The 288358-nt window shown below is 39.0% G+C and overlaps 17 protein-coding genes and 2 pseudogenes across 57 annotated transcripts; 10 read left to right on the forward strand and 9 right to left on the reverse strand.

Annotated features, from left to right (window-relative positions):
- The first annotated feature begins 9170 nt into the window (after positions 1–9170).
- On the forward strand, positions 9171–11833 carry LOC103708486 (cytochrome P450 84A1). The gene is made up of 2 exons (XM_017843166.5): positions 9171–10379; positions 10936–11833. Exons 1-2 carry the CDS (start codon positions 9465–9467, stop codon positions 11566–11568), a joined length of 1548 nt encoding a protein of 515 aa, XP_017698655.4. The 5' UTR covers positions 9171–9464; the 3' UTR covers positions 11569–11833.
- An 8927-nt stretch (positions 11834–20760) lies between these two features.
- On the forward strand, positions 20761–24108 carry LOC103708487 (cytochrome P450 84A1-like). The gene is made up of 2 exons (XM_008793428.5): positions 20761–21900; positions 23237–24108. The coding sequence occupies exons 1-2, from the start codon at positions 20980–20982 to the stop codon at positions 23867–23869; spliced, it is 1554 nt and encodes a 517-aa protein (XP_008791650.4). The 5' UTR covers positions 20761–20979; the 3' UTR covers positions 23870–24108.
- A 9810-nt stretch (positions 24109–33918) lies between these two features.
- On the reverse strand, positions 33919–47337 carry LOC103708488 (protein FMP32, mitochondrial). The gene is made up of 7 exons (XM_039121350.3): positions 46654–47337; positions 46435–46566; positions 46288–46347; positions 35223–35299; positions 35068–35124; positions 34305–34371; positions 33919–34215 (listed from the first exon to the last, which is right to left on the reverse strand). Exons 1-7 carry the CDS (start codon positions 46825–46827, stop codon positions 34096–34098), a joined length of 687 nt encoding a protein of 228 aa, XP_038977278.1. The 5' UTR covers positions 46828–47337; the 3' UTR covers positions 33919–34095.
- Positions 47338–48768: 1431 nt separating this feature from the next.
- LOC120107857 (uncharacterized) lies at positions 48769–57364 on the reverse strand. Its single transcript, XM_039121357.3, has 5 exons — positions 57046–57364; positions 55215–55384; positions 51145–51208; positions 49210–49279; positions 48769–49116 (listed from the first exon to the last, which is right to left on the reverse strand). Exons 1-5 carry the CDS (start codon positions 57209–57211, stop codon positions 48999–49001), a joined length of 588 nt encoding a protein of 195 aa, XP_038977285.1. The 5' UTR covers positions 57212–57364; the 3' UTR covers positions 48769–48998.
- A 1974-nt stretch (positions 57365–59338) lies between these two features.
- LOC148714402 (uncharacterized) lies at positions 59339–63966 on the reverse strand (annotated as a pseudogene). The gene is made up of 2 exons (XR_016399914.1): positions 62624–63966; positions 59339–60051 (listed from the first exon to the last, which is right to left on the reverse strand). The product of XR_016399914.1 is annotated as an uncharacterized LOC148714402 (transcript).
- A 1041-nt stretch (positions 63967–65007) lies between these two features.
- LOC103708491 (uncharacterized) lies at positions 65008–89385 on the reverse strand. Of its 4 annotated transcripts, none has more exons than XM_089929704.1 (12): positions 88627–89385; positions 88449–88528; positions 84681–84868; positions 78716–79637; positions 78421–78548; positions 75354–75413; positions 75211–75261; positions 75005–75075; positions 68930–69081; positions 66579–68834; positions 65739–66506; positions 65008–65607 (listed from the first exon to the last, which is right to left on the reverse strand). In XM_089929704.1, exons 1-12 carry the CDS (start codon positions 89091–89093, stop codon positions 65600–65602), a joined length of 5151 nt encoding a protein of 1716 aa, XP_089785830.1. In that variant the 5' UTR covers positions 89094–89385; the 3' UTR covers positions 65008–65599. The 4 variants fall into 4 exon arrangements, with proteins under 4 accessions (XP_089785830.1, XP_089785831.1, XP_008791654.4 ...); XM_089929705.1 differs by adding an exon at positions 86734–86875 and having other exon boundaries at positions 65008–66506; positions 88627–88686; XM_008793432.6 differs by having other exon boundaries at positions 65008–66506.
- Positions 89386–94289: 4904 nt separating this feature from the next.
- LOC103708492 (DnaJ (DUF3353)) lies at positions 94290–101603 on the forward strand. 7 transcript variants are annotated; one of them, XR_016399915.1, is made up of 6 exons: positions 94290–94482; positions 96293–96618; positions 96736–96839; positions 98886–99330; positions 99611–99714; positions 101198–101309. XR_016399915.1 is itself a non-coding variant. In XM_089929706.1 (5 exons), exons 2-5 carry the CDS (start codon positions 96467–96469, stop codon positions 101346–101348), a joined length of 852 nt encoding a protein of 283 aa, XP_089785832.1. In that variant the 5' UTR covers positions 94292–94492; positions 96293–96466; the 3' UTR covers positions 101349–101603. The 7 variants fall into 7 exon arrangements, 6 of the variants coding, with proteins under 6 accessions (XP_089785832.1, XP_038977252.3, XP_038977263.3 ...); XM_089929706.1 differs by lacking the exon at positions 99611–99714 and having other exon boundaries at positions 94292–94492; positions 101198–101603; XM_039121324.3 differs by lacking the exon at positions 99611–99714 and having other exon boundaries at positions 94292–94492; positions 96409–96618; positions 101198–101603.
- Positions 101604–101746: 143 nt separating this feature from the next.
- LOC103708493 (fructose-bisphosphate aldolase 2, chloroplastic-like) lies at positions 101747–105598 on the forward strand (annotated as a pseudogene). Its single transcript, XR_015976467.2, has 5 exons — positions 101747–103967; positions 104095–104491; positions 104579–104669; positions 104762–104986; positions 105087–105598. The product of XR_015976467.2 is annotated as a fructose-bisphosphate aldolase 2, chloroplastic-like (transcript).
- Positions 105599–105702: 104 nt separating this feature from the next.
- On the reverse strand, positions 105703–142422 carry LOC103708494 (putative serine protease EDA2). Of its 23 annotated transcripts, none has more exons than XR_016399913.1 (14): positions 141979–142422; positions 141467–141589; positions 138833–138988; positions 138014–138196; positions 137627–137743; positions 135900–135953; positions 135744–135815; positions 125127–125238; positions 124885–124981; positions 118952–119046; positions 111222–116110; positions 110783–110866; positions 110383–110481; positions 105703–105985 (listed from the first exon to the last, which is right to left on the reverse strand). XR_016399913.1 is itself a non-coding variant. In XM_088718607.2 (14 exons), exons 1-14 carry the CDS (start codon positions 142132–142134, stop codon positions 105924–105926), a joined length of 1440 nt encoding a protein of 479 aa, XP_088574733.2. In that variant the 5' UTR covers positions 142135–142422; the 3' UTR covers positions 105703–105923. The 23 variants fall into 23 exon arrangements, 17 of the variants coding, with proteins under 17 accessions (XP_088574733.2, XP_088574732.2, XP_008791662.3 ...); XR_015976464.2 differs by having other exon boundaries at positions 105703–105946; positions 116036–116110; positions 117873–119046; XR_015976465.2 differs by having other exon boundaries at positions 105703–105949; positions 116036–116110; positions 117873–119046.
- A 4169-nt stretch (positions 142423–146591) lies between these two features.
- On the forward strand, positions 146592–152518 carry LOC103708496 (uncharacterized). The gene is made up of 4 exons (XM_008793447.6): positions 146592–147530; positions 147627–147858; positions 148885–148961; positions 152222–152518. Exons 1-4 carry the CDS (start codon positions 146811–146813, stop codon positions 152306–152308), a joined length of 1116 nt encoding a protein of 371 aa, XP_008791669.4. The 5' UTR covers positions 146592–146810; the 3' UTR covers positions 152309–152518.
- On the reverse strand, positions 152295–155637 carry NDHM (subunit NDH-M of NAD(P)H:plastoquinone dehydrogenase complex). The gene is made up of 2 exons (XM_008793446.5): positions 155127–155637; positions 152295–152687 (listed from the first exon to the last, which is right to left on the reverse strand). The coding sequence occupies exons 1-2, from the start codon at positions 155598–155600 to the stop codon at positions 152511–152513; spliced, it is 651 nt and encodes a 216-aa protein (XP_008791668.3). The 5' UTR covers positions 155601–155637; the 3' UTR covers positions 152295–152510.
- Positions 155638–157492: 1855 nt separating this feature from the next.
- Positions 157493–158664, reverse strand: LOC103708522 (glyoxylase I 4-like). Its single transcript, XM_089929707.1, has 4 exons — positions 158362–158664; positions 158073–158181; positions 157771–157981; positions 157493–157684 (listed from the first exon to the last, which is right to left on the reverse strand). Exons 1-4 carry the CDS (start codon positions 158529–158531, stop codon positions 157674–157676), a joined length of 501 nt encoding a protein of 166 aa, XP_089785833.1. The 5' UTR covers positions 158532–158664; the 3' UTR covers positions 157493–157673.
- Positions 158665–165334: 6670 nt separating this feature from the next.
- Positions 165335–176087, forward strand: LOC103708497 (kinesin-like protein KIN-7F). 2 transcript variants are annotated; one of them, XM_026805191.4, is made up of 14 exons: positions 165335–165500; positions 166027–166472; positions 167007–167096; positions 167206–167306; positions 167424–167537; positions 167623–167704; positions 167789–167856; positions 167964–168029; positions 168122–168246; positions 172450–172777; positions 173344–173448; positions 173540–174460; positions 175057–175385; positions 175514–176087. In XM_026805191.4, exons 2-14 carry the CDS (start codon positions 166208–166210, stop codon positions 175845–175847), a joined length of 2928 nt encoding a protein of 975 aa, XP_026660992.4. In that variant the 5' UTR covers positions 165335–165500; positions 166027–166207; the 3' UTR covers positions 175848–176087. The 2 variants fall into 2 exon arrangements, with proteins under 2 accessions (XP_026660992.4, XP_088574742.2); XM_088718616.2 differs by lacking the exon at positions 165335–165500 and having other exon boundaries at positions 175487–175614.
- A 10939-nt stretch (positions 176088–187026) lies between these two features.
- LOC103708498 (CDPK-related kinase 3-like) lies at positions 187027–206440 on the forward strand. Its single transcript, XM_008793451.6, has 11 exons — positions 187027–187922; positions 191620–191750; positions 192275–192316; positions 192398–192506; positions 192673–192751; positions 197920–198216; positions 198434–198543; positions 202230–202337; positions 202503–202565; positions 205841–206008; positions 206087–206440. Exons 1-11 carry the CDS (start codon positions 187368–187370, stop codon positions 206225–206227), a joined length of 1803 nt encoding a protein of 600 aa, XP_008791673.4. The 5' UTR covers positions 187027–187367; the 3' UTR covers positions 206228–206440.
- Positions 206441–228095: 21655 nt separating this feature from the next.
- On the reverse strand, positions 228096–233401 carry LOC103708523 (putative methyltransferase PMT18). Of its 5 annotated transcripts, none has more exons than XM_039121189.3 (8): positions 233123–233401; positions 232228–232326; positions 232034–232081; positions 231252–231955; positions 230930–231140; positions 230084–230381; positions 229470–229937; positions 228096–228488 (listed from the first exon to the last, which is right to left on the reverse strand). In XM_039121189.3, the coding sequence occupies exons 4-8, from the start codon at positions 231948–231950 to the stop codon at positions 228281–228283; spliced, it is 1884 nt and encodes a 627-aa protein (XP_038977117.3). In that variant the 5' UTR covers positions 231951–231955; positions 232034–232081; positions 232228–232326; positions 233123–233401; the 3' UTR covers positions 228096–228280. The 5 variants fall into 5 exon arrangements, with proteins under 5 accessions (XP_038977117.3, XP_038977122.3, XP_038977109.3 ...); XM_039121194.3 differs by having other exon boundaries at positions 232251–232326; positions 232933–233401; XM_039121181.3 differs by having other exon boundaries at positions 232933–233401.
- Positions 233402–235785: 2384 nt separating this feature from the next.
- Positions 235786–240173, reverse strand: LOC103708526 (uncharacterized). The gene is made up of 2 exons (XM_008793484.6): positions 237356–240173; positions 235786–236549 (listed from the first exon to the last, which is right to left on the reverse strand). The coding sequence occupies exons 1-2, from the start codon at positions 240009–240011 to the stop codon at positions 236170–236172; spliced, it is 3036 nt and encodes a 1011-aa protein (XP_008791706.4). The 5' UTR covers positions 240012–240173; the 3' UTR covers positions 235786–236169.
- A 5818-nt stretch (positions 240174–245991) lies between these two features.
- On the forward strand, positions 245992–247000 carry LOC103708500 (RING-H2 finger protein ATL79-like). Its single transcript, XM_008793457.5, has one exon. The coding sequence runs from the start codon at positions 246198–246200 to the stop codon at positions 246717–246719; it is 522 nt and encodes a 173-aa protein (XP_008791679.1). The 5' UTR covers positions 245992–246197; the 3' UTR covers positions 246720–247000.
- An 8905-nt stretch (positions 247001–255905) lies between these two features.
- LOC103708501 (autophagy-related protein 13a) lies at positions 255906–270342 on the forward strand. 3 transcript variants are annotated; one of them, XR_005509407.3, is made up of 4 exons: positions 255906–257648; positions 264320–264501; positions 269389–269799; positions 269981–270342. XR_005509407.3 is itself a non-coding variant. In XM_008793458.6 (3 exons), the coding sequence occupies exons 1-3, from the start codon at positions 256410–256412 to the stop codon at positions 269687–269689; spliced, it is 1722 nt and encodes a 573-aa protein (XP_008791680.1). In that variant the 5' UTR covers positions 255906–256409; the 3' UTR covers positions 269690–270342. The 3 variants fall into 3 exon arrangements, 1 of the variants encoding a protein (XP_008791680.1); XR_604313.6 differs by having other exon boundaries at positions 269389–269780; XM_008793458.6 differs by having other exon boundaries at positions 269389–270342.
- A 7834-nt stretch (positions 270343–278176) lies between these two features.
- Positions 278177–280150, forward strand: LOC103708527 (vacuolar iron transporter homolog 2-like). Its single transcript, XM_008793485.6, has one exon. The coding sequence runs from the start codon at positions 278638–278640 to the stop codon at positions 279343–279345; it is 708 nt and encodes a 235-aa protein (XP_008791707.4). The 5' UTR covers positions 278177–278637; the 3' UTR covers positions 279346–280150.
- Positions 280151–288358: the final 8208 nt, after the last annotated feature.

The raw sequence follows: 288358 nt of genomic DNA on the forward strand, positions 1-288358 counted from the left end.
AACAGTACGTTGTATCCGGCTCACCCCCCAACAAAAAAATGGATACATTAAACTGGTTGGTTTAATCATGACGCACCCCGAGAATATCCTTTGCTTTTCCTTTCTTTTTTCTGATGGAAGGTAAAAAAGAAAAAAAAAGTTGAGTTGGAATCTAGCCCTGATGAAAAAAAGGTTGCAATTGATTTGCTCATCCATCCTAATTACAAATTTTGTCCATTAGATTTGTTAATTTTACCTTTTCGTCCTTGGATGACAAGTTAATCAAGTCCGGATTGGGTCCGTGTTTTCAACTCTAAATCCTGATAGGCCAATTTAACAGGCTAGATTTGTTGGCTCTAGACTCAAATTGAGGCTTGGCTTTGGCCAGGTCCCTACAAAACCCTCAATCCAAATAATAATACTAATAATAATAAAACAATCTACCCGAGATTTAAAACACCCACAAATGGAGGTTAAGAAGGAGAGCTCTGTCAGGAGTTTGTGCCATGAGAGAAGTTTGGAAATGAAACTGCACTGCAAAATTAACGGTTCCTTTCTTTTCTCTAAATCGGAGAGCTGTAATTGGAGACTTCTATTTGAGTTCCCATGAGGGGGACCTGCGGGCTCTTTGTATCCTTGTCATGGTACATATACCCGGCAGATTGGGCCTATGAAATACGACCTAAGATAGTTTTGGGGCCCAACAGCTCACGCGAATCAACTTAGAAGAATATTGAGGTACAAGGGAGCGAGGGACCCAAGAAAGCTGCAAGGCACCGCAGCTGGCCGACCAATTTAGTTTATAACCCTATTTCATTTGGAGGAGGCTACAAATTGATACGTTGCAATTTGTTTTCGTGAGATCTTGACATGGGTAATTCCATCTTCCTTACTACGGAATTTTTAGCCACACTTTCACCATTATTAAGGCTGAGAAAACAAAGGAACACCGTCCTCTGCCTAGCCCACACTTGTTTTGGCATTTACGTAGACCATGTCATGGGGCCATACTGGTGTGCCAAGGCAGAGGACGAGGACTGCCTGAGACTTGCCCAATAATAGGTGCTGCTAAGTGGCTTGAGAGGATGGCTAGAATCAGAATTCGACCTGATAAACTAGGTAAGACTTCTTTGAAGGCCAGGCCCCAACTCAAGAACCGGGGCTGCGAGGTGAACTAGCCAAGAACCTACGAGGCCTTGTTGGTACAGTAGGTATCCGGATTTAAAGCGGGCTCAGATTTTTGTATTCATTGTTTTTTTAATAGGCTAGACAGATGTGAGGCCAATAGAGTTGCGGATTAGGTGGCTGCATATGTAGCAAGCCACTCAGAAGGTACCTTATGGGCTGGGGAAGAAGAGTTGCCCGTGGCACTTCGAAACCTATTATTTACCGATTCTATTGGATATATTCGTACTCGTGATGTATGAAATACTCGTTTCAGCAAAAAAACAAAAAAAAGGCTATACAAATCTTATTAATCTAGAACGAATACATTCAGTAAAATTAACAAATAAAATATCGCGGCTGCATAATCAGCTCACAGCACATCACCGAATGCTCCGCCACATATAAGATGAGTAAGGTACACAGAGATAAGATGAGTGGAAGACGGGCATCGTATACCAGGTCCATCAATCACCGGGACTGGAGCGGGAATGGGAGGAGAGTAGGCTTCAATTATAGAAGAACAACCTAAATTTTCGTAGATGTGGATATACTCAATCCACCATGGATAAGCTTTATCCATAGTGGAAAATAAAAGTGTTTTGAGGATGATATATTATAGCAGGCAGAGCTGAGCATTGGCTAAATGGTACCAAAAACCCTCCATCTACCACCAATCCCCTACTGCCACATATGACTAGCGAACTAAGTGGACACCAGCTCTCTGTAGCAGTATTTATAGAAAATCAGATGATATCCCAACCACGGATAGCAGATCCGTCATTCTGTTAATGCAAATGGAGGGGGATAGGCTGAGGATATTCAAGTTTTAGACGGAGGCCATGCAAGAACTCTTCCCAAACGTATGCATTCCTTTAGGGTCAAAGACCTTTAGATGGTATGTGAATATAAACACTCTGTAGCTGAGCATTTAGACACGAGATTTTAGAGCATCGTTGGATAAAAATCGGAGGTATGCTGTGAACTGTGGATATATATATATTTTTATGAGGGAAGTTAACTGTGGATATATGAACTTACGGAAATCTTGTTAGAAAAGATCCTCATTTTTTATTAACCTTTTTGGATAACCCCTATAATACAGTGAGTTATGATTTTATGACAATAATTTGAAGTACAGGTAATATGGATTTGGATTGCCAAGCCTGCTTCATTTAAAAATAAAACTAGATTTATGCTTCAACCTATGTTGAAGAAATGCTAACCAGCTCATTTCGAACCACAGGTAATAAACATATAGAAATAACAGGTACTGCATCAATGTCAAAAGCTGTACATGTAAGGGGGCTACAATGTTCTTCAATCCATTAAATCAAGCAAGTGGAGTGCACATGCTAGGATGGTTAATATAAAGATGAACTCGTTGTTCAACTTTAATGTATTATTATTATCATCAACATCAAAAAAAAAAAAAGATCAACGTATTATGAGGCCTACATGTAGCTTTACTTGGATAATGCGAATACAACAGCAGCAAGAAACTTACCTCTCAAAGAATAACAAGCAAGAAACATATCTCTCAAAGAATAACAAGAAAAGTATAGCCGAATGGGCCATAAATGGGCTCATTATTATAGCATTTAATAGACTTGGTCTCCTTTATGGGCCTAATGGTGTTCTTGGGCCAACAGTATTAGGCTTATCAAACATTCAAGGGTTGATGCAATTCCTAAGGCACCCTGCCTTGATGAAATTTATCAAGGCCATACCCTTTATGTTTTCAAAGGAAGCATAGTTTCATACTTTCAAATTAATAGATCATGTTTTGAATCAAGAGAATTATGATTTAATAACTAAAAAAATCTTACTCTGGAAGAATCATTCAATTGTCTGCTAACGTGTGATACTAGAAATGATGCGTAACGAGCATCAGGTTCATCAGAAACTATTCCAACGTTGCTGGCTTTCATTTTTGACAGAAAATGATCCCTGTATATCATTATCATCGTGACATCATTGTTAAAGAGTATTTAGGAGCTGGCTAATCCTTGCACAGGACATTAACGTAGAAAGTTTGAATGCAAAAACCGTTTTGATGCATGTAACATGAAGAAGTCTATGAAAACGTTGAAAAAGTTTTGCTCGAACAAAGTTTATTTGAAAAGAGAGCAGGATATGGAAGATCTGCAATAGAATTCAGGATACGCTAAAGCCGACCAGATCAAAGATTTTTGAGAAAAATGAAGGAAAGATGTATCGCTTACATCACGGACATGAAACAAAAACTGCAACAACGAATAGTATTCACAATTCTAAAGAAAAGATTACTGAAGACAATTCAAAAGAAGATATTTCACACGATTAAAAGAGCATCTTTTCCTGTTACAGAAGTCACCCATGAGCTCCAAGCTAATATGACATTGTTAAGAGTCTGATCAGCAAGTTTGATTTTGTTGCTAAGACCCTAACATTATGCTCCACTAAAATAGACCAAGAAATTGTCATAACTAGTCGATTCCGGACAGCAGATAATTTAATAGGGGGACACCTAACCAAATCAAAGAAGTCGAATTGTATCACGGCAACAGTTTCACTCTTTTCTTCTCTTTTTTTCCCTTTCAATGAGAAGATAAGAAGGTCATTAACATCTGATTGAGTAATATGAAAAAGGTGACATAAGTTCCCTTGTAATTGCTATTTGAGAAGAAACAATGCATAATAAATTAAGGTCCCTGAGCTATCTATTCAATACGTCGAAAGATAATACATAAACAACTTGATGCCCCAAATAACTTGGTCAAAGAACGTATGAATCTTCTTTCTCAGAAACTGCATCAAGTATATAGATTTCCTAAAAACAACTACATAGATATTATAAGATAGGGCCACTGTGACATCTCTTCTTAAGCTGTCACATATTTTAGCTATTTAGACGTAGCCAGATGATTCTCTTTCATCCATTTTTAATTGCATGATATATTTGGGTCACCTTATCAAGATTAGAAAGTAATTAATCTTTTCTAAATTTTAGAAATCCATCTATATTGCAAGGGGGACCTGCAAATTAAATTCTAGAGGATGGAAAGTTTTTCCATACTCCTTGAAAGAAATTCTTTTAGTAAGTTCGTCCCAGTTTTCTTTATTTTAAAATAAAAAACGTTTTATTTTATGTGTCCATAAACTTCATGTTGATTTTTTAATTTTAATATTTTTTTTATAAGCTTGCTAATAACTATTTGCTCAAGTTGGTTGGCACCTCTTGTTTTAGGGCCTGTCTTGAAGGATATACGGGGTTCAAATCTTTGGTGGCACTCAAAAAGATATCATGAAGGAGATACATCCATCCATGGTTACATTTTGATGTTGCCAATGAACTGGCCACCATTTGGCTCGGAGCCATGGCGCTTCAAGTCTTCAAACTATACATGGCATTAACTCGATGCCTTCAGTACTCAATCGCTAGTCTTTTTCTTCATCTGTTTTGACTTGTAACAGCTTGTATCATTACCGAAGCTAGGAAATTCCGGATGGATGTTCACAAGTTGAAGGCTCTCTTAGAATTGGAAGGCAGATCATGTCATCCATCACAAGGCAACCACTAGTTGGACATGCTCGCAAGTCTTCTTAGGCTATTTTGTGTCAGTTCACATCGCTAATAGAATTATTTACACTTCAACTATGTGTGAGATCATAAATTGATGACTCCATGTTCTCAAGCCGGCTAAAGTATTTACACTTCAAACTAAACATGCTACTTGATAAACAAAATACTCAGGTGACCAAATGATTTTTTTTTTTTAATTGAGCTGAAAATCTCCTGTAGAATTTCATAGAACAGTCTTAGTGTGATTGGCCACATAGTAGCCATTTAATCAACTGCGCGCCCTATAAATATGAGATATCTCCTATGCATTGCATGTTTTGCACGGCATAAGACCATATATTGTTGGATGGTAGCGACACATCACCCATCTTGAAAATGAATATCTGTCGCCTACCATTCAACTTATAGTGTTTGGCATACTGTGCATAGCTCTTAGTTGTGCAAAACACAAATATAATGCATAACCACCCATATTTATTTCAGCGCATGACTTTTGAGCTGTTGTTTTGTTGGTTGATAGTCTTTGACCTAGCTAAGTCCAATACTCTCCGAAGGATTTAGGTTGTATCTTTCGCGCGAAAGAATGATTCATCATCTTTGGCATTCGCAAGATCCGTTTCAAGATATGTACAGGTGGACAGAAGATCCATGCAGGATGCAATCCAATAGTTGACATGGCTAAAGAAGACTAATCATGCTTTCACACCAAAGATATAACTCAGAACCTCTCCCCTAAAAGCCAAGAAGGGTCCACATGGCTCACAGGTCTACAGAGCGTTGGGCTAGTCATGGTTTAATAAATGAGATTGCTGTCCGCTTGTTTCTTGGGTCTTCTTTCCATGAAATGGTTATTTATGTGCTTTAAACAACAGATACTTTGAACGGATCGTGCAAACAGACGGAAAAATTAAGAAGCTTTGGCCATGCATTTCATTTGCCTGATTTGTTTTTTGAGACGACGCCTATCAGTTTGAAATGTTGCATGTTCTCCAAAGTCATTTGCTTGAAATGTTTTGAAACTTTTCTAGAGAGGCAGAAGAGGAGGATAAACTCATTAGATTTTCTTCTTCTTCTTCTTTTCCGGTAGGCAGCAGTAAACAGCAGTAGAGGAGGCTAATTAAGTGCCACTGACATGTGTCATGAAATGGTTGATTCTTTTGTTTTTTTGGGGGGTACCCACGTTTGGGCCCGCAGCCTAACTCGGAGATTTGACCAAGACACCAAATCAAAGTGGCCACGCGGAAGCGATGGGAATTGCAAGGCATGTCATGTTGACGTTGGTCTCATATCAGCATATGTTACTGTTCAGATACTGTACACAGTTTTGGCACTTTTGTGACAATAATTAAGAGGAGGCTTAGATCACAGACACCATATATATATGACACCTAGCATCTCATTTTAGTTGCCACATCATTCATCTCACCAGCTCATCATACTGTTCCAACTAAGATGAGAATGCAGCAAAACTAAAAATCCCATGAATATTTCTAGGTACAAATTAGTGGATTGCCAACTAGGCTTTCGGTGTCGATCGAGATTTCAAAAAATTAGATGCTCAAAATTTTCTAGTAGTTTAGAATTGCATGGATAACGCGAAAATATTCAAAGTAATTAAAAACTATTAACAACAGAACATCGTTTGGGCAGGGATGCGATATTGAGCCAATGCTGTTCGTCTAGGCAAGATCCAGTATTATGAGAAAAAATATCAAAAAGAAAGGTCAAAAAAGATTAAACGTGAACATGACTAAATATTGGCATTATGACCATATCACACCATGTCATAAGACCAGAAATAAAGCAGATAGTGAAGTATCGACCAGCTAGCAAGCCTCACCTAATGTTCGAGGCCAATCTCAACATCCAATCAGCAATAGCGAAGCTGTAGTGGGTCATTGCGGAACAAGTAATGACTATGACAAAGGAGGGTAGTCCCTTGAGGCGGGCCAAGATGAGCAGCTGCTTGGTTATAGTTTCACCAGACTCAAGATGTGCAATTGCCATCATATAAACATCTAACTAGCTAGTCATAATTGTTCACCAAGATTTTATTTTTACCTAGCCATGCCACTTTTAATTGCGAGACAATTTTTCACCCTTGTAATTTGAAGGGCATGCATTCTTATCTTGCCATGTAAGAAAATATAAAATATATAAATAAATCTATCTTATCCTATCAGCTTAAGCTTTTAGATAAGTAGCGATTCCGAACTCTGTCTCCGCACTCTTTAATCCCATTATTAAAAAAAAATTCATATGTTGGGCTTACCCATTAAAAAAAAATCCAGCCCACATGTGAGGGGCGAGCGGTGATTTTAACATGCCCGATTCGATCACACCTCCATTTTGTTTTTATTTTAAAACTTAGATACGGTCCAATCCATTCATGAATTTGGTTACCACCTCCCATATCCTAATAGGTACAACTTGGGTAACCAAAGAACAAATAAAGGAAACATTCATGTCCCAATTGAATGGAAGTGAGAAATTTTCGAGAGTCATTTCTAAATAATACATACTTCCCATGTTTGTTAAATGGAGCAATTTACTGCATCATGCTGACTAGAATCCACTTAACATCACAGATTTTGTTTTTGCTATACTTAGAAGCAAAATCTCCTGTTGGCAGCTTATGAGATCCCAATCATCAACAAGCACATCGGATTATTTATTTCCTCTTTACGACTAGACAGCAGGCCAAAGGTGAGGAGCTGCCTTCATCAGCTCGCATGTCACCATGTCACCGGCGGCACCAACCCTTCTCCGTCCGGATGTAGGCTTGGAGAAAAGGCTAGGCCACTAATCGAAGGCTGAGAAATTACGGATGGATGCATGGTGGGCTTGTGGCTCTTTGGGCCCCAAGACAACTAAGTTGGAATATTTGCATGCGTTACTCTTGGAGAGATGTCTCTTCCTCAGTATTGGCGCACTAGTAGTGAAATATGCCGCCCACCATATATATGTGTGACGTATGGGACCCACCTGGACCTTTTTTTTTTTGATAATTTTAAACTTGATATTATCTTTGCAACAAGTTCAAAGCATGTAACCGACGGGGTCCATAATGATCTATTTGGTAGGATCATGTCTTAGTACAAGTTTGGTTGGAAAAAGATTCAGAGATTCCTTCAGCGTACGGATTCTGTCTTGATGTGAATATATCCTAAGGCTTGGTTAGGACAGATGGGAAAGGAAAGGTGGCGAGTAGAGAAGGAATTAAGTTGGTAGAACCGGGGTTAGATACAAGTGGGATGGATCAAGTCGAGGTGAGGTCCATCGGCCTAGGGTCTAAGATCTAGGCACCTGGAATGTCAGTTTGCATTCAAATTTATTCAAATTAAACTAATACCGTGATATCAGAATTTCACCTGATGACATCTCAGTTGAGAGGCATATCAAATTAAACCTAGTATCGTGATATCAGAATTTTACCTGAATAGAGTTGATGACATCTTAGCTGGGAGAAATTAAACCTAATACCGTGATATCAGAATTTCACCTGAATAGAGTTGGTGACATCTCAGCTGGGAGGCATATCAAATTAAACCTAACACCGTGATATCAGAATTTCACCTGAATAGAGTTGATGACATCTCAGCTGGGAGGCATATCAAATTAAACCTAATACCGTGATATCAGAATTTCACCTGAATAGAATTGATAACATCTCAGCTGGGAGGCATACCAAATTAAACCTAATACCGTGATATCAGAATTTCACCTGAATAGAGTTGATGACATCTCAGCTGGGAGGCATACCAACCCACAGGTCCGAAATTCTGCAATATTTCAGGACTTGATTGTGTTTTTGTCAACCCAATCGTTAGATAAATACGGAATAGGCCTAGTTTTTCAGAAACAAACCTGACCCATTTGGACAACTAAGCTAGTTGTTTTGTCCTATTCCATTCAAACACCAAAAAAACTGGGGTGAGGAATTGCTCACGCGCGCATGCATGCTCCGACAGGGTTGGCAAATTTGCCTACTTTTGGGTCTCCTTATCCCTCCAATTACCATTCTATAGATAGTGGAAGGGTAACTTTGTCCAGAAAAAAATAATACTTATCTTTGAAATATATTTCTCCATCTAAATAATAGCATGATAGGATAATTTTCAAACTTATCCATGCATTCAAATGCATGGAACTCTTATTTTGTAAAATAATCTTATTTTTTAGATTTATCTAATTTTCTTCTTATTTTTTGAATTTTTTTCTCTCAGCCAAAGGTAGACTTCAGAGTTTTGGCTCGTTCCATCGTTGATAAAGTTTTGATATCTTAGAAGGAAGAGAAATAGAGTTCGGATAACCACCGAAAGATCCGGGGTTAGGAGAGCGGAATAGCGGTGTTCAGAAGACGGCATTGTCTTTGATGTACCATAAGAGGCCTAACTAGTCTGTTCTTAACTTTTTCACAACCTCCTTTTGTTTTGATTGCCTTCTACTCCGAGTGAGCTCTGAAACTTTTTGGATCCACAAGCCATCTCGCCCCAACTTCTAAAGTAAAATCTCCCCTCAAAGCTTTACCAAAAACTAAAAAAATCCGCCCTTTTAGAATAAAAATCCCAAGACGACCTTTTTTTGGTAAATTACTCACCTCCTCTTTTCTTGACCTTTTCTTATTCATTTTCCTTCAAAACTCCACCCCTTTCAGTTTCATAAAACTATATATATTGCCTTCCCACCCTCTTTATCCCTTAGGGAAGAGCAAAAACTCTCCTAGAGACCCACCTCTCCATTTTTTTCAGTAACCATGGATTGCCTACAAGAGCCGACCATCATACGCTTCCTAACGTTCTTCCTCCTACCTTTATCTCTCGTCTTTGCACTTTCTTTTCGGCAGCGGCGGAAGCTCCCGTTTCCGCCAGGGCCGAAGCCGCTGCCGATCATCGGCAACATGCTGATGATGGACCAGCTGACGCACCGCGGCCTCGCCGAACTTGCAGACAAGTTCGGCGGGCTCTGCCACCTCCGCCTTGGCTTCCTCCACGCCTTCGCCGTGTCGACGCCCGACATGGCCCGGCAAGTCCTCCAGGTGCAGGACAACGTCTTCTCCAACCGGCCGGCCACCATCGCCATCTCCTACCTCACCTACGACCGCGCCGACATGGCCTTCGCCCACTACGGCCCCTTCTGGCGCCAGATGCGCAAGCTGTGTGTCATGAAGCTCTTCAGCCGCAAGCGCGCCGAGTCATGGGCTTCCGTCCGCGACGAGGTCGACACCACCCTCCGCGCTGCCTCTGAAAAACGCGGTGAACCTATCAACCTTGGCGAGCTCGTCTTCAACCTCACCAAGAACATCATCTTTCGGGCCGCTTTCGGGTCACAAAGCCATGACGACCAGGATGAGTTCATCGGAATCCTCCAGGAGTTCTCGAAGCTCTTCGGCGCGTTCAACATCGGCGACTTCATCCCCTGGCTCAGCTGGATGGACATGCAGGGGATCAACAAGAGGCTCAAGGCGGCGCGGGGGGCCCTCGACCGCTTCATCGACAAGATTATTGACGAGCACTTGGCGAACCCGAAGGTGGCCGACGCCGAGGATGCCGACATGGTCGACGACATGCTTGCGTTCCTCGAGGACTCTCCAGCGGGCAAAGGTGGGGAGGCAGGTGATCTCCATGGAAATCTGAAGCTCACAAGGGATAACATCAAGGCCATAATCATGGTACGTCAACAGTCTGGGGAGTCTCCTTCGTTGTAACTATTTTTCTCCCAACGCTTGTTTAGCACATCCAAGTGTAAACTTCCTCCACTTTCTTTTCTTTTTTCTCGCCCTTTTCTCATTCTCTAACCAGACTTATTCTTGTCACGTTCTTTCTTTTGTCAACCAACCATATCGCACCCATGCTTAAAATTCACAAAGACCACAATTCTATCCGGTTCCTTGCTACCACAGGATACTGATGAGTCTCCAGCTTTGAAACAATGGAGCTGCTTCTCCCTTTTCTCTACTACTTTTTTTAGACACCCTTTTCCATGCTTAAAATTCACACTAACCGCAATTCTCTGGTTTCTTGCGACTACAGGATACTGTTTTATTTTTTTGATGAAAATACCGCAGGACACCGATAAGTCTCCAGTTTGAAACTATGAAGCTTCTTCTCTCCTTTTTCTAGTATTTTTTTAGCCATCGTTTTACGTTTTTTTTTCTGAAAAGTTTTTTTTTTTTTCAGTCTCACGGCTGACTTTCAAATATTGAACTAATTCACTGAATGGAGCAGGATGTGATGTTCGGCGGCACGGAGACGGTGGCCTCCGCGATTGAGTGGGCCATGGCAGAGCTAATGAGGAACACGAAGGAGCTAAAGCGGGTGCAGCAAGAGCTGGCCGACGTGGTGGGACTTGACCGCAAGGTCCAGGAGAGCGACCTCGACAAGCTGTCCTACTTCAAGTGCGTCATCAAAGAGACCCTCCGCCTCCACCCTCCCATCCCCCTCCTCCTCCACGAGACTGCCGAGGACAGCGAGGTCGCCGGCTACTCCATCCCAAAGAAATCAAGAGTCATGATCAACGTCTGGGCCATCGGCCGTGACAAGTCATCATGGAAGGACGCCGAGACGTTCCGGCCGTCGAGGTTCACCCCTGATGGCGACGGTGCTGGCGTCGACTTCAGGGGGAACTACTTCGAGCTCCTGCCGTTCGGCTCGGGCCGGCGGTCATGCCCGGGGATGCAGCTGGGGCTGCACGCGTTGGAGTTGGCGGTGGCGCAGCTCATGCACTGCTTCAATTGGTCTCTGCCAGACGGGATGAAGCCGAGCGAGCTCGACATGGGCGATGTGTTCGGGCTCACCGCTCCCAAGGCGGTCCGGCTTGTCGCTGTCCCGACTCCACGGCTCAATTGCCCGCTGTTCTGATTCACGTACGGTAGGAGGTGGAATTAATGCCGTAAAGTGTTCTGGTTCTTGGTTGGTTAATTTGTGTTTTGGGGAGGACCGAAACGGCAGTCGAAGTTGGTTCAACTACGCCCATGCAATAAAATGTTTTCAAAAACTGTAGTTATTCAACTATGGGGATTGTTTTTGATTTTGAGATTTGATTGCTCTGCGTCTGGACATGCAAATGTATGCATCTGAAAACAGAAACAAAGAAATAAATAACTCAAAATTGTGCACGGAAAAAGTTTTGTTGGTGGTGGCTTTCTTCTTTTTTCTAGTCTTTCCTACTGTAAGGAGCATTCCACGACTTGCCGACTCGCGTCCCTCACATTATAATTTGAGGCGTTAAGATTCACGGATCCTATGACGTGCTGCAAAAAGACCTGGCAAAAAAAGGGGGAAAAACCTGGCATGGCATAATGGACACGAACGATGAGTAAAAAGATTACCAGATCTATATAAATTGCCGTATTTATCAAAAATAATAATAATAAAAAAAAAAAGATAACCAGATATTTTAGGGTCGAGGCTGCTCATGGGGCATTCCGAACGCCACCGAGTTCGCAGGGGCCCCGCGCATGCATCTAGATAAGGGGGAAAAGGTGGTATCTTTCGCGCGGAGGAAGGATTCGGCTTCCGTATCAACCGTTGGATCAACTACCACACAGCTCTCAAACCACTCCGAACTCGGGCATTCTCAGCTTGCACAGATCGTAAAGCGACCAGTAGGTAATCCAACGGTGGATTCGCGCGACGGAAAGTGAATCGTGCCTTCGCGCTAAAGATACAACCCCAACCACTAGAAAAGGTGCCGACATACAACTTTGTTTTGGAAGTTTTGTTTTTAACCCATTTGCATTTACACTAGTTTTGGAGCGGATGACCGATAACCGACCGACACTGTTCTTCAGTACATGTGAATTAAAGAGGACGATATTCCTTGATGCATTTTTTCGAAAAAAAAAAAAGAGACCGTGCCCTCTTTCGAGTGAGGACCTGAAATATGAGGGTTGCCGAGATCCAATTTTACTATTGCCATCCCTTGAATTTGTCATCCGGATCGACCACATGATAATCTTTAGAGCGGACATGCAAGGCTTAAGAGGAACAATATTCAAATAATACCAAAAAATTGAAACAACAATTAATAATTAATTTAATCACTAATATAATTAAATAATCAATTGGCTTAATTAGAAAATTTCAAATGTTCATCGGTGTGTGTGTCCACACACACACACACACACACACACACATATATATATATATATATATTTCAAATTTAACCAATTATTCAACAACAATTTTATATGTCATGTCATCTATTTCTTATTATCTTAATTTGTAAGTTTCATAACAATATTTCTCCGACTTTAAACTAACCAAGATCATGATCCAATCCAAAACTGCTAAACAAAATCTTACACATAAGTCTGTAGAGACTATCTACATATAAGCTCGTGGAGGTTGTCCCACACGTAAGCTCGTGGAGGCCATTTCATGATGGGTTAGTCCAAACCATATTTTAATTACTATCTATATATAATAATCATACAAGTATGTTGATATCGGAAATCATATAAAATATGTCATCTCATGCAAAATCAAATCCATGATGCAAATCCGACGGTACAAATCAATGAACATATATGTATATATATATATATATATATATATATATATATATATATATATATTGGTGATCAAGTACACAGATTCTTTTTCTTCTACTTTGAGCCCAATTCCATCTTGAGGTCCTCTTATCATTCAAATTTCTGAAGTTCTTTTTTTCTTCCATTTTCAAATTTTTCTTTGGTTATCATTGGTGGTTGATCAAAAGTTAAATTTCTTTCAAGAACATGTTTAGCTCTAGATAATTGTGATTAACATATAATGCATGAACTTGGAGGTCCCTTCTATGCCGTACATTTCTACCATGTATGATGAAAAAATTTTGATTGCCGAACAAATTTTTCTGACTAATCTATCGTTTGGAGGAGTTCTCTCTGCTGCTCTTTTGCTTCTAATATTCCTTGGATACAATCATAAGGTGAAGAGTTCCTACTTGATCTTACTTGTGCTAACATCTTGTGCTCACTCATTTCGACGTCCCGTTGGTACTCTATTTTTTGCGTCAATTGGTATAAGGGCCTAGGCTGTTATGAAGTTGGTTTTTGTAATATGTTACTCGGAAATCATGAGAACATATTTAGTAGTATCTTACGTGCCATGAAGCTTGGTGTTGTGATGAATCTTATCACATTTTGAAGCATAACATTTCAAGAAATAAAGAGAGAGCTAATCCTTTCATCGTGCTTTTGAGTGGGTGTTGAGTAAACAAGACTTTTCCCTACGACGATACAAAGGTAAAAGAAATGAAAATTTATTTTCCTATGGTGAGACTCAAATTTAATGTATCACTCATAGAAATTCACCTCCTAAATGTTCCTCTGGACGATCCAAAGATTCTTATGATGCATGCGAACCTTAACAAGGATGACTCCATTCTAGTTGAAACTGCAGGATTTCAAAAATGCACATGAAGTTTTTGATTGAATGACTGGTACCATTAAACACTTACGAGGATTAATAAAAGGAGTTGTTTTGATTCAAAAGTTGTGAGTATCCAGTTCGCAATCACAACTGTCAGTATATTGCATGGCGCTCCATGATGCATCTATCCAATGTATTGCAGAAGCGTTGCAGCATGGCGCAAATGCAGTACGGACCGTCCCATAATGCAAGGAAAAACGAAACCTCAACAACAGCGCATATAGACGCTAAGCTAGACTTTGGGTATTTGACCAAGAAGGTAGATGATCGGATCCATTTGCAGTATAGGCTCGGCCCTTTCCAATCACCTGTCGTCGATGTATAGAGTCCAATCGAAAAACCGAACATTATTCAACTGATACACATATCGGGGGAGGATGCGACTTGTGAGCGCTATCCCGAGGCCCTACTTCAAGTTGCTGAGAAAAGTCTTCAGCAACAACGGTTGGATGGAGACTTGCTCTCCTCGAGTTCATTTCACCCACCCAAATAGTTGTCCTGCGGAGCAAAAGGCTGATTGGCGCACCGGAAGTCAATATTTAGACGGGGGTGAGGAAGAACCCTGTGTCGCCGGCCATAGCGGGGTTCCGCTCACGGGCTCAGCGTCAACATTTGTCGGCAGATGAGCATGCCGTCTTTTGGGTCTCTTCCTCCTTTGGTGCAGGCGTGCAGCACGAGGAAATGCGGAGAAGTAGCCGCCCTTGGATATGCATTGGCTACCGGCCCTTCCGATCATCTTGCATTAATAAAATAAATAAAAAAAAGAAGTGCCATAGCTCTTTGGGCCAATACGTTTTTGAATTGGAAGTGAGTACATGATCATCTACGGATTTCAAATAGGCAAATAGTCCTTGGCACCCTCGCAAGTCTAAGAATTCAAATCCATTTAAATCTAATCACAAGCAATACGATCAGCCTGTGATTAGTCCTAATGAGCTTATGCTGCAGCGTCCTCTAGTCTATATAAGCTACAGGTTGGGTCCGCTCTAATACTATTTGTAACAACCTAGTACATCATCCAAAAAAGCTAGCTGGAAGTTATTATTTGCATTTCTTAGTCCTGTATATATATCTAAGATTTATCCAGTGCACAATCGATGTGAGACTAAATACATGTAACATGCCCCATGGATTATCACATGTTTAGATCAAAATAAATTATCGAATGTTCTGTAAAAAAATCTAATATCTTCAATGCTTCTCTTTTTGGCAAATCAAAATGAATTGTTCACAAATATTTTGTTCATTTTGATTTGTCAACATCTCCACCATCATCTCTACTTACGCTGCCACCATGGTTTTTCCACCACCATAATTATCACCATCACAACTGATGCTACAACCACTATTGTCTCGACCCCAACAACCTTCACCGCATCGCACCACCATCATTATCATTGCTAAAACCATATCATCAATAGTCCCAATGCCATTGTTGCCTTTGCTATAGCACTAAAACCCTCTTTCTATTACTACTATGATCATCACCACTACAATCACCATTAACATCATCTCAGTTATTATTATTACATTCCTATTTTAAAAATAATTGATCATATCAAATAATTTCTATTTTTTTAAATTTATATATATATATATATATATATATATATTAATTTTTGAAGATGAGACAAAATGAAAATGCACCTTAGCAAACCGGCTCCCCAACATCGTCACCTACACCCATCCCTCCATGCATTAAGTATCGTTCTCAAGGGATCGCATTATTTATTATTTATTGTTGTATTTAATCAAAGAAGATAAATATATTCCTCTCGTCATACGACTCGTATCTAGATCTCTTGAAGTCTCGCATCCTTTTTTTTTGCGGTAATTAATTCCCCATCCTACCGATGACCATGCTATAGCAAAATCTCCCTGTTGACCGAAACTACTATTTTCGGTCCACAGTTAACAATCTGCATAATTTTGAGTCCCTAGTAGCTATTTCAGTGTGTTGATTTTTTTTTCCGGTTACAGCGTCCTGAAGATGCCCCCACGACCCCACCAAAGATGTTTACAGCGTGTTGATTTTTTTCCGATATCCTGAGTGATTGCAATTAATCCCTTTGATTAACATAATTAATCATAGCAGCATCGGTGATGATCTTACATGCATACCCCAAATCTGTTATTCATGTGAATCGGTTCTTTATTCAATTAGCCCAAATCTCTTCCCTTTCTTCGCAACAAATATTGAAATTGCTTCTTTATTCAATTGGCCAAAATCGCTTCTTTTCTATTGCCAAATCTCTTCTTCTTCATTTGGTTCTATCTCTATGTAAACGGTAGACTGAAAACAATCCCAATTTTTAGTCTATTAATGTATAAAAGGGGTCCGTAAAGAAGAATCCTCCCCAGCAATTTTAAAATGATTCAAAGAGTGGCTCCTCGTGTTTTATCTCTTAGCAGCTTAAATAATTTTAGTCGAGTTGTCGAAGAAACAAAATCCAAATTGAAGAGGAACCTCGTCAAAGAAATTTTTTGGATGCTTGAAAAATCACTATAAAGGATGTTGGTCACAAGGTCAAGGATGTAAAAACTCTTTGTGACATAATTCGCAACTTCTGCATTACATATAGAGATTTTGTGTTTGCGAAGAACAATTGTTAGCAAGTGACTATGGAATGTGCATATGAAGAATGTGAATGGCGTATTCATGCCTCTCTACTGGGGATTCAAAAAAGATTTATAATTAAAACAATGAACAATAAGCATATATGTGGAGGAGGGTTGCAAGTCCAATCTCATTCTAAGGCTTCAAAACATTGAGTTTCGAACATTGTTAAAGAAAAACTTCAAGATATATTGTTATATAGGTTGAGTGATATGATAAAGAATATTCATCGAGAATATGGTGTTAAATTGCCGTATCATCAAGCTTGGCATGGGAATGAGATGGCTATGAAGGAGTTTTATGGTCACGGATCATTATTTTATGATCATATATATTGGTATTGCGATACTATTCTTCAGACCAACCCCGACAGCATAGTGGTGTATGAAATAAGTGAAGATCGAATCACATGCCTATTCATTTTATTTTATGCTTCAATAATAGGTTTTATAAAAGGATATAGACCTTTGACTTTTATGAATGGAATATTTATAAAACATAAGGACGAAGGTGTACTACTTGGCACGACTTGCAAAGATGCCAATAATGATATGTTCCCCATAGCTTATAATGTGGCTGATACAGAGACTGGTGACAATTGAGAATAGTTTTCATGGATTTCGTCCGGAATGAAGAGTGGAGAATACGGAAGGGTTTGGGAAGAAAGTTTTCTATCGGCCAAAAGAAAGTGAGTCGAAATTGGGGATGAGATAGTCGTAGGTCGGACGAGCGAGGAGGTGGAGTGAGAGGGAGCCTAAAAACCGTGAAGGAGGCTTTGATAGAATAATAGTTGGCCAAAGTTTATGATTAATTGGCCGTAGTGAAGTAAGTCGAAATCGGAAAGTCGGATAAGAAAATTGCAGGTTAGATGAACAAGGAGGCCGACTGAGAGGGAATCGAAAAATCAGGAAGAGGCATTTTTGGGGATGACGAAAAATAAAAGGCATTTTTGTTTGGTGGGATGAATGGTTAAATATCAAATTGACGGTGGTTATAAAATTGGTCGACATGGACCAACGGTTAAGGCATGGTCCAATTTTTCTTTTCAACTTTCTGTGTACGGTTCCTCATGTATAAATTAACCCACACGTTACAAGTACCACTGCACTGCTACTCTCTCTCTCTCTCTCACTCTCATTTTGCGAGCCACCAAATTACCATGTTTCTTCTCTCTATAAATCTGCCTCCCTCCGTTTCTTCTTGTTCTCCCAGGCCGTGCCACACTCGCCCCTTCTGGAAACCATCAATGCATTAATCTTTTTATTGTTTTTCAAAAAAGCAATCCAAACCAAGATGCCACGCTCATAAAAAAATCCGAAGGAAATCCGCAGAATTCGGTCGCAGAGATCTCGAAGCTCCGGCTCGCTCCCATTTATAGCCGCCGCAGACCGCGGCGAACGCGCTCCGTTTCCCTCCCCGCCGCGCTGGCGACCCGTGAAGAGATGCTCTCGCTAGCCGTTCCGGCTGCCGCCCAGGCGGGGGCTCTCCGCCCCCTCCCCCTGCCGGTTGGGGCGGAGCATTGGGTTGGTGGCCCAATCACAACCTTTTGATAACTTTTATAATTTATTCACAAACTGTTCAGGATTGATTCATGAAACTTTTAAAAGTTACGAACTAAAGATGCTATAAATTGATTGGTGGTTGTGAATTTGCTAGTACTTTTATTTTTTACATTTGCTATTCTTGTTCTTACGAATAAATAGACAATTGTCGCCATGATCTTATATTCTTTTTCTTTCTTAAAATTTTTGTATAATCATATATCGTCAATATAATATATAACATTTTAGTAATGTGAAGATATATTATGTACATAATAACACAAAACAATAATAAGTGTATTATAACAACGTAATACATATTATAGTCTATAGAGCGACGGTTATATATATCATACTATTTTATTATATGTAATATTAGCTCAATACTGCAAACATGTTTTAATATAATCCTTAAATATGTAATGCTATTATTTATTATAAAATGCTCCAAAGAGCAAAAAAATTGTAAGGACAAATATCAAAAAATTTACCATTTTATCTTCTCTTTGTTCTCAAGCAACATTTAAAGAGGGTATAATAGTAAACTCGCAATTATTACTTGTTTTAACAACATTCATCCCAAACAAAATTTGGAGCTGACCCACTTATCCTAATTTCATATAAAAGCAGCTATGCTCATAGAATTTTAATTTTCATCATAACCTTATTTAGATTTTTGTTCAAAAGAGAATTTCGAATAGCAAGAGTCCCATATCCTCCTAATTCCAACATCATAGTGATTTCCAACTTCTAAAAAACTTGAATTCATCTAAATTAATCATGTAATATATCAAATAAATTTTAGATGATTTTACTGGAAACGCATACTACAACTAATAATACTTGTTTTATCAATTAATTTTTGAGAGCATTACTGCATCAGGCTAACGGGAAGCCACGCAGATATCCTTGATTAATAACGAACAATGGCATAACAATCACTAATTAAGCAAACAGAGAATATTATCTCTGTTTGTTGCACAAAGAAACGGGAATGTTTTGGGATTCTTCTAACCACCAACAAAAAGGTATGCCACGTCCTTCGTCACCTCACATCTCATCATAGCGGCGGCGTTGACAACCCTCCAATGCGCCTCTCTTGCTTCGACAAATTAATAAAAAATGACATAATCTGGATGTCACAATCTTTATAATTTGGAGAATCTATAGATTAAATCGCTTTTAGAGCAATAAGATGTTCTCTGGTCAAAAATCAAAAATCCCAACGCCTATTATTGATGGGACTTATTTTATTAAATATGTTTTTAGAAAAAAGTCTATATAGTAAAATATTATTTTTGGCGAAACATAACTTTTTTTTTTTTTTTTTTTTGGGAAATAGCAAGGGTGGCAGAGCTACCGCATAAGAGTGAAGAAGAGCTGGAGAGTACTTATTTGGAGGATTCTCCGCTAGACGCTATATGATAAAATAACTTCTTCGTTTTAACATTTTTAGGTTAGATCTAGCATCAGAGCGAAGATCCAAATATGTTTTCTTTTTTCTGAATTCTATATGGAGAACAACTAGCATTGGAGCCACCGTTGTTCAAACATATCAACCACCATCTTGCAATCCCAGAGGCACATCCTGGCCTTCTGTCAATATGTACTGTTTGAACAATCAATTGTCTAGCTCAGCATCCCGATCATAACCAATTTCGAGCGGCAACGGGCACTGTGGACAGGAATCTGAGACGTGCAAGCGGGACATTACTAATTCTCATAAGAGCTTGGATTGCCCATCGCTATATAAGGAAAACTCCTACTCCTAGAATCGGCTACGAAGCCTCAAGAAAATAATTACGATAAAAATTTAAAAATACAAAACCTGGCTCACATGACACGAGAGAGGAGTTGGACTTGGACACGGTATAACTTTGTCCTTTATTCTCTCTGCGAGGAGGGGCCGTGCCGAGTAAAGGAAGAGGGGTAAAAAAAAGCCAAGCTTGTGGTTTCTTTCTCGAGCAAAACCCAAATCTTGGGGAAAAATAGGTAAAGATATTATCATTATTTTTTGGTAAGAAACAAAGAAGGTGGGGTTTGGTGGGAGATTTAGCACAGGGCCCAAAATCTTCTTCAACCGAACCCCTTTCCCATTCGCTACGTGTGCATTCGTCCGACCAGCCATTAGACAAGCTGGTCACCCACTTGCCCAATTCCGCCAAGCGCTGGTCATTACCCACGACGCATTCGTTCCGTCACTTGGACCTGGAATTGGCTTAATTTCTTAATCAGCAAATGAAAAGTAATAGTGTGCCATTCGTATAAAAACATTGGCAAGGGAAAAATATATAGAAATAGAAGCACCATCAAGAGAAAGGAAAATGACCACAAATATGTTAAATTAACCACTTCCAATATACCTTATCTATTCTCCCAGCTGTTCTCACATATCTACTCTTCCACCTTGGCAAGTTTGTTAAAAACTATATATGCTGCTTCCCCCCTTCCCTTTCATTCTCAGTGAAGAGAAACACCCTTTGGGTCATTATAGAGAGAAGAGAGAGAGAGAGAGAGAGAGAGAGAGAGAGAGAGAGAGAGAGAGAGAGAGATTCTCCACCTTTCCTTAGCTTCTCCTTATCCCTTCCCCCTTTCCTCGCTCCCCTTTGTCTCCTTTTTTGATTGTGTTCGTGAGTGTTGTTGTAGTAGTTGAAAAGTAGTATAGTAGTAAAAGAAGCTATGGAATGGCTGCAAGAGTCTACAACCATGAGCTTCATATCATTCTTCTTGATACCTCTAGCTCTCTTGTTTGTTATCTCCATGAGGCGCCGGCGGAAGTTCCCGTTTCCGGCGGGGCCTCGTCAACTGCCGATCATCGGCAACATGCTGATGATGGACCAGCTGACCCACCGCGGCCTCGCCAAGCTCGCAGACAAGTACGGCGGCCTCTGCTACCTCCGCCTCGGCTACCTCCACGCCTTCGCGGTGTCGACGCCGGAGATGGCCCGAGAAGTCCTCCAGGTGCAGGACAACGTCTTCTCCAACCGGCCGGCCACCATGACCATCACCTATCTCACCTACGACCGCGCCGACATGGCCTTCGCCCACTACGGTCCCTTCTGGCGCCAGATGCGCAAGCTGTGTGTCATGAAGCTCTTCAGCCGCAAGCGCGCCGAGTCGTGGGCCGCCGTCCGCGAAGAGATCGAAGCCATGATCCATGCCGTCGCTGACCGGAAAGGCACCACCGTCAACCTCGGCGAGCTCATCTTCAACCTCACCAAGAACATCACCTTCCGGGCTGCTTTCGGAACCCAGAGCCAAGAGAACCAGGACGAGTTCATCTCAATAATTCAAGAGTTTTCGAAGCTCTTCGGGGCGTTCAACATCGGGGACTTCATCCCCTGGCTCAGCTGGATTGATCCGCACGGCATCAACCAGAGGCTCAAGGTTGCGCGGGCCGCCCTCGACTGCTTCATCGACAACATCATCGACATGCACATGGCAAACCCGAAGGCGACAGACGCGGAGGACGCCGACATGGTCGACGACATGCTTGCGTTCCTCGAAGATTCTCGTGTTAGCAAGGAAGGTGGTGATCAGAAGGATGAGCTCCACGGAAACCTCAAGCTCAGCAGGGATAACATCAAGGCAATAATCATGGTATGTTGCCAATATGGTTATTGTTCATCACTAGTCGTTTTTGCTAAGTTTTTTTAAAATTTTTTTTCAAGCATAATTACGCTTATGATATCGTTAACATTTCTTGCTCCATACAAAAACCACTTTGTTAGGCCATATAATAATAATATTACTAGTAACTTATCCTTATTCCAAGAGGAACCATCTGGATTGGCCTCGTGCTAAGATTTTCTATCCTTGCGTTTTAAGTAAGAAAATGCATGTCCCTCTCTCTCTCTCTCTCTCTCTCTCTCTCTCTCTCTCTCTCTCTCTCTCTCTCTCTCGTTAATATATGCCCCCCTATCTTTCATTATTTCTTTTACTAAATTGATAGGGGCTCCCTTCGTTGACTGACTAGCCTCCAAAATCCGGGACTTTAACCCTAGTTCTGGCTTTAAAAATTTCTTTAATTTCATATAGCAGGGATATGGAAATTGTAAAATAAAACTACTCTACTTTTCTTTTGTTTTCTTTCTCGTCTATGGGCTCGTTTGGTTCACGGGAAGTATTTTTCCTTCTACAAATATGATTCCGAGAAAGTAGATTTCTATGAAAAGGATGCCTGGAAAAGTACTTTTGGCATGTTTGGTTGACCATGAAAAAGTGACAGATTTTCAGAATGTTTATATTTGGTTGACCATCCACTTTTCTAGAAAAATTATGTATAATTTCTATTATACCTTTAATAAAAATTAGGTATTTAATGTCTCTTTAATACTGAAGGGCCTTTTTTGAAAAAAAAATAAAAATTGAGTGATTTGTGGCTCATGGAAAAGTAACTTTTCCATGTTTCTTATCGAGAAGACTTTTTCATGAAATATGGGAATTATACTCCCATGTGAATATAACTTTTCGGTCTCTTCTTTGAAAACTTCAACCAAAGAAGAAGCATTTCATTACTTTTTCGTTGACCATATTTTTCTTCTTTCTTTTTCTGCGAACCAAACGAGCCCTATATATCAGTAATTTCAGAGTCTCAGGTGTCATTTTCTGATTTAAAAGGAAATGCTCCCTCTCAATACGGCACCACATCGACCCGGGTAGATGGAAGTAACATTTTCTTCTAAACCAACATCAGCTTTTGTCTCCTTCCCAGGCCTTTAAACTTCACCAGATCACAGGTCTGGCAGGTTCCTTGTCACCTTAAATCACTTTTGTTATCCCTAACAAGCTTCCATCCTCTAAAGATACGCGTCTCTCACTCATTGCAAAACCAAAACCACTGTCTCTCCGTTTTCTTTTCTTTTATTAACAAGCAAGCAGGATCTTGCGTACCTTATCTCTCAGCTTCATCTAAACGAGTTCATTTAAATGGCAGGATGTGATGTTCGGTGGCACGGAGACCGTGGCCTCGGCAATAGAGTGGGCCATGGCAGAGCTAATGAGGTGCCCCGACGAGCTCAAGCGGGTGCAGCAAGAGCTGGCTGACCTGGTTGGGCTGGACCGCAAAGTCCACGAGAGCGACCTCGACAGGCTCCCCTTCCTCAAGTGTGTCATCAAAGAGACCCTCCGCCTCCACCCCCCTATCCCACTCCTCCTCCATGAGACCGCCGAGGACTGCAAGGTCGCCGGCTACTTGATCCCCAAGAAATCAAGAGTCATGATTAACGCCTGGGCCATCGGCCGCGACAAACTGGCATGGAGGGACGCTGACAAGTTCCGGCCATCGAGGTTCGCCCCAGGCGGCGACAGCACGGGCATCGACTTCAAGGGGAGCTTCTTTGAGCTCATACCGTTCGGCTCGGGGCGGCGGTCATGCCCGGGGATGCAGCTGGGGCTGCACGCACTGGAGCTGGCGGTGGCGCAGCTCCTGCACTGCTTCAATTGGGCCCTGCCGGATGGGATGAAGCCGAGCGAGCTCGACATGGGGGATGTCTTTGGGCTCACCGCGCCTAGGGCGGTCCGGCTCACCGCAGTGCCCACTCCACGACTCACTTGTGCACTATATTGAGCAGCACTTTTGTGGTAGGGTTTGTCGATGTTTCCAGGTTCGTCGTATCTTAATTTGGTGGTGGTTTTGAAATAAGAGGGAGAAGGGAAAAACTATAGACCAGGTTGGGAAGGTGGCGGTGGTTTATCTTCCTATGTCCACGCAATAAAGCTTTTTGGATTTTAGGATACTGTAATATACGTGTGTATTCGTCTGAGGATTCGAATATATTATTTCAATATATACAATAGTTATACTGATACTGCACCGGCAACTTAATACTCAACCAGTTATACCAACAACTCCCCTCAATTATACCAATCTCCTTGTATTTATGAGAGAAGTAATCATGTGCAAAACATGGTTTCTCTACTGTTATTCTAGTTAGGTCTAGTTAGGTCCGCTAGTCTCAAGGCTTCTACGATCAAAACTAAAATGGCATTCCTTTGCAAAACATCGCATGCGGAGGGATTCATTTCCACCCATTGATCCATAAGACGGCAAGTTATCCGAAGTAGATTAAACATGCTGGCCAGAATCCAGAATAAATACCAATTAAATCAAGCAAAAATAGCTAGAGAAAAAAAAATTTTGGAGAGAGAAATAAATTGCTCAAAAAAAAAGAAGGGTTAAAATAATGCTACTGCTTTTCACAAAACTGTTGGTTTCTGACTGTTGACACTCTGAAGTGGCTTCAAAAGTAATACTAGCGCACTCAAGCCTTGTTAAATAGCACTATATGAATCAACCATGCCATGCATATCTTCTTATTGCTTGAAATATGAAACTATTTTAAAATTAGTGAGTTTTTCATCCTTATGACAGACTAAATCTTCAAAAAAATCTATAGCTTGGATATCTTTAGCATAGGACTTTTCTATATGATTTGACTTCTTAACATGGGTCTCTATGACTAGATCGACTGTAGAATCATTTGATTTTTCATGAATAACTTCAAAATCAACTAGTTCTCCAATCATAATCTTGTATGAACTTGATATATAATCGATTTGATCAAACTCCTCTTACTTCGGATCTTCTTCTGGACTTGATTGATCCTTGAATTGATTAACCTTGCCATACTCTAAAAATTCTTCTGAACTCGATCCAGCCTCTCATTGATCAAGCTCCTTGTTTTCAAATCTTTTTTTTTAAATTAATTTTGCTCTTCTTTTGGATTTTTGGGAAAGCTTGAAACCAAAATCCACTCTTCAGGTAACTTTTATTTGAGATGTCTTACTTGGCTGGATCGTGAGTGGATAGCTTCAAAAATATCGCGTGTTTTATTAGACTTCTCAATATCTTAGATATGGACAAATTTTCTCTATCTATTGTAGCATGAATTATCCATATCATCTTCTTAGATTTTATACTTCACTTCCTTCTCACAAGCTCGTTGTTAAAAGTATCTATTGGTATCACCTCTGACTCTTTTAAGATAACTCACAAACATCGTTCGATCAAATATGGTTTGATTATAAACTTCCAAATTGTATAGCAAGTATTTTTCAATTTACGGAGATTGATGGTGGTAGCAAAAAGCAGCCATATTGATGTTGGTGAATCCGGGCATATTGATTCCAATATGAAAGATGGTAGTAGCATCAGCCATGATGATTCATTAATTGAGTAACCAAAATAAAACTTCATACATTTGTACCATCGCATAGCGAATTATTTGAAGCTCTTTAACTATATCGAGCTACAAACACACAAACCAGCTCTAACACCATGTAGAGCCATGAATACATGAACCAACAATTTCAAATTAACCTATGGCTGAGATACGAGCAAACATCAATTAAATCAAGCAAAGATAAAGAAAGAAAAACTTTTGAATGGAGAAACAAATTACTTAAAAGAAAAGAAGAGCCAAAATGATGGTTCCACTCCCTTTCTTAATAAAACCACACTCTCTCTTCGACTAAAAGATAAAAGCATCACTAAGGGATGAAAATGCCGCTATCTATCTATGCTATAATGGCAAACAGATTTTTAAAAAGATCAGGACTTGACAAAGAACCTCAATATGATAATTATTAGGATTTTCTTTTTCACATTTTAGGGCAACAATGGACGAACTATCAATTAACCGTAAAGAAGTTGTCTCAGAAGAATTAAAGCGAAAACATAATGAAATCTTGTCAGAAAAATTGCGCATTTCACCTCCTACAAACAGCACCGGGATGGATGCAATTGCTACACTGTATCTCGGTTGGTTTTCAGTTCATCTTATTTATCCTTGCATTAGATGAGATAATGTTGAAAGTGATTGAACGTACTAAGAGCAATGCCTCATTCACACGGAACCTGAAAATTTCCGCTTTTTTAAGGAGATAGATCAGACGCCTACAAGAGCCGCCAGCGGATGATGTATTTTGTGGACGGATCGCCTCCAGAAACGACATAATTGAGACCGGAGTGGAATGGTTCAAATTACAAAAGTTTACATGTTGCCATGGCAATAGGGTATCGTCACACTGTGATGTAGATTGAGATTGAAGTGGGGCGAAAAAGAAATTAAGCGCGAGACTCAGATAGGGACGTTTGAGGATCGGAAGGCCGGTGGCCTAAAATTACAGGACTTCGTGTTTCGGCTACGTAGCGTTCATACCAAGCGAGTGGCCTAAAGTATACATCAGCTATTGACGCCCATCATAATGCATGGTTATCGTACCTCGGCATTATTTCATTATAATGCTCCTTACCTGTACCCTCACCAAATATAAGGAAAAAAAATGTAGGAAGACTCACGTGGTTCACAGGAAAAGAGAGAGGAGAAAAGTATAGTCCATGAAAAGATAGAGAAATTAATGCCGAACTGTTCGGCTGAAGTTTTCAAAAAATAGATCGAAAAGTAGCTTTTTTTTTTTTTTTTTACATTTCATAAAAAACAAAAAATCTTTCTCACCGTCCAAAATTGATGTGATTTTTTTTTTTGAAAAAAATAATCAAGTTTTTAGCTAGAACAAATTGAGAACTTTTTCTTTGTTAAAGACATTACATGTATTTTATATAATTTTATTACGAAAATAGCTTCACTTCAAAATATTTTGTTTTTTCATAATCAATAAGACATGCTAAAATTACTTTTTCAAATATTATATATTTAAATATTAATTTTATAAAAAATTGATGTTTTTTTTTTCAGCAAAGCAAACCAAAGGAGTGCATGGATCTTGGAGTCAATTTAGCTCAGCCACCTCGTTCAAACGCGTGCTGTATTTTGGAGTACCTGATCTGGCGATTGGATGGATGGACGCCCCAAATCGTGAACGGGAGTGGCCGATGGAGGAGTCAATTCCACGCACCAACCCGACTTCAACCGCGACCCATGCGCTCCCGGGAAGTGGGGAGGGGATAGCTACAGAGCCATGCTCGTTCGACCATCCAACTTTCCTTTTTTCTAAGCCTAACGGCGTACGGAAGTTTGATTGACATCCCAAAAAAATTGTCGGCAATCCAACTTTGAACTTGGGGCAGTTCAAAAGATTGAAACTTAATTTAAGTTAGCTGAGAAGCTAGGTGTGCCTGCAATTGAAAAGGTGTTAGATTCTTAATGTCCGAAATTAGTTTCTAGAAACGATATTTATGAGTATAAAGAAGATGGTACTTTGCTAATTAGTTTACATAGCTCGCTAGATGGAATGCCACACTTCTAACAAATGATTAGGAGGCAGCCATCTGTCTATTGTATCTCATAATCTCATTTTATTGTCATGTGATCAGCTTGCTATTGAGGAGTGATGGTAACTAAATGCAAAATACTGTTATATATATTAGGTGGTGATCGTTGCTTTTTTCAATTTTTTTATTTTTTATAAAAAGAAATGCAATCTTGTGACGGACTTGTACTAATCTGTTTTTTCAAGTTTATGTTGTATTATTATTATATTATTAATGTTTCTTTTGTTAGCTTAAAGTTTTGTTATAATATAAAGATTAATCAATATCTCAAATGTATGTAGAACTGAAAATGATTATCCTATAGTTTTCTATTTCTAAATCTTTTCCATTAATTTTTATTAATTTGTTCTAAGTTAAAAGGTAGGCGTTCTTGTAAATTACATTAGTTAGGCGAGAGTAAGTGCCTAAATCAAAACCAGCTTGGGCGACCGGGTTGGTATGTGAAATAATTCTGAATCTTCTTGCCAAAAACGGAGAATAACTACTCTTCTTTTTAATGCATGACCAGTGGTCCAGTAGTTTCTTCTTAATGCGAACAATCTTTTAGCCGATGAGTAACTTCGATTTCAAACTGTGCAATGTTTCCGTTCACTTATTTATTAGAACCAAAATCTACCATTTGGTCCACAATGTATGTAAATTAAATCAAAAATTTTCTTTTCAGATGGATTTGAAGAAAGCATATCTTTCAATTCGGAAAGAATTATATGAGATGAAGGCAGGCAAAATTAATTTAGAAATCAAAATCTAACTCCTATAATTTTAGATTTTTTTATAACTATTTTTACTAATCATATATATTGTAGAAAAGTTGAAGCTGCTTCTAATTAGTAGAAGAGTTTGACCCAGATTGTATATATATATGGGTGGGTTTTACCAAAATAAATAATGATCTTATAACTTGGTTAATAAGATCTAGACCCTAGCTACTTTTCTTAATTTCTTTCTAATTGAGAGATTAAGTTGAAAGTGTTGAATGATTTTTTTCCTTCTCCTAGATTGGATCAACAACCAGTAGCTATACAAACTTTTTTCTGCAGAATAAAGATCGGATGCAACCCATGCCGGGAAAGACTCCAATCATCAGCCAAACAAATTAGCATACCAATTTTTGACAAGATATGAGAACTGCTGCTCGCATTAAAATTAAGGCAAATATTTTACAAGTTCATGTTTATCTAATATAATCTTAAGACCTTTAAACTTGATGAATAGAAAAGGTAAGCATATTTTTTTAGCACATAACTAAAACACATTTATGCCTAATTGTATATTAACTATAGGGACCCCTACATCAAAAATGAACGAAGTAGCAATATAAACCATATTAATTGTACTCCCTATTTACTTGCACATTTTCACTAGTAAAGTGTGCATGTATATAGACACCTCTTCATAGTAGAGGTACTGGCGATGAGGGTCCATGCCGGATGCGTACTTTTTAGGGCAGGTAAATTTTCCAAAATAGCATATAATTCGGTTGAACGTGATGGTGCAACATCTTTCTTGAACTTTCTAAGAAAAGTTGGTATTTCAAAACTTTTTTAAAAAGTATTTAGGATATGTAACCATGGACCCAAGAGAAGGAAGTAATTTTTTCTTTTCCTCCAAATGATATTATCTTACCATAGGGTAGGGTGGTTTTGGACTCGGTAGCAAGCCAACAAATTACAGCTTGTCAAACTGCAGCCAAGCACCGCAACCTTTTTTTTTTGGTAAAACAATCGCTCACGTTAATCTGGCGTGAGTACAACTAACAGAGTCAAGATATAAAATGTGGCCTAAAGAAGGGAATACAACATCTACCTATGTCCATGAGACCTTTTTGGAGTGATAGGCAGCAAAAGAGGCAACACAATCAGCCGTCCTGTTCGCCTCCTATTATACATGAGAGGATGACCGTCAGTCTATTGCGCAACATTTTCGAATCCAGTTAATCACCATGGTAAAGTCTCATTTCAAGGTGATCTCACCAGCCCCTAGAATATATCTCGTATATGTGATATTCTCCCATGCCGCCCTAAGCTCCGCTCTTATAACTGCCGTATCACGGATGCATTGCCCTTCCGCAGCAATCAGGTAGAAATTGTGATCTCGAATCACGAACTCTGTCCCACCTCTGTCTTATCCTGCTAACACATTATTGTCGAAGTTCACTTTGAGGTGACAAAAGTTAGGGTGGCAACACGTCTAATGAATAATTGCTATTATTGTTGGAGTTCTGCTCATTGGTTTGCACCTTATCCTCCCAAAGTCCAAAAAGTTGCTGAAATAGTAGAATTATTGTTGATTGAATATATCGAACTCATAGCGTTTCCTTTTTTTGTTGATATCTGATGAATCAAATCTCGAGCTTTTCCTTTCTGTTGATATTTTACTGATACTGGGTTTGGTGAGAATAAGATTGCCTAACGATAAGGAAAAGATATGGATTGACATTATTTAACCCAGGAACACAAACAAACAAGCATATGGATATGATAGAACAAAAGTAGAAAATTTTAACCAAATAAAGAGTGTTGAATATTAAAAGTTAAAACGGGTGACGGCGCAGCATTTACTGTGATAGGGCCAATGGCTATCCCACCTCAGGCTCGCGCATAGCTTCCATCAGCAGCCTTTTTTTGTTTTAAATCGAAAAAAAATGTAAAAAAAGGTATCATGTACGAGTCGTGTGCGTGTGTGTGTATATAATGGGAACATGTATTCAGATTTCCACCAAAAATAGTTGTTTATTTAGCACATAGGGAAGTATCTGATGAATCAAACACAACGTTTACGTGTGTATATTTATTACTGTATAAAACATGCGCTTGCTTTGATGATAAGACCATTCATTTGACTACTAGTACTTGATAATTTGATGAGAATGAGCATTATTGTTATCATATTAAACCACATATCATATCTATATCATACCATATTATATTACATTATATTAGAGATTCCACACGATCTTATAAAGAAACGGATATATAAGTGAATCTTGTGATATGCTTTGACATGATATTTCCATATGTATTTTTTTTTTTTAATTCTTGATGTTGAGACAAATTATTAGTTAAAACTTGTAAACCAATTAACTAACTCAGCTACTAGCTATCCATTAATCCTCCTTCATGCAGGGGACCTTCTTAATTCGTTACGTCATGAGATGTTGGACAATAAGAGATAGCATTTATAAATTTCTTAGATGAACCCCACGCATTAGCATGCTTCTCCACTAAAATCTTAGATACTTGATCAATTATAGGTACTCCTTCACCACACTAGAATTTGTTTGCGAGCCTCATCGAGGACAAGGCTACCTTTCGAGAATGCCCGCACATACAAATAAATTATCCGGATCTAACAGCCTTGGGGAACCATATCTCCATCACTCTCGTGTAGGACATCACGCTTAAGAAAAAAAAGGAAGACCAAAGCAAGGACTATTCATGGTTCAACTTGGACGGCACATTGGACACCTTCATAAATCCCAAGAAGGCAAGAGCCAAATGGTTAGGGAAAACGTTGACACTTCCCCAAGCATCACGTATCCTAATACCGTGATTGCAACACGGTTAAAGATTTTCTAATGCTATTATTTCTGATTTACGAGTTTCAACTTTGATAACAACAATTGAAGCGGTCCAAAATTTTGTGCAGCCGACGAATCCCAGTGTGACAGGCAAGCAACATGCTATCTTGGATGACGCACGTCGGCTTTCCGACAGAGGCAGTGCCGGACAAATTAAATTTTGGACTTTTGGCCAACCCATGATGTGGATGGGAAAACATTTTCCTCCCCTTCCCTTCATCGTGGCTTTCGATGAATGAGAATTCCAGTGGTGTATTCTGAGTTGGACCCACATGAATACGACTCTTACCAAGCCAATAGCAGTGTGATGTCAGGCTCCGGTGGGTGTGAGGCAAGGGGAGTTTAATAACGCTACAAATTTTGCCAACTTGTGAATGTAATTTGAGACCGCCAGTGTGCCTTTTAAATTCAGTAGGTCATTGTTGAAGTGGTTGAGGACTGTTTCTCCAACAATTGGAAGTGCAAGGCTACTGAAGCCCGAAGGCATCAATCATGTGATGTTATGCTTTGGGTCCGCACTCCGCAGCCTGCTGCATCCATAGAAATTTAAAGACGTCTCTCTACCGAGTTTTCGATATATTATTGATGCATAGATGGCCATTTATATTAGGCCTAATGTTCAAGGGGTGGGACTTTGTAACTATCATAAGGCAGGAGAATTTGTCTTTGATCCTTGACAATACATGTTAAACAATTCTACAATTAGGACTCGTTTGGTTCGCAGAAAGCATTTTCCCTTCTAAGAATGATTTCTGGGAAGCAGATTCTTAGGAAGAGAATGTCTGGAAAAGTATTTTTGGTATGTTTGGTTGATCATTAAAAAGTGACAGATTTTCAGAGTACTTATGTTTAGTTGACCATCCACTTTTTTGAAAAAGTTGGTGTAATTCATATTATACAATTAATAAAAATTAGGTATTTAATGCCTCTTTAATACTGAAGGGTCTTTTGGGGAAAAAATAAAAATGGAGTGATTTCTGGCTCATAGGAAAGTAATTTTTTATGTTTCTTATGGAAAAAACTTTCCTATGAAATGTGAGAATCATATTCTCATGTGAATACAACTTTTCCGCCTCTTCTTTGAAAACTCCAACCAAACAAGAGGCATCTCATTACTTTTCCGTTGACCACATTTTTTTCATTTCTTTTTTCGCGAACCAAACGAGCCCTTAGAGACTTTCTTAGAACAAACTTGAAATGAGTATATACATTTCTGAACAAATAGATTGTGACTCATCTCTGTTTGGTGTATGTCATGTGGTCCGGTCCTTTAAAGAGGCCTGACATTGTGTTGGGTGTATGAAGTAGGGTCTAGCCTTTTGAGTAACATTCCTAGGCCACAAAGAAGTAAGATCAGGAATCAGAGGATTGTTTTCCCTAAGTATCTTCGCTATTACTTATTATCATTTAATTCTGGCTTCGAGACAGAGATGTCGCCAAGTTCATCAGCTTAACCTTTGTTCCCAGAGCAACTGCACTAAATCAGAATGCAAACCAGCCGATTTCTTTCTTGCTTCCTGATAACCTTGCCTTCAAGAAACTCTTTTCAAGTCATTCCTACTTTTTTATTTTTATTTTTTAAAAAGTGATGTGCCCCGAAATATAGCGATAAGATCCATGCATTGTTCTGTTCCATAATATGACTTCCCAAAAGGGTTACCAAATTCTAGGTGACGGGTTCATATCATCTTTTTCATTGAATAAAGATATCCTACCTATCATAAAGCCACTCTTACAAAGGGGGGTAGCAGTTCCCTACCCCTTCAAAGCATATAGTGGGAGAGAGGAGCACTGCTTCCCAGCACCACTCATTTCTCTACTCATGGCACCAGTCCACCGTGACGGTCATGGATTGGTGCGATACATGAGGGTCACATAGGGTGAAAGAAGGATTCCCCTTCCTGCATGCGAAGCCATCATTGGGTCACCCACAGCACAAATTTCAATGCATCTCCGAATTTTTATCATTCATCTATCTGCACAGACCTCAAAGTGATCAGTAGCTGATCTAACGGTGGATTGGCATGAAAAAAAAAAAAAGGTAAATCCTTCTTTCGCGCAAATGATACATCCCCAACCCTGAAAGACCATGTTATCATCAATCCACCAATCACTGCATGCTGGTGCTGCGAGTTCCAATGGAGTGCTTCTAAGGGAAACCTTCGGCTTCGTATCACAAACTTTTGCATTAGTGCAGTGCCTTCATCAATGAGACGAGCACTGTTGCCCCCTCATCCTATGCAATTTGAACTGGTAAATGAGCCCCGGTGGTCCGACAAAAGCAACGGAGGAACAGCTTCTCGTACATTTTGCATGCAGTGACCTGAAAGCAGCATCACATAAAAAGTATATGCATACCAGTTTCTCTTCTTATCCAAGGAAACAAGCATTTGGTGTACTATGATGCTGTCCACCGTCTGGTAATTACGATCCCATCTGGTAATTGAAATGCTTTAACAGAATGGATGGTTGTGCTCTCACCAGATACTTCAGATGATGGACGGCTGACCAGATCAATCGTGACTCCCTATTTGGCAAGGCCAGCTTAAAGAGCTGTGTGGATCTTCTTCAACCTTGGCTGCTCAAGTCACACAGAACATCAAGCGCTTCATTTTTCTCTTTATAGCTAATTGTGATTATTCCAACACAAAATTTATTGTACAAATTCGATTAAACGTGAAATTTTCCCTTTTAGACCTTTGAAACCATACTTTCTCCACCGAAGATGAAAGAAGAGAAGGGAGTTCTTTTCCTCTCTTTTCCTTTTCATGAAAACAGTGACCTCCCCATCATTTCCAAAATATGCACCAAGTAACATAAACTGAATTCAGTATAATGAAACCTCAAGCTACAATTTCCAAGAAAAAATAAGATCAGTCCACCAAATGATACATCATGGAGAACAATATCAGTAAAAAATTGAACATAATGAGCATTTTGGTGGTGCAAAATTCAATTTGGCAATGAAAAAAAGTTGTTTTTACATCAGGATGCGGACAACAGCAAGGCCAACCGCAGATATTGAAACAAGAGTACCGATGCAGTACTTTATAACATCATATTTTGCTGCCTCTAACTGAGCCCGTAATGCATGAATTTCCTGTATACAATGTTGCCAGATACATTTGTTAATAAGAGATTATAACTCAGTCATTACTTTATGTAAATTTATTTTCTAACAGGCTTTACCCGGTCAAGCTTCGTAGTGAGATCCGTAGTTTCTGCACTCTGCTTGGCTAGCTCATCACGAATACGCCTGCACTCATTAGTTATATACAAAATTACATATTCTGGATAATTAAAAAAGGGCAAATATTAATCTATACAAATGAAGCCTAGATTAAGCCGTCATAATTTTTTATGCTAGTTGTGATTTGTAGTACTAGGAGCATCAACAAGTTGATCAAAATTAACCCTCAAATGGGTTTTAGGTCTACCACAAAACAAACAAGACCAATCCCACAATGACTAAATTAACCTGGATGGTTGGACCCACCGATCTAAAGCTGGAACTGCTTTTGAAAAAGATAACAAGTGCCTGCTGTACAAGAGCATGCCATTTATTTCTAAACCTGATAAGATTACATCCTTTTATACTTGATCTTCGGAAATCTTGCAGAAACTGATTCCAGCTGGGCCAGCAGTGGCCCAGTGGTAGATGAATTTCTGATCCAGATTGTCCGCATCATATTTAACACCCTAACATAAATTTCTTCAGTCCTCTCACCAAAATAAGGGGGGGGGGGGGGGGGGGGGGGGGGGGGAGGGGGGGGGCAATACAAATACATTTCTTTTAATTGTATTCACATTCATTAAATGGCCAAAATATGGCCATTGTGCCTTCAACTGCAAGCAAAAGCAAAGAATATTGGAAGATAAAACAGGAACATGACTCAGGATGAAATGATAACCCATGAAATACATGAAAACTTGGCGTTCCTCTTTTCCTTACCCTCGTTCAAGGTTTAGATCCAAACGTTGTCCAGCAGTAACTTTGTCAATCTCATACCTGTCTCGGAAAGATGGAACTTGGCATGAAAATGCTTTTACTCATACTTCATATAGAGCAATAACATTTAATTTTTTTAACATGAATTCAAACCAGACCTAAGTTCGCTGCGCATTTTCTCAATATCACCTCGAAGTTTTTCCGTCTCACGTTGCAACAAAGAAAAATGGTGCTCCTGCATCCAGATAACATAATTACTTTATAGTAGTCACTGAATGTCTATCCTAGAACTAATAAATCGTCTAAAAGACTGCATATATTAGCTCTCTTGCGTTGGCTAACAGTTCACGAGGAGCACATTTGCAACAAATTTCCTACTTTTACTGATGCTTTGAGAAGCATACAAGTTTTGCACAGATAAAATATTTAAAGGCACATTGATTGTATATTCTCAAACATGATCAAAACATGGTTCATTTCCATCAGATTTGAAAAATATGTAAAGCATATTAAGATCTAGATGTAGAACAAGAATTGGATTAAAATATGATGTCTTCTCAAAGAAGTAGAACCACAAGTTCTTGAACAGTGAAAATAAGGCAGAAGCTTAAGTCCTGTACATGAACATAAGCAGAAAACCTTTCAAGTCAAAGCATTCATTAAATTCCAGTCACCATACCAGCAGCATACCATTGGATATCCTACAAAGCCTGTCGCCACCTATAACAACAAACCAATTATAGGCTATTTGATTGAGCAGCCGGGAAACATTTCTACCGTACAAAAGGATATATTAAAAAACATAGAACCACTGTTTTGACAAGCAGTCTACTTAGCCGCACATGGGTATGCAGCATTCCAGAGCACTCTGCACAGTGTATAGGCCACCTCTGTGCATAGGTGACATGGCAGGTGCCTAAGTGAATGCAAAAGCCAATGCCCTGAATATGTGGCCCTCCACCTCCTCTACAATTTTTCTTAATTTTCCTCTGCATTTTAATTGAAATGTTTCTACTTTTCTATTCTTTGATCTACTATTACGAATTTTTAAATATGAACCACATAGGCACCCATCTAAGCAGCCAATGCTGCTTAGGTAATAAGCAGCACCTTGACTGCTTGTATACGTCAGCCACCTTTTGAAATCTTGTGCAGAATCCTACTTCCTTATCATTTAGTAGCATATGACCTTTTATATGAATCTCAATCTGATTCAGTCCATCTTCCATCCATCTACCAGGCAACCCTCCAAGGAAGATTTCGAAAGGTAACAAGAAACCCCTAAACTTAATCCGTGCTTTACCTTGGTCCTTCATACCTTCTGATTGCTACAATCTGACCTGTTCTACCTTACATTTAGCTAGTTTGGGATGCACATCACTTTTCCTTTTCTTTGAGCAACAGCTGATTCCTCATGCATATCTGAATCAGCTGATGCATAGAAACAAAGAATAAAAATAATGCTCCTCTTTTGACTTGCCCCACAGAGAGGTCTAGCAAATATGTTAAATAGGATATTATCTCCTAATTTTTCCTGATGTAACCAAATTTTTCTCTAAAAAAAAAACCAATTTTTCTCCTAACAGAAGTGCAAATCTCCTAAACAGATTCTCCTCAAAACAACACTTCAAGTAGTATGATACCAACCCCCCACCAACATATTTACTATCTGTTGCACCAACCAATTATGGGACATACTGCACCAACCTGCTAGGCCACCAGTACTGAACAGGGCTCATCGGTACAAACACCCCAACAACACATTTACTATTTGTTGTGCCAACTTCAATAGTGCACCATGTGCCAATACAGGAACATAATATATCATACTAGCAAGGTGGTAATACAAGCCCTGCTACCAAAGTTTGAAATATTACTTCAAAACCTTTATGAAAATTCCATCTGTCAGTTGAAAGAAACTTGAAATAAAATAAAGAATATAAATTTGGAATCTTACCATCTGTCAGTTGACAGGTACTTGACATTTAAATGGCATTCGATCAAACCGATTTAAATTAAATTACAATTGGCTATCACAACGTAGATTTTACACTAAAAATAATATAATAGGAAAAGCTATCAAATGATAACATCAGTTTCAAACTTGTGCAGCTGAAATAGGATATGTTACAATGCTATCCAAAACATCTGTTGTAGCTTGGCCAGAAAAGGATCCAAAACCAAAATTTAAAACTTTGTTGCTAAAATAATATGAAAAGAGTGGAATTCCTTCTTGGAAGTGTTGCAAATAATACCTGCAACTCTCAGATATCCCAAGGTTGTTGGCCTATTTAGATGCATAACTCAATGGATACGCAGCCATTTAGGAAATCCAATAGCTTCCTGGAACAGACTTTGACACACAAACTTTCTAATTGCAAGTTTTCTTAGACAAGTCATCATGACTGTGAATAAGGAACTCAAAAAATAACCACAGAATTAGTATAAGGGTTCAGGTCATGTTTGTGTACTTTTTGGTTGCGATGTACAAAAAAAAATATTAGTAACATCTGAAATTCAATCCATGGCCTGGATTTACTCAACAATTGTTGGGATCAAGTAACCAGGCCTATATATTTTCCATTGTCTAAATGAATCTTTTTTGGTTCTTGCCCAATCTTTCCTTGAAAGCTGTAACTATGTTTACATGATTGAGATTGATGAGTTATTAAAAACATGCTGCTTCTTGGAGTTCAGGTGTTTTTCTTGTGAAAACTAGGACGTGTACTCCTAGCTCTCTCTCTCCCCCCCCCCTCTCTTTTGCACATCACCTTACGACATTGCAGCTTCAGGAATAAACTGATCCAATCCATCTCTATCAAGTATGGTCACAAGCATGCATCAATAATGTCTTCAAGTTCTATTTTCTTCCAGCGAGTCATAAAATTCTTTATTAAAATATCAAAATGTCAAAGCTTATGACATGATGTAGCACACGGGTGAGATGGTTTTCTCATTGGAATGCCTAGATACCTAAAATAATTTGACAGATTAATTTCATTTTCCTTTGTCCCAATCTTCTATAAATCCATTTAGTTCATCACTTATTAAGGCAATGGAAGTCTCCATGATAATGAGGCAATGTAGTCCTCGCCTTCTTCATTCTTTTTATGAAGTTTTTACAAAATATGCACCATTTAATTGATGGTCAACAAAAAAAACCAACACATAGTTTATGCAATTCATTAATTAATGGTAATGTCCAAATACGTCCAAATACCAAATGAGATGCCAATTTCAACCTTTATTCAATTTTTGTCAGCACTAAGAAGCTGTCGCAATCTTTCCAATATAGAAAAATCTTATTTAGGATGAGTCTTCAAAAACTCACCCAATAGGCTTGTTCTAATTCTTTGAAAAGAAACACCAAACAATGATAAACATGATCTAGTTCATCAAGATTTGTGAACAAAATAATGGAAAGCTTTACAGTGACAAGATGTATTGCCAACACATTATAGTTCCCATTAACAGCAAGGAAACATAATTTTGACACTAGCAGGATGATGCAAGACAAATATTTTACTATTCTTCTAGAATATAATTATTATTAGTACTTCAACTCTGGGGTTTGAATGCTTCTTTTTTGAGTCCTAAAATAAGCTTAGGCAGGAAGAAAGCCAAAGGCCTGTTTGTTCACTCCCAAAACCCAAATGAACAAGAGAGAAGAGAAGAGATGATAAGGAAGTGGCAAAGTTGTTCTAATTTGTCGGGAAAGGGTGAGTAGCAAGAACATTGCTCCGGCATATGGGAGTAACAGACATTGGAACGATCCTTTGGCAAGCAGTAACAATGGTATATGATTTCACCATTTTCCATTTTCTTCCTTTCTTTTCCATGCTTCCCTACTCCTCATACTTGGCTGCTGCTCCTCTCACGTACCTCTTTTTACCCCTCTCCCCCCTTACCATCTATCCTCCTACCACCACTCCCTTTGTTATTACTACTCTTCCTCCTCTTTCCCTCCACTTCTTCCATCCTCCTCCTCGTGCTAGTGCTGCTGTTCCTCCCTTACTGCCACTAATAGTCATTGCTTAGTTGTTGTTGTTGCTGTTTATCAAATTTTCCTTAACAGTTCTCTTTTACAATGTCCAAAGATATCTTCCCCCCCCCCCCCCCCCCCCCCCCCCCCCCCCCCCCCCGAGAAAAAAAAAAAATCAATAGCAGTTACTAACTTGAAAATCTATTTCAAATTCTAAAGATTTTTAATTATATAATTAAGTAATACAATTTCCTTCCAACTGTCAATTGATCTCATCCTAAATCCCAATATTTCATTGAAGTGTCTTCTTTCTATACTGTGATTTCATGGATCCTGCTCCTCTATTTATATCATCTATTTTCTGAAGTTTAATGTTTAAAAAAAGTATACATATACAGAATGCATCTAGGTTATATGGAACTTCCTAGCTATTAGATACTGCAATGGCCTATTAAAACATTGAGCAACATAGACGTTATTTCTTTTTTTTTCTCAAATAATTGGCATATGTGTGTGTGTGTGTATTGCAGAAGCTTCTTATCACTTGTATGGATAGATTTAGTTTTTGTTTCTTAAGATTCTAGTATCAGGTATATGAGTGGTCAGTCTTGATTATATAAGAATTATTATTTGGTTGATTATATCGTGCTCAATAAATATCCAATGTTTTTCTCCATAATGGACTAGATCACCATTGCTTCCATTTCCATCCAGCAAATTTTGGCCCATCATGTCGAAACACCCTCCTAACATAGACAAAGGTAGAGTAACAAATCATTGTGTTATTTGTTCTTTGAAGTCGAAAAATTTTTGGCTGATCATGATAAAATATTACATTTACCAATCATGATAATCTTTCCCAATCTAAATTGTGGTGGGCATTTCAAAGGTTGGTGGAAGCCTCCAATGAAAATGCCATCTTGAGACCAAGGCAGGTTGACTAGCTCAACCTGCTCAACCTAGGACCCAGACAAAACTGCAGATTGAGTCACTCCCAAACTCGCAAATCCTAAAACCCCATACAACTCATTGGCCCGAGTGGGTCAACCACTTTACTCATCCAATCAACCTGGATTCGGCCCATCAAGGTCCAACCACATTAAGGGTACTAGAACAAAATAAAAAATTAAAAAAATATAATATTTACTACCTTAATCTTTAGGATTAGAATTTGATCTCAACTTATAGCAAACAATTATCCAAGTCCAAGTTCTCTTCATCATCAATGCTATCATAAGTTACCAATAGGATATGTTATGGTAAGAGATGTTAGGGTATATTATTTTTAGTTATTTTATATAAAAATAAGTTGTAAGACTTTATCACTTTTCTATTACAAATGCTCCATATACAAATAAAACTATGGTCTGTTGTGCCGGTACCGGACACTAAATTGATTGCCCGGCGGTATGGGCTGGTATTGTGTCGTGTCAGGCCTGTATCGACACAGTAGAGGAGGCGGGGGAGAGGGCGAACGAAAGAGAGGAAAAGAGAGAGAAAGGGAGAGAGGGTGGGAGAGAGGAGGGCCGGCGGAGGCTGGCGCCTGGGCTGGAGGCGAAGGTAGCGGTCGGATCTCCTGTTTCGTTCGAAACAAGAGCTTTTTAATTTTGCAAAACTAAAAACTAATCCAACTTCATATTTTAAAATCGATTTCATAAACTACAAAATTGACCCCTTCTTATTTTTAAAGGTATCCAAAAAGTATCTCGAGTATATCCAAAAATTATCCAGAGTATCATTTTAATTTTGAAAAATTGGATACTTAAAACGCAAGTATCAGACAAGTATCAATAACTTATATGTATATATATGGGCATGGCATGTGATTTAAGTATATCTACGCTTTCTAGATCAGAATCTGGGCCAAATTATAGAACAATGCTTTAAACATGCCGACATATCTAATATGGCAATGACAAAAAACAAAATAAAGGTCCTTGGGACTTCTTGCTTCCCATCTTAAACATTGCCTTTCCCACTTCTTTAGAATCAATCCCCTTCTCATTTTGAACTTTAAGCATCTAGGTCTAGTCTCCCACCCTATCTCCTCTCAAAGAGGTCAAAAAATTAGTATACAAGCACCTTCTCAACCCCTTAACAATAAGTAAAATCTACCTAATAATACTATCGTCCATCTATTTACCTAAAACAAAAAAAAAACTTTATATGTATAGCCCATTTTTTAGCCAATTTGTTTCAAATATTTGTCACTACGCTTGTTCTTATTTTCTTATCTACTCCATGTACTCTTGAAAAGATATTTTTGATTTTCTAGTAAATTCATCTCTAAGAAAGATTTTGTTCTTCCACTTTCACATCAAAAGCATTAACCTTTTATAGAAGATGTTTCAAGCATGGGTCAATGTCCTCAAAAAATTCTGTTCCCACAATAAATCACTCCCCTGGACTTTCTAAACCAATACCTTCTCCAAGATTGAGGTCCTTTGACCATGTTCGCACATACTTAAATGAAGTAGGAGACTGATTTTCTCCTATGAAGTCCAAGAAAACCATAATATGATCAAGGAAAGGGAGCTTTAAAAAGCTCAGATCGCAAAAAAAAAAAAAGAAAAAAAAAGAAAAAAAAGAAAAAGAAGGGCAAGACTCCCACTTATGGAAAATCATTTTTTTGCCGTAGGAGGTTCCTCCCTACAACTAAATTTGTTTGACAAGAAAACAAGGTCAATTACATTTTTTTATGATATACAATAAATCTTGCTTCTTTTCTTTTTACTTAGTGTGGATCATCCTTTAACCAAAATAAAAAGAATTAAATTTTCAATCTGTAGAAGAAGATCCTTTTCATTAAGTCCATATGCTTAATTGCCTACAACTTGAAGGTCCATTTTTCTTAAAAACAGATAATAAAGATATTGGTTTTCCACCAACCTTCATAAATCTGATCATCTGTGCACTATTAAGTAACCAAAACCTCATCATCTCATAGATCATTCACCAAACCAAGTCCAAAACAATCACCATTCAAGTCTCCAGGGAAAAAAAAGCCTACTTCCATCCAAACAACAGTTTCATAATAATTATTAATAACAAGACTGTCAGTTTTTCTTTTTCTTTAACCGTTATAAGTCTTCATATTGCATTACATAATTTAGTTAGCCTCCCCACACCCCCCAAAAAGGTTTGGCTTTTGACTTCTCATTAAACCCATTGGCTCCACATTCCCCGTCCCAACCTCTAAATTTTAACACTTCTGCTAGGGCCCTCTGTCTTGACCTGTTACGAACGTTCTCTCTTCTAATTGACAGCTTTAAAAGTTTCTCTTGTTTTCTACACAAAATACATTTACCGGTGCACAATTTTTAGCACGAATATAGTTAATATTGCTATTTGGTTTCTTTTTAGCCTTCATCAAGAATTAATCCATCCCTTGCCCCTTTGATCCCTTCATCCAATTCAGGCCAACAGGAATTTTCACAATGACCTTAGAATAACGCTAGCCTATTCTAGACCAAACAATCTATCTAACATGAAACTATTATTAAATTCATTGCTTGTTGGTTAGAAGTTAAAACTTTTCCAAACCACATTAAGCACATTCAACAATATTTAATAATTATTCTTCCTTGACTAAAATCCTAAAACAATTATTGAATGAAAAGTACGGTGAAGGAATCTCCAACTCCTTCCCCCTAAGCACACGCGGGCAACAGATGTTAATGTACCATGTACATTGCTGTTAATACTCAGTACTTCAGTACCTTCCCATGTATGACTGTCAAAAAATACCTTTAAGTAGCTGATAGTATAGGAGGTATTAGATACCATGTATAGCTACTAACTACATATTACCTTTGCCATGTACATCTGATGGAACTCATAAAGAGTAAATTATTGCTGACAATTATTATGAAATACACCATCTATCTCAGTTTCCATGGTATCAAAATTGTGAGCTCAATACTGCTTTCTGGCTGCTCGTGATCGCAACAATCTCTCCATCATTATTTATTTGTTTATGATTAACATATTCTTCAAATCCACTGTAACTGATTTTGCTCTACCAAAAGCAACTCACAACAATTGCCAAATCAAGCAAAGGCCAAAATTCTAGCATCTTGCACAGTTTTTATACAACACCATCACCATAACTTATTTGTTTCCTTAGCCTCTGGTACAAACTTTGGCAATCCCAACCAACACCTTTTAAACTTCTCCCTAGAAAACAGAACCCTTGCTTACCCAGACTTCATAGACCCCTCTTCAACCATTTGTTCCCCTTCTTTCCACCTTTACACCCCTCCTTTGAGCACACGTGTTTATTTCTCCTCTTCTTATAATTTTTTCTATCCGACCCGCTATTTGCTCAAAACCAATCTAATCACAAAAGATCACATCTAAAGCTCTCTTCAGCTTCCTTATAGTCAAACAGATTGTTGGTAGAATGCAAATTAACACTTTTCACATTTGACACTCACATCAATGTTAGTTTAGTATTTAATAGTTGTTCTTTGCAGTTCCCGACTCTTTTCAACCCATCTTTGTTAAACTTTAGGGCAACAAAACAACCAGTGATCTTTTCTCTAGAAACCATCATGAAAGCAAAAAGCCTCTGATAGCATGTGACAAGCGAAAAGTAATGAACAATACTGACAATTTTTAAGAACAGAAATATCAAATAAGTATGCAGTTAAAGAAATTTAATATTACAAAAGGAGTTGAGGAATTTCTCATATAAGATGCAAGAAAACAACCTTATTCATACAAATAAGTTGGAAATGGAAATTGATATGATGAAACAAAGGGCTAGTCTCTTTTTGATTTCCATCTGCAAGTATCATTGTGTTGTCAAGTTGTCAAAAATTGCAACTTGCCCAGAATGGAAAACGTGAAGGTTAACAAAGATCCTCTAGTGAATAGAGGTTTGCAGAAGCCCTTGTTCTAAATGAATCTTCTGTTAGCACCATCTACAACCTCTACGCTCTAATCCACTTACTGTGGATGTTGTGCAAAGACATGATCAAGCAAACACTCTAGTACATATTCGGATGGAAAGATTTTTCAGTGTTTCTGACATGTCAAATTCATTCCTTCTTTTTCATTCATCTAATCCTTTTTTCCCTCTTCACTCACCAAAGTATTTTCTGAATGGATGGATATTTTTTCACTTTGGTGTTTCTAGATACATGAAATGCAATGCTACTTTCAGTTCATTGGCATCTTTCCCCCTTTACTAATATCAGACTGTTGATGGCTTTCTCCAAACTTTGATACTTGTGATGGTTTTGTTAAACTTCACTCTAGTGAAAGGACTCTTTCTGGTGTGTTCCTTATTCCAAAATTTTCAACCAATTTAGGATCCCATTAGAAAGTTGTGCAAACAAGGTCTCACCATTGATCTTTTGCCCTTAGGCTGTTGCATGCAGGACTGGTTGACTAGGAAGTAAATTGGGACATTACATAAAGCCAACCATTTGTTCTTCATTCACACCACATTCCTTAATGATTTGGTACCCACTTGACGTTGCTTCAACACAATATGTGTTCTATATTTTAGCAGAGCTACAAGTCTGCTCTTCATTTTAATCTTAGTGAGTATGCTTCTTCTGCTCCTTTTGATTTGTGGAGGCCTGCTACTACTGTCTTTATGGGATGAAACACTCACCATGTTATACTTGTTGCTGCACACTTACACATACCAGTATCTTACACATGCTCTACATGTGTATTAAGAAAAAGAAAAACAGGGGAGGTAGAGCTGGGGGAGAGAGTATTTGAGAGAGATAACTAATTCACTTGGGATTTCATTGAGAGAGAAAGATACTGTATTTAAGAGACATTTGTCGGGGATTCTTACATATAAAGAAAAAATAACATATTTATAGGACTACGCAAATGAGTCCCATGGGAGTTCACTCTTGGAGTCCAGTTTCAGATGGCCAACTTCATATTTTCCATTAGATAATGGTAGATTTGTTGCATTTGCATTCTGATTTCTTAAAAAATTTATAATCCTAAACATATTAGAAAAGCGATTTCCAAGAACTTGTATTTGCTTTGACTATAATAGCGAATATTCATCTAAGTGCTTCACTGACTATAGGACAGCTATCTTTCACTGATACACCAGAACTTAAACAAACATAAAGAAGTGTTAGCTCTCTCTACATACTGGGGTTGTTATATATCGGCCACCTCAAGATTTTCTAAGTTCATTTCTAACCAAAATGAGGCCCATCTCTAACTACAATTACCTAAAATCAGTGATCCTACAATAGAGGTCACTGCCCTCTCTGTGACAGGCAGAGGCCCATGTGTCTCCATGGTTGTAACTGTCATATAGTATGCCATGCCTCCAGAGCTCATTGCTTCTTAAAACCAACTCATACTGGATTGCCCAACTAAATCTAGAGCAAGGTTGGTGGAACCGTCCGGAACCACCCGGTTCGGGACGTCCCGAGTCGTACTAGCGGCTTACTGGAATGGTTCCGGCAAAAAAATTGAAATGCCGACGCCAGAGGAGAAGGAGAAGAAAAGAGAAGAAAGAAAAAAGTGAGCAGGAGAGGGAGGGAGGCCGGCGGAGGGTCGGTAAAGCCCACCCGTACCAGTGCCAGTCGCCACCACCCTCCGCCGGCCTCCCTCCATCTTCCTCCCTCCCCCGCTCGCTCTCTCTCTCTTTTGCTCTCTCCCACGGTCTCCTATGTCAGTACAGGCCCGGCACGGCATGACACGGCGCGGGCCCATACCGACTCATGCTGCCAGACAATCAATACGGTGCGTGGTAGACCTTGATCTAGAGTAAAATGCAAATGGGCATGCAAAATCAAAAACATAACTTTTTGGATCCACTGGAAAGTGTAAAGCTTGATTAGTAGCTAAGTATTGGCCCTGAATATGGAATTGATCATCAAGCAACATTGCTCTATGGTACTGCCCTTGGGTTGCCTTGTCAATGACACAGTCAGTAGGCTTCAACATGCCCTATATGCTTGTCCGAGAATTTTGGATTTGAACTAATATGGTACATCCATGTTCATTTACAAAACAACTCTGGGATTTGTGTCGCTTCTTCTATATGCCCACAATATGATTATCACAGGTGGCCATTTGGATGGTTCAGATGACATCAAGCATTGTTTTCAATACTTTATTCAGTTTGGGAAAACGATGGCATTTTTTGCTACTTTCTCAGTACACCACTCAGCTACCAACCACAAAAATGCTTTTATATCGAGTATAAGTATCTATTTTATCACCGCAGTCGCAACGGAACAAATCCGTACCTGGGAGCTTTTCACTTCAGATTTGAATTTGGAAAGATTGGCATCCTGGATCATCCCACTCTGCACATCATCCCATTACATTCAACAGGCATGGCATCCGACTCCAAACAATGGACTCAATATTGCAAAAGGTTCGAAACAACTGACCTTCTGCATCTCTCCCTTGGAGACGAAGGATTGTGCCACATTCTCCAAGCTATCATTCAACACTTCAGTGATCGCCGAGGTGATGGCCTCCGCATGCTTCGAGGGCACGCCCTCCGCTTCCAGCCGCCTCACCTGCAACCCAAACACCAAGATTCCATTACCGGCACCTCGCATCAAAAAGAATCCGAACCCAAGAATGGGGGAAGGGGATGAACATACCAGCGCTAACGTGTCGACGAGAAACGCTCGCTTTCCGTTGGACTTGGCTAGCTCGGACATAGGGCGAGAAAGGGTGTTACCGTTCCTCGCAGCGAATGGAGCCCATCGAGGGCTTCGGTTGAGATGGAGAAGCGATCCTCCTCTCTTGAAAGCAATAGCAGCAGCAGCAGACATCGAAGGGATGCGAGGAAGATTTTTTCTCTACAAACTGTTATGAATCCAAATTGCAAACTCCCATCAGATGTTGGTGGGGGGCTCGATGGCTTCTTGGGCAGCAAGACATGGAGACATGGCTTCTCTTCCCTCTATCTGTTTGTTTATATTCCCCACTCAGTTTGCTTCCGGCCCCTTCGCCCTTGCCTGACCTTTGTCGCACGATCCCTAATAAGCGTTTGTTTCGTCTCCTTCAAGGAAAGAGGATGGAAGATGGAAAACGCCGCGGCGTGGAGTGGAAACCGGATTGAGGATTCGCCCGCGTTGCCAGCCTCTTGCTTTCTTTCTTTCTTTTGACTCGCCTCGCGGAAAATATGTTTTCTAGTTCCTTTTTTTAAGGAAAATATTTGTTGGTCCTCCTTTCCCTCCGCGCCCGCCTCGAGGGTGGGATGTCCGGTGTCCTTCGGCGGCCTGCCCGTTTTTCATTTCCTTCGGGCTTTATTGATTGTATTTTTTTTTTCGTACTTGCATTATTTAGTAAACTGTAAACTTTCGTCTGTCTTAAGGCTTCTATTTTTTTGGGGCGTGTGCGTGGTTATGTCAGCAAGGATGTGACAAATTAAAATTAATAAATTTCAAATGATAGTTTTGCTATAGTTTACTATCATGGGCTCGTTTGGTTTGCGGAAAAAGAGAGAGCGAAAATATGGCCAATGAAAAAAAATAATAAGATATCTCTTATTTGGTTAAAGTTTTCAACAGGGAAAGACGAAAAAATTGTATTTCCATAAAAATATAATTTTCATGTTTCAGGAGAAAGTTATTTCCATGAGAAACATAAAAAAATTATTTTTCTATGAACCGAAAATTATTCTTTTTTTATTTTTTTCCAAAAAGATCCTTCAGCATTAAAGAGGCATTAAAAACCTACTTTTTATTAAGAGTATAATAGAAATTACACGTAACTTTTCCAGAAAAGTGGATAGTCAACCAAAACATGAGCACTCTAAAAATCTATCACTTTCTCATGATCAACCAAAAATGCAAAAAGTATTTTTCAGACATTCTCTTTCTAGAAATCTGCTTCTCAAAAATTATATTCCAAGAAGAGAAATAATTTTCTGTGAACCAAATGAGCGTTTCTCCACAAAGTATGCACGAGCACTCGCACTCAGAGCAGGGGGGAAAAATAATTCCATCTTATTGGCCAACCCTACACGAACTTGTGACTTGAAATTGAGATTTTTTAAAAAAAGAGATTTCATAAATATTTATCAATAATTAATTTTCAAGAAATTTAAAAATAATTTCAGAGCATATCAATAAATAAGGATCACTTGTCCAAACCTTTGAACTGCTGTTATAATGTCAGCTATGATAATAATTCATATAAACTGGAGGCCATTCTCTTCGTGTTAGAATCAAAGATTGCATATACCAGAAGATAGGAAGTTTATAGTAGTTATAGACAGCAGTGCCCATGATACCTTGATCCGATGTTCAAGGCTGATAAATAAAGTAGATACTACTGCGATCCTGATCCAAAGTAGAGGCCGCTCCTGACCACGATATGTGCTTATCCGATCAGCCAGTTTTACCTGAATCATTTTTGAAAAATATTGTGTATCCCAATGTAAAGTATTAATTGAAGCAATCCACCATGGCGTTATTCCGCTGCGTCCTTGCCTTGGGACATGCCGCTGCTGAAGTGGAACCGCATAAAGCCCCTTCACGACTACTCTTTTTTCCGGGGTAAACAAGGTCCATCAAACTAACCCGAAGACCATGCGAAGCCACAATGCATGGTCCTGATCAATAACAGGAAGGTAGTCCAGTTCATGTTTAAAATAAATTGCTGCGTTACAAATGAATGTATGTATGGAGAAGAGGAAGAGCACATTGATGCTTCACAAAGAACAGGATCATTTGTAGTCTCGCCATGATCAGCACGCCAATACATCATAGATCTCACGTCCATACCCTTCTGAAATTATAAAATGGAGCCTTACAAAGGACAGGAACACTTGCCACGATCAACAACCCAATACAGCATAGATGTGATGTCCAATACATCATAGATCTGATGTCCATACAATTTGGAGTTGTTCTCTAGCAATTATAATATTAAATAAACCTATTACAAAATGCAAAAGAATAGTTCCAGCTGTGCTTGTACATTTGAGGTTAGGTTTCTACTTGGGACGCCTGCGGTCATACAATATGTCATCAAAGTTATCTTTAATCTGGTTGCCCACTCTGATAAGGTTCTTTGCCACGCCTGAAGCCACCAGTCCAGCGTTCCTAGCAAACCTACATCATTATAAGTTTCAGTACTACCAATTTTCATTTTAATGACCACCAGAACCAAAGACTGTAAAATGAAAATGCAATCCACATGCTTACTTGCTGAAAAAGTCCTGCCCCGATGACTGTGTTGGTCTGTAACCTTGTGGATGAGAATGAACTCGAGCATCTACAAGATTGCCGAGGCATCAGATCAGAATAACAGCCTTTTGGGAGGGAAAAATCAACTTAAAGTAAGAACTTCTAGATGTTCCATAGTCTGCAAGTGAAGCATTACTGCCTCAATTAAATTCTCAGGTGTCCTCAAAGTTCTGTGATATGTCGTTCACAACAAAAGTTGGAAGGATCGTGTCACTAGGAGATCCTTCATATTTGACATGCTGCAGTTCTAGGCTGATGAGAACTGGATTCAGAGTAAATATACACATAAGATGTATGCTCATCATAAACAGCATCTTTTTAGAATTAGGAGATATTGTTTCAGGTGTGCTATGATGCAACAAATATGTACTCATACAGGGAAACCAAGGTTTTAAATACCAATATCGAACTCTGTACCATTTTTCCACTGAAATGGTATGATACCCGTACCAGTGATATATATTGAAACTAACAGCATAAAACAAATGAAAAACCATAAATAGCAACCAGTATGGTTACGATAATACCATCTGTATGCACCGGTATAAAGTGGAATGGTTAATACATACCAGTATGGAAGGTTTTAGTATCCCGGAACCCGTACAAACACTCTTTCACATCAAAACAGTTTATTGTCGACTGTACTGTCCTGTTTCGTCAGTATTCAAATCCATGAGAGAAACCGATATACTCTGGTCTATCGGTAGATTTTGGCTTTTTTCCTCTTTTCCTTTTTAGTTGCCAATTAATATACAATGCTACATACAGCCTTTTCTTTTCCTTTATTTTTTTGTGTGTGCGCAGATAGATGGTGGGTTTTGGTGGCCCACCCTCCCACAGTTAACTTCCATTGGGCTGCCAAACCCCCATCCTCCCACAAACACACACCTTTTCCATAACAGGGAGATTTCTGATTTCTCTTAAACAACAAATGATGAGGGTATATATCCCAGACTTCCTCATTTGTAGTGAAATCTTAGGGAGGTAGAAAGCAACCTAAATCAAGACTTACAAGGATTTAGTTTCCTAGACTGCAGTAGAGCATACACCAATTGTTCTGGAGCTCCAGACCTCCATCAGAAGTCAGTTCAGATGTCCACTAGGAAGAGCGTGTTCTCCTACCTTTTTGAACAAAGGAGAAAGGAAGTTTCTTCCTAATAACAAAAATGATGCTGCAGGAACAGCCTTAATAAAGCTCAAGCTAGTCATCAAAATATTAGGAGGAACTACTAGGGCCTAAAGCAAGTGCACTTAGGCTAAAAAGTTACAGAAAATATGTTTTTTTTTTAATTTTGCGAAAATTTTCAAAAGAGACTATTTACTTAAAAAATTCTGGACATTGTTAAGTACCGTCCATGACTCCATTCTGTAGATTTTTCACACACTTTCTTCCTGTTTCTGTCTTTCAACATTTAGTTCTATCTTCTTATCTAACTTCTCCTCTGCTTAACAGAATTAAAAGATCTACCCCGAAAGGTTGTTTGTTGAATATTTGTGGAATCTACAGACTAGCCCATTGTCCCATCACATGTCTACTAGGCAAGTGTGTCCCATATGAAAAAAGCCGCTCAAGAAATTTGGAAAATATTACCACTTTCATTTCCTATATTTCAATTACAGAGGAAGTAACACCAATTTAAATCCCACGAAAACTCCAAATATTAATCATTTGCCTAGCTTTCAATGAAACTGAACTTGTGTTTTCCAAGGTTCAGCTTTATATCACAAAACATCAACTAACTGATAAAGACATGCTTACTAAATATCTCTATGATATGCACCACAAGCTTGTAGTTGATAGATTTCATCAGTTCAAGACACATGCCTCTTAAGTATATATACAAGCATTAGTTGTGCTTCCATATAAATAAAGTTCTCCATATATTAAAATACCTTCCTTACTATGAGCATGAGCAGGCACATGATCAGCAGTTGACGGTCTTCTATCCATTAATATCTGCAACAAGGTTTACTTCAATTATTAAATTAGCAGTAAAAAGAGAGCACTCAAGTTATAATTTTTGCATGTAGTGTAAAAAAACATAGTTTAAACAGCTCAGCGCATGCTGAAAAGCTTGACAAAATATTAGTAAGAATAGAAATCTCAACAGTTCTATATTTCAAAAAAAAAAGAAGAAGAAAAACAGATGGCTTGATAAATATGACTACTTTAGACAAAGATTTCTGATTTATGTACTCTGAAGAGTAAATATAAGTACCATTCAAGTCAACCAGATAGAATAAATTGTACACGCAATGCTCATGACTAGAAATAATATAAATTCCAAAAGGAACAGGACTGTTAGAGAAGAATTAAAACTGCTAACAGCTATAAATTCTGTATATTATAAGTAATGGAAAATCAAAGCTTAGATTGATCTGTGATGTAAATTGACAATCAGCAGACAACTTAAAATATGAAATGCAAAGAGTAGTATATAAAGCAAGGTTCGTCGTCTCGGCACCAGATCCTGTACCTATGACACACTAGCACAATATTAATACGATACGGTACAAAAAATTTTTGGTACGCCATCCGTACCGGATACCGGTACAGTATGCCCCGTACCGTCCGGTTTGGGCCGATACGGCATACCATAATATAAAGTTATTAATAAAGAAAGCACCATGAATAGAAAAGTAGAATGAAAGATCAGAATAGAAACGATCAGATGAAGACACACGAAATTCAAAGTTGTTTGGATAATAAGATGACAATGGAGACATAATTATCAAATAATTGCAATGAAGGAAGATAAGATATCATTACTATATGAAAGCTTTGCAGGGAGAGATTGGCTCCATGAGGCACATAAATGCAAAAAAAAAGCACTAAATAGTTTAAAATACAATATATATGGTATAGAAAGTCATTGATAAAGAAACCATTGAAGAAATAAAGAATGAAAATTACAATACAAAATACGGCCAAATGACTGCTGAAAGGCAAAATTGCTTGAATAAAAATATTATGCAGGTCATATTTTCCATAACAAGATTTATCTATTGATAAAAAATTAACACCAGATAATCATTAAACATCCAAGCACAGTCCGTTACGGATGTGAATTATATGGGACATCACTTCTCTCATATATTCTATGATTTCAAGTAAACATTGACTAAAAGTCTGCTAAAGATTGTAAACTGTGCTAAAGATTGTAATAAATACGACAACAGTTAACTCATATTTGCTTATTCAATCTAACGTTATACCGAACCATGCCCAAGGTGTCAATTTAGAAAATCCAGCATGTGCTGACAAATCTGGCAAGTTGACAGGTCAGGCAGAAGTACAATACTGGTATGTTTTGGCACATACCAACCTGTACACCCAAATAAATATTTTGTTGCAACAAGTAAATAGAAAACATATAAACAGAAAAAATATATGTATCATATCTTATTCAAGATAATTTTATCGACTAATCAGTATTATCTAGATTGCAGCTGCATATCCTTTTGAACAAATAATATAGGTGAATTTAGCATTAAACTTTATGTGAGGTTCTTGAATGCTTTTATTATAGTTACGTGTTTAACCACGTGTGCATTCAGCTCAAGCCGGAACAATGGATGTGTTCTCTCATCCTTGAATTATATTTTCTCTCCAGAAAAAAAAAGTGTGCTCAAGCAAAAATCACAAATTGTTAATCAATATAATCCGAGAGAATATTCTCAAAGTTACTGCCTCTTATGCTCTCCTTCAGTGAAGCAATATATTTCTCATTTCCCAGACACCAAATATAAAATAGAGAATTCCTTTGCTTTTGGGGGGAGAAAAGATTTTACCTCATATTTCAACCTTAATTAATTATTTTGTCACATTTCTCATAAATGAATAGACTTAAATATCCAAGTCAGCAGCAGCTGAAGAGCTGATAGCAAAATCACATGTGAAACAGGTTCTTCAAATGAGAAGCAAAGCTAGAAAATAACATATAAATGGAGAATCTATTGACAATTTGACACCAATAGAAGATAATATTACATGCCCTGGAAAAAAAATAATCCACATTATGTTTAAATTATGCTTCGTAAACTTACATAGTGGTAGTATATAAGAAAAAGAAAATAACATCCAAAGCCTGAACTTGGCAAAACAATAAATATGGTGGTTGTATGTGCGACAAAATGCCAAAAGGTAGTCTCTCGTTGTGAAGTTATCCTGGAGTAAATGGGTTAACTTATTACAAAATCACTTTATTTTGGAGTAATCTTCTCCACCCTATCAGGTGGAATAGTTTACCATGAATTATCCCTAAACATAACTCTGCTTACTTCCAAAATACTTATTTTATCCTTGGGATGAAGTAGCTTGCAAAAGAGCTTATTCTGGCATGCTAAAACTAAGGGCAGCAAAATCCAACCTGCACCCACCAACTTGCACAATCTTGCCCGAAATAAATGTGTTTGGGTGAGATTTCTTTTAAATCAGGTCCACTCCAGGTCAACTTGAAATAAACCCATCTACAAATGGGTGGCAAGGTTTTAGAGAGTGATGAACAGGCTGGATTATAGGTTTATACAACTATGCTTTAATTTTTAGTTACATGTATGATTGAGTGAAAATTAAATAGGTTGGTAGGTGGCTATCAGTTCACATAAAATAACTGGGTTGGCTATGTGTCTACATTCTCCAACCTGATCATAAATGATTCACGTATGGGTTGAGAGTCTTTTGGTCCGAACTCGGCCTAGGTGTCGCTAGTTAAAATGGTCTTTAAGAATAGTACCCTGCAGCTGAATGGAAATATATACAAACATGTTATCCTATGAGAGCTTTAAATCATTTATTAATTACTGATTTGCATATAACATTAAGTGCAGCAAGTATCATGCTAATGAAGTGTCATGATAAAGTTGTTGCATAGTGTGTGATAATGATGGCATTTGTCACATCAAGTCAGTGCAATGTACCTAGGTGTAACCCCAAATGTTACATCACGTGCATTCCATGCATAGCCTACTTTGTATTGTTTAATCACTAGTTGCATCATCTATGCATGAAGCTGTTTTCTCAGATCATATTTTAGCATCTATAAAGTAATTATATAGCTTCTTATGATTTTTACATATAACTTGAGATTATTTTGCTAAAGTAATCATATGCTAGTTTGTTTAGCTTGTGTTTTGGAATTTCTTTAGATAAGTGCACATGTTTACGACTAGTTCATCAATAATTAACACACATCCTTAGGATGACTTACGATGCCAGATTTGGTATAATGGGTTAGAAATCATATTTGAGTCTTCAAAAGCATGCCTCTCCATGTATCCTATCAACTATAAAAGTAGTTGTAGCCTAATGTAAAATGAAAGGCATTTTCCTCTTCATATCTTGATATTCAACTTATGTAACCTTTTCAATACTGTGCATTATCTTGTGCTTGCGGAGTGGTAGATATGGTATATATATTTGCCTCTAACTAGCAAAAGCATGAAACAAGGTTCGTCATCTCGGGACTAGACCCGTACCAGTACCATCTTATTATAATGTCGGTACGCAGTATGGTACGAAACAGCGAGGCATGCCGAATGTCAGTACGGTATGAGACTACGCACCGGTTCGGTATCAGTACAGTACATTAAGTATGGTACGGTACCAACCAGTACGGAAAATCTTGGCACAAAAAGTGTTGCTTCTCTCTTCTCCTTAAATTGGGTTAGTGATGACTAGTGAGGCCAAATTGTTACCAGCTGCTATTCAAACTTTACAGTGGTAATTGACAACACAAGTCAAAACAAAACTTCTGTTGATGAAATTACTAGATCAACATTCGCAATGTAGATATGGCATATTATTTACAAATTTGGTTTCCTATGCATATTTATCCTATTATACATGTAGAAACATGATATTTCATACAGAAGGAAGCAAAAAATGTAGAAACAATCCAGAAATTTCATCTAAGAAATCATAAATAAATAAATAAAAAGAGAGAAGCATGTCTGATAAGAACCTCCAGGCCAGCACAAAATGGCAACTCAGGTTGCTTCTCTCCCTTCTCCACAGAGCTGTCTTTGTTATTTAAAAATACTGAGTAACCAACACAAGCATATTTGAAGTCTGACAGGCTATGATCTTCTTGAGTAGCTTCAATCTCTGACTCCCCAATGCTGTAGTTAGGTACTGGTAAAAGGTTCAAATGTAAGAATATTTAGTTTCTTCTGTAATAAATTGCATGACATAAGTTTACTAGCACGAGATCACAAAAATAAAGTTGAGTAACTGTAATTACTAAAAAATATTCTCTATATCGTTCTTCAATCAGATTATAGCTAATAGTAAAGTTAAGGTACAAAGTTGTTTGCACCATATCCTGCATGTACACTCAGACTAATGGGCTACCTATTTGCGCCATGTACGGTCGGGCCGATTGGCCATTGGGATTAAAATTTATTATGTGATGTTGGAGTGGTTGTATTGGTCCAATGGGTTGGTCCAGTATAGTCAGGAGCTAGTCATAGTTTAAGTTGGTTGAAGCGGGAAGGTCTAATCATTAAAGTCTAAAAAAAGTAACCGACGAAAAGAAGCAGGATGGTTGGAGGCATAGTAAAATAGGGGAGTGGGTGTAACCGACGACGATGTATATGCATAACCGTATTGGAAGTAAAATGGTATAAAAAAAGTGCCTGTAAAAAGAGAAAAAAGCCTCTTTTTCAGAACAATGAAATCTATCTTTTATGTTATCTTCTTTACATTGCTTTAGTTTTCACAGTAGATTTACAGTAGATCTAGGTAGTATCCGTTATCCTCAAAAGTTCTTGAAGTTTCAAGGCACTTGGACCCTATCTTGTCTTCCTCAAGTTTCGGCCGCAGGCCGGTGGCATCTGCGCAAGACCCTCGCTCTACCATTACCTTTCTATCCCATTTTCAACCAGAAAATAAGGGAAACAAAAGTATAGCAAAAGTGTGTGTGTGTGGGTTGGGGGAAGGGGGGCAGGGATGGGGGCGAAAAGAAGATCAAGCAACCACGTCTGTCTCCCTATAAACTATGAATCTGTGAGTTTGAGATCCATATAGGAAAAAAAAAGTTAGATAAAAAGATTGTTGTCCGAATTTGAACATCCACATAATGAGTACTTGAGTTCTTCATAAGATTCTGGATTTTATGTGGTAATTGAAACCAGTTCTTTCCCTGCACTTCATTATCGGCGCATATGCACTATGCAGTTTTATGCCAATCTTATTTGCAAAATAACCTAGAAATCGTAACAAGGTAACCCTAGGGGAAAAAAGATGCATAAAACAAGAAACAAGTCATATAGAGCAAGAAAAGCCGGAGGTACTCCCAGAATTTCCATAAAATACAGTGTCCGACAACATTTATCCTGGTTTTGTTCCTCACTGGATGAAACCAAATCTGGTTGAACTACACGATTAACAGCAAGAACAGTCCTTTACAAGACCATAAACGTCAATATTTCTTGATTCGTGAATTGATCTCTTTTCCCGGTACCTTAAAAGGCACGATCAATTACAAGGTTCAAAAAAAAGGAAGTTTCACAATTCATCAAGCGCTCACCCAAATACGAAAGAATAGTGAATAGATCTCTTGAAACTCGCCCTCTTTCCTCATTCACACGAAATCAATCGTTCGACCTCCTATTCATCTGCATGCATCATTTATTCCCCTTTAATTGGTTCTTTTAGAAGCAGAAAACCGAAAAAAATATTCTTTTTCAAATCATCGAGAAACAGCTTAACGAAATCTAATCAAGAACCCAAAGAATCTAGTAAAAAAACGACATCAAGGCCAGGGAAAAAGAAAAGGGCGAGAGAAAGCGAACCTTGTTGCAGGGTCCTGGTGATGCCGACGCAGAGGGGGTTGCGGGCCTCGGATTTGAGGACAGAAGAGTAGAAGAGGCATCCCTTGCAGGACTTCGCCTTGGGATTTGGGGCATGGGCGGGGCTTTGGCGTGGATCGCGACCCCCAACCGATGAATCCTCCTCCATCGCGCGAACTCGATTGTTCTCTTTCTCTTGCTCCGATTTGCCCCTTGCCCTAAAGTCCGATAATGAAGGGGTTATTCCACGCCGGCGAAAAAGACGAGGGGGATATCGCCTGCGCCCCGTGGGCAGGATTTTAGAAGCGCGTTGTCTGATATCGAGGTCCCGGACACGATAAAAAATAAAAAAAGATTCGGCTCTCCCCGAGCAAACGGAACGCGTTTTGAGACGTTTGTGTCATAAGATGGTCAGGAATGGGTTCGTATGCCCGGACCCAATCTGAACATAAAACGATTAATTGGGACCTCCAAATGATTAGGACATGTTTGGCTCACCATCGAAATCGAAACTCGAATAAATTTGACTGAAAATTAGAACAGTTAGATCCTCTCATGTGTTTGATTCATGAGTAAAGTGAAATTTGAATACATAGATTTGGAAGATTGAAACATTCCAATTAGAACTTCTTTCAACCAAATAACTGGAATAGGAGTCATTCATTTCTATGTCTATTCTAGAGTCCAACTTTCTTCAACCAAATATATCCTAAGTAAAAAAAAAAATTAGATAATTTATTACGAATCTATCCTCGTCTAGACGTTGAAGATGAAGTTAGGCTCATTCAGGTTGGAGTCTAATTGCCCTGGACCCTAATTTTTTATAGCCAACTTGAAGCCTTATCCATGGCGGATTTAATGGGCACATTTGCATGGAAATGGTCACAACCTTTTAATATCTGTGATGAAGTCAGTCCATGCCTACAACAAAATTAGCATGAAACATTATACTGTTGGCACATCATGCCCAACAACACAACTTGATCTTTAAATTTTGGAAGATATATTAAGGCATGGAGGACCAATCACAAGCAACATGGAAACATTTTAATTGCTAAATGAAAGGCCTTTCCCTTCAGTCTGAAAATACTCTTGCAGCACCCTGAGGAAAATATCCGCACAACGAAAAAGGCTTGGGACCACTTTAGGCTATTCTAACATCCAATGCCATATTCATTGACTCCTTTCAGCTTTATTTTGCGGTTGGCAGGAATGAGGACAAATTATCTCCTGCTTTAGTGAGGTGTTTCTTTGATGTGCCTGAAAATCATTTAGCTTTTTTATCACTTACCAACCATGCAAGTCTAAACCTTAAATGACCAGATATCTTTATGCAAGGGCCAAGATTATCAAGCTATCGGGTGGATGCTTCGGCATGCACAGCTTACTAGGTTTCACACTAGTCTTTTTGCAGTCGTCTCACTGAGGTTGATGACTAACGTCGGATGCATTTGTTCCAGTTAAAGGTTAGCCTGATGAAAACTCATAAGTTAGACCTATTTGACATTTTCTCATGGAGTCATGCTTAGCAGTTGAAAATATGGGAGGATCCAATAGTTTCAGAAAATCTTACTCCCTGAGAAAATGTATATTCCACAAATGACTGGATTCTCGGAGTGATTTTCCTGCCAAGGTATATGCACTTTGTACATACAGTGAGAATGCTAGTGGGGGAAACATTTTGAACAAAATAAATCTGTGTCTTGAAGCACTGGAAATTTGTTCCTTCATGTCTGGTTCACATCTAGCCGACTCGAGCAGAATAAAAATTACAGTGATTTAACTATATATCTACATTTCAGGAGACATTACCTGGGTCGGAGCTATGAACCTTGACACTGAACACATAAATCTTGGCATAATAAACTTTGTGATAATTGATACCTGTCATAATAAATTCTATGATAAGATAAACATCAATTATATTACTTAACAACCTCAACTAAATGTGGATATCATCCTGGACCTGCCACTGAACTTTGCATTGGCCTAGTTCTTACTGTTGTCAAGGTAGCGACCATTCGATGTCATGAACAGCTGCTGGGCTACAAGAGATCCGAAGAACTGAGCTATGCCTTAAAATCGAGGGACGCTATCGATAATCGCAGCTGCCTTGCACTTTAAAACACAGACAGCCATGTAAAGAATGTTTAAGTGGTTGTTTAATTCCTCCATTATTTATAAAACCATTGAACAGCAATAGTGAAATACAATATAACATTCAGCTGTGGAACATTACTTGATAAAACAGTCGAGCAAATCAATCAATATAAAAAGGGCTTCCCGATGGTCCAGATTACTAATCAATCTCATATTTTGCCATATAGACAATCTATGCCCTGTATTGAACTAAATATACACTACAAAATCTTGAAAGCATTACAAGATCATAAGAACAACAGCATGCTCAAACAAAAATGTGTAAAAACATTTGATAAGGATTTTGAGATTTCTGATCAACATTAAACAAGTCTACCTGAGTGAAACGAGACCATAATGCAGCTAAAGATCTTCAGGTTTGAATCATTGAGATTGTGTCAATGGGCATAATTCGTTTATTTGCCTTCCTGCTGACCAAAGTCTTGGATGTTCTTCACAGTCCGTAAAAACAACCAAATTAGCATCATAACCGATCATCCCCTGGCTTATCATTGTTCCACCATCAACATCATACAAAGATATCTTTCTCGATCCCTGCCCAGGTGTAGCTATTGTCTTTCCACCTTCTACAAAACAGGGTCTATAAATTTGGTAACAACTTCTAATATTTGACTCAACATGGCCTTCAAGTTTAAGAACTGGTCCAGCAGAGTGTCTAACATCATAAAGATGCAATGTTGGATCTTTACTAGCAGAAAGAAGCAGAGACTTCCTTGTGCACCACTCCACAGTGTTACGCCAGTTGAGTGCTCCGATTTAATGGTAAGAGCACAAGGTTCTGGCAACCTTGTATCGAGGACACAAATACAACCATCAGCTCCACAATCAGCAAGTTTATTCACGTTATCTCTGCAGGCAGATATGTGAATACAGTTTATTCCTACGACCAAGCATTAGCAATGAGAATAAAATGCAGGTAAGGTTAATCTACCAAGCGTGACCAATCTTGAACCTTGAACTATCTGAATTATGGTCCATCAAAACCTTGAGGGAGGTGTAAAAGAGCAAAAATCAGATGCAAGACACATTTGCAAAATGTCTCAACCTTGAAAAGGGTCATGGTTGACATAAGATCATGATGTTTTCAAACTCATTGCCTGCACATATACATGTCTGCTTGTAACAAATTTTTCTGCACAGATTATTCAGAATTGAGTGTAACCTATTTCAGAAATTCTAAAATGGCCATCCAGCTTAAAAGAAATAGGTTCCCAATTGTTTTAACCATTTCATAAAGCAAGAGATATGGACTATTTACTAAAGCCCCAAGACTGTTGAAAAATAGCTAGTCAAGTAATTTTGAAAATCATCAAAGGCAAGAAATAATTAATGCATGTAATTCATACTAGTGCAATATAAGGCTGGTGAATATTTCGTAGCCTGTTAGAGTATTTTCGCCTCTCCCAAGTTTCAAAACTCAAGTTTATTGAATCTTATGGCTCGAACAATTTGGTGCTAATAATAATATGGAGTCTTAGTTTTGGAAAAAAAAAAACCTGTAAGCAGTGGTTGCTCAAAATCTTCAATTGAACTTTTTTATTTTATTATTTTGTTTTCAGAATTGATATTACCTTGCCACCATATAAGGACATGTCAAGTTGCAATATTAGTGGCTTCAAAGTACAACTTAATTCTTTTCTCTTCATCACACTTAGAACACACAGTCTCCCTTTTCATTCCTCTTATAATTGTTGAATGCAGAATCATTGGGCACTTATGGTGTAAAGCAAATAATGTTAGCAATATAACACTTTATAGGGAGGATCTGCGAAAGGAAAGAGACTCGACTATTAAGGAGACAGAGTGAAGACTTCTATCCATAATCCACCAGTGATATGACTGAATAAATGAGGAGCTAAAATTATGGCTTTTCAGGGGACAATAACACGAAACTGGCCCTAACTCATAGCATATGATCAGTGGATTCAACAAAAGATTAGAAGACAAATTTTAGCAGCAGTAAGCCAACCCTATATTGCAAATAGGCTTTTGTTGAACTCAAAATATAACAGAATATAGATTAGTTGCCAGAAAGATTAGGCAGACCATGATATAATCAGAAACTAGTTGAGGGTTGAGTAACTAATTAAACAGTGGGCTGAGCTCATATACAGATTTTTGATCCGTCATATTGACCTTAAAGCAAAACGAGCGAAGCTTCAGTTATAGACTTATAGTTGCATTACAAAGATAATTCCAGCCAACTTGAAGTCTAAATCAGAATTCGGTTTGGGTGCTAATAGATTAGAGAAAAAGGATTGTCAAATAACTCTCAGGGATGGGTGATCAGTGGTTGCACATGATAACCACCTCTTTGTCTTATGGTGCTCTGACAGATATCCACCTTTTAGTTTGCTAACAATGTATCGCTCAGGGGTAGCCAAATGTATCTAGAACTTTTATACTGAAGATTTACCTTCTTTTGATGGTCTTGTCAATGACAACCAGAGAGCTTGTGAGGAGCATTGATCATTATGTTCTTTGAAAAGATGAAGGCATGGGAGGTGGCACGTTCCTTGGATGATAAAGTAACACAGGGCTTGACAGCATGCCGCAGTTGCCTATCAATTTCATCTTCAGTGAGTTAATAAATATTAAACATCCAGCTTTCAAGGCATTCCACCATGGTAGTTGTGCAATAAAGCCATGTTTGTATGAGCCAGAACAACTTTTCAAGGAATTCCATCCAGTTTTAACTTGGCTCAAACTCAAAGTGCTGAGCTTGCACTAGTCGATCACAGTTTTGAACCTAATTCTCAAGCTCAAGCCACACACCTATAGAACTGAAGCCGAACTTGAGTTGTTCATGAAATGCTCGTTCTAGGGTTAATTAGTCAATCAATGTCTTAGCCATTAGATTGACATCTACTAGCTAAACTGAACACTATTTTATACATATAGTGAAATAAAAATGAAATAAGAAGGCTTACTCAAGTAAAATGATTCCTAAAAAGAATTAATATCCTCCTTAAATATGATGATCAGCATCTGCAGGCACTTCGTCTAAAAGAAGAGATTCTCAATGATCCTTTAATTCCAATACTAAAGGCGCCATTTAGTTTGTATCATCTTCTAGGAAGCTCAATACTTAGGCTACCTAGGATCCGTACCTGACAACTGATGTTCACTGTTAGCCTGGTTTAGGATAAAAGGCCAAAATGTTTTGAAGAGATTAAACCAAGAATTAGTGTTCTATAAAAAGAGGGGGCCGGGGGTGGAGTGCTACTGTATGGGTTTTTGGAAGGTATTTTTTAACAAGAAGCAATGCACACCATATTTAAAGATAAAAAGATCGTACAAGAATAAACCTATAGCCTGCATCCAAATAAATATAATGATAGATCAATCATGAAGATATAAACCCAAAACAATGAGAATTTGAAGATCGTCAAAAATGTTACGAATTGGATGTAGAGATTACCCAAAACAAACAGCCCTAATCACTCCCGAGTGGTGGCCAGCAACTTGTCGCTCTGTCACGAGCTCCCCTGCCGGCGTGAGCCTGGAAATACCCACAGAAGAGTCCTTGGAAGCTGTGGCAATCGAGCAACCCAGCCGGTCCATGGCAAAGATCCCACCTGCATGCAGCTCCATCGATTTGGCAACAACAGGAGGGGACCAAGATGATGACAAAGCTGGCTGCCTTTTGATATCCCAAACGACAACACACCCATCATTCGAACTCGAGACCATCAACATCGGATTATCCTCCACAAACTTCACCCCCGAGATCCAGCTCCAGCTGCCCTTCCAGCTCATAAGCGGCTCTTCCGTTTCGCCTTTCCCTGCCCCTTCGACGTTTCCGTCACAACCATCCTCTCCTCCCCCGTAGACTGATATAAAGCCCCGTGACCACCAGCGGAGAGCAAGAACCGATTCTTATTCAAGAAACAGACATCAAGGGAGTAAATCTTGGCAAGCGAGGGATCACGGAACGCCTTACCGACAGTTCTGAAACCCATAATAGAAGAAGATGATGGGTGAATTTTAGACGAAAGGACAGAGGAGTCATCGGAGGCATCGCAGGCATAACGGAAGACGGAGGAATCGACGAAGCTGGGCTCGGAAGGATCGGCGGGGGCTGCGAGGTCGGCGTCGGCGCCGTCATCAGAGGAGGGGGGCGGGAGAGGGCGTTTTCTGGTGCTGCGGCGGAGGGGGGCGGATGAGGCTGGGGGAGGATGGGGTTTGGGGGTTCGTTTGGGTGGTGGGGGTTTGGGGGCGGCGATGCCGAGCTTCTGGAGGAAGTCTTGGTTCCGGCGGATGGTCTCCTGCCGGACTCGCTCGTACTCCGAAGCAGCGACGGCGGTGGGTTGAGGAATGGAGGTGGTTAGTTTGGAGCGAAGGAAGGAGTCTATAGAGGATTGCCTCAGTTTAGAGCTAGGGGCCATATTGGGTAGGGGTGGGCGAGAGAGAAGAGGCGAGGTTAAAGAAGGGAAGAGGGGGTGTTGGAGTGGGAGTTCCGTTGGTCCGGCTGAACTGTTGACGGCTGAGGGATGGTGTTTAATTAGTTGTTCACGGAGCCGGTGTCTGGGTGCTGTCGTTGCCCATACTAGTGGGCATTCTTTTGCTTAGAGGAGCGGAGGGGCACAGTGCACGGCCGGAAGCTTTCTTGGCGACTTGGCGGGAAACACAGGGGGACTTACCTAAAGGAAACCATCCTCTGTGGATATTTTTGAATGGTAGGTACATGTGAATATCTCAATTGATGTCTCCTTTGCAAGATATTGCCCCTATAACATTTTGGGGATGAATGATTTTGTCATCATATATGAAGATTTCAGGATGTTAATATGGTGTCATCATTTAAACAGCATCACTTCTAGGAAGTTGATTCATGACTTGGCGGCATCTTTTGGAAAATAAGTATATTCTATATTAACATTTGTCTAACAAACTGCAATAATTAGTGAAGATAATACAGGCTAAGAGTGAAGGTTATGAGTTGAGGAAGAATTCAATCTAAACAAAACCACCAAAGTATTCCTTCTAGATCGATTTAAGGGATATTGAAGACAAATATTTTTAAAGTAATTGGACATATTTGATGCATCCCATGATGCCAAATAAATCCATGATAAGGTCTTCAGTGTCTCCATGAAGGAAAGTGACTTGATGAGTGAAAAAATGCTGGATTTATCTGAAATAGCGGGCGAAGGTCTCGGCTTATATTGTGTACTTCTAAATACGCAGGCTTTATGGCACAAAAGCTTCCCGACGGTGGTCATTGAAGCTGTTTTTCGCCGTTAACAAAATGTAATGACCTAAAATGGTTCTTGTTTCCTTGAGACGAGCCTGTTGGAATTAGATAAAACTTACGACCTACAGGCTCAGCCAAGACCACTAATACCGTTGTTGAAATTATAGTGAATGAGAAATGAATCGTGCTTAATTTCATTCATAACGTTGACCTTCCTACAACTGTTTTTCACAGCCTTGTTACCATGCACTTTCTTGACAATCAAACGTAACGACCATCTACAGATCTAGAGCAGCTAGCAAAACGCAACGACCATCTCATACACTAGAGTTACAAAGCAGGCATGCAACTACCCTACTTTTCTATTGGTTCCTTCATAATTGCCAATGACACTGTCCAAAATATTAAAGATTGATTGCGGCAACAATGAAAGTTAGAGGTCACCAATAAATTAAAGCTCAACTATAGTATGCCATACTAAACCGAACGATACGAAATATACTATATTGTACCAGATCAGTACCAATATACGATACGGAGGATGCATTGACACTCAATACGCAAACTATCCTCCATGCCGGATATACCAATACAATGATAGAATAACATTAGTACAGAATCCGATGGCTTATCTTGAGCTCAGCAGCAAAAAAGCACGCCTAATTGATACAAGGTCTCATGTTTCAAGAAGATTATACACTTTCTACCGAATGCCTTGCATCCGAACCGATGCCCAAAAGGTATAGTTAATGGATTCAGTGCATCACGGCAGTGTTGGCTAACAGAACATTGACGGCTGATTCTAATGCTTTTTAAGAACTTGCTTTTGGTAACCATGATCTCTTGGTCAAGGATGATCTGTTCAAAGATGCTTATCAGGCAGCAGTCGGGAGGATAAGAACTCACCAACCAATTAGATGTTCGCTATCCTTCTGTAACTTTTCTGAGGAAATGGGAAAGAACCAAATGGGCCAACCAGTTTTTCTATTGTAGTCCAGAAACCGGTACCAGCCATCACAATTGGATGCGACAAATACCAGCTTTAGCATGAGATTTCAGCAGTGTAGAGTCCTGACGAGCTATCCAGTATCTTCTTCTGGTGCATCTTAGCAAGGAGCGGCATGTGAAGCTTTCACTGCTCGAGGTACACCGTCGTACAAACAGAATGGAGTGCAAAGAGCTGGAAAGAAAATTGTACACTCATATACCTGCACACAAGTTCTACATGGCATGACAAAGCAGAGCTTTCGTGACCTCATTATCAGCTACCAAGGTGATTATGCTGTGCAAGAAAAGAAATGGAAATTTAAAAATTCCAATCATGGATGCAGATAATTACAGGATGCACCCTTCTTGCAGTGCCCATTCTCATGGAACCTACACACTCCTCGCTGCCCTTGTCCTTTCGGCCCTTCTCCTCTCGGAGGTGGTCGTGATGACCCCCCACCGCTAGCTGACTGAGTCCTGTTCCATGAGCTTCTCCCACCACCATGCCTCAATACCCTGCCCTCTGGGTAGTCATCTCCATGATGCCTCCGTTGAGCGCCCCAGCTATCAGGATCTCTGGCTGGCGAATTCCAGCTCCTATTGCTCCCTGTTCCCCAACCAGCAATTGCATCTTTATTACCCTGCTGTGTTAGTGCACCCCAACCAAGATTCTGAATCCCATTTCCTGCTGGTGGTACTCCCCAACCAGAAAATTGGTTTGAATTTCCCTGGGAAGGTGCACACCAGCCAGTATTTGGGTTTGAATTTCCCTGGATGGGTGCTCCCAAACTAGAACTTGTTAAGTTCCCCCAAGCTGGAGCTTCCCAACGTAAGTTTGCATTTGTATTTCCCTGTACTTGTGTTCGCCAGTCAGTGTTTGCATTGTTACAAACCTGTCCCAGTGTTCCCCAACCTGCATTAGCATTTGCATTTCCCTGGGTTGGTGCTCCACTGCCTGTGTTTGCATGTCCTTGTATTGCTGTTGCCCAACCCCTGTTTTCACTTCCTTGTGCTGATCCCGTACCTACGTTAAGCTGCGGAGCCCCTCCCCAACTCGGAACATCTTTTGCCTTGGTGCCCCAGCCAGGGTTTGATAATATTGCTAATTCAACAGACGAACCTACATTCAATGGAAAAGCTTTCAGCATGTTAAAACCATCAAGCAAGACCAATCGATAGTTTTGGATGTTACCTGAGCTAGAATCAGCACCAATATCCCATCCAGAAGGCCGGGAACCTGGGGTTGGAGATGGCAATGACCACTCAATGGCAGTTGTATCTTGTGCGCCCTCCAAATTAGAATATTTTATAGGATCAGGACCTGAGAAGTGCAGCTCTCCCCCTGGGGGTGTAGGAACGGTACTAGAACCATTTGGTTCCTGTTTGTGAGCTGAAGCCGGTGCCCGTCCATGCAATTCACACACAGGCCTGGAAGCTGATGAAGTTTCTGATCTTTGAGTTGCAGTGAGCTCCAGCACATCAGATTCAGCTGTCGGTTTAATATTTGAGGCAGGATCAACTAGCTTCTCTTCCATGCCTGCTAGAGGAGGCTGCTTGTTCTGTTCTTCAGAGAAAGATTTCTGAGTGGACAAGTTTTGCATCTCACTTATGATATCTTTATCTGCCACACCTTCATCTGAATTCCTTGACAGCAATTGCATGTTATCTACTTTACGTGAAAGGTGGGCTTGTGGATCCAATGGTCTGAATGCAAGAGAGGCAGGGTCAGGATCAGACCCCTGACTTACAGAAGCTGAGCTATCATGTGCTTGAGGCCACTTCGTGGCAGGATCAGCTTCATTAGGCTGGTCTCCAGAAAACTCCTTCCCATCACCTCGAGGAGTTGGACTAGGGTAATCACTTTCAAAGCTCTGGCTCTTATTCATGGCAGAGCCACCTGAAACTGTAGCATCATTTGAAGAAATTTCTTCCTTTTTGAGGAAAAGAGATGATTGGTTTACCACAATATTTGGTGCATTAGATTCAGTAGGTTTCTGCTGAACGGATAGTGAAGGATCACCAAACTGATCTACTATCTCAAGAATCTGGGCACCACCAACATCAGCCATTCTACTCATACTAGGCACAGAAGCAGATGTGACAGACCATGAACCCTCACCATTTGATTGGTTTGGCATATTCTGATCCCCATCAGGATTTTCTGTGGGCAATTTATGTGCCCCACTGAATCCAGTAACTCGAGTGGTGCCCCAGCCAGAGTTCATAGGTTGAATAGAAGAAGCCGTAGATGCAGATGCATGTAAAGAACCTTGAACGCTAGTCCAGTCTGTCCTACTTGGCTGTTGGGTGGGAGTAGGCAGATTAGAATAATTTGTTGGTCGGGCCTTCCAAGGTTCACCAGAAGTTAGTTGAGATTGCTGGTTTAGAGGGCTCCAACTAGAATGCTGTCTTTCATAACCCTGACCACTAGCCCTTGACCCCCTAGGCCTCTCTGAATTCCATGTACTTCCATGATCTTGGCCGATATTCCATATACCAGCATATCCTTGACCCTCTCCACTTTGATAAGATGGTTGTTGGTATGGATTCCCAGAAAATGGCGCTGCAGATCTGGGGCTTTTCTGACAACTGGGCTGGCCAAACCAAGCATTATTACCCTTGACTGCCTCCATTTCCAGTGCAGACAAGTTAGCTGACCGTGTAGCCCATCTACCAGCATTTGGCAGGGTATTACCAGCAGTTGAGAAAGTAGCATTATTCTGGCTCGCACTCCAGTTGCTCCCATTCTGCATGCCTACCCATGTGGAATTATTAGTCCCTGTCCTGCCACCATATTTATCATCTCTATTACCCATTGGACCTGCAAAATTTGCAGGCTGAGGATAGCTGTTATGCTGAGGCTCCTGCTGTGGCAAACAATTCTGGGACTTCAGCACATCAGTCAATAATATAGAGTTTTCTTGCTTCTCAGTTGTTAGCCAAATTCTCAAGCCAGGTGGGAAGAATTTATTCCACTTGAGCAACTGTACCATTGAAAAGGGTCCCTGGACAATTCCAGCTGGGTCTTGATAGTGCCAGACCTTATCATTCTCACTGACGTTTGATGGTACTGAAAGTCCAGAAGGTACAGATGCTGATGTTTCACTTGCAACACCATGTGTACTTCCAGGTTTTGTAGCAAGTTGGTTATTATTCCAAATGCCAGCCTCCAGACCTGTCGCACTGGTTTGGGTATTTGGCGTTCCCCAGCTTTTTGTCCATTGTGCATCCTTACCTTGATTCCAGGACAATTCATTTGTCCTATCCGCACCATCACTATATGCGTCCAATTTGTCTTGTGCATCTTCTGTCCGGGAACCTCTGTTCAAATTGCTTGAACTTTTTGATCCCCCACTCCCATTATAATTTGATCCTGGTCCTCTGCCTGGAGGAAATAAATCCCTTGCCTTCCTACGAGACACAGATTCCCTCAACCGACTGTACTTATCTGCACACATACAAAGCAAAGTAGCATAATTTATAATATAAGAAATAAATGCCAAAGCTGCAACTAGCATGCACCAAGCCAGAAAGGCAAGGTACCTCCTTTTTTGTCATCCACTTCTTCTTCCTCAGCAGATTCATAATCTGGATCCATATGTGGGTCAGCATGGATTTCAGGAACTTCATTTAATCTGCGCATGCGTTCCTCAGGGGTGCTCAGAATGTGCAACTTTTCTACACATTCTCTAAGCGTGAAAATGGTTAAGTATTACTGAATCATTGCTTTTATATGTTTTTTAGGACAAGTTTTTTGATAAATGACATGTAGCTAACCAATTCTACAGAAACCAAATATTAGATCATATATACTTCCATTCAAGTAAAACAGGTAGTAGATCATGAGTGATTGAACAATAATATGAAGGAGCATTATAGGAAAGGTTAATACAACAACTATCTCGTAACAAATTTCAAAGATTTCCAAGAGCCCACAAAGAAGCAGGTGGGAAAACAAAAGCGCTTCATGTAGCAAGCATCACATAGAAATGTGTCAATGAGAAATCCAAAATGCAAATATCAAATCTTTTTTTTTTAAAAAAAAAAAAAAGGCTTTTTCGTGCACTAAAAGCAGTTTAAATAACAATTGCAGCAGTTATATATACAGTGTGCTCTAGAATTGGAAAGCTTTGCACAAACAGCTTGGAGACTATTTTGGACACTTCATTGCAAGTGTTGATACTTCTGAAACAAGTGCCAAACAGCTTAATTCAAAGTGTGGAGACTAATCATAGTAGCAAAGTGCCATTGTTTTTCTCTATAATGCAAAAGAGTAAACAAATGAAAGGGTTAATCAACTTCATCCTCTAGCAAAACGTATGATTATATGTTGTAAAAGATGGTTATGTTCAGTTATTTTAATGGTGGTTGTGTTGGGTATGTGGCACTCTGTCCTATTAACACTGTCACAACTTTTGGTTGTGCAATGGATATAAAAACTAATAGAGGGCTCAGCATATGATTTTCAAATATAACTTCGTAAAATGGTTCCCAAGATGCTAAGGAGCTGGAAAACTTTGTTAGCAAGGAGGTGAAGACATAACCAACAGTCATATCCCTAATGGGCGATGTTATACTACGAGGCGGCAAAGAAGCATTGCTTTAAATAGAGGCCTCCACATCATTGAGACACAAACTGCTCAGAAAATTTGAAATGCATAGGCTTTTCTATAAAAGCAAGGACTTTCTCGCCGAGAAAAGATCCAAAAGGATAAGGTACAAGGCTTGACCATGAAATACAACACTTGCCAAGCATGCCACACAAGGTTCGCCATCTCGGTGCCAGACCTTGTACCAGTACCATCCTATTACAATGTTGGTATGTGGTACGATACGAGACGGCGAGTCGGACAAAGTATCTATACAGTATGAGACAGCGTACCAGTTCGGTACCAATATGGTACGGTACACCCGATACATTATAGTATTAACCGGTACGGCAAACCTTGGTGCCACGTGTGTTTGAAATCATGGTATGATAAAAGTCAGTAAGCTCCTAGGACCTACTTGTTTGCCTGCTATTAGGCAGGCTGCAATCGAATTCAAGCATCTAAAATGACTATTTGGATGCCTGCAGTTGCAACTATAGACTGCATTTGTATTGCAAAAAATGGCCAAAATCCTAAAATTGAAAATGCATGCAAAATTGTCTATTATTCCAATTACAAGTTATAACTGGAAGTGGCCTTTCAGAGAATTCTTTACCACTTTCCAATCATTGAAATTTAATTTTATATAAATTCATATTAAATATATTAATTAGTTTAATAAATATATTATAAAATATAAATTTACTATTGTATATATACATCATTATTATTATATCAAATATATTTTCTAACATTATATTAATAGTATAAATATTATTATTACAATGGAAATATACTTCATTAAATATTATTGTATCATAATGATTCTTATTATAATCTTTATAAAACATTATAATAATAGTCATCACTATATCATAATACCTATTATATAATAATTAATAGTTATAGTAAATCATAAATATACATCTATAATTATAAAATATATCTAATTTGACAATATCAAACTATTTTATAGTGATATAATTATTATACTAACTATTGACATAATAATTCACTGACAACTTTATAATATTATTGTATTTTATATTATAATTATAAAAATAATATGATCCTTATTATACTATAACAAGAATAGTTAATAGTTTACCTTTTACAAGGGGGTAACCTTAGCAGATCATTTGCAAGGTTACCATATCTCTTTCAGCATCAAACAACCAAACAAATGTAGTTGCTTTTACAGCGTTCAATTAAAAAACCCCAGACAAAAACAATTTTTGCAACTACAATTCCAATTGCAACCTGTGTTTGAACTTCGAAATGTATGCACCTAAATGGCCCCTTAATAATGGCCTAACCATAGGAGTAAAAGAGTCGTAATATTGAGAAAACTAAGGATATCTTCTTACATTTGCAAGCATTGAGAAGCTTCTAGATTTTGAGAGATTAAAGGCGCAAGTTATAGCCTACATATGATATGAGAAGTTTGTGGATGATAGCATGGATTGTTGTATTGCTTGATATAGGGCATACCGTACCGGATGAAAACCAGTATAAAACTCAAGTCTAAGTCAGTACAGATCTTATACCGCCCCGTACTGTCTTGTACCGAGGCATACCAAGGTATGTATTGACCCATACCAAGATGTACTGGATAAAATGTGAGAAAAATGGTTGGAGAGCCGTTTTGGATCTTTGATATTTATATTCGATATAATTACAATTGATCCAAATAATCAAACAACCACCATTGGAACATTTGTATTTATATGCATCAGGATCCCGATTCATGGATCTCTCAGTTCGAGAAATAAGAGGTTCAGATGAATACTATACCAGTGCGGTACTTGGTACCAAGATCCTTGGACGATAATGACATGCATGGCTGATTATTGGAGAACACACGTCATGTTGCAAGGGTAATGGCTGCAAGTTAACTCCATTTTAGTAGCACTTTGTTCTCGCACTTGTTATAACATTGCTACCAGATGCAAAACTTGGTTGACCTTTAGAACAGATGGAAGTACAAGTAGAATAAGATGAAAACCGATGTTCTAATTAACTTAAATGGCTCAAGGAGATCAAGCCTGCAGCAAGATCCCTAAGATCTAGTGTCCCTTTAGGTGGACATCAATTAAGTAACTAATAAAGAGTTTAATAAATCTGAGTGGAAAATAATATTGTATTAATAGAGGCTAAAAGAGTTAGCATCTCGTACTTGCATAGGATAGGGGTAAGACAGATAGTGCGTCATGATCAATTAAGGGCATACATAAGAAAGTTTGCATGCACATGGGGACATGAAATGGAAATGCTAACTCTCTTTCCCATAGTCTTCCTAACAGGTGTTTTCTTTAAATAGGCCGAGGCTATCAAGTCCAATACCCTTAAGTGGTATTCTATATGACTTTAGGTGCATCAAGAATGATCGCAAAATGTTGGATAATTTTAAAACACAAAGCTAAGACTCCGACAACAACATTGCAGGAAATCATAGCCCTTGCACATGATGAGTTCAAGGCAAGCACAATGTAACCACAGGTATTTTCAAATCAGGAATTATGCCAAAGTCATACTCAACAGGCTAGAGGAAAGAGATTTCTTGGACATACAAACAAGTATCACCATGTATTGTGGAGTGATTGATTATAACCCTATTTGATTTTGATGAGCTCAAAGCAATTGAGTATATCTGATGTTATACTAATGAATTCAATCTAGTGTTTCAGCCAAATATTTGTGAATTTATGCTTAAGTGTCTCTAGCTTTGGTTCAATACATTTTGGCTAAGTTTGGAACTAAGTTTGAACCAAAGTCTGAAGCTCGAGTCGACTTCGGAAGATTACGAGTCGACTCCAAGTGTTTCAGAAGTTCTGGCACATGCTCGTGTCGACTCCGGTACACTACGAGTCGACTCCGACTGAGAACTGACAAAAAGACAGAAAGTTGATTTTCAGACCCTGTCAGCGAGTCGACTCCAGAAGGGTTCGAGTCGACTCCGATGGTTTCCAAGTCGACTTTCGATGTTTCCGAGTCGACTCCAAAGGGTAACAAAAGAAAGACAGAACAATGTATTTCAGACCCTGCAACCGAGTCGACTCCAGAAGGTTACGAGTCGACTCTTAGTTAAGTACGAGTCGACTCTCAGAGGAAAGCAAGACTAGAAGACAGAGAACCAACTTCGGACTCTGAGAGCCGAGTCGACTCCAACAAGGTGCGAGTCGACTCCGAGGCAGTTCAAGCCAAAACACAGAGGATCAGTTTTCGGACTCTGAGAGCCGAGTCAACTTCAACAAGGTGCGAGTCGACTCCGAGGCAGTTCAAGCCAAAACACAGAGGATCAGTTTTCGGATTCTAAGAGCCGAGTCGACTCCAACAAAGTGCGAGTCGACTCCGAGGCAGTTCAACTCAAAACACATAGAAACAGTTTTCGGACTCTGAGAGCCGAGTCGACTCCAAGATGATCCGAGTCGACTCGAGAAAGAAATGCAGAAAAACAGATCTCTGGAACCCTGATAACGAGTCGTCTCCAGAGGGCCGAGTCATCTCCGGACATTGGCGAGTCGACTCCAGGGTTGGCCGAGTCGACTCCAGAACGGGACAGCACTTTAATTCAAATTCTGACCAGTGGGCGAGTCGTCTCCAGTAAAGCACGAGTCGACTCCAGCAACAGCCGAGTCGACTCCAGATCGAGCGAGTCGACTCCGATCCCAACGGATACACTATCAGGAGTTGCAGATTGTGCAGAACGGCCATAAAGTGGTGTCTAACGGCTAGTTTTCAAAGTGGACTGCTTAAATAGCTAGAGTGAACAGCAGTAGACAAAAAGGGGAGCTATTCCATTCAAACAAAAAGGGATTTCCACCTACCAAAGGCTCTCAAGAGTAAATACAAGAGAAAGAAGGAAAGCGCATTGAACTTCATCCAACAAACGTTTCCTTCGCATTCAAGGCTCTCCTCTGACATCAGATCTTCAGTGCATTCAAAGAGGAGACTCAGAGTTCGAGAAGCCCCTACTTCCTCTTCCAAAATCTGTTTGAGGACTTCTAACTCTACATTATTTATATTGTTCATATTTGGTTTTTAAGAAGCTTTCCCTGTACTCTTTACAAACTGTTTTCTTGTTACTTGATTCAATCAGGGGATTGAATCAAGGTTGTTGAGGTTTGTTGGTGAGCCGAAGTTAAAACCAACGGTGTAAGGGTTCGATTGTGATCCCGAAAAAACAATCGGATGGTTCTAGTCGGTGAGCCTGTAAAAACCGACCGAGTTCGTTGTGATCTCGTGAAAACAACAAGTTGGGTTGTGAACTTGTAAAACAATCGGCTGTAATCCTAGGGATTATAGTGAACTCCCAAGTGAAGCTTGGGAAGTGGACGTAGGAGCAAGGGTTAGCTCCGAACCACTATAAAACCTCTTGTGTTTGTAATTGGTTTATTGTCTCTTCCATCTTCTCCACTCACTACAACTAGTAATCTAATTAATCTGCCTGCAATAATTTTAATTAGTTACTCATTAAGTTTTAAATTTCCAATTATTACTTAAAAGTTAAAACCCAATTCACCCCCCCCCCCCCCTCTTGGGTTGTCTTCTTGGGCAACAATGACATACAAGATATCAAAGGTTCTCCCCAGTGCAAAGAGCTAAGGTGAAGCTTCAAACAAGACAATGCTGTTTTCATAAACAAAAGGCATTCAGAATATGTAGAATATCAGATTTATTCTTTTTGTGAATCTGATGCAATTAAAGTTTAGGGGTAATTAGGAAAAGTGCAAAAAGAATTCTAATACACGATATAAGAAGTCAGTCTTCAACATAGAACACATGGAGATAAATGGAGAATAAATGATTCAAAGAATAAAAAAATGTACTTAACTAGATGTGCATAACATAAAGTAAATTTAACTTGATATACCAATGCCAATTAAGCTGAAGACCACGTCTCTAACAGGAGAAAAAAAATTAAAATAATGCCAACCTAGAAAATAACATTTTATAGTTCCAGTGCAGTAAGCAAGCATCAAATTTCCTATTAAAAACTAAAACCATAGATTTTATATTGAAAGGATATTCCTTTCTACGACCTGTTTCACTTGCACGATCACGAAGGTGACCAAGACGCAACTTCTCACTTTCCAACCACTGAGAAAAAGGAACATAAGAAATGTGCATTCTAAAGTAAGGAAAGAATTATCATTTGTGAAAGAACATATAATCGAAACCTCAAAATGATAGGCAACAATTGTATAATACTTAGTCTACTGGATAAGTACTCACATCATCAACTCTCACAGCTTGAAGAACCCTAGCTTTCTTCTGGACATCTCCCTAAAGAAATTCAAATGAAAGACATTATCAGATAGGACAATGAAGAACAAGATCACGCTGAACAACAGAATTTGAAATTCATATAGTATTACCACTGTTAGCCGACTAATCAAACCACATTTTATGCTCTGCCTTAAGCGTTTGCACTCCTCCTACAAATATAACATTGATAAGTCAAAAGAAAAAACAAAAGGAGACTTAGATAAAACATGATTACTAGAAAGCAGATGATACCAAATGTAATATATCCCTTTTTTGTTTCTTTCAAGCAAGACAGAGAAGGGAAGGATTTTCCAATACAAGGGGAATCTTGGAAGCCAAAGTTTGGAAAACTTAGTTTTGGTTGGGCCCACCATGTTTTAATTTCATAATTTTGGTCCTAGTTTCAGAGTTTCAGTGTAAAAGAGATCTGAAAAATCAAATAAAAATTAGGAAAAACAAAACCATCAGAAAACATATATCACAAAATTTTAGAATGTTTTGTATCTGTTTGGAATCACTGGATGTATGATATGGCTTTAGAATTTCAGGATAAAAGTCTTAAAATTATGATAAAACTTATAATCATGCTACAATCCAAAGAATAAAATCTAATATCTAACTGCAAAAATATTTAAAAAAGTAAAATGAACAAGTACCATCACATCAAGCACCAAGCAACAACACACAAATTATAAAATTATAACTTAATATAAATTAATTCAGAAGTCACAGCCCTATGTCTACAAGAGGTGAGTTTACTTAAGTGGCATGCGTAAGTTAATTGATATCTTCTATTATTAACAGAGTACAAAACGCTTCTTTTTTATATACCAAAATATTTAGAGAGCAACGATAGCTTTGGAGTCTCGGCAACTGTCGTAAGTAAAAAAAGTATGAATCCAGATAGGTTACATATCAGAAGGACATTTACCTGGCATTAAATGGTTACTAATATGGTACTATCTTATATGTAATTTTTTTTAATATTTTTACAGCAAGCAGAGAAACCATTTGACATAGAAGCACCTCAACGACCATATGTATGTTCACTACAATCTGAGGGTGAGGCTGAAGTGCATTTCGGAGGAAGTGGAGCTCAAGTATACAGATTTGATCTATAATGCTTTCGTTGATGATGAGGATAATCCTATGATCAGTTGGCTTATAAGCCAACAGCAGAAGCCGAAGCTTAAGCGAGGATCGCCTCCGGCCAGTTTCGTAGCTGAGGCTAGGATCGATGCAGTGCAATGGGCTAAGCGCAATATTCCACACGTTCTTCCAGCTGATCAATCACAGCCATAGGGGAGCCAGTCACCACATGACTTCTTGCCCGAGACATCTTGTCAAAGATATAATCAAGAAATGCTTAGACGAGGCGACTACGCTATCCAGTTGACTCTATCAGAAGGGTGACATACATCCTCCCAGCATAGCCAGGCAGAGAGGGCCGTGAAAGGTAAGAAGGTAGTTGCCCAGCACACAAAAAAAAACGAAAGGTACATGCATCCCTAATGGAGAGTATTGAGGAGTCAATACACTCAGATTCAGAGACCAGGAGAGAGTGGATGACAGAAGACAACTATTTATGAGACACATGTGCAGGCTGGTCTTTGATTTATCGGTGAGTCCTAGTTTACGCATACTATATAGGATAGAGATAGGCTGGTCTAGTGGTCATGGATCTGCCGGCCAAAGAGAGAGTGGATGACAGAAGACAACTATTTATGAGACACATGTGCAGGCTGGTCTTTGATTTATCGGTGAGTCCTAGTTTACGCATACTATATAGGATAGAGACCACGGTGCACGATCTGGTAGAGCCCGCAAGAATACGAATGCATATAAAAGACGGGCTCCTCGAGGCTCAGGAGGACATGATATAGCTACAGATGATTTCGCATGCGAAGTAGGATCCATAAATGTATCAAGTTCCAAGTCGTATATTGGATCCTATTACCCGCAGCCACAGGCAACTTGTGACCCATATGGATGCAGTTATGAATATGATGCGTCTGAAGCATCTTTTGATGGCTACTATCCTAGACAATTCGGAGCATCTTACAATTCAGATTTTGCAGCCGGCATATCCGGATCAGCTCCTTTACAGCTATATTATCAGCCAAAGGATACTTCTCAAAGTCAGAGCTTCAGCAAGAGATCCAAGAGTGCTTATAACTTGGTGTGTGTTCCTTATGAGATGAAAGTACAAGAGTACAACGCCGCTTGGTTAGAGAGATGGGCTAATGTGCCTCCTGACTATACTGATGATTGGATATGCATCGCCACTCGATCCGATTTTAGATATCAATAGGTATTTATTGGACTTGAAATGTATGTAATTGATTGTATTATTTTTTAATTTTCACGTCACTACTTGATTTGAAGATATTTTATATTGTTTATTTTATTAATTGTATCGTTTTAAAGCAATAAGATGCATCATCTAGATTAAACCGAAATCATAGAAACATCAAAAAAATAGCAAATTAGATTTAAAATCATTGAAAAAATTCAAAAAGAGTGATTACCAATTAAATAATCTTGAAAACACCAAAAAAAACGGAGTGCGGGTTCGTGAACCGGCACGCTCTACCCCTACCGGTTCGGTACGATATCGAACCGTACCAGGCGCCGACCGGTATGGATTCTGGTACCGGTTCGGCAGACCTTACTCCAAATATGAGGGGGAAGAAACATATTTTTTCTTAATGCTAAGAAGTTAATGCTAAAATATGAAGTAGGGATTGGAATCTATAGATTTGATTGGTGATCAAAACGATGAGCTTGTGAAAGTTAATTCTATCATCAAAAGTTAGACCATCTTATCTCAATTATCCACTATACTTTATAGATTTTTCTTTTACATATATACATGAGCATAGGTATTTATGTATACATACATGTATGTATAACATATGCACATATATTTATCGGCATTCCTAGCCATATCATGCCCTACTTTTTCAATATTTGTCATATTAATGTATCCATCTCTTATTCTATCCATATCCTGTATCCATGTCCATGCTTCATGGCATTGGGGCAACTTCAAGCATGTAAAGGTTCCCATCATGAAATACAATGAAACCATTACGCTTGTATACTCATTTTCTTGGTTGTGTTGCCGGACAAGGTCAGACAGAAAGCAGAAACTACAGAGAGACAACAAATACCAACCTCAGTGAAGTCCTGATTTGAGATGACATCAATAGTTACAACCTCCATCTTGTCTAAATTTAATATCTGCAGTGCAATATCTGTTGTTTTCTTTCCAATTTTGTATTTTTCTGCAAACATTTGTGTCCCTGCACAGAAAAGATTGACAATTTGTCATCTTTAAACATTCTGAGCTCAATCTGCATGAATAAAAAGGATACATAACCATAACCATCAAGCCTTGTCCCAACTATTTATTCAGCTTTGTGAATCCTCATTTGCCAAGAATCCATACTTAACAGGAAAAAGAACTTACCAACAACTTGCACGAGGCGATACATGTCTTGCCGCTGACCTGTACCAGGAATCCTTATCCTTACAAAGGATCCAACAATTTTCTCATTGAAAGTGTCAGTATCATCAATCAAATCCTCCATCAAGTTGCGACGGAGGTAAATCAGATTGATGTTATGAACATCTATTGCTGCATAATCATCAAGATTGGTCTGCAGTTCTCTTCCTTCAATCTTTTTACGGCACTTCCTTCTCTTATCTAAACTCATTTTTGCTGTTGTATCACTGTATCCTTCAGCATCAACTTGACCAGAATCAGGATCTATAACTACTGCTTGATTGTCATCTGCATCTGCCTGTGATGCCTCTTTTATAAGAAAGTGTGATTCTAGAAGCTTTAACATTTCAAAATGCCCCACACGGGCCTTCCCAAATAAGTTCTGAAGCCGTGGATCACAAACAATTTGACTTTTTTTACGAGGATCACGAAGGTTATTTCGTTTTATATACTCGAGCAAAAGAGCCTGAACATCAAACTGCGTCAGAAAAGATTTATCACCATTTTTCATGTGTGCCACAAATTCTAAAAGCTCTTGCGAAGCCCACTCAGGATATTCAGGCATGGACATCGTTTCACCATCTACTTCTTTAGCTGAACTTTCATCATCAACAGTATTCCGAGAACGCTTTCTCACTTTTTTTCTGGAAGAAGTGCTGCCATCATGGTATCCTGAGGAGCTCTCAGAGCTATCTTCTTGGTCATCATTAGCATTATATAAATCATCAGAAGATTCCTCATTGTATGCAGAAACACCAGATCCTTTCCATGGATTTTTAGCATTTTTCAGCTCTTCTAATGTTAACACTAGTTTTCTTTTCTGATATAACCAATATTCCTTGAACAAATATTCCCAACTATTCCTATCATTAAAATCAACACCAACCTGTAACAAATACAAAAAAGCAAGACATGAAAAAAATAAACCATAGGGCTATTAAAATGCATGTTAGATTTATACCAAATTCATTCTGATTTAAGTGCAAATAAGTAAAAGATGGGGCAATTCACGATGTTTGTAAAGGGTTTAGCAACAATACAGACACATGGAATTTCAGAGTTACAAGCAATGGCATGATAAGAGTATAAAGAACATTAATAATAAAGCATTGGTTACAATACTCATCGCTGTTCTGTTAATAACTCACCACCACAAATCAATTCTACACTATCATTTTCAGAGACTGGAACTATTGCTTACTCAGAGAAATACACTTTTTAAAATGCTGGCACTGGAGTCTAGATATAGCAATTTTCGTTAGTAATACGTGATATAAATATATCATTTGGTTAGGCACTCAGGCCTATATGAGATATTGCTATTAAGAACCCCAAAATACAACAATAACCTCTCAAAGAAAGGGCCTTATCTCTGAAGTTGCAAGCACATGGACCTGCAAATATGAGTCACATGCACATCATATAACATGATCAGGTCACAAGTACAAGCATGAAGCGCCAGGGAACCATGATTCATTTATATCAAGTAGATGTGCAGGAAAAGTATGAGTTCCCAGACCAAACTGCAAACCAGTCCCCAAGGGTTTGCTGAAGAAAGCCTCCAAGTGAATGTCCTACGAATTTGGATTATTGTGAAAGTCTTGTCAAGTTCGATTCTTTCAGGCACTCTCAGTCTAATTATCCCGTTTCTCTTAAAGAGTTGCCTTGCTTTTATGAGCGAGTTTGTCTGCATGTTTGAACCGTTCCTTGAGTCCATTAGTTTGTTAGTTAGCAATCTAACAATAGTTTTATCAGGACAGCTCCTGGTAGGTCATGTTAGAAATTAAGGGCAGTTATTATAGTAGCTATTATTTAAATCTATACCGAAAATGTTTTTTTTTAATGAGAAAGTAGTATTAAATAGTCTTATGACCCCTTTTTCTTTTGCATAACTGTAGACAAGAAAAAGTGGAATCAAATTGTTAGATAGCAATCAGAAAACTTCTGGTTATTTCCAGTATTATCCCTTCTTCCCTTGCATGATGGTTTCCACGTACTTAGATCTAGGCTTTACTTGGCTCGAGGATGGACCCTATTATTTTGGTTTGCTTATCATTAAAATCTGATGGGAAAATCAGATCTACACTAGTTCTAGATCTCATGGTGGAAAGTTTTGCATCAAAAGACTATTACAACTGCAAGATTCTAATGGCAAAGCACAAGTTTGAGCAACCCCTTTAGCATTTAACAAACACAAATAATGATTATAAGCCTGACCTGGACCCCATCCATAGGCCCAACGGTTGGTTATGGGTCCAAAAATGGACGAATCAAAAAATTTGGGTCCAGGTCCAAGTCTTGTAAAAATGTATCCAACCCAAACCAGGCCCAACCTGGTCATATTATATGCTACAACATGGGATGGATTTTACGAACCAGGTCTGATCCAAATCTGGATTTGATCCAGTCCTGTTCCAAACTTAAGTTTCCCTTGTAGATAATATATAGTTCTATATATATCCATCACATTTCTCACAAAATCTATCAATTACACTTTAAACATGTCAGAGGTAAACTGTTTTAAGGGCATGATGGGAATTAAATTTACTAAATATTGCTACCTGCTTGGGATCAAACCCTGTCCAATATGTACCTGATCGAAACCTGGTGAGTGCTGGACAGTGTATGTTCTTAACATACCTAGGCTCGACCCATAGAACCAATGAATCTTATGAAAGCTTGACTATTCTGACCTAGACTAACTATATCCTTTAGGGCTCGTTTGGTTCGCGGGAAGTATTTTCCCTCCTAGGAATATGATTCTTGGGAATCAGATTCCTAGGAAGAGGATACCTAGGAAAGTACTTTTGACATGTTTGGTTAACCATGGGAAAGTGACTAATTTTCAAAGTGCTTATGTTTGGTTGACCATCCATTTTCCTAGGAAAGTTATGTATAATTCCTATTATGCCCTTAATAAAAATTAGGTCTTTAATGCCTCTTTAATGCTTCTTTAATGCTGAAGGGTCTTTTTGGGAAAAAAAAAAAGGAGTGATTCCCACCTCATGGGAAAGTAACTTTCCCATGTTTCTCATGGGAAAGACTTTCCCATGAAATGTGGGAATCATATTCCCAAGGGAATACAACTTTCCCATCTCTCTCCTTTGAAAACTCCAACCAAACAAGAGGCATTTCATTAATTTTCCGTTGACCACACTTTCCCCCCTCGTTTTCCTGCGAACCAAACGAGCCCTTAATGGGTACGGTTTCGGTTAAAAAATTTAGACCTGAACCCCTATTTGTCCAATGCTGGTTTGGGAGGACTCAAACCCAAACCAACCCAATAGCATACTTAATCATGAAATAGATGGGGGCTTTCTATGTGCTACAAGGTGGAGGAAGAATCTATAACCTTGGTTACTATAGGACAATGACAAAAGCATCTTTAGCTTCAATAGAGCTTGATGATATTATAATTAGATCTTAAGTCTTTTAGCTTTCTTTTTAACTCTTTTCAGCTTTCCTTTTGATCTTTTAAGCCCCCCAAGGACCCTACTATAATAAATAATCCTTAGTATGGCTTTTTTTTTTGCAATTGAATGAGTAGTATGGCTTTTTATGCAATTGAGCGAGTTACCACGTGGCAGCATTTTAGTTGTCCAAGGAGACACCATACCATTGGTTAATATTGAGTCTCATTCAATGGCTAGAGAACATTTTTTTGGAAAGCAAAGGACATGTAGAAGAAAAGGAAAGATTAGCTACTTATGGAAGGTAATCTACAATCAAAAATTCTCCAATCTAAGGTGATCTCCAATCAATGATCAACCAAATATGGAAGGATCTCGAGCCAAGGAAGGTCCCCAAGATTTGAGCAAAAATAGAATAATATTTAATCCAAAGATTCTATCAAATATGGGAGACAACGAAAGCGTTTCAATCAAGATAAATATGGAAAAAGAGGAGAGAGTCCACATGTACCAGGATCCACACAAAATTTATATTGCCCATCATTATTCCTTTATTTTGTTGTACCTTCCCCTTGTAGATGATAGGGAGATGCTACAAAAGCCAAACAATGGTGTAAGTTCTGATCACAGATAAACTAATAAGAGTTTCTTTCTTGCAAGTAGTGTGAGACCATTGATCCCCTCTTAGAACAAGACAGGCTCCCGTCTACCTCCCAACTTTTTCTCCACTTAAACTGAAACCACCATTTTGCCCTTACCCAACCAATCTTTCAAAACCTGAAGTCCATCACCAAGCCCCATTTCAGCATGCTGTCCAAAATTATAACCACATACAACACTACAATAAATGCTCACTTATCACCTCCAAATACTTTTTCCCATCATCCTACCTTAGATCCCTGCAATTCCACACCAAGATCAAGAACTACAAACCCATGTCCAGCCCCTAAATATGAGTGGATTATTTGGCTTTTGACCATGGCATGACATCAACATCAGTTCAAAGTGCAAGACACTACAGCAAATCAGCAACTCTGTCGATTCCATGGTAATATTATCTTGAACTAAGCACTCACTTGTCTTTCATGAACTAGTTTACTTTTCTACAAATGATGCATGCTCTCAGCAGGTTAACCTGATCATTTTTTTCTTCAATTGCATTGAAATCCTATTAACTATTTTCCATCCACACCTAAACCTGAAGTATGATTCCTCATATTCTTACTTATTAGTAAATCCTAGTGACCCTATTTGATGTGTCACACCACAATAAAAGATTGGACAGAGAAGATCCAACTGTTGCCGATCAAAATGAAAAGCACTTCAATAATCAACCATTGCAATTTGAAATTCCCATAAGACTTCAAGACCAAAGATCATGATTCACCTAAAACCAAAAATTAATTGGTTGCAACTGATGGTTAATTTGGGATCAATGGTCCAATATGGCTCCATCCAAAGGCCAATTGATTTTTAAATAAATAACTTAAGTAGAAAAGGTCCTTGACACCTCTTCCCTTTGCATCATGTTGTCTCAAAACCAAAACATCATGTTGTGTCACTAGAACTACTTATCTAGGAAGAATTGATGCATTGGCAAGAATCTCCAAAACATGTGGCCTCTTGTCTAGGAATGTAATTCTTCAAATTCATCTTAACTTTGCCAAGAGTGAGCTATTGGAAGTAATGTCATCTTCATTCATACAACACCAAGGCCGACTGGCATCTAAATCTTAATCACAATAGATCTGATGCCAGTGGTACTTTATGAATATGGACTATTTTGCTAGAATTGTTCAATTACATGCAATTAAGACATCCTTTTGGTTTACTCTGTCAAAATAAAGAATGCAGAATAATGGTTGCATCTCCAAACTTTAACAATTCCACTGGTCAAGAATATAAAAAATAACATGCCTAATGATTTGAAGTTCTACATGTACATACAACACTAGATTTCAAGTAGCACAACTTTTTGGAATCCATCTAAACTTGCTACATAAGAGACAACAAGTTTCAGTAGCCCTTTATCAAATATTATGCTCTTTCTTATTGGTCTGCACAACTGGGGGAAGTCCATTTCCCTCATATTGCCACCCAGAGCCTACCAAGCCACTCGCCAAGAAGGCATCTGGATGCCTTAAGGCATCTTAATAGCCTTTTTATCTGGACACCTTAAGGCATTTGGATGCCTTTGTCATGAGCATAAAAGTTTCAGGTGACAGAAGTGCAACAAAATAGTGAATATATCATATAAACCTGAGATGCAAGCAACCAATAAGGACAGAACTAGTAGGTTCCTGAGCTCATATTAAGAGGAAATCAAAAAGGAAAAAACATCAATCAATTATTCTCTCAAATTTATAGAGTACATCTTTGATCATGACTTGCCATTTGAAAGTTAAGTGTATAATTTCAGATGTATTCTCCTTTAAAAGAAACCAATAAATCCAAGTAACTATCAATTTTTCAGGAAGGAACATAGAATGTATCATGTATAAGTCAGATCGAGAACACACCTTATTCTCATTTCCATTCTCACTTGATTCTATCAACATTACAGTGCTATAGCAAGTCTCACAGAAGCCTTTGCTCCCTCTAACAGAAAAAAATTTAGCTTCTCGAATGCAAACTTTGCACAGAGAATAGGTACAGGTATAGCACATGTACTGAGCTGCCCTTTCACATATGCTACATATATGCCAACCTGAGATGCAAAGTAAAAACAACCAGATGTTGACGAAGATCCACGACACAATAAAACCATAGAAAAGTTCCAACGGCTTTATAAACCAAAATAGCTAGATATAGAGAATAACAGCAATGTCCTATTTTATTGACCCAATATTTTGCTATCAAGGACAATATTCCACAGGAAAAGAGAACAAGGGGGAATTTGCAAAACAAAGTACAAAAATAAACATTGATATATATTAAAGCAAAAGGGCAACCATAAGTTATGAGGATTATCAAGAGCACAAGTAAGAGCAACTGACTGATTAGAATCCTTAAATTACAATGCTTCTCTAACTACCCTCCTCGCAAATACTTGTAACATGTCTTTTCTGCCGTCTCCACTTTCTGACAGCAGTTATGCTGATAAAGTTTTCATGACAATCAGCTTTTCAAGATATTTTTCTTTTCCCTTTTTTTATTTTATAAACCCTTACTGTAGAGCAGCTGTTGAACCCTTACCATAGAGCAGCTGTATAAATTACCTCTTATAAAATTTACATCAAACAATATCAAATATAAAAATGTTAAGAGTATGCCATTTCCATAACAACTCCAAACCATTCCTCATGAAAGTTGAGCATCTAATGCTCAAATGAAAGTGTGGTTGCATGCGTTTTCTACCTTGATTTGTTTCTGATAATATACATCATGGATGAGCTAATCTATGTTATAAGAATGCACAAATATTTACAGTTTCAGCCAAAAGATATGATAAAAACCCACAAAGTTCGTAACTAGAAAATATAAAAATAAAGGAAACTAAATAGTCAAGAAAAGCGAATAACGTATCATTTCAAGTAATTTTGTTTGGTAACTTTAGGGTAAGAATTTTGTGATTCTATGCTAAAACAATAGATAAAATAAATAAAATCTTTAAAAATAAAAAAGGATGCAAAAAATATATTTCAAATTATTTCCAATATTTTTGTACTGTTTGATGATAATTTAACACAAAAAATGTCCATGAGATTTGAGCTCAAGAATAGGCAAATTGATAATGAATACCTAAAATAAATATCTTTATGATATGTTGTCACAAATCTCAATCCTTGGAAAAGCACTACCAAAAGTTATAGCCATGTATAAATTCTTCACTTATAGCCTGTTTGGCTAACGAAACCCCTAATTTATAACTCGTGAACAAAGGATGTGGATTTTTGAAATGAAAGGTTTAAGAGGTGAGGGTACCCACCAATTACAATTAGCGCTTTCATCCTATCACAGATCTTACAGATTCATTATCTTTCTAATCCTTTATCACAAATCTTACAAATCTTATTAAAACTCAGATCCCTTGAAAAAACATTATCAAAAGTTATAGTCTTGTATAAACTCTTCACTTATCGCCCGTTTGCCTACCATAGGTCCAAAACCCCTAATCTAAGGGGATAACACTAGAACAAAGAGTGTGGCATTTCCAAATGAATGGTCAGAGAGGTGAGGGAATCCACCAATCACAATAAAACCTTCGAGGATAGCATAAATCATCTTTTGTGTGGATTTTGTTATCCCTTACGAATAGGGATTAGCAGCCCGAGGGGCAATCCAATTTCTATATTTTCTTCATATCTATGATATTCCAATTGATAAGCTTTTTAATGTGGATGGTGAATACCAACATACAACCAAGCCATTAGACAAAGTGAATCAAGAAACATCATTGTGCAGTTTCCCTTTTTTTTTTCTTTTCCGTACTCCTCGATGAACCACCAGTATGCTCCATCATATCTACATATTGGACAATGCTCACTGAATATCCAACTTATTAGTTTGGGCGTAATAACCAAGCCTGGATTCAGCAACAATGTGAAAAGTCAACCCATTCAGCAGTACTACCATTTTGTGACACTTCAATGCATTTCGTCCCTTTGTACACCTTTCTTTCACGATCTTCAAATGTGCATGATTCAACAGTCTATCGCCATCAAGACATACTTTCATCATCAAGACATACTTTGAATCATGTTTTAGGCAAAACCTGTTTACAGGTCAAATACAAAATTAAATTGTGAATCTCTTGTGATTGATGATCTAGGCTTGCAACAAGATGAAATGGTTGTCAGATGTGAAATACATGTCATAGATTTAACCGAAAATCAGATATATCATGAGATGGCTGAGAACATTCAGGTATGAAATTGCTTCTTCATCAAGAATATGTCTGAAGGATATCATACAATACATAACCAATAAATATGATTACCAAGATTGCCCCTGTTAGCAAGTTCAAGTACTTCTTGGACTTGATTGACATTTGAAGTAGTCATATGGTGTCCCTACAAAGCTTTTTGGATAAGACGATAAAGGCGCATCTGTGGGGCTTACAAGCCTAGGGTGGAGATTTGCTGCAGTGGTGTCTTGTACTTGGATATCAGCAAAGAGAATGGCCTCTCCATGAGCCATCATCATAGTGGCTAGAGCTTAATTAGATCTTGTACTTCATCCTATGTGTGTTTGACACTTCGGATTTAGTGTATCTTCTTTGAATTTTGGAGTTTTGAGTAGCAGCAAGCTACGATTTGTAAGAGATCTTGTAACTTCAAGAAATCAACCATCTATAATACATATTATGGTAAAGCTTCCTCTGTTGTCCCCACCGATGGTCATATCCCTAGTGCCAAACCACATGTATATTTTTTTCCCTTTCTCTTTTTAGCATGTGATTTGTTTTCTATGGTCATTTTTTATTGCCCATAGAACCCTATATTTGGAATTTCGCCACAATAGTTATAAATTCATTGGCATAGTCATATGAAATTTGATTTTTGTCTCTTAATTCCATTGCAAAAGAGGGTGACTCTGCATTCTTGCACAACCGTAACATCAACTACCACCTATTCATTAATGGACTCCTAAAGCTTGGCTTGCTTTTACATTTGTTTGATGTTCCAAGAAAATTGGATGTAAAGAGAGTAATGTTGGCATGGAATTTGCTAATTTGTTCTATGTTCCAAGAAAATTGGATGTAAAGAGAGTACTGTTGGCATGGAAGTTGCTAATCAGATGCTATCTTGCCAATATACAGAAGTTATTCCTACTCCAGGTTGAGGAAACTGTAGATGCAACCTGAATTAAGCTAAAGCATCAATCCTTAGAACAAATGCATGGAAGGTACTTTAGTACCCTCTCAATTCCTTGAATTGCTTCATTTATTTTCTTTGCTGTATCACGCTCTGGAGCAATGTATTTATCTGAGCAACCTTTATAAAAGAAACAAAGTGATCAAACCATCGAGTCAAGAAGGTACATGGTCCGGATAAATGCCATTGGTCAAACAAAACCGAAATTTTGCTATCACAGAAATGAACCCGCTAAACCGACACAGCAATGTAAGATTGCTGAGTCTGCTGAACTTAATACCATGCACAGTCATGAATCATATGCTCCATTTTTTTTTTCTTATTTTCAACACCATGAACATGTACAATACTACGTAACCATCTAATCGCCAACTGAAATGGCCCATTCCAAAATCCAACTCCACATTAAAGAGTCAGCATACTCGTGTAATTGTGAATAAACAAATAACGAGAACAATATGGTAAACTTACCACAATTCCACCGTCCCCTCGTGCGAAAGAAGGCATCATCCCTGTTGACACATGCCGGGTGATACACCTTTGAACAACCCCTAGAACAAAAAACATCGTTTGAACCAGAAGATCTTCTGACAACAAAACCATCATCGAAACCCTAGAAACGACACACCGAGAGACAAAACCTACTCACCTACGATCACAGACCACAAGATTACCCCCATCGAAGCATATGAAGCACACTTCCTCCTCCTCCTTCCTCTTCGCCGGCGGCGCCCTTCCGCCGCCCTGGGCCTTAGGCGGTCGGCCGCGCTTCCGCTTGCCGATGCCCTGGCTCGCGGCCTCAGCCGCGGGGTCCGCAATTTCCACGCCCATCTTAACGGCCTCCTCTCCCGCGGTAGCATCTCCAGGAGCAGCCGGCTCGAAGGCAGAAGCCTCCTCCTCGTCTCCGGTCAGGGGAGACGGGCGGACGGAGGGAGAGAACAGAAGCTGCGAGTCGTCCACCTCGGTTGCTCCAATCGCCTGTGCTCCCCCCTCCCCCTCATCCTCCCAGCGGGGGAAGGTGGCCTCCTCGTTCTCCGGTGGCGGCGGGGGCGGCTGCTCCTCCCCGATCGGGAAGAGGGTACGAACGTCCAGGAGCTCGTCTTCTCCGCCGTCCATGGATCGAGACCTAGGGTTTAGACAACACCTTGGCGTTCGCCCTTCGCTATAGGAGAGGATGTGCGGGGGGCTTTGTTCTTTGGTTGCGAAGGCACTCCGTCGGCGAGAAGAGGAAGCGAGTTCTGATGTGCGATGGGATTTTAATGAGTTTTTTAATGGCTTTTTCCTTTTGGCGGTGGCTTCGGGAAAGGACTTGGGGAAGTTGAGGGCGGTCGCTTCCTGTGAGTGAGAATGACGCCCAACGCCACACGAGCGCCGTGAGTGGGGCGGTTTGGGGAATTTATATGTCTGGATCTGGGGTAGAATTCAAGGTTCAGACACCGAAACTTTGCTTTCCCTTTCTTTACAGTGTTCGGATTGGGAGTGTTTGGGAGGGAAATAGATGGCTAAAATTGGCTAAAATCGGATAATGCCATATGTTGCTGGAAAATAGACGCTGACCGCGGGCCGAGAAGGAAGAGCTTCTGCTACAGTACAGTGGTGGATGGCTATCTCCGACAGACTTGCAAAAAATCTTTGGCGGGGGGATTCGACGAAAGCCCTCCGATGCTTAAGTCAGATAGGGACTTTGGAGATATTTTAATGGAGAGATGTTTTCTGGCCTCGGAAGAAGATGATCTCCCTAGAGTCCTCCTATTTTATAGGAGGGGATGTAGTGGTTACACGCAATCGGATGTGATTGCGCAAATATTGATTTAAATGAGTTACCTTAGATGGCGCGAGATTTCGAGCTAGTTGGCGATCGGTTGAGATTGCGTGGATTCAAATATTGACAGCCGTTGTGACGGAGATTACGGGATTTGATCCCGAATATAGAGAATTTGATGGTCCTTTCTTTAGGGGGACCGGCTTGGCTATTGGTGGAGTCAGAGTCGGTTCGAGGTCAATCGGACTTTGTTTAGCCGAGATCACACGTGCCGAGGTCGTTCCTGCCGAGGTCATGCCTACTGAGGTCATGCTTGTCGAGGTCATGCTCGTCGAGGCCGTGCTTGCCGTCAGATTCATGTGCTTTAATTGCATTTTGTGGGATGGTCCACTTTTCCCCCTATCACCATATATTGCCGCTTTAGGAATGGGGAACGGGGAGTTGGCTACTAAACATGATTTCAGTTGATAACATTTTAGTACAATGGTGGTTATTATAATTAAGATTAGAATAACAAAAGTTATGATATTGATAGTTTCAGTTTCTTTTTATGATGTTAACTATGCATAGGCAATAAATCTGACTGCTATTTTAATGTAATGGTTGCAGTATGATGAGAATAACCATGGTTATTTGATCTTATTAATAAAATATTTTTCAGATTAAAAAATAAAAATCCATCCTGGCTTTTAAAAATAGTTTTGTTTTTGTTTTAATTAAATTATTCATTATTGATTTATTGTTTTCTAATATTTTCAGTTATTATCGCGTATGGTGATTGTCATGGCATCCATTCTTTTATTTAAAAATAAAATATGCTTAGGTTGAGCTAGAAGTTGCAATAATCATTTCTATCGTAATGTGAGATAACATATTCATAGAAGTTTTGTTACATGGAGATATTATCAATGCTAAAAGCCAGGTTATAATAGTAATGGCTACTTTTGCTATGCAAAAACATGGTCAGGTATCATATGGCAATTTTATACAAGCATATGCATCTCTATGTATGATGATTTATTGTGACATGATATATGATGATCTTAATGATTGTTATCTTGTTTCGTAGCTTAAGTTCAAATATGGTATATTATTATTACCATATTGGAATTGTGAACAATCGAAAGGCCAGGTGACATATCAAGAATGATGAATAATCAGTAGGTAAAATCATTGAGGGTTGGTGCCGATGTTGTGGATTCGGGGCTTCAAGCTCTGCCCCGATCATGATTAATGATATCAATAGGTTTTCACATGTCTTGTTCGTCTTCTTTTTTTAAAAAAAATATTATGGTCATAATAATGCATTGGTATTGAGCACGTGCAATGTACATGACTTTGTAAAGAGCGGAAAAGTCAAGGATTACCCCTTGGAAAAGAGGAACCATGGGATGAAATATTAAATTCCAATGCTTGCAAAAGAGTCCAACGAAATACTTAGGGCTCGTTTGGTTCACGGGAAAAGAAGGGGGGAAAGTGTGGTCAACGAAAAAGTAATAAAATGCCTCTTGTTTGGTTGGAGTTTTCAAAAGAGAGAGATGAGAAAGTTGTATTCCCATGGGAATATGATTCCCACATTTCATGAAAAAGTCTTTTCCATAAAAAATATGAGAAAGTTACTTTCCATGAGGCGGGAATCAAGCCATTTTTATTTTTTTCCAAAAAGACCCTTCAGCATTAAAGAAGCATTAAAGAGGCATTAAAGACCTAATTTTTATTAAGAGTATAATAGGAATTATACATAACTTTCCCAGGAAAGTGGATGGCCAACTAAACATAAGCACTTTGGAAATTTGTCACTTTCCCATGGTCAACAAAATATGTCAAAAGTACTTTCCTAGGCATTCTCTTCCTAGGAATTTATTTTTCAGGAATTATATTTTTAGGAGGGAAAATGCTTCCCGCGAACCAAACGAGCCCTTAAGAGAATGCATGTTAGGCTATCATACCAAGAAAATATTAAAACAGTAGAGTACATAATTGGGGTGGAGTCGAAATGGAAGAGTTCTTGTTATAATAGTAGAGAAATAAAAATGATGAAATAATATTGAAAAAAAAGGATTTTTTAAATTTTATTTTAAAAGAAAGATCTACTACTGTAGCATCAAGGGAGACAAGTTAAGTTCCATGCACTCCCTTCTTTGTGATATGGGACCTTAGTTACTCTCCATAATGGCGGCACATTTATTTTTCACGTAGAGAGAACCAAGTGACTAACTAACTAGTTAGTAGAGAAGGGTTGTGCTGTCAACAATGAATGAAATGGTTGCTTTCTATTGGCTTTGGTAATACTGACATATCCTTAACCTAAACTCATATCAAGTCAAGGCTTCTTAAATCAAACATGTCCTCTATAGACATCTTTATTGGACCTATCACAAGTTGCGTCTTTCTATTCCTTGCATGCCATCTCAATTTGACCCAAACCATATTGACCTAACCCACCTAAGATAACCTATCTCGAGTCTTCATATTTCTAAGTGCAATCACCTAGTTTGAGACCCAATCAAGTTGTCTTGAGTCAATAATAAAAGAAAAAAAAAAAAGGAAAGAAAGGAAGAAAAAAAGAAAAATCCACTCGAAATGTTTAACTTGTGCATGATCGCTTAAAATCTATTTTAATAGTTTGATCGGTAATCAACGTCCAATAAATGCAACCAAATCAAGTTGGGCGAAGGTACCAACACGCTCTAAAGTTGGGGGGTAGGGTTTAAATGTGACCCACGTCCTGCCTAAAAATGTTTCAATTGAGTCAGTTTGAGAAGAAGAAAACTAAGCCTTAGCCCGTTAGGTTTATAGGTTAGGTTCTAATATGCGAAGACCCATACCCTATCCAACACCCATCAAGTTTAACTCATGTAGTATTAAGTCTCAAGCAAGACACATTATTGGAATCTTTGATCCCTTGATTCCCTTAATAATTAGTTAATAATGACATAGTTTTAGAGCAGTGTAAGGTAAAAGCATACATTACAGGTGAGGTAAATTTTCAACCCCAGGTTTTAGGTTAAATTTGTAAGAATAGATCCCATTTCAAAATTTGTTATGAGTTAAGGAGACCTTAACTTGGCAGAGACCCTCGTCTCAGAAAGTTTCATAGGTTTATTGTGGATACCTATTTGACTTGTAGATTTATTCGGATTTGAACTGGATTCATATATGACGTAGGTTTGGTTCATATTGGAGGGTCTTGGTGACAACCATAAAAATCTCCCAGTGTTAACCATGTCCAGACAAGGTCCTATCATGGCTAGGTTAGGTCAATTTCTACAATCTTGCTAGTAGGACTATAAATAGGTTGGATCAGATGAACATGTGGTTCATCTTAATCCCACTTAGTTTCGATTTTGGATCTTCATTTTGGACACAGACCTATCATCATTAACCAAGTTAGGTACAGTCAAACCCACGAACAAGATCTTAGACCTATTTTTAGATCCCTTCGGTATATCAAATCGAGTCAAGGCCAATCATGACCCAAAACCACTCCAAAATATTCGAGTTCGGGTTAGGACCAGACCAGGTCAAGTATGCAATCCTAGCCAAGCATTTATCTCTCATTTTTTACAATTAAAGTATAATAATTGATAATCACATATTAAATTACTAAAAATCTTAATAAAACTAAACAAATGTTAGATCAAACGTGAATTTCCATCCAAATATGTTCTTAAGTTGATCAAATTAAACTATTATTCCTAAGATACAAGCTAAAATTTTCAAAGAATAAATAAATAGTTATATACCCGAGGACATGGTGTATTAATTTGCATCTTCGTTGAATTTTCCTATAACATTCTCGACAAAAAAAAAGAAGCATATTTCTAAAAAATGAATGCTTAAAATATAATCAAACAAGAGTAGGCGAGATGGAAGAGGGTTATTAGGATGGACAGAGAGGAACTAGTTTAGACGAGAGTCTATCTTTATTGAGAAATATAGTTAGGGGTAAGGAGAAGGGGGTTTTATATGGTTTGAGATTTTGGGCATATACAAAAGAGGTCGGGTTAGATTTGGATCGAAATTATAAATCCTAGACCTTACCCCGTTTTCCAATCAGACCTAATTTTTGATCGATTCATGAATCTACAAATGCAGATTAGGTTGGGTCTAATTGCGTCGGGATCGGGTCAGGCCATGGGTTTACCAAGCCCCTCTGCAGCCTACCAGTTTCTCTCGGCCACCAAGGTGGTAGCCTATTGGTACTGGGTGGGGATTCTAACCTCATGGTCCCAAGTTCGAGTCGCTGCGGCGATGATTAAAATATGACTTCGGCCACTGCTTGGACATGAGGTATAGGACTGCTCTTGGACCGCTAGTAGCCGGGGTGGTGCCAGATGTGACGTACTCACACTTGGAACTCGAGCCAGAGCCCAGAGGGGTAGCTGAGCCGGGCCCATGGGTGGGGAAGGCATGAGTAAAACCGGTCGGGATGCCCAACACACGGTCATTTCTGTCCGCATCGAACATTCTTCTGGCGGGGCGGAGGCCCAGTGGGAGCTGCTACGCGGGGGTGGAAAAAAAAAAAAAAAGAAAAAAAAAAAAAGGAAATCCGACCCGACCCATATGGCCTCTCGCCCTCGTTGCCCCTCTTCAAGTAGTCGTGCTACTGCCCCATCACTCTAAGGTCCCCTCGCCGGCGGAGAGGGAGAGGTTGAAGTAGAAGCGCTTTCGCGAAAAGAGGAGAGCTTGGTGCCTCCCAAGTTTATTTAGCTCTCTACGTCTTCGCCTAGGTTTCCACAGGTGCGTTTTGGTATGCCATAACCTTATCCACTTCAATTCTCCCTCAATCCCGTTTTCGTTCGGTGTTTAACGGAAGAAGGTAGTGGGCTGGGTTGCAGATTTCCTCTATCAATTTGATTTTTTTTTTCGGTGTTGCCATGGAGAAACGCTCTATAATTGAGGAATCCATTTCGCTTTATTGCCCTGATTTTTTTTTTTTTGGTATTTTCTTATCGAGCTTCTTGATTCTGAGATGCGGTCGTGTGAGTCTTTTCTGAGATGCTTCAAACTTATATATCATGAGAAAGGAAAATCTTTATCAAAGAGAGTCACTATCGCATCTGGTACCTGTGAAGATGATAATGCTCGATTCCAAGTTAATATATGCAATCTAGTGTCTGTGATTCATACCTTTTCTGACAGTCCTATTGAGACCTTAGTGGTTTAGCTAGAGCCCAGAAGTGTTGCCAAAAATGATGTTTTTATAGAGGGAAATGGCTCCTCTTAACACTTTACCGTGTCTGAGTCCTTTCTTCTTGTGAGCAAGATCACAATGGGTTAAGCTATCCCAAGAAAATTTACTGCCAGTAATATTACTCATAATAGTGTGAGGGAGCATTGAACGTTTCTCATATTATGTAATCTACAATATTCTAAACAAGCGACTTTATCTTGATAGCCTGCTTGTTATCAGGGTTCTTGTGAAGATGTTTTGGAAGCAGGAGGAGATAAATAGTAGTCGTTGGAAGTTCTGGACAATCTCCAGCACGGCTCTCTTTTAATATTAGAAAGGTTGATGTTTGTTTTAGTAGCTCTATAGAGAGGGTTTGATTGAGAGAATGCGGAAATGCCATTTCCTAAATTATCGGTCACTAGGTAGGGCATGGTTTTAGATGTCCTGTATGTTAAATCTTACCGGAGGATGTATCTTATGGTCATTCAAAGGAATTCTTGAAGGGGAGAACAAGTTCAGGATTTTAATAAACTTTGCACATATATGGAATTCTCTGGATTCTTAGTACACTGATGTGAACTGAAGGTAGTTTGACACATATCCTTAAAAAAAGGTGATATGAAAGAGAAAAAAGTAAAGAAATAGAGGGCTGAGAGGAGAAGAGAAAAGATAGAGCAGAATGGGAGTTCTAAATTTGATTTTGTGCATCCATATCTGTCAATTATATATTAGCCAAACATATCTCCTAATCTTCAATTTTATTTAATTTCTGCCATTCCTAAACCATCTGTTCTTTTAGCACCTTTTGGACCTCAGAATCACTTCATTTGGTATCTCTATATGAAACCTTCTCTCTTTTTCATTCACCAAAATTTTGCTAGCAAGTTCCTAAACTAGTTTGCAACCTAATCCTGCATGATAGTTTCTGTAGTTTTCAATAGCAATTACCCTAGGTGATCAATTATCTCTGAAAATATTCTAAATGCCGCTGCCATATCTTGAGTATCCAACTGTATCGGCCTTTTTATCTTTAGTTTGTCTACTAATCCATAACGACTAGCCAGTGTACTTATGGTACGATCTATCATAAGCATAAGCATGTCACTTCGATCTGTCTAATGCCTAGCAAATAAAGGTTTTTGTGGTTTACAATCCAGAAATGTGGGTATTTTATGACTTGGTTGCATATAATGCCTTACATTTATACGGCTTTTCCCAACGGTATTTATTTTTGTAATGCACTTTTCATTGAAACATCTTTTTCTGTTGATTCAGAGTATTAGGTTCAGTAGATATGGTGCATTTCTTGTTTGCATACATATGATCTTTTTGTTTGTTGCTTTTGTTGGTAATAATTATTATATTCTTGATTCGTAGATGTGGAGTATTTGCTGACTTTTTGATGCATGAGTGTCCTGAATTATGATTTGAGGGGTTGAAGACATAGATTGACCAAGAAAATGTTTTGATTTTTTACTGCTGCCTCCTTTCAGTCTACTCAGAAAAACTTATCCTAGCACATTGGTGGCAGCTATTTGGTTATACTTCAAGATGTCTGTATGTGGCTTGAGTTGTAGTCCCTCAAGAATTTCTTCTTGTTTGGTAACTGCAAGAAAATCAAGCTCATTACATGGATTAGCTTCACCTTTTACTGCAAACGGAAGCTCTTGGGAAAGGGTGAAGCGTTTATCCTGTATAGACAGGTAATATATGATTTATTATTTATTCATTGTGAATCCTTGTTAGCTTATTTCGGTTAAGGAATTTTTTAGCTCGATCATTTGCATGACTTTCCTAGGGATGCTACCTTTTACTTGCAGGAACTATTTAATTCCTCAGATCCATAAACATTCAACTAAAAGAAATGACAAATTCAGGAGTAGAATATATGCATCATTTGGTGATACAGCTGATGATTCAACTGGTAAGTAGCCTTTTATGCATCTTCTTGATTTCTTAATAATTCAAACCTTTATGGTTCTGTTGATATTGTGAATATCACATTACAAGTTTGAAATGTATAGTCTTCAAGGTAAGGTTCGCCGTCTCGGTATCGGACCCCGTACCGGTGCCACATTAGTACAGTGTCGGTATGGTATGGTGCGGAATTTTTTGGGCATACCGTCCGATACCACACTAGTATAACGTCGGTACGATACGGTGCATAATTTTTTTGGCGTATCGAGTGTTGGTACGTCACCCATACCGGATACCGGTACTGAAATGGTACGGTAGGCGTACCATGCTTCAAGGTATGTTATGAACAATAATGTACTTTTGGTTGCACCTTGGTCAACAAAATTCAGAAGATTCAATGATGCATTTATTGGTCATGGAGGTTTGTGGTCCACTCTCTGTATGCATTAAGTATGTTGAACCATGAATGATATTCAGTAGTTTGTGACTCCTAAACAAGATGTACAGTGGATGAAGAAGGCTTCATCATTGATATGTTTATACTGAACAAAAATGATGAATTATCTAATTATGCGTGGTGTAGTGTGGAATATTGAGTTGCTAGTGGTTTAAGTAACACTTCAGTCGTTATAATAAATGAAAGCATGTACCCCAACAGTATAATCCATTTTAAAGTAAACACTGAAGGCAAATGACTTAAGAAGTAATACCAACCATTCAGTGCCTAACATTTATTGCAAAAAGGTCCTGCTCAGTCTTCCTAGAGACAAGTAAAATTAAAGAAGAGAAATGGAAACCCCTGATGGATGAGCAATAAGCAAGCTCAGAACTTTAATGGAGAAGAGATAGTTTGAGAAAGCTAACAAGCGATCATGGTTGAAACAGAGCAAAAGATGCCAATAACCATATTGCAGTTGTTATTAGACTGGGGCAGTGAAATGCGTCAAACTACTGAAGTTAATGGTTGTGTGCAGGATTGCAGATCTAGTCACAATTGTTCAGTTGAAGCTTTATAGATGCTGAATGGCTATGTGAACAATAAACTGTTTGTCTAGCAAACTTGAAGATCATTCAAAATCGATCTGGTAGGAGAGCATGCCTACCAATAAGCATCCACATGGCCTAAATACAGACTGTCAACTTTCATCTTGACCTAGTAAGTGCACTTTGTTATTGTATTCATGGTCATCTCTGATGGTCATCATGTTGTATACATATAGAGGTAAGAAAGTTATGACCACAATTTGAGAGCCGATGGGCGTGTTAAGATCATGGCCACTAAACTAAGAGCCCAGTTCCAACATTTTTAGTATTTTTCCTCCCTTAAGCTTACCCTCTCACACTAGGCATGAGAGCCCTGTATCAGAATACCAATGAAGATAGCATACCTTTTCAGAGAGACAGAAAGTAATACAGATTTTATATGACCTTCTCTATTAGATCTATTTGATGAAAGGCGTTCTCCATGAGAGCTGATTTTTGAATGCTGACACTCATGCACAGAGCTTCAACTAGACGAGTCCTTTTCTCACCTTTGTTGGTCTGCTGGGGATCCATATGGGGATTATAAGCTCCTTGGTTGCAGCCCAGAAAATTTGCTAATTAGGTGGAGCCACAGAAGACAGTGGTGAAAAATCCGCTAAAAATAAAAAAGTTCAATAAGCTAACATTTTAGCCGGCATTGCCCAGAAATTAGTTGTGGTAAGAAATCATATTTTTCTATTTACGAAAATGACCGCATATGAATATGCAAGCAAATAGTCTGTAAAAGTTGGTGTAAATGTAAGCCAAGAATTATGTACTTTATGTTTCTATAGCAAGTAGCCTTGTGTAATAGTTGAACTGTACATTATATTTTTAAAAAAACAATTCCTCCCTAAATTTCTTCTCCAAAGGCACTTAAACATGATTGCATTTAATCAGCTGCTGCTGCCGCACAACATTATGCAGCCTATATTAATGTTCTTGTGAATGTTACAATTTTGATTTAATATCTGTTATGCCCCTTCATCAATCGCTTAATTTCTTTCCTGATCTTTCTTCATTGGTTCAGCTATCTTTCCCAGGATTCATGTGAAGGACCCATACAAACGGCTTGGGATTAGCCGGGAAGCATCTGAAGAAGAAATTCAAGCTGCCAGGAACTTTTTGATAAATAAATATGCTGGACACAAACCAAGTGTTGATGCAATAGAATCAGCTCACGACAAAATCATTATGCAGAGCTTTCATGAGAGAAAAAACCCAAAAATCGACATCAACAAAAAAATAAGGGAAGTTACACAATCACGTGTTGTCAAGGCCATTGCAAGTAGGTTTGAAGCTCCATCCACAAATGTCATTTTAAAGACAGCCGGTGCATTCATATTGCTAGGGGCACTCACTGTTATATTTCCAACGGAAGAAGGGCCGACACTCCAAGTGGCGATTTCTCTTATAGTAACCATATATTTTATATACCAGAGGCTTAAGAGTCGACTCCGAGCCTTCTTATATGGGTATGCTTACTCTTTCACTAGTACACACAGATTTCTGTTCTTGCTTTGCAGCTACATGCTCACATATTTTACATTTAGTACCACATAAAGTCACTAGATATGAGGCATTCTTTGAGTGATCTCTTCATTGAGCTGCCCCTTTGTTTGTCTTAGTATTGTCCTCAACAACATGTTGATAGCAGATGCGTGCACACTCGACAACATATACTTGTGAAATATTTTCTTTGAATCATGAATAGTGGGCTCTGCATGTAACCATACCTAAATGGTTTTATCCCAGGGATTTTATGAATTTTCAGTGCCTTCTAGGAGTTCCCTGCTGGTTATAGTAGATGACGCAAGGGGACAGACATGCTATCTGAAATATGGCAATACCTCATCATGGTATGACATAGAAGTTTATCGGAATGGTTTCTTTGCATATCAACCTGCAATTATCAACTAACAACAAATGACTTAAATGACAACCAGTTTCAGGTAACTGAAAACTGTATAATTTCTGTTTCAGTATTAGTTTATTAAGTTCACATATACGGGGACTCGACTATAAATGTCTAAGGGATAGACCCAGATATGACCTGCTTGCTTGATAAGTTAGGTCAGAAGTGGTCTAAATTCAAGGGTTGGAACACTTTTTTTTTTGGGAACTTTTCTTTTTCCTATCTTGGCTTAATTTTGATGATCAGGCAAGGAGCTAGGCAACTTGGAGTTCAGTTTTGTTATGGCACATTTATCCAATTTACAGTTTACACTTTGGGTGCAGGCTGGGTCTCAGTTGAGTTTGGTACCGGTTAGATCCATGTCTAGTGATAGACTTGCCACCCTAATCACATAAGAGTATCTGTATATGCAATTTAATAATCCCCTTGCTGGAGGCTATTAGGCTCCACTTCATTCAGTCAGAAAGCTTTCTCCATGTCACATTGCAATCAATCAGGTGTGCTGGTCATCCTGATGCATTGAGTGCACCAAGTCATTTGCAAATAGCAGATTATCCTTAATTATGTGGGTCCCTAATTCAATCCTGACTTTTTATCATTTTGCAAAGCACAATTTTATGATCTCAAGATAAAATTTAAGCAAGACACTGTAAGGGCTCATATTTGTAGTGATCTGTAGTTCTTCGGAGATTGTAAATATTAAAATGGGAGCAGTATCATTGATGTTCCATTCCCTCAGACATAAGATCAGACCTAAAGAAATGTTGTAGTCAGAGAACAGATTACTCTCACTGTTGGCCAAAATTTGGTAAAGAAGTGCAGATTCTGTGGAGGTTATCCAAAATAAACTTGAGGTCCCTTGAGGATCACTGGCCTTCTCAGTCTTTAAAGTTGACAGAGGATAATGCTGACAGATTCAGAGAGTTGATACATGGAAATTAAAATATCTGGAAGAGCAGCTAATAGAGTTATTGAATCTTTAAAAGGAGTGAATGGGATTAGTATGCTATTACCCTCATTAAGCTATATGGTAGAGCACATTTTGGATAGAGAATATGCAATTACACTGTCATTTTGCAAGAGAAAAAGAACACTATTTTTTTTTTGTCATTATGTCTTTGTAGCTTTTCCTTTTAAAGAGAAAAATGTTCTTGTTGTATTTTCAAATTCAAGGGATTCTCCAGCATAAGTCTAAGATCGATACACTGATTTGCTGATGTTTAAGCGTGTAATGATCTTTTCTGCCACTGATAAATTACTTGAGTTGCAGGAATATATTAATTAGATTTTCAGTCTTAGGCTTCTAGCTAGATCAAGAGTCCCTGTAAATGTTGAAGTGGTTATGTCATTCAACTGTGACACATTTGTCTGTAGTCATTATTTTAAGAATTCCTTCTCTTAAAGCTGATATTGCGGGTATCTTTCAGGATTGGGGCTTTCTTTGGTTCATGGCTGTTGGGCACCTTCTTGATGGTCTCTGTCATGCCACCTCTACTTCAAGGTCCGAGGAGTTTGGAGGTCAACACTTCTCTGATAAGCTACATACTTCTATGGGTGTCTTCCACTTACCTGAAGTAGAAATTCTTGTGCCGGTTGAATCCTTTTTCTTGAAGTAAGCAAGGCAAATTATCATGACTTGACTGCTACCATGAGTTTCCCTGAAATGTGGCACTTTTCATGCTTTCTTAATATTTCTAGAATCTGATAGATGCTTTTACTTTGGAAAAGAAACTGAGGAAAAGTTTATTCATTGTTCGTAGTGTATGACTATTGCTACCCATGAATTGATAGGAATGGCAGCCATTTTGTAGTGTAGGCTTTGATTTCTGTCAACACATGGATTGTTGCGGCCTCTAGGTAGATTGTTTGTCATTTGGGAATATCTAACTGTAGACTTGTTGGTGCACATTTTGTTTCCTTTCCGACTTGCCAAAAGGGAACTAAACCAGTGTTCTCGTCGACAAGCTGAAGAAGTCACTAATTCTTTTTATAAGAGGAATCTCTAAAATTTCTCCATCATTCTTGTTAACTTGGTGGTGTTATATAGAGCATGGTTGGGTTGCTAACAGCCATTTTCTGGAATTAGATGACTTCCAACATTGGGAATGATTTATGGAGAGATTATATATCCTGTATATTGACCATCATGTATGTGGATATCTAGTTTTATATTGACTTTCAGAGGGTATGTCATTCTCGACTCCTTAATTTTGTTGATTTCTGCACTCATCTCAACAGGCATATTATTGTGTGCGGGGAAATGATAACATGGTGAAATATCTGGAGTCTTGACATGGCTAGTTCCCATGTAAAAATATCCGGTCCATGTTGCATATTGAACTACACGATTGAGCAATCAGGGTTGCAAGACTGGTAAGGCCCTGTTTGGATTGATCTCCTGTGAGATGGAAGGAAACGATGGAGTGGAAGGGAGAGGGGAGAGAGAGGGTTGATTCCTGCGGGAAGATTATTAAAAAAGAATAAAAAGATAAAAACTATTGAGGGTCTGTTCTGTTTGAGTGTTTATGCAGGAATTTTTCGGGAATCAGGTTTGTCGGCCTCTCAGCCTGCAGTTTTATGAGGACTCATCCAAATCCTAGCCTGTTGGTCTACAGGAGAAATTCACTATGTGCATAATGTGGTGGTGCACCATGCTGTGTCTTGGTTCCTATGGATCTCGTTCATTGTATTTCTCGGATTGCAGCTCTGCACATTTTATCTCCGTTTGTTCCTGTGCTGTACTGCTGTGCATGCAGTGCTGGATGAATGTCGAAGGGAAAAAGGGATCAATGAAGGAGTTTTCCTCTTCTTTTTTTTTTCCCCTTATGAAGTCAGGTTGATGATGCATGCCATAACCAAATAACTGCCTAATCCAAGAATTGAGTAAAAAATCCAACCTGATTTTTTTTTTCTTTTTTTTTTTTATTTTCTGGGGATGGGGAGTACATACTCTCACTCTCCCTCTCAGACTCTCTCTCCCTTCTTTCTCTCTGGCCATTCTGCGGATGCTGCCTGATCAGACAAGATTTTTCCAAACAGGTTCCAAGTGTTTTTTCTTTCCTGCTAAAGCCTTCTGAATTTTAATTTTATTGGATGTATTCGTATATGCATTGTATGAAAAATTTGTGAAAAAAAAACCGGGCCCTGGATGAAGACAGCATGGTGCTACGAAGGGTGCAAGACCTGGTCACGCAGAATGTGTCTACATTAGCCTTATTAAATTGCGAAATACAAAGCTATGCAAGAACAATAGCTAAATATATCGGTGGGACCACTCATGAGGATGGTCCCTTGTCCCAAGTGGCCGATTTCTTCTAGAAGTCTGTCTGGCCCGAGATGGAACGAGAACTAGGAGGAATCAAGGAATGAAGGCCAAGACGAAGGACGGCACCTAGGGACGTGAAATCCTCAGGGCAATGCTCTAACCGTTGACACCAAGATGCCCAATATCTGAGCTCGAGCCAAAGCCATGATCATCACAAAATAATTTGAGAAAGAACCAACCGTAAAAATAAGGATGTTAGCAAAACAATTATACATCTCACACTCCTAGCCTAAAGCTTCCAAAACACCGGAATGGACTCCCTAGTCTCCCAAAACCTCCAGTGTTTTCTGATGTCTAAGATTTTGTTTAAAAAATCCTCCTCAGGTGTTCGGCCTGGCCACGGACACTCCGGGCCCAATGGCCATGGTTAGCTCTGAAACGGACCTCGTTTTCTGCATATGGTTCAGGCTGCGGTTTTGGTGCGTTTGTAAGTGATAAAAGCAGGGGATGCCTTGCGCCAAGCCGGAGTTTTCTTGAAAACTGACGCAGTAGCATCAATAGTCTCACAAGCAAGGCATGTTGGGATAATCTATGGGAGGATTGACACAACGTTGGTAATAGAATGTAAAACTATATGTATGAGCTTGTACATGGAAATCCTCTCTATCTAGAGTCATCCTCTTAGCTGAACAGTCAAATTCCATGAGTCAAATTCCAGTCTTCCAGGGTGCAAGTGAAAGAGATCTCTCTCTGAGACTTCGATGGCATCGGCATCCCTCCTCAAGACCTCTCCGCTCATCCACAAGTCAGAGTGGGTGAAGGGCCAGTCCCTTCGCCACCCATCTGCCTCCGTCACCATCCAGTCCCACCCTGCCGCCTCCCTCACGGTCCGTGCCGCCACCTCCTACGCCGATGAGCTCGTGAAGACTGCGGTATGCATATCATCAAACACCTCGGAAGATCTGCACCACCAACTTGTTTTTGCTCACTTTGCTAGCAAATTTAGAATTTAATTTTCCTTGTTCTGATGTTTCTGTGCTGCTGCATCGAATGGCTTAGAAAACCATCGCCTCACCAGGGCGTGGCATCCTGGCCATGGACGAGTCAAACGCGACGTGCGGGAAGAGGCTGGCGTCCATCGGGCTGGAGAACACGGAAGCCAACCGCCAGGCCTACCGCACCCTGCTCGTCACCGCCCCCGGTCTCGGCAACTACATCTCCGGTGCCATCCTCTTCGAGGAGACCCTCTACCAATCCACCACTGATGGCAAGAAGATGGTCGACGTCCTTGTCTCCCAGAACATCGTCCCCGGCATCAAGGTTGACAAGGTGAACGACCAATTCACTAATTGATCAATTAAAGAACTCTAATTAAAGAATCTTGGTGCCAAGGTCTTGACGGGCTGGCATCCCGCACCGCCGCTTACTACCAGCAAGGTGCTCGCTTTGCCAAATGGTAAGAACTCGCAGCACCCCCACACCTCATCCCGTCACCTTCTCCATGCAACTTAAGCTATCCTAAAATCTATTCTTGTATGAATAGGCGGACCGTGGTGAGCATTCCCAATGGTCCTTCGGCCCTCGCTGTGAAGGAAGCTGCCTGGGGTCTTGCTCGCTACGCCGCTATTGCACAGGTATAGTCTTCTACTCGAAGAATTCTTGTCTCAAGTCTTTTGTGCATCACGTTCTGCATGAGCGCTCTGCATGGAATGGATTTGCTTCGCAGGACAGCGGCCTTGTCCCAATTGTGGAGCCAGAGATCCTGCTGGATGGCGACCACGGGATCGAACGCACCTTCGAGGTGGCGCAGCAGGTCTGGGCTGAGGTCTTCTACTGCATGGCGGAGAACAACGTGATGTTTGAAGGGATCCTCCTCAAGCCCAGCATGGTCGCAGAGTACACCCTCAAGCTCCTCCACCGGCGGATTCCTCCCGCTGTCCCCGGAATCATCGCAAGCGTCCCATCCCTCTAATCTGAATAAAAGTCCTCGAGCGTTTTGATCTGCATATGACTTCGTGATCATAACATGACTGGATGGCTCTGGATGCCAGTTTCTGTCGGGCGGGCAAATGGCAATCCGAGGTGGAGGCGACTCTGAACCTGAACGCCATGAACCAGAGTCCCAACCCATGGCATGTGTCCTTCTCGTATGCGAGAGCCCTTCAGAACACCTGCCTGAAGACATGGGCAGGGCGGCCCGAGAATGCGAAGGCAGCCCAGGAGGTACTGCTGGTGCGTGCCAAGGTAAACTCCCTTGCGCAGCTTGGGAAGTACACTGGCGAGGGCGAGTCAGAGGTATCCATGCAAGGGATGTTTGTCAAGGGCTACACCTACTAAGCTTTGCACCACCTCTTGTTTCCCTGTTGACGGATTTAAGAAGAATAGGCTGCTACCTTCCTCTCTTCGTGCTTATACTACGTAGACATGGAAGACTATTTTTGTTCACCATCAGTTCCTTCAGCTACTACAAAAATTCTTGGCTGTGAGACCATGCAGTGTCTTTATGTATAATAAAAAGCCCTTGGTATCTTTATTTTTTCCCCTTTAAGTTAGATACTTCTAATTAGCGTTCCAAAGTAATTTATAATATTGCAACAGCGACAATAGAGCTATCTGAATGAGTTAAGGACACTTTGCAACCTAAATACCTTTAATAAGTCAAGTCTATAATGAAGTTGTCATGCAAATAAAATTTTAGGCATAGCATAATTACAGCCTTTTCGTGAGCAAAGAAATATTCTGATAATACATAAATCACATGATTAAGTCCATCATTAATCACTCAGATATATTTATGAAGCATATCTAATAAATACATTCTTCCTCTAGTTCAATTTATCACTGATGAAGAATTAGGCCTTCAGAATAAACTTGAATTATGAGAGCAGTCAAGCACTTGAAATCATCCTTCCTGCTGCCATAAACAAGTCAGGTTCATCATCATCAGGTCCTGAACATACCAGGGAGAAAAACAGCTGATTTGACTAGCTTACATGCAAGTACACAACAAAATAATATTCAGGTAAGAAATTAGAATTTTCACTTGCATATATAACATGAGTTGAAATATTTTACATATGCATCATGACCAAAATTCCCTATATCCGTACCGGATCCGTACTGGTGCCACACCATCGGTGTCGGTACAGTACGGTACAATATGTAGTATGTTTGGGATACCGAGCATCGGTACGCCATCAGTATCAATACCGATACCAAACTGATACGGTACGTACGGTACCATTCGGTACGGTACGATACAACATACCATGGTCGTGATGTAGTCTAATGGAGAGGGCTTGTCTGGGTATATCTATGCTTGGATCGGGCTTGTCTCCTACTTGTCGTGAATCCTACATGAGTAACCCCTAGGCTTGCTTCTTGCTGCTGCTGGACCTCTTATCCCATGCCAGGTCGTCAAGCCCAGCAAGACCCATACCATAATTAGTAACTTCTAATTAGATATAGCTGCAGCTTTTGGCTTAAACTTCATTATCAAATTATTAAATCGGACAATACCTTATTCAAATTGTAATGAGATGGTTTAGGTGTTGAAACAGACAATACCTTTTTTGTGCTAATTTTCTTTATTTTACATTTACAGAATTCCTCTAACCACCTTTGGAAGACCAAAAAAACAAGTTGCTGCAGGCTTAAGCCAAAAACCACAGGTGTATATATTTAGGAAAGAGATTTACGATCTCAGACTTTCTGCCTTCTGTTCTTATGTCAGGGGCTTAACGTTACTTTGATCTAATTACACCTATGATTTCCAGAGAGATAAGGCAGAAAATGTTTTTTATCTTACAAAAGGAAAAACTGAGATCACATAGGCTAACCATGGATCTATCAAAAAAAGGGTCATGTCTGCTACAACTTAAAAATATTAAGTTCCCTTTCCTCTTTAGTATGATAGCAATTCTATTTTCTATGTTTTTCCTCTGGATCAAGGACACTCAACCTAATCTCTTTCTCTCTCATTTCCTTTCTCTTTCTTTAGTCTGACTTAAAATTATTATCTTAATTCATATATGTCAGATACCACCAACCCTCTTAGATTGTCAGGTATCCAACGGATGTATCTGACGTCCAATATGGTGATGGTAACTTTGAAGATTTACACCAGGAGATAGGGGAGGAGGAGGTGGAGAGGGAGGGAGGACGCGGCGGGGGGGGGGGGGGGGGGGGGGGGGGGGGTGTCCACACCAAAATTATTAGGATTTAGTGAAGGAATGTCAAAATCTAATCCAGGTTTCCTAGAATGGATTCATGAGTGACAATAGGATGACAGTGATCAACAGATGTTATTTATGAATATTCAACCAATTAGTTAAAGGATGCATGAAATGAGCTCAATTCTGTAGATCTAGCTGTTGAAGATCTACAAGGAGGCTTCCTATTGCCAAACGTATCGAAGAGTCTGCATGACAGGTCTAAGAGCAAGGTTTGAAAGATTCACTACAGAAAAAATGATCCACATTAGGTTTCTTATTTCTTTGTTAGTGTTTCTATTTCTTTGTTAGATTATTCACCATCATTATATCTAAAAGACTGCTAACATCTTCTAGTATAATACCAGGAAAGCATTCATTCAGTAGAAGTTGATACCTTTACGAATTTTATAAGGGAATTAAATCTAGATTTGTTTATTAGATTCACTTGCTCATTAAAGCTCATTCAATTTATACTAGAACATTATTTTCCTGATCAGAAAAACGTTTGAGTACATCTCCTTCTTCACTTTGTTTACCTCAAGTATAATTTGATTAATTTTATTTTGAATGATATTTTTAATTTTTTATATCTATTTTACATCACCTGGACAGTACTTTGGAAAATAGTATCACATGCTTTTATTTAACTTTAAATTCAAATTGCAGTCAATTAATTGACTCCAAGAGATGAACATATATGGTCAGGGATCAGTTTACCAAGCATGCGATTACTTCTTGCGTGGCTGAAACAAGCACAAGAAGATTGCTCAAGCCCAAAAAAATAAAGTTTGAACATGAAATCTTGCCAAGCTCCATTCAAAGTTCAAAACCTGGGGAAGGTCTGCATAAACTTGCTCTATGAGATTATTGTTTATGAATGCATTTTTTACTTTTAATCGATATAATTACCACCCGTACTTGCAATAGAGGAAAGAATAACTGGAACAATTAAAAGCAAGCTTACATTTGGGGAAAGCATTCCCTAACCTGCGTGCTTCATAAGGTTCAATACTATGGGACCCAACTTGTCATCACCAAGATACATATCACAATCAAGAACAAGCACCCACGTGACATTCTAATCGGTAGGTTTATTTTTGCCGTAAAGTCTTGAGAACAAATATGGGGAACAGATGTACTAGATGTAGTTCCCAATCAAGCATTTTAAAACATACATAAGTAACCTCTTAAACATAAGTATTATGGTCTTTAGGTATTTAAAAGCTCGCAAGTTATGACCAACAGAATGAAATTTGAACCTTAGCCTGTTAGATTAATAGGATTTGCACTCAAATCATATTTGTTGGAAATAAACCAAAACTTATTAGTCTGATAGACATTTGTATGATACAAATGTGTCTCATGGTACCAAGTTTTAAATACCGGTACATAATACTGTACATTTTTTCATGGGAACATTATGACATCATTACAGTAACAGTACCAATGGTATATATCGAAACTAACAGATCTTAAAGAAAATGAAAAATGGTGTTACTGACTGCTCGGGCCAATATGGTACCACTTATATGCACCAATACACACCGGTACAGCCAGTATGTACCGATATAGCTATTTTATTGTCCTGGAACCTGTACTAGTGCTGGTTTTGTGCTGAAATGCTACAGTACTGGTCGTATTATCCCATTTCAGCAGGTTTTGAAACCATGTTGCAGAATTATGACTTTGGGCAATTGCTAGTTGATTTTTGGCTCAACAGAGCCAATAACCACACACACATATTCGACTAATGTCCACAAGCTCTTCATGCTTAAATTCAAGAATTTCTACCATACAACAACATAAATGCACCAAATAAAATTTTGGTGGTTAAAACAAATACATTGGTTAAACGTCATGCTTATACATTATTCTGATATTCTGTAATAATTGTTATTCTATGTCCACGCTCCATTAATGATTGAAAAATATTTTTGCATTCCTTACCTTGAAACAGTCTATAACTATCTGCAAAATTCGGGTCGAAACATTTCAGATTTTCAGCTGAAATTTATGGGTTCTGGACTGATAGCTACCATCTTTGGGGTCCAACTGTTACATGTTATCCCTAATTTTCCAATATATCATCAGCACCATCTGGTGATTACAGAATACTCTAGAGCATTTTCATTTTATCCACCTTTTTGTTCTACTGCATTAGTATTGGGCACATGAAATGCATGTGAGAGGGAGCATGAATGGCTGCCATTTCCTATCTGATTACAGAATTTGATTTCTTTTTTTAAAATTTTGAATTGCCTCATTAATACTGCGCCCATCTGGGTTATATGGTGTGTAAATGACCTTTTACTAGAAATATGTCTCATTAAACTGCAAAAGAATGACCAAAGCTTGGCTGACAGCAAATTGTTAAAATTGGAGCTCTGTTACTATGAAGGGTGTTGTATTTTAATTAATTAATTTCATCATTGCTTTAAAACCTAAGCAATACAAGGTAAACAAAAACAAAAATGATCCCTCAACCAAAAACTTTCTCTATTCAATATTAAAGGAGATTAAAATCTATGACCAAAAATATCAATAGAGAAAAGGTCTACTCAAGGTCCACCGAACTGGTACCGAGACCCGTACAAGTCAGCGCTTGGTATGGTTCGGTACCGAGATCTGTACCGGTTGGCGTCCGGTACGGTTCGGTCTGGTACCGAACCGGTAGGGCAGTGGCAGGTAGATCATACCCAACCCGGTTCGAAACTGGATTGACTCGGTGCGAACTGGCACCGAGTCAGCACCGAATCGGCCGGTAAAGGACCAGCTCCGGCCGGTAGGAGCCGGAATTGAATATGAACGACGAACCAACCCGGTTTCAAACTAGGCCGGTTCGGTACTGACTGAACCAGGCGGTTCAACCCGGTTCGGCAGACTTTGGGTCTACTTGTAACTATGGAAAAACCGAAAGGAAGTTTAAACATATAGAATTAAAACATAGAGCAGTCGATAACTTAGTTGTACAGTTAGAGACACTCATACTCTATGAATAGGTGCTTCAGTTAATAATTACTGATGCACAGTTAAAATCAATCCAAGAAATATGTTGTGGAGTAGGCACCATGTATTATTGAGAATTGACTTTCATTATGGTTATGAGTTGATCACGATCAGCGAGAATTCCTACCTGTACTTTGGCATTCTGAGAGCCACAGGTCAATATGTTCTATGATCTGCTGCCTCACTTTCTGCACTGCTTCAGGAGAAGTACAGTTTTCAGCATTACCTAAGAAGTATCCATGTGCAAGACAATGCAATCAGAAACAAGCTATTGATGAGGTTATTCAGCAGATTTTCAAGTAGAAAGTCATCATCATCAAGCATAAATGTTGTCCTAAGATGGAACATTGTAACTTTACAAATGTTTGTTCTGGAAGTCAATTGTTACAGGGATCCCAAATGCAATAGCTAAATGAAATAGCAAGAGGATCCCAAATGCAATCTGAACATGTCAGTGAACTTTTCCTATCAGAGAAGGTGTATGCAAGTGGCCTTGAAAGTAGCAAAAATAGAGAAGCTAATCATACCTTCAATGTTCAGAGGCGACTGGGGACATCCTCTAAGATCAGTGCCGTGTCCACAATTATGGCATTTTATCAAGTAGGATGGTACTGGACAACATAAGACAGTAACAAAGACAAACATTAGTTGACAATAGTTCGTCCAAGCATTTACATAAATCAATATTGACATATGAAAAAGAAATGTACAACAAAAGACTAAACATTAATTTAGCAATTTCTATTATGCAACAACAGTGAAAGACTTGTCCATACCAATAAGAGTAAGACAGTGATATAAGAAGTTTGGAGGTTTTATTTTTTTGATAGGTCGGGTGAATCATACACTTTTGGAATGAATATATCCAATAAAGTTAGAAAACAAGAGATGATTTAGGGGTGGAGGAATGGTCTCATAGTTGTTCCAAAGGAAGCCACCAGAGTGCTGAGTAGCAAAGGACCTAACCCAATCAGCTGCTCTGTTTGCCTCCCTGTACACGAGCTGCTCGGAATGTTGTGCACTCCCTCATCAACTTGAAGATGTCCTGCAGCAACGGATGCCCACAGTCCTCCCTGGCTTGACCCTAGATCCATCCGATAACTGTAGCAGAATCTCCTTCAAGTTGAATACACTCTGCCCTTAAAGTGAGCCTTGCAAAGGTAATGCCTTCCCATGCAGCCCTCAGCTCCGCACTAGGCATGAAAATGACGAAAATGCAAGTACCCCCAGCCGCCATCAATCTAGAGTCAGGGCCTTTGATCACAAAACCGCTCCGCCTCCACTTCCGCCATCTGATACACTACCATTGAAGTTAACCTTGATAAAGACTAGTGCTTTCAACATCTTTTGATGCGATTTGCTAATGGTAAGGTGCTTCAAAACTTTAACTTTTCTATATAGTCTGACACACTACCTGAATTAGGAGTTAGTGCAAAATTGCGGAGTAGAGGTCTCAAGCTTCAGTGGAAGGAAGTGACTAGATGTAGGATGTATCTTTATAATCACACTAAACATAATATTGACATACTATTTTAGTTATAGCATTAGCCAACATTACATGATTCAGGGACTCAAATATGATAAAAACAATAGATATCACATTTGCTATGGAACTGAGATTAAATGTGACAAAATATATTGAGTGAGAGAAGAAAATTAAAATTGGTTAGAAACCTATGGTTGGTTGGAAAATGGAAGCGGGTGCCAAAGTTAGCCGAATCGGTATCGGGATCCATACCAGTTAGCAATTGGTTTGGTATGGTACCGATTCAGTATCATACCGAGTGGCATGGCAGTTTCGAACCGGCACGCCAATTTTTTCCAATTTTCTTTAAGATTTAATAAAAAGTAATCAATTTTTTTTGGTTTTATGAGTGATTTTAAGTCTAATTTGATGTTTTTTGATGTTTCCATCACCTCGGTACACCCTAAATAATGCTTCTTAATGTATTGAAGTGATTTTTCTAAGTTACCGTAGCATTGCTCTAAAACAATGCTACCTTGGGAAGGCAAAAATATGCTAAATATGTGTCATTGGGTTTGCTACCCTAAACCTTTGCATGGGCATTAGGTCGAAACCAAAAATTAAAAAAAAATGACAGGAATCTTGGCTTCCCACGCTAGGAGAAGCAATATGAAATATTCTAAAATCAATTAGTGAGATACGAAACATACAATGATACAATCAATTATATGTATTTAAAGTACAACATACATACCGACATCTATAATCTCGTCGAGTTGTGATGTCTCTCGTATATATCCATAATCAGAAGATATATCAGCCCACCCTTCTAACCAAACGACGTTGTAGTCCTGTACACTCATCCTATAAGGTACGCGCTCTGAGTTATAACCGTTCTTGATCTCACTGAAGCTCTGGCTCTAAGAAATATCATTTGGCTGATAATACAACTATGGAGTGACCCATCTGAATATGCCAACAGCAAAATCCGACCCGTAAAGTGTTCCAAGCTGCATAGGGTAATAGCTACTGAAAGACAATACTTCAGACGCACCATATCCATATCCGTATGGATCATAGGTGGCTTCTGATTGCGGATAAAAGGATCCGGCATACGACTCGGAATCTATTACGTTTATGAATCCTACTCCACGTACAAGATCATCTACAGCTGCATTGTATCCTCCAAAACGACCTCGAGGAGCCCGTCTTTTGTATACAATCGTACGACTCAGAATTTGATACGTCTACGGATTCTACTCCACGTATGAGGTCATCTGCAGCCGCATTGTATCCTCCAAAACAACCTCGAAAAGCCCATCTTTTGTATACAATCGTACGACTCAGAATTTGATATGCCTATGGATTCTACTCCACGTACGGCGTCATCTACAACTGCATTAAATTCTCCTAAACAACCTCGAAAAGGCCGTCTTCTGTATGCAATCGTGTCTTCACAGGCTCTACCAGTTTGTACACCATGGTCCCTATGCTGTGTAGCATGGTAAACTAGGACTCATCGGTGAATCAAAGACTATCCTACGGCTTATATTCTCTGCTCCCTCTCTGGTCACTAGATCTATGGTCACCAAAGCTGTCATCACTACTCTCTCTAGTTTCTGAATTTGAGTGAAATAACTCCTTCACTCTCTCCATCGAGGCCGCAACTACCTTTTTTTTTAGGCTAATGCTGAGCAGCTGCCTATTTTTTCTTCATGCCCCTCTATCTGGCTATGCCGGAAGGATGGATGTCATCCTTCTGACCGAATTGACCAAGTAGCGTGGTGACCTCATCTAAACAACTCTCGATCATATCTTTAGAAGGATGTCTCAGATATGGAGTCATGTGATGATCGACTATCCAATGACCCTTGTGGTTGTGCTACTCAGCTGGAAGCATGAGTGAAATGTTGCAATCTGCCCATTACTCTGCATCCATCCTAACCTCGTTGGCTACGAATTGGCAGATTGCGGAGACGATCCTGGCTCATTAAGATCCGGCTCCTGTTGTTAGTCCACAAGCCATCATGGGATCATCCTATTCCTGAACAAAAGCATTGTGGATCGGATCCGCATACTTCAGCTCCACTTCATCCTGAATGCAGTTTAGCCTCAATGTTAGATTGTAGTCGACATATACGAGGTTGTTGAGATACCTCTGTGTTAGACAATTTCTCTACTTGCTATGGATGAGGGTGCCACTTTACCTTGTTTTGGATTGGATCCTCCTTTTATCGTTGAAATCACCAAGTTTTTGGCAAAAGAAAGGGTTGAAAATGAAAGTGAAGAAAGGCCTAAAAAGGTATGGGAAGCCTTCTCATGCCTCTCTATCATTGAAAGAAGGGAGGGGGTGCGAACCCATTCAAACCATTGCAAATCAAGTGGTTCGCACTGGCTCCCCTCCGAACCGCCCGATTTCAAGCGGCTCATGGCCTTTCTCGAAAATACCGAGCTAATCATGCCGATTCCATGCCGGTTCGGTTCGATATGGGGTGAATTGGGTGGTTTGGCCCAGTTCGACATACCATCGTGGGTGCAGGAGCATCATGTTAAAGAAGTTTGATCATGATACCTCTTGGTGAAAATTGAATCAAAACTATTCTTTGGAGATGATGAAACCATGTATAGGAAGCCTAGGTTGCCATTAGGTGTCTTTGGAGAGAGTGAAAAACCTAAGAAAACCCTCAGAAGTAGTCTACTTGAACGGGTTATGAGGTAGTGCCTAGATTAAGCTGCTCAAAGGTCCAAGAAGCACCTCTGAGCCCCCCTCCTAAGCTAGGTTAGGTTTCATCTGAAAGAAAAGCTAAAATGAGCAAACATAAAAGAAAAATGACAAAGAAAAGAAGAGTGTGGGAAGAGCGGAGAAAAACATGGTCAAGAATGACATGACCCACCCTCCAAGCTCCACATTTGCCATCTCCTCCGCCAATTCAGCTTAATATTCCCAAACCAAAGTGGAGGAAGAGGTCTTCTTCCTTAGTTTGGAAGTAGGAGTACATGTCTAGGAATAATGAAGGTTATTGGGTGGTTGAAGTCATGGTTAAAGGGTAAAGAGAAGTGGTAAGAGAAAAGAACCTAGGTTTTGAATCTCTTGTTGTAGGTTTTGGTGGATATTAGGAGGTCTTAATATGACATTAAATGATATATGAGTGGGAGAGGGACATATGGGAAATTGAGTAATGGTGAGGAGGGAAACACCACGCACATTGTTGGTCCAGCAGGATTTCCTTAATTTTAGTGAGGGTTGTTAGAGATGGTCATGAGAGAGAGTCCCCTCTCCATCCTATAGGACTAGGTTATTAGATCAGAATTCCATATGTAAAACACTTTATGATGAGGTTAGGTGGCAAGGGTGGGAAAAGGAATATTTGTTGTTAATTGTTATATGTAGTCAGGATCTAGGTGTACATGGTAGGCTAGATAACATGTGATCCATCCCCATGAGCATAGGGTAGGCTGAATCCAAGGAGATCTAGGTTGGTTAGGATGTAGATGGGAAGTTTTGTTTCTAAAAATTTAGGAGGTTGAAGAAGTGAGCATACATGAGGGTATAGTAGATGCAATAGGGATCGAGTGCGTATATTGGTGTATGTGTAAAAGAGGATTAATGTGGGTGTATGTTTGGTTGCATGTAGATGTGAATGGGGATTAGTGTGGGTGTAATGGTGGGTCTGTGTAAGCATGCTGGTGAGTGTTTATGGGTGCTTTAGTGGATGGTGGGTGTTTATGGGTACATTATTCAATATGTTCTAGGATAGAAGGAGGTTAATTAACATATAAAAGGGGATTTACTTATGGTGAATAATGAAGCTTTCATAGAATCTTATAATGGCAGAAATGAAGTAGCCACTTTAAGAGGAGGGAGTTTTAGGTATTTAATATGGTTTCAGGACACTGGTTTGCAAGATTTCCAAGGAAGTTTTTTATTGTACGAGTTAGGGATGTTCCCATTTACAATATCTGAAATTTATATCCTGATATTACTTTCTTTCTTCTTTCACGTAAAATTGATCACACAGACACATACCACTTATAATTATTGCTTCCTCTCCAAAAAACATTAATATAACATCAAACACTGCTGAAACTATCTATTAATATATAACTTGGTGGAACTTACTGAATTAACTGTATCACATGCCAAAACAGAATTGGAACACCAATTTAAAGATATCTTGTGTATAAAAAATTATATGAAAATAAACATATTAGTAGATGTGATAAAGAATGAATCTGGATTCAAAAGGCGAAGGTGCTATTTCTAAGATAACAACTATCTGTATATAACTGCCAACAAGGAACTATATAAGCTCACAATCTGGGGATGATGTCTGCTTGGAGGCATGGCGCCAGGGATCTTGTGAGCCATTAGTAAAGATTATCCTTGAACCTGCTTATTTATATGGAAGTATATCATAAGCTCAAGTGTGACAAATAAGTGCTAAGAAAGGATGAATTAATTCATTTTCACAATTCAATTTGAAATTTCAACATATTCCTAACCAAAGTGATCTGATGCGGCTATTCATGTTCATGAAGTATCTGTACTATATAAAACCGAATTCCTAGATCATGCACCAGTTAGAAGCCTTAAATTTTGTGAAGCCTATGTACCTCACAAATACTCCCCTTTTAGCAAATACACTAACCCTTGACCATCTCTCCAATAAAACATGACCAAGAGAGAATGAAAAGAAGACTAGTACTTTTCTTTATCCATAATAAACCCTTTAGTTATGAAACTTATTTCTGCAGATCTTTATCTCTTCCATTTCTCCCTTACCTACAGAAAAAACGAGATATACTCTAATATGCAGAAAACTATATAAGTTTTAAACAGCCGAAGCTCCGAAGCGGCTGTCAATCATGTGCTAGATCCAGATAGCCATGGAGAATCCCCAGCATCGGATTAAATCACATGTTTTCTTCATTGTAATACTTCATGCATAGTCCATGTTTGATCCAACTCATTAGACTATAACTAGATTCTACTGATGTAATCTCCACTAGCTGCCCAGAAGGTTCCCATCTTTGAGGAGGGCAATGGCTCTGGTTCATCTCACTAGATATGGTGGTCAATCATTAAATGAACTAACAACTCATTTTTTCTCTCCTCTTCTAGCCAAAAAATAGAGGACAAAACATTATATATGGTCATCCTTTATTGCTGTCAAAATCAGGAACTCTAACCACTGCTAGATGTGATACGTGACATCAACTTTCTTCTTGAAGTGACACTATTCTTTACAGAACCTTCACCTCCAAAGAATTGGTTGGCCATTACCCTCATCTGAAACAATGTAGTGGAATTTTGACTTGGATTTAGTATATTGGTTCATTTTAACTTCATCATTCAGCATTATAGAAGTAACAGGAAAAGCCTAGGTTCAGGGGTTACAAGGACAAGTCTGCCTAACAGAGCACAAATTGAGGGTTAAGAAGGTAATGCATACATAAATAAAATATAATGTAATTTTCCAAGGTGTCTCCAACTCAACCAACCTGTTGATGTCTATACTGCAACCTACAGGAGTAGGGATCAGTATATACAATTTAAATATCACAACATGTGAAAGACAAATTGTTCAGTTTGCTTATTGACTTGGTAGTTAAAGCTGGTCGTTCATTTTCTAAAACGGATCAATTTCATGGGCATATTTGAGAAATCAATGAGATGTCAACATGTTTAATAATGTAGTCAATCTTTAAATATCTTTCCAACTATTAACATATTTATTTCCTTGTGATGAAAAGCATGCATGCGCCTTTTTTTGGTTTCTTAAATGGACATCATTATCCAGTCCCTTGAATCATTCCCATCAGGTCTAATTTTTTGGTGGTTTTGCGAGAATTTGTATTTCAGGATTGCTCATTTCATTTTAGTTTGTTTCATTTATACTGAAAAATTATTATTTTCCTCTAACATTCACAGTAGGAATTTGTTTCTGCCACCGTGAAGCTTGAGTATTTTAAGAGATCATTTGCTAATATTTTGGATCTTGGATTGTAATTATCCTTGATACTACCATGTTTCTCTTTATAGCTGATTTATCTTCTTAAGCCTTGTGAAATTACAACTGAGCTTTCATCTATTTCACTTAATTAGAGGTTTTTTGATAGTAATGCAAACAGAGATTTTGAGGACTGCTAACCTCAGCATCAGCTTGCCAGTCCATCTTAAGGCTTATCCAAGAGTAACATTGCAAATGCACCACCCCTCTCATTGCTAACTTCATCAACCACAGGGTTTGCTTGTATCACAATTATCCCGCTGACCTCCAACTGCGATTTGTTTTCTAAAACTTGCATTTTTTAACATTAGTTGAAGAAATAATAAGCAATTGAATTTAAAGTTTGATTTAAGCAAGATATATGAGTTGTATCTTTAGCAATCTTCAGTGTCTAATTGGTGTTTTTTAAGCCTGGAGGCTAGACCATGTCAAGTCCACTAGAGGTGGATGAAAGTAACTTATTTTGGCCACCTAAGAACATGGATGACTACACAAGATTAATCCTCACTGATAACAAACAAAGCAACTGCTAGACAAACAACAAGGTGAACCAGTGCACATAAAAACAAGTTACAACTAGCAGGACAAGATCATCATCTTCAATAATAATGGTGCTAGTGGCATAAATTATTTTAAACATTTATAACAGGTATATGGGATATTACCATTTTAAAGGATAGATATAGCCATTATTCAAAAATGAGTATATACTAAACCCTATGATCTCTAGAGAACTTCACATGTTGGCTTCCACCTATTACACACCTGAGTCCTGATATCTGCAAACTAACAATAAATTATGTGCCGACTTTTTGTAAGTTTTTCATGCCCTCTGAAACTGAGATTCCTCCAGATTTGAGAAATAATGCAGATATGCAATCTTGTAAATAGTTCAATCTTTAGCATATAGTTATCCAAATTAGTCATTGTTGATTGAAATTGTTTAACATTTTCTGAATCAATCTCAAATTCTTAATACTCAAAGCATATTTTGATGTATTAGTGGATCCACAATCATATATCTTAGAAGAATTTCAAGAATAATGGGTTTTGTAATTTAAATAAATATCATATTTGTATCCATTACCATGTGAAATTTTGGATTGTCATAGATCAATATGTCTAGTGTATAGAGTTGAAGAAAGTTGATGCTAGAAGATCCATTAGAATTAAGGAATGGAATCAATTAGAACAGAAATTTAAGTGGCAGAAGTGTAGACCAGCTATTTTTGTGCCTCCATAGTATATGTTGGTCATGTCCACATCAGGATAGATTCCTTCTCCAAAAACATTTTTGCAGAGGTCCAAGTGGTACCTACAAATTATAAGAAAAATTAAGGTACAGATAAATACATAAAGAATCTTCTCACTATTCTAGAAGAAAGCAGCGCAATTTTTGGCATCAAATCAAATACATGGTTTTGTTTGCAAAGCAAAACAGGTAAGAGCCATCATCTGGCTCTGAGATTCAAGATATAGATAACAAGGACCCTACAATCTCGCTTAGGTTGCTGAAACAAACCTTAGCATTGCTGCCACATTGCATTAAACCCCAAAGCAAAAAACAAAAAACAAAAACAAAAAGAATTTCGCCCACATAGAAAAGCTAACCCATGTTCTAAAATAATTATCTAAATTCTTGAAAAATAAAATTGTAGTTGTAGGTGGAGAATGCTAAGCTTCCATATATCACTATAGTTGATAGGGATTACTAGGGGTGGCAACAGGTCAAGTTGGGTCAGGTTTATGTTAGATGGAGACCAACCTGACCCACTAAATAAACAGGTTGGCAATTCCAACCAAAACTAACTTGTTTATTAAGCATGTATCCCGACCAGACCCCTGTTTCATGAATAGGTCATGTCAAAGATGACTTGGTTAACCTGCTAACCTGACTCAAAAGTCAAAATGCTTAAACCCATGCAGATACAATTATGCAATACTAACATGATTAATCTATTAACCAATGCCCATCCACTAATTCCTATCTATATAATAATTTATAAATACGATTCTGACATAAGATTATGTTCGTGAAATTTACGGTCAAGCCTATCAAGCCTCTAAACCCAAACCTAGATCGATTAGCGAAGGGGTTAGCTGCGTCGACCAACTTGTGATTCAAACTTGATTATGCCCAACCGAAACATGCTAATTCATATTAGGTTCAGATTTTGTCAGCGGATCAGGTCATGGGTTTCCACCAAGGAATGTTATACCAGACCAAACCGCTCAGTTCCCTCCATACCATACCATATAGACTATGAATCAAGATGGTCCGTGGTCTCAGCACAAATATTAAGCCCAAACCTGTGTGAATTGGTCATTACTGGGCTGAACTGCCCTCAACCACTCGATTTCGATGAGTATCCACCTGCCACGTCACTCCCCCTTAATAATAAAGGGGAAAAGATCACCATGCCCTTTCTCTCTCTATTTCACCTAAGGTCCGCCGTATCGACCGTACCGATGGATGCCGATACTGGTTCGGACCGATACAGACCGGTACCGAATCGGTACCACTGATTCGGCTTGGTTCACGCATCCAAAAGCTCCAAAAAATTTAGAGCTGGTATGGGCGGGTACAGTTGGCTGGTTCGGGCTGGTACCGACCAATACGGGCCGCCACAGGCCGGTACCGATTTTTAATACCGAAAAGACTGATCAGAGCCGGTACCGGTTCGGTACAGGCTGAACCGGCCGGTACAAGCCGGTTCAGCATTTATTGGTTTCACCCATGAGCAATGTAGCAGAGGAGAAAAATACAGGGAGAGAATGGAAGGGCGAGAAGGAAGGGTATATCCAACATCCAGCAAGGTAGTTTTCCTCTCCATTCTCTATTTTTTTGTTACAGCTCCAAAAATGGGCATAGATTTAAAAAATACTAAAAAATTATGCCAAATTTTGTATTTTGGCATGACTTTATGATATATCGTAGATCTTAGCGAGTCTATCCAGTGCTAAAAAAATTTGGCATGATTTTGTGATATGTCATAAATCTTAGCGAGATCAGTCAATCTGATAATTTTCTAATTTTTGATATTCATTTTTTAACAAAAAAGATAATTTTGCATAAAAATAAATAAAAATAAAGAAAATGTTAGGTCTGAAAAATTAGTATCATGCTTAGGATTTAGCTTCTTGTTTCATGTCTTTTTGACAGCAATTTGATCAATTTTCAGCATATTAATTGCTAGTCAAATAAAAGACCAAATTTAACGTAATTCCTCCACTAAATAGGCTACTAGTGATTAATATGGGCTGAAAAAATATGTGGTGCCTTTTATCAAAGGCTACACTAGCCATAATTAAAATTTAACTTGATTTTTTTGAATAAAATATTATTTTTAATAATAATTAATAAAATTATTATTAATTTAAAAAATCATGAAATATAAAAAAATTAAAGTATATTACACTTAAAGTTATAAAAACAAACTCAAAACCCCTATATTTCACCCAAAAGTAAATACAAGAACCTTAAAAACAAACAAAAAAAACTTTTCTGGCATAATGGTACCTTACCGGAATGCCATAGCATGTATCAATCAAGGTTTGCTAAATCGGTATAGGGCCCCGTACTATCACCGTTCCAAGATGTGCTCCCTTTTTTTGCCAATTTTGAAATGAAATTGGCAAACTATTTGCTTATTTCAATTTTTTTCAGATTTCGAATTAAAGTCGTCAAATGGTTTGCAAACTTCACTAAATGAAGTCGACAAACCATTTGCCGACTTCAATTCAAAATCGACAAAAATAACTAGGGATCCCCTATTTCAAAACAAAACAGAGGATTCCCTATTCCAAACTGCTGATGGGCATTTTCGAGCCTTGTCCTTCTTTCTCTCGAACTCTCTCTCCCTCTCCCTCTTTCTTTTCCTCTTTCTTCTTCCCTCTCTCTCCCTCTGTAGGCACAATAAGGCTCCCATTTCGTATTGAACAAAAGAACCGTGTTAGTAATTGACTGCTCCGGTTCGGTACGCCCCGAATCAGCCAGTTCGACATGGTTCAACATTCCATAATACTAATACTTGGTATCACGGTCCGCAATCTGGGTACCAGATACCGTATCAGTATCTAATCAGTTTGGTACGGTACGCCCCTATACCGAAATAGTTCTCTTACTATTTTTCTCAATTTTTATCTTGGTACACCTCGATATAGATCGGTATGCCTTAATATAGGCCAGCACGCCTGATATGGGCCGGTACGCACCTCGATATGGGGCGTACCGGTATGGGTCGGTACGCTTCGGTACGGGACAGTATGGAGCTTGTCCGACTCGAAGTTTAGTTTCGTATCGATTTTCTTTTGGTATGGTATGCCCCATGCCAGACAGTATGGAGCGGTACAACAGACCATGCTTGGTATTATACGATACCAGTATCATGTCGGTCTCCTAATAGTATATAGTTTGGCACCAAGATATATATCATCTTAGGGATATACCATGATTTTTATATATTACCATCTTAGGGATAATATATACCATGATTTTTTTTCTTAATATCATACCATACATACCAACACCCTAATATTGCCCTCCATAGTGGATATTACACTTTTCTACATTTGCCAACACTTATTTGCCAAGTACGTTGGTAATTCTAGTCCATCCTGATCATCAAGAGAATGTTAGAGGGCAATTATGTGAGACTAGCTCACTGATTGCTTATCATGACATTGCAAGCTCGGAATTTTTCCTATTCATCCATAACTTCTAAGAGTTAAAATTTGCCAATTTGAATATTATCACCAAGGTTCATCAAACTGGTATCAGAGATTGTACCAGCCGACAACCAGTTCGGTATGGTACCAATCCTTATCTTGCTGCTCTGAGGCGTACTAAAAATAGGGAGAGGGAAAAAAGGAGAGAGGAAGAGAAGAGGGAGGGAGGGAGGGAGGAGACGGGAGAGAGGGGGGAAGGCTTATCGGTGACAGCCAATGGGGGATCGAGTAGCATTCAGCAGCGAATGCTCTCGAACCATCATCCGGTGGCAAGGTCAACTCCTCCGCCAGCTCTCGAAATTGCTCAAACCCTAGAAACCCCCCCCCCCCCCCCCAACAAAAAAAAAAAAAATCCACCAAGCCCTAGAGCTGCCCCCTCAGCATCCATCCACAGATCCAAAAATCCCCCAATACCTACACAAAACCAAGGGATTTTGAGAGAGATTTTGGGCTGCATATTCACGATCTAATGAATATGAGATAGGGAGGAGATGGTTGTGTATCTCGTAAAGGAGGACTAGCCAGGGGAGGGGGGCGAACACTTGAACCATCACGAGCCATTTTTATAACCGTTGTGAGTTGTTTTCAGAATTGAACTGGGCTAGTTTTATAAGGTTTTATAACTAAACCGAAGCGAAATCCTGAACCGTTTTGACTTGGTGTTAATTTGATTCAGTATGGCCGAACTGCCTGATTCGGATTGGTTCGGCAATTACTAGTTGCCACTTTCCAGCCTCCTGAAAATTTGTTAAAATACTTAGAAACTATAAGATTTTAAAGTATGGGGACACTTAGATTAAGGATTGACGAAGGATACTGTATGAAAGCTTCTTTTTGATGTGATATGGATCCCTTTATTTGAAAGATCATAACAAGGTCTATAGGCAGCCTCCTCCATGCTTTGCCATCTAACTGATGAATATGTTGTATCCATAGTACCACTTCCAATCTTAAAATTTTGAGAAGGTCACTTACTGCTCTATGTGAAGGACTAGAATCATAATTAGAGATGATCTTTAGACATTTAATTTCTCAATGAAGTCTTGTATTACCAGTTATTCTAATTCTTTTTGCTATTTACTAGCCTTTTAAGTTCAGCTGAAGTTTTCAGCAACATTTAGTGTTTCATTGCACACTGTTCAATGTTCTAGGAATATTTAACATTGTAGGACATTAGGACTTGTAGTTATACCAAAGACATAGGCAATTGAGCAACACTCCTAAACTTAAAGCACCTCTATGCTTTGTACAATAGATTCAAGATTACGAAAGCGATCAACCTCTCTAATCTAGCCTTTAGGCAACCTTTGCTATTGCATGCACACAAAATAAGAAGTCCTGGTACCCTATGGTAGACATACATAAAAAATAATTATGTTCATATACATGGAACTCACATTATATTTGCTAGTTTTCCGTATGTGGCATTTGCTAGTTGATGACCATACTCATCATATTAATGTATGTACCATGTAGTCAGCCTATTTCTTTCCAAACATGTATTTTGAGTTTCCACAGTTATCTTAATCTATCATGGTATCAAAGCTTTGAAGAATGCTTGAGACATGTAGGTCAAACCATGGAAGCTCTGGCTTTGCATCAGGGGGATTGACAAAGTATTTTGAAGATCTGGACATTGGACATGATAGTTATTGCATGAACTCCATTCTGTAACTTTGTCAAATCATTGCTGAAATATGGCAGCTGCACTGCCAGTTATTGCAGAAAGAAATTTTGGACTCACAAAAATCTGCTTGTATTTCCTTTTTGAAAAGGCTGTCATATCAATATGTGGACCGGCAGTCCCTCTCTCTGTCCAAAGGCAACCTTAAACCATGAATTTATTTGGTTCAGCTTGCTCCTCTCTATCATCCTACACAGATGTTTATAGGTTTTCTGTTTTTTCTTAATGTCTTTCAAAAGAATCATTTCCTTCCTCAAACCTCCCATCCACAATCTGGCTTGTGATGAACAAATCTGAAGAGTTCCCACTTATCCCTGTCACAGCCTAGTTTAGGATCAGTCCCTTCCTCTAGTTCCAACTTCATACTTTTCTTATTTATATTTCATCTTTTTTATTTATTTTTGCATTTTCTTTATTTTCTTTCAACTGTTTAGAGAATGATATACCAAGTCCCTCTCTCTCTCTCCCTCTCTCTCTCTTTCTCTGTGTCACTCACTCTTTAAGGTAATAAAATTTTATCGGACGTGAAGGATATGGATAGAAATGTTAACAGAAACCAAGTTATCATTTTTGAATTAATCAGGTTATTAAATAATTAAAAAACCTAACAAATTATATAGTGGTCTTTCTGGAGCAATGAAATTATAATAGAAATTTAACATATGTAGAGGAAATGTAGAATACTGTTAAATCATACAAATTAATTGAAAACTACATATAAACTATTTAACAAAACTGTACCTTGTATCAATTTTTGAAGAACGGATACTATCATTTTGGGGTGCCACTTGGAAATATGCAACCTCAGTACAAACTTGGAACCACCAGAGTCGGTTAGCTGGCAAAAGAACATATAATCAACAGATGTAACATGCCAAAGCTAAACATAATGATGCCGTATGATGCACATATTTACAACAAATTGTCCACCTTTACTTCCATAGCAACACATGCCAAATCAATAGCCCAGGTTAACATATTACCACTCTCCTCTACACCAGGAGTTGTGTTCTTCAAATGTTGCTGATCATAAGTTAAAACTGATGCTCCAAATTGTCCAAGGTAATAATCTTTCACATAGCTAGCATATGTTTCCTGCATGACCAATTAATAATAGATTGATGTAGATTAAAATCTTACAAGAAGACTTTCTGATAAGTGCTTACACTATGAAAATTATAATGAAAGATAACTTAGCCAAGCCCAATCTTCATAACAAGATGTCTGATCATTAGGCTAGAATAACAAGCTTTAGTATAACTTGCATGGAAAATGATCTAGGAGCATCACCAAATATGTTGTGGACCATTTTGGTAACTTCAAGTAGGTTTGGACAGGGTTTTGGAGCAAGATCTGCCACATCCATTACTCGATTGTGAATGTAACTTCTAGAGACTATAACTTTCTCATATACCTCTATTTTCAGAATGCTGATGTAAAACGAAGCTCTCAACGAGTACTATGGGGGTGCGAACATCCTCATGGGGTTAGTAGCATGGTAGCATATAATGGACACGGGCTTACAATGATGTTTGGGCATAAAAAAGGCCAGTCAAAATAAAAGTTTTTTTTCGAGTAAGATTTTGATTGACTGTCTTTCAGTTTGGGAGGAATTAACGATATGATAGAAGGCAAAGGTGATATAAAAATCAATATCTAGCTTTTTAGTATTGTTTTCACTAGTCACAGCTATTTAAGGAAAGTTGTAACCTCTTCCAACTAGAAAAGAAATATTGATAGACCTCACTAGTATAAATAAGGACCTATGTAGCAATTTTATTTATCATTAATGAAAACAAAATGGGTATAGAGACCTACTTTGGCAATTCTCTGTATCATCTTTTTTATAGGTATGTGTTGAGCGAGTAGAAGGAATTTCCTCCTTCTCCCTGTTTGCATAGAAAAGATGAATAGAAACAAGATGAATATAAACAAGATGAATAGAAACAGAACCAGTGGAACTTCATCTATAGTTTCTATACCTGTGATGTTACTAGCAGCCAGCAGGTCAAGAGTGTAGAGTGTTAGTACTTCTCTAAAGCATGGAAAACCCATTCAAATCCTAGCACATAAGACATTGTGCATCATGTCCAATGCATCAAGTTTCACATACCAGTGAGCTTCTAGCAATATAGGTACATATTATTAGTATTTGATTAGAGAAACTGAAAGTGTGTAAAGAAGCTTTACCACTTCTTTCAAAATTTTAATTTGTTTACGATTCTGAAGGACTGAAAACCCTATATGCAACTAACATTAACAAAAAAACACTGATTTGAGCAGGTTAAGCTAAGCATATTTAGAAAGAAAACCATATTAATGTCTTTGAAACATAAGTTTAGAAGAAAATTAGGAGAATGCGTGGAATATTTGCCTCAAATGAAAGGTTGCATAAGAGGAAGAGAAACATAAAGATTGCAGAGTGCTGGTTCTTGCAAAAAGACCTCTACAAGAAATGATGAAAGCTGTTAGTCAAACCGAGTAGCAATATTGGCTTGCTAGGTCACAGGCACAACATGATAAAGTCGTATGGTTAGGTTGTAGTTGTACAAGGTTTGCTATATCGACCCATACTGCCCTATACCAATCGTAATATATGAGCCCAAATGGTCCATATCGGTGACCAAGCAAATTCACCCCATACTACCCAGTTTCAAGCGGTATCATGGCTAAAAGTGAGAAAGAGTGTTAGAAATCTGTCTCAGTATGGGATGTCTACCCTACCTTACCGAACTGATAATGTGTCGATACGGTTCTCAATACCGGTTTTGCAGACATTATAATTGTGACTATTAGTGTTGTGGTTCAAATTTGGCCCGAGGGTGACCACGCCGGGGGAGTCGAGGAAGCTGCCGGAATGTTGAGGAAGAAGGTAAGCCACCTCCCGTGCGACAGCGTACCTGCACAAAGCCTCACCGGTGGTTTCGGTGAGGGCCCTCCGACGCTCAAGTTAGAGTGGAGCTTAGTTAGCCAAAAGGTTCCCTGAGATGTTACCTGTTGGGGCTATTTATAGTCCCCGTAGAGGTACCCAGGTGGCGGAGGTATGGCCCGTCCTCATTATGGGTGGAGATGGCTTTTAGCTAGATGGCGTACAGCTAGAGCTTACTTGAAGCGCACGGCGTAGGCCGTTCTTGTGAACGGTAAGGCGTCGATAGGTATGACGGAATATAGTTGGAGCAGCATGGCGTTGTCCTTGACTGTCGTTGGCCAGCAAGCGAAGCATGGCGCAGTGATGTCGTACCGTACGTCCACGTAGGCAGACGTGGGCACGCACGTGGATGCGGTCGTGGGCGAGGCCGAGCTCAATGAAGGATCCCGGCATGGATTCGGCGAGGTCGGCTTGGGGGGTGCTAAGGTCGGCCTAGCTTCCTCGACCCCAAGGTTTGCTCGATAGGGCGCCCCGAGCTCAAGGGTCGGAGCGTGTCGGCGAGTATAAAAGGTGCCCTGAGCTCAGTCGGAGCACGTCAGCGAATATAAGGGGCGCCCCTGGCTCGGCCAGGGCATGTCGGCAAGTAAACCTGTGGTCGAAGGAGCTCTTGGGCTCGTAACCCGAATAGTTTGGCACCCTGAGCTCGGGCTCGGGTCGTTGCTATGATCATCAGAAGAGGTTGACGCAGGCCGTAGTAGCGGAGAGATCCGATCGAGGTCAGCTGAGGCTTCGGCGGAGTCCAAGGTCGGACTGGTCTTTCGCGGGACCGAGGTCCGGCTCAACCGGTGTTGGAGTTTATTTGGCTGAATTGGGTGATCCTCTTGTTGTATGCAGGACGATCCATTTTGCCCTCCATCATTTGCCCCCCCCGACTTCCGAGGTCGAGTTGCTCTTTGGCTCGGGTGAAGAAAATAGCTGGACTATTAGTCGTCCTGCGTTTTAGCCAAGTGCTTATGAAGGTGCGCGCATTGGGCTGAGCATGCTTCGTCTTATTGGAGGCCGATCACTTCTGGCTGGGCTCCGCAAGCCAAGCTTGAGTGGATCAGACTGCCACACCAATCGAAGCGAAAGCGGCCGTGGGAGCTCTTTAATACATTGCGTGCGCGCTTCTTTTCGAGGTGTTGCTGGGCGGAACACGAGGGGGCCAACCATCAATGCCCCGTCCTCCGAAGTGCCTCGCCATAATGATCAGTCTTTAGTGCTGCGATCTGAAGAGATTTGCTAAAACGGCTCTAGGGCTTGCCGCGTAGTGAGACCTGGCCGCTTGGTTACTCGAAAAAGCCGATCAAAGCCGTTGAGGTAGGCTATATAAAGCTTTGGAGAGACTTTGGGGCTCTTATTTGATCTTCAGCTTTCCTTCTTCCTTCCGACTGTCGTTGTTTCTCTTGAACTTTCTAAAAGGCTTCCGGAGTATTTTGAAGCTTCTTGGCGGGCTCTGTTCTCAGTTTTCGACGACTCCTCTCCTTCATTTTCTTCTCCGGTGGAACTCTAGGTAGGCGTCTTCATCCTTCTCGGTTGCTCGGAGTTCTTTTTCTATCTTCTTTCGCTTTAATTTTCTGTGAGCAAGGCGATAGGATCACCCTCGAGAGCCCTTGTGCTTAGTGCGGGCCCCCCTCGAGCTCGAATTTCTTTGCCAGCAGCGGAAGCCGAGCTCGAGGTGAATCATGACTCGTATGAGATCGACTCAAACATGAGTGAAGAGGAGCTAGGTCTGATTCAGGCCCGGTTCTTCATTTCTTGTGAGTTCACCCTGGAGCTCCCAGAGCCCGGAGCTCGAGTCGCTGACCTCCTGAGGGTCGGATCGGGGTGTTCGTAGAAACACTCCGAGCGGGGTTGAGATTCCTCCTGCACGGGTTCGTGGACGAGCTTCTGGCGACTTATCGCCTAGTCCCAGCGCAACTCGCTCCGAACTCGTAGAGGATGATAGTTGGCTTCCTCGTTCCTATGCCTTGCACATAACCTACCCCCCTCAGTCAAGGTCTTTCGGAGTTGCTTTGTATTGAAAGGCAACCCTGCAGACAAAGGATGATGGTACTTCTCCTTTCGGAGAGGCCGCACGCTCTTCCGAGGTGCCCCTTCCTCCATCCATGGGTGGAAGCGTAGCTTTTTCTTTCTTTCCTCCGAGCAGTCGTGGAGGTTTGACCCGATCTCGGGTTCGCCGCGGGTCGCCGTTAATAACAAACTCCCCAAGTAGTCACAGCTCGAGCAGGTGACCTTAGACACGCTGCTCGGCTTGGGAGAGACTCCGGCGGTCTCCGACTTGCTTAGTGAGGAGGACTTGTTGAATGTTGGCTTGAGCTAGGCTCATCCCGAGGGTAAGGGTACTGCAGTCATTTTTCTTTCTTTCTCGTCCCCTTTTGTGTTGGTTTTTGACTACGTTCCGTTGTCAAAAATTGCAAGGATGATGTTTGACCCCGAGACTCTAATGGCCAAATACCGCAAGAGGGTGGCCGCTTCGGATGGAGCTCGATCCGAGCAAAAGTCGAAGAAAGCCTGAGCTGCCTCAGGTTCTGGCGCTGAGCGGCGCCAGCTCGGGATCATCAACGCTGAACCTGCTTGGCCTAAGCCTGAGCAGGTCCTACCGATTAACGTCGAGCTGCCCCCACGGACCGTAGGAGGTGCAGTAGAACAGGCGGTCGCGGCGCCTGATGGAGCTCGGAGTGCCCAGAAGGTTGTTCGGTCGCTCCAATCGGGTCCCGAGCCAGGAAGCGGCCTCGGGGTTCCGCTTTCTTGTGAGGTCCCGTCCTCTTTTGGGGTCACGACCTCAGCCAGAGTTCATCCCGTTTCCTCCGAGCCTGAAAGAAGGCCATTCGAGCCCGGGTGCCAAGTATTTGAAGACGACACGGCGCTGGAGTCCAATGATGTCGCCCACGAGCTCGTTCATTGTGCCATGCTTCCGCACGACCGAGCTCAGCTGGAGGAGCTAGGGTTTGCCGGAATTGTCGACGAGGCCTATACTACCAGCATTCTGGTAAGTGATGTCATTTCTGCTCGGATGTTTGACCTCGGTTAACTTTTATTTTCTTGCGCCAGTCCCTCCATTTAGTCAACATGTTGGCGAGCATCGCGCTCGATTTCCCAGAGTAGGTTTGGAAACTACGGTCGGAAGTGGAGGTTGCAAAGCGACGGATGGAGGAAGCCGAGGCCCGAGCCGCGGATGCCTTGCAGCAGCGGGGGGAGGTAGAGCAGAAGTCGGCGGCTGCCGAGCAGGGGCGGCAGCAGGCCGAGAGAAAGGCTAGGGCGGCCGAGGCTCTAGTCAAGGCTGGGCTCGCCCAACTTTGGGGGATGGAGGCCGAGCTCCTCCAAGCTCGTTCGTCCTCCAAGAGTCGCATTTTGGAGCTGGAGTCTGCGCTAGCCGGCCAAAGGCACGAGGCCAAGGTTTTAATGCTGAGGGCCGAGCAACTCGAGCGGCTCGCCAAGGAGCAGGTCCTGGTGGCCGTCCAGAACTTCTGCGAGTCCGAGCAATATATGGGCGAGCTAGCGGAGGGGGCGACTGACGCCATGATCCAGGGCTTTGAGAACTGTCGGGATCAGGCCTAGAGACTTTGCCCTTGAGTCAACTTTAGCGGCCTTTGCCCATGTTTGACTGGGGCCACCGACGCGGAGGTCGGAGATGGGGTCGAGATAAGCGAGCCTGCAGAGGTGCACGAGCCTGCCGTCGAGGTGGTGGACCTTATTGAAGTTGCCGCTGGGGCCAAGGCAGAGGTTACCGCCGCTGAGGTCGGGACGGAGGACGTCACCGAAGTCGAAGCGGAGGCCTCTCCCGAGGTCGAACCCGAGGTGGCCCAAGCCGGCTAAGCTTTCTTCCACCTATTTTTCTTTTTCTTTTGTAATCGGCCACTTAGGCCTCTTTTTGCTTTTTGCATTCATGCCGACTTCGAGATTGGCTCTTTTTTGTATTCGGCCTTTGGCCTTTGAATAGAATATACCTTGGTAATTTGTATTGTTGAAATCTGACAAGGAATTTCGAACTTATCCTGCCTTGTATTGCGCGGTCAACAGAATCCGAACTAAGGTGTTAGCTTAACCTTCAAGCTGTCGGGTAACTTTTGCTCAGCCTTCATTTTCAGCTTAGAGAAGTTTATTAGATCGAAGAGCCCACTGTTTCCGACCTTATTCTCTAGTGCTCGGAGCCCCGCTTCAGCTTTCGAGCTGTAGCTTGCTAGGGCGTCTTTGAGATAGAAGGTCATCACGAGCTTCAATGCTCTCCGGCTTCATAGGTTTCCGTAGATTCTAACACATGCGCCCGAACCAAAGTCGGGTCACTCTCAGACTCTTCCCGAGACCGAGGTCGGGAGAGCTTTTTCGGCTTGTGGTCGATTTTCAAGGCGGTCTTGGAGAATAAGGTACCTGCATCGAACAGGCCCATGGCTCTTCATTCGGTACCGTAAGGCGCCTTGAGGCCGGCTCAAGGGGCGATGTTGGAGAGTAAGGAAAACCAGCTCGAGGATAGAAACCAGCTCGAGGATAGGCATCAGCTCGAGGGTAAGCACCCGCTCAGGGATGGAAAATCCGTTCGCAAGAATAGGAACGAACTCGAGGGTAAGCACCCGCTCGAGGATAGAAAATCCGTTCGCGAGAATAGGGACGAGCTCGAGGATAAGCACCAACTCGAGAATAGAGATGAGCTCGAGGGTAAGCACCAGCTCGAGGATAAAGAATCCGTTTGCGAGAATAGGGATGAGCTCAAGGGTAAGCACCAGCTCGAGAATAGAAAATCCGCTCGAGGTCTCGAGAATAGAAAATCCGCTAGGATCAGAGGCGGGAGAGCTCATCCCTATTCTCGAGAGAGCTCTTCATCGACTCCCCGTTGTCGCCGCAGGGCGCCCCCTACTCAGATGAGGGGCGTTCTTGTAGCTTACTGTGGTCGGGGAAGCTCTTCGACGGCTCCTCGTTGACACCGCAGGGCGCCCCTCACTCAGATTAGGGGCGTTCTTGAAGCTTACTGCAGTTCGGGGAGCTCTTCGACGGCTCCCCGTTGACGCCGCAAGGCACCCCCCACTCAGATCAGGAGTGCTCGTGTAGCTTACTACGGTCGGGGGAGCTCTTCAATGGCTTCCCGTTGACGCCGTAGGGCGTCCCCTACTCAGATCAAGGGCGTTCTTGTAGATTTGGATCCTGCGGCCGTTGAGCACTTCGGCTCACGGTTGACACTGCAGGGCATCCCGAGCCGAGCTTGAGGGATGACTTTGTAGATTCAAAACCTGCAGCCGTGGAGCACTTCGGCTCACGGTTGACACTACAGAGCGTTCCGAGCCGAGCTCGAGGGACGACTTTGTAGATTCAGAACCTGCAGCCATGGAGCATTTCAGCTCACGGTTGACACTGCTGGGCGTCCCAAGCCGAGCTCGAGGGACGACTTTATAGATTCAGAACCTGCAGCCGTGGAGCACTTCGGCTCACGGTTGATACTGCAGGGCATCCCGAGCCAAGCTCGAGGGACGACTTTGTAGATTCAAAACCTGCAGCTGTGGAACACTTCGGCTTATGGTTGACACTGCAGGGCGTCCTGAGCCGAGCTCGAGGGACGACTTTGTAGATTCAGAACCTGCAACCGTGGAGCACTTCGGCTTACAGTTGACACTGCAGGGCGTCCCGAGCCGAGCTCGAGGGACGACTTTGTAGATTCAGAACCGGCAAACGTGGAGCACTTCGGCTCATGGTTGACACTACAGGGAGTCCCGAGCCGAGCTCGAGAGACGACTTTGTAGATTCAGAACCCACAGCCGTGGAGCACTTCGACTCACGGTTGACACTGCAGGGCATCCCGAGCTGAGCTCGAGGGACGACTTTGTCGATTCGGCGTTACGTAACTCGTATCGTGGAGACAACCGAGGCATGTCGAGTCCATTAAGACATTTCAGAGACGCCTTGAAGAAGTCACAGAGGGTGATTTTATTGACAGCACAGTGGGATAAAAATCCCTAACCTAGAGGGGCTAAAGTTCCGTCCGGGGGTTGTAGCGACCCGGGCTATTGGGGATGAGGCCTCTTCCCTGCCCCCCGAGGTCAAGGGGCCGCTAGCATGTGGGATACATGGCTACGACGTTGATGGTGCCCGCGATGGGATGATTGTCGTTCTGCCTGTCGCGCGGCTCCGAGCTCTATCCCTCGAGCTCCCCTCTGTCGGCTTGACCATGAACAAACCGACTTAGCAGACCCTGGTGGATAAGTGCCTCGATCTTATCATGGAGCTGGTAGCAATCCTCCATGTTATGACCGTGATCTCTATGGAAACGATAGTACTTGTCTGAATGTTTCTGCGACCCTGATGGTCGCATTTTCGATGGGGGTCGGAGGTAACCGCGACCTTCAATTTCCATGAGGATCTCATCTGGAAGGATGTGAGGGAAGTGTACTTCCTAAACCTTTGGAGGGGGTACATTTCTTGGGCTTCTGGAGGGGAGACATCGGGCGAACCGGGCTTCCAGCCCAGGAAGGATCTCTCTTGCGCCGGAGGGAGTTGCTTCTCGATCGACTGCACTCCTTATGGCGTTCCGCGGCTTGATCTCGGAGCATCTGGATCTGAAGCTCCAATTCCTCGACTTTCTTGTCGAGCTCGGCGACGAATGAAGCTCCTACCGGATGGAGGCCTTGAACGGCCGCGGTAAGTATTTGAACTTGCTGGACGAGCAGGTAAAATTGCTCTGGCTGGACTTGAAGGGTTTGGTCCTTCATGATCACGACTCAGACCCTTCCTCTAGCGCCAAATGTTGTGGTTCAAATTTGGCCCGAGGGTGACCATGCCGGAGGAGTCGAGGAAGCTGTCGGAATGTTGAGAAAGAAGGTGAGCCACCTTCCGTGCGACGGTGTACCTGCACAAAGCCTTACCAAGTGGTTCTGGTGAGGGCCCTCCGACGCTCAAGTTAGAGTGGAGCTTAGTTAGCCAAAAAGTTTCCTGAGATGTTACCTGTTGGAGCTATTTATAGTCCCCGTAGAGGTGCCCAGGTGGCGGAGGTATGGCTTGTCCTCATTATGGGAGAAGATGGCTTTTAGCTAGATGGCGCGCAGCTATAACTTACTTGAAGCGCACGACGTAGGCCGTTCCTGTGAACGGTAAGGCGTCGATAGGTGTGACGGGATATAGCTGAAGCAACATGGCGTTGTCCTTGACTGTTGTTGGCCAGCAAGCGAAACATGGCGCGGTGACGTCGTAACGTACGTCCACGTAGACGGATGCGGGCACGCACGTGGATGTGGTCGTGGGCGAAGCCAAGCTCGATGAAGGGTCGCATCATGGATTCGGCGAGGTCGGCTTGGCGGGTGCTGAGGTCGGCCTAGCTTCCTCGACCCTAAGGTTTGCTCGGTAGGGCGCCCCGAGCTCAAGGGTCAAGACGTGTCGGCGAGTATAAAAGGCGCCCTAAGCTCGGTCGGGACGTGTCGACGAATATAAGAGGCTACCTAGGCTCGGCCAGGGCGCGTCGGCAAGTAGACCAATGGTCGAAGGAGCTCTTGGGCTTGTAACCCGAACAGTTGGGCGCCCTAAGCTCGGGCTCGGATCATTGCTATGGTCATCAGAAGAGGTTGACGCAGGCCATAGTAGCGGAAAGATCCGACCGAGGTCCGCTAAGGCTTCGGCGGAGTCCGAGGTCGGACTGGTCTTTAGTGGGACCGAGGTCCGGCTCAACCGTTGCTGGGGTCTATTTGGTTGAAATTGGATGGTCCTATTGTTGTGAGCAGGACGATCCATTTTGCCCCCCATCATTTAAGTTGCATCTAATCAAGTTTCTTAGGCCTAAAATTTCTATCAAATTGAGATTGTGCTGATCCTATACTTCAATCCAACCCAATTGATGAAGAATATCGTCATCATCACCCCTTTATTGCTAGGTAGGTTTGAGGTCATCATTATCACACCCACACCCACATTTCTCTTCCCCCTTTTCATCTAGGCAAGTTTGAGGTTTGAGAAAGGATTTAATAAGGTCAAGCTCAAGGCATTATTGGACTGGGTAAATTTGGACTTGGCATATGTGCAAAGCGCAATTGTGGCAAAGTGGGTGACAACGCAAACAAAAAATTTAATATTTCTACAATATAACAAGAATAATACAATCACCTATCCTAAGAAATAAAATCATCATGAAACTAAAGATTAAGCACACAAGAATTCGTTACTTCCATCAAGACAACAATAATGTCTCTTGGAAATGATGGGGATAAGCATAACCATCAAACTATGACCTAATTATTTGGGAGTACAGTTTAGTGTAATATTCAATATAAAATCTACTTAATACTAATTGTGGCAAAGTGGGTGACAACGCAAACAAAAAATTTAATATTTCTACAATATAACAAGAATAAAACAATCACCTATTCTAAGAAATAAAATCATCATGAAACTAAAGATTACGCACACAAGAATTCGTTACTTCCATCAAGACAACAATAATGTCTCTTGGAAATGATGGGGATAAGCATAACCATCAAACTATGAACTAATTATTTGGGAGTACAGTTTAGTGTAATATCCAATATAAAATCTACTTAATACTATGTCCAATTTTTGAAAAATGTTCAATATGGCGAGGAAAGTTCATAAAATGAATTATCATACAAGGTGAACACCAAACAACTTTTAAAGAACTAAGTAATAGATCCAAATATTACTGAACTAAAATCAACTTAGGACATGCACAACTAGGCAATGGAAAGGAGAAGGAGCATACCACCAAGTCTTTCCCATTTTTCTTGGCATCAACAAGTGGGGAACATAGAACATCTGGATTGCCATACTGAAACTGAAAACTTTGAAAGCGCTTTGTTGAAGTACTAAAATACTTTTAGAGCTTATATTCCATTGCAACCATAAAAATTATGCTTACCGCGATGACTGCAGCATCGGCCAATAAGTACAAAAAGTCACCATCATCTTTTAGCTGGAATTACAAGGGGGAAAACTCATCACCACAATAGAGTGCAAACTAAAGGGTTGAATACAACTTAAAGTACATGCCATTTAGATCTAGGTGGGAACAGTATATATACCAACTAAAAATCAAGCTTATGTAGATGAAAATGAACTTGCAAATATTTCTTTCTTAGATCAAGAATTGTAGTAATGGGTTACCATTTAGCATCACTATAATTTAATAAGAATTGTGTTTCAACTGAAGCATCAATCTCCTCAAGGAAAACATAAATACAATAAGTTTGTCAATGTAGGTGAATGTAAAATGGGTATTAGAAAAGCTGAGAATGAGGAAGTCTCAGCCTCTCAGGCCTTAGAAAGACCAAGACATTTCGCACTGCTGTACACAGCTTCTTCCAGGTGGCAAATTTGGGAGAGATGGCATGTCATGTTGTTTATCTCCTTGCATCACTCTGTTAGTAAAAGTAAAGAACAAACATTTTATTTTCTTTTCCACTTAGTAAGATCAATCCATATTATAAACTTCTAAAATCTCCTTCAGTGCAACAGCAAGTCATTCATCATAGCAGCAGTCACTATGATTCTCCTTATAATATCTCTAAAAAATCCTGACAGCTCAACATAATAAAGGACAATTGTATAGCAACTGAAACTACACATCCAATATTAAACTATTGGATCAAGCAATGACAGTGAGAACAAGTATCTATTTTACATTCTCCTTTTGCCGTTCAAAATGAGGGTTGAGTTGACAATAACAAAAAGTCATGTTATAATACAGGAAAAGGGTGACAAGTTGATGCCACTTAACTTTCAAGGAGGACTTTAGGTAACCATATAACAAGGCATAGTGACAATAAATTAAGATGAAGATAATATAAAAGCTCTGAATGCCACATGCATAACTAATCACCTAAAACTGCAATATTGAAAATCTACCTCAAGGGCTTTAACTAAATACAGATTTTGGTTCGTTATATCCACCTGTTTTATATGTTACCTTTTATGCACTATTTCTTGCATACCTGGTATTCAGGTATCTCAAATCCAACACATCAACATCCAAAAATAAGACCACTATCACGCAGATTTATAATTTTATATGCTTTTAAATAGGCTGATGATATTCCAGAGCTAGTTTTGTTGTCCGAGAGCAATGTATTGCAGACTGACTATTATGCCCCTTTAGAACAACAGGTTATTCAAAAGAGTGGAGGGAATAATAGTAATCTACAATTTATTGTTGTGGAAGCAACAATGCTTGTTCCCCCTTCCTTTGTGTGTTGTAAACCATAGTAAAGGACAAGGAATAATAATATTGACGGTCTCTCTCCCTCTCTAGATATAATCATAGATCTAAGGCTGATTGGCATGGCAGTCCATGGCATGATAAACATCATGCCAATGCCACACTTGCATGTAACACTAGCAATATACTGACAACATGCCAATACTTGGCATGCTGCCATGCCGGTGCATACCAAGCACAGGCATGGTACTACCGTGACAGTGCCAGGCCGACACACACCGGCAGACAATGCTTCTATCATTTTGTGTATGTGTCCTATTTATCCATGTAGTAAATGAATAAAAAAATCTTGAATGGAGTTTAATAAGACTAAATTGGCCTCAAGACAAGTTATAAGAAAAATAAAATCAAGACTTGATTTCAGAAAATACCAAGACTGCACCAAACAGCTTCTTCACTGAACTTCCATTGGACTGAAGTTGTTCATCAACTAGTTTGGTTACTTCTTGAAGGGCAGCTTTACATTCAGCACCAGCCGACTCTCCAATCTGAAGCAATATGAAAATAAAGAAAAAAGACGACAAGGTATGATCTTAGTTCATCTTTAAGGCACAAAATATAGGCAAGGAGTTGAACTATAGAGCCACAGGAAGGCAGTAACACAAAAAAAAAAGGGTTGCATCATATTCATGTTGGAAATTACAAAATGATATTAACTGAAGATGGACAGCTAAATGATAAAAAAATTGAGAAAAAATAGAAGTACATAATATGACTCTACATTGATACATATGTAAAGCAAGCATATGCTTATGAACCTGCTTGTCAAATTCTGTGAAGTTGTAGATAGCACGAACAACTGCAGAACTTGCAAGACTTCCACATGTTAAATGAGGGAACTTCAAACGGAACCAGGCACTGAGTGCTCCAGAATATGAAACACCAAAAACAAACCAGGAATTTTCAACTTTTGAGAGATTGTATTTTGCATTCAAGTATTCCTGCAGAACAAACAAAATAGTAGAAAGCTAAAAAGATTAGAAACAAATTAAGAATAGAGAGAAGGGGAGTTCAAAGGAAAGTGGGTAAGTTTAAAATTTGGAACATGTTCATTCTATAGGGAATTCTCTTTTTTAAAAGAAGAAGAAAATATGGAAAACTGTGGCTGAAATAAAAGTTACGGTCTATGTATTTGATTGCAATTAGACTTCCTATATTGCTGCATTCTTAAACTCCTGGATTCTGCAGCAATTTATTTGAATATATACAAGACAAAACAGAGCAGTCTTCATGCCAATGCTTCCAATTATGTCCAACACCAAAACCAGTCAAAGAGCTAATGAAAGAATATTAAGGCAAACATGGGATATGGATGTTTGTCTGGTGCAGTGTAGCATATATGAATGAAATACTTAGTACAGATCAAGGTCATGAAGTATAGAAATTTATAGACCATCAAACTTCTAGGCCAAACAAAAAGGTAAATAGAGAACTCCCAACGATGTCATCGTATGAAGGCAAAAAAATGAAAGCTGATTGAAAAACAAATGAGAAAGGGAGACACAAAAATTTTAGCTTAGAGGAAAGGCTAGCAACTATTGGCTTGTTGCGGCAGTTTAAGTAAATATGGCAGTCACCTGATAATACTGGCGGAAAACTGCCAAGTCAAATAAAGCCTGCTTTGAAGACAGAAATCTTAGGTTTTCTGTTGTTAAATACTTGAAAGGGGAACTCTTCCCATAGTAGCGATGCTCAAGAGAAACCAAAGCAGCACCAAACTTGTTTGCCAATACCTGCATCATGAAATGAAACATAGAAAGTGACTTTGCAAACATGCAAAGCTATGTGAAATGAACAATGAATATTAGGTAATATCATGTGTTGTTAGCATAATCATTTCTATAAAGGACCACACTAGTGTACGAGGAAGGTTTTTCAAATCCTTCTCACAATTTTCACCCATGCAAGCTTAATAATTCCCTTTTTTTCTTGTCCAGCCCATCTCACTTGCCTCCCATTGTTAACTTTCTGATCATAGTGTTCACTGTTTTAAAAAAGCACTTTATGTGGCCGCATATACCAAGGCGGCCCCTAGACTGCACCACACAAGCTATATGCAGTCCCTTTATGTACTGGGCCATATAAGCAGGCCACCCGGGCAGCCCCATATGCGCCAGCATACTGTATATGGACCTGCATATTGCATATGCTCCTGCATACCTTAAGTGCTTTATGTTTTGTCCATTTTGTTTATAAAGTATGCACTTCAAAGTTTAACCTTTTTTATAGATTTCTAACAATACTTTATTGCAATTGATAGTTCACTGAAGATCCACAAAACCGGAACAAAGCACCGTATCAATACCTTACTAGTTCGGTACAATATGGTAGAGTAAGGTACGTAACCCATACTGACATAAACTGGAATAAAGCACTGTACCGGTAGGTAATAGTAGTTGGCGTACGACCCTGCCAGCAGCTAATAATAGTATTGCATCGATTACAGCCTATCATGAGTATAATAATGATCTTAGCATTTAGTCTAAGAGAAGTAATTTGACCTATGGCATGGTTAAATGGTAGATGATTTATGATTTTATTTATGCTATACGCCTAAAACTATGTTTATGAAATATTGATGATTTATGCAAACATGATTGGCTTTATGATTTGTTTTATTATATTGTACTATGAAATGCTTTATTTTTGTAATATCTATTATTTTTCTTAAATGTGCATTGTCATAGAAAAACTCATGCTTGATCCAGTAAAGTAGTGTATGGTTTACTTACTGAGTTGTGCAGCTCATATCTCTTTTTATTTTCTTCTTCCAGATGAATAGGATCACTAGGAATGAAGAATAGTCTAGTCTTAAAATTCGCATTAGCAAACTTTATGATTTTCTAGTAGAATTTTAGTTCTCTAATAGATTAGAAATTTGTAGTTGGTGACTTTCTGAATTTTAAGATTATGGATTTTGGTATTTAAATTTGGATTTAGACTCTTTGATCAAGCACTTATTTATTTATTTAATGGATGAAGAATTTTGATCCTTTTGTTATTTTTATTTGACATGGATTTGTATACAGATTATAATTGTTGGCTTCGTATTACCATGGGCGATACCCTCGATAGCATGGCCCTGTTATGTCTCAAACTTGGGGCATGACAGAAGGTTATGATGGCAATATTCGTGCTAACAGTACTAAGCACTTAGGCTTCGGTTAACACAAAATGGTTTGAACTTGGGGCATTCATGGCATGAGGCAAAATGGAGACATCTAAACACTTAGGCTTCGGTTAACACAAATGGTTTGAATTGACAAAGAGGTATCGATCATCAACCCAAAGAATTGTTTTATTCATCAAACATGTCATATCATATCAGCTAAGGCCAGCTTGACTCAAAACCTGAATGCCTTGAGGAAACTGGACCCATCAATCTACATAATTTGCACCATTATCTATTTACTAGGCTAACATCAGATAGAATCATGGCCAATGCATTGTCTCCTCTTTACGCAATAGGCCAAAACAATGGATAAACTTAAAAATTATCCCCTCTATATTCCATAGGACAAAACTACAGATAAACTTATAAATTTTCTTTCAACACGCTTTCTCCTTTACCCTTTTCAAGAAAGATTGAGTCTCTCTCTCTCTCTTCCCTCTTTCCATTCACAAAATTAATTGTAGGTCAACCATAGTTAAGGACTCCATCTGCCTTTCTCTGCGGTAAGTCCATCCAGTGGGGTGTAGTCTATCACAATTTATAAAGGACGTGCTATTGCATCTGATTCTAACCCAGACATCTGCAAACCTAGATCTAGACTGAAAATCACTTCATCTGTACACTTATCTAGCAGTTTATAGCAGCACCAAATGCAGGATACTTGTATTTACCCTTTCGCAGGAATTAGAAGCAAGAAACATGTGAAGTCGAGGATTTTTACCATTAATAAGATGGTAAAAGACAAATGACAAAATCACATATTCTAGAAGGGCGTAGATGAGTCATCTGAATTAAATAAAAACAGTTAAAGAATTAGAATCATGTCAAGCCATTGTCAATGCCTTTGATCAGTTCCGGACACCTTGCTTTCGATCTCCATGTTTCATCACTTTACACTAACGTGCCAGCCACAGACCAAAGTAGCACAGATAGCAGTTCACGATGCTATAACACGTAAGAGATTTACGCATATTTATCAGAACTAAGAGAAGTCTAGCGTCAAAGAGAGCAAGGAAATGATCAAACACACAATACTTACAGATATATAATCATCAACAATCCCATTGCAGGCAGATTCGCCACATATTTTAAGGAATATGGGTCCACCATCCTGATAGTAATCAAGAAATTCATAAAACCGCTGCTTGAATTGACGATGGTCCTGCATAGTCCAATAATAAAACATTCTATCCGTTAAGCCTTGATGAAAAAGAATATAAGAAAGATATTTAATAAAGTACATATAAGTTGTCAATTGACAGCACGCAGAAATCATGGTTTCCCATCTTACATGTCAGATCCAACATAGGTTCATCGTTGATCATTTCAGCTTTGAATTAATGGACCCAATGGGAAAAAAGGAAAGAAAATAATACAGACAGACCAGGTACCAGACCGGTATAATATCCGGTACCAAGATTGTGAACCTTGAAATCTCTCACAAGAGAAACAAGAAACCAATCAAGAATCATGCCCTAACGATCGGTAAGCAGAGCAAACCAAATTAAGAAATTAAAGATGGAGAAGAGAGAAGGGAAAGAGAAACTTAACAATTGGGGAGAAGTGATCGAGGGTCTGATTGAACCAGTGCTCTTCTGTGGTGAGGTAGGCGCTGCTGCCCAGGTGCAGGTGGAGACGCCGAGACTCCGCGGCCGAGAGGAGAAGGAGGTGGAGGAGGAGGGAGAGGAATCCGGCGAGGGCCTTCATCTCCTCTCCTCGGGTTCCGGGAAGAGATATGGATCAGCGGGTTCGCGGATGACGGTTCTCGTTTGGTCGCCGAGACACGATCCTCTCCCGGTTTCATGCGCCACCGGACACTACGGCGATCGGGACTCGGACAGGACCCTTAATGGCGGGGTCCACCTTCGGCGTGCGCTAACGAGTGGCCCAGATGTCGTTCTATAGCGGGGATGTGGTCAGGAAACGTGGGTCCCGCCCGGCGAGGACTTGGTTCTGAGTTGGGGTTTTTCGCGCGTGGACAGCTTCTTCTTCTTCTTCTTCTTCTTCTTCTTCTTCTTCTTTTTTTTTTTTTTTTTTTTTTTTTTTTTTTTTTTTTTTTTTTTTTTTTTTTTTTTTTTTTTTTTTTTTTTTTTTTTTTTGCTAAAGCGGGAGATTCATACATGGCGGGTACGAATACACCCTATAGAGTCAGAATACAAAATGGCCCGAAAAGCGCTGGGCATATCTCTCTCCCCAACCCAAAGGGTACCACCCGAGTGGCATGCTACATACGATGCGACCCAGTCGGCCGCCCCATTAGCCTCCCGATACACATGCCTAGCCTGTAATATCACTCCCTCCCTCGCCAACATCCAGATGTCACGAAGTAAGGGATGGTCCCCACCAAGACTACTCGGGCCCCTACGGATCCAGCTGACCACTGTAGCAGAGTCACCCTCGAGCAGGATCGAGCTCGCGTGGAGCACCCGCCGCGCGTAGGACAGACCCATCCAGGCCGCGCACAGCTCTGCCCCTGGAACTGAAGTATCAAAAATCTGCCGCCGCGCGTGGACAGCTTTCGAGACGCGGAAAATACCCTATTTGCTGTCAGCTCTGTCCCAAATTCCCAGCGTTAGTTAGACGAATTTTACCCGATCCGTAGTATATTTGAAGCAGGTGCCTATAATAGTAAAACCCACTCTGAATTCAACCTAAATGTATGTCTCTTTATAGATCTTCTTCCTATACTTTGCCCTAATCGCCTTACTCATCAGAAAAATTGAACATATGAAATATTACATTTCATGATGTTTAGTTATTTATTTATTTATTAATTACTTTTCTTAATTTAAAAATACTTGACTTTCTAACAAATAATATTTTTATTTTGTTATGTTCATATCATTGTTCAAAATTTGCTTTGTTTTATTTTTTTTTGTATTGGATTTTTATTTTGTTTAACGTTACGTGGCCTACTAAGGTTTAATTTTTATATTAATTTTTAGAGCAAATTATATAAAAAAAATTGAGATTAGGAATAAATTATATTTACACCTAATAACATTAAAAATCTATGCTTATCCCTTTGAGGTTTATTTTTATCCAATTTTTTAAATCATAACTTAACAGAATATTAGTTAGACCATTATCTTGTAATAGGACCCAAGTGCTATGTCAGAAAAAATTTTAAAATGACCAAAATAATCTTACAAAAATCTTTCTAAGGTTTACGTTTATTATACTTATACCCATTATTTTATAAAACCTCCCGCTACACCCAGTTAAATTTACAGCGTTAGTGAAACTATTTATCTATTGTAAAAAGTCAAAATTATCCCAATAAGAAAATAAGGCTCCTCTTTCACTGTTCTGATTCTCCGATCTATTCGAAGTTTTCCATCTTTAAGAGTTTTTTTCTCTTCAAGATTAAGTGACTAAGATTTCTCTCTTGCTTCGCCACCCCACCATGAGTATCCCTTCCCAACAAGCGACCTACAATAAGTTTTCTTCCCAACCGGCATCCGGCGACGAGTATCCTTTTGGATCAGATTTTGTTTTCGCTTTTCCGCCCAACAAGTCATACAGATCATAGATGTCGAGTATCATTTGTTAATTCTGAGTTTTACTTGTCAAAAGAATCCAAATCAGTATGTGCATAAAAACTCTTTTTTTGGAGAGTACATCAGTTGTATTTCCATAGCTTAGCTTGGACTATGAATAGTCTGGCTTAAACGACAAAACTCTTGACACTAGTTTCATACAACAGAAAATTTTAGAAGCATCCATTTGCTTAAAAAATCTAGATTGCTTTTTTTTTTGGCACATAGCTCGTTTCTAGCAATTCATCAAACTCTAAACTCATGGCACCTCTTGGCTGTAGATGTTACATCACTTAAGGCTAATTTATCATTTTCTAAATTTTTTTTTTGATGTAACATTTAAGTCCTATTTAAGTTAACGAGTTGGCTAGCATTCTGTTATAGATGAAAGTGTTGGATAAAAATAAACTTCAGAGGGATAAGTATAGATATTTTAAAAGCCACACACATGACAAACCTCATCTAAACACACAAGAGGTCTAAGGTTTCCAAGCGACCCAGTGACGTGGGCATCTCACCTTCTCACCTTTGTTCATTTGAAGCTTATTTTTTTAGAAAAAACTTTTATTTTATTTATATTATTCTAGAAAGAAATGGAATAAATATTAGTGTTTAATCTGTTCATGTGCTATCTCTCTTCATCTCATTTTCCAAATTTTGTCGGAGTTTTATCTTTACTCCAGCATCTCTAAGGCTTTCATCTCCTTGCTAGAGTTCTTTGCTGACCCCTTGGAGTGCAGTAGGTTCTTGAATCCTTTTGTCATGACCTTAGAATTCCATGTGTAAGTTTTGACGGAGGCATCTTTTACCATTGGTATATTGAGAGATAATTGGTTCTTCATGGTGAGCAATTTTTCATAGGAAGAATGGGATGGGAATAACCCAGCTATTCTCAGCGAGTAGCATCGACAATGATTTATTCACAAACCTGTATGAAAATTGGTGTGAAGATGATTGCATACTTAAAGAACATCTACAGGATAGAGACATCATTTCTTTAACTTTATATGAAAATCCAGTAAGGTCTTGTTGTCTTATTTTGATCCTTAAACATGTTCCAAAGCGATGCTCCGGCAAAGACAAACTCTGATATGAACTCAACTTCTTTACTCTCTCTCTGAAAAAAAATGAAACAAATATGAAAAGCAATGAAGTTGGATGGATGGGCATGAGGTTAAGATACCCACATTACTAAGTCATCCAGAAATGTTTCTCAAACCCCTATCAGCTATGAACGAGGCATGGCATGCGAATTTCCGATAACTAGGACTATGTTAGTATGTCATACAATTTTCTAACATAACCTGCTCCCTAAACTTAGTTGGAATTATTGCAATATATTTCGGTGTATGTCATTTACCTCGGTCTATCATACCAATACCTGCCAAACAAGTCTAATTTAGAAAGTCAAACCATTGACCGGCAACAATTCAATCTAGCCCTGGATAACAGTTAGCAGTGTAATCCTTTAGTTACCCACGAACATAGGATGCTAACTACTTTATCTCATCTCATTTGATTAAAAGGTGTCCAAAAATATCTTGATTGAGCAAAATTATTCTAAAAAGAGAAAGATATAAAAGTCTTCTAACAAAGTGGCCATCATGGTGCCAAATGAAGCAGGGTGCTATGTAGCTATAAGATGGGGATAGGCGCAATATATCTGTACACAAATTTAGAGTTAATTAGGGTTTTCAAAGTCGAGAATCCCTTTACCGAGGAAGAAATTTGAAGAATCTTGAATATCTTAGTAGGAGCCCAATACCGAGAATCTCTTTTTGTTTCTGTTGGTGATGGATCCTTAAAGGGGTATTATTGTTATTTTAATATATACGGTTAACTTAATTAGGACCCAAGGATCCTTGGTTCACAGAGAAGAGAAGGTTTAGAATTGCAAAAAAAAAAATAGATAAAATTATATGGACCGATTTACAGTAGATATAAGAAAAGATTTAATATGTACAGTGGAAAAAATATAGGACATGATATGTTAAAAATAAAAATTAATATTATTATTTTATCAATTTACCCAAAAAAATAAAAAAAGTGTTGGGAAGAGAAAGATTGGCTGCCCCTACATTTGAAGGAGTCCAGACCGGTAGCAGCAGGAGGGCAGCGCACCTTCGAGACTTCAGTTCTTGGAGTGGAACTCAAAGCTGCATGGGAGGGAGTCTCCTACGTAAAACGAGTTCTAGAGACAGGACGCATCATCCTGGAGGGTGACTCAGTAGAGGTGATTGAGCGAATTTTATAGTTGAGGGTGTTTGATCATCCGCTTCTAGATGACATCCAAAGGCTGCTGAAAGAGTGTGATGCCTACCATGCATGTGTTCTAGAAAGTGAATCGAGCTGCTGCTTGGGTTGTCTCCTTTGCTGCTTACCATTCTGCAAAGATTTTCTGGACCTGCTTTGTATCTGTTCCTCCATTTTTATGGAGTATTTTGTCATTTAAGTTTGATGGTAATGCACACGCGAGACTAGTATAAGCTGCTGGTGTACCAAAAAAAATAAAAGAGAGAGAGAGAGAGAGTTAATAAAAAAAATAAAAAGGAAAAGAAAAGAAACGACGAGAGAGAGAGAGATAATAAAAAAATAAAAAGGAAAAGAAAAGAAACGACGGCTTTTACGGTTCTACCAAGCTGCCAGCAAGCGATGCCGGCTCCAAAGTTTCCCAAACCTACTCTTCAAGGGAAACCGAAAACCGTGCCTATTGCAGCTCTCTCCTTTCACCCTTGAACCTGTTCTCCCCTCGCCTTGCCGAGCTATTCGCCTATCGTTCCAAGAATAAAAACCCTAAACCCTAATCACCAATTCTCCCACCACCAGCAAAAGAAAGAATCCTCGATGGGACCTACATCGGCGAAGAATAATCGCTGGTTGGAGGCGAGCAGTAGAAAGAAGCGCCTCCGATCGGCGACTCTCCTCCTTTCTTCCCCCAGTCCTCCCTCCGCGAAAACCCCAGCCATTGCCGCAAATAATTCCTCCCAAACCCTCAATCCAGAGGTCTTCGATGTCGCAGAGGCCGACGTCGACGCCGAGTACAAGCTCTTCTTGGAGCACCTCAGAGTCGACGGCAAATCGTACGTCTTCGAGATGGTGATCGGCGGCGGCTCCGGGCCGCCATTGCGTCTGAAATACGAAGAGGACGACGATGACAGCGAGGTCATCCAGTCCCGCTCCCCGGGCAGCCGAGGCAGCGTCTCCAGCGCCGCGAGATCCTTTGCTGGCAGGAAGAGGCTCAAGGGACAGAATTCGAAGCTGAAGTTGAGCGAAGTCTTCGCCCCTTGTTCTCTCGTTGCCGCCGAATGGGAAGATGGGTCGATGGTTGATGAGAATTACCAGAAATTCCTGAGCCACGTCAGGGTGTACAATGGCTCGATGATTCTTGAATTGGACAACAATGTGGTTGTGAGGTATGAAGAAGAAGTAGACGAAGAAGAAGCTGGGGAAGAACGAGTAGAACAATTGCTGCCTGCAACCGAAGATTTGGGAAAGAGCAACGTGGTTTCCGTTTCAATGGAGTTGCAGCCATATGATGCTTCTCTCCAGCTTTCTGATACTTGTGTCAGTATTTTCATTCTTTTAGTCTAAGTTAAAGAACTTTAACCATTTGCAATTCTTGTAAGCTGGTTCCCGTTGGTTTTTCTTATGGAGGTGCAGGCAACTGAAGAAGGTTGCTGTTCTGTGGAGACTGTCAGTTGTGGAATACCAGCTTCGTTTGAAATCAGGCTTATGAGTATTCTCCAGCAGCCTTTCGATCAGAAAGAATATGATAAGCTGATGGAGATGGCAACTGTGCGTACGCCAAAGATGAGATCGAAGGAATTGCGTAACGAGACCAAAATTTATCCTACAAAGGAACTAGGCTTGTCATATCTTGAGTATTTCCCTGGTAAGTGGAGAAAAATGCATCTCTCTAGCAGGTTTGCTTCCCCCCTCAAAAAGTTGTCGTTTGCTGTGCTCAACATGGTTGTAGGCTTTTTCTTTATACTTTTTTAGCATAGAACTTCCTGATGGGCCATACAGTCTTGATTCTTGAGCGATAAATTACCTATATTATAAATGTAATAAATGCCGGTATGGAAAATGCTCGGTTTAACTATTTACTTTTTCCCTCGATCTTAGCTCTATGTAACTAAGATTCAAGATTTTCATCTCGGTCGATATCTCAGTTAAAACACATGTTTCCATTGGTATTAGGCACCACCCAGACGATATATATGGGATTAGATCCTTGTTATCCTAGCTGATATTAATGCATATCCTGAGGTATTGGGTGATATCATATTAATATCTCAGCCGAGATTTTCTAATTTTTCAGAAAACTATTTTATATGATTTTTAGTTAATAATATTAAAACTAATGCCTAGTGGAGTAGGTAAGCTTAATTTTACCATACTTGTTGATATTTCGATGTCTCTGTTTTGTTATATCAGCCAAAATCTTGCAATATCTCAGTTGCTTTCAATTTTTTCCCACCTTCTATCTTAGCTGAGATATTGCTCACCCAGATGACCGATATCTCAATCTTTTAGAAACCTTGATCAAACTTTAAGTTGCATGTGCAGCATATGTACCCGTGCTTATTCCAACGATTGCATTAGTGCCTAAGCGATTTAGGCCACATCTCCAGTGTTATCCACATGCACATTACCATGCCACTTGATTTCAGTTGTACATTACGTATACCTATTCTTTTCATATTCACTTATCAAAACTGGCCATGCATTTAGTCATTTCTTTAATTACATTTCAAAACTAAATTTTTGTGCATGCGAACAAGTTATCATTTGGTCTCTTATAGTCGTGAAAGGAATTGTGCTGCCTTTTTTCTTTAATTGTTACTTACATGGCATGCTTGTCTTATCAACTCTTACATGGATGATGAATATAAAAATTGCTGTATCTCCAATCCAGAGCTTGCGAGGCGGATGGAAAACAAAGATTGTCATGAGCGGTTGGATCTCTTGCGTGGGTTCTTCTTCTGGTTACAGGTAAACTTTTCACTTCTTGTTGCATTCCTTGTCTTCCTGTAATTGAATTCAAATTAACTTTTGATTTTACATATATATCCATCAATGGTCGCAATGCTATTCACGTTATTTGATGTACTTTTGTCCACTATTAAAATCATTTTATCAAAAAGTTACTTGCATTCTATTCAAGATTTCTGGTTATCAGAAAGTTCTTGGCAACTACCTTGGAGCCCACTCAATCTTATTTCCTTTTTTTAGCCAAGACTTATAAAGTGGACGCCTAAGTATCAAAATGCAGTCTAGGTAACCATTGGCAAGGATAGCAGAAGATAGAAATTGTATCCAATGCATTTTCTGTTAGAACTCATGCAAAGAAAATTTAATCTTATCCTTCTTGTAACTGCCTAAAATTATTTCCAGCTGCAAAGTTCCATGAAAATACTTGTCTTCTTGGTTTTATTCTGAACCAAGACTCACTTGGAGAAGACATCGATCCATATCCATTATATATTTGGGCAGATAAGCGAAGTGGTAACTTTAGCGTTCCTATCACTACATATATGGTAATTAATTATGGAGCTGCGGTGGTCAAGGTTTTAAATCTCAGTATTGGAACCCATATTAGTTGGGTGCTAGTCCGGCTAGTGCCAGTATGGACTGGTACAGATCAGTATCAAAAGAAAACAAAGGAAAGGATCTTATCTTTTGACTCAGCATGAGTACTGCACTGGAATGGTATTGACATGTGCTGATCAGTACTGTTCAGTACTAGTAAGTGCCAAGCACTATCCCCCAGTTCAGTCCAGTTCTCCCAGATCCAAGTATCAATCAGCATTGTGGTTGTCGGTCGTTCACCAGTCCAATTCATTATCGCTGGTACAGATAATACTAGAATTCTTGGCGGTGGTAGTATAATCATCAGTATAAACAAAAAAGAGCACATTGGTAGTGCTAGGTGATGGCTTATGTGTTTGAGAGGAGGATAGGTGAGGTTTTATGCCCGTATTTATGCCCAAAGGAGCATGGTTCTGAAATATGGGAATAAAGTAGAATTAGACATCGGAGTAGGAAGAATTCTTTAAGGGATACAGTAGGAAAGGTGCATCTATCATGAAAGGGAAACAGCTCCAAAGCTCACCAAAAAGTGTAAAAATACGAACGCTAGAATGAGTAGAGACCACTGTCTCAAGAATATGATGATCTTCATCTCAGTTAGATCATTTTTACTGGGAACTTGGCTTCATAAAGATTCTAGAATTTTTTCAAAATAGTGGGTAATATAATAATTGCAAAGCTTTGATAAATGAAAGGGAAAACTAGAGCAAGTCAGCATATGATATGAAAATGAAGAAAAAAGTTATTAAGAAAATGAATTTAAATTCAACTTAGAAATTTCAAAATGTACTAGAATACCTCAGGCTGAGTCATTCATGAGCATAAATGATAGTTTTTTTTTTAATGTTATGAGAGCTATCTTTTAATGCTGTCTTGTTGAACAAATATTGGATTTCGTCTCTTATTGTCATAATTGAATATTTGTTTCTGGACTTAGGTTTATATGATGCATTTTCCCCTTCCCCTGGCCCAGAAGAATCTGGGCAGCACTGCCGAATGTTTTCTTGAAAATTAAATACTTTACACATGATGTGGCAACTGCATGGCTATCCCACTGGCTTCTTAACTAGATGTCTGAAGCTGGCAGTAAATTGCAGTCTAGTTCCCAATTACTTTGAAATTATGTTATAGCCAAACTAACATATAGTGGAACTAGTGGTTAAAGAAGAAACTGTATAAAGATCTGATATCATTACTTCCATATTTAGTTAAAAAGAATGATGCACATTAAAAAGAATGATATAAACAAAAATTAAGACTATTCTAGGCTTTTAACAATATAATTGTGGACCCTGTTTGTTGAAGTTATATATGAAATTATCTACAGGTATGAACCCTTTAATCAATAAAATCAAATGAGTTTGAAGTCATATTCTTTTTCATGAGAAAAAGATCAGCAAGAAGGGAAACATGGTTATAAAGGGTATAATGAACTCACTTCATTGTAACTTCTGTTGTCAAGGGCCCTTTTCCCCTTTAAAATGGCATAATCTAGCACAGCAAAGGACACTGTTGGAAAGATCAAGGTCATAGGTCTGGCCAATATTTTTATATGCAGCGTGTTGGGAGGCCTAGGTGAAACTTAAGATTGCCACTTAATTTTCTTGTTTCACATTGCTCCTGATTGTAGGTTAATCGATCCACCTACAGGGGAAGCAATTATGTGCTTGAATTGGGAGGTGACAAATATATAAATTTTGCACTTACTTTATGGTTGTACTGTTGGTTTCGCCCTATTTATTTCCTTGAATTCTTTGGTTTTCCATACTATCTTTTCATAGAAAGTATGCTCTTTCTTTTCATATTTAGATATTTAACATATCCAATATTGCCTTACTGCCTTTTTAGATCCTCCACTTACTGGTTATGAGTATTTAAAAGAAATATAACATGAAATTGAAACACTATGGCATATTCACCAAAATGCTCCCCATGATGAAGTGAGAGAGAGGCTATGTGTGTCAATGATCTGGTATCGCATCCATGTCCTAGAAATCTAAAACAATACAGGCACCTATATGTCCTTCTATACAGTAATTTTGGTCCATCTCAGCTATGTGTAATAAATGTTCGGATTTGGATAGCTGTTTTTACTAAAAGTTGCTTCAATCCTGTAATCTTGATTTGACGTCATTGTATCTTTCTTGCCTTATATTTCCACAGAAAGATGTCTCACCATGTCTGTTGTAAGCTGAAATTGGTTTAATTCTACGACTCATAACTGAACTCTGTAGAATACTAGAATGGCTCAAGGAGTCTCAGATATAATTGCCGTAAAAAAGGCTAAATTTCAGAAAGTCAAGGCTACCATGCATTTTTTAAATTAGGTCTCAGGTTTAAATTAATCATGGGTCATGCATTTTTGGAAGTTCCTATGTGTTCTGTACCATTTTTCTTTTTTGATACTAAAAATTGAAGAAGGATAGTTCAGCTAGAAAATTGTTGGCTCTGCAACAATTGCTGGTAAGATATCTTGTTTGTAACAAGGTATAGTATTACATCATCGTGTCATCAACATATGGTTATAATTGGGCTTTAGAATTATTCGATTGAGTCTAGGTAATGTTAGTGTGTGCTTCTGCTGTTTTTGGAATTAATTTATTCCCGAAAGTTTAGGAGGTGCTTTAGCTGCTATAATTTGTGATATTATTTCTCTTTTGCAGAATGTTGGACATGATGGAGCATACATGCCATGGTTGAAAGTCAAGGAGAAAATGCCCCCACTGCAAATTGAAATGTCTGAAAAATGATTTGGAAATCCTCTTCATTATCTTGCTCTGTAAATATTTGAGGTGCATAGTAAAGCATCTACTGTACACATGAGTCTTTGATTCATGAATGTAATGCTCAATCTGCAATCTTGTGGCACATCATGGTTGCTAAAGTTCATAACTGCATGGTACACACTTAGATTATATCAGAACCAACCTAAACTATTTAGTTGTTTGCCTGTTACTTTACATTTTGAATCTGGCTGCTGTTGAATTTCATCCGGGGCTTTCCCATGCTGAAGTTCAGGACCCTGGCGTTCATGTTGTACTTGATCTCCCCATCATAAAGCAATTTGCGGATGTAGTGCTCAATATCTGAACCAATTAAGCGAAGTGTGTACTCTGAAAGTGGAGCACCCTATTATGCACAAAAATCATTTCATTAATTTCACCATAGCAAAACACCAAAATTAACAAAGCATTACAGGAAACAATTATTATGGCCGAGCAACACATGCTAGGTTGTAAGAATGTGATAAAAGTTCTTGCATTTTCCCTTTTTTCCTTTTTCTTTTCCTTTTACATTTCTTCAGAGTGGTTAAGGTAGCAGCAAGACTCTATACACTGCAAAGCATGATCACAGCATGACTGCAGCCTTTAATCAGCCTATTTCTGTTTCCAGTCAGTTTGAATGGGTTTGTTCGTGATCTTCTTTTCTTTTTCTCTTGTGCTTTTGGATCATTTGTACGTATGATGTCCAGTGTGGAATTTATACTTTCACTGATGATAATGGTTCAGCACATGTTATTTGACGATCCTCCTTGGAGTTCTAGCTTGACTGGAATCACTGGATCTTTGGAAATTCTGATTGTACTTTGACGCTCTATGTTTAACTTTGTTTTGACTGTTGGATGTATGCTTTGAAATCATTTCATTGATAATAATGGTTTGGTCCTTATTAGGTGAACCCATGTATGTGTTACATCTTTTCTGGTTGGAGCCATTGGTTCTTTGGGAATTCTGATTGTATAATGTGTTGCTTTGACACAATATGTGTTGCTTTGTATTGACTGTTGGGTGTACACTTTGAGATCATTTATATCATTACAATGTTCTAAAAAAAACAGCACAGAAAAAGATGAGAATATTGGATGTAAGAAGATATGGTAATTGACTGCTTGCTGCTCTTCCTTCTTGCTGTATGATGATGCCCCAAAAGAAGATAGATGGACATGACTCACATTTATGGGCTGTTTTAGTTGCTTGGGGAGCCCATTTGAAATGAGAAGGCCAGCCCCGCAGCAGGGAGATACAGGTTATATTTCTTCTAGAAAAACTAGCCATGGTGACAGATTGGGTTTCCAAAGGCATGGTCATGTTTGTCTTTTTCCCAGGTTGTCCAGATTGTGCAACTATCTTAGCCTCTGAGCCGATCAGATTTGAGTGTTGAAGGATATTGGTTAATTGGAGGTTTGGCTTGGGTCAACGTATGTAGTGGCGGCAATTGCAGTATGCCAACTTTGTAGTAACATAAATCATATTGTGAAGAAAGGCATGATGTACTGGAATCAAGCCCTGAAGTCGAGTCAGAAATGAGCGGAACTTTTAATTGATATCCTGAATCCAAAAAAATATGACTGATGAAACAGCTATACCGTGGAAAATCCTAGGACAAGCACAGTGTAACACATGGTGAACTCAAACTTTGATGAAACAAATTAGAGAGGAACGCCTGTCATATAAGACTTGGAAGAAGAGAGCTAGTTGAAAGAATTGGAAGCAATAAGATCATAGGGCGAGGCTCCCAAGTTCAGAACAGATGCAAAACGAACATACTAATGAGACTAACATTTGCGAACTATTATGAGAAGATCCCTTTTTTTCTCCATTTGTTCATTATAGGATTTGAATCTGGAACTCTGACAAAATTTATGCATGATTCAGTTATTTTTTTGATGTGCAGAACTAGGCAGCCGTATTAAAACTATATGTTGGTGACAAGGTGTCAAACATATCCTACAGAAAATTTCGGTTCTTCATTGCTATTCTTTATGTTTTTTGAGGTGGTGCCATCCAGGTATGTTGAGCTCTTCTTGTTTAAAATCCAAGCTCCAATTCTTGACAAATTCGTTTTCAAACTTCATTAATGTATCTGTGGATGTTCTTCATACCTTAATGATGATGAAACAGTGACTTCCACATACGTGCTAATTTCCAATTATTGTTCCCATTTTCGCCACAATCTTTATCTAACAATCTCATTGTTTCCATCACCTTTCATTCATGCATTCTTCTGATGGATTGACATATAAATTAGATAATAAAACAATGTTGCGAAATTGCTATTTTCATTTATAACATGATTTTTCTCTCCTGCAAAGATGTCGTTTTTGAATTTATATGCTGAAATCATGAGGTCAGTGAGATCTATTAGGACAAAGACTCTGGACAAATTCAAATGAAAATTTTGCATCAGTGAATGAAAAAAGTGGTACATGATCTGCATATAAGGGACGGAGAGCATGCCAAAAGCTTTGGTGTTTTAGTCTTTGAGAGTGGTTATTTGTTCAGTTCAGTCATTTTCCCATTAAAGACTACTTGTTGCTAGTCCTGTACTAATTTTATCTATCATCTCTTCTTACGTGCTTCCTCATCATACAAGACGGCCCAAGATTTTCACACTTCCCATGCAGTTATTCTTAAAGAAAATCAAGTCATCAAAATGTTCATGAAGCTATCATCAGCCTGAAGTTTCTGCTACAAATGAGTACTCATGCATGCCTCGTCACATTCATCAATGGATGATTTCTAGATTAATTTCTTATGTGATCTAAGGAGTATGTAAGATCTTTATTACCTCATAATGATCAACGAGCTCTTGGAAGTATGCATACACCTTCTGGCAGGTCTCATTGGTCCAAACAAACTCGTTGCTCGGGTCGAGGATGAGGGTCAGCTTGTCCATCTGAGTCTGGTCGAAGACATGGGTTATGGGGTCGATGTAGGCCGCGTAGATCCTCACATGGCGGGTGACGCTGCTCAGCCATTGCCCTCCATATTCTCTGCTCATGTTCTTGCTCTTCGCCATCGGCTGTCGTGGCAGCGACTGCATCTGTGGTTGCCCTTTCGGCTGTTGCTGCTGCTGCCTCTGCTGTTCTGGCAGCGTCCCTTGCTGTTCTTGCTGCTGCTTTTCTTCTTCTTGTTCTAGCTGCTGCTGTTCCTGTTGGGCCATGATTGAATGAGGTCTCCTCCCCTTTCCGATCCTCCTGTCAATAACCCTGCCTCTGAGGGACAACCCAGTTGGAGCAAATAAAGAGGCAGTGGTAGCCATAGCTGGTTTTATCTCCTCTCCCTCTATTCATTTCTGGTGTTTATAAACGATGCAAGCTCCATACCACCACACATATCCTATTCTATTATGTGTGGACGAGGTTTTCTATCAGGTGCCTGAAAAGACTTTTGCCCGTTATTTTTGTGGCCATGTGACATTTTTATTTACCCAAGATTAAAACAGAATGAAGTGGGGCTATTCTTTGAACTTTCATTCCAGAACTTTGAACCTAATGGGCTATTCTTTAGCCTGTGAAGCTGTCCCCACTTTAGTTTTGTTATATTTGCGGGCCGCAGGTGATAGCGAAGGCTTAACCACGGATGTGCCCTATGCTTCAGGCTTAGAGGGGACAGCTACCAGGAATTCCATGTCTAGCTCACAAGAAGAGATATCGTATTTAATGATATCTTGGCCTTCCATGGGACCAAGGCTGAGGGTTGATTGCAAATAACATGGATCTCCAGCAATGCTCCATCTTTGTTTGTTCCTTTGATTTCCATGTTGTCAGAACCAAAAGCCAATCCAGGCACCATGGCGGATTGCTAGTGTTATGATAGGCTAGCTGCTGCTGCCAAGAAGTTTCAAAATATACCATGTGCTTACATGCTCTCATTGGCTCCTTTAATTAAGGATATTTCAGTGCATATTATACTATACAATTTCTACATAGTCGTTTTTTTTTTTTTGACAAAAAAAAGCTTTCAGTCAAATATCTTATTCTAAAGTTTGGCCTTGATCATCAATTGGTTCAAGCTACATTACATTTTATTGATAGATATGCATACTAGAGGAAGACGGAGGGGCGAAAAGCAATATACTATAAAAAGTGTTAATTTTCATATGCTACCATCTAAATCCCTCGTATCATAAATGTTTTCCTCATGGTTGCAGCTTCCCAGCACCACTTCATTCCCCGCTCACAGCACAAATCCCCCTTGTCTTCTAGGATTGGTAAGCATTTTTCTTTCCTCGCTCGACAATTGTTGCAAGAAAAAAAGAAATTTAGGTCATCAAAATCTCTCTCTATATATATACATAAGCTACATTTGGTCACACATGGATAGATTTTTACTTAGATCCGATCAGATCTATATTAGATGATAGAGATCCCATATTGATGATTCGAGTCTTTGGGTATACATCAAAAATATATGATTTAGAGTTTTTTAGCTTATGGATTAAATGGTCTAAATTAAATAGTCTAAATAACGTCAAATTATGTATATTTTTTTGATCATTGATGCATGACTAGAATTTTTTAAATAATTTTTTATATGTAAACTGTTTAGAAATAGTAGATTATATCCAATGCTCGGATCAAAGATCCACTCAAGTGTAGCTAAATCTAGTTCTCTTTCTCTCTATCTCCTCTAGGTCAGTTTATGACCTCATCCAATCATTTTTACTTTAATAAAATGCAAATTCACATGTAAGTTAGCGTTCATATGTCAAAAGATTTGACTGGTTTAGGCAACCTAGCAAAAAGGGTTATATACGTAGATAGTTATAAATGGTGCCGTTTGTTCCGTTTCTGTTTTCCCTCACTATACATAAAAGAATGAATAAAACTATGCTTGAAATCTTGTGTGCACGTAGATTTTTCTTTATAAGCTTTCTTCATCCAATCTCCTTCCAGCCGTTGACCGACTGACAACTCCTTTCTTGCTTGAGCCAAGTGGCTTGTGACACACACAAGTAAATTTTCTTGAGATAAAAGATGGACACGCTTCATCTACATTAGCGTCATGATGAAGTGAGGATGACGTCTCCAGTTTCAGCATTAAATCCCGCAAACTTGGGCTCATTTTGGGAAAACCACAACAATCCTGTGTCTGTTGCTTGTGTAGATGCCACAAGGATAGAGAAGACGAAGTCTAATCGGAAGAATGCGATCAACGAGAACAAATATTCAATTGTGTACCATTCTTATTAACTTACAGTTCATGATATTGATCTTTTTTTTGCATATTTTTCCTTATGAACCAATCCAACAGTCCTAAAACAAATACATGTTCTTGCAAACAATTTGTGCAGCAAACAATTCTGTCTTCCAAATGTCTTCAACATTCATTATCACTTCCCTGCTGAGATTTAACACGTACGTATGTGACCACCATCTAGCTGAAGCTGAAGTCTTCAAACGTACGTCAACTTTGAAGATTTTACTTACCTTCAAAGGAGCTATGCCATTGCTTGGAGAGACAAGAAGAAGATAGAGGCAGAACAGGGAGCTTCTGGCAATCACAAATCTCAATCATATTGCCATCTGGATCATGGAAAAAGACTTGATGGACCTCGATATTTCCATCCTTAACCACTCCATTCACGAACTCTATTCCCATGTCTTCAAGCTTCTTCCTTATCGTTCCCATGTCTTGGTACTGCCATTTCACAAATTCAGTCTTTTGCTGGATCAATCCTATAAATCATATCCAATTCAATCATGGTATGACGATTATAGCAGCAGCTCACCTGGAAGGAGATGTGGTTATCTTTTGGATTGATTGCAGATGGCTTTGCTGGGGCGTCAGAATTTGGACCTCGTTGCAGTAAATGTATGCCAATCCCATACTTAGAGAGCCTGAAACGAACAATAATATTTACTCCACGGTGAAAACAAAGAAGAGAGAGGGATGGCGATGAGCGACCAGTTTATTTGCTAGTTTTTCAGTCGCTCATTTGCCAGTCATCTCAGGGGAAGACTGACGAACTTTATAAAACTTTTAGCCGGATGAAAGCAAGTTCATGAAGTATTTCTCACCATGCTCCTTCGAAGTCCAAGGATGACGGTCGTTGCACGAGATCGAACCCAAGCACTTCCTGGTAGAACTTGACCGAGTTTTTGATGGATGCACACAAGAATGAGACATGGTTGAGAGATCCCAGAGAGAGAGGAGGGAGCTTGGAAGCCTTTTGCCCACGAGTGCTCATGTTTCATTGAACCCAACTTTTTTAGCTTTAGATGTGTCTCAAATTAAGCAAAGCCGGCTGAAGGATAAATATATATAGGAATTCCTTGCAAGTCTTAAGTCGGCCGAAATGAGACTACGCGGCTCGTTGCCTTGAAACTTATCCCATGCCAGATCGGACCCTATCTCTCTTGTTCCTGCCACCGCTATTGCATAGACTTGTTCAAGCAGTATTGCACCTTGTCTTCTCTTTTCTAGACTACTTGTTGATGCGGTTTTCGTCAATCTTGGGGAAGGAAAAATTACGTAACTTCGACGACAGAACATGCTGTCTCTTTTTCTTTGGCAGGGCAGTAGTTTTGCTCTTTGCTGCCAAGTGGATCAATTTACAATTACCCACTTGGGTCTTCCAGTAATGAATTTGGGGCAAGGTGCTGGCGTTTCATATGTTGAATATGGGAGAGAAGCTGAGTTGGTGCAAGTTGGTGCAAGTCCGGAAGGAAGCTTGTTTATTAGCAGGCAAAGAGACCTATCGACTGATATGGTCGGATCATATCCCATGTAATCAGGAGGTTTGGGTTTACGGGGCCTATATGGAGCAGGGGACACCACAACATAGGTTTATAGGGGTCGACTATAGACCGATCATGGTGCTTATGATTAGATTTAAATCGATTTAAACTATTAACTCGAAAAAGGACACCGGAGCTTTAAGAAAAAAATATATAAGGACCCATATGAGCATGTGTTTAGTTCTACATCGGCTATAAATCCATACGGATATGTGTTTAGTATTATATTAGCTATTCATTGGATAGATCTTAGGTGCTTATACAAGTCAAAATAGACAATTTCTTATATTGCCACCATTATTTTACATTTATTTAGGACACTCTATAAAAGAACAAATATAATGACCACAATTTCGGGTTTGTCATGATGGCTATTGTGATTATTTTATCACCATTTGCAGAGAGATGAGCTGTAACGATTCAGTATGCGTGTTCATTGTAGTACGAAATCTCCACATGATTTATTAATTATTAGATCGTGGTGGTGTTGAACTATTTAAGACCTTCTATGCCATGGTGCATTTGGCTCCCCTTTGAAACTTGTAGAACTCATTCCCTAAAATTTGGAACTCATCAAACCTTTAACATTGTGGAACTCATCCCGTAGATCGTAGGCCGGTGATTGTATCCTCCCCTATTTGGAAGAGGCGAGAGTTTTAAATCCTCCGGGTGTTTCATATCTAAAGAGTTTGCCTTTAAACGTGTAGTAATTTAAGATCAATCTAGGGACCTTAGTAAGCTTTTTCTCAAATTTTTGTGGTAGACATGGCTAGGATGAAGTCACTAGCTTTATATGTCATGGAGGCTCGTAAGTAATTTAATTATCAATCAGGGATTTATGCATAATTTGCTCAATATGTTCCACATCTAGTAATAAATAAACTCGATAGAAAGTTTGGAATTCAGCAACTTGTAAGTAATTTATTGTTCAAATAGGAACTTGTAGTTAGTTTAGTAAACTCACTATGATACCTCCGCTTTCTTCCCTCAAACTCCCTTTTTGTATCTTCTCTCCCAGGGCGCCTAATAACATTTGCTCGCTATTTTTTCTCTGCGAGATTTTTTTTTGTGTTTTTTCTGAAAAGTCCTCCATGGAAAGAGAAAGATTTTTTTTAAAAAAAAACGTCTCTGGACTCAAAATATTGATGCTTTTGGTGTCTAGTAGAAAGGTGATATATGTATATAGAGTATTTTTTTGGTATACTCTACTTGGTTTTCGTCCACAATTGACTGTTTGATACCCTTTGGTAATGGAATTGGACGTAGCTGCCAATACTTGCCATAGCTTTTTATATGCAATCGAATCTATTGATTAGCCTTTATATAGATTATGAAGCTGACAAAGTTTAGTAAGGTTGACTAAGTTAGGCACAATCAATCACAAATCAATCAAGATGAAGTTTAATAAGGCCGACTAAGTTTGGCACAATCAATCAATTAATAGATTCTAACAATACTCACTATAATACCTTTACTTTCTTCCCTAAACTCCTTTTCTCGTCTTCTCTCCTAGGGCGCCTAATATCTTTTGCTCTTTGTTTTTTCCCTACGAGATTTTCTCCTTTTTTTGTGTTTTTTCTGAAAAGTCCTCAATGGAAAGGGGAAGACTTTTTTTTTAAAAAAAAAAAACATTCGTGGACTCAAAATATTGATGTTGTTGGTGTCTAGTAGAAAGGTGATATATATACATAGAGTATTTTTTTGATATACTCTACTTGGTTTCCGTCCACAATGGACTATTTGATACCCTTTGGCGGTGGAATTGGATGTAGCTGCCAATACTTGCTATAGCTATCTATATGCCATCGGACCTGTTGGTTAGTCGACAAAAACAGTTCATACTAATCTCGTTGAAAAAAAAATAGAAAACACGATTATCGATGAAAGAGTTAGCTAAGCTTAAATTGCCGTAAAGGTATTCCCACGTATAGGCTCCCGTATGCCATATTATTATATTCTTGTACTGGTTTAAGGGAAGCAGTTATGGTTCGTTTAGATTGTATTCCAGGTCCACATAAGATTGCTTGTAGATTTCGTTGGTTACTATTTATTTGTTTTTGTTCCTGAGGCTGTTTTTATTTCCCTGTTCTTTTTTTTTTTTCAAATTTCCTTCTCATGTTTTTTACATGCATGAATCACTTGAAGCCTTAACCTATGAATCACAAGAACTTCTAAATCTATCGTTAGATTGCTGGTCCTTCGAGATCAAATCTCTGTCTCTCTCTCTCTACGAGCACACATGAATCAATTAGAGGCTTTTAATCTGTAACTCTCTCTTGGTTTCCCGAAGGGTTTCACCCTCCCTAGCCATCATCAAGAATAAGAAGAGGAGGAGAAGCCAAACATGCATCTCCATCTCTTGATCTCAATTCTTGTGGGAGTAGTGCATGTTAGCTCCTCGTTATCATTTAACTTTAATTATGTCAACTCAGATAGTTGCCTTTTCCATAGGAGCTCCAAAGGTTTACTTGATAAATATGAAATTCCTTTGCTTCACTAAGAATATTTCTGCATTGCTCTATATACCACGTTCTTCAGTAACGTGTCTCCAATTGGTGTCGCCGTGGAACTTCACATTTTCTAATCACATCATGTTGGGTCACGATTTCATGTGTTATTATCAAAATCTTTTATTGGCACCTTACCTTACTGTTTCTTTCGTTCCATAAGTCTCTCTCTCTGTGTTTTTTCTTTACAATACTAGTAGATGGAAAAACAGAGAGCTCTATCTTTGGCTCTTTGCACTCTATGATGAAATTTTATACTTTTCTCTTTGCACTACATGTCATGTCATCCGGTCGCTGTTTGCATGATGCAAACGATGATGCTGGTTCAGCTTCTGCCATGATTTCTGTCCAGTGGTGTACACGGTTTGTTTGGGACGGAGCATAATTGTGTGTTCAAGGATATTGCTTCCTACTTCATCATCAGGCGCCATCATCATGATATTGGTGCTGCAGCTCTTAATCCTCTCGAGGTGTCGAGGCGCTCAACTGAGAAAGATCAGCCTGGTAAATTGCTCATTCGTTCCTTAGCTTTTGGAAATTTTAGGTGGCCATCAGTTTTTGCTAATAGAAAGGTTCCATAGCTTTTTTCCCCCGAGCAGCCTGTACCTCATGGGCTTTCTTAGATCCATATATAGTAGGGTCCCCCGTGTTTGCATTCTGACTTCTTTGTTGTTTCATGGCTTAATCCGTTCTATGATGGAGCTAAACTATGCTATCCTTCTTTAGTAGAAAGTAGCATAAATTGTAACACGGGTTTTCTGGCTTTGAAGGGTTGAGGTGGTTGGGCTGTGAGTTGATGCTGAGGCTTTTGGCAATTGGCATGAAGCATGGCCATGGTTGCTATGGTTGCCATAGAAGAAGGCTGTCCCGAGTGAAGAGGTCAGTGGTTGTCGGAGAGGAACATAGGGTGGTGTAAGAAGGAGATGGTGTTGGAGTTGTGCGAAGGGTGCGTCGGAATGACGAGGAATTCTGGGAGGAACAGTGAGCTCGGGGACAAGTTAGACCAGAGACGTCCAATGGAATGAAAGGCTTTAGATCACCTCATCCCTTTGAGCTGGCATAGGAGCGATAAGGGTCACATTTCACAACTCACACCACCTTTTCTTATCACCTCCTTTTCCTGGTGTCAATGTCCTGCCCACCACACCAAAAAATGAAGGTTTTAGAAACTCTTGATTATGATTTCTATGCCTCTCTTTTTTCTGTGACTTACTTTTTCCATGATTTACTGAAGCAAATCATGGATGTTTACATTAGCTTGAGGCAGGCTCGTGGTGAATCTGTAGCTTTTTTTCTTTTCCTCATTTTTATTCTGGTAGATAAGCTTATCTGACTATTTCAAGTCAACCATCGCTTCCCCCCTCCCCCTCCAAAAAAAAGAACAGATGGTGGGGTGAAGAATTCACATGTCGGATAGTGCATTCCATCTGGCATCTTGCTACTATTTTGCGAGTTCAAATAGTTGTAACCTATTCCGATTTCCATTTCAGTCTATAGTTGGCAGCCAAATTTGTCTGCAATTTGCTGCACAAGGGGTGCCCAAGATATTAATGGACTCATACTTAATTGTAGGCATAATTATTGTTTGTTTGGATTGTTCTAAGCAAATTATTTTGTGCACTTCATTGAGAAACCAAAATTACACGAGGAATAGTCGCAAGGCCTAAAGCGATTTCGATTTTAGTCTATAGTTTGCAGTCAAATTTGTCGGCAATTTGCTACACAAAGGGTGCACAAGATGTTAATGGACTCATACTTAATTGTAGGCATAATTATTGTTTGTTTGGAGTTTTCTAAGCAAATTATTTTGTGCGCCTCATTGAGAAACCAAAATCACACAAAGAGGAATAGCCGCAAGGCCTAAAGCGATTTCAATTTCATCCTATAGTTTGCAGCCAAATTTGTCGGCAATTTCCTACACGGGTGCGCAAGATATTAATGGACTCATACTTATTTACCAGCATAACTATTATTTGTTTGGCTTGTTCTAAGCAAATTATTTTGTGCCCTTCATTAAGAAACTAAAGTGACAAGAGGAATGGTCGCAAGGCCTAACATGTTGTCACTATTTGTTTTATAAAGTAGTCATTTCCTCCAAGTCTTGTTCACCTTCACTATGAGAATCAACTATATCTTTAAGACAGAGTAGCATTGTAAGAAATTCCATCAGGCAACTCAAATATTCTTTCTACAACTAAAATTTTATTAGAGAACAACAGGAAACAGATAACAAATAAATTAATAGGAGGTTTTGTTGCTGAGCTCAAAAAAATAAGGTAAAAACCCATGTGCCAACTTACTTTCTGTGAAACCATGGTTCAACTGCTAGAGAACCACTAAGCAAAAGGGCCTCCCTTTGGATCAAAAGTGAAAAAAATAAAGGATCCACCCTCTCCTAAAGGAGCATCTTCTTTAACAAAAGTTTAAGCAAGCTTTGGCCAATGGACAATGGCACTTTCTTACTCATGTAACAACTTACTCTTCCCCTTTTAAAGCTACGTGAGATTTTCTTCCTAAGATTAATCAAACTGTCCTGTTTCCGTAGAAATTACTGGTTCCTTGGTACGTCGGAAAGGATGCAAACAGTGACAGACTAGCTTATTACAACTGAATCAATGTTACATTCCATTATGAAAGGACTTGTTAGTCAATTTCACTACCAAACTTGACATTAGGCATGATCGCAACTTACATTTGGTTCAAGAATAAGAGAGAGTAGAATAAAAATTATTATTCCTCGTGAAATAGTTATCCCTTTGCAGTCTCACTGAAACTTTTATTCGTGGCTAAAATAATTCGAAGTAAGGAATTTTTGTTTATATGAAAAAAAAGGAAACGAACAAAAGAAAACCTTATTTTAGAAAATAGAAATTCTATTCCCCTTCGAAATAGATTTTTCATGATCAATAGGATTGATTGGACCAGTTACTCTCAATGAGACAAACATAACGTGGCTGCATTTGGTTCAGGAATGAGAAAAGAAAAGGGAGGAGAAATAGTTATCCCGATTGAGATAAGATATTTTACAAGATACTCCTATTTTTGTACGGTTACAATTTCTAAAATAATTCTAGACTAATATTATTTTTGTCCATTAAAAAAATGGAGGCAAACATAAATGTGGGTTTTATGCTACGAATGGCTTACAGAAATATTTTTATTTTTCTATAGAAAATAACAATAATAGACAGAAGGAAAAAAACTAATGTATAAACAGTAAAATAAAAATATAGAAAATACAAAACACAAAGAAGATAAACAAAAAAAAGTAATAAACATATTAAACAAGAACAACTAAAACTTTAATTTTTCTAATTATTCACTTAGAATTAAAAGCCACTCTTTTTGATATTAAAGATCCATGTCCTTCAAAATGTAAATCTTAACCACCTACCTAAGAAACCTAACTACATTCATCAAGAATCTAATCGCAGCACGATTTGGTTGGCAGCGACCAAATTTTGTACTTAGGGGAAGTGCCAAGCACGTCTACCTTTGTGGGACATCAAGATTCCTTTATCATACTCATCCTAAATTTTTTAATCTTTTTTTTATTTCATTAAACTACCGAAGATTTTAATTACCAAAAAAATCTACCGAAGATTTTGGAACCCTAGCCCGTAGCCCACTACCCTTGATTTTAGGACACATCGCTACGGTTGCGGGGATATACGGTTCCGTTCCCGTCCTTCCACAGTAACATCCCTCACGGTAATCACTTGAATTATTCGGGATAGTAATGACTCCAATCACAAGTTCACACTAGGAAAGTGGTCAAAAGAACGGTTTCTCTCGCCCTCACCGTGGACCACCGCCCCCCCCCCCCCCCCCCCCCTCCTCCTATTCTATTTGTTCCTGGTCGGTTCCTCCGTTCCATTTGTCTCACTGAAGCAGAGCCTGGTAAAGCTCAATGTAAGAATACTCTCTCTCTCTCTCTCTCTTTATCCATCTCTCCCCACCCTTGGCTTCTTCTTACTCTTATTCCATTCTAGAAATTATAGGAATCGTTCTGGAGTAAGCTGGAACGCCCCTGTCAAGACCCAGTCTCAAGTCTACTCGAATCATTGGTGGTCGGTCTCCAATGCTATTCTATCCCACACGATCGTAAATAATATGTAGGAATAAGCATTCTCCTTCATGATTTGAGAAGCTATGCGAATGAGAATATTGCAACCCAGATCGGTTACTGGATAGAGAGGCTTTACCCCAAGATCCGTAGTAAAATTAGAAATGCCCCAAGACCCTAGTGAGAATAAATCCAAAATGAGATGCCGGCCTCGGACCGTCGCCGGCTTACTGAGAGTAAAGTAGCCGGAAATCTTAGGGAGGATATAAATGGTGAAGAGAAAAGTCAATCAAAAGAAGAGTTAATTAATAGTATGATGATTGCTTTACTTCTTTGTTAGTCTCGGTAATTGACGTCTAAACCACCGATCAGGTGATGATTTGGGTCCACGGAATGATCGGTCCATAACTACCGGGCGCGGCTCCGTCGAATGCTGTCCCGTAGCATCGCCCAACGACTGCCGCTCCACCTAAAACAGCAACTCCCCAGCAGTCCTCTTCTCTCTTCTCATTTAATTCATGGAGGCATGTGAAGGAAAGAGAGTGTAGTCTCAATGGGGGCGGTCGGCGGCGATGAGTTGGCGCGGCTGGAGGGGTTGGAGGCGGCGGCGGAGGCAGGTGGAGGCGGCGGCGGCGGCGGAGGAGGAGGTGGGGTCGGGAAGGTGGAGAGGATATTGGTGTCGGTGAGGCTGAGGCCGCTGAGTGAGAAGGAGATCGCGAGGAAAGATCCCTGCGATTGGGAATGCATCAACGACACCACCATTATTTTCAGGAGCAGCGTCCCGGAACGGGCCATGTTCCCAACTGCCTACACATTTGGTGAGTTCTTGAAATTCTGATATAGATCCCTTTGATTCTCCTATAAATGTTCTTTTTTTCCCCCTAACAATTTTGTGTGGAGAATTTTCTACCGACATGTTATTGAGTATTTGGACTTTTTAGAAGCATATGAGATGGTGTCTTACATGGGCTTCGTATAGATTGATTTGAGCTAGTGCCTAAGGAGGATGCTCGCTTGATTTTAGCTCCTTCTATATCTAGACACTCATAGTACTCTAAAATTTGCACCCTTTGCCCTATGGTGGTTTATATTGTTGAATTCTCCCTTCTTATGGATCTGATCCCATCCGCATCTTTATGCAAGCTTTAATGTGGCTCCCCATTGGTCTATCTTGTTGTCAAGTTGAATTCAGCATTTTCAGGATCATCCTTGTGCGTAAGGAAGCCATTTGCAAATTTGTGAGCCATTTATTTTAAATTCTGCATCTGCCACTGTCTCCAGAATGGTGCTTGCTATGATGATGTTTTGTTCTTGTTGGTTTTGCTCATCCTCCTTGTTTCTGTGGACGATAGACAGAGTATTTTGGTGCGATTGCGCCACAAGACAAGTGTACGAGGATGGAGCTAAAGAAGTTGCTCTTTCAGTTGTTAGTGGTATAAATTGTAAGTATAATCATGTCTCTCCTCTCTCTCTCTATCTCTATCTCTCTCTCTCTCTATCTTTTGGCTATGGAATAATGAACTAAAATTTTGGATACATATATTTTGCCAGCTAGTATTTTTGCATATGGGCAAACAAGCAGTGGAAAAACATATACAATGTCTGGAATAACTGAATACACTGTCGCTGATATATATGACTACATACGTAGGGTAATGTAACATCTATGAAGATCCTGGCATTTCATGTTGTATATTAATTTCTAGTTTGTGTCATATTCCATATTTGCGTCTCCTTTTCAACTAGTGATTCTTTTATTCCTCTTGCAGCATGAGGAGAGAGCGTTCGTCCTGAAGTTCTCAGCAATGGAGATATACAATGAAGCCGTAAAGGATCTCCTCAGCACAGACAGCACTCCCCTTAGACTTTTAGATGATCCAGAGGTGGTGTTATTCTTAAAGGATGTCTGTTTTATTTACACTTTTACAGTTTGTTGTGTTAATTTGAACGAAGACCTTGTATTCACAGAAAGGAACTATAGTGGAGAAACTTACGGAGGAAGTCTTGAGGGACTGGAACCATCTTAAGGAGCTCATTTCTGTATGCGAAGGTGAAACACAAAATTTTGAACAAAAAAATGTCTATGGGTAACAGAGATCCTACAAACTTACATGTGTACTTTATGTTTCAACAGCTCAAAGAAAGATAGGCGAGACCTCCCTAAATGAAACAAGCTCGCGATCCCATCAAATACTCAGACTGGTTTGTCCTATTTTGATCTGCTGAGTGAACTCTAGGAAAAATGTTGCCATATTGCCTCAGGAAAAGAACGTATCGATTATTTTCTAATTGTTAATGTATTGTTGCAGACCATTGAAAGTTCTGCTCGTGAGTTTTTGGGAAAAGAGACCTCAAGCACACTCGTGGCCAGTGTGGTATGAAAATTCTTCTTCTGATTTAATTATGGTAATTCTCATATTCAAAAAAGGAGATTGTATGAGAAGCTCAGTTCATTTTCGGAATGCAGAATTTCGTCGATCTGGCAGGGAGTGAACGTGCATCTCAAGCTTTATCTGCTGGTGCAAGACTAAAAGAAGGTTGCCACATAAACCGAAGTTTACTTACCCTGGGGACTGTTATTCGTAAGCTAAGGTTGTGGCACCCTACTTTTTCTCTTTCTTTTTTCATTATTGCTGATGCATTTTGACTTAGTTTTCATCTGCCATGAGAAAGTTGCATTAATGTGGTGTAGTCTATCTTGTTTTGGTAGTTGAGTTATTTATCATGTGACATTCATCATATTACTTTTCTTTTTTTTTAATTTATTAATTTTCTCATTTTGCTCTGCAAAATTACCTCTGGAAGGTTTGTCAAGTGGGGGACTCATCTGCCACTTCTTAACCGTACCATTATCCACAGGAGAAAGCATTGTTGCTAAAATTTTATGATTCATGATCAGGATCTTGTGATCTGGCTCAAAATGGCCCTAAATGATCCAGATCTCATCCTCAGATCAGGCTTGGTTAGGGAACTAGGACCTAATTCCATATTATGAAATATACACTCACTCGGATCTTAAGATATGACTTGATTTTGCAATTTAGTTATTAAATCATATGTTGTTCATTTTATAAAATTCACTTGACTATATGGCTTTTAAATTATTTATTACTAATAAGCCTTAAGTAGTAAAGTTAGCAAGCTCGTCATGGGAGCTTATGGAGTTAAAAATAAGAGGTAAATTTTTATGTTTTTTCAACCCTCTATGATATATTAAAAATTTATCCTTGTCTTTTTTCCTAAAACATTCTAAGTAAGATGATAACTGAATCAATAGTACACTATAAATATCTTGAATAAACAGACGCAATGTTTATTTTATTACGTGCAATGTATGGGCTTATCTTGCTGGAAACTAGATTTCTCGTGTCTATAGCTTTTTATAGCATTCTTCTACTCTTTTTTTGACTCGTATTTCAATTTTTACGTTTCTTATATAATTTTGAAAATTTTGAAAGAATTCATCAAAAATCATACGATTTGCAATCTGATCCACGACCCAGCTCAATCCAACCCACTTTATGGTTTACAACTCGATCCCGATCTTAACAACATTGGGAGAAAGTATTGGAGTTGGTTAATGGTGATCATCCGTTTAAATAAAGTTGTTTGCCCTCATTATTTGTATCCGTCTATTAGAGTGAAGGTGTTGTTCTTATAAAAATCGAGGGATTCACTTTTTGAACTTTTGGTGCCTGTTCTTTATCTTTCCTGAATAGTTTTCCTTCCTGCAGTTAATGTTTTTTTACATATCTCCATCAGATTCTTTTTTTGTTTGGTATTATAATTTTTTTCTCTTTTTTTCTTGATTATTTTCCTTCCAAAGGTTAGATGTATGCAATCATCTGCAAACTAACATTCTCCAATCAGTGATACTTTGCTTTAAACTTTCTCTTGTATTTATTTTCTTTTAGAGAAAAATCCATTGCAGTTGGACCTGCAAAACTTTATTCTGTAATTAGGATTTCTCTAAATCATTTGACTCGTATGAGGCATGTGCAATGCTTATGGATTTGTGGGACTTTGCCATCCGCTAAAGGGGAAAAAGTGGGGGGGGGGGGGGGGTTGCTGCTATCACATTATAGTAACTTTTCTATCTGATTTTCTGCTTAACCTTTCAGAACTAATATATGGGCACATCAGGCAGAATGGTGATCACCCTAGTTACACTAATATATGGAAAGGTATTTTTCAAAGAAATTTGGTTGTGACCAAGACTCTAATCTGGCCTGCATACTTCTTGAAAGATAAAGTAGAAGTCCAAATATGATAGCTAACATAATTCACATAGTGATTTGTTCATCTGCATGATTTGAATGTCATCAAGATCCTCATTGAGAAAGCATGACCTCTTGTACAGAAATACATCATGGCAGCTAGTTTGCCTAACTTTTTTTCTTATTCTTTGACCCAACCTTTCTATGTAGAGCTCATTTTCTTTCTAGAGAATGTGTTACGCTTTGATGTGGAAGCTCAAAAGTTTTGAGCCACATGGACATGATTTTGTGCATTGACAGTGGTTGAGAAGCTATTGCATAGTATGTCAAGCACTAGAGCTCAAAGAGTAAGTGCATCAAAAGTGAGACAAGGACAAGCCCTCATGGGCAGATGATACTGACATACTTGAAGCTTGTCTGTGTAGGGCAGACTGTAAGGCAAAATTTGATAATTCAAAGATACAATACTAAATGTGAAATGAGCTTCATATGTCCTATCATTACTTGTGAAAGCCAACCAGGTGCTCACTAGGTAGCATTACTGTGGATGAATGAAAGATCCTCAATGTAGGCTTTCATGAGGTGACTAAAGATGTGTGGATGTCATATCTTTGAGTGATATGATTCATAGTTATGGTATTCACATTTTATAGGGAAAGCAGAAAGTAGGTGTTACATTAAATTCTAAAATCCTAAGGATCAAGACCCTTACATAGACTTAGGTAATTTGTTAGGCTAGGACACCATGACAAGGTTTCATCTTTTTCTGATCCCGAGAATGCATCGTGCAAGAGTGTTAAGCAAGAGTTTGAGCACTGACAACAAAATGGTTGGCATAAGAATGCTTTAAATTGAATAGGGCAAGGTCAGAAAGGGGGTTGATGCATGGCATTGGAAGGCATCCACGAATGGCGGTAATAGGCACATAAATAAGTGGCTATCATTGTCATGAAGAGACATTTGCCTAAAGTGCATGACCTTATGGATAATTGCAGAGGTAGTTTAGGGATGGCAAATGCTTAGGATCTTTCTTGCTTGATGATGGTGTCTTCCCTTTCCCTTCTGTTGGCTCTGTGCTGGATTCCACCAGATATGGAAATGACATTCTTGCTTCCCCTACCTTGGTCCTTGTGCTGAAGTCACAGATCTGGCAATCATGTCCTCACCTGTCTACCAGCCCCCATGTTGGAGTGTGCCAGATATTGCAGTTGCATACTCAGTTCACTAAACCCCCTTGCTAGAGCCCACCAACCTGAGGAAGATGGCAAGAGGAGAGGGGAAGCCGGCGAGAGGAGAGGGGAAGGCAGCAAGAGGAGAGGGGAAGCCGGCGAGAGGAGAGGGGAAGGCTGCAAGAGGAGAGAGGAACTGAAAGAGGAGAAAAGAGATGAAGGGATTATGAGCCTATTACTTCATTATTGAATTTGTGCTGAAGTTTTAGAGTTTTGATCTGTTGTGTCATACCCCTAAGACCTGCACCCAACTTGATCCTCCAACAGGTCAGGCATTTTTTATCCATACCCAAACCATGGACCCATTAAATTGGTAAATGGGGCAAATAGAAGACATTACAATTAAGTTGACTTGACAACAGATGCAATGCAGCGATGGTTTGAAGCCTGAGTTTTGTTAATCTGCTCTTCCTAGTGAAGCAGTCTTTGGGTTGCTATGCATTGCACTGACCATTAGAAGTCTACTACCATGCTTTCTAGTGTGTCTAATGACTTTCAAAATACATGATTCTTGTCTGTTGGCATTTTGGATGTTCTCGTCACAATCAACGGCATAGATCATCATTTTAGAATGCCTATGTTGATTCTATGGTGGTTGTTAGATTGTATTGACGCCTCAATATGTACAAGCATATAGTGGATCTCTCTCTCTCTCTCTATGCGCACTATTTCGGCAACCATGTAAAATGCAACTCTTGTGATTGGGGTCGTATTTGGAATGCCAGCTGCTTAAGCCATGGCAGATGACTTGCTCTTATAGCATGTACCAATTAACTAGACTTGCTCATGTCCCCTATATAATTTGTTAGATGCACGTTATGATTCGGAGAAAATTGTATTGTAAACCTTAAATCTGCTGGCCTTCATTTCCCTCATTGGTTTTCAGAAAGTAGATCTCTTTGATTAGGTGTGGAGCATATGATCTAAAATTGACCAATATTTTATGTTGATTTTTTATTTTTAATATATCAAAAGCAGTCAATTAGGTTGTTTTATGGTTAATTGGAAGTAAAGCAAATTATTAACAGACTGGCACTTTAACAGCTTGTTGATCTATAATTTCCTAGAGCTGAAATCCATGTCTTCAGATTAATAAGAATGTGGGACAACATATATGGATTCTATGGCCGATTTCCTGAACAATTTGAAGTATATATTTTCATATTGTAAAATTATAAGAAAGAGATTTCAGTCCTTTTTCTCAATTTACCAGTTGGTTTGATATGACTTGATATTGTTTGATGAGTCAACTAACTTTCAGAACATTTCTCTGCTATATTTTTAATTTTTTGGTCGTATGGAAGTTCTGCATTTCTTGATTATTTATGTATATATATTGATTGGCACAGCAAGGGAAGAAATGGGCACATTCCATATCGAGATTCAAAGCTGACTCGCATACTACAACCTTCCTTGGGAGGGAATGCAAGAACTGCAATTATTTGCACAATGAGCCCTGCACGAAGCCATATCGAGCAATCCAGGAATACCCTTCTATTTGCAAGCTGTGCGAGAGAAGTGGTTACCAGTGCACAGGTCAATGTAGTGATGTCTGATAAGGCATTGGTCAAGCATTTGCAAAAAGAGCTTGCTAAATTGGAGAGCGCATTGAAATATCCAGGATCATCTTCCAGTATTGAATCAGTATTAAAGGAGAAAGATGCTCAAATTAAAAAGGTTTTGAAATAGTTCTGTATGATTACATCTTGTGATTACATAAAGGCATGCTTTCATTTTCCCACATGCACACATCCATATGCTTTTAGGCTCGTGTGTGTATGTCTATGAGTGACATGTATATCACGTGGATTTAATTTCTAAGCTTAGGACTCTATACTATAGTTTGTTTTGATCTTTCTATCCATAAGACCAATACCTGATTCATAATTGTCATGCTGCCAGTAATTGCAGATGAATTTCTACCATTTTCTTAGGAAAGGAATTATATTCATGTTTACAAATGGGCTTTTTTTTTTGCCTGTTCAGATCTATGCCTTAAGCTTAGGACTCTATACTATAGTTTGTTTTGATCTTCCTATCCATAAGACCAATACCTGATTCATAATTGTCATGCAACCAGTAATTGCAGATGAATTTCTACCATTTTCTTAGGAAAAGAATTATATTCATGTTTACAAGTGGGCTTTTTTTTTTTTTTACTGTTCAGATCTATATGCCTTAAGTCCATTTCTTGAGGAGCTAATATTCCTTAAAAACTGATGGTTATAAAAATTTCTTTTCAGATGGAGAAAGAAATAAGGGAACTGATCCTGCAAAAAGATCTAGCTCAAACTCGGCTAGAGGATTTGCTCCAAGCTGTTGGGGATGGTCGTGCTTCAACACGATGGGTATCCATGTTATCATAGATCTGAAACTAAGTTCAAATATGTAACTAAATCTGAATTTGATGATTTAATACATATATTTTTATCCATTCAGGAGGAGTCCAGCCAAACTTCGATGTCCCAGTTACCTTATGCATGTGAGGATGTACTTTCGGCATCAGAGTCATCAGATGTTGCGGATCATGGTGTAAATTTTGGCTCAGCAGAGTTGGGTACATTAGAAAATGAACATTATCTATGTCATGCTAAAAAACAAAACCAGGACGTTGCGTCACCTAGGCACCTAATAACCAGTCCTGTTATTGGACCAATACTGCATAAGGATAGACCTGAGGTTGCTCAGAACCCTTGGGAAGATTCTGAGGATATATGCAAGGAGGTCCGCTGTATTGAGATGAATGAGAAAAGCAGAAATGGAGATTCAGAATCATTATTAACTGAAGAAAACAAAAATCTGCTGCACCTGAGTATAGATTCTTTCAGACACGGAGGTCAAGAACCAAAACCAACAGGGCAGATGGACTTTGAAACTCTTAGTACAAATCCTCTCACCTTAGAGCAGCATCTGCAGAATGTGAGAAAGACACTTAACAGTATTGTCAAAGCATATCCTGAAGGATCATCTCCATGGTCGGCAGCACGGTCGGCAGCACGAGACATATCAAACTTTAGAGGCTTGGCACTGTACAGAAGTAAAAGTTGTAGGGAAACTCTGATGAGCTCTTCTTCTTGGTTCCAGGAGGTAGAGCAGAATGATAGCACGCCTCCTGACAGATCTTTAAAAGATTTTCCTGGAAGGCCTGAAGGGTTTCAAAGAAGACAGATTGCATTAAATTTTGATGCTGAAATGGAAATACTTGCAAGAGATGGATCTCAGGCTTCTGGACATATTGCTCTTGAAGACCAGAGTGTTAAGACTGATGCTGAAGGGAACATCATCAGCATCCATGATTTTGTTGCAGAACTTAAGGAGATGGCTCAAGTTCAGCATCAGAAAAAACTCGCTGTGGGTCAGGTGTGGATAATATTGCATGAAGAGAAATTTACCGTGTTGTGTTATTTCCATGCTTTTCTTAATCTTGGGGCTGTTAGGACTAAGTAGTGCCCAAAATAATGTCATTATGCATGATGGTTTTAAGTTTGCTTGCTTAAAACATTATTATTATGATTTGAACTTGATACTTGCAGTGTTTTAGCTTTGTTAATCCTTGACCTCATTGTAATATCTTTGGCATGGTTATATTGGTCTTGTTGATCTTTTTACAGGCTCTGCTAACATAATTGTTCAAATTACTAAGAAATGTATAAGTTATTCAAGAATTTTCTGCTAAAGGAATTCTCCCTGTTTACCTTATGTTGTAACCAAGAAACTGTACATATATTTTTTTTTTTTCTGGTTGGATGTGTGGTACTGCTTTGGGCTTTTTGAGATAATTCATTAAGTATGATGAAAAAGATGAATTTTTTGAATATTTCTTCGTCTCTTCTCGAACATCATTCGTAGGAGATCTTGCCAAGTTGACCATGAATACTGAATTTCTTACTCTCTGATTATTGCATAGAGACTTTCTTAACTTGCCTGTGACGATACTTATCTTTCTTTGATGTCAGGAGATGGAACAGAATGCTAATGAAGACTTTGGAGTTGAGGGAACTGTAAAGAGTGTAGGCTTGGATCCAATTTTAGACCCCTTGCAATCTCCTTCAAGATGGCCACTGGAATTTGAGAGAAAGCAACAAGAAATTATTGAGCTTTGGCATACATGTGATGTCTCCTTAGTCCACAGGACTTATTTTTTCCTTCTCTTCAAAGGCGATCCCACAGATTCTATTTATATGGAAGTGGAGTTCAGGAGGTTATCCTTTCTAAAGAGCGCTTTCTCCCGGGAAGATATTGATAAAGCTGCAGGTGGCGGTCAGAATATTACTCCGTCATTGAGGTATTGTCCTGTTTTTATGCTACATTTTCATCCATTTTCCTGTTGAGAATTGTGAATGTAATTAGCTATAGGTTTACCTGTGGTTACCATTGCTTGATTAGCTTCAAGTGATATTCTATGATGGGCAGTATGAAGAAGCTTCGGCGTGAAAGGGAAATGCTCTGCAGGCAGATGCAGAAGAGGCTTTCAGCGGAAGAAAGGGAGAGCCTCTACACCAAATGGGGGATTGCATTAGACTCCAAACAGAGGAGACTACAGCTTGCTCGGCGCCTTTGGACTGAAACTGGAAATCTGGAACACGTTAGAGAGAGTGCATCTCTCGTCGCAAGGCTGATAGGACTCCTAGAACCAGGGCAGGCGCTTAAGGAGATGTTTGGGCTTAGCTTCACACCCCAACAATTTCATCGGAGGTCATACCGCTGGAAACGCGGAATGTCTTCTCTCAAAATGGGCAACACGTGAAAATTGTCTCAACTTGCCAATTAAGCTCCATCGTTCATGCGTTGAGGTCAATTAAACTGTTTCTTATTGTAATTCTTTTGTTCTGATTGAAATGTAGACAGGTTTGTAAATCAAGTGGGATTAACCGCATGATATTGTGGATTGCTGCTGCCTTCCAATTGTTGCTCATTCTTTTGTTGACAGTAGCATGTTAGTGATGGTGTGGATATACAAGTAAAAACGCTTACATCTTTCAGTTTATTGTTGGTTATAGTCATCTGGTAGTCCCACATTTTTCCGTTCTTATCAAAGGTGACTGCATCCAGTTTCTGTTTGGACCCAAGGAATTTCAATCTCTGTGGTCTTGAAAAAACTGTTTCCAGGGTAGTGGAAAACCATACCATCAAAAGAATTTCTGCTGAAACACTCTTGGCAACTTCAGAGTTTGTGCTTAAATTCTTTCTCTGCAAAAACAATTGGATCTTTAGAGAGTTTGTGCACAGTGTAGAAAGTTTAAAGATCTTCTTTTTGGAAAAGAACTTGTATTTTCACAACGATAGAAAGTTTCCAGCTTATCTCGATTGCTTTCTTTGTTTTTTTTTTTTTTCAATGAAAACAGTGGCACAGGCCCGCTACACATTTCTATAGACAATGAAATGAGATGGACAAGGAACAAGGAGCCCAAGGATGACAGACCTAGCTGTGCCTAAGACGAAATAGAGGTACAGTGCATGGATAGATTCCAGGTAAACCCTCTCCAACAAATAAAGAAAAAGGAAAGCATTGATCAAGACCTCGCTCCAATCTCAGCTTGGATAGGTTCCAAGATTATATCAAAAATCCAGAATCGGTTGACGCACCTCAAACGGAAAAAAAAAAATAATAATAATACTATTCTATGAAGTCAACTGTTTGGTTTTGAACATTCAATGTTTCTCACAGGAATCCAAGAAAAAGTCAGACACCTCTTAAAAAGAAAAGCCAAAGCCCCGAATCTTTTTCCGGATCCTATCACAAGGCCTGCAATTTCACCTCTTATAGTGCTTAAGGGTCTAAACCAAAATTTAGGACATCCTTTACATGTCTATTGCGATACATTTCGAGATGAGATTGCAATTATTTATATAACTAACATGCATCATATTTGCCAAGTTCTAGTTACTGAGAAAAGCCAAATCTCTCAAAAACAAATTGCTGCGCGAAAACAATAAGATAAAATTTCAATCAAAAAAAAGAAAAAGATGTGGAAGCCGCAAATGCAGTCGATGATCTCGTGGTCAACGTTTTCAAGCAGAAGAGTCAAGGTCAAGTATATCAAAAAAAAAAAAAAAAGAAGTCATGGTCAGCGTTGGAAAAGCGAGAAAAACCCATGATTAGACCACACCAGAAGCCCCCTCCGAGGCGGCTGCCTTTCTCCATTAACTCCAAACACGTTGAATTCTTCGTTTCTTTCTCTTTCTCTCTCTCGCCTGTCCTACATCTTGAGAAATTTCGACGAAGGGGTGCTTCACAGCGATAGCAGGTCGAGCCGCCGCGGGTGGTCTGGCCCGAGACGGCCTGAGGAGGCTGATGGGAATCACCGCCAAGGGAGTCAACCGAACGGCCGAGCACGGTCGCCCGTCACGCAGTCTAAGCACAAGCCACTCCACTCTCTCTCTCTCTCTCTATTTCTTCCTCCTTCTCTTTTCTTCTGTTTGTTGTTCGATCTGTAGATCTTTTGGTGGTTGTTTTTTTGTTGGTTGGAATAGATTGAGGAGGTGGAGGAGGAGATAAACAAAGGGAAGCAGGAGAAGCAAAGGAAGAAGGAGGAGGTGGAGAAGAAAGTGGATTCCAAGGTCAAAGGAACCATCGAAGAGGGTTCGAGTTAACACTTAGCAGCTACTTCTTTTGGTTGGTGGCAGTTGGATATATGAATAAATTTGTGAATCAGAAGTGGATCATGTGATATCATTTGTACATATTCTGGTTTGGATATTTTCATGTCAATGAATAATTAATGAGTATGGTTGGCTATTTTCTAGACTTCAACATAATAATGAGAGATTGAGTGCTAGGAATCCATCCCGACTCTTTTCCGTCTCTTCCTTGTCTCGTGAACTTGTTTTTATTGCAGTTTTAATAAAATTGGATGGCGATGTCTCCCTCTCCATTTTCCATTAAGGAAACGAAAGAACCCATACTATTAAACATACTACGTGATGTATTGTGTTTTAGAAGTCAACGTCGAATTGCGCCGACCTTACCAATCGAGGACTTTTCTCAAACCTTTTAGGGCTGGCTTTATAAATCCAGTTTCATTGCCACCTATGCCTATAGGAGACATCTTACTTAGCTAGCTTTATAAATCTCATCATGATCATCTGACACTGGGACTACAAGCAACTTTTATCTTGATTAAGAATAACATGGCACATGATCCATCTAGCTAACACTAGTATGAATAATGTGGCATCCAGGCAAGGAACAATTGAAAAGGAGCTGGTTACCCATGATAAGAATACATGTGGCCACACTGCCAATGCCGGCCGGTAATTAGACTTTGACTTTGGCATTTCATTTTAAGTGAAACATGGATGTGATATCTTGTGAACGAAAAAGTCGCTCCCCCCTCTCTCTCAGCTTCCAACTTAATGAAAGGAGGGCCTGACCACTGGTTCCCTACGAGATTGGCACATGTCCACACCCTCAGCCACATATATATTATTTAACAAAGTTGATGCCGAGTTTTGGTAACCAGAATTAGATTGTTGATATCGAAGCTTGCCGACTTGAGAGTTGGCAAGGATGGCCGAAGATGGCGTACGTGTCTCTCTTGTTAGTGTATCTTGGCAGGAATAAGCAAAGGCAAGAGAAAGGCCAAGTTGAAGATACCGTTAATTTTCTGTCCACAAATTATGCGATTAGCTCGCCTTCTCCCACGGATGCATGCACGAAAGATACGTGCCGGGAAGGGAAGTAGTCGTTGGTCTCGTCGCAAGGAAATCCTTGCATCGAGGGAAGTAGAAGCAAAACGCGATTCATTTGACTTCTCTTTTCATGGGATAAAACCAGTGGTAGGTTACCGGTGACAGGACGGTAATGACTTGAGATGCTCTATTTCGTCACATCTAATATAAAATGGGAGTGGATCGATGTTCTTCCACTTGTTCGTCTCTTGTTATCGCTATCGAGCTACGATACCCGCAGAATATTTTCGATATTTAAGTAATAATTATATTGTTCGGTAAAAAATATATTTTGCCTGTAAATTAACTTAGGAGATTATTCTAGATCATATTTCATCCTTTTATCCACCTCTGGTGGTGCTCACTTAATGCCTCATGCATCATCGATCTCTCCCAAGTTGGCACAAGGTTAGGCGCAAAAAAGGTGCATATATTTCACAATATCAGAAAAAAAAATATCTATGTAGAAAATAATGTAATTTCTATCAGAGAGATGATTATAATGCAGCAAGTAGAATTTCATAAAAATCCTAGTTGCAAAACCGTATTGGCACCAAGATAATCTATATCAAGAATGAAGGGCCAAGAGCAATCGTGCTTGCATCCATGCATGCTATTTAGTAGAATTTTCTCAGATAAAATGGAGGTTAGCAGCACAAGTAGTTCTCAGGATATGTATTTACATATAGCATATCTTTCTGACAGGCATAATATGATAATATTAAATTATTCAATTAATGTCTTTTCTATTACACAATACACACACACACACACACACACACACACACAAATGTATTATATATAATAAAAGCACCTAACAACACATCATCTACTTACGGCGTACATTGAACCAAACACAAATAGCTTTGTAAGTTGGCAAGTCATATGCATTGTGGTAAAAAAAAAATTTAGTAACACGTTATCTTTAGCACTAAAAATATGAAAATCTCTCATCACCTTACTAGAATTCAAACAAGCCGTCTTCTTTGACATTTTTTTTTACAATGTCCATCCTTGCATCTAGAAGATGAACAAGGTTTTAGAAGATGCAAGATTTTGAATATAGTGAATTTGATGCATGACTCGGTATAAGGCAATATAAAATAACACCCTTTTTTTTTGGTAGTTAAAAATAAGGGTCTCTTCACCATTTCTACTTCCATGTATCAAGATTCAAAATTAGAAAGCAAAAATGGACAATTTATCCAGATCTAAGGAAAAAAAAACATAAAGTTTCGCTTAATAAATTTTGAATTCACAATTCCCTGCGTATAACATGTTTCTCCTAATTAAGTCACCTTGATAGCTTTGCATATTAATGCAATGCAATTCTTAAAGTAGAGTAAATAAAAATATCATCAATCATTCATGGATTAACATATTTGGACGACATTATCTCACTAGCTTTTTGGGACTTGAACCAAAGCCGTGGCATTATATTGAACTCATAAATAAAAAGAGAACTGGCACAAGAGTGAGCTTACTTGTTTGCACCAAATAATGGATTATGTCTTTGAGAACAAATTAAACAACAGTAGGTCTGCCAATCATTGCTCTCTTGTGTCAGGGTTTGGGATCTCCATGGAGCCAGTATTTTTCACACCTTCAATCAGGATATTTTCGTACTAGGGTAGTCGCAACTGTGCATTTAATATGTTCATAGAACATTTTTATAAAGTTTCTTTGAAAAGCTTAGGGGCAGGTAGGTTAAATTGAAAAAGAGATTTTATATGTACATTTTAAATTTTAAATAACCACAATCGAAATTTCTATAGCTTTTCTTTTGTGAAAAATTCAAAATCCATCTTAGAGGTTAGACATTGGGCTAAAATATTCTCAATTGTTACACGAGGTCTTCTCAGCCTAGAATCATATGTTCAATAGCCGACTCTATATGTGATAGAAAAAGACTTTGATGGTAATGATGATAATAAAATTTGTACAATTGGAACATAAAGAATGCTAAAAACAGCCGTATCAAAGCAAATCGGATGCAATTTTTTGAAAATTCTTCCCCCATGCCTATGGCTAGTGTTTATGTGCACTTAATACTAATGCCCATGGCAATTTTTCTTTAGATGCGATCTACCATGCAGCATAGTAGTTGCAAATACACGTTTTTCGTGATGCATATGTTGTGCACTTCATCAACACGTGTGAGCATCATTTGAGAATGAGAACAAGCTAGACACGTGTGGGACACAAAATTTATGGGAGAAAAAAAAAAAGCTGTTTGTATTGTCGTCAGTACAGCTGAACTGGCCAACCTCAAGGTCACGACTCACGACGCAAGGACGCGTTAAGCTTCGCTTAAATCCATTTAGAACATTGGACAGGATCAAGTCACCGTCCAAAAAATAAGATAAAAAAATAAAAGCCCGGTTAGTGGAAGCTTTCAAGTCAATTAATCCATAACGGCTAAATTATTCTCGAGAAGAACCCAGTAGCCGTGCACGGGCGCATCTCCTAAGTCGCATCCTATTATTCTATCAAGAGTTTTTTTTTTTATTGTCGAACTCTAAAATCATAGGCCTTATTCTATCAAGAGGCTAAATTATTCTCGAGAAGAACCCAGTTACGATTATTGTATAATAAATGTCATGTTGCCTGGCTATTATATGCAATTATAGCATAATATAAGTGTGCTGAAGTTGCTAAAACGACAGTTCCAATATTATAAATATGTTTGCTCAAAAAAATATTATAAACATTCGTTGTTTGAAACTTGTTTTCATTTACATTTTGCAACACTTATTTAAAAAATAATTGTGTGACGCGGTCGACCAGGTCAGCAGTCCGAGGGGAACAAGTCTTATTAAGAAAAAATAATTCAAACAATGGTTTTTTTTTTTTGCTAAACAAAAAGATAGGGGGGAGGAAGGGACAAGCCCATCCCCGCATAGCAGCCCCCACTGAGCCCCCGCTCTGCTAGGAGAATATTCGCTACGGATAGACACCGTTTTACTCATATCCTTTCCATCCGAAGGTGAGTATGTCATACTTGGCACCACCAAAGCTATCAATGGACTAATAAGAGCTTCTAGACCCCAAATCCAAATATTGTCACTATATTTTAATCGATGCGCGGGGCGATTCAAACTTGGAATCCTGTGGTTAGAAGACTATGCTTAGTTTTATTGAGCTACCACTTTGGTGGCAATTATTTTATTTTATTTTATTTTTTAAGGGGGTAAGAAAGAAAAAAAGAAAGAAAGAAAGAAAGAAAGAGAGCCGAAGATGTAATATTGCGTGCCATGGCCGTGGGTCCCAGGGCTAACGGATAGGAGCCGGAAGGTGACAACCCACGACGTAACGGATGACTTGACATCATTTCCCGTACAGAATAAAGGCCACAAAAAAAAAATTTGTCTGGTGGGGCCCCATGGTTTTCTTCCAACCGAGGAAAACGGCGAAGCTCCGTGCTGTAAGGTTTCTTATAGTTGCTTGTTTCGTCCGTGGAACTGGGATTCCAGTTTCGCGCCTTCCATAAGGTTGCCTTGGGTGGTTGGATTCTGGTCTAATGTGAGTGGGTTAATATAGAGGGTTCATTTTGTTATGTATTTAATGATAAAAAATTGAAAAGGCAGAGATTATTAAACAACTTGACCGTTCACTTAAACAAAATATTCTCTCTCTTTTTTGAAACTCAAATTGTTTTACTAGATGGAAAAGGAAAATTTCATAGCACTGATTTAGGCAAAAATAACAACTACGGTCAACTATTTTATAATGACAGATAATATAATTGATAACAATCATCATTTTTGCTTTCAAGTATTTTTAGTTCAGACTGTTGTTGAAATGGAGACCCTAGTAGTGTTGCAATCATTGTAGCGGTCAATAGCAGTTTCTATGGCTTGCTCTTATGTTAGAATTAGAATTTTATTGAAATCTTGGTTATAATGTCACTCTCAATGGTTAATCAAAATTTCATGCGTCATGATGATTCCGATGAACGAGATCAGCATCAAATGAGGGAGTTGGCCTACATTTGTGATTTTTCTCCTCCAACAACTTTGGACCTATCTCTCCTTTGTTGGAAATCCTTGCAATTGTGGTCGGCCAAGAAGACTTCTAGAGAGAGTATCAGAGAATGAGGAAGAAACTGCTCCAAAGTACTATTATTGCTATTTTGTTTTTGTTAAGCTAAAACTAATAAAATTATAATCCAACATGAGTGATCTTCTAGAGCAACAATTGATAGTGAAAAGAAGTTTTATGGATAAGCAGCACATGTTCCCACATACAAAATGGAAAGGTAAAAAAAACTTGATATCAAGGAAAAGTTTAGAAATAAAAAAAAAATGCAAGAAATTGAAAATCTAGATCATAATAATTTTTTGCATATCTTTTGGCCAACTAACTAGTGACTTTTTTCACGAAGGTGCAATCTAGTCTACTGATAAAATCTCTTTATGTGATCATACTAAAGAACTAGGATTAGATCCCATTCCTGTATCATCAAGTTAGGGATTGTGCATAAAAAGGTTGAGTGCATTCAAAGACCTTTAAAAAATCATTGTTTGCATAGCAAGTTTGGCTTCTACTTTTGCTGATCCTCATGGCAAGATCACAAAGCGAATGGTGCGCATGCAAGCATACTACATCCATTTAATGAAGGCTCCTATCCATTAATCTGTATCCCATTCAATTTAGTTGATGTTGTCCTATTTTCAGTCTCTTTGAAGGGATCTAAGGATTTCAACATTGGCATTGCCGGTTCTCATTTGAGGGAAAGGCAGGAGTCTTGTCTTTTATTTCAAATTTGTGAAATAGTTATGATGCTTGTTCTGATAGTCAACAAGAAGTGCAAAGTTTGCATAGAATAGTTGATTGTACAATGAAAAGAAGGGCCGATTGCTTAATGATCGGTTAGCCTTATAGCAAGGATAGGCCAGGAGGCTTTAATGACCTCTTCAATGATTTCTTAGTCAATGTAGTTAAGGTAATTATTCTTTTTTTTTAAGGAAAAAATGGCATCGTAAATAAAAATTTTAGTAATAATTTTCTACAAGTTAAGGATAAATAAGGTTATTTACACCATATTTTAACCAATAATGGAACTCTAGAGGCTGATTAAGTAGTAGCCACAAGGCGACACTAGAGGTAAATTGAGTAACGATAAAAACGGGCCTTATCCCTAGTAATATAAGTAGATCAAGCATTAGGGTACAAGGGACATACTAAGTGATAGGGTTTGACTTAATAGGTGGAGTGCATAGGCCATTAACTGAAGCCAAAGTACTAGGGGGTAGATTAACAACTAAGGTATAAATGAATATAAGAGTGTAGGCCGAGCATAGAAATGCTAGACTAAGTGGTGGAAGTTATGTTGATCTGAGTACAAATAAATATTGGTGTGGCACAAGGTGCTTAAAACATAATTTGGATGATAAATTGTCAGCCCGGGCAATTTACCAAAGGCTAAATTGTGAAGATTCAAGATAAAAAAACTTGGAAGTTAAACATCTATCGGAAAGTATTAGAATAGCGGAAATTGGTAGACATACAACAAGTTAATAAATTAGATGTCTATCAAGTAGTTAGGTAGTTCATGCATAATTCCAAACTTATAACCGTGGAGGGAGGATATTTTTCCGAATGATCACCATATTTTTATATTCACATATATTGTAATTTTAGCTAATGTTATTCTTCATTTCTCTTCATTTAGCTGCTTAGTTACAGCTCTCTGCCTAGGTATCATCTTAATTGTGAAAGTTTTTGAAGATTCGAGACAGTAAAACTCGCTACTTCTCTATCCTTTATGGTTTGAACCAGTGGCATGCCCATGCATTAGTTCAATTAGTATCTTGACTCGACTCTTCTTGCATTCACAAAATGAGCAACAAAGATTTATTCTATTTTATTAATTAAAATAACAATGGTAAGAGTCATAATTCTAATAATACCTGTTGCTGGAAAATGGACCCAGGGGGTGACTGCGAACCGAGGAGGGGGAGCTTCTGCTGCAGCGCGGTGGCGGACGGCTGTCTCTGATGGACCTGCAAAAAGCCTTGGGTCGGAGGATTTGGCGAAGGCCCTCCGATGCTTAAGTTAGAAAGGAATTTGGAGATATTTTTAATGGAGAGGTGTTTTCTAGCGAGGGAAGAAGATGCTTCCCAACGGATCGGATCGACAAGAGTAAGCCGCGCCTCCCGTCCAGATCACACCACGTGCCAGCCTCAGAAATCGGCTCAGCATATCAACCCGAATCGCCGCTTTAAAAGCGAAATGGGAGCAGCCGTCTCTTCGAACACTAGAGTCCCATTATGAAGCCGCAGCACAAATCACCTCGAAAAACAAAAAGCTGTCACCTCGTGCCTTTATTAAAAACATCCAAAAGTGCCTTTTCCCCTTTTTTCGAAACGACAAAATGATTGGAAGCTGCCTAATCTCATCAACATGACAGAATTAGCTAATTCCTTCGCCCAAGCTCGAAAAAGGCTAGAACTCGAAAGTCAGCGGTAGTAATGGAAGAAAAAGTGGACTATCCCACAAATACAATTAAAGTACCCGAATCCAACGACAGGCGTAATCTCGATAAGTGTGGCCTCGGCAAGCATGACCTCGGCAAGCACGATCTCGGCAGGAACGATCTTGGCAGGCACAACCTCGGCACGCATGGTCTCGGCTGAGCAAAGCCCGATTGACCTCAATCCAACCCCGACTTCACCAACAGTCAAGCGAGTTCGCCTAAGAAAAGGGCCACCAAATCCTCCATATCTGGGATCAAATCCTGCAATCTCCGCTACAATAGCTGTCAATATTTGAATCCACGCAATCTCAACCGATCGCCAGCTAGACTGAAATCTCGTGTCATCTAAGGTAATTCATTTAAACCAAGATTTGTGCAATCATATCCGATTGAGTGTAACCGCTACACCCCCTCCTATAAAGAGGGGGGACACCGGAGAGAGGGGCATCTTCTCCCCTCGCCAGAAAATGCCTCTCCATTAAAAATATCTCCAAATCTCTCTCTGACTTGAGCATCGGAGGACCTTCGCCGGATCTCCCGACCCAAGGCTTTTTGCAGGTCCATCGGAGACAGCCGATATTAAAATTTTATTAAAAGAAGATAGGGACAATAACATATATTAAAATTTTATTTTATTTTTAATTAATATAAATATGATTTTCTTAATACCGTTAGAGCAACCGTTATATTACGGGCATTTGTACAATAACAGAGTTTTACGAGGGTATACATGCAAATATCAATTTTGGAAGAATATTCATGCAAAATCCGATATTTAGAAGGGTATCCATGCAAAAAACCCTATTTTTATTTTATATCTTTATTATTGTATTATACTATAAATATTATATTATATTGTTATGTTAAATAATTTAATATTATATTATATTATGAAAAATTAATTTACACTAATAATTATAATATTTTAAATATTTATTATTGTATTATAATATAATATAATATAATATAATATTATATCATAATACATTATGATGTTAGTTAATTTAATATTATACTAAATTATTATGTTATAGTATACTATGTTGTTACTATATTATAATAATATTACATTACAGTACAATAATATTATACTATATTATATATTTATATATTAATATATATTATATTTTATTACGTTCTGTTGTATAATATTATGTAATATTTTTTATGGTAATTTTATCATACAAAAGTATTTTCTCAGTCTGTTTACCAAACATATGTTAAAGTGCTACAACACTACTTGTACTTACCGAACAACAAACAACTTTTTATAAAAGCTCTACTTTATATAGCTCTACTTTTAACAACTTTATTTTTAAAAGCTCTATTTTTCGTACGGCTCCAAACTCTAATAACAAAAATATCAAAAATTTATTGATCTATTTATCAATCTCCTAGTAACAAATTTGCGCCTCCACGCCCCACCACTGCCGTCGAAGTTTTTTTTTTTCACTCTCCGATACGATGAAAGGCCATCTCCCAAGGCGCTGCGCGACACGCCGTGCTCCTGGGGGGAAATCTGCTCCCCAATCCGAGACGCTCTCAGACACAGCTGTCCCCACCTGGCCCACGCACCCTTTGCACCCAATCACAAACCTCCACGTAGTCCACCCCGGACCAGACCTTGCTCCCCCACCGCTGGCCCCACTCGTCTTCAGAAACAACGGGACGTCGCTCGGAAAACCGTCATAATAAAATATCAAAAATCGAAATGGAAACCTGGGCTCGGTCCGCATCTTTCTTGCATTTAATAATAATTATAGAATTCCTCTAATCTGTTCCTTTTTTCCTAGGTAGCATTATTTCACCCTGCTCACAGTATCAATATTTATGTGATATGTAGGATTTATATGGGTGATAAATGGGCTCACCGATTAACCAACTACCGTTTTCTTCCCCTTAACGCACTCGTTCGCTGTCTCTCGCTGGCTCGATCTCTTTTTCTCTCTCTAAAAATCTACCCTTTTTTCTTTATAAATTCCTGCTCTAAACCTTCTCTTTCTTTCTTGTTTGACTCAGGCGAGGGTAAGAGAGAGAAGCCCAGGCCCAAAGGCGACAAGAAAAGAATAAGAGAGAGAGAAACAAGACGCGTCGGGCGCCGGCGGCGAACAAGAGGGAATGGGCCAGTGCTACGCCAAGAACATCCCCGTCGACGAGGACGACCACCAGCACCAGCCCCCTCCTCCCCCCGCTGCCAACGGCGGCGACGACTCAGTCGGCGCCGCCGCCACCGCCCCCTCGCCCGTCAGGGGCGGCGCCACCTCCGCCGCTAGCCCCTGGTTCAGCCCCTTCCGCCACAGCTCCTCCGCTAGCCCGCTCCCCGCTGGGGTCTCTCCATCGCCGGCGAGGGCGACTCCCCGGCGCTTCCTCCGCCGCCCCTTCCCCCCGCCGTCACCGGCCAAGCACATCAAGGCCTCCCTCGCCAAGCGCCAGGGTGCGCACAAGCCCCGGGAGGGCCCCATCCCGGAGGAAGGCGGCGGCGGAGGAACGGGGGACCCCCAGGCGGAACGGCCGCTGGATAAGACCTTCGGTTACGGGAAGAACTTCGGGGCCAAGTACGAGCTGGGGAAGGAGGTCGGCCGCGGGCATTTCGGGCATACGTGCTCCGCCAGGGCCAAGAAGGGTGATATCAAGGGCCAGCTCGTCGCCGTCAAGATTATCTCAAAAGCTAAGGTGCGGTGGTATGTCAAAGGAGGTCTTTATTATTTATTTTCCCTTTAAAATACAAATTTCCTCCTATTATTGCCATTTTGTATGCCGCTTTCTATTTTTCTGATCCCTTCTATCCAAAGTACATATTAGGGTTTTTTTTTGTTGTTGTTTAACGTTACTTCCAGTGTTTCCACACACTGGTTGAAATATCCATATATATTCTGCGCATATCAACCGTGTTTCTTGATCTTATTCTGATCGGATTAAGGTACAAATTTTCTTTTCTTTTCCTTTTTTAACTTATTTTGTTGGATTAGGTTGTCCAAAGTGTTAAAGCGGGCTCTTGCCTTATTCTCTTTTTTCTCTTTTCGTTGTGAGATTATGTTTATTGCTTATATAAAGTCCGAGTGTTCTTGTTTTGTGTTTCTGGCAATTCTGCAGTTTAAACAAGACTGGTTCTTTGTGCATGTGAAGGTCAAAGTGCAGGTTATAAGGCTTTATTCTCTCGTAACTAGGGTTATCTCTGGCTACTAAATCTAGTTTTCAGCTCAAGACCAGAGATACGTCATTTTGCTTTCTGTTCACTGGGGAAAAAAGACCAGGTCCTAATCGGATAAAAAAATTATACATACTACACCATCCTTCTCTCTGTCCCTTGGTTTTTAATGGCATGGTGTAGCTTGGGGGCTTGGGATAAAGCTATATCCATTCTATGTTAGTTTTTAAGAAGTGAAAATATTATTGCTTCATGCCATGCACTGCAAATTCATAATTGTATTGTAACTTGAACTGTACCGATAGCATAATCCAATTTATTTACAGACTAGACTTCTTCATGCGCGATTCACATGGCCAATGGGTGGGAATTACAAAAAAAAAGGTGGAGTTGGAAAGTTAGGTTTTGGAACGGAGTTGTATAAGAGAGGCAGAGATGCATGTTAGTATAGTATTTTTAGGAGATGCGGGGTGTGGGGTCACATCGTCAAGCATTCATGTAGGTATAGTAGATGTAACATTCATTATAAAATAAAATGTTGGAGTTCTTTAAATTTTCCTTTTTTGACATGCAGCACTTATATGCATGCCTATATATTATCTAGCAAATGGCCATTTTGGCCCTACTTTCTGAATTAGTTTCCAAAAATCAGAAGTGGGTGCATGAGTAGGTATGGATGTAGGTGCTGGGGAGCGCATATCGAAAACTCACTCCAAGTAAGGAATCACTTACGAAGTAGGTCAGAATTTCTGTGAAGTTCTTGAAGTGGGTGCATAACCCTACATAGAAGTTTTGTGTTACTAAGGGCTGCGACACATCTTTTGCCTTGTGTAAAACCTGTGGGCATTTCACTGAAATTTGAAGTGGGTGGACTTGTGATAATCAGCTAGTTGTCATTTATCAACATCCTTGCAGAATAAGTTAACACATATGTTTATGTGTTTGTGAACGTGTATGCATCTTGTGCCTTGTGTAAATCTGTGGGCACCACTGAAATTTGAAGGGGTTGGACTTGCGATAATCAGCTAACTGTCATTTATCAACGTCATGGTCCGCCGTACCGGTCCATACCGATCCGGCCTGGGACCCGTACCGGATCAGCATGAAATCCGGTACCGGTAGCTTATCGTTGGAGAACCGGTATAGGACTGGTACGGGACTGGTATGGGACCGGTACGTACTGGTCTGGGCCGCCACCGGTACGCCGACCGGTACTGGTACGGCGGATCTTGATCAACGTCATTGCTAAATAAGAAAACGTGCACCTTTATATGATTGCATACGTGTATAAATGATGGGGCATCTTCATACTCATATTCCATAACTATAACGATGACCATAATCATCTAGCCTTTATGGAAACCCATTTGCCATGTTTTCCTATTTAGGGCCACCTTTGATATTATTTCAAGTTTTGCTTATGCTTTCTCACAACCTCCATCTATATTACCTTTGATCTTCCTCTTCTTTTCTTACCACCTTAAACACAACTTGAAGTACCATTGATATTCCACTAGAATATATTTTAAACATAATCACAATATTCTACAAATTATTAAAAATTTCTTGAATTACTGTCAATTTTTTCCTGTAATCAAACGATTCTTCAAATTATTCTCCAAAAACAAATTCATCCAGAGCTATTTTCAAAATATACACAAATTTTATGATTTATCCCTAAATTACTTATTATGTTAGAAATTTTCTATGCTACAAATTAATGATACCATACATAATTGCTAGTGATGATTTTTTTTACTACCATTTGTTATTTTTGCTTCTCTATACCTTTTCTCAAGTTTAGAAATCCCTTATTTTTTATCTTTTAATTTTTTTGTTCTTTGTTATCCATACTCTTTCTGAACTTTTGACAATTTTTTCAAATTTTCCCAAATTTTCAATCCTTACATTCAGCTGACTTTTGCCCAAATGCCAAACTCCATCTATATGTTTATGATTCTGAATCTAAAAACCGCTATTAGTTAGATTTTAATAACAGCTTCCATTAGATGCTAATTCTGGTTCACCTATGAAAATTTATCCTGCAAAGTTAATGGTAGCATACCTTAGATTAGAAACAAATTTAATGATAATAACAAGGCTTATTTTGCATAAATCTACTAATACAGTTTCCCAGCATTGGTGTTAACGGTAATACTATAACAACAACGTCCATAGTAGCATGCGAAGTAATTTTGATACTAATTTGAGGACTTCAATTAATACAATTATTACATTATATTTCATTCTTAAGCCAACTACATAACATTGAGATAATACTCATTCAAGCCTTTATAGACACAGGCATATGAACATACATAAGCCAAATGCCTTATAATAGAAGTCATGTACCTAATAAAACAGAGCATCGTTGCTAGCATGTTGAGCTTTTTGCAGAAATGTTTGTGGTCTGGCAACTTCAACTAGAAGGCCTGAAGTTTTTTTTTTATATATATTAAATATAATCAATTTAGATAATTGTTAATTTAACTAATTACGAGTATGTTTTGCTATGTTTTTAAAGTGGTGTACGTGGCTGCATATGCAGAAACATATGCAGTTGGGGTCCCTTAGCAGCACCGGATTGCCTATATGTGGTTACTAAGTTTTCGTACCATATATGGACCAAAAAGATGGTCTGCTTAGCATTATGCAGATGCTGTGTGGCTTCCTTAGCATTGTGAGGCTATGCATGTGTCCCACATATGTAGGCCCAGCAGGCTGGTCACAAGAATCATTATTAATCTAAATATGTTGATTATGCTATCGTTATTGCTATTAGGTAATAAGTACTAACGTATTAACCACTAATGATTAGTTGCTATTGTTATTAAGGTTGCTATTATTTTTTCAAAAAACTACAATCATTATTGTTGTTATTTGTATTTAATATATTCTTTTTATTTTTAAATAGTTAAAAAAATACTATTGCATATGTGGGCTGTATGTTGCATGTGTGCCATGCAGTCCCTTGATTGCTTGCATATTGCAGCTGCCTTTAGGAAACTGCTATTTCGGATTAGAGAAATCAACATCTAAATGTTTGTGTATTTAGTATCACCTATGGTATTTAAGGGGTTTTTTTTTGTGTAATTGTTGATGGTCAATACCATTGGCGACTTCATGCTTGCCTTCCTTGTAACCTTTGTTTAAATGTTCAAAATGCTTTCCCACATTGTATACATGGGTGGTGTCTTTGTCTAATTTCCCCTTTTCTACCAGATGACAACAGCAATATCGATTGAAGATGTCCGCAGGGAGGTGAAAATTTTGAAAGCTTTATCTGGGCATAAAAATCTGGTCACATTTCATGATGCATGTGAGGATGCCCTTAATGTCTACATAGTCATGGAGTAAGTTCTTTTTCTGATTTTTTTCCTGATATTTTCTTTCACCAGTCACAATCATGATATTGATAAATGATAACCTAATGTCTACTATGGCTGCATATAGCAGAAAGCTTGTTTTATGTTTTCCTTGTTGCTATAGATACATTTTTCCCCTTTTTCTTTTCTTTTCTTTTTAAGAGAACTGGTGGCCCAAGCTACCATCATTTCATTGAGGAAATAAAATGAAAATTTTGGTTGTTGGAACTTGGAAGTGAGATTTGAATCCACGCCCTTGCAGATCTGAACATAAATCTGGCTTCTTAAACCAACTCATCTAAACAATAATATCTTTTTTTTTCGTGAAAGAACTGTTTATGTTTTGATGAATTTATGTTTTGATGAAATCATATGTATGAATTGATTGGACACCGGTAAGGCATGAGTTACTCTGGGGATGAATGACTGGATTTGTTTTCTTTCTTTAGCCTGTAATTGTCATAAAATCTTGGAATAGTTTCTTATACCTCTTTTATTGTTGTTTTTATCAGATTGTGTGAAGGTGGAGAGTTATTAGATAGAATCTTAGCCAGGTAATTTCTATTTTATCTGGTGATGAGTTTCTTATATCATTTGACTCTTACTAAATCATTCTATACTGTGGTCCGTTATAGAGGTGGGAGGTATACAGAAGAAGATGCTAAAGTAATCGTCATGCAAATTTTGAGTGTCGTTTCCTATTGTCATCTTCAAGGTGTTGTGCATCGTGATTTAAAGCCAGAGGTCTGCATCATGTAAACTATTTATTGCATATATGCTTTTGCATTATGTGCCTATGGCTCTATTGTAGATTCTCTTTCCTTTTGTTACTTATATGAATCTTTTTTTTTTTTGCACTATAATGGACCTGTCTTTGCTGATGACGCATTTTGTCTGAATATTGAAACAGAATTTTCTGTTCACAACTAGAGATGAAAATGCTCTTATGAAGATTATTGATTTTGGTCTTTCAGATTTTAACAGGCCAGGTAATTGCTGGCCATATCTTAGTTATCACCTATATTAACTGCTCTTGACATTTTATATTTCTATATTATTCTTTAGTCAATAATCAGTAATAACTGTTACTTTATTTCTTACTATTTTCATCACTTAATGGCTTTTGTATTCTTTGTTTCCATCTTCGTTCTAAGTCATGCTGTGTTGCTAACTCACAGATATCATGATATGCAAATTTCAGCTTCCTTTATTGCTTCCTGTTAATTGTTCACCTTGATCATATATAAACATGCTTTGACACTGTGAAATTGAAGCTTTCAGATTCCACATGACCAAAAAAAATGGAAATAAAGAGAATTCTAAGCATTCATAAGCTACTGCCATTTACCCTCAGTTCATAAATATGCATGTTACATTTGTTACTATCATGTCACGAACTGAAATATTACAAATTGGATTATTGATATACCTGGACATTTTATGCAACTCATCACCTCATGTTGTCTTCTTTCAAGCCGAGAGTAGCTGACATTACAGGATGGTTTCCAACAGTCATGTGAGTCCTTTTTTTGAGATAAAACTCTATAACAATTCTTTTTCTTTTTTTTGATCACATCAATCCTGTTCTGTGCTAACCCCTATGGGTATACATGGGCTTGCAGCAACTTCTTGGTGCTAGGCAGTAATATCTTGAAGATCTTTGGACTTGCCTGTTGTGAATGCCAATAAGGTTTAGAATACATATGTGAAGACATATTCAAGTCTTAATATGAAGCACAATGTTCAGCCCAAAAGTTTAATTGGACGTTTTGAAAGCTCCAATTTTTATTAAATACTCCTATAAATAAGTGAAGAAGTCCTTTCTGTATATATATCTTTTATCTGTTATCTGCATCTAAGGACCATATCCTTTTCCCTCTAGGCTCCCTTGGCATATTCCAATCACGTGACCTGTCTTGGTGTGTTTACCAAAGAAAAATATGGATCTTTGGACTAGTGATGCACAATGATCAGAACTGCATTGACCAGTCTTGGCCTAATCTTTTTTGGTTTCTCATCCACAAAAGCAAAAACAGAAAGGAAATAGGCAACTTATTATTTTTCAGAAATAGATTGGCTGCATGTTCATAATAACCAGTGGGTCCCATAACAAGATGAGTTGAAGTCATTTTCTTTTTAAATCTCCTCCTCTTTCTTTCTCCTGCGTCTCTCTCTCTAGGGTCGGGGATTGGGGGTGGGTGGGGATATTAGTGCAATAATCTCAAATGATTGAATTATGGATATCTTCATAGTGAGTTTCAATCATACAAATACCATAACATGACTATCCAGCACTCTAATGTATGTCTATACCATAACTCTGATATTCCCCTCAAAATTTATAGACCATGTGGAGGGAGAGTTTGCCCAAAAATATAAATAATGTAGCACTAAAAAGTTTGCTGGTAGCTTAGTAGACTAGATACGTGGATGAATCACTGTTTTGATATGCCTCATCTGTTAGTGAAGAACTGTTATTTGCAATATGAATACCTCTCCATGTTCCTAACAGTAGGGAGTGGGAGTATTACATGTGATCCAAGTCTTCTCATGGGACTGGGTGCAATCTTTATTTTCTACTCTTGTATCAGTTGTTGGTGTCGCTATGTAATAATTTAAAGCTGGTAAAGAATGTACACTGTTAGGTTGTCTGGCCAAATCATTTTCCATAAAGTGCTGCAAATGGATGGAGGTAGCATGAATCTGAACAATGAAACAGCAACAGATTTCTGTTGCCAATCAGATCATTTTTTGAGTCAAAAAGTTCATGCTTTTGCCATTATGGACTGGGTGCAGGTGAAGTAATCTTAGACGTGATCTAACTCAAAGTGAGAATACCTGATGTAATATGAATTACTCCACAATTGCATGGAACATTTCCAGCCAAACTATGATCTATGGACCAAATGTCATCCAACTGTTTCTAGTTATGCTAGTGCTAGGTCTTCAGCCGCTATTGAAATGGCTTGTTGTTTAAATCATGCTTGACTCGTCCTCCAGGATCAAACTGGTTGCAATCCTAAATTATAGATTGTTGCATCTTTCTCTTTTTCTGCTAATTATATACTCATTTGTAGCTTAGAGAATCTTCATGTGAGTGTGAAACTTGCTAGGTGATCAATGCAAGGCCATTGTGGAATTCCAGATATGTTCTAGCAAGGTTTTCAGGGAAAAAACTTCATTTCCTTAAATGAAAGTGTGTCCTTGTTTTTCTTGCACTAGTTGATTAATGTTTGTAATTCTGCCCCCTGGTAGCCTTGTACATAAGGTTCATCATTCCTGGAAGTTTTACTCCCTTTCTTGCACCCAGGCTTTTGCTCCAATTGGCGCATCATCTAAAACAATATTTCTAACAACATATGTTTTTTGTTGTTTTATCAATTTTGACCGTATTATGACTTGTTTAAAGAAAAATTTTGCCACTCGTGTAGTTTAAGTGCTTTATTAGTTCTAAAGATGCTTCTTAGGTGCTCTTGCTTCTAAGTTTTTCCTTGTTTTTTCAAAAAATATTACTTATATTTGCTTCTGAACTCGCTATGCACTTGTTTTCAAATGAAGATACTAACTTCTGCCTTTCTTTTCTCTTTGTCAATACTTGCTTTATTTGTAATTATTTGTGCCAATCATATCTTTTTTCTGATTAATCTTATGTATTTGAGATCAAAATCTGCAACCTTCCTCCTTCCCTGCACCGCAAAACCATTGCCCCCCGCCCCCATGCAGCCCTGCATCCCCTCACCCCCCAATACACACACCCTCTAGGGTGATCATGGGTGGTGAATACATCCCAGCATCTTAAAGGCATCAAGAAACTTATATTTGCATATGCATTGTCCCCATACGCAACCTTATATTTGAACATGGGGACATTCTGGATGTCAAAGACTGCCATACTATTTATTTTCATACTATTTATATGGACTGAATCTTTTTACACAACTACGTCAACTGATTCCCAACTCGGAAAAAATTGGAAAAATCTGACCATGCATGCTGCATGCAACTTATTATCTTCTAGTCTTTTGGTTGTGTTTGTAGGGCCACATTCCTAAGCTAGGAAGCATGGATACTTCAAATCCAGTGCTATGTCCGTATCGTATCTATATCAGATACTGCTATTCATTAGATACTATTTGTATTGTGTCCTATATTTGTATTTAGTATTCTATTTTTCAAAATAAAAAACACTTTGTGTACTTTCAGGATACACTTTGGATACTTCCGTAATACCTCCAAAAATGAGGGGGAGGGTCAATTTTGTCTTCTATGATATTAATTTTAAAATATGTAGTATGGATTATGGTCTATGAATTAATGGCTAAATGATAAGCTTTTAAAGGTTAATGCTATCGCAAAAAGTATGGACTATATTATTTTGATAGTCTACTATGCTTCATTGATGTTTTTTTTTCTATACACACATTATATTTGCACCTTTGCATGCATGCATGTACATATTTCACACATACATACATACATACATATGTACATACATTTATATACTACATATATGTTCCTTGATGTATCCTAGTCGTAAAGTATCTTTTTCAAGATTTCCTATTATCGGCATTATCCATATCGGGTCATATCGGTACGTGCTTCATAGTTCTTAGGTGCTTTAGATACATGGTTGACTGCAAAAGTAACAAATTTATTCCTAATGGATTTCAGTAATAATAGCAGATGCTACAATGCATACCATTGTAAAAATGGAGGTTATATTTTTGTTGTTGTCATTCATCTTTGATGATCCCACAGTTATCAAGACATCAAGCAATAAAAGGAAGCTAGCTAGCGGTTCTATACAAACATACATTATATTTGCATATATGCATGCATTCATGTACATATTTCATACATACATACATACACACATACATATGTACATACATTTATATACTATATATATGTTCATTGATGTATCCTAGTCGTAAAGTATCTTTTCCAAGATTTCCTATATCGGCATTATCCATATTGTGTCATATTGGTATCCCATGTCTATATAGGTGCTTCATAGTTCTTAAGTGCTTTAGATACATGGTTGACTGCAAAGGTAAAAAATTTATTCCTAATGGATTTTAGTGATAATAGCAGATACTACAATGCATACCATTGTAAAAATGGAGGTTATATTTTTGTTGTTGTCATTCATCTTTGATGATCCCACAGCTATCAAGACATCACGCTATAAAAGGCAGCTAGCTAGCAGTTCTTACATCTGTGACCTTATATTGATGGCTTTAATTGGGCCTTAAATTGGCTATTCTATGTCCTGTCAAAATATTTTTTCTAAGAATATTCCATTTATGCATGCACAGATCTTTGTAACAAATAAAGTGCATTATTAACCCTAAACCCTGTTTAGAAACCAAACATAGTATTTAAGTACTGCTTTATGCTATGTATACAATCTTTCTTATATGCCATTCTTTGAAAATCAATCATGTGTTTCACTGTTTCACAAATTGCTTTGAAGAGCAACAAATTTTCTGTTATGCTCAAGCATTCTTTAAAGTGAGAAAAAGTAAATTAATTGCATTAATTGAAGCTAATTTTATCATTATGAACTTGGACGTTTGTGTGCTGATCTGTGGATGCATGTAAATCTACATGTGTTCGCAAACATAAACAATATTATTTGTTAATCTTAATCATGTGAAATTGATTTACATTATGAAGGATAAATTGCATGATATACTTATTGACAAATTTCAGAATGCTATAAATGTGCTTTTGCAAACTGCTACAACATCTTAATACCATTTTACCCCCTAAAAGATTCATATGACCATTATGAGCATTTTTATTTTATCTACTTTGTTTTTCAAAAGATTACTGTTTTCGTATCAGACTTGAGAAACCCCAAAAGAATTGGGAAAAGTATTTGTCGCTTTGACTCCTGCGCTTCAACTTGGTAGACATTCTTTCTTATACAATTATCAACTGTTGCATAACTAATGATTGCAGATATCTTTAATTAAGACTAATGATCGGTTTCCACTTCCTGTTTTGGTTTGTCTGGATCCATTATTTTTGTGAACTTGGTTCATGTGTATCTGACAGGTTATTTGCTTTTATTAGGACCATTCTTTTACTTGTTTGTAGTATCATTCTGTCCAACTAGAGGTCTAAACTTGGGTGTTTTTTTTTTTGGCAGATGAAAGGCTAAATGACATTGTTGGTAGTGCATATTACGTAGCTCCTGAAGTCCTGCATAGAGCATACAGTATGGAAGCAGATATCTGGAGCATTGGTGTCATAACATATATCTTGTTATGTGGTAGCCGACCCTTTTGGGCACGGACAGAATCAGGAATCTTTCGTGCTGTGCTGAGAGCTGATCCTAATTTTGATGATTCACCTTGGCCTGCTGTATCTCAAGAAGCTAAAGATTTTGTGAAAAGGCTTCTTAATAAGGACTATAGGAAAAGAATGACTGCTGTACAGGCTCTAAGTGAGAATTTTCTTCTATCAACTGATTATTTTTTCTCTGAGCATTATAGATTTGCTATTTTATCATTTCATAGACATCTAATTACCTTGTTAAATTTTGAGCTTGAAGCTCTTTCGACAGCCACTGGATATGAACAATATGATATTTATATTCAATTGCCTTTGAGATGTCAGTGTGCTTGATTGATGCAAACTAATAAGTCCTTTTGTCATGGCAGCTCACCCATGGTTGCGTGATGAGCAGCAACAAGTCCCTCTAGATATACTAGTTTATAAGTTAGTCAAATCATACCTTCGTGCCAGTCCTTTCAGACGCGCTGCATTGAAGGTTTGACTTTATTTCTCTGTCGTTCAGCTTGTTAGATTATAAGAAATAGTATTTCCTGATTTTCCTTACTTGATGGCATTTATTCTATATCCTATTTGTTCTACTTTCGCCTCAACCAAAGAAATATCTTGGTTACTCATATTTATGAGAAGGATTTGGATGTGAATGTTGTGTCTCACATCACATGAAATTGGGCTAACTAGTTTTCATAGGTTGGTTGAAAAAATGTGGCTACATGCAATTCCATAACAATGCTTCTACAATTAGTATTGGATAATCAATGTCACCCCAATTACTGTGATTATTCTCATGTAATTTGTACAAATGTACACATTCTGGGTTATAAATAGAGATTTTGCCAAACACTAATTATACACATTTTAGACTGGAAAAGGACTGTTTGGTAGTCAAAAACTAAAATTGTCTTAGAAAAGTAAGTGACAACCTCAGGTTGGCAACTGTAAAGAATCTGTGGTGCTGCACATGACTTTCCAAGGAGTGGTGAAACAATAGAAAATCTTCGGAGTAATTTTGTTTGAGGCCCCTAAGTGATGTTCGTGATGGAGCATGAGGTCCCATGCTTGTACTTTTTTTGTTTATTGTTTTTTTAGGTCTTCTTCCTACCATATATTTTCATTTCTTTAGTTTCAACTTTCATTTACTGCATGAACGTGGGATTAGTCTTAGCTGCCGGGTCTATTAGATCAGGTTCATTGTCTGAAGAAGATTAGCCTCTTTTTTTTTTGCTCACGTGGACTTGCAGTGTTCGTTATTGCTCACATTCTTCTCTAGTTGTGTTAATGGAATTGGACGATGAGCCAGTATGGCACTGGCATCTCCTTTAACTGGTTTGGTTTGTTATTATGTTGTGACTTTCCTAAAATCGCTTGGTCTCCGAATTATGCTAGTGTCTGACTTTTCCTTCCAAATTATGCTAGTGTCTGACTTTTCCTCTTATATTTTTTGTGCCGTCACATGCTGCAGTTCTTTGCAAGGTTCAAAATTTCATCTCTAGCACCTCTTACTTTTTCAGTGACAACTGGGATATGACAATAGTATGTTTTCTGCAAGTCAAGTTTGACATTAACTCTTTGTGATCCAAGCTTGTTTCACCCTATTGATTAAGGAAGATATTATTTGCTTTTCTGCACTATCTGGAATGGTAGTGTTACGGCCTAAGTGGCCCTAATTGGGGTATTATGGTGAACTTTTGGCCTAATGTGCAGTGGGTGTATTAGACTTGAGGACTCGGTTTGCTTGTCCCTTCGTGCTTGTTGGTGTAGGTTGTGACCTTGAGCTTCTCAGGTACTTCATCAAGAGAACCTAGTGTCAGGTTAATTCATTAGGTTTTCTTCTTTTGTTTCTAGGATGCATTTTACATGAGTGGAGAAAAAGGTACAGTACTGGTATGGAGGTATGCTAGTTTTGGTATTTTACATGAGTGTCCAGTGTCCAGGTGTGTAGAAGAGTGGACTCAGGAACCTTAAAAAATCTGAATATTGAGACATTTGTATTGTACATATGTGTATATGTGCAGATGTATATATAGACAATGAATTTTCTGTTGGACCAATTGCTTTATATCTAGATAGAACTGACAAAACAAATGGTTGATGGCACATGCACCCATTCTAGAACCTTATTGATATGGTATGGCATGATACCGGTATGAGGGGGTAATACTAGTTTTGATATCTTACAGGTAGTCCAGTATGATGAACCAGTACATGCTGATATGTGGTCAAAACTTTTGCTAAATGTTATACTAGACCTGAAACCTTCTAAATGCCAAAAGTTGATATGTAACTACGATGATATCATGACTGTTAATAATTTAATATAGAGTTATCAAGTTTCATGAAGTGTTAAGATGTCCAAGTCCCCGGAGACACCAAAAGACCCAAAATTTTAAGTGTCTGGTTAATATTGCCAACAACTTAAAATTTTGAGGGCAATTATGCAAAAGTGTGCTAAAGTTGCTTGCCAAAAGCAATTGATGGCTATGGTAAGTTGATGCACTCTAATATTCAAAAACAAGTAATTTTGCTTTTTCATTGGATGGTTAATGCCTAATACAACCCTAATGACAAGGGATCTTCCTAATTCAACTTCGGTCCAAGTTATGACATTTAGCCAATGATTTTTCTAGAAATAAGAATCTTACAATCATACAAACTCTTCTCCGTTTAAGAATTTCTTTAATGGAGTATCAAAGGTCTAACTCAGACTTTTACAGCAAACAACCACCTATAAGATCAAATGGAAAAGTTGTTTATTAACATCCAACACTTAGTTCATTCATAAAGCATTCAATCTTAGTTGCCTAAAATGGAGCGAGTGTGGAAGTGAATTTGGGTTATGGAGCGCTCCCTAAATATTTTATCGTAAAGATGCATGTTGGAAGAGCATAGTCTGAAGCAGCATCTCGGTGTGGGGCTCTTAAGCACCTATGTGTACCACAAGGCAGCTTGAAGGTCTACCATAGGTGCAATTTAATTAAGTTATTGAAGAATATTTAGTTACATTAAGTTATTGAAGAATATTTAGTTATGTCATGGAGGGTTAGGTTGAAACTAGAGATTGTTTCTACTTGATAAGCTAATCTATTTAATCTCCTCAGTAACCTCTTTCATTTTCTAAATTCATTTTTTAACTGATAAGGTTTAGATTGATTAATAAAGAGAGGCAAACCTATTATACTAGATATCATTATAAAGTGTATTTATTGCACAGAACCTTTGGATATATTATTTACAGTTTCAAAAAATTGAGACCTTTTATGAACTAAAAAATTAAATATCTACTGAATATAGATAACATTAAAAAAATGATTAGACATTCTAAAACTATGTTATGTGTTTTAGGTATAAAAACTATATTATGTTATTTATTGAGAATCTTATACATCGAGAATATGCTTCAATTACTTTTTACTAATGAAAAAATAAATCTCTTTTGAATTGCAAGACAAGACCACGCAAAACTACATTCAAAATTAATCCCTCCCCTTTCACTGGTAGTGAATATAATCAAAGCCTAATGTGTGCTCTCCAATCAAAAGGCATAAGGCACAAGAATCGTGCTTTGTAGAAGCCTCTTGATGCAAGTGTCACTTTATATATCTTGACTCGTAAGTCACTTGGCATCTTTGAAGAGCCTCTTCCTTGCCTCATGCTAATATCACCATATGAAGTGTACAATGACATCATTCCTTGTTTCTTTTCCTAAGTTTGTCACATGAATTCAAGCACAATATGCTATGTCATCACCACCCTTCTCTTCACTTATAGTGGATAAAACTAAAGCTTAATGAAAGGTAAGTGATGTGCAAGGATTATTTCTTGTATGAGCCTGTTAAGTGGCAATGCATATGCTTCACTCTGTCCAGCCATAGCGCCAAACTTCAAGGCATGAAGGCCTTTACCTTGAGGCATGAGGTAGGCAAGCCTCAAATTTGTGCCTCTAAACATCAGTTGGAGTCAAAAAGTCATATTCCATCTGTTTCCTAGGTGATAATATTATGTTCTTTTTTTTTATAAGAAAGCAAGCTAAATATCTTGGCAATCCAATGGATAATTTGGCTTAATCTATTAAAAAATTTTCTAACTCTGGTTATTCTTTCATTCATAAACTTAATTTAATATGAATTTTTAATATCTTCTCATTTTGTCTCATTTTCTTCGCAGGCTCTATCAAAGGCTCTAACAGAGGACGAACTGATTTACATTAGGTCTCAATTTAATTTGCTAGAACCAAATAAAGATGGGCAAGTGTCTTTAGAAAATTTTAGAATGGTTAGCTCTTACAATCTTTCCACAAAGTTGTTTTAAAGATGCAGTATTGGGATTGAAATTACTATATTAGTTTTGTTATATTTCACATGCCTAAGTAATTTTACCCATCTACTTGTTGCTATTGGCACATTCCAGTATGTTAAGTTTGTGGTGAATTATATGCAGGCACTCTTGCGAAATTCAACTGAGGCTATGAAGGAGTCTAAGGTTCTTGAAATCTTGAATGCGGTATGGTTACATTTACTTTCCTGTAATTTAGTTACTTAAAGTTCCCTTGATAGAACCGTTCAGATGCATACTATATTTCTCATACCTATGCTGCTGGTAATTTTTTTTTTGCTAATGTCTACCCTCATTATTCATCTTTATTTTGACTATATCATTCATTAAAAAGGTGTTACTGACTGCTTTATTTATTACTATGAGACAGTGACTCAATGATGCATGTATACAGAAGTACATACTGGTTTTGTTTTGGGTAAAGAAGAGTTCTTTTGCTCTAAAATATTTGTCATCTTGGATTTCCATTTTGAATAAAATTCTTGCTAATGCATCTTATTGGCCTCTTGGCAAACTCTATGTGAAGAAAAGAAACATTTAGATGTCAGTTTAGGGTTCAACTAGGGCAAACATCGGACAACACATTTGGATTGCTCAAGCTTGCTTTGGTTGAATCTGGATCAGAAATCAAGCCTAAGCTGAGCTTAAATAACATCTAAGCATGTTTTGGTGTTTTCGGTTGGTTCAAGATTGTTCACAATAGCAGCATGTTCTTGAAGATAATCTAGGACCCATTTCTGTGTTTAGCATTCCTAATTTTGATAGTGAAAATAGTGACTACAGTCGATAGGGTTATAATGACTTCCTAACCTGAACTTAAATAACATCTAAGCATGGTTTGGTGTATTTGGCTGGTTCAAGATTGTTCACAATTGCAGTATCTTCTTGAAGAACCTAATCTAGCTCCCATTTCTATGTTTAGCATTCATAACTTTGATAATGAAATTAGCAACTACAGTCGACAGGGTTATAATGAATTCTAAATGAACTCTAAAAAGTCGCTTGTTTTCATCAATACCTAATGGTTTTGATTATTTGTCATGTCTGATAACTTCTTTATTTTGGTAAGTTTCTAAACAAAGTTTATTATATAATTGGAGCTTCAACCGTCCACGAGCCAAGTAGAGCTGAGCTTGGTGTTGTTCAAGATTGAAACTGAAGCCTCTTTTAGGCTTTAGCTTTGTTCGTTTCCTTGTTGAATGATCCCAACAAGCTTCTTAACAAGGCAAGCCCAAAGTCATCCATGAACAGTTGGTTTGTTCACCAAAAAAACCCGGCTTGGTTTATTTTCATCCCCAAGTATATCATGACATTCATATGCAAGAAAACTACATTAATCTCCTGCAAATCTTGCTCAAATCTCTATTATTTCAATGCAGCAAACAAACCCATCAGCTATCTAAATGATGAATGATCAAAATTTTAACTACAAAGATGTAAAATCTGAACGTAGCCATGACATGGTTTATAAATTGGGTTTAAAGTACTTGGAGACTCTCAAATATCGTTCTTTTTCTAGGAATTGACTTATCTGACAACAAGCAGTCATCACCTCAGAATCATCATTAAATTCTACACCGGCCTTTTTTTCATCTGACTCAAATGGTTGAGCAGCTATATCTTTGATTGTTGAAGTGGAATCCAAAGCAATACCATCACCAATGGATCTAAATAGCATATGCTGTTAGCTCTGAGGCCTTGCCTGCTTTTGAAGCTTGTCCAACCAAATCCATGTCCAGCCCAACCCAGAGAAGACATCTTCTTGTCTATAGGACCATCAACAAACCATTCACTTGCAGTACCCTGGTCCTGTAACAAGAAGGTCTCTTTCCTTCTCATTTTGATGCTTTTTAGAATTTGCATTTTACTTGAAAATTGACTCAATCATTTAACTTTTTTACTTCCATGTTATTCCTTTTCGTTGCATGACTCTACAGCACAAGATATTGAATCAACTTGCCAACTTACAATGAAATGCATATCCACTAGGCCAACTATTAATTAAGTGCATTTGCAGTATATTTAAGCAATAGTGAATTAGCTCCCTCAAATTTCTCCAAGTGCTCTGGCATCTGGAGCTGCATGGCAAAGATCTTTATTGCCATTGTTAGTAACTGCAGCATGCCATATCCATACATTGGATCATGGACCACAAATGAGCTCACAGGCAAAAAATGGATCTAAATATTCCCAAATAGGTATTCCAATAAATGCTCAACTATAAATAGAAAATTCAAAAATTATAACATGTTTTAATTACCAAACCACTAGCTTACTTGTAATCACCATCTTTTGTGAATTTTCTGCAATTGCTAGTCGTCTTCCAAAAATATCTATCACATCCTTACATGCATGTTTGCATCTCCACTTGGATGACCTTATCTTGGATATTAGCTTTAGGCCGCTAAGAGCAAGTAAAATGGTCATCCATGACAACAATGTTTCACTCCATCTCACTACCTTTCTTTGAAGAAATAACAAGAATTATGATAACAACCATCAGCATTCAAAGACCTGTGAATTTTTTGTGGAATTATTGTAGAACTTGAAGGAACATGCAGCACTCCTGAATGTTGCCCTCATGTCTTACTGCCATGTACAAATTACATAGCTGGCTTCCCATTGCCATCAACAGCTCAGAGTACTTAAACTAAACCTGCAAGTACTCTGATTACTAAGCCCCCTTGATTCCAAAATTATGAGCTTATGACCCTAGAAGTAGCCCTCTCCCCTTTGATGGTCGTAGACCACTTGCAACACCTGCAGTCGTTAGATAAGAACAGGGCTCTCTCTCAATTTTTCCAATTTTTTTCTCCATAATACTCTGCTAAGTATGAAAGACAAGAAAAATTGGAAACTCTTGGCCTCTCAATCTTCATCTTATGAGTATACTACTGCTTCATACTTTAATGATGATTATATGAAAAATTCGAGTGCCCTTGATTTGTTAATTGCAGCTTCAGCTTTTCACATCAAAAGCATGCAATGAAGACACGAAGACTGGAATACGTCATTTCTCTTCTCCATCATTAGCTTTCTAGCTGATCTTTGAACTGATTCTTGACAAGCAGTTACTACTTGGATCAACTAAGGAACTCTTCATATTCTTTGGCAGGAACTCTAATGCGACAAGTATTATGTTATTAGAATTAAGTCCAAGATTTTGTAAAGGTGGAATAAAAATAGCGTGAATAGAATTTTTCCTAGAAACAAACCGTATGATGAGCTATTTTCTTTCAATTTATTTCTATGCCATCCCCATGATGTTCTGCCTATGAATTACAAAGTTTTAACCTGTCGCATTGCACTACTGCATGTTCTGCTTGCTGATAATTATCATCTTGTGATGCCCTGTTTCATCTCTTTGAGTTACCTGGTTGGTTATAGTGGAAACATTTCCTGTTATGACATTCATAAAAGCAACCATGTGATGTACATTACAGTTGGAACCGCTCGCATATAGAATGATGGACTTTGAAGAGTTCTGTGTTGCCACAATCAGCCCTTACCAGCTCGAGGCTTTGGAAAATTGGGAACAGATTGCAAGTGCAGCTTTTGAGTACTTCGAGCGGGAGGGTAATCGAGTTATCTCAGTTGAGGAACTGGCTCAGGTGCCTAAGTACTTGATGGGACTTCGCACATTTTGGATTTCTTTGCCAATATTAACATGACCAAACTCCTGTGTGCAGGAGACGAACCTTGCTCCAGCAGCTTATTCTATTGTCCGTGACTGGATCAGACCATCTGATAGCAAACTCAACTTTCTTGGGTACACCAAATTTTTGCATGGTGTGACAGTTCGTAGCTCCAACACAAGACACCACCATTAGATGTCCATTGCCATTCATGTAATTGTTTTTATTCATGTCATTCGTATAGTACCTGCAGATCTCTTGTTATCCCTTTTTTCTTCTTTTGTTTTCCTTGCAGAGAATGGATGTAAAAAATTAGTTATGATCAAGCCCTGTTGTGAGGTTCTTTGGGCAGCATATGTTTTTAAGGACATTTTTTAAAAAAGAAAAATACCATATTATAGGCTCTGATGTTTCTGGTCTTATGTTTATTGCCAAATGATAAAGACTAACAGGTAAATTCTTGCCAGTATTGTTATCTGTTGCAGATGAACCGTGGGAGATAATTTAGATTCCGAGCTCAGGAGCTGAAGATTGTAATTGTTTTTATTCATGTCATTCGTATAGTACCTGCAGATCTCTTGTTATCCCTTTTTTCTTCTTTTGTTTTCCTTGCAGAGAATGGATGTAAAAAATTAGTTATGATCAAGCCCTGTTGTGAGCTTCTTTGGGCAGCATATGTTTTTAAGGACATTTTTTAAAAAAGAAAAATACCATATTATAGGCTCTGATGTTTCTGGTCTTATGTTTATTGCCAAATGATAAAGACTAGCAGGTAAATTCTTGCCAGTATTGTTATCTGTTGCAGATGAACCGTGGGAGATAATTTAGATTCCGAGCTCAGGAGCTGAAGATTGAAAGGATGTATGACGATGGTTTTCCGGATCTGTAGGGATGTTGTAGAAGGATTTAATCACCTGGTTTTTTACAATGATGGTTGGTCCTTCTTTTTCCTAAATTTGCTTCACATGATGTAATCAGTATTACCATTCTTTTAAGTGAAAGACTTGGAACTATTGAAATTGGTGGGAGTATGATCTCCACCGTGTTTTTTTCCTTCTTTTTGGGGGGAGTGTGGGGGTAAAACCTGGAAAAGAAAACACAGAAGGATTAACGATTAACGATTAACGATGATGGAAATAACAGCAGCCTGCAGTCGTATTGAAACTGGAAAGCAAGATGAGGCTGAAGGACGGAAGTATAGGGTTGTCGGTAATAAATAGCTTTCAGAAGTATTGTGTGTAAGAGTGTAAGAGTCATCATTCATCAGTTTATAATGGTGGCTGAATTACCTTTAAGCATTATTCTAATGCAGTTCAAAGTATAAATGGCTACTGTCAGTCCCTTCCAAGTGGCTCGCAATTCAAAGTTCATCACAGAAGCTGTATGGAAATTTCTTGAACCTCTATCAAGCTCGGTTCGAGCGGTCAAATATGGTCTTTCCCTCGATAGGCTTCCTTAGCATCTATAAATTGCAGCCTATGGAGTGGTGAATTAAACTAATAAAGAGGAGAAGACTGGTTCCTAATAATCGGTAGTTGCACATGCATTGCTCGATAGGTTAAGGGAGTTTGCTCATCCGCGCTTTTGCTTAAACGAATTCCTCTTTCGATCCTACACCCTCTATTCTCATTCGTTGCTAGAATTCGACCTCTATTGATGGATGTGCTTTGTCGGAAGGGTTCTCCACAAGGTCAGTAGCTAAAAAGCTCCTTTGGGAGAGCAAGCTTCGAAATTCGCTCGGCTATATATCTGCAGGATCTGCTCGTGATGTTTACTTAAGAATGAATTCTTCAATGTTGACTTAGGAAGGAATTCTCCAAGTGCACCCTCTACGTCCCTTACTGCTAGTCTTGTTGGGACTACGAAAATGAGAGGACTCGACAGTATCGATGTCACTGCAACCAAGGTATGCGACCTCCAAAACCACCACCACACCCCCCTCATGCATCAATGTGTGCTGTTTGTTTTTTGAAAATGAGTCTCTTCCAACGAGTTCAGCTTTAGCTTGGCCATCTTTAAATGAACCAGGTCAGCAATGTGGTGTGGTACATAGAGTGTCTCCACTCTGTGTAAGCACATATCTAGGCCAGCTACATTTGAAGTCTTGAAAGTCAGGCAGCAGAGCTGTGTCATACCATCCCTGTTGGAGAGATTTTGACAACTCCGGACATCTGGAATTTTCACTTTGCTTCGGCAGCATCCCGTACGGTATTTGTCACCTGGAAGCTCCCACTTTCGAGTTTCCTCAAGGTTAACTTTGATGGATCAGTTCTGGATGGTGGCTGCTAGGAGCAGTCAATTATTTGACACTTCGGTTTCGAATGCGGAGCTGAGAGCTACTTGGGGGGGCCTTCACCATGCTCGGTGCGTGTTACAGGCAAGGTCCATTATCCTAGATTTAGCCACCATTATCAGTTGGATCCGGAGGGTCCAAGGGGTAACAGCTGTGACCACTCATTACTTCGGGACATTTGGGCTATGGTGTGAGATGGAGGGGCCTTTCAGGCTAGGCATGTATACCGCGAAGCCATTGGAGCTGCTGATTGGGTGGCTATTTATATAGCCTGTTACTTTGACAGTATCTTGTGGGTTGGAGATGGAAAGTCTTCTTTGGCACTCCGAGGTATTCTATATTTTGACTTTATTGGATGTCTCCATACTCGTCAGGTATGATCCATCCGTCCTAGCAAAAAAAAAATAATAATAATAATAATCCAACCAGGTTATCTCTATCATATATTCCACGAGAATAGGCAGGTTAAGTAGGCATGGCGACAAGATGGAAAATATTTGGGGTCCATGGATCTTAACAATTCCGAGATCAATGGGATATAAAAAACCGATTATTTAGGAGGATTTCTATGGAGGCCGGACAGTTTCAAAGGTCCTCGGGAAAGTGGACCTGGAATAATAATGAGGGATGGGTGCAAATCCGCTAATTATGTAAAAATATTAATTGATTTATGATTCCAAATTGCTAGCTTAATAGCTTTTCTGATCTCGCCATCTTGTCCTCACTCTGACCTCTCAACTAAATTGAAGGTTTCAAGTCAGATTTCCAGCCATTTATGGTTTACCACTCGAATAAAAAACTAACATTCCGATAACCTTTTTAAAATCATATTAGTGTTCTGGCATTAGTTTTTCTCAGAGAAGATAAACAGATGTATTACGTATTCGGGTTCTGAGGATCAAAAATTCAAAATCATTGTGTTTCATATTAAGAGCTGTTTCGTTTTTTTATCAAAATCATTATTTTCAAACTTTGCATTGATTCTTCTACCTCTCTTTGTGGTGACTCCTACGTTCTTAATGGCCGTGAAGTTATGCTTCTCTCTCTCTTTCTTCTTTTCTTTCGTCTCTCTGGCTTTTGTTCTTCTTCTCGGTATTCGGTCTCATACGAGGAGGCTGTGATGATTCTTGGACGAGGGTTTGGCTACATTGTCGAGTGGGAAAATGGCTCTTTCAAAACGGCGAGGCAATCGTGGGTGGTCTTCTGTTGTTCTTGTGAAGGCAACCGTTTGCAGCCGTTTGGATTTAGTTGCAGTGATTGCTTAATCTGAGCCTCCTCTTCCTCTTCCTCTTCTCTGTTTTCTAGTTTCTGGGGTTTTTTCCCCAAGATTTTGTTCTTCTAGGGTTTCTTTAATATCTTTAATATGATTGGTGTCGCCCCTGAAGAATTTATGGCAAACTAGGGTTTCAAGATCCCAAATTCTCTTTCGATTTACTACTCTCGTCTGCTGTTGTGCAGGCAACGATTTGCAGCCATTTTGACTCGGTTGCATCTGACTATAAATGCAGTGATGGATGAAATGGTTAATCTAAGTGCCCTCTCCCTCTTCCCCTTCTTTGCTTTCCTATCGATAAATTTTTTTTTTTCAAGATTTTGTTTTCTAAGGTTTCCTTTCAGAAACAGAAGTTGTTTACAAGTTTATTGTCAGTGTTCCTTACTATTTGAAGATTTTCTAAGAGCTTGGCTAATTTACTCTTCAAGGTTTCCCTCTGCATGAAGGAATATATATATATATATATATATATATATATATATATATATATATATATATATATATATATATATATATATATATCAATAGTTTTTACATTTTTTAATTCTAATAAGTAAATTATTTTTGAAGTTGTGGTGGACTCTTCACATCTTTTTCTCTTTTTACTGCCCCTCTATATCAAATCTCTGCCCCTAGTTGAATTATTCATGGATGCCGAACTTGACTGGTTTAATATGACATTTATCATCATGTTGCTACTCATTAGGAGGCTTTGGTGATTTGTGGGACGAACTAGAACTGCTGCAACATGGAAAGAACAATGCTTTATTCAACTATTTTTAATGGCATGGCATGTTTTGATAGTCTGCTGTTTCACAGGTAACCAATTGCAGCTGTTTGATTCATAGCAGCTAGTCTGAGACTCTCATAATTCCTGATTTTTTTTTTCTTTCTTTCTTCCCTCTCCCTTGTTCATTCCAAAGGGGAAAGCGGCATCACTCCTAGATTTATATGATCAGGCTGTGATGATTCATGAGACAAGGGTTATCTACATTTTAAAACACAAAAACAGCTATTTTAAATGGTAAGGAAACCTTGGATGATCAGTTCTATTCATCATGCAAGTGTTTTCAGCCATTTTATTTAGTTTACGGGGAACCAAACATATACATAATGCTGGTCAAAATTGTGAATGTGAACCTCTTCTCTTCCGGTACTTCCTTTCCTCACTTTTGTTGCAGGATTTTCGTTTTCTGGGTATTCTAAACATGTTTTCTATGTTTCTATTCTCATGATTTGTTCTAGAGGTTCCTCAAGACTTTATAGCCTATGGACATGGATGAAGAATCTGGATTTTGGGAGCCCATATTCTCAAATTTCCCATTTTAGTTGGCAAAAGTTTAGGGACTGGTTACTCGTGATTAGAGTCTATGTAATATTTTAGCACTTTAGAAATTTTGTTTTGATATTTCTTGTTGTGTTTCCTTGACTCATCCTTTCGGTAGAATTATTTTTCTTTGCACATCACAACGGTTTTGGTCTTTTCTACATTCCTTCCCTCCATTTCTCATTTTTCCCATGGCAGAAGATAATTTGAGAGAATCTCCAATGCTATCCCTGACACCTCCAATGAACATTCCATTTGCAAGAGCTCTACAAAGTATCAATGAGGTGACATATTCTGCTTTCCTTATTTTTAATTTAAATTACTTAGTGGCTGGTGGCTTTAGGAGATTCTTCAAGTTGTTTTTTGTTATTGTTCTCTTTTTAATCATCTTCTATGTAGCCTCTGCAGGAGCTCACTGAGAGTTCTTCAATGGTGCTAGTGTTAAAAGTTTTTGTTGATCATTGATGATGCTCCTAACCTATTCAGTATTGCTGTTTAATTCCTTGGCTCCTTACCTACGTCTAGTACAACCATCCATGAATAAATCAATAAAAATGTAAAACTGTATTCTTTATAATTGGAACAATCTTTTTTTCTGGAGGCAACTATTGCAGCCTATTGGAGACCCTATGTGATATCTATTAAATGGGCAATTTAAGCCTCCATCCTACTCCTTTAACTCAAGACACCTTTTCTTTTCGAACATTCATATTCTTTTCTTTGTATTCCTAATATTATACTTCATTTTTAGCTTGACAACTTATGAATTTATATATATCAAGGCCATTTCCTCCTTCTGGATTCTTCTTTCCATTGGTGGTCATAGTGATGGTAGTGGTTTGAAGGGTTGCCCTCTCTCCTCTTGAACTGATGATTCACCAATAACTACATGAGACTTTTTCTTGGCAGAAGTGGTATCTGTTTCCTTTTTCTCTTTTATCATTTCTAAATTTTAAAAGCAGAGGTGATTTCTCTTGGATGGATGAGGCTTGTTGGTTATTCTTTGTGATGGTCAAATAAATGACAGTAATTTTTCCCCCATCTATGTGAGGCAATATTATGGTTTTATAAGAGTGATTTGCATGGTTTTACTACTTGCATTTGATACTTTTATTATACATTATCTAATTTATCTTTTGGAATAATGCTCCATCCCCCAGCCACCTCATCAAAATAAAGAAAAAACACTTAAGCAACAATATTCTTTCGTAATTTATCCAGTTGATATACTGGTTACTGTTTTGAATATATTTTAGAAAGCTTGGGATTCCCATTATGAAAAAGTTTTTGTTTAATACATAACTATATAAATGGATGCATGCATTTTACATTGTATATGTAACTATCCATGCATATACACATGAAAGAAACATTTCATTTACATGCATATATGCATGCAGCCATCCAAAAATTTATGCACACACTACCGCTTGGCATGTCTGATTTGTCTAGTTTATTGAAGACTCGAGAAGGAGCATTTGATGGATGGTTGTAATCCATCAATCATGATTTTTGGAGTTTTTCTGATAAACATACTAGTTGGTCTATGTACTGAAATTTCTTTGTCTTTCATTAGTTTGAGAGATCATCACTAGCTATCTGGCATATCCGAAAGAAGAGTTATGGGTTGGATAGCATGTAGGGAGCAGAATGAATAGTATGGTGCTTGGGTGGTGTAAAGTTTCAGGTGCAAGAAGGTTTTCTTGAGATGAGGTGACATCAAAGGGAAGGTGAAGGGTGGAGGAAATTGGGGGAAAATGGAATCATCTCATATGGCTGTTAATAGTTCATTGGAGATGGAGGCATGGATAACATGGAGATCAGGAAAATTTATTAGCATATAAGAGACTATTAATGGTGGTGCAACAGAGCTATATGGGAGTATGAGCTGCAGGGAATGGTGTGTCAAATGGATTGAATTGAAGGATATATCCTGGATAAAGTATCTTTTTGTGGTAGTGTTTGGGTTCATAGGTGAGGTTACCAGCCTAAAATCGATTTCTAATTAAAGCGGCTAGAAAGATGGTTTTAATCGAAATTCTGCAGTTCATTTGTAGAATGTGGGGGGAAAAAAATAGAAGTTTTAAGTGTTCTCATTTGTAATCTGGGGATTTTTAAGATTGGTTAATCATGTAGGCTAGATTAAAGTACTATGCAAAACCTGGGGTCTAAGTAGTATAGTTAAGGGCAAATGGCCAAAATCTGACATTCAAAGGGTTGACAAATGATTGGAATTCATGTAGGTTCACTTAGAGTTTGGGAGAGAATGAAACAAGTGTTAATTTAGGGTCAAATTGTTGGAAATTTTCTTATAAATAGATTATAGGGAGTCCATTTGATGACAGTTTGAACAACATGCTTATTGGTCAACCCTACATGGGTAGGGTCGAGAGAATGTTAAGGCATAGAATAGGTGTATTGATTTGGGCAAAGTGGTAAAGTTATGTTGGAAGGTTAATCCTAAATGCGAGTTCAATGGGCTAGCTAAGCTTAAGGGTTGGGCCATGTAGGCTAAGATCAATGGTAGGTTCTATGCCTGGAGCTAAATAAGGTGAGTGGTGAAAAATATCATCTGGTTTTGCTGCGAACTCTTTGTTTTCTCTTCTCATCTTCACACGTGCAACAAAATCAAGTTTATCAAATAGTGTGTCCACTTTTTTCCTTCTTAACTTTCATCTCTTACTCTCCTCAATTGCTCCTCTATTTTTTGATACCTTTGTGGAAGCTGCACTTGATCCACAAAGTTAAAGCAGAGGGAGAAGCAGCAGCAGTAGTCTAACAAGCTGCAACAATAGAACACCAGATTTTCAGATTTGTTCAATACCATTCAGGTGCAAGGTTAAATTCTAATTAATTATCTGACTGCTTAGACCAGTTTAATTATCTTTCTGCTTCATTTGTTCATGCTGACCTTATATTCTAGTAGTATGTGGTTCTGCTCTCAAGTTAGCACCAATCTACATCATGTTAGTCTACGACCATGTTTTCTTGAACCAGATTAGCTTTGTCCACTATTCTTTACATTTAGAAGCACTATTCTCGACCTTTATGGAACACTAACTTTTTATACTTATTATGTTACTACTATAATAACATGACTACTAATGATAGAAGGAAACAAGAAAATATTAGAAGCTTTCATGACATAACTAGCAAGTTGGATAGTATGTTGCTTGATTTTATATTCTTGATTTTGTCTTTTAATAGAGACAAACAAGATCAGTCAACATCTTCAGATATTCCTTCGCATTTCCTTATCTTCCTCAGATAATTCTTGCATTTAACAGTATATTTTCATATTCAATTGCATGAACATTTGCCATACCATGAAGAAGCTTAATCTTTGGTTGCACTAGAATAAATGAATATACTGGAAATATTGAGGTGGCTTAACCATTCTAATTTGTTGTTAATAGGTTAGCATATCTGCATACCATCCATATGTTGACTGTGCGTAATATTGAGGTGACAAGCCAAGTACTTCCCATTTTCTCATTATTTAAAAATTGTACCAATAAAACCTCATTTCTATGGTCGCTCAGCATTTGCAAGGAAATAGATGAAGTTTTAGACACTAGGAACACATGTTGAACAAAAAGATTGGAGACTAAGAGAAGTTACTTTTTTGGTTTAATGGCTCATAGGGTGACAAAAGAGCCTCTTTTCCATTGTTGAGATATAAAAAAAATCAATCACCTATTCCTGTTAGTTACTTCAATTTTTGGTGCAATTTTTGATGTTTTCTTGCTTGCATAATTTCCCAATGGCACAATGTTATGCTTGCATGCACATAATTATGTGTTCCTCATAACTATACAATAAGCAAGGGAAGTTACTTTTGAAAATAAGCAAGAAGAAGAGATGATTATAATGTAGTTTACTTGCATATTTCAATGACAGATCAAGATCCATGTGCATGTTTATGACATTTTTGACTTCGCCACCGAGAAAGAGACAATAAATATTAGATAAAAAAGAACATATAGAAATATGAAAAAATAAGTTAACAAGGAAAAGGTGAAGGAAAAATGGTGTAATTTTATGATATATATCAAGAATATCTTGAATCCAACCCACCAAAAAATTTCAGAAATTGATCTCCAGTGAAAGATGCACCAAAACAAGTTACTTGAATATCAAGAAACAAAATATAAGGGTATCCCTGTATCAGCTTATATTATATTCTCTTGGTGGCAACAGAGAATCCAAATTCTTGAGACACAAAGCGTTGGCAGGTTGGTGACCTGTTCTATCTATCTTATTTTAGGTCAGGCAAGGGTTCAGTTGTGCAAAGAAAAGAAGGCATTGGTGAGATGTCAAGAAAAGGGAATTCTTGATTCTTGCTAGAGACAAAAATCTATGAATCCAAATTTTTTAAAACATAGAGCAGTGGCTGGTCATCAACCTGTTTGTTCTTTATGTTATTTTTGAATTTTCTCAAGCAAAGGATCTGTTAGTTTATATTTAGATGTCAAGAAAATGAGAACATAAGGATGGGTGATCAGTCCCTCCGAAGTATCTGCAATTTGTGAAGTTCTCTTGACCGTTTTCAAACATACACATCTGGTTGATTACAGAGCCTTGGGTGCTCCTTTTCCTTTACTTGTTTTACGATTTTCAAATTTTACTATCTTCCTTGGGCCTTTTACATCACTTTGCCTAGATCTAAGGCTTGGGTTCACTCTGCAAGTTCTGGTATCGTGACCAACTTGTAGATTTTCTATAATGGCTCAAGTTTTCTAACAAGTGTGAAGCAGAATGATATAAAGTTTAAGGGAGAAATTTAGTTTATGCCAGTTAATAGTTACTTCTTTTAGAAGACCTCTCCTAAAAATCCATGTTTTAATGAGCTATAAGGAATTAGAAGACCTAAATCTATAAATAGTAAGCACATTCTAGTGGTGCAATGATATTATGTACATCTGTGATCATGACTAATCTGTCATCATTTTTTGGGGGAAAAATTTACAATGATGTAATCACTGATCTGGAAGATCCATTGCAAGTAACAACAGGCAATCTAATGAATCTCATTACTATATTTTTATTGGAAAGTGAAAGTAGAAGATCATAGGGGCCTGTTTGGCATTGTTATTGGTGTTATGTTTTTTTATCTATCTGCAAATCAGTGAAATACCATATGAAGATTGATGTTGAAGATAGCATTTGCAAAAAAAGTTCTGCTATACTTTGCTTTTAACTTCACTTTTTTTCTCAAAGTATTACAAAAGCTCTAAAGAGTTGACAAAAAATTTCAAAAAGGAAAGTGTTCTATTTGTAATTGCTGTTTAGCCTAGTTAATTTTTCTTCTTGGGTTTTTGAAAACACAAATTGAAAAAAATAAGGCAATAGCAAACCATCCCTAGCTTTTCTACTTATTCACTTCTACCACTATAAGCATGTAAGGAAATTTATCTTAATAGAAAGACATCCTCTGGATGGAGATCGTGATAACCATTTTATGGCACAGTTGAGGAAGAGAACTAGCCAGGATGAGCCTTATGTTCATGGTGGAATAATAATGTTAAGAATTTCACACACACACAGAGAGAGAGAGAGAGAGAACACAAAATCAAACATCATATGCTGTTTATGTGCATGGAGTTCAAATATTTCTATTGTACCAAACTGAACCACAGAATCTTTATATTATTTGGACACCTGTTGAAGATCATAGGATGAGTTAGAATCCACCTCAAATGAGAAAATATTAGGCCATTTTTGGTCTTAAAAGAACTGATGAATTCAGTCTGGCTATTATTCTCTCTTCTTTTTTTCTTATGACATGGATGAGCTATAGCATACTCTGCGGAGGCCAAAATTTTTCATTCGACTTTTGCCATGTTGCTTGATGTTTCACTTAATAGATCAGTTTGATTGTGTTTTCTACCTTTGCATGCACAAAGCTCTGTGTTGTCTTTTGCCTTGACCATATGTGCATGTGGGAACTATAGTTTGACTGGTATGCACTTAGTATAACTAGTTATAATGCATGTGCGGTTGCTTGTGACTAGTAAGATATGTTTGGAACAATTTAGCTGAAACCAAAATTTGAAAAAGAACTGAAAATAATTAATTTATAATTAACTTTATTTTCCTAATATATTATGTCTTGCTTTTATCTCTTAGTTCCGATGTATCTCTGAAAGTTTCCAGAGTTCAAATATATTAAAATATCTTTTCTAAAAACTGTTGGAATCCGTTTGTCTTTAGAAGTTTAGCATATTTTAATCTTTCTAAAAAATTAATATATTTAAGAAATTGATATATTTGAGGCTTCAAAAATCTAATTATAGTAATTATAGAATATTTTAAATTTTAATGGAGATATCTAATTTGGGTATTTTTGGAATTGAAAATTTGGAAATTAAGCCATTATAAATAATTGCCTTATAATTAACTTTTTTTGCTTGATGTGTAAATTCTGACTTTAATATCTTAATTCTGAAGCATCAATCTTCCTTCTTTCAAAATTTTTAGTATCCAAATATATTAAAATATCCTTTCTTTTTTAAAGAAACTTTTGGAATCCCCTTTGTAGAAGTTTCGCATGTTTTAAGCTTTTTTTAAAAGAAATTGAATTAATATATTTGAATATTGAAAAAAAAATCTAACTATAGTTATTATTAGAGCATTTTTAAATTTTTAATGAAGTATCTAATTGGGGGGTATATTTGGAATTGAAAATTTGGAGATTAAGCTACTGTTATATAGTTTAAGGATTGCTGTTTGGTGCTTGTGCTTTAGCAAACGTACATCTAGTCATAGCCTCATAATATGTCTATGTCTTATTAGTCTTTGAATTGGTATCCAACACCGATTATCTAGTCTGCAAGTAGATTTTAGGGATCCTAGAGTGTCAATGCTATTCGGGGTCTTGTACTTGTTCTATGATCTCTGAGAATTGTGTGATAAAAACATTTCTAGTATTAAAATGTGGGGAGAGAATGTTATTTGAGCTTATTCGAGCATAGGATTAATCATATGTTATGCAATATTGATTGATTAATCTACCATCAAGTTCAGGTTGGTTTTGTGCAACTGTGGCATGCCCTTTTTGTTTCCCGACTAAATATACATCCAAAACTATGACTTGCATTTTGCAAGGACCTAAATTGGATTCAAATACCATGATTGAGCCAAGAGGCATATTATGTAGAGAAGTAGTAAATCCATGCTTGTGTTGCAGCCAAAACACATTGATATGTGAGATCTAAATAGGTAACAAATTCGTGCAATTCTTAGTTAGCCGGAGATTAGGAGGGGGACCATTGGTGAACATCCTCCGCAGACGAGATTAGCCACAGGTGAAGTTTAAGATCCTGCTGTAGTAGATTCGGGCCCACAGCTGAAAAGCTGATGGTTAATGGTGTCGTCGATGTCGGCTACAGTTGAGGGGAAGGGAAAACCGCTTAGGGCTTGTTTGGTGGGGAAAAGTATGGTCAATGGAAAAGTAATGAGATGCCTCTTGTTTGGTTGGAGTTGTCAAAGGAGAGCGATGGAAAAGTTGTATTTCCATGAGAATATGATTTCCACATTTCATGGAAAAATCTTTTCAATGAGAAATATGGAAAAGTTATTTACCCATCAGGTGGAAATCACTCCATCTTTAATTTTTTTTAAAATGGTCCTTTAGTATTAAAGAGGCATTAAAGATCTAATTTTTATTAAGGGTATAATAGGAATTACATATAACTTTTATAAAAAAGTGGATGGTCAACCAAATATAAGCACTCTGAAAATCTGTCACTTTTCCATGTTTAACCAGACATGCCAAAAGTATATTTTTTTCTTTTCAATAATCATATTTTTAAGAAAAATATTTTTCGCGAACCAAATGAGCCCTTACAGCCGATGATGGGCTAGAGAAGTACGAAGGAGCACCTGCGGTAACCTGGGAGGTGTAGAGAGCTCTCCACTAGGTTAATTTATTTCACTTCCTGCATGAAACAATCTTATAGTTGGGTTAGGTTGCTTTTGGGAGCCTAGACCAAACTCTAGATGACATACCACTTTTTCCACTTATTTGGTAGGTAAGGATGTTATAGCCGGCATCTAGACAAAGACTTTAATCTTAGGAATTATGTGGTTTGTCGACGGCTAGGCAAACTGCAGTTTGCTAGTGGCGTGACTTGCAAGAATTTGGTTGCTGCAAGTCGTTTCATTTGCAGGCAACTGAATTCCAGTTCTGTAGATCATGTTGTTCAAAACAGCTTGCATGTATTTGGTTGCCACTGGGTTACACAAACTAGTTGCAACTTTTCTTGGTAGTTGGGACTGACTTGTGCCTTTTGCTGTCGTATGCCCAGACCCCCTTTGATCCTTTGGGAGCACATCCCCAATATTAATATAATATAATAGTATCATCATGTAATATTATTATTTTATAATGTAATATTACATATTCTCATATATTCATAATGTAATACAAAATATAATGATAAATAGCATATCGCTTTTATCATGGTCCCTTCGGAGCCTCCCCTAGATCTGGCCTCCTCATGCATACCATAACAGTAATATATAAGGTGCAATGTAATATACTAACATAGTGGAATAATAAATATATCATAATACTAACTAAAATAAGTATAATATTGTATAAATATATTATTACAACATGATATTGTCTGAATATAATGTCATAAGATAACGCATTATGCCCATTGTTCTTCAAGTGGAAATATAATTTGCCCTACCAGTTGTCACTTACAACCAGTTAAACCAAAAAGAATGTTTCTTGCAGTTACGATTACGGGTGCAGAGAGAATTGGAGCGCTGCTGCTTACAACTGCAAGTTTCTATTGAAGACAAGCGGGAGTCATTGGCAATAAAATTATCCTTCGTGTGCGCTCACTATTTACATCCACCTTAATGATAATAAATTTTATGTAGAAAGCTTAAAACTCCAAGTCACAGGAAATGACACGATAGGTTATTTGGCAAAAAGAAAGACCAGCAGAGTGGGTTTACTATGTGAATAATTCTTGTCAGGATGGTTCCAAAACAAACTCTTCTCAAATAGCAGGTTCCCTATTACGAGACCTAAGTATGTCATATGTTTGAAAATAACTTCGTGAATGATGTCTTTAAAGAAAACGTGACAGTCATTAACTTGTATTATTAAAGCAGTTACTTTTACTGCAATGTTGGTTAATCAAAGATATATTTAGAAAGTAGAAGGCAAACTCGGAAAGAAAAACCCTTGGATCTTGAGCACAGGGAGCTCAATTCCTCTCCGGCAATTACCCTTCGTCATCAGTTTCCTCTCCAGGAGCGTGGTTTGGGCCCAAACGGTCATTTAAGTTGAAAAATTCAAATTTGATAGTGCTCATGTTGGTTGTACCTATCTCCAATTTGATCTCGTCAAATTTTGATCCAGTCCCTTCGGTCCTCTTGTTTGAATAGATGATACCCGCAAGGTTTCATGTTTCTTCCAGCCAAGCCTATCCAAAAGGATTTGCTGCTCGTCTACTACATCGGCTTCAGCTTGTATCGTTCGCACGGAAGAATGAATAGCGACGTCAACCATTTGATCGCCCATGCAGGTGGATAAACGAAAAAGATAGGAGTGCTTTGCGATACGTGCCGCGTCGGTTGACGTCATCAAAGAGCAACGTCGGTTGACGGATCATTCTTTGGCGTGAAAGATGCAAAGCGAACCCCGACTTTATCGGGCTCTCACTGTATGCTGGGTTGGAAGATAGAGCAGGTCAGTCAAGGATCCTTAAATATCTCAACTAATCCTCTCATATCATTGTTACTGTGGATCAAATGTGAGGCCACAATCAGCAAGGGGATTGGACCCTCCTACCAAACGGCTGCACCACCTCAGTCAAATGGTAGCGTCCACCGCCACAAGGAATGCAACGTCCAACAACACACCCAAAGATGGAAGGTTGCAACGCCACCATTCACATCTCAACCTCCCCGATGCTGGCTCCTCATTGATTGGTCTTGAATTATAAATTGTTTTTTTATTATAAATAATGCTTTGGAATAAATACCTAATAGTAAAGAAAATTCTTGAAGTTCGTAGAGGGATCGTAGCTTCCCGAGGGCAAGGATGACATAAGGCAACGACTCTGGACATGGTCTCACATCATGACACGTTCCCCTAACGGCACTTGGTTCCTTCGCCTCCAATCGTGGCATTCCTTCTACTTATGGCTGGGCCCCACCATTCTCAAGCCAGCAGTGCCGCGTTTCCGAAGAAAAGACCGGGCTAAATCTTTCTTTCGATCATTCTTTCGCGACACCGATAGTTTCCGCACATCTCTCAAAGCACTCACTCGGAATCTCTTCATTCATCCGCTTGCGTAGATCTCGCAGCGACCATTGTATAATCCGACGGTGGAAAGGTACACCGTGTACGTTTCTGAATGCTAAGGAGAAGCTGATGCACCGGGGAGATATATATGAAGGTTGATGGTTTGTTCGAACTTGCGAGCGACGCAAGGGAATGAAAACCGACATGATATTATTTTAAGAAGGAAAAATCAAAGGAAGAATTGGCTGGTAGAATAAACGTTTATACCAAGTCTGACTGGCCATATGCCGATTCCCACTATTCTGTTAGTAATATCCGTATAAACCAAATCAAGCATTCCTTCCTCCACCTCCCGTTATATATGCCCATATCTTCGGGGCCTGATAGCCTTTGTATTTCCCCTGGCGGCTGTACTTGTAAACAGTTCTGAAGAGAGCGAGCACGGCCATGTCTAACATCCCCACGTCTCTCTGCAACTCCTCTCTCACCCTTTTCCGCCTAGCCATCTCCAGGTCTGATCCTTGGCCCTTCTCCCTCTAAACCCGAGTTCCATTTCCCAGCATCACAGCTTCAATCTTTCCTTGCTCTTCTTGCTTTTCGCTTTTTTTTTTTTTTTTTTTTTCTGTTCTTTTCTTTTCTGTCTCTCCTTGCGTCCATGAGAGGTGAAGATAAACACGGACAGCATCATCATCATCAGGAACAGCATCACCATCACCATCACCGTTTGTTGAGCTTTCACTTCCACATGCCGCACCTGGGCCACGGGCACGAGAAGGGGATGGCGATGAGGAAGGGGTGGATGGGGATTAGGGTGGGGCAGGAGGGGGAGGAGCAGCAGCGGTTCGTCGTGCCGGTGGACTACTTGAAGCACCCGCTCTTCGTCGGCCTGCTCGACCAGGCCGAGAAGGAGTACGGGTTCGAGCACGAGGGAGCCATCACCATCCCTTGCGGCGTCGACCACTTCCGCCACGTCCAGGGCATCATCGACCGCGACACCGCCGCCGCCGCCCACCACCACCACCATCACCACCACCACCACCACCACCACCCCCACCACCACCACCTTCCTCACTTTGCCGGATGCTTTAGGGCTTGAAGAATTTATTGCCTTCTCTTTTCTTTTCTTTTCTTTCCTTTTGATTTGTTTCTTTTTTTGGGAGGTGAAAGAAGATTGACGATGACGATAATTTATGTGTGGGCACAAAGTGAAGGAGCGAACCTTTGTGCTTTGTCGTCTTCCTTGTCTTATATTCTTCTTTTATTTTATGTCTTTTCAGAAATATATATATATATATATATACATATATGCTGTTGGAACCTTTTTTTTCTCTCTTTTGCATTACCTTAATATAGCTTTATCAATCTTCCCTTTATGCCTGGAAATTTAGCTCTTAATTTGTACTGAGAGAGACGATGAGAGATCTGAGTTCGTTTCTGAAAGCACGGGATTTGGGTCCTTCGATACTTTGCTTGCTAGTTGCTTAATCTTTGTCATTTTATGTGAATTGGCTCGATAAGTTGTTTTCTTAATTTTTCATGAATGCATAACTTGATGTTGGTGGAGCCAAATTATATGTCAGGAACGAGAAGAACACTAACAAAAATATATGAAAAAGAGGGAGATAAAAAAAAGGGTCGAGGAATAGAGAAGTTTGATTGATGATTGGATTTATTGAAAGAACATTTTGATCCCATGATTTGAAACAAATTCACTTGTTAATCTAAAAAATGATGGTATTGAAGAATTGTCAAACAAATTGTGCAAAGAGGCGATGCATGACTCCAGCATAAAAAAAATGACATTAATCTCTTCTAATTCTTCCTTTAGCCCAGCCTCAACTTAATCCACAACACTAAAAAATAACATCGAAGTAGTCCTTGAGATCATTTAAAATTTTGTAAATGTAGTGGTTCCTTGTAAGGAAAGGAAAACCTCCATCTGTGGCAATATTAAGATCAAGTTAGGCAATCAAGTCAGCCATGATTTTCTTTTCTCAGTCATCTTAGCAATGGTAATTAAGATGCAGCATGTTTCCTGGATCTAGGGCTTAGTTCGGAAAAGGAATAGAATTTCCTGGTATAGCTTTCTCAGTCCTAAACTAGTATAATTATAATTCCACGATAATCTTGATTTGAATTTGTATAAAGTGTTTCCATCCCCTCATAATCACTGTATTGTGATGCTCTGGTTACTTTATTTTTTTTTTTGGTAATGGATGATATTTTAACTTTGTTCCGAAAATTAGGTGGGAATTAAATGGCTGACAGATCCCTTCTGATGTACTTATTGAATGGTTGATCAAGGAGCATCTTTAGTTTGACCAAACTATTGAAAATTACATATCCAGCCCCTATGTATTAAGCCCCAATTTTTGTCTCTCAGGATAATTTCAGGTAAAATCCTTTCCTGCTTAATTTGTATTTGCATAAAGTTTTTTTATCTCCTGCTTAATCATTAGGATAGCCAATAGTTTTATGGTTATTTGTTAATTAAAGATAAATATGAGCTTGTTGAAATAACGGGATAAATATTAAATCTTACACCACATACACCAAATGGTAGTCCACCACATGGATCATAGCCGAACCCTATAGCTGTGCACCAAGATGAGCACTTAATGAATATGGTCCATAAAAATAAGTGGCTATGATTGGTGTGTTGCAATGATGCATGTGGTATAGGATATACTTTCTCTTGTAGTGGTTACTTGTTTGCTGGAGGATATTTTTGCTTGTTTCAATAATTAGGTTGGAATTCAATGGCTAGGATAATGACCGATCTCAGATTATCTGTGGTTTGTTTGAATTGTTGAAGATTATACATTCAGCCCCCATTTTTGTTTGCCTGCTGGGATAATTTCAGATGAAGTCCTTCATCCTTACTTCCTCTACATTCAAAACTAAGCCTAGGAGAACATTGAAAAATGTTATTTTTACTTATTCAAGCAAAAATACGGTGACGTGTAATATTATTATAGCAAAAGAATTGGATTCCTGATATATTTTCTGATTCAACCTATACTTGAAACTAAGTTGTCTTCTTATTTTTAATAGAAAGGGGCTAAGACATAAACGTATGTAACGGCAAAATGAAGGTAGCTCTACCAAATATCCTGATTCTCTGCATGTTGGTGAAGGCAGACTTTAATTCTAGGTTCTCGGTACAATCACAAAGAAACTCTGTTGACAAGGTAAGCTAATACCTTGCTGGCTCAAGCACTCTTCGATTTCATTTCAGTTAGCTACATATTTCACAGTGTTGGAGTAACTTGATTGGAATTGAAAGGTTCAAATTGACACAATGAAAAGTTGTAATATGATCACTTTTCCCCTCTTTTTTGATATAAAACCGGCTGCAAACAAATCCATTGCTGGCAGCACCGATAGGAATCAATGGTGCAGAGTCAAAAGAAAATAAGATTCTGACTTAAGGCTATTGATGAACTAATCCTGGTCATGGATAGATCACCCAGGTTTGGGTTCATAAGCAGTGACAATCGCCCTATGAAGACTTGCTTTCGCTGCGGCTCCGGTGGATTCCCTTAACCAAGCCACTGCCAATGAGTCGCCGGCTCATTCTTCAACAGGTATATTTAAAATCACATAACTGAAAGAGATTCAGAGGGAGAACTATGTTAACAATCACTACTTGTCCTAAAAGCTTAAGCTGATGAAGTGAGATAGATTTATTTATATATTTTATATTTTCTTACACTCTTTCTTATATGTGGGTCGGACTTTTTTTTAATGGGTGAGCACAATAGGTGAAATTTTTAATAATGGAATTAAAGAGTGTGGAGACAGAGTTCAAACTTAGGACCTTTGCTCTGATACCATGTTAAAATCACCATTTGCCCTAAAAGCTTAATAATTGTATGATCTTCAACAACTGTGCTTGAGAACAAACCTAGTTTGAGAATGAGCTTTGAAGATGAGTACCGGAAGACACTTACATTCTGGGTCGTGGACTTAAATTTAGACCTGACATGTAGGAAAGTGCCCTGCTCTAATCTAGTCGAGTTGGACCAAACTGGACATGAACCCATCCCGATCTGATTGTGGTCAGCATGAGAACTAGATATAAATCCTTTTAGATCAATGCTGTGCCAAATTCATCCATATGTCTCATCCTCAGCCTCCAATATAGTATAAAATTAGACAACAAAAGCGGCATAATCATATCTCACAGGAAATAAAGCGAGACTAGAAAAATTATTATGGATTAAATGGCTTTTTTTCTCATACATGATGACTATCCAATTGAAAAATAAGTCATAAAGTCTGGCTCTTGGATATTATATGATAAAGGCATTGGTTTATTCTATTCCATGCTGCATTTTTCCTCCTTCCTCTTTGAAATCTCTGCCGTGATTTAAGGGGAACGTTGCAGAGTCTAGTCGTTGGTTTGATTAGATGTAAACAGCTAGTAATTGAGCTCTGGCCCTCCCACATTAGTGGATATTTTAATCGGCACAGCGGAATCCATTCGCTTTGCCACTCTGGTCGAGTGCAGCATTTTACTTTTAAAGCAGTGAAGCTTCCCGTCTACCAAAAAAATAAAGTAGGAACGCTTCTCTTTATGTCTTGTTGCATCAAAAAGAAGTTTAATTTTTCCCTATTTTATCATGAGAACCACTCAACTAAAGCGAGGTTTAGATGCGATTGAGATAGCTGCATCATTCTGTTGCCACTACTGAATTTCCATCACTTTGGAGCAAGAAGACTTCTATGGCTGGCTTCTATGAGTGTGGGCAGAAAGTGCAAGTATAGGTCTCATCCGTGGTGATTTCACTAACTTAGCAGCATTTAGCACCATTAGCGGGGTTTAATGCACGCCATTTCCTTCTGATCATCCCTGACTTTCTAGTTGATTTGACTATTTGTATGGTTTTCATGAACTATCTTGATAATAGACAACAATCATAATCAAAATGGTTATTATATGCTTGTAGTTTGTGTCATCTGTTGCCCTGGGTTATTAGTTTGTATGGTTGCAATTTTTAGAATGGAGTGATAAGTGAGCTGGATCAGAGTTGATAGGTGGACAACGAAGTACAAAATGCTATAAGAAAAGCGTAAAAGCACAGGGTAAGATTGGATAATAGGTTTTACTAGTTTCTTTTTCTTCCCTTTTTCTGGTTTTTCAAATGTTGGGTGTTTTATGAAGAAAACCATTCATTTCCCTAGTGTGTTTAAGAAAGCAAATGTAATATCTTGAAATGAAGCCTTTTTATGGGAGCCTAGTTGCAGAATATTGCCTACAGAAGGAAAAGAAAACATACATCTTTGTTCTAAAGACTAGAATAGATTTTTTTTTTTTCCTTTCATGAAAGAAAAGAGAAAGGGAAAAGGACCTGTGTCCGCTATAAGTATTCAGATCATTTTTTATGCATACACCACTAAGGAGTTGAATCTAGAACCTCAGTTGCTAAGTAGAGGGACGTGGCCACTAGAACTAGAGCAAGCCACATCATGGATATATCATTCTTTAGAAGTAAATAATGGATACATTTGTTTTCAGGAAAGAGGCAAAATCTAACCCAAAATTTATCAAAAATCAAAGTTAGAAGGATATATCTGATTTCATCAACTGGCCAAATATCTAAATAAAAGTTTTACTATAAGATTTTTTTACAAAATTAATGAAAACAAAAGGATCATTGCTGCAAAATAAATCAAAAAGGATGGTCGGGGGGTGCAGGTCGGATCCATTCTACTTCGATGGTTCTATAATTTCAGGCCAAAACTGGTAAGCAATCTCATACCATACTAATACTTAGTACATCTCGCCGTTTCATACCGTATCATATACTGACGCTGTACTAGGATGATGCCAGTATGGGGTCTAGTACCAAGACAATGAACCTTGGATGAGATGGAATGTATCAAAACAGGAAGGGCAGGCTAAACCTAGCCCATTCCTTAGCTTAGGTAGTCTTTGCAACAACTTAATCATCTAAGCAGCCCATTAAGTTTATCAAATTGGACATGATCTATAATGTATGTGTAAGGATATACAATATTGATTGTTAGATGTGTTGATGGATTCATAAAGTTTGGGTGATGAAATCACCCCAAACAATTGTTCGCATCATCTAACAAAACTTAATCTTATCTAGCTATAGTAATTCAATTGAGGTGGGATTAATTTAAAACCTTATATTCAATGTTCATCATGAACCTCAATTTAGTGGTTAAAAAAATCGTCTGTTGCAGTTGATTCATTAATTTAATCTTATAACCCAGCAAGTGAACCTCTCTGGCTCTCTCCATTAGAAGGAAGATTGAGGTTCAAACTGGAGCTTTGGTTCAAATTCTAGGAGATGTTTTCATAGTGTTTGACACAGATGATTCTAAGGTAAAACTCCTACAATCATTCACACAAACCCATACTAAAAAGGAGTGAAGGGAGTGAAGGGAGCTCTTTAGGTCTATCATATTTACTGTTGGGATTTTTTTATTAATTCTCTTAAAAGTAAAACATTATTATGTGATATTTATGAGTATGGGCAGCTTTAGAAAGAACATTCTATTATTTTAGAAAGACAATACCAAGTTATCTAACAGCCTCTCTGATATCTACCTCTAACCAATCTTTATTTTTTTTCATATGCTCTCACCCACCCCCCACCCTCTCCCCCCAAACACAATAAAATTGTTGACATACAAGATCTCTTTTTCTTTCTTTAAAACTCTATGATGGTAATTGATTTGATACCAATCATGATACCATTACATTTCCTTCCCGGCACCATTCTTTCTAAATATTGCAATTTGAAAGCAACTCTCTGGCCTTAGAATTTTTGTAACAAAATACATCACCAACCAACCAACCAACAGCCATCAAGCCTAACGACTCCTTTTCACATTACAGGGTAACAAAGAATCAGACACTTCAAGTAGAAGAGAGAGGAAAAATAGAGTGGGAGAGAGAGAAGAGAAAGAGTAAACTGAATACATTCTAACTACAAATTTGTTGGCTCAAAAACCATGCAGCAGCGAGCCTATATGAGGATGGACAGCAACTAAACCATGAGATATCCCAATACAAAAAAGTGCAGTGCAGTTGGCCTTGTTCGGAGGATTCAGCCAGTCCAGTAGGTCTTAACAGCCATGAGGATCTTCTCAGGGTTGAAGGGTCCACTCTCATGGTCCATGATCTGACTCTTCCATCTCATCCCATCTGTTATGGACTTTACCTTTGTGAGGACCTCCACTATGTCCCGGATTATCACTGTCCCTTCTGGCCTCAATATCCTATCCATCTCCAATAGAATGTATGTTATGTCACACCTGCGAGTCATTCCATTCGGTGAGGTTGAATACTTGAACAAGTCATGGCTAGTAGAAGATTAGGATTAGCATCACCAAGGAGGTTAACCAAATAAAATCTCATTTTGATTACAACTGCAGTACTTTACGTCATCAAGAATGTTCTATTTACATACAAATCTGGATAACTATAATTATATTAATATAACCTTACATTTTAGTTTTCTTGGGTCATGAAATAAGAACATTTTCATCTGCAAAGTTAATAAGACATACTGAAATAATAAATTTTATCTGATACGCAACCTCATACAAGCATCTTATTGACAAAGCAGTGATAGATCAAAGTTCATTGATTAACCATAACAGGAAATTTGTTTTTGAGAGAATAAATCAGCATGATGATTATGTTTGGTTCTGATATTCTGTTTTGCTAGGTCAGAGGATTATGAAATTGCATATCTTGTTCAAGTTCTTATGGAAATATTATCAGTCAGGTTTTCGAGCTCCCTTCTGAATCTTGTAATAGAAATGCAGATGGTTTAGTTTACTAGCTTAAGCAAAATTGCCTGAGAAGTTAGATCACCTTAGTTGACAGTTTAGAGCATGTCAATTACCTACAGAAAAGAAAGGTCATGCATTTACAAATTCCTTCTCTTTTTTTTAATTTCTTCCTAAGATTAGGAGGGGCTAATCCTTATGTTTCTACCCTTAGTCCCACCCTACCCCTTGAGGGTGACTCTAACCAGAACCAAACCCTCTCGACCTCCAGCCAAAGGGGCAAGAGGTGGTACCATCCAAACTAGCCTTCGGTGGTCATTTACAAATTTAATGTGATGAAGCAATTATCTTATAAGAGAGCTGTACTTCTAATGCAACAAAGAATAAAATGGAACGAGAGGCAGATTTACGCAAAATTTGAGCATAACACCATTCAGCTGTGGATATTGTGAGAGAATCCAGGAACTTCACTCCAGAACAATAGAGAACCCCTAATTTTACCTGTCCTGATAGGTACTGAACACGCCATCAGCATGGAGGAGATCGTAAGTTCTTGGATACGTTGAGAAAGCCTCGCACCAGTCCTGGTATGTGCCAATGAAACCCCGCTCGTATATGACACCAAGCGTGTCCCGGCCTGAGTTTGCAGGGATAACATTCATCACCCACACTGGGTACTTCATCATTGCTGCAGCAAATCCTCCCAAGTTGGCATTCATATCCATCACATTTCGGTATCGGCCTTGAGGCAAAGGAGGAACAATTCGTTTATAGTGTGTCGCCCTCTCTTTCCACATCTGGTTGTCATCTTCAAAAATCCTGGAAGTTACACCTGGAATGGAACCTCTGCTTATTCTTGGCGGGACAGCAAATGCCCGATCGGGCCATTTCTTCAGATCTCCACCAGCAACTTCTTCCTCATTTTTTGCTTCTGGTAATGGTGTTATACAAGCCTCCAATTTCTTGTACCTATACATACAACGAGTCCATGGAGATGCATTTCAAAGTTACTCAAGAAAGATAAAGATGACAGTCAATTTAAAAGGACTAATTGTTTCGTCAATCAACGTCTTAAGAGAGTTAAATCATGTCATCTACTGTGATAGGTTTCGTACCAGGCAGCATCAGCATTATCATTCCTGCATATGTGTGGTGTTTTATGGATCTTTCGGCTCTGAATGCAGGCTATGTGGTTGATGGGCTTCTGCCAAATTGCAAGATCATCCTCCTCGATCTTTTTCTTCCAGCATAGGCGCTTCGCCGCATCCTCAATCGAATCTTGCTCTTGCTTCAGATCCTCTTGGGTTCTCTCCCAACCTCTGTAGTGCTTCTTCCAATGGATTGGAGGACCTGACAGAATCCAGTAGCCTCCTGGTCTTAGAACTCGGTCAACCTCAGCTAGGTATAGACCATCTGAAGGAAAAGACTAGTGAATACATCGAACAATGTCCAGACCAAATTCTCCTAAAATATCAAAATAAAAGTGCAGGGTATTTCTAACATACTAAAAATAATAACAGATATTTGCATAACAATAATTAGAAGAACACGAACAGCAAGAACAGCAGCAAAGAAGTAGGAATTCTTGTTGAGTGAGGATTCATATAGCCAACTTCAAATCTATGGGACAGCATTTGATGATGAGGGCTGTGGACTTCTAACATATTGTATCCACAACAACACCATCGAAGTGAATTTTTTCTCGCTTTGCTTTTCAAATTGAGTGTTTTTCGCTCAATTTACTTGCGTAAAGACAGACAAAACCAACCCGTAAAGTATGGAACAGAAAAGGTGGACATTGACATAATCTAACTTTAGGGAATTGACTGTGAGCAGCTTCAGATAGCACCAGCAAGATCTATCAGGCTTTTCATAATTTTAAAATTACGCACTATTTGATTCTTAGGAACTAAGACATGTTTTAAAGCTCATTGCAATAACTTGGCATCAGGATTGCTCACCATTCTTAAACCACGGGATAAGACACCGCGAACAGTGAGCCATGTCGAAAGCTCGCGCTGGATATGGCATCCGCTGCGATCCTATCACTCCGATCATGGCTGGAACTCCTCGCTCCAGAGCAAACTGCACCTGGGCCTCATGTGTATCCCTCGGCGCAAATGACATTGTGATGACATCCCTCTTGAGAAGATAAGCCCCTAAACTAGCAACCTCCAATGTCCAAAACAAACAACACACCTCAGGTTTCCTCATCATCCAATGAAATCATACCTTCAAATCTCAAAAACAAAAAGATCAGAGAGAAAAGGAATGCAAACTTACTCCGCAACCTGTATCAATTGCAGTTCTGATGCTACCATCAGTTAAGGGGATAAGTGCACTTATGTCGTCAATATAAGCATCAGCACCTCGAGGGAACATTGTTCCACCACCAGGGAATCTGAACTTGTCACCCTCCACGATGACCCAATTTTGAACAGCCTTCTCAATACTGAGCTCCTTGTGAGGAATGTTATCAAACCAAGCATAGTCTCTACTCTGAGGCCACTTAAAAGGCATTTTGTAGTTTGGTGGCGCAGGGATTAAGCATCTGATGAGCTCATCATTTCCAGGGCAATGGCGCTCTCGGTATATCAGCATTTTTCTTTCGAACCTCCTCCCCCTCGTTCGATCCTGGCAAGGAGTGTACTCGGTAAAGTTCGAAGGGCAAGGTGGAAATTTCTCGGCCGTCCCCGATGTCTCATTGAGGTCCAGCCGGTGGCGAGCTTCGAAGTCGAGGGCGGCATCTGATGACGAGAACGACGGCACGACAGTGGAACGGGAATTGGACGATGGATTGACAGGGTCGCACTCGATTTTGTTAGAGACACTGCCACTGGATTTGGGTGCGGCGGCGGAGTTCTGCCAAGCCCCAAGGATGTAGAAAAGAACACAGAGACAGCTTACGCCAAAAATATAAGTAAAACGCTGCCTTCTTGAATCTAGATGGATCTTTGGAGATCCATAATTATCCTTGGCCATTAGACCTGCAAAGAAAGAAAAAAAAGGATGTACAGGCTTGAGATTTCAAACAGCAGAGCTAAGATTTACACCTAAAAACCTACCTTTTTCCTTCAAGCTAAGGATTTGCAGCTAAGATGGCTCCAAGGCACCTTCAAGAAAAGGAACATTGCAGCAAGATCTTGATTAATAAGTTCGCTCAAGAGAAATGGATCTCAAGTCTACATTTGCAATTGAAAATTATGAAAATAGTTGTGATGAAAAAGAAGAAGAATCACTTCGCGTTAAAAGGAGAGACCTGTTTAGGTGAGAGGACAACACCTTTTTTTTCTTTTTCTTTTGGTACAAAGAGGACAACAGTTCAGAGCGCGTACCAGCAAGAACTTGGTTGGTTTATCTGGTTTATGATTGAAAGCAGCCGTGTGAGTGCTACAGATATAAACATCAATAAGAGATTTATGCACGAGAGTACTGTTGATATTTAAGAGAAAATCTAGAAAGGGTCTGATAATGATGGGCACTTTAAAGAACAAAAAATAGGTGTAGCAGAGCTCATTAATGCAGCATAATGAAGTAGAATGCTTCATCTAATCCTCAAGACCACCAAATCTAGAAATCCTGCTGGTGAGGGACAGGAAAAACATAGCAAGAGCCCGCAAAACAGGTGAAACTCTGTGAAGAGCCCACTGAAAGGCGTTTTCATGAAAGAGATGGCACAACACACACCAAAAAGGAAAAGAGTGAGCAGAAGCAGAGAAAAGTTAAGGCTCAGGAGGCATCATTGCAAGCCCTTGGGTACCTCTGAAGGCAACAGATCATGAACGGCAAAGCTCTAGGAACCACACCACAACAAATCGAGAGCTCAAGACAAAAGCTTCAAGCCACCAGCACCATCTACCAAACTATTTATAGCTAAAATCTCCTCAAAAACAAAACAACGAAAACAACATTGCATTTTCTTGAAACGGAAGAAGAAAAAACTATCATTCCATCAGACACCTACACTCTTCCTGAGTGCAGCTATAAAACTATCACATCCATCTCTGCCTCTTGAAGCAAGAGAAGCCCACCAAGCCTTCTCCAGAGTAGCAGCAGTCCTTCCCACATGGCTTACCTTTTTCTTTAGTGAAAAGAAAGGAAGAAAAAGAAGAAGAAAAAAAAGACAACAAGAAAAGTACTCATTTGGCCACCACCTGAACAAGCTTCCTCCCCACCTCTATATTTTTCCTTCCAATTTTCTTTAGCCATCTTCTTCTCTATCTCTCCTTTTATTATCTGGTTGACCATGAGAAGCAGCATGGATCACGTGAAGAGAATCATTGTGTCGCAGTATCTTAGGGAGGAGACATGAGAGAAAATTGAAACTTTTTTTTTCTTTTCCACCAAATATCTTTTCCTTTCTGTTTTTTCTTTATTGTCTCCTTCCAATGGCGCGCAAGGATAGGATCTGGTCTAAGCTACGGCAGGAGATGAGTCGCCGGGGGACGAAAATGAGGAGACTGACCAGCCTCGAATTACAGACAATATTTCTATTTCTTTTTGTTGTTTTATCGTCATCCTTTTCTTTGCTTTGTGGGTCAAGTTGTACAGCATAGCACCAGGGGCATTCAGCCTTCAAAGTTTCAGAACGAGATTTTAAAGTTTCAAAAAGATTCTTTTAAGTTCAAAACTAATAGATCTCTTTTTCGAAAAAAAAAAACTCCTTGGGAGAGCAGCCGAAAAATCTTGCTTTCTTAGTCAATCAAGCTTAATATTTTTTTAATTCTAACATACCCATCAAATTAAAAGTTCAAATTTATTTAATTTTTTTTTAATTTAATAATAAACACCACAATCCATTCATCATCAATCCCTATAAATCTATACTGCAGTGGGCCGAATTCGTTATAATATTATTTATAGCAATTCAGAATATCATTTAAAATAATTAGCATAAGATATTTTTTAAATTTTTTAGTTTTATATAAATATTTAATTTTAAAAAAAATAATTGATACGAGGCTAAATATAGATTTTTATATTTTTTAGATAATTGGTTAAAAAATGTGGCGCAAGATGCGGCATGTACTTAGATAATTATACTATATTTAGGAAAAAGCACTCTATATGACCGTTTTGTCCTCGACATGATCTTATGTTTATTGCATCCTGCCTCCCACTCCCACCAATAATCTCAGCAGCTGCCTCCACGTGGGTGCATTGTACCTCCCCCTCCATTTGCAACCTTTAGTTGAGTATTACACATACCAAGAACATAATTTGAAATAATATTTGCACGTACACTGCATGGGTGTTTCTGAAAAATGTTTACAACTCTCTCAGTACATAAGCTCATGCTTGCCTCGGATCCAAACTGGAAAGGGGGCCACGTCGGATGATTTCACCAACATCGAGCGTTGCCTTGAAACCCTTCATGGATTCATTAGAAAGATGCGTTCCTTTATTTTACTATTTTTTTTATTTGGATGAAATGGTTTTGTAACATTGTGTAATTTTTTTGTACTTTTGATGTAGGGATTTGTGCCATTGTTAATTCAGTGTACCGCGCCATCTTTCCAAAGCCAGGGCTGGCTTCGGTTAGCCAACCGCCAGAGAGAGAGAGAGAGAGAGAGAGAGAGAGAGAGAGAGAGCGCTAACTTTGGAGAACAACATATGCCACCCGTTTATTTATCTGACCTGGTATGCATGTTTTTTTGATAGAATATTGCATTCATTCATCAGCAAAACTTTTCATTTAACAATCAAGAAAGCAGCTAACATATTGGACTTACTGCCTATTCCATAATAGAGATCTCTAAACTATCCAAATTGCCTATGAAATATTTCTATTTTTTTGGTAGATTGTCTGCTCACACTAATCTCACATGAGTACAACCAACTGAATCACTAGAAAAAATACTACACAGTGGCGGAGAAGCAGAAGCATGCCTAATTCAAAATATCTCTCCAGAATGGTAGGCAGCAAAAGAGGCGTCCCAGTCAGCAGCTCTGTTCACCTCACGAAATACATGCACCACCTGAAAAGCACAACACTCCCTCAGCAGTCGCCAGATGTCGCATAGTAGCGAGTGCTCAGCCCCTCGCCCCGCCTCCAGGATGTACTCAATCACCTCGGTTGAGTCCCCCGGTATGTATATTTTTGAACACGCTTAAACTTAGACTAATTAAACCCATACAAATCAACCAGACAATAAAGCTGTTAATTGATTTAAACAGTATGAGCTTGGCTGCAATTAAGCTCAAATCGTGCTCACTTTGACTGTAACCAGACAAAATCTCAATCTGGTTCATGGGTTCGATGTTAATTTCAAACTTAGCTGAAAAAAAAGGACTAATATCAGGTAATTAACCTCAATAAGACCAAAAAGAGGTACAAAACATGGTATATAGCTGGTAAGTAATTGGATTCTGATGACTAATCTTTTGCCTTCGGTTTCTTTATAACTTCATAATCTTAATGAAGTCAAGCGCAACCTTTGCTCCTCCTTTTCTAGAAAGAAAGCCTTTTGCCCTTGGTTTGATTCAGGAATGTTGAAAGAGAACAGTCAAAGTCCGGAAATATCCTTCAATCTTAATGAAAGCTAAAACAAAGCTCCTATTGAAGCTTTAGCTGAGCCTAAACGAAGCTTGATTCAAGCATGTTTCAAGCTCAAGTTAATTTTAACTCATCGTTAGGTTATCGAGTTTATCAAATCAAGATTGTGTATGCTTTGATTTAAACTAAGCTTGAATTAATTTCGATCAAGATAGATACCAAACTTCATGCTTGAAAATTATTTCAAACCGAGCTTGATCAAAGTCAAGCCCAATTAAACTTGGGTCAACTATAATCTACTGTACAGGCATTCAGTCATGTGATAAAACACAAGCCTTTTATGTTATAAATATTTATACTTCTGAATGTCAACCAGCCATGAAAAGGCCACCGAAAAGCATTAAAAGGCAGCATTGACACTCGTCTTAAACCAACAAGTCTTCCTCGATACTAGCAGGCAAACCCTCAAGTTACTAGGTTGCGTCTTGAAGCCGGAAGCAACCATCATCACCTAGACATAGTATCCTTTGTAGTATGCAAATTGTATTACAGAATACTGTACGATTATTCTTAACGATGCACCATATGCAGCACATAATATTGCTTTGTTTGACATTCCATCCATCTTCTTCTGATGATAGCCATCAAGTACGATATAGTGTTTGAGGTGCACTCTTTACACTACAGGGATCCGTGCTCCATTACCTATGCTCTAGTGGCAGCATGAGGCTTAAGCAAAGTTTTTTTAATACCCTTCAATTGATGGAAAGCATCACGTATGGTAATCCGAGCCTCAGCTGATTCTATGGCACAAGATAGTCCGACACCGACCATTGAGACCAAGCACTCGGCTTGTTTCTCTGGGCTTATCTGCCGTCCTTCGTAGCCAATGACATTAACGATGAGATTAGCATCTGTGACTTCCATCGTGTGGCTTGGGAAGGCAGCCCGTACCCATTTCTCCAAGTTCAAGCCTCCCTCGAAGCCTTCGTCTGTGGGGCTTTTTGCTGTAAGAAGTTCCAAGAGAAGGACGCCAAAACTGTATACATCGCCTTTGGTTGATGGCTTCCCACCGAACCCATACTCTGCATACGATTCCAAAGTTGCAAATTATCATGATCAGCGAAGAAAAGTTCCATTAAAATGCTAAAATATATTCACTTTCTGAAGAGAATTTTATCATATAAAAAAGGGATACTTAATTATTGAAATTGTAGAAAGTTGATGAATTTGTAGATGCTGGGTATCTATTTCTTCTGAGAACATTGTCCTTGATATGTGTGCATCCACTACCAATACTAGCAAGATGAAGCAATGTTTGCATTCATTTAAGGAATATGTAGTCAATAAGAAAAAAAAGTTTTGGAGTACAGAGATTTGGAGCACCCAACTTGAATAAACACTATCGGAATTGAATCATACCTAAGGCCTCGGTTAGGGTAACTACTGGTTAGACATGCAGATGAATATAGACTATACGATTTCCATTTTTAAAAAAAAGAATATAAACTATATGATCTCTTTTGGTAACTTTTCTTGGACAATCATAATCAATTTCTATATACTTGAAAGATCAGAGAATGTTATTTTATAGCTAACGACCACTACCTCATGTACTTATACAGATTGGCACGTTTAGAGAACAAGAAATCAAAAAATCGGTCTATAAGTATAGAGAAAGATCCAGTCGTGATCGGATGACAAAGAAAGCTATCATAAATCCGGTGACTGATAGTTATATGTAGCAATATAGATTATATATATATATATATATATATATATATAGTCTTGAAACGGTATTATAATAATACTTTAAGCAACCTTTTTAATGGGAGATCGCATTCCAGTCCAGTGACCGAAACTTGAGAGAGAGAGAGAGAGAGAGAGAGACCTGGTGGTATGTACCCAATAGACCCTCGGAGCCTATTTGTGCTGGTAGTGGAGTCCTGCCCTTCAGGCTTATCAAGCAGCAACTTGGCCAACCCAAAGTCCCCCACCTTTGCAGTCATTTCCTCGTCCAAAAGCACGTTGCTTGGCTTAAGATCACAGTGCACCACCTGAGCCTCACAGTCATTATGCAAGTAGTCCATGGCACTCGCAACATCAATAGCAACTGTTAGCCTCTCAATAACACTCAGCCCACCACCACCTTCATGCCTTCTCCTGCCTCTAATCCAATCCTCCAGGCTTCCATTTCCCATGAACTCGTACACCAGAGCCAGGAAGTCGTTGTTTCCAAAGTCCAAGCTAGAACACAATGTCACCAACTTCACAAGATTCCGGTGCCTCGCATTCCTCAGAGCTTCACATTCAGCTACGAAGCTCTTCCAAGCCCCGCTAGTCGCGAGATTTAGTACCTTGATTGCAGCTGTCATTCCATCTCTCAGGACACCTTTGTACACAGAACCGAAGCTACCGGTGCCAATGAGATATCTTGGATCAAAATTCTCGGTCGCTCGATGGAGCTCCTCATAAGAGACCACTCGGTGCTGCGCCTTAATTGAGTCCGCCGTGGTTACCTTGGCATCGATTTGTTTTTTCCTGATAAAGAACACCCAATACAGCACCACAAGGAGGAATAACACAAAAGCAGCTGAAGCCACAAGTATGACGAGAAGTGCTTTTGAAATGTTTCGACTAGAGGAATGAGGGCACAAAGATGACATGCAAAGCTTAGGATTTCCTTCGAGATGAACAGCAGAGAGGTTCAGGAAGATGCCTTCATTCGGTATCTCTCCTTCGAGATTGTTCAGGGAGAGGTTCAAGAACTGAAGTGACCGAAGTTTTCCCATACTTTCCGGTATAGACCCTGACAGTTTGTTGGAAGAGAGGTCCAGACTCTGCAAGCCTTTCAAGTTGCCTATTGTATTAGGAATAAGGCCGGTGAAAGAGTTATCGGACATGGAAAGAACTTCCATGCTCCTGCAGTTACCGATCGAGTCGGAAATTTTTCCAGATAGCAAATTATTTGAGAGGTCGAGTGCAATGAGGTTTTCTAATCCTCCAATGTCATCGGGCAGGGGCCCTGTCAAAAAGTTATTGGATAGATTCATGAGAGAATTGAGACTCGTGAGGGTGAATGGTTCCCTAGGTATGCTTCCATTGAGCCTGTTGGTCGACAGGTCCAATGACAGTAACTTCTGGAACTCACTGAATGTGGCTGGAATCGTTCCCTCCAATTCATTTCCATACAATTCAAGGTGGATGAGCATACTTAAGTTTCCAAAGGCTGCTGGAATTTCCCCTAGGAGTTTATTTCCAGCCAAACCCAAAATCCTTAGCTCCTTAAGCCGGCCAATCTCAGCCGGAATCTCTCCAGAGATCAAGTTGTGGCTCATATTTAGCAAGGTTAGCTTAGTAAGCTTACCTATGGATGCTGGAATGCTACCATATATCCGATTCCCGCCCATATATAATTTTGAAAGACTGGTGGAGAGATTGCCGACAGAGTCTGGGATCACACCTTCAAGATGATTCTCATCGATGGCAAGATATGCAAGTTTGGAGCTGTTGGTCAAGGAGGTAATGAGATCTAGCCCGCTGCTACCCGAGGAAACAAAAAAGTTAAAACCGATGTTATACATGATGAGATCATGGAGAGTGCCTAGCCCAGGAGGCACTGACCCAACAAGAAAATTATGGGACATTCTAATGCTCTGAATCTTGGTGATGTTGTGCAGTGATGGTGGATATTGCCCGGTGAACTTATTAAAGCAGAAGTGAAAGACCAAGAGTTTAGGAAGCCTAAAGCCAAGATCACTCGGAAATTCGCCATGCAGCTCATTTGATGCGAAAGCAAAAGTTTCTAGCGAGGAAATATTGTACAAAACTGGTGGGACAGTACCTGTGAGCTTATTTACCGATATCTGTAATTCCTGAAGATTTTGAAGGCGGCCTAAGTCGCTTGGAATTGGTCCACTAAGATTGTTGGTGCCCAAGTTCAGAGTGGTGAGGGACGACAGGTTTCCAATAGATGGTGGGATATTTCCCGTAAGAAGATTTTGGCCTAGTTTCAGGACTCGAAGCTCGGAAAGCAGTCCGAGATCAGTGGGAATTTTACCGTAGATTGTATTCAAGGCCAAGTCGAGGGTGTTGAGATTGGAGCACTTGCTTATGTTTGGAGGGATGGCACCTCCAATGAGGTTCGAACTTGCGTTCAGGATTTGCAAGCGAGCCAGATTACCTAACTGGTCAGGAAGGTCGCCAGTGAAATGGTTGTCTTGTAGGTAGAGAAACTGAAGAGCAGAGAGATTGCCTATGTGAGGGCTAATGGAACCACTCAACCCAAGACCTTTTAGATCCAAGGTAGAGACTCTGCGTTTGTTGTTGCAGAGAACTCTGCTCCATTGGCATACCGTAGTGCTATCGTTCCACGAAGACAGAACATCAGATGGATCGCTGGTTATAAGAGTTTTGAAAGATAGCAGAGCCTCCTGGTCTGTGATGTTGCTAAGAGAGGAGGATTCCACAAATATGGAAGGGAATGGAGGACGCATGAGCAGAACTAAAGCTAAAGTGGAAACGGAAAGCCCAAGAGAGACATCCATATGCTTTACTAAATGAAACAGAGGCTAGTGAAACAAAGTGATGGGAGTTGGTGGTGTGAATTTGTGAAAAGAGAAACAATGGAGCAATATATAGCGTGATGGACCTGGTAGCTGATGGCCTGGCACGCCTTCCCGGTAGACCCTTTCAATGCTGTGGAACTTATCTTGCCCTCGCTGTGTCCTTAGGCATTTATTGCAGTTCGATTTTTTTGATGGCTTGGGTTGGTGATCGTTAGCCACCAGAGACATTTCCTGATTTCCTGTGACAATCTTTGGTCGCTGGTAATACCCTAGTTTGGCCGCCGAGTATTTGCGTGTAGATCTCATCTAGTAGTTACAATCATCGAATCCTTTTTTTCTTCCCTGCATATGCAAGGAATACAAGTGTCTATGATCAGTTGTTGAATTTTCCTTTCCTTCTTTTTTTTCTTTGGATGTGAAATTGAATCTGAGTCTTCAAATGATGGTTGCTAGGAGTTTGGCTGTCTTGAAGCTTTGAGATTGTTTTCACATGGAGGCAAGCTGTTTAAGAGTTTGCATAATTAAATTTAAGGACATTATTCTTCGGCTGAATTTTCCTATTAAGCACGACAAGCACTCTTTGTTGTCGCTTGTAGAAAATTTTGTAATGTGTCCACTTCCATTTGATTTTAGACCGAAGTCCAGAAAGTGATTGTAACCCTACAGAAGGACTGAAATTGTCGCCGGCACCTGGTCAAAGATTTAAAACAGAGTGGTCCCACGTCATTGCGTGTTGGAAATATTTCCAAATGCACTGGATGCCGATTAGGATTCGCTCCTGGCGACATCCCAATTGTTCGATCAAACAACTTCCTACATGAAAATCTAAGCTTTCACAAAGCCGAACGCAAGGCAGAACAATGGAGACTGGGAAGACATTCGGCTGAAATTCCAGATCACGAGATTTCACACCTCCATCCTCCCCATCCTAAATCTTCGGCTGAAATTCAAATAGAGATAATAAATTTCATAAATAGGAAAGATACCAAAATATACCCCCCCCCCCCCCCCCCCCCCCCCCCTTAAGTATATTCTCAAATGTTTCAATTATTAGAGTTTTTTAAAGTCCAAATGTGTAAACTTGCATTTTTGAGAGCCATCATTTTCTTGGATCAAATTAGATAATATTATGTGGTTTGATTTGATTTGACAAGCCATTCCAACCGTCTTCACAGTCAAAGCCTATCCTTCCTCCTCTCCTCTTCCTCGTTGAGGGCAAAGTTGTGGCAGTTGCCGTCAAAAGGAGAGGAAGAGGTCTTAAGGGTGATGGGCCATTAAAAAATGTGAAAGGTACTTTTGTCCTAAAACTATTTTATGCTATCATGTCATAGTTACGTGCTACCACCATTTTATTAATACAAACGGACGAAAAAATTATTTTAAAATAATTTAGAAATTTAAAGCATTGGCCCATCAAAGTTGGGGAGGTTCCATTATAATTTTTCCATTTTTTATTAAAATAGAGAGAGTTTGGACTTTGCGGCCATTTCTGACGTCGGGCGCGACCACGTCCTCGTTGAGTGAGTCTGGTCTGGGAGAAATTATTCTCCGCACCACGTGCATCATGTTACAAATAGTGCAACCAATCATAACCAATCATCTCTATAAACTTTATTTATCTTTTATATATATATATATATATTTATATATGTATACATATATATTACAACGGCCGCTCATACTACTCTCACATGAGCACAGCCAGCTATATCACTATCAACAAAACTACACAAAGCAGAAGAAATAGAGGACTACGGAATCCACAGACAATCTATAGAATGATGAGCAATAAATGAGGCGATCCAATCCGCAGCTTGGGTCGCCTCTCAAACCCGGAACATCATTATATGAACGAGCGAATTGCCAATTTTAATGAAAACCTAGCTAATTTAACCTAGCTCTTATTGGGTCAATTGCATCTTCCATCCATTCATAAGATCAGTCTGGAGTGGTGATTGGCTCACGTGTTTTTGCTCCGATCCAGTTATAACAATAATAACCGTTATAAGGGCCCTCGTAATTGATTTGGCCGCTAATGTTAAAACAATAACATGAAAAAAATATAACAGTTATTATTTTTATTATTTTCTTTTATTTCCCAACATAATGGACCATTATAATATAAATTATGGGCATTACTTTTACGTGTACATGCTTATAATAAAATTATATTTTCAAAATTCAATTTTTAATCTCAAAATTCTCTCCAAAAATACCATTGTAAGGGCGGTTATAACAGATTTGGGCACCTTATAGTTTGTTATCAAGATAAATAACATGAAAATATAACAATTGTAATTTTTATTGTTCCCTTGGTTTTCCATCGAAATGCACCATTACAACAAAAATAACAGTCATTATTTTTACATGTACCTTCTTTTAACTAAAATACTATTTTCAAAATTTACATTTTGTCTCAAAATTCTCTACAAAAATGATTGTGCAGTTCAAAAACAATATTATTTTTCCTAATTAAAAGTGAAAGAAAAGTTAATATTGTTATAATGGCTGTTATTTCGATGATCATTTTAATGCTAAAAATTTTAAAATAATTAATGTCAATTGTAAGTTTTATAATGATTAAGTTCTCATTTGGCAGAGCGGTTGGCATGCAGTAGAGTTTTTATAAAAAGCTATTTGTTGTTTAGTAACTAAATTTCTAAAGCATTGTGAAACTTTAATATGTATTTGGTAAACAAATTGAGAAAGTACATTTGGTATGATAAAATAACCATAAAAAACATTGCATAGTATTATACGACAGAGTATAATAAAATATAATATATATTAATACATATATAATATAATATAAATATAATGTAATATAATATTATTATAATATAGTAATATAATATTGTATACTATAGAATAATAATATAACATAATTTGATATTATATAACATAACATATCAATGTATTATGATATAATGTAATATAATATAATATTTATAATATAATACCATAATAAAGGTATAAAATATTATAATTATTATCATTATATATTAATATTTTATTAATATAATATTTTTAGGAACTAATTTTTGTAATTATAATATTTTATTGTGGGTATTTTGGTTCAAAAAAAAAATTTAAATCAAAATAGCTTTTCGACGCATGCTAAAATTGCTTTTTCGAAGAAACTCCATTTTGAAGCTTCTCCCAAAAAGCTATTTTAGCTTTCTCGCAAAACTAAAATAACTTTCCGATTTTTTTACCAAATATCCGTATTCCATCTAAAAGTATTTCTAGAGGGTGAGAAAGTGCTTTCTGACCCTAGATATTGGTATTAATAGTGTTGTTGGCGGCGGCAGTGGTGGTGATGGTATGATCTATATTAATTATCAAAGAAATTGATCTTTGAGCATCAGACATTGCATGCGATCGTATGTATGTTGTTGGCTCCCCTGCTTGTCATGGGCTGTGCATTTACCGTGGGCTCTTTAGCAAATTACATGCTCCTTCCTGTTGGCAAACGCTCAGATTACTACTTTCCATGTCAATCCACTGGACTGTGACCAGTTGGACTGGCCCGGCCCATATATTTCCATGTCAATCTTCTGGACGCTGACCAGTTGGAGTAGCCCGGCCCATATAAACTGAACTTTGGGAATACGTGGGATTGAAGTGCATGACCGAATGTGCAGGTGCAACATCTTTTTTTTAAAAAAAAAAACACACACACACACACACCCCATCACGGAGGAAACGAGGGATACCATATTAATCTAAGAGAAGGGGAAGGAAAAGGGAAAAAAAGCCTATAAAAGAGCAAGCCACTTCCTCAAATAGCAGGAAGCAGATTAAAAATACTATTACTTATCTCCAATTGGTCTTCGGTCTACCAGTCCCTTCCGAGGAGTTGGCAATGTGACCCTCCCATCAATTATTCTTTGTGGGAAAAAAAAAAGAAAAGAGTGTAAGCTTCGATAGGCAATAGGAATAGTGAATTATATTTAGACATATATTACTGATCCCATATTTGCATACATATTTTCTAGATTCAAATATAATTTTGCATCTCCAAGCATGCAATATGCATCTCAATTCTCAGAGCAGATCAAATAGCAGCCACAAAAGTGAAAGCTGCATTCGCTTCTTTAACAACTTTTGAAGGGTATGCATAAGAAGACCATATTTGTCAAGTAATTACCCGAAAAGTAATGTTTTGTGCATCCATTTCATACATACAAGAAGTTTCTTCTAGCACAGGGCACGTAGGGACTCATATAATTAGCTCACAAAATTTGGTACAATATGCTGTCAATGGTCGAATTTCAATCCGCAAAACTAACATTATATGGTTCATTGATATTTTTCTTGTGCTTCCAGAAGTCCTAAAGCATTTCTTTTCTCTCTCTCTCTCCTCTTCTTCTTTTTTTTGTGCTGCTAGAGCGGGTGCGTCATACTATATAAGTACGAATACCAAAAAAAAAAAAAAAATCTGAAAACAAAACATCACGGAATGTCCTAGATGGCTCCCGTTCTCGTTCCACTACAAATCTCAGAGATAACCGACATTCACCAAAGATCCAAGCGTTTCTGGCCAGCCAAATCTAATAAGCAATATAGGGCGCTGCTGGAGCTACCCGACCAATGCTGGATGACCTGCTAGGTCTCTCTCTCTCTCTCTCTCTCTCTCTCTCTCTCTCAATGCGGCATTTGCTCGAGTGGTTTGCAACAAGAGTCTCTGGGGCAAATTCTGCTGCCTTCGGTTTCCCAAGCTTTGGCCTTTTCGGGAGGTGACCTCTTCGCTCGTAAAAGCTCTTCTTCCCCTGACTCGGGCCACTCGGCATTATTAGAACCTTGAAGCAGGGGAGCCGCCCGCTTTATAAATAGCAAAGCAACAAAGTAGCGCCCACACATCGTACGTAAGCCATAAAACGGGCAGCCGTGGTCCTCCTCCCAACCCCTCCCCCTTCCCATGTGCGCATGCAGCAACAAAAGGCCGGCACGGGATAAGGCCTGCCATTTCCGTTCGCAATTTTTTTGAACCTTTCCGAGCCCTGCTGCCCTCGGTGCCCAGTCGGTCAGCAATCGATTTTAGCTCTATGTGGCCATACAAACCTTAGAAGGTATTCCTCTCGTTTCTCTGTTTTTCCTTGGCTGATTTGTTTGGCAGTGATCGCAGGCTTCTCTCTCGTGAGCAAAGGTAAGTGAGATCATACCTTTGATCTGCAGGCCGCCAGGCATGTCACGAGGATTTTGTGGTGGTCTCTGCTCACAGCCTGACCCTATAGCTTGTATGGGTCCTGCTTGCGCCCTCTGCTCATAAAGTTGAAGTTGGTATTGGGACTGCAGGCCAACCACCTTCATATGTTTTCTCCAAGGGAGTCCATCTTAATGGCCTACTATTTTCTATCACCACTTCGAGAAAAAAGATCCAGCCTGATTATTTAATGTTAATTATGTTAGCAATAATTCAACTTGAGGAACAGCTTACGGCTAGTCTAGGGCCGGAAACTATGTAATCCGACAGTTGGCTTATGCACATAATATCCTTGACAACTAGACATATAATGCAGCAGCGACCTCATCTTCATGACATCCTATACTTGTGAGAGTTGGATGCCTGAAGATATGACGCTTGGGTTCCAACAACTCTAATACCTTTATCTCACCGAGGAAAGAAATGCTAGAGCAACAAGCCTCGGCGTGAGATTGGACAGTCAAATTAGAATTTGGATTTGGGCGCACGGATGATCAAATGTCTTTCAACGGAGGAAACGGTTGCTACCGAGTGATGCAAATCGCGTTCGCTGGTGCAACGCTTTCCTTTGAATGAGCAGCAGAGGAGAGTAGCCCTGACAAGTGGAGCCCACTCTAAGCCTTGGATCATTAGAAAATGGTACATGGCACTATGCCACGAATGATTGTGTCTCAGAGGCGTTGCCATTACGGTCGCGGATTCTAGTGATCGATTTCAGACTTGCCCATCTCCACCCCTTTACATTTCATTTGCGGTGCTTAACCCTCGAAGCAAGCTTGCAACCGCTTTTTAGTCTTTTCTACGTAATATGAGTAGAGGACAAAGCGAAACAACTTGGTAGATTTTTTTCTCTCACTATATCTATCTCTCTATCTATCTATCAAGCCAAGCCCCTTTAAATAAAACCATCAAACACGCAAAGTCTCTCTGCACTCCGCCTAGAGACCAACTCAAACACCATGCCGTCTCCCATCCAAACGGAAGCCGTTCTCCACTCCCCTCCGCCCCACCCCTCCTCCCCGCCTTCTTCTCCGTCCAACAAGTGGGCCCCGTACTCGAGTGCCAAGGACTTCGACACCAACATGGCCACCATCCTCGTCGTCCTCGTCTGCGCCACCATCCTGGCCTTCTCCCTCCACGCCGCCGCCCGCTGCCTCCTCAGCCGCTGCCTCCGCCGCCGCCGTCACGACGACCACCACGAAACGCCGGCGGACGAGAAGGGGAAGTCCGGAAGCGAGACGGCGGCGCTGGCGGAGGCGCTGCCGTCGGTGGTATACACGGCGGAGACGAGGCTGGCCGGGGCGGAGGCGGAGTGCGCCATCTGTTTGGCGGAGTTCGCCGAGGGGGAGCACGTCCGGGTGCTGCCCGCCTGCAACCACGGCTTCCACGTCAAGTGCGTCCAAGCCTGGCTCGCCTCCCGCCCCTCCTGCCCCACCTGCCGCGCCACCGTCGCCGCCGGCGACCTTCTGGAGGAGCCTTGAGAACCTGGGAAACGAATCCAAGAAACCACGCATGTCGAGAGGAACCGCTATGTACGAGCGGAGCGCCTTTTTTTTTTCTTTTTCTTTTTGCGTTTTCTTTTCCTACTAATTCCTCTAGTACCCGTTATTAAGTTTTATTGCCGGTGTGAAGGGTATTCTGTCCTAGAGGTAAGGCGTACCACTTTTATATATGAAAAAAGAAGTGGAAATGTGGAATATAGTTTCTTCCTCGAGGAAAAGTTGTATCCACTTTTTTTTGTCTAAGTAATTATTTTGGTTAAGATTTTGGCTAATAATTATTCTGCGACATGGGACCTTCTGAATTTTAATTGTTGTGGCGTTTCCCGGTGCTACAATTCGGAAGTTTGGGAAGCTTTGGGCTTTGGGTGAGCGTGAAGGTTGGTCAGAGGTGACACGAGTTGTTGTTTCCGGAAGCGTGTCAGGACGTGGCGACAGAGGCAGGTGGTGGGGAGGAGGCGGTGTCAGGTGGGCCGCGTACCTTTCAGGATCCCGAGGGAGGAGTTCAGTGATTCGAGAGGCGAGACGGTGGGGCTTGGCATCTCCTTTCAACGGTCGGTAGCTCGCGGAGCGGGCGCCACCCCCGCCCCTCCAAATTCGCGCAAGATGGATCGTGCGCGGCTTTTGATGCTCGCCAATTTTGCCAGAGAGCTTGGTTGAGTCGCCATCTTGGCCCTCGGAGGCTTGGACCAGAAAACGTGCATGAGTGCTACTTGCTCATCTCTGTACATTTTTGAAGTTTGTATTGTGTATGATAGCTATGTGTCTTTGGTTGACCGATGGTCTTGAACACACTAGCTTTATTCTTTTTATCCTTGAATACCATAGCAAAATCCATGTCAGAAGGTAATACCATCAACAAACTTGAACTTGTGGAATGATGCCATTTGATGTGTGTTTAGTTCTACATCGGTTGGATAGATCTTGAATACTTATACAGAATTAAAGAACCCAAATAACACCTGGATGAAGTTCTAAATTGTTACAAATATTATTAGAGAAGATCCGGTTCATAACTTATGTAAACTAGAGAACACTGCAGCACAAATTTATTGGAGCTGATTACCGGCCGATCATGATATTTGTGATTAGATTTGAATGAAATTGAACCTCTAGATTATAGTATCTTAAAAATCTTGAATTAAAAAGGATCCTGTTACCCTCTAATGCCTCGTACCTTGTCTCTTTAATCCTTGCCATGGTACTGGTTGGATAAGTTCCCTAAACTAGTCCTCCGCATGTAAAAGAGAATAAAGGGATTTTCCTTGCATCCTTGCTGCTTTTATTATCGGATAGTGATGGAGCCTTGCCTGCAATCCCTTCCCGACTATTTTATGATCTTTTTGTCACTATTTTGTTATAAAAAAAGGAAGGAATCTCTTCGCGTCTGTTCGACGACATCACTTTTGTAGCCTCGCATTATCTCTGATGTCCTCCCGGTCAGCCCACCCACCAGGCTCAAATTTGGTTAAAAACTTCTTCAGTCCACTTGTAAAGAAATCAATATGAGCCCAACGTAGGATTAGGTCGCATTGGGATTCTAAAAATATATTGGTCTTAGATGCCATGATCTTGAAACAATGCTTTAGATATTATTTTACAACAACTCAGCTTCATTGTTAGTTTGAACAATCTTGACCTGATATTGGAACTATTTTTAAAAAATATTTGAGATAAGAAAATGTTTCAGGTTTACATTTTATTAGAATACCCTGGTATAAGGAAGTGTGATACCCTCCCCAAATAGCATAACATATCAAACAAAAAGAAATATAACATTTATAATTCTAGGTAAGTGCAAAAGGAGTTCTAAAATGTTTAGTTAACACACATGGTTCATAAAGTAAGGCTCTGTTTGGGGGAGCTGTTGGCAGTAGAGCTGTTGGAAGTAGAGCTGTCTGAAGTAGAGCTGTTATAAAAAGCTGTTTGTTGTTTGGTAACTATATTTTTAAAGTGCTGTGGCACTTTAACATAGGTTTGGTAAACAAACTGAGAAAGTACTTTTATATGATAAAATTACTATAAAGGACATTGCATAGTATTATACAATAGAGCATGATAAAACATAACATATATTAATATATAATATACGATATAGTTTAATATTACTATAATATAAAATATTATTATTATAATATAGTAATATGATATTGCATAGCATAGCATAATGGTAATATAATTATTAGAATAAATTAATTTTCTATAACATAACATAATATTAAATTATTTAACATAACATATTAATGTATTATGATATAATATAATATATATTATGTTTATAGTATAATACAATAATAAAGGTATAAAATATTATAATTATTAGTATTAATTAATTTCTCATAATATAACATAATATTAAATTATTTAAAATAACATATTAATGTATTATGATATAAGGTAATATAATATAATATGTATAGTATAATACAATAATAAAGGTATAAAATAATATATTATTAGTATAAATTAATTTTTTATAATATAACATAATATTAAATTATTTAAGATTACATATTAATGTATTATGATATAATGTAATATAATAATATACTTATAGTATAATATAATAATAAATAACCATTTATCTGTTTAATAGATTATCTCTTTACTTAACTATTTGCAATGGCGACAAATTCACTGTACTTATCAATATCATAAGGATCAGATTATTTGCCACTCACTCATTATTTTTCTTTATATTTATTTATTTATACGTTCATTCGTATATATATTTTTATTTATGCATTTATTTATTTATTATTTTATCCATTGAAATATATTTATTTATTATCTAATTTATTTATTCATTCATTCATTCATTTATATAAATATTTATTTATACATTTATTTATTTATTTATTCTTTTATTTTATTTTATTTTCTTTTATTTTATTTCCTTTTCTTCTTTTTTTTTTCTTTTCTTTTTTTCTTCTCTTCTTCTCCTTCCTTCCTCTGCCCCCTTCTCCGTAGCACCGGAAGGGGGCCAGGCCGCGGCGGCCGCCGGAGGGGGCCGGGCCGAGGCCGGCGGCAGTCTCGGTGGCCGACGGCGCTGAAGGGGGTGCAGCACTACGGCGGCGGGGGAGCGGGACGGGGTGCCGCGGTGGGGGAGAGAGACGGGGTGCAGCGGCGGGGGAGAGGGAGGAGGTGCGGCGGGGGAGAGGGAGGGGGTGCGGCTCTGCAGCGGTAGGGGAGAGGGAGGGGGTGCGGCGGCGGGGGAGAGGGAGGCACTGCCGCTGCGGTGGGGGAGAGGGAGGGGGTGCGGCGGCGGGGCACTGCAGCGGCGGGGGAGAGGGAGGGGGTGCCGCGGCGGGGGAGAGGGAGGCACTGCAGCGGCGGCGAGGGAGAGGGAGGCGGCAGCGGCGGCGAGGGAGAGGGAGGCGGCAGCGGCGGCGGCGGTGCGGGGGGAGGGGTGGGGGTGCTGGTGGGTTGGGAGAGGAACAGGGCGGGGGGGAGGGGGGGGTTTGGGGCAGGTCGGTTGGGAGAGGAACAGGTGGTACAACGAGATTTTGGGGGGAGGAATTTTTTTTTTACATGGGGGTATTTTGGTCAAAAATACAGCTTTCCGAAAAAGCTGAAAACAGCATTTTCCGAAAGCTCCAAATTGGAGCTTCCCCCCAAAAGCTGTTTTCAGCTTCCCGCAAAAGCTGAAACAGTTTTTCAAAAAATTTACCAAACACCATTTTTTAGCTAAAAGTACTTTTGGAGGGCCAGAAAGTGCTTTTTGGCCCTCCAAAAGCTCCCCAAACAGGGCCTAAATCATCATGAACTAAAATATCAAAAAAGGAAGGCAAAGTACTTGATGTTCGACCATGCTAGGGATGCCCGGTCTCCGATGCTATAATTCCATGACGTGACTTTCGATTGCAGGTGAGACAGATTGTGTGGCTGGATTGCTGCTATAGTTGGTGGAGAGTTGGTAGAGCCCATCTTTGACTCCACTGTTTTAAATCAGTTGCTTCTTGGTCAGATCCTCGAAAACACGATGAGGAAGAGCATAAGCATCAATGAGTAGGCTAACTGTAGATTGTAGCTAAAAGATGGGACATGAAGAATGTCACTCAAGTTGAATTTATCTATCAAGTTATATATGTCAAAATGTGTGATATAAGTTGTAGAGCTATTTGCTAACAGCTTTTGAATTGTGGAACATTTTCCGTGATGTAAGGATAAGGTGGGTGCTATATGTGTGTTAAGAAGCAAACTGGTGAAGTTTATGGAAGGAATAGAGTTTCAAAATTGATAGCTGTTGATGGTACGAAATGGCATGATGGTTGCACTTGCATTGGAGAAGTTGCCATGAGATTGCTATACATGTTTCAAACTAGAAGCACGACCGAAGCTATGTTCGTAGTTTGATGCTCCAGCAAATGTAAGAGATTTCTTTTGTTGCAAGCAACTATTATGTTTGGCTTCTAGGTAATGTGGTGGATAACCCATGATGGTCCAGTAATTCATTTTGCTTTGGTCGATACCGCTACACTTTTTTTTTTTGTGTGTACACATTAGCGACCTACACACACCGAATGTGAGTATAGCCCATAGAGTCAGAACGAAGCAGAAAATGCAAACGAGATGGGATAGAGTCATGACTAGACTATCCGAGACAATACCACCATGCCGCTACACTCTTAACAAATAGATTTGGGACGTCGATCAATTAGTCAAGATTGTCATAGCTTTGAATTGCTATCCATATTGGTAGCTAGGGTTGCAATGTCAACACTTAAGTCTTGGGAAATGTGAGTGCCCTCCTGCTACTCCTAAAGATCAAAGAATATAGTTTACTAATATTTGGCATAGGCTCCATTGGTAAGATTTGGGTGCGAATATGATTAGAAGATTCATTCAATCCTACTAAAAATTTATAAACCTGACAACCACAAAAGACTATCCTTGTTATATGGTGACATGCTTTTTTTTTAATTGATAATTTTTGGGGACCATTCTCTCGAGAAAAATAATCTTCAAGATTTGTGCACAACTCTTAAACGAACTCGATATAAGGAATACTATCAGCAAGATCTCTACTGGGTAACCAAGACAAAACCATATAGTTCTGCCGTTTCCATACCTTGATAGTAGAGTTATGTGAAGCTGGTTTGGATAAAGGTGCATCTACAAAATATAACTTAATTTTTGGTCTAAAGGTTCTTTTGGTTCCAGTATCTCAAATTATAGGATAATTTGATGATTCTTGAAAATCAATTATCTGAAAAAAAGATTGCGAGGGAAAATAAATTTTACTATATTTGATTGGTAGAAAAATTACTCCAGAAAATTGTACTGAAAAAAGATTATTATGTTTGATTGAATGTAATCTTATATGAGAATATTGCTAAATTTTCAACAATGCTCTTGAATAAATAGTTCAAGTAATGATATTATTTGTTCCATCTACTTGTTAGCCATCTATGGCCCACTTATATGAAGACTTTCAATTTAGGCTATATTGAACATTGAAATATATTTACATGAGTTGAATAGATATTTTTAAATTAATGATATATACATTAGAAATATATTTCTTATTATAAATAAATTTTAATAGTTAAATACAACCACACTATTAATTGATTAATTTGGAATAAAATAAAATAATTTGATAGAAAATTAGACATTTGGATTTAGCATAATCATATATTGAGCTACCATATATTATACTTTCTAATATAAACCGGTGTTATGTTTTGAGTATAGATTGTTGTGGTATTGACAATATTAAAAGGAGGCATTTGTGGGTTTCGACCAAAAAGATAAAGGCATTTTCATCATGTAAAGATAATTTTAAATTACCTCTACTTGGTAATCTAGCATGAGAAAAAAATATCATCATCTAGTAATAGTTTTTTTTTTAGTAAAATAGGTGTGGGATCCATCATTTATTTTACCATCCCTCTCGTTCTCTTTCCAACCAAACGAATCCTCAGAGTAATAATAACCACACAAGTTTAAGTATTGTAGTTATCTCCAATAAGAAAATTGTGGAGCCATTATACTCCCTAAAATATCAGAGTATTGCAAATAATGAAGAGATTTGAAATCAAATCCTGTACTATTATCATTGTTGATGCCATCAGATTTGTTAGTGGCGATTTCTTCCGACATGCCCATGATATCAGAGATCCATGATTATTAGCTAAGTTAAACATATACACTCTTATCTCTCTAAGATCATAGGGATCTATTTTCATACCTGTGCTCTTTACAATTTTAGAATTTTTTTTCTATATTTTTATTAGACAACTAGCCAATTGTGTGCTCTCTCATCTCTCCATGATCATTAGGACCCATTTCCAAATTTTTGTTTTCTATAATAATGGACAGTCAATAGGATTTACTTTTATATTTGTGCTTCATTCAATCTTAGAATTTTTTATTATTAACTTCGATTAGTGTTTGTAGCTTATTGCTTATCTTAAGATCTTGGCATTTGTATCATTTGACATTTGTAAATATTCAAGAATACAAGATCAATTCATTGAGCCCAACTAACTTTCTCATGGTAAAAAGCACAAATACGAAAATGGATTTCAATGGTTGTCCATGATTGTAAAGAGAACAAATGCGGAGATTGATTATAATAATTATGGAGAAATAAGAGTATTCGTGCTTGGCTAGCTTGCTTAATATAGATATGGAGAAAAAAATCTCATAGTTGTCTCGGTATAGGAACAAAGCCCATTAATTACAGAAAGATGAGAGTATAAATGCTTAACTTGATTGTCTAATATCAATAGCCAGAAGACTGAGATGGAGGACGTGGATAATTTTCAATATTAAATACAAAGGAGCTTGTATTTTAGTTTTGGAGTGGTGGATTGAGATGCTGATGCGACAAGGAAAAGGATAAGAAAATTGAAAAATTTATACAACGGTAGTAGAAGTAAGGGTGGTAAATATTGGATTTCATCTCGGTCCATTTTGGCAAATTTTGCAAGCTTGTGCCGCACCCGACTCCATTGGCCCATAACTTTCTCCATATAGTATAAAATGTACCATCCAAGCCAATCCAATCTGTCTTAACTTTAGCCCTATCTGATCCTGATGTGATCTTGTCTTGACCTGTCACAGCCCATCTCAAACTTGGCAACTTTGGTGCTTCCTTTTAAAGATAAGTGGACATCATCAACCCATTTTTGTGGGTGAATGGGAAAATATTGGTCATCGTAATCTAACCTAGTGTCCTCTATATTGGCTGATGTGGTCAAAGGTTATTGAAGGTGTAACCTCGTGTCGTTGATATTGACCGATGTGGTCAAAGGTTATTGAAGGTGTTGTAATTATAGTTTTGGCAACGGTCAATCCAACTTGGCCATAAATACATAATCAATATAATTAATGTTGGGGGGTGGATAGGGGACTCGGAAACTTTAGTCCCACATCGAAAGAGTAGCGGAAAGAATTGTGCCTTATAAGAAGGGGCCATCCCTTTTCTTTTAGAGAGCCCTTTTAAAAGGGATAAAGCTGTAAGGGGGAAATTGTCATATACGAACTGTGCATAGTGTTAAGCACGTGCGTGCTCCCTCAAAACGGACAATACTTCTAGTTACCGAAACTTCTCTGCACGAATGCTTCCCGCTGGGAGGTAGTGTTTGGGGGCGGATGGAGGACTCCAGACTTTAGTTCTACATCAAAAGATGTAGTGAAAAGTATTGTGCCTTATAAGGAGGGGCCACCCCTTTCCTTCCAGAGGGCTCTTTTAAAAAGATAAAGCCGTGAGGAAAAAATTGTCGTGTATGAACCATGCATAGTGTTAAGCACATGCGTGCTCCCCCAAAGCGGACAATACCTCTGAGCCGGACGCAGTCACTTTTTCACTCTAACAGATGACGCTAGAGGAAGGGCCCTACCGAAACTTTTCCGCATGAATCCTTCCCGTTAGGGAGGTAGTGTTGGAGGGCAGATGAGGGACCTGGGACTTTAGTCCCACATTGAAAGAGTAGTGGAAAAGATTGTGCCTTATAAGAAGGGGCCACCTTTTTCTTTCCATAGGGCTCTTTTAAGAAGGACAAAGCTGTAAGGGAGAAATTATCGTGTACGAACCACGCATAGTATTAAGCACGTGCGTGCTCCCCCAAAGCGGAGAATACCTTTGGTCGGGTTGCATCACTTTTCCGCAGGGGACTCTTAGATAAGCATTGTCAAGCTCTCTCTTTTTCTTAAGCACTCCCCACTCTAGTTCTCTTTCTTTCTCTACTGTTACTCTAAATCGCTACTAACTTAAGCATTAAAGGTCCCCTGTGAAAACCTTCCAATTAGTAGATTTTTTATAGGTCGAGCTCACCTTCCAAATTCACAGCGTAGAACTTGCTTTTTACCTTTGGTGGAGACCGATCTGAACTCAGATCCTAGCGGCAATAATGGGTCCTTAATACGTATCAACTCCAAGCTAGAGCAATATAAATAACAACAGTACTAGTGATCACCCGCCTCTCATGTCACCACATAGTTCATCGTTCTTACGTGAAAGCCAATAATTGGCTCGGATACCAGCGGCTCCGACGAACACGATGCACTAGTCATACCAGACTAGATGAGCGGCGAATGGATGGACGATCGTGGCAATACCAGTTAAACAATTATTAATGACCAATTAAACATAAAAATTTCTGGCCAAAGTCGGGTCAATGTGGGCTTCTAAGACCCAGGTTGGGAACTCCTCATCCATATGGGTCCCAATTAAGATGCACTCCATGACACTTCCAATTAATATTGGTTGCTGCATTAGCTAACTGTTAAGATTTCATTGGCTACGAGGCTTTCCGCCGGACCATTTGTCAAGTTTGGCGAGCGCTTAGCGGTGGTGCCGCCTAGAGATCGAGATTACGGAGCTCGAAGACAAGCAGCCTCTCACGCGTTTATGCAATCTTATTTGTAACAAAGCCTTTTATAAACGCATGAACAAATGCCGACTCTTTGACCACCTTTCATCCCCGGAATCCTAGACGCGAAGCCATAATCCCTCTCTCCTTCCGTCACAATCCGCTCACGTTTCGCAATCCTTTTCTGCACGAGGATTCCTCCATCTGTATTTCGTTATTTGTATGTTTAAATCTTCTTGCCCTTCAAGCCACCGGCTGCCCATCCCTGATCGATCGGGGTATCATCTTTCACGCGAAAGATAGATTCACCTTCCTTTTCCCGAATCCACCGTTGGCTCACCTACCGAGCAGATCTCCAAGCGCTGCGAACTCCATCATCCATCCGCTGCACATCTCTCAAAGCGGCCAGTGATGATCCAACGGTGGATTGGTGCGAAGGAAGGTGAATCCTTGTTTTGCACGAAAGATACACTCGACCCAACCCGGATAACCAGGCTGTCACCTACCCAGAACCATCATGCTACGGCACTCCTCCGGATGACGACATAACTGCGACAGATTAAACCCGCCCACGCGGCCCAAATCGCGCTCATAATCTCTCCTCTCCCTTATGGATGCTTCCTCTGATTCCCGGCTCCTTTTTCTATCCCAATAATCCTTCCCCAACCATGACTCCCCCACCCCCTTCTCATCCCATTATTAATCCTTCCCCTGCTCCCCCTTCCCTCCTCTCCTCCCCTATGCCTCCCTCCGGCCCCAGCCCCGGCCCCACGGGCCCCCGCCGCGCCGCCCCCTCCGCGCGCGCCCGTCCCCGCCCCGGACCCTGATCTTTCGACCCGAAGCCGCCATCATGGCCGAATCCGGCAGGAGCGAGCAGATCATCACCCAATTCTTTCTCAAGGCCCTTCACGCCGTCCTCGGCTCCCGGATTCCCCACCTCCACGGCGCCGCCCCGCCGGACCCCGCCCGCGCCCGCAAGCGCGACCGCTGGTTCAACCTCGCCCTCGGCGACCTGCCCCCGGCCCTCGACCACCCCCACCCCAGCGTCGTGGATCCCCTTATCATCGACATCATCCTCACCCCTCGCCCCCCGGCCGACCTCCCCGAGGCCGTCGTCGAGCGATGGACCGCCCAGTGCGAGTCCTGGAACTCCCCTTGCTCCCCGGAGAACTCCGCTTCTTTTCTTTACAGGAGGACCTACAAGAAATCGATCCTCCTACTCCGATCCCTCTACTCCTTCCTCCGCCTCCTCCCCGCCTACCGGGTTTTCCGAATGCTCTGCTCCTCTAACCAGTCTTACAATTACGATCTTAGCTATAGAGTTTCGTCCTTCGCCGAGCCGTTCTCGAGGGAGCAAGAGAGGGAATTCAAGCTGCACAGCTTCACCCCGGTGGAGACCCAGTTTGGCCAGCTCGTCGTGTCGGTGCAGTACCGCCCGAGCCTCTCGGACTTCAATCTCGAGGTCTCGTCGCTCCTGCCGCCGATGATCATAACGGATTACGTTGGTAGCCCTGCCGCGGATCCCATGAGAGCCTTCCCTTCTTCGCCTTATGAAAGGGGAGCCCGGCCGATCACGTTTCCACTGAGAGGTGTCCGGACGTCGGCTACTCCTTCGGCTCCCCGCCCGCATAGCTGGACGAGCGCGCCGTTGGCGCACCATCCCTTGAGCTCGTTTCCTATTCCGGCTTCGCCGCCCGATGGATATGGGAATCGGATCCCGAGCCAGCGGCCGGCGACTCATAGGAAGGGTAGTTTTAGTTTCGATGAGTTTAAGCTCTCCCCGCCCTTCTCCTCACCATCGCCCACTCCGTCACCGCCGGCGCAAGGCAGCAGTTATCTGCAGTCTCGTCTGCGCTCTGAAACTGCACCCTTGAGCATACCGCAGCCGCTGACGGGGAAGAACCGGGTGCACAGCAGTCCTATTCTTTCAGATCCAACCAAAAGCTTCTTGCCACCACCATCTCCCAGAAGCATGAGGACGGATCTTTCGTCTCAGAATTCACCTTCAGAGAGTAGATCTTTTAGAAAGTCGGAAGGATCGAGGGGTGGAGATATATACTCAAACTTACAATGGTATACAGCTCAGAAGGTATTCACTGTCTTCATTTTCTTCCTCTCAGTACATGATAAATTTGTAATATTTGATATATACTTTGTTTCTTGACGCGGTTGAATCTTGCTTTTATACGTGCAAATGTAATTGGAGGCTCAAGTACAGTAAGGCTTCTTATTGAAGGTTCTGTAGTGTTTTTAATCTATTCATGGAAGGTTGAAACGTTAAAGCTTAACACCAGCAAACACTGATAATGGGCATTCCATGCTAACAAGCTTCCTTTGTGAGTGGGCCTTCCAATTTTTTAAGCAATGAACTGGCTTTTTTTATTATATTTTTAAGGGTAATTTATAAAGTGGATACTATCAAAACCAAATTCCACTTTCAAGAAGGTTTTTAAGAATGGTTAGCAGTGCTTCAAATGTATTTACAAGTTTAATGATGTTTGCATTGCTACCTTCTTGGAAATTTATAGTTTGTTTAATTTGATGGCAATTAATTTATTGTAAAAGTGCAGCAACTTGTAGAAGTAAGATGGGAACTTGTGCCAATCCAAGATAATGCCCATTCGTGCTAGATCACTTCATTCTTTTGGGATGTCTAATTTCAACTAAAGAAATAATACAAACTTGATAAAGTTTAAAATATTGTAGAATATTAGGCTTTGAAATTTACTATTGGAAGATGAAACTTTCATAGACTTGGCACCTATTGACGTCTCATAACTTTTGCATAAAGCTGGAGATCTCTGGTTGTGGATGCCAGTGAGCAAAAGAGCTTGGAGCTCTGAAGAAAGATGATGAATTCTAATATTTAATCTTTTTTTGTTTTTTTCAACTTGTTTTTTTTTTAAAATTTTAAACACGATCCTTCCACTTTGGCATTGATGTGCTTAGTTATAGGAGCAGAGAGTACATGGAAACAAGTTGGATGTGGTAGAAGTGAGAATGTTAAGATGGATTTGTGGTAAAACTAGAAAGGATAAAATAAGAAATGGACATATTAGAAGAGCTGTAGTGGTTGCACAGTTAAGAAAGAAATGATGGAAAATCGATTAAGATGGTATGGCAATGTGTAACAAAGATCTAAGGAAGCTCCAATAAAGAGAGGTAATTTGGTTTGTGTTGAAGGTGGTAAGAAAAAGAAGGGAAGATCTAAAATAACATGGATGAAGGTTGTGAGGAAGGATAAAAAGAAACTTGGAATAGCATTAGAGGGAATCCTAAATAGAAATATTTGGTGAATAAGGATCCATAAAGCCGATCCTAAACAGTTGCAAAAGGCTCGATGATTATGATTATAGTTATTATAGGAGTAGTGCTCTATATCCTTACAAGCATATGTAATTTTGCATGCAATTAAAACCTGAGATTTGATTTACGATTTCACAGTTTAAGGCATTTTTTGTTCAAGTGAAATTAATTTTACATGTTGATCATGATTTATTGGAATATATATACTTAAAATAATTGTGGTATGCAGAGTGATACTGTATCCATAACAGGTCTAATAATAAACTATCATTAGTATTGCACCAACCATAAGGCTGTAAATGAATTGGGTTGCCTATCTTTTTTAAGCACTCTTATTGAGTTGCCATTCTATTTTTATCCTTCATGAAAGCTATTTTTCAAGCATTATTATGCTGGAATTTGCCCATATGCTGAAAAGCATTTCTAAGCTCGATGGAGGCAGATTAGGAGGCATGCTTTAAGTAAAAAAAGTTGCTCGTTATTTAAACTTGAAAGATGATGGGAATGTTGTTTGGGGATGTAGAGTTTGCCAACAGGACAAACCTAAAAATAAAGTTTGCAGAGCTGTCCCGAACCGTCCAGTTCGGAGCGTCCCAGGCTGTACCGGTGGCAGACCAGGACGGTTCCGGCATTGAAACCGAGACGCCGTCGCCGGAGGGGGAGAAGCAGAAGAAAAAGATGAAGAGAGAGGGAGGGAGAGAGAGAGAGGAAGGAAGAGAGGCCTGCCGGGCAACCGGTACGGTGCCTCAAATCATGATTCAAAGTTTTTTGAAGCTTTGGAACCAAAATAGAACAACAACCAAACATTTTTAATTTAGTTGTAAATCATTTGAAATGAAGTTTGGTTTAGAGTTTTGGCGGAAAGTAACTGATGGGGCCAAATCTTGTTGTACATATGGATTTCTTATGTTTACTCTTTATCATTTCTTTATTTTTAAAATATTCTTCGGATTTGGGATGGATTTATCTTTGAGAATAGAGATTTCAAAGTGTTGTGCAAAAGGTTCCAAAAAGGTACTTAGAAAACTAAAATTTTTCACAAAAGTTTCACTATCCTAAAACTCAAAGACAGAGACTTTTAGTTGGTCAAAGTTGTATTATCTATGTTATTGTGAACATCGTTTGTTAAATTTTTTTCTTTAAAGAAAATAAAAATTTGATTGTCACCCCACAAAACCACCCTTACCATACATACAAAGGTCTCAGACATCATAATATACTTTAGAAAGATTATTTAATTTAATTTATTTACTTATCTTTCTTTTATTCTATCTGATTTTTCCTAATTTCAACTGAATTTTTATTTGTTTTAAATTTCAGCTGAAATTGTTGCAGCTTGAACCAAAACCACTGAAACTGCTGAAACTAAAAAGTATTTGGTTTAGAAGAAATCATTATTGACCTTTCAACAATTATAAAATATATTAGCATATAAACCCTTTGCCTATCCCTGCAATTCCTTTTGTGAAAATTTTCTTACGAAAAAAAACAAGGAATAACTGCCATCATAGGGCCTGTTTAGGAAGATTTTGCAGGATCTAATAGAAATGGCTGGAGAGAGAATGTAGAGGTGAAGGAACAGAGGGAGCAGAAAAGAGAAGGGAGAGTGTGCGGATGGTTGTGGGGCCTGATTAACTTAGGTTTAAAAAATGACCTCGAGAGGTCTTTTTCTTTATACCGCTGGAATCATAGCCCAAAAAAAAACCCTGCACATTCTCTCTAGCAGATCCTGCTAGGTCCTGTGGATTGTCCCCCAATGGGCCCTTAATTGGTTTTGATCAGTTTTTTTATAATAGCCTACCGTGCCCCTTATAAAAAATGCCAGGAATGTTACCGAAACTTCCACAGTTCCTTCAAGAGATTGTTGGACATCATTCAGTACATTGAATAATTACATTTATTGGCAATTCTTAGAGAGTGTGTCATGAATATGGTTTCAGAATTGAAGTTTAGCAATGCATTTGTGAATCATACTTTCAGAACTTTTTTTTTTTTTTGCAGTTTCTACTAGGAGCTGAACTAAGTTGTGGGTGGTGCTAGCAAGAAAGATTTAGCCAAGAAAAAACTGATCTAGAAGAAAGGGATTATTTGGGATTTAGTTTTAAATATTAGTTTTGGACCATGTAATATAGTAAAATATGCATGAGTTAGTAGAATAAAAGAGTGCATATTGTGCACTAACCGCATTGGCTTGTGTAGTAGTGTATTGGTGTTATTTGCTGGGTTATAGGTTAATATGTAGCAAAATTAGTGCATGTTATGCTCAACATTTTCTGTATTCTTCAGTGTTATGTGGACACTCAGGATTGTCTAACTTCTCTCTAGTGTCAGATAACAACCTCCAAAATTCTAGGCATGGGGACATGGCATGGGTACACACATAAATACACACAATTATATGTTTCTGTATATGTGCATACATTTAAATAGATATTCATATATAAGGCATTGTTTTGATGCGCACACATAAGAGAAACAGAAAAAAAGGAATTCCAACAAACAAAATAATGGAATAGCAATGAATTCAAGTTTTAAGTTAGATTAGGTTCATCTAGATTAAATTAAGATGTACTGCGATGCCTAAGTAGATAATTAACCATGATAACTTCATATTAAAAGCATTTGTAACTTCACTTAAAATGTTTAGCAGTTGAAACTAAGAGTTACCACTTACCTGTATGTATGGCATGAAAAGATGCCAAGTTTTGGTACTTCTGTTGGCATTAGTAGGACTTCAAAGTGGAGGGTCCATCCTTGTTGTCTTGTGTCCTGCCCTTTCCAAGTGTCCAAATGTGGCAAAACTTCTAGAATTTTAGAACCAAAGTGTTTAGGTAACATAGATGAGAACACAATTGATACTGGGAAGTCGGACAGTTCATACACTATTTCATAGTTTTGTATGTAAAATATGCTCAAGGGTCAAAAAGTGGCTACAAAATCCATGAAATTTATGTTCACATATATTCTCATTTTAGTCATTTTCTTTTGCACTTTCTTTTTTTCCTATTTTTTTTGGGGTTTAATTTAAATTTAGTTATGTCAACATAGAGTTAGTATGGGGCAGAGATGTAGAGATCTGTCTGAATTTGGCATATGGCAGCACCTAGGAAGCACTCTTATTTTTTTAAAAAATTGAAAAAACCTTACATATTCTATTATTATTTATTTCAATTGAATTTGATCATTACATTTTAAAGACATGCATGGGATTTGGATCTGATGAGTAAAAATGAATTCAAGTTTTGTGATTAAGCTTATATGATTTTGATGAAATAATAGCAGTAACAGATGATTAGTTCACCATGAGATAGAAGTGCAAGGAAGAATGTGCAAGAGTGGGAGCAAATTCCCGTGTAGGTTCCGCACACCATGCCAAAGTTTCTAGCTGTTAAGTTTTCAACTTGCTATTATCCTATTAAGTTATAGTTCAAATTATGAGTCACCAGGGCTTTAGTTTGTGGAAATGTATTAATTGCAAAGAGCAGGATTTGCAGCAGTTTTCTTAGACTTTTGGTACATTGATCTTGGTTATAATGAATTATTTGAGACTGGTGCTGCTGCTGCTATTATGTCCTATTGTCCTCTAGTAAACCTTTTTTCATCTCCTTTTCTTTATCTACTCATTCTCTGTATGATTGAAACGATGTATAGTGGTCTTTGGATCATACAAACTAATGGTTTCTAGTTGGGAGTTTTTATAAATGTGATAACAGCAGTACTTAATTTTTTTGCTGGTAAATCTTAAGAGAATATTGACAATCTTGCGACATTATTTTCCTTCTGAAATCTGAACCTCATCCCAACCTTTCTCCTTGTATAACTGAAGTCACAAGAAGCCGCAGGATAATTTAAAGTCATTCAACAACAAAGAAAGTCAGATATGTCCATATGAATGACTATATGTTACTTTAGCATTTATCTTCAACATCAGTGGTTGACAAGGTCATTTAGTGAATTAACTAAATCTTATGACTTAAGTGATGATACATACTAAATAACTTGTCCATATTTCTTATCTTTCTAAAGTTGTGCATGAATTCTGCCTCTTTTATTATAGGTGGGAATTAGATCATCGTTCCCAAGTTATTTTGGAACTTCCATTATATCATCAGTGAATGAGGCAAAAATCAAAGAAGAGCCTAATGCATATCAAGACCTGAGACACATTGATATCTTCAAATGGAGAGAAACCCTTGTAGGAACTTGTGCCATATGGTCATTGATCATGAATATGTCAAGAGTCCTGTTTCAACAAAGGTGGTAGAAAAACTTGACTTGAAAGTGGAGCCTAGATTCTTTCCATCTGAACTAGCATAGCTGATTAACTCTGACCAGGCTATTTGGCAAAGCATCTTCTTTTTCTGCAGTTCAATAGGAAGACCAATGGGTATTCAATGTTCTGGGATGGCTGTGGTTGTTTGATAGGGGCTTTAATTGTAACTTCTGAGTCAATTTCGACTCATGCAAACATCAATCACAGAGATATATGCATCACTGGTATAATATCTAGCTAAAAAATTCAAGGACCTTGTCCCTACTTCAGGAGATTGCCAAGAATGCTTTATCCATAAATGAACAAGTTCTTGGACCATAACCAGGATTATTCTAATTGCAGAATAGGTCTTTGCTGAATTGAAGATAAATTTATTTCAAGAGGCAAAATTTGACATATGGAGGACAGGAAAGACCTTTAGATTGAATGGACAAAACAAAGGCATATCTTGATACCCATATATCATGTTTCTCTGAAATTATTGCAAGGTCATTTCAAGATATAGAACTATTTTATTTTTATGTTCGGTCAAAGCTCTAGGTTTAATTTTAAAGTCAAATTTATTTTGATTGTTAGATATATTGGCTTTGGTAAGTCATTTGTTTGGGTCAGCAGTCATGTGAGTGAACTTATAGTTGTAATTAATAGTCTTTAGGTGTTTTTTGTTGTTGGAACTAGGAAATCTATACGTATTACCAAGAGAATGGTTGTGCGGATTTTTTGGACCACTGTTAAATATGATGATTAAATGCTTTGATTCGGCAACTTTATGTTTTTGTTCTCCTCCATTAACACCCTCACTCCTGCCCCTGGTGACCTATGGGCTGCTTAGTAGTTTTCCGACACCCCGCCCCTGGGGTCCAACAGGATGATGGTTCAGCAAAGTAAAACTTCAAACAAGCTTCTTGTGGCAACTTGAGATTTAGGGAGCAAGTGCACTTTTTCTGAATGGCGAGCTAGTAATTGTCTTTGTTGATTTTTTGTCCTTTTTTCACTTGACGAAACTGATTGCCATTTCGTTTTTTTTTTCTCTTTATCATTTCCCTTCATAACTTCCCAATATAGAAAGCATGTCAACTTCAACTTCTCTATTTTGGTTGCTGAGTGTGTTTTTGTAAAATTTGATTACATTTTATTAATGCGGTTGGATCTTGCTTTTGTGTGTGTAAAAATGTATACAGAGCCTTAAGGATGGTAGGGATGATTCTGGAAGGTTCTCCAGTGTTTTGTCTTCTGGTGGTTCTCCAAGGCTTGGGTTTTCAAGAAGCTCCAGCCGATTATCGATCCAGGATGATCTTGATGATGGAGACTTCTCTTGTCCTTTTGCTGTGGACGATGTTGATACATCAGATTCTCAGACTAGGTACTTTTCCATTCTTCTGGGTTATTATGGTGATCTCATATGATTCAGGAGGTTGATCCACGAGTGATTATTTATTTTTATTAAGTTTAATAATTTTGTTTATTGTTTTGTGCTTTTCTAAATGGATCCTAATGTCAAGCTGCTATCTCAGTATATTAAATGTTCTGCTGCATTATTGCATATGAGTTAGTTACGAAGTTTGGTTCTCACTCACTGCATGCTAGACAAGAGACCTCAGTCAAAACTCATACTTGGACCCTTTGATCTTTTGGAGTAAACACACCAGACGAAATTGTTAACAATCTGAAATGCTGTGTAGAGTTGCTCACTATGGTTGATGTTGGAGAATATCAGCTTACAGGAATTAAATGTCAAAAGGACTTAAGAGGCTGTCTAACTGATTCAGAAAGCTAAATAAAGCTTTGGTTGTAGATGGCGGAAGCTAATTATAGAACTAACATCAGATGATTGATCCTATATGATGAATGTTCAGCATTTCAATTAATTGTCAAATCACTGGTTTTAAGATTAAATTTGAACTTTCCATACTCTTTTTTAGAAGACAATGCACTGCTATCAAACCATTCAGATTCTTCCCAATGCTGAATCATGTGTAGCAGTAGAGAAGATCATGAATTAAGCGTTTGACTCTTTCTAGGGGAACACTTTGTCTCCAATTTTCTTAAATATATGTGTATATTGATCTTACTGAGGATAAATTTCTGGCATTTAACTGCATTTTTGTCTGTTTATAACAGGACTTTGGTTCAATAAGTTGTTGCACTTCAAAAAAACATAAAAAATTCTTATGCTGAATGTCAACTAGATTCATAATTAATAAGCATTTGAGGCAGCATATAGATTCTTCTCTACCATTTACTATTATTTATAACCTACATCCTTTGTAACTGTTGGTCATTTCTAACCCTTTTTCTTCCAACATTTGTCCAATATGAGCCGCAGAAGTTCTTAGGAATCATTTGATTTCTTAGTTGTCTTGGCCCAACAGACAACGGTATGTTTTTCATTCAAACTCTTTGACAACATTTAATTTTTGATAAGCTAATTGTATTCTTAACAGACTAGCTGGTTTGCCTGTAATTTAATTTGGCCTTTCCTTTTGGTGCAAGTCAACCCTATAAACTGAAAATTGTGAATTAGAGGCCATGGATTTTACTGTCAAATTCACAAAGATAAATGAATGTAGCCTGGATGAAGCTTAATATAGACATAGTATATCCTTAGTTTATTTGGAGCATGGAGTCTATATGCGAACCCTTAGGGGAGATTAGGCCTGCTTGATTGGTGTTGACACACTGAATTGACCTGTGCTGATGCACTAAATTGAACTGTGTTATGTATTGCATGAATCTAGTCAATATGACTTGCTAACACCACTGGAATTCCGTCCAAAACATGAAAAGAAGCTGGCATGTATAAACTCTAGCTATCTTTGCTGGCCTTTGGGACATGTTTGATAAGTCAAGCTGATTTCTTTGGAACCATATTTGAAGAAGTGCCTGCCCCCGGCCCATGTGTAAACTCTAGCTAACACCACGGGTTTGTCAGTTTGTGGACGGCTAAGAAGTCTACTTTAGCAACTCATTTTTAGAAGCAGAATTAAAGTCAATACTCAGTCTTATTTGCATAATTAAGAGTATGTATCAGTTAAGCAAATTTTATAATATATAGCTTAATGTAAAAAATCTAATACATTTTTTTATAAATATAAAGTAGTTTAAACATTGCAATTTATGATTACAACCGTAATTGCTGCAAACTCAATTCAGCTCAATTTAAAGTCCTAATCAAACAATTTGCTTTTTAAGATGAGAACTAGCTGCTGGACATCAGTTTTGAACATACCTCTTTGTAATTTGGCCTCTTTTTGCCCTCTCGCTTTCTTTATAATTTTCAACCTTGACTCACTGGAGAACCTTTTCAAAAACAAAAAAAGCTGAAGGTGGTTTTCTCTCTGGATGCCACTGCCAGCATCTAAAGTAGCAGTATGGGCTCAACTATGCCTGAAAAGGGTCTTTGCGAAACAGAGAAGATGGAGATAAAGGCATAGAAGCAGAGACTTGTGGGTTGATGCAAATCACGTGGGCCATAAAGCATGATGGAAGGTTAATATGGATTTAAAATCCAATGGTTTTAGAAAGACTGTTTGAGATCTGATCTAAAAGGTCTCTGGGTACTATGATATTTCTTTTATATTTTATTTCCTCATGGAAAAGATTTTTACCTTGCAGAATTTGAAGATATAGCCTTTTTAACAACCAAGAAATGGAGATTAAGAAGAGAGAGAGAGAGAGAGAGAGAGAGAGGTCTGATGATTAAGAGAAATTTTCTAAACTCAGTAGAGAGAAGGTTATTGCTCACCAAAAAAAAAGGTAGAGAGACTGGAGCATACAGGAGCTTTCTTAGGAGTAATGCTGTGGGGTAGTGAAGAGAGACATTTAAGTAGCTAAGAAGGGGAGGATAAAAGGGAAACATATAGAGAACCCCTTTGAGTTGGGACAATTAAGAGAAGTTTTAGGAATTCAGAGGGATGCATAAGGTGGAGAAACTGAGGATGGTAGCATGCAATGTGTCTCCTCAACAAAAAAAAAGGAGCTTGCAAGGGGGCTTGAAGGGAGGGCAATTGGCTATTCAGCTTTTCCAACCACCCAAACCTTTAGATGAGATGCTCTCTAGATTTTCTCCATTCCATCCAAAACATGTAAACTTTGAGACTGCATGATGGCATTTATACTTAAGAGTGTAGCCACATGGATGAGCCTGTATTTGCTGTATATTACATTATCAGTTTATAATAGAAATATTACAGATTTTATACTGGCTCATTGAATCTGGTGAGTATGTATCCCTTTTTAGAAAATGATCATTTATTTGCAGCATATATGATGAATTCAGCATACCTAAAATTATTGAGGTTTTGTATTGAATTCCAATGCAGTAAGTTCAGTTAAGAGCTCCATTTAAGTCTGAAGTGTTGCTTGAAGTATTGATGCTGTACAAAAGACAGGAATGCTGTTTTTTGTTGTAACATATCAGAGATGAAACTATAAAGATAGGCATTGGATTTAAATGCTTAACATGGTCTTTTGGTGTTTCTTTCAAATGTCTAAATTAATCAAGTTTGAATTCTGCAAAATGAGCTGTTGAAATTTATCATGTAAATTCAAGCAGATTTAGGATGGATTCACAGTACAAGTTTTTGGATGTGACTGTTGCCCTAAACTTTGTCACAATAATAACTATTAGGCCAATATATTGACTCTTCGTGACCCCTTATATGAACTTGATATGAAAATCTTCCATTGTGACTTCTTCATAATGACAACAAATCAATGATGCATTAAATCCATAAACTGAAAAGGAGCACCAAGAGCATAGCATAACAGTAAAGGGTTTGAGCATTGTCATCCTAATGGTGGCCAGATTTTAGTTTCTCAGGAAGATGAGGTAACAATTAAGGATGCACATCCATGATGTAGTTGTTAATGCACAACAATATATACTGCTATTGCTGAGCTAAGAAGGTGCTTTTTGGTGCATTGCTGACAAGATTTGGAAGACTCCGAACACAAGCAGTTGCATCAAGAAACAATATTATGAGAGTGGTAAACATGGAAGACAGGCACAGGTGGCAGTTGTTGGAGCATTTTGTGACAGTCTGATGGTAAGTTCTAGGATTGGTGGCGTGATGATGAGAGAATGGCCCATTGTCGGTCATTCTAGCTTCTTATGGTCCTAGGACAAATTATAATCTGGGTTTAGTCTTGTGAAGTCGATCTAATTTTAGAATGAACACAAATTTAGTACACATGCAACCATATATATGACTCATACCCAGAAATGTTCTGCCACGCTTGCTATATGGATTTCCAAATTTTTTGCAAGCAAACTATGTTAAAAATCATAAAAATAAAGATATGAAGAGTGCACCCATCGATGCAAGGACGAAGTAAACATGGTGTATTATATAGGCCATAGTAAGTTAATAATTTTCTATAGAAGAGCCAGAAAAAATACTAAGCAAGATTTACCATTTAGGATGATTTAATTTCAGCCATTTAGTTTATATATTTTGATTCCAAAGATGGAAATGGAACAAATTAAATAAAGGGGTCCCCATGCCTAGGGTGGATAGAGCTTGGGTTCCTTTTGCATGATGGAAATGTATGTTGAGGGTGTAAGTGGCGGAGATTTTGTGTTTGGAGACCAGGAATAATTTGCATGGGGGAAAGCTATTAGATGTTTTTTTGTTCACCTTGAAATTTTATGTTGATAAGCATCTAAATTGAGGATATTAATTGCTTTAGTTTATATCTCATTTAATTTTATAAATGTGGTTGTGCTTAAGATAGGTCTGAAATATTATGTAAATTTTTTGGTTATAACTGTTGCCAAAAATTTAATGCCCATACCTCGTCTGATCCATAACCTCATATGGTGATGCTACATATGGGTTTGGGGTAATTCTTTACTTTGATTACTATTGACCTGTTATGATATAAGTTCAAGACCAAGTACGTGGTAGTGGTGGTTTCTGGTGCATTGGTCATTATCTGGTAAATTCATAGCTTTTGAATTACTTATCTTGTCAATACATTTACAGAGGCAGAAAGCAAATGGCCTTTATGATCTCTATGGCCAATACAAAAAGAAATCCTGTGCTTGCAGTTTTGCCAAAGATTGTATATTATATGGATGGCAAAAATATTCTCATGTTCTCTCCTATTGTTCTATAGTTCATGACATGTAAAGGGTTTTGCTCTGGAAAGCCTGAGGATGGATGGTTAATGATTGTTATGGTGCATACGTTATTGGTTTACAGATGAGGAGTAATATGAAGTTATTTGCTATATGTTTTCTCAACAGGAGCCTTGATGGGAAGGAAACTCCAGAATCTGTTCAGGCATCATCCCATAAATCACAAGATGCAGCTGTTGGCAATCTAATTCATATGTTGAAGACAGCACATCCGTTGCGCCAAAATCACAGCTATTCAACCCAATCTTCAACTTCTGAATTAAATGGAGAGATTGGCACCTCCAGTTTTTTCTCTCGGAGGACGTCTGATGGACTGGAGGAGCTACAAAGCTATAAAGAAATGAAGGAGATTCTGCTTTCTAGGAGAGGAACTCAGTTACTGGAATCAGTTAAACAAAGGAAAGAGTAGCGTACTGTGAGCGAAGCCCTTTCCCAAGTATAAATTTGGAGTCAACAGTACTAATCTCAGATACAGGCTGTTGCTGCAATATCACAAGCAGGTTGATGCTTCCTAACCATGTATATAATCCCAACCCACTGATGCTTGTTGTCATCTTGATAGAGTACAAGACTACAAGAGTAGATACCATTTAATTGCAGTTGAGAAATTTCCCTTCCCCTCTAGGAATTCATTAGATTATGATCCTCGTTTTCTCATACAGGCGCATGCGCATGATTAAAAATTATCTTTTATATATAGGTGGCAGGATCCATGACGTGCTTTGCTTTAGTTGAATCAGAAGCTTGGTGCAATGGAATTATGGGGGATAGAGCTATATTGCTGAACTGAATTTAGCATCAGATTTGTGTCTTCAATTAGATGAATATGTTTTTTGTTTCTTTTGCTGTAACAGCTAGCTGAATATAATTGAACTACAATTTTTGATATTTCATTAGTTTTTTTTTTTTATTTTTGTGATCATTAAATGCTTACATGTTGCTTGCCGGGGGCAACCTAGTTAGAAAGGTTGTCGACACAGCTTGATGCAGTGATTTGGCTAATTCATTGCTGTATGATGACAATTGTAATCAAGACAATCTAATGATGGCCTTGGTTCTTGATGTTTTGTGGCTCTCCGAGGGTAGGATGGTTATACATGCATAGCTATTCACCCAAGTGGTAACTGATAAGCGTACAAGGTAGTTGTTATTAGAACTTTGTTCTTGTGACGCATGTAAGATTTGAGAGGAATGTAGATTTGTTATAATTTTTTGATTCCATGGATTAGGGGGAGTATAGATGGACAATGTTTCATTGTTAAGATCAAGGTTCACTAGATATGAGACCTTATATTGGCATTGTGTTAGTATTGGTACACTGGGTATGAGAGTGGTTCGGCATATTAAGACTTAATGCATCATCTGTACTGAGTCTTGATTTAGTACCGGTGTGATACACCCGATGTGGGGTGGTACTTGCTGGCCGACTTTGCTTAAGATTATTCCAAAATAGAAAATCTTCTGATTTTGTTTTGTTACAGAAAATGTAAATACATGCTTACATATATGATATATGTTGCATTAATAAAAGAGTTTTGGATTCTGAAATATTTTTGTACAGATTACAAATGTCAAGTTTTGGATTGAACATGCATGAGATTATTTTTTCGATTACCAGTCTTTCTTGAGACGTATCTTACCAAAAGTGAAAAATTGACTAATCAATAGAGACCTTTCTTTTTTGAGAGAGTATGCAGGATAGTATATTTAATCTTTTTGTTTTATTTTCTCCTTTCTACCTTGATTACTTGATTCATTTGTCTCTCTATATTAACAAACCAATTAGAAGGTACTATTTTATTAAGTTGGAAAGACAGATTGTATTAGAGATTGGATGTGCCTTCTATATTCTTAGTATGCTATTATATGCATGCATGCAGACGTACACATTTACATGAGCGGGAGAACAAGGTTTTTGCTTTGTTCATTCCTTTCCCGTTGTGACTCTCAAGAAAACAAAATCTCAAATTATAGATGAGTGTAGCTATAAAACTGTATGTTTGATTGCAAGGGAAGTTGCAAAACTTTATTCCTTGAAAAGTCTAATTGAAAGCTTATACCTGCATCTTTGATTTTTATTTTCATTTCTGTAGAAATATTCTACCCTTTTTCCTATACGACAGACTTTCACATAACCAATCATACGCTAGAGAGGGCAGAGTTGAACTATACATGCTAAAGTTTTCATTACAGATTTAACGATTCTAATAATAGATCAATGAAATCAAAGATTTATACTATTGATTTTGTTCTATACTTTAAAATTACATAAAAACAAAAAAACATTTCTTTAATTTCCAACCTATTCTTCAAGTGACTGCGAAAAGTGAATGGTAATTATTGTGCTGACATGCTAATGTATATGGCTATATTAGTTGAAAATTCATTTTGATGATCATAATCCATGCATCTTAAAACATATGAAAAATGGAATATGGTAGGTCAAAATATTATATGCCATTAAAGTTGTCATTTTTTTGACCCACCTTAATATGATCTTTGGTTTGGAGAAATTTGGTGGTGTTCGTCGCAATGAGAAGTATCTCCAATTTTAAGTATACATCATTTAATTTTCCTTTTACCATATATTTAATATTTATTTGAATGAGAACAGGGTAATAGTCCAACCCATGAAAATATAAAAGAGGTCCTGTTTTGCATCCAAAGTAGAGTCATGGTTGATCAAGTCTCAAGTGTGTCCGCTAATTCTTCATCGTGATAATGCTACTTGTTTTTTATTATTTCTTAATAAAAAGTGACGTGCTAACCCTTCCTAAGTACCTCAAGCATCCTCAACACCCTCAAATAGTCTGCTAAGAGCAGGATTTGATTCCATACTTCTGATAATGAGACTTTACAAGCAAATTGATAAGTTGCTTGTTTATCTCAAAATCAGTATGCTAGACTTCCATTATAAACTATTCTTCCTTGCCTTGCCTAAAATTTTAAGAGGAAAAAATAACTTCTTCCTTAGGTGCAAGAACGGGGACTCTGGGCTATGAGTCATCATCCCATCACTGTCTTGTCATGCACACCTCGGCATAATATAATGCATCCAACACGTCATGGCTTACAAGGTCCGCAATTTTCAAGGGAGAATTAAGTGATCTATGCCAAGGTTGTTCCTGTATCATCAGGGAGATATTTTTCTCTCTCTTGCTCTCATCATCTATTATGTTATTGCCCATCTTTACATCATGTATTTAGTTGTGATGATCACATCAGTTCTATTCCACTATAAATTTCTTTAGGAATTAAAGCGTCAGAAACGAGAAAACTATGTTTATCCAACTTTTCTCCTTCCCTGTCTTTATTTGGGGGCAAATAGGCATTGTTTTATTATTTAATCTCTTCTTGTTTTTCATGATATATAAAAACAGCCCACTACATCATCTCACTACTACTTTATATATGTTTATTTAGATTAAAAAAACGAAAGAGTTCATGTTATGATGTGTTGGTGTTTTCTTTTTTTAGGTGAGATAATGTTTTGATTGCTTTTAGGTGAAATGGTGGACACGCTTGGAGAAGCTAGAAATATTGCGTATTGAGGAGTCTCCAGTTTTTTCTGCAAGCGCGGGGGAATATCTATTGCATGGCCAGAATGACGTTTGATCGAATAGACGTTTTAAATCCTTCCTAAACTAAGTTAGAACAAGTTGGTTTTCTTGATGCGGTTATGGTACATATGTACATAAACAATCAATTTGCCGTCGAATGGGCCTTCATATCTAGTGCTGACATTTAAGATGGGGACGAGAATGATCTGCCAAACGAGATGGCTATAATTAAATTTTATTGTTGGAAGTCTTAGACGCTTTCCTAAAGGATATTAATTAGTATATGGATGGAATTCTCGTCTCGTTTTGGAAGGTCAACATCTTCAGTGATCCAAGTGTTGTTTTTGGCGAGGAAAGAAGGTTGGCTCTGCTAATTAACGAGAGCACAGGTTTGTACCTTGAGAGCCACCATATATCTATAGGCCGAATGAAAGACATTCAGGGCAGATAACTTCTGTCCAAAAAATGGAAAACAACTTGACAAATTCTAGCTGACAGACTCCCTCTCAGTGCCCTGATTTGGTTTTGTCATTGTCAAGAAAGTATAGAAGACGTAGTTTTGCCTTATGATAGATGTCCCTTTTTAGTGTTTGGCCGCCCTATTCTAACATATGCTTTTGCCTTCCTCTTCTTTTTTTTTTTTGATGAGAAGGGAGGCTAAAATCCACCCAATTTTATTGAAAGAAACGAATCAAACGGTACCTCATTACAATAGAAGAAGAGGAGAAAAAGGAGAAAAAGATAACAAGAATAAATGGTACATGTCCATCGTCGTGAGAGTACCGTTGGTGGTTACAGGGTGGGGAGGGCATGGTCGCACCTGTTTTGGAGATGGGTGCTCGGGTATCTTCAAGCTCTTCAAATAATCTTCCAACTTTCGCCCACATCTTTGCAAAAGTTGAGAGATCCTGTGGGACCAGTCATCGAGCAGATGGAGTCCAATTTTGGTGACTGACGCCGCCGAAGATCTTTTTGCGTTATTTCAGTCATCAACATTGTTGATGAGGAGAGGTTTTGGATTTGAACATGGGTTGAAGGTTGCTTCCCAGCCATATCTCACAGAAAACGAAAAAAGAATAAAAAAGAAAAAAAGAGAGAATCAAAGCTATATGCCACGTTTATGCTTTTACAGAACTTTATAAAATGTCATTTTTCATTTCCAACTTACAGTGGGAAGAACCAAAAAAAACCTAACAATTGTATAATGTACTTTTGTGCATAGCAATTAGATTTGTAGCTCGTGATATTTAAAGAAAATGATGCTACCAATGGCATGTTTAGATAATTGAGCTGAAAATCTTATTGGATTTGTAGATTGGATCGGTATGACTAGCAAAATCATAGGGTTACAGGCTGGACTAGACCTATACTTATGAGTACTCAGAAATAATTTTGGAGTAGACCGGTCTGAATCCTATAAAAAGAAAAAAAGATCTCATCTATAGTATTCAGGCCGGTCCACTCCATAGCTATTCCTATATACTTATGAATTAGGTCTAGTATAATCGGTAATCTTATAATTTTGCTGATTATATTTGTCTAATCCATGAATTCAATAAAATTTTCAACTTTATCATCCAAACAGATCCAAAATGTATCCATAGACCCACAGTATCGTCAAACAAGGATCAACAACCCTACCACCATTAGCTATCATAATTAATCTTCCAGTGCCCATGATTAGACATATCAGTTACGTCGTCGCACATCATGCGCAAGGAATATCCTTTACTTCTTTTGTAGTTATCTGTTATTATCAAAAATGTTGGGACAAATTGTGCATCAATCTTCTCATTCCTAGATAATCTATTCGGCTTAACGTGGTCATGGGTTCCTTCTCCCGAAATGGGCCACAGTTTTGTTAAATCCAAGACCATTTGTTTTCAGAATCCTGGACGTCTTGACAGCACCAAAAATGTACGTTCTCTGAAAATTCCCCTAAGTTCATGAAGTTGAGCAGCTTTGGAAGATGGAGAGACCCAACAAAAAATTAAGCCGCATGGGGCTGCGGCCAGTAGAATACACTGCAGCAAACATAAAACTCAGGAGAGTTGCTTATAAAAGTAAACAAGCCTGGCAAATGATCAGTCAAACAGGCTTTTGGTTCATTAAAGACAATTTCATTGTTGTCATGTTAAAACATTTTAACTAGGTTATCAGAGAAAGATCGTGTGAGGCCCAATAGTCCTTTAATCTAGATTGAGAGAAATTAAATGTGCAAGTGATGATCTTGCTAGGTATTGGAGAATTGACATTTGGTATCAGAGCCGAGGACGGCTCTTGTCCGATGGTGGGAAGGGTGTGAGGCCCAATAGTCCCACATTGGAAAGACTCGTTCGAGAGCCTGGGCATATGAGGCGGGTGTCTCCTAATCCTGCAGATGCGTTTTGGGAAGAAAACAAAACCGGAGAGGGGTGAAGGACGCTTGCGTGAAGCTCTGGAACCGGACAATATCTGGCAGGGGAGCCCCGTGTTTCCCCCTCATGTGGCCCCCACGTGGGCATTGGGTGCCTCATGTGCTCCGCGCAGGCGGGGACGTGACATTTGGTATCAGAGCCGAGGATGGCTCTTCTTCGATGGTGGGAAGGATGTGAGGCCCAATAGTCCCACATCGGAAAGACTCGTTTCAGAGCCTGGGCATATGAGGCGGGTGTCTCCTAATCCTGCAGACGCGTTTTGGAAAAAAAACAAAATCGGGGAGGGGTGAAGGATGCTTGCGTGAAGCTCCGGAACCGGACAATATCTGGCAGGGGAGCCCCATGTTTCCCCCTCATGTGGCCCCTACGTGGGCACTTGGTGCCTCACGTGCTCCGCGCAGGCGGGGACGTGACATTTGGTATCAGAGCCGAGGACGGCTCTTGTCCGATGGTGGGAAGGGTGTGAGGCCCAATAGTCCTATATCGGAAAAACTCGTTCCAGAGCTTGGGCATATGAAGTGGGTGTCTCCTAATCCTGCAGATGCGTTTTGGGAAGAAAACAAAATCGGAGAGGGGTGAAGGACGCTTGCGTGAAGCTCCGGAACCAAACAATATCTGGCAGGGGAGCCCCGTGTTTCCCCCTCATGTGGTCCCCACGTGGGCACTGGGTGCCTCACGTGCTCCGCGCAGGCGGGGACGTGACAAATATGACTCCCTCCCCTCCTGGAAACCTAGCGAGAAATGCTCCAAAAATTGGAAGGATTGCTAGCTCACTGATGTTCCTCTCAAAATGGTATTCCCCAATTTATATTCCTCTTGCAAGGAAAAATCTAGATTTGCGGCCAACTTCTTTAACTCCAGGGCTCGTTTGGTTCGTGGAAAAAGAAGGGAAAAAAGTGTGGTCAACCGGAAAGTAATGAGATGCCTCTTGTTTAGTTAAAGTTTTCAGAGAAGAGAGATAGAAAAGTTGTATTCCCATGGGAATATGATTAATTCCCGCATTTCACGGAAAAGTCTTTCCCATTAGGCGGAAATCACTTTATTTTTATTTTTTCCTAAAAAAGCCCTTCAGCATTAAAGAAGCATTAAAAAGGTATTAAAAACCTAATTTTTATTAAGGGTATAATAGTATATAACTTTCCCAGAAAAGTGGATGGTCAATCAAACATAAGCATTCCGAAAATCTGTCATTTTTCCATGGTCAACCAAATATGCCAAAAGTATTTTTCTAGGCATTCTCTTCATGGGAATCTGTTTTTCAGAAATCATATTCCTAGGAAGGAAAATGCTTCCTACGAACCAAACGAGCCCCAGCTGTCAAACCTGGACTTCTAAATGCCCATCAATTCTATCCTCTGAAGCTCTCGAAGAAAAAAGCAAACCGTATGCTCTTCTTGCCGATTTCCAACTTAACTTGGACTCGGATAATCTGGTTTGGAAATTAGAAAGCTCTGGTAAGTCCTACTGCAGCTCCTTGTGCTGGTTTCTTAACACCAGATTTTTTTTTTTTTTGTGGAATAAACACATGAAATAAAAAATCTCAGAACTTGGTAACGGGAACCTGATTAATTCCCAGCTCCAAATGTCTGGTATGGTCTCTGCTGTTTTCTGTTTCCTTTAGAAGTCTACAGTCTTACCTGCATTAAGTTCAATTTGAAGCTGTTGTAGTTTTTTTTTTTTTTTTTTTTATAAACCTTTTCTCTACTACTATTCTTTGTGTTCTCTTCTTTTTCTCTTTTCATGTATACTTTTATCTACTTTAATAATAAATCAGGTGGCATAGTATTTTATTTTTATTATCTACTCTATTATACCTGTTACGGGGGGTTCCCCGAATTTAGTCCCACATCGGCTAATCAGCGGAAAGGTCTGTGCCTTAAATGGGGGGCTCAATAACCTCTTCTCACCGAGGCGCCTTTTGAAGGGCAAACCCGTGAGGGGTGGAATGGGTGGTTCCACCCGGGGCGCCGTCAAAGCGCGGACCCCCGGGAGCGGTCACGATCCCCGATCCCCAAAGCGGACAATACCTCGGTGAGGACGCGGTCGCTTTCCCTGCTCGGCTGGTGTGTGGGCTGTGCTGGTGACGGGGTGCAAATCCCGCATCAGATGGCGCTAGAAGGAGGGTCTGGCCCTCCGCCTATCCAGCAAGGAGCCGACCCGGGCACAGGACCTTCCCGCTGGGGGGGCTGTGTTACGAGGGGTTCCCCGAATTTAGTCCCACATCGGCTAATCAGCGGAAAGGTCTGTGCCTTAAATGGGGGGCTCAATAACCTCTTCTCACCGAGGCGCCTTTTGAAGGGCAAACCCGTGAGGGGTGGAATGGGTGGTTCCACCCGGGGCGCCGTCAAAGCGCGGACCCCCGGGAACGGTCACGATCCCCGATCCCCAAAGCGGACAATACCTCGGTGAGGACGCGGTCGCTTTTCCTGCTCGACTGGTGTGTGGGCTGTGCTGGTGACGGGGTGCAAATCCCGCATCAATACCTATTCTACATTACAAAAAGAAGAGATAATTGTATCCTACACATCATGCGGGTTATATGCTAGTGAACAAATGAAATTTTGCTTGTGCAATGCAAGTACGCAATTTCCTTATAGAGTGAAAAGAAAATAAAATAAAAAATACAGAAATACCTGATATTGAAGATGTCTAGAAGATTTTTCTTATTTTTTGGACCACGATAAACCTTAGTGGTTTCATAAGACAAGAATTTTTGGAGATGTCTAGCCATATGAAAATATTTGAACTCTATTTATGAGCGCATCATCAAGGAAACTTTGTTTTGGAATAATTTTTTTTCAAAGAAAAAGCAGAAAGTCAAAGATATGCCTTAACCTCAAGTACTACAATGGCATAGAATATATATATACACACATATATACGTATATATAATCTACTAACGAGATCCATGCTAAGAGACGTGCCCATAGAGAACAATAGTAAAAGAAGTAATCATTAAATTAGTGCCCATTAAGTTTGCCAAAAAACGTAGTGTCCATGTTGCATAGGTCTCTAACTGTTTGTTGTTCTTCGTTCGAGAAGTCACTCTCTTCGCGTGGCGACCGCATGCCATGCCTTTTTTTTAAGTGCTCCATTTCATTTCAGTGGTTCCATCCGAATCTCTTCCCCGTCCACACTAAACTTTGTTGGCCACTAGACTAGATGAATAAAACTACTGGATCCAAAAGCAGTTTCCTGACGCTCTCCATTCCCGAAAAAAAGATAGCCAGCCCCAGAAAACCGCTGGCTATTTATTACGGGATTCTGTCTTCCCGAGTGTTTAGTTATATATAGCTAAGGCGTGTGGCCTCCACACTCCACACCAGCAACAGGCAATCTTGAACTCTCCTCTGTCCTCCTCTCTTTCTATTCCTGCAGCCATGTCATTTTGTCCCAGCTCCCACATCCATGCAACCCCCTCCACACCTCCTCCGAATCCCCAGCATGATCCCTGCACCCAAATCGCCCTTCCATCCCAACTCCATGACCCTGAATCCGACCAAAAACCTGTTCCCATAGATTACTCGGCTCGATCCCAGTGGCTCCGTGCCGCCGTCCTCGGTGCCAACGACGGCCTTGTCTCGGTGGCCTCGCTGATGATCGGCGTAGGGGCCGTGAACCAGACTGCCAAGGCGATGCTCGTCTCGGGCCTCGCCGGCCTCGTCGCAGGTGCATGCAGCATGGCCATCGGCGAGTTCGTCTCCGTCTACGCTCAATACGACATCGAGGTGGCCCAGATGGAGCGGGCGAGCCTGGAGAGCAGCGAAAGCAGGGACAAGGAGAAGGAGAGCTTGCCGAGCCCTGTGATGGCTGCCGGGGCCTCGGCGCTGGCCTTCGCGGTTGGAGCCCTGCTGCCTTTGTTGGGAGGAGGGTTTATAAGGTCGTGGGGTGTAAGAGTTGGGGTGGTGTGTGCTGTGAGTAGCCTGGGGCTGGCAGGGTTCGGCGTGGCAGGGGCAGTCATCGGTGGAGCCAATGTTTCCAAGTCCGCGCTGAGGGTGCTGGTTGGGGGATGGTTGGCTATGGCCCTCACCTATGGAGTTCTTAGACTCTTTGGGCTTGTTTTCAAGATGCATGTCTCCTCAACTTAGGTTGCTTTTTGCTCAAGGAATTTAGATTCCCATATATGCTTGGCCAAGTTTATATTCTTAGGTTTGATTCTCCTAGAAGTGGATGGGGGAAAGCTGTACTTGAATGTTGGCATCTTTTGTTAGCTTTTTTTAGATGGAGGTGTATTCTGTTTTGCATCTATACTTTCATTTGTATAATTAACTGGGGTTTGTTATGGATGCATTGTTCGGCACAGTCTTCATTTGATTAGGTCCTCCCACAACAACAATTAATACTTCTTTTAGGTATATGCTGTGTCAACTAGAGCAATGTCCACTAACCAAGATAGCCACTTCTTGTTTGTGCCTATTATATATTATAAAGCAAACCAAATTTTCTACGAGTGAGGACAAAGAGCCTTTCATTTTTTGTTTAAAAGCATAGAAAATTTGAGGCCTCAAAATCTCTGATCATATAAGCAACATTTGCTTTCCAATTCCATGTTTGATATTTAGTTTGTTACAGGTCATCTTCATAAATATCAGCAAATTATATATCCCTATATATCTTTCTCTATTGAGGGAAGAAAAACTTGGAATCATGAGGTCTCATGGTCGCTCGATCTCAATCTTATTAACTAACGTAAATAATCAGAAATAAATATATGCAATGGTCAATCTTTGTTTGAATAGTTATTGCCATAGCAGGGAAGTATTATGCTTCAAGATCATAATAGCTAGGGTACTAATTAATTATCATGTTCTTAGTATAAGATGCCTGAAGATGTACTCCACAAGATGGATTGCTTGATGGCATGCATGTTGATGCAAAATTTGCGAATCTGCACCCATGCCACCTTCGTAGCAAACTTTTTGTGATTGATAATAATAGGGCAGATATCCTTATCAGAAAACCATTAAAAGGAGCATCACGGAGATACAAAAATGGGGAGCAAAGTTGCTCATTCAACTTATCTAGGAATCTCCGTTAAAAAGTACTACAGATCATAAGAAGAGGATTAATGAGGAGCAATCCGTGAAGCCAACGCAAAGTTGTACTTTTCATGCATGGTTCATACCTATAACAGATGGCTGCCATTAACTAGCGCTACAATATATATAATAGGCTATATCTTTCCCGTTAATGTCTACATTTGCGAATTTACATACATTTCAAGAGACCAACTTCAATCTAGTAACAAGATCGAGTGATAATCGTGCCATTAAGTTAATTGAAAATGAAGGCACTTTAGTGTTCTTCAATTTTCCCAAGAGATATAACAGGCATACTGAAGAAATCATCAATTAGATAACTCAGCAACATTGCTATTATGCTCAAAAAGAATTGTATGTCAAACAGATTGCTGTCATGCTTAAAAAGAATTCACTTTTTCGGTGTATGATTCATCATGAAGCCAAATTCACTTTTTAATTTGATGAACCATTCAAATGCCACAACATGACCTTTTGGCCAGTATAGCTGATATAATCCATGTTGCAGTAAGAGATTGTTTGGTAGCTTGAGAAAGAACGACTTGCAAGCGAGAATCATGCAATATATTGTTCTACAGGCAAGATTTTTTTAATGTTTTGCCACCTGCAAGTCCTTTAACCGGTATATAGGGAGTTGAAACCGGGACTTAATTGGCGCAAAACAACGACTATTGATCAAATTAGCCATGATTGGAATTACGAACCATTGCTCAAAGGATTGTTGGAAATTGATTTGCATTTCAACGATTACCCGGGTCACATTCGCTCCTGGGCCCAAAAAATTTATATCCTACACAGCATGCACTATGTGGTCGGACACATTGACAATCACAGCCACTCGGTCTTGTAGCAATTCACTAAAGTTAGCGCGCCATGAATGAAGTCTATGAATAAAGTTAGCACTGTTGCCTGCCAATGGCTCATGCAGCATGGGGCATAATCCGTGCTTGGGTCCAGAATATGTTCTATTTGAAGTGCGAGGTGATCTCATGACTCCTTGAGCCTTGGTTGGCAAGTGCCCAACTGCACGCAGATTAAATAAAAATACAATTCATTAATTGTAAACAACTGGAATCGAGATTGTAGGCGAGCTTGCTCATTTATAGACCACAATAATGACGGTTGCAAAGTGTTTGCATTTACTTTCAGTGGGAAATCAATGGTAATGGAATGACACCAGTATTGGCAGCTTTGTTCTAAAGCCATTCACTAGCTAGGTTTAGATTATTTCAAAGCGTATGACGAGTATGGGCTATTGTTGGCTACTTTGCGTCCAAAAATGCCTTCGTTTTAATGCTTTGCCTACCCAAGGCATGGCCTAGTGCACACCCCGAGGCAAACTTATTTACAGGTGACAGTAGAGTTGCTTTATATCACATCCTACCTAGTTAAAATTATTTACAAAATAATTCCAGTAGAAAAGGTCGAGGAGGTTACGGAGATGGCAAGAGATGTGAAACAGGGACGTAGCATTCTGCTACGATTTTTATAATTTATTTATTTATTTATTAATTTTTGACCAAAGTATTCTGTTCCAGCCAACTTGGCCTCCATCTCAAAGTGGTTTAGGTGCACTTGTACCACTCAACCACTACAGAAATAATGCTTTCTTTGTCCTTCATCCCTCCCCCACCCCTGAAAATGATAAACCAGCTACGTACATTACCCTAGCTTATATCACATACTTTTAATTAATATTACCAACAAGAAGTTAGTTTCCATCTAATCTACAGACACCGCTCTATTTACCTAATAATTCCTTCAAAGCTTACCATATAGAAACCATGACGGGTTGATCAAGATACCTAACTTTACCGGCGACGGTTCAAATAAAATCATGAGTGAATAAGATAACGAGAGATTCAGTCGACTTCGTGAACCTTGTTAGCAAAAACTCTTGCCCTATTATAGCACTTATCTAACACTAACAAATTAATAATAAAGTTTACCAAAAAAAACCTAGCAACCAATTACGGCATCTACCCAGACCACTAAAGCCATTCATACATAATCAATTGGCACTATAAGCAACTCACATGATCGTCTATCAAAAATAAACTCACATGGTGAACTCACAAAGTCAAGGGATGTTCACATCAACATGCTCACATCTCCATTCACCAAAAAAATAAAAAATGAAAAACATGCTCGCATTTCCATGCAAGTGATTCAAGAGGCACAGAAAAATATTGTGGGCGGCGTGGCCGTGAGCGACACGCTTCCATTTTCCTATTTTCTTTTACCCTCGTTCGCGTGCTGACCACACGCCTTGCCTTTGTTTATTTCGGCTGAATCCAGCTCGGAGGAGGCACCTTTTGTTGGATCTAGGCAATGACGCCAACTTTTAATTTCCAAACCACTCCCAAGTTCTGACCTCGACTTCTCTATTACACCTTTAACAAACAAAAAAAAGTCCTCGAAAACCATCCCTTACCTCATCTTTTTATCTTTCTTGTTAAATAAGAAAGAAATTTCTAATCTGTTTAGCCAGAGGCAACTAAAACTTTTTCTTTTCTTTTCCTTTTTACTTTTTTTGTGATAATACTATCATGACGCTGATAAATAATGAAACTGGGGGCGTGTCCTCCACGCTCCTCTTTCTAGTCTCTTCATTTCCTATCCCAGCTTCTTTCATCCCCGGCGCTGGGACTTGCACATCGCGAGTCCCAAGAGGAGGAGCCGGCTTTCTGGCTTTGAGCTACTCTGAGGCAAGTAACATAAACTTCTGCATATATCCTCGTCTCAAATGGTGATGCATGCACTGCCGAATGGTCATTAGACATTGTCCTACCATCTAATTAATTACCTCTTCTCCAACCCAATGCTTAAACCGCATTTGGCAATTATTGGTGACGCTGGTTTGATAAATTCCATTTTCTTAAATTAGCCACGGTTTAGAAATGTTGCTTTCTAAAGGAAGGTGGATACTACCATCGGGCTCGGGCTCTCATTTGATAGAATATAGAAGGTGATATATAGCTCTTGCTTCCTCTATGCTTGTTCTCATTCTCCTATGCCTCATGTAGCAGAGGAGAGGAGAGAAAAAGAAAGGGAAAGAGTGAAGAAAAGAGAACTTTCTACCCGAGAAGAGAGGATAAACTAGGAGAAAAGAACCTCAAAATCCATCTACTTTTCGAGAGTATAACAGTAGGCTACCTCTTCTTTCAATTTCTTCTCTTCTTTTCGTCTTTTTTCCGGTAGGGTAAACCCCGATTACAATTTTAAGAAAACAAACCAAAAGTATTAGCATTAACGAGGTAGTTGAGGTGAGAGGAAAAATTCCAAAATGACTTGATGTAAGGAATGAGCAAGGGTTCTAATGTCCCTCAATGATGATGGCTGGAAAAAAGAGATGATAACTCCTCTCCTGTCCTCATTAAACTTCTAAACAAACATGAGTTCTGTCTGCTCCTCTGCTAACCAAACAAGGGATTCTTATTTTTTATCGTCCTCTTTCTCTTATCTTCTCTCCAATTTTCTCAATCCAAATAATGTTAACGAAAAGTTGAGTCAAGAAGACCTCCCCTACATTTCTTGCAAAAATAAGAAAAAAGGGACCGTCTTTAGCTTTGTTACCACAAAGAATAACTAATAAACTTAATGTGGTTTGGTGTTTCTTTTCGGCTTAGTCGTTAGTCTTCCACTTCCAATTCAAACGTTATCCTTTCAACAAGACTTTTTGCAGTGCAATTTCTGCCATCTTATCTCTCAAAAAATAGTGAACTTGCAGCTTGACTATCACAGAAGCCAACATGCAGAATATGAGTCATAGTAACGTGTTTTCTTCACCAGATTATGTTCTATCTCATAAAGCATCATATTGTGGTGAAAATTCAACAACCGACATTGCGAGAGCACCAGATAGTTCATTAAAAGGTGTCAGGAAATCCTCGACGCACATGAAGCTTGAAGGGAACCATGTGAAAGAGCGGCATGCAATGGAAAAGAACCTTGTTATGGTGAAAAAAGAGTGGATGAAGGTGAAGGAAGAGATGGGATATGCAAAGGAGTGTGGAGAATATCTCTGTGAAACGTTAATGGAGACTGATAAAAAATTAGAAGAGATGCTTGTGGAGCTTGACCGGGCTGACAAGCATGTTCGAGATTTAGTGGCATTGAGCCATGTAAATTTTTGAAAGAGTAACCTACATTGTATCCTGAATGTCAGGCAGAATGATCGATGCTTGAATAAAAGTTCAATTCCAGCTTGGATGACTTTATTTGCATTAGGATTTTTTTTGTTTGTGATATCAAGGATTATTATGGTTAATCGTAAGATTTTCAGCACACTTGCATGCGCATTGGAATTTTACATGAGTTTCAAGTTGATATATTTTGAATCTCGTGGCTGTTTATTTTCTTTGACCAGGACGAGTCAGAATAGCTTTCCTAGCCTGACCAAAGAAACACATGCACCTCTGAAGTCTGAACACATGAAATCCATATGTTTCCACCTTCATGAACTTTTTCTAAATTCTATAATAGAAAACCTCAATCAAGATCATAAGCTTTCTCAAACTCATCTTTGGACATTTCTCTCACGCGCTAGCTCCACCATTTACAATCCATGGGAACTTCTTCTGCATAGACAGAAGAAATGAGAACGTAACAATCTTGAATTATAACCCATCAATTCCCTGATCATCAATCATGTGCCTCTGAAGGTCTAGGGAGAACTGTTTGTCTACTTTTTCTTTGGTCTCTAATAAGCTTCGATTCCTTCGAACCTTTTCCGCGGCCGCGCGTGCCAAGAAAAGCTAAGTGCCATTACTAGCGAACTTGGATAGCCGCAGGATCTACGTCAGTTTCCGACTTACCTCGGTTCCATGGAAAGGAATTACTCCCAATCTGATAGCTATTAGCCTACCGGCGTGCTGATACCACAGTCCCATGCATCCAGGGGATTTATCTGAGGAAGAATTTTTCGCTTTGCCCTTCTGTAGAAGCTGATCCAAGGTTGTAAGGCCGGTGTTATTCCATTATAAATTTATATCGGACTTTTTTTTTTCTTTTTGGTAAATCAGCGGCTCACACACAACATGTGCGAGTAGAGCCCGAAGAGCCAGCCAGCAAAATACAATGCAAGGAAGATAAAATAGAAATATGGTTCTTCTATATAAAGCCTCCGGAGTGATGAGCCGCATATGATGCCATCCAACCCGCCGCACTGTTGGCCTATCTGAATATATGAGTTACCCGAAAAGCGTTGTATTCGTCAAGTAGCCGAGGAATATCGTGAAGTAGCCGCATCCTCCTGGTACACTACAAGAAAATTCATCTTTACCGACGCTTTTTATAATCTTTACCGACGCTTATAAGCGTCGGCTAAAGTTCCCGCGACGCAAATAGAAGCGTCACAAAAGCGTTGCCGATATCGGAGTGGCAAAAGTTTTTGCCGACGCTAATAGAAAGCGTCGGCAAAAACAGGTATTTCCCGACGCTCATAAAAGCGTCGGCACAAACAGAATCGCCGACGCTTTAAAGTGTCGGCAAATGTATTTTTAATGCGTCGGCGTAGGCTTCAAGTTTACCGACGCCTTAAAGCGTCGGCGTAGGGCGTCCCACAATTTTTATTTACCAACGCTTTAAAGCGTCGGAATTACTATTTTTTTTAAAAAAATAAAAATACGAATGTAAATTATAAAAGCCCCAGAAAACTTGACTGGAATATGAGACCAAGAATCAATCTAAAAATCTGAGTATATGCCTGAGGGACATGACAGCAGCTGCCAAGGAGACACCTGAAATTGAGTTGAAGTTGGGCAGTTGGGAGAGAACAAAGTGCAGTGAGGCGAAGTTACTTTGCAGTATAAACAAAAATCTGGCTTTCAAACAATGTTGAGATGAACAGAAATCAAGAGAGAATTACATCTTAAAGTAGATTCTTGTATCAGCTAAGAGTAAGAGATCAGCAAGGGAGAATACTCACATGCTCCCATCTTCCCTTCCAAGAAGCTTGATGGGAGTTCCGGATCTCGGTGGAAACAAGCATTTTGCAGGCAGCTCATCCCGACCAAGTATCCGCCCAGGCCACCACGATCCATTCCGACGGCGGACCCAAACCAGTCCTCCAGCTGACGCATCGATCCCGTTCAAACACCCATCTTGATCACTGCCCATCTCTAAATCCAAATCCACGAGAAACAATCAGAAGAAAACGATCAAGGATCACCACTCTTCCCTCTTGGTGGCATTGGGCTTCCAACAACAAAGAAAGATCTCACCCTTCCACCTACCCGAAAAGATCAAGAAAATAAAAAGACAAAATAATAGTAAGCGAAATATCAGGTCTTCTCAAGTATTTCTTCAAGCCTGTATAAAATATTCTTGAGAGGAACAGAGGATTAAAGAAAAAGAAAAATAAAAGGAAAAACCCCAGGAACAAATATAACTAGTGAAAATAACCATTTTATGAAAAAGAACTATGATGGCGAAATCTTTCTGGAAGGAAAATGCGCATTGAAATCTCGTCTATAATTAGGAAAAATACTAAAAAAAGAAACTGTTCATCAGAGAACGGGGAAGAGGAAGGGGAAGAGAGCGATAAGAAACCAAGAAATCTACCTTCAGATGGAGACGGGGAGGTCCCGACGGAGAGGGAGGAGCAGCGACTCGTATGAGCGATTGAGGTAGAAGGGGAAGAGAGAGAAGGAAGTAGAGGGGAAAAGAAAACCTAGAGTGCTTGAAGAAATTTATCTCAAGAAAGGCAGAAAGGGAGAAATTTATCTCAAGAAGATCATAGGTGAACTTGGCCGGCATCTCGTACACATAAACCCTAACCACCGACAGCCCCGACCACGGATCCGTCGGATTCCCATAAAGCCTCCCTGTTCCTTCCCCCAGATCTTGTCATCGAGCGCTTTTACCGCGGCTCCGCCCGCGTCGGCCGCGACGGAGGAAGATCCGGCGGAGACAGGGCGCCGGGAGGTCAGGAACTTCTCGAGAGAGGCGACGAAGGAGTAGAAGAAGAAGATGGAGGCGAGCACGAGGAGGGAGAGGGTGGCGACGAGGAACGAGGGAGAGGAGGAAGAATCCTGGCTGGCTGCCGACGACAACCCACACCACACATTATTAATATGTACGGTTCATCGCCGGAGAGGAGGAAGGAGGAGGGGAAGGGCCCGCATGTTCTACCACGACGCTAATTAGCGTCGTCTATGGCCGACGCTTTTACAAAGCGTCGGCATATGTTGGGGCTGAACGGAAAATTGCCGACGCTTGTAAAAAGTATCGGCAAAAAAGGGTCGGTAAAACCCCATTTTCTTGTAGTGGTAGCACTCTCATAACCCTGAATATCGGACTTTTCTTCATGGTTATGTATACCATTTTGTGTGAATTAAATTTTTGTTTAATATTACAAGTTATGATTATTTTTTTTGGTAGAAAAATTAGAACTGTTATATTGACTCTGCTAAATTTTTTTTTAAGGAAAAAAAAGAGTAGGAAACAATGGAAGAATAACAATATTATTGTCCTAATCAGTGCTCATTTAATCAATTTTTCTTGCCCTACATTTTTAAAAAAATTGATTAAAAATTTTGAGTTTCGAAAAGTTCTTCACATCTTAAAACAATAAGAATGCCAAATAAGTGTTGTTATTCTGTGTCCTGGCGTTCCGTGGAGCTGACAGGATGGGTAAGTTTTTATGATATTTTAACCATAAAAATATTTATGAAAGTATGAAGATTATTGATTTTCATAAATAGGAGTGGGCTCGTGACTCTTATACTCCCTCTTTTTATTTTTCTTAGTACCAGAAAACAAATTTATTGGTACTCTCCTTCGTTTGCTTCTCTTTCTATCTTAATTGCGTTAATTATACTCCCTTTTTTCTAGTATAACGAAAATTTGCGTTGCACAAAAAAAAGTCCGGCTACAAGCATTAATCATAACGGCCGTTATTTTAAACCTTCCCCTGATGTACGCGACTGCACCTAGTTTTTCGTCCCCATGGGGGATGCATGCAACCTTTCGAACTGCCGGTTTATAATAAATACCAGGCCCCTCGGACGCGTGGCCTCCACGCTCCATTCTCATCCCCAAGCCTCTCTCCTCCATGTCT

Source organism: Phoenix dactylifera, chromosome 3 (genome assembly GCF_051530095.1).
Source record: "Phoenix dactylifera cultivar Ajwa chromosome 3, Ajwa_hap1_PhDact_Kaust_v1.1, whole genome shotgun sequence".
In the NCBI taxonomy this organism is placed as follows: Eukaryota; Viridiplantae; Streptophyta; class Magnoliopsida; order Arecales; family Arecaceae; genus Phoenix; species Phoenix dactylifera.

What these genes read in the sequence shown, in the direction of transcription:
- LOC103708526 (XM_008793484.6), bottom strand. Translation starts at nt 240,011, where the DNA reads ATGGATGTCTCTCTTGGGCTTTCCGTTTCCACTTTAGCTTTAGTTCTG. An exon ending in TATTGGGTACATACCACCAG is followed by an intron (nt 236,550 to 237,355) that starts GTCTCTCTCTCT and finishes AATCGTATGCAG; the next exon opens with AGTATGGGTTCGGTGGGAAG.
- LOC103708492 (XM_089929706.1), top strand. Translation starts at nt 96,467, where the DNA reads ATGTCTGTATGTGGCTTGAGTTGTAGTCCCTCAAGAATTTCTTCTTGT. An exon ending in CGTTTATCCTGTATAGACAG is followed by an intron (nt 96,619 to 96,735) that starts GTAATATATGAT and finishes TTTTACTTGCAG; the next exon opens with GAACTATTTAATTCCTCAGA. An exon ending in TACAGCTGATGATTCAACTG is followed by an intron (nt 96,840 to 98,885) that starts GTAAGTAGCCTT and finishes TCATTGGTTCAG; the next exon opens with CTATCTTTCCCAGGATTCAT.
- LOC103708488 (XM_039121350.3), bottom strand. Translation starts at nt 46,827, where the DNA reads ATGTCTGCTGCTGCTGCTATTGCTTTCAAGAGAGGAGGATCGCTTCTC. An exon ending in TCGTCGACACGTTAGCGCTG is followed by an intron (nt 46,567 to 46,653) that starts GTATGTTCATCC and finishes TTTGGGTTGCAG; the next exon opens with GTGAGGCGGCTGGAAGCGGA. An exon ending in AAAATGCGCAGCGAACTTAG is followed by an intron (nt 35,125 to 35,222) that starts GTCTGGTTTGAA and finishes TTTCCGAGACAG; the next exon opens with GTATGAGATTGACAAAGTTA.
- LOC103708522 (XM_089929707.1), bottom strand. Translation starts at nt 158,531, where the DNA reads ATGAGCACTCGTGGGCAAAAGGCTTCCAAGCTCCCTCCTCTCTCTCTG. An exon ending in TTGGACTTCGAAGGAGCATG is followed by an intron (nt 158,182 to 158,361) that starts GTGAGAAATACT and finishes TGTTCGTTTCAG; the next exon opens with GCTCTCTAAGTATGGGATTG. An exon ending in ATAACCACATCTCCTTCCAG is followed by an intron (nt 157,982 to 158,072) that starts GTGAGCTGCTGC and finishes GTGAAATGGCAG; the next exon opens with TACCAAGACATGGGAACGAT.
- LOC103708523 (XM_039121189.3), bottom strand. Translation starts at nt 231,950, where the DNA reads ATGGCCAAGGATAATTATGGATCTCCAAAGATCCATCTAGATTCAAGA. An exon ending in CAATTGATACAGGTTGCGGA is followed by an intron (nt 231,141 to 231,251) that starts GTAAGTTTGCAT and finishes TGGACATTGGAG; the next exon opens with GTTGCTAGTTTAGGGGCTTA. An exon ending in GATAATGCTGATGCTGCCTG is followed by an intron (nt 229,938 to 230,083) that starts GTACGAAACCTA and finishes TTGTATGTATAG; the next exon opens with GTACAAGAAATTGGAGGCTT.
- LOC103708527 (XM_008793485.6), top strand. Translation starts at nt 278,638, where the DNA reads ATGTCATTTTGTCCCAGCTCCCACATCCATGCAACCCCCTCCACACCT.
- LOC103708497 (XM_026805191.4), top strand. Translation starts at nt 166,208, where the DNA reads ATGGGGGCGGTCGGCGGCGATGAGTTGGCGCGGCTGGAGGGGTTGGAG. An exon ending in GACTTTTAGATGATCCAGAG is followed by an intron (nt 167,538 to 167,622) that starts GTGGTGTTATTC and finishes TTGTATTCACAG; the next exon opens with AAAGGAACTATAGTGGAGAA. An exon ending in ACTGTTATTCGTAAGCTAAG is followed by an intron (nt 168,247 to 172,449) that starts GTTGTGGCACCC and finishes TGATTGGCACAG; the next exon opens with CAAGGGAAGAAATGGGCACA.
- LOC103708501 (XM_008793458.6), top strand. Translation starts at nt 256,410, where the DNA reads ATGGCCGAATCCGGCAGGAGCGAGCAGATCATCACCCAATTCTTTCTC. An exon ending in AATGGTATACAGCTCAGAAG is followed by an intron (nt 257,649 to 264,319) that starts GTATTCACTGTC and finishes AAATGTATACAG; the next exon opens with AGCCTTAAGGATGGTAGGGA. An exon ending in ACATCAGATTCTCAGACTAG is followed by an intron (nt 264,502 to 269,388) that starts GTACTTTTCCAT and finishes TTTTCTCAACAG; the next exon opens with GAGCCTTGATGGGAAGGAAA.
- LOC103708486 (XM_017843166.5), top strand. Translation starts at nt 9,465, where the DNA reads ATGGATTGCCTACAAGAGCCGACCATCATACGCTTCCTAACGTTCTTC. An exon ending in ACATCAAGGCCATAATCATG is followed by an intron (nt 10,380 to 10,935) that starts GTACGTCAACAG and finishes TGAATGGAGCAG; the next exon opens with GATGTGATGTTCGGCGGCAC.
- LOC103708491 (XM_008793432.6), bottom strand. Translation starts at nt 89,093, where the DNA reads ATGGACGGCGGAGAAGACGAGCTCCTGGACGTTCGTACCCTCTTCCCG. An exon ending in AGAATGGAAATGAGAATAAG is followed by an intron (nt 79,638 to 84,680) that starts GTGTGTTCTCGA and finishes TATTTGTTACAG; the next exon opens with GTTGGTGTTGATTTTAATGA. An exon ending in GAAACAGGTCGTAGAAAGGA is followed by an intron (nt 69,082 to 75,004) that starts ATATCCTTTCAA and finishes AACCATTTTCAC; the next exon opens with GCTTAGAGAATGTGTAGAAA.
- LOC103708487 (XM_008793428.5), top strand. Translation starts at nt 20,980, where the DNA reads ATGGAATGGCTGCAAGAGTCTACAACCATGAGCTTCATATCATTCTTC. An exon ending in ACATCAAGGCAATAATCATG is followed by an intron (nt 21,901 to 23,236) that starts GTATGTTGCCAA and finishes TTTAAATGGCAG; the next exon opens with GATGTGATGTTCGGTGGCAC.
- LOC103708498 (XM_008793451.6), top strand. Translation starts at nt 187,368, where the DNA reads ATGGGCCAGTGCTACGCCAAGAACATCCCCGTCGACGAGGACGACCAC. An exon ending in AATGTCTACATAGTCATGGA is followed by an intron (nt 191,751 to 192,274) that starts GTAAGTTCTTTT and finishes TGTTTTTATCAG; the next exon opens with ATTGTGTGAAGGTGGAGAGT. An exon ending in CAGTTGAGGAACTGGCTCAG is followed by an intron (nt 206,009 to 206,086) that starts GTGCCTAAGTAC and finishes TCCTGTGTGCAG; the next exon opens with GAGACGAACCTTGCTCCAGC.
- LOC103708494 (XM_039121254.3), bottom strand. Translation starts at nt 142,134, where the DNA reads ATGAAGGCCCTCGCCGGATTCCTCTCCCTCCTCCTCCACCTCCTTCTC. An exon ending in AGCTGTTTGGTGCAGTCTTG is followed by an intron (nt 135,954 to 137,626) that starts GTATTTTCTGAA and finishes TTGTAATTCCAG; the next exon opens with CTAAAAGATGATGGTGACTT. An exon ending in GCAGACATCATCCCCAGATT is followed by an intron (nt 110,867 to 116,035) that starts GTGAGCTTATAT and finishes TATGTTGTCCAG; the next exon opens with TACCATCCTACTTGATAAAA.
- LOC103708500 (XM_008793457.5), top strand. Translation starts at nt 246,198, where the DNA reads ATGCCGTCTCCCATCCAAACGGAAGCCGTTCTCCACTCCCCTCCGCCC.
- NDHM (XM_008793446.5), bottom strand. Translation starts at nt 155,600, where the DNA reads ATGGCTACCACTGCCTCTTTATTTGCTCCAACTGGGTTGTCCCTCAGA. An exon ending in AGCTCGTTGATCATTATGAG is followed by an intron (nt 152,688 to 155,126) that starts GTAATAAAGATC and finishes TGTGCATAATAG; the next exon opens with GGTGCTCCACTTTCAGAGTA.
- LOC103708496 (XM_008793447.6), top strand. Translation starts at nt 146,811, where the DNA reads ATGGGACCTACATCGGCGAAGAATAATCGCTGGTTGGAGGCGAGCAGT. An exon ending in TCCAGCTTTCTGATACTTGT is followed by an intron (nt 147,531 to 147,626) that starts GTCAGTATTTTC and finishes ATGGAGGTGCAG; the next exon opens with GCAACTGAAGAAGGTTGCTG. An exon ending in ATATCTTGAGTATTTCCCTG is followed by an intron (nt 147,859 to 148,884) that starts GTAAGTGGAGAA and finishes TCTCCAATCCAG; the next exon opens with AGCTTGCGAGGCGGATGGAA.
- LOC120107857 (XM_039121357.3), bottom strand. Translation starts at nt 57,211, where the DNA reads ATGGAGGAGGATTCATCGGTTGGGGGTCGCGATCCACGCCAAAGCCCC. An exon ending in CATTTTGTGCTGGCCTGGAG is followed by an intron (nt 51,209 to 55,214) that starts GTTCTTATCAGA and finishes ACCTTGTTGCAG; the next exon opens with ATATTAATGGATAGAAGACC. An exon ending in TCATGCTCATAGTAAGGAAG is followed by an intron (nt 49,280 to 51,144) that starts GTATTTTAATAT and finishes GCAATCTTGTAG; the next exon opens with ATGCTCGAGTTCATTCTCAT.